The 288,358-nt window shown below is 44.5% G+C and overlaps 1 protein-coding gene and 1 long non-coding RNA gene across 2 annotated transcripts; one reads left to right on the plus strand and one right to left on the minus strand.

Annotated features, from left to right (window-relative positions):
• Positions 1–12,697: 12,697 nt before the first annotated feature.
• LOC146208978 (uncharacterized) lies at positions 12,698–217,781 on the minus strand. The gene is made up of 21 exons (XM_084596689.1): positions 217,156–217,781; positions 122,811–122,925; positions 114,620–114,778; positions 105,182–105,265; positions 103,947–104,052; positions 99,149–99,220; positions 98,256–98,327; positions 83,550–83,621; positions 77,652–77,723; positions 76,311–76,382; positions 73,477–73,548; positions 69,306–69,377; positions 56,669–56,737; positions 56,430–56,501; positions 53,024–53,095; positions 43,951–44,314; positions 28,782–29,028; positions 19,602–19,829; positions 19,067–19,308; positions 18,649–18,747; positions 12,698–16,209 (listed from the first exon to the last, which is right to left on the minus strand). The coding sequence occupies exons 2-21, from the start codon at positions 122,893–122,895 to the stop codon at positions 16,054–16,056; spliced, it is 2,487 nt and encodes an 828-aa protein (XP_084452815.1). The 5' UTR covers positions 122,896–122,925; positions 217,156–217,781; the 3' UTR covers positions 12,698–16,053.
• A 10,909-nt stretch (positions 217,782–228,690) lies between these two features.
• LOC146208979 (uncharacterized) lies at positions 228,691–231,699 on the plus strand. Its single transcript, XR_014703417.1, has 3 exons — positions 228,691–228,917; positions 229,392–229,472; positions 231,412–231,699. It is a non-coding gene; the product is annotated as an uncharacterized LOC146208979 (long non-coding RNA).
• The last annotated feature ends 56,659 nt before the right edge of the window (positions 231,700–288,358 follow it).

Consider the following 288,358-nt stretch of genomic DNA (forward strand, 5'->3'; position numbering starts at 1 on the left):
AACAATTATCGCGCTCTGAGAAGAGCTAAGAGAAAACTGGCATGGAGCGCAGAACAAGTGGCTCTATTGAAAGCGCAAAATGAGGAGCTAATAAGTGAATCTGTGGTTAAAGCTTTTTTTTTTTTTTTTTAATCCCGCGCGTGACCTAGACAATTGTGACCGTACAACAACCGCTCGGCTGCTGAAACCGCGAAGCCGAAACTGGTGAAGAAAGTAAAATTAATTATAAATTACTTAGCGGTGGTAAGCGAGAAACCACGTGGAGAATTATACAGGAATATCTAGCGCATCATTAGCAAGTGAAAAAAAAATACCACCAAAAATTGGTATCAGACTACTTTAAAATTATTGCGGTGTCATATGTGCGGTCTTTCTCCAATTCTTAGCGGTGCATTTCTATATTTTTACTTGTTTATTGTTGCTGCGCCTTTTTGCTCAAATTTTACTATATTGTAGAGTTTGTAAAAAAAAAAAGAATCAGTGATACAATCACCACTTTTGTTTCTTGCCTTTCCTTCTGTTACAAAAGAAAGCACACCGCATAATATTCATTTATGTATGAAGCAACAAATAAGTGACTTCCTAATAAAAGAAATGAATAAAGAGTAAGAACAAAAACTGAAGTCAGATTCAGACTGCTTGTGTTTATTGTCGCATGCAATATGTGTTACGAAAAAGCAAGATCGCCCTTCTTTTCTGTAGCATATATGTGACGCTATAAAACGTCACTAACCTGATATATATCACCTCAGCAATAAGCATGACTGAATTGCAGAAACGTCGACGTAACCTATCCGAAAGCATGAGTCCCGTATACGTATTGACGTTCGTAGCACTTGACTGCGGCATCGCGATATACCATGGACCATAAGAAAAGACCGAAGAGTAAATAAAATTCAAGGTTGGATTAATGAACAGTGTAAAATATTAAGGGTATTTTCTGATACCTGTGTCACACGGACGATAACAGTCGTCGTCGATCCGTTCCGGGTTAGATCGCGATTGAGAATATAGTTCCCATAATTCGGGACAACCACCTGGGCTGACTGAGCGCTCACTCAGAAGGAAGATGCATACGATACTTTACATCCGCAATCGCGATGCGTGGATCGCAATCGAGTGGCTCTAGATCAAATAAAATCGTCATCGGAATATTTCATAGCAATATATTGAATCCGGCCCGGACTCGATCGTTTAATCAAAGATTAACAAACTATATTGCAACCAACGAGTCAACTTTAGGTGGTTTTCTCAAATTTCTTCTCTCGCTGGATATCAGGAAGTCAATATGTGTTCTGCTTAAGACCTTATCCGGTTCAGCTGAATAAATAAAACAGATATATAGCAGACATGGACCAGACAGTATTTGTTAAACGCTTCCTCGAGCGCTATTTGAGCGTATGATTTCTCCGCACAGTACTAGGACGGTATGAATGTCTTCCACCAAAACTGTTTTCAGACACAAAGTGCGCTTAAACCGTCAAGAGACAGGTTTCGCAGTGAAAAGCTCAGCGCGCTATCCGGACCTATGCTGCCGAGGCCGTGAACGCGGAGCGTTAGCACCTTAGCTATTGGTAGCGCCGCCCCGCGGTGGCGGCGGGAAGGCATCACCGCGGCGGACACGCCAGCGCGCGCCCTCGGCACACTAGCCAGTATATTCTAGGCACTATACCTCAGGAGTCAGAACGGATGTGGTCGCAGTGGTGAAAAGGTTCTCAGTGCACAGCCAATGGTCATTCTGTTGTGGACTGATCCGCAACCTTTCTGCCTACGCCGCGATTTCTGCGAAAACAACGACTTGGTGTACATGTGCATCTCCTACATATCGGATCCGCATCTCGGTCAGGAACCAACCCTGTTCTACGTCCAGAGCGATCCACTCTGCAAGTGAACGAGCATGAACCCTCCAGGAGACTCATTTGGGTCGGGCGGTTTCCTTGCCGTTGCAAACGGTTGGACGAAGACGACGATAGCTTCCTAACGAAGTGCATCTGATTGCGCACACCAAAGGGACAAAATCCAAATGCTCTGGCGTGCACGAAGGCGAGCTTTTAAGGTAAAAAAAGAAATACTGTGCGTCGTGCAAGAGTGTCAAGTGCATCATATGCTCCGAGTGACAAAAAACACAGATACTACAGGTATGTATGCATCTAAAGAAAATATGCGTGATGAAGAGTATCTACTGGAGTTTGCACCCAGCCTGTAACGCACCAGACATAGCTGCAATGAGGATTTCTTCGGTGCGTGATTGCTTTAGTTGCGTCGGGGCCTGAAGGCGATGTATTTGTCGTTTCATTTCTTTATGTGCGAAAGGGCTAGGTAGCTTAGATATATCACAGGCGGCTGTGTGCGCTAGGCCGTGATATTTAGCATGTTTTATCGTGACAGCCACCTGACTAACAAGAAAAAAAAATGCGGCGTTTTATTGTACTGCCATTCGCGAGCCTCATGACCCGCTCAACCAATCGGCTCGCGCACGGCGGTGCATCACAACAAACGCCCAATATTTTTTTTCTTTTTAGTCATGCGGCAGTCGTGATAAAACATGCTAAATATTACGGGGTGGCGCACACAGCCACCTGTGATATCTGCGCTACCCGGCCCCCTTCGCACATAAAGAAAACAAACGACAAAATACATCGCCATCAGACTCGCCCAACAAATGCTCATTGCGGCTACCACTGGTGGGTTACAAGCTTGGTGCAAACTCCGGTAGATACTTTTCATCATGCACATTTCCTTTAGATGCATACATACCTGTAACGAAGTGTTTTTCGCACAGTCGAGCGTACGCAGTCGGTTGCTAAGGTCGGCCATTCACATCTTGACGCTTGGTGGCCCTAATTCAAGCTTCACGTCGTTGTTGGTCGCGGCTCGCTGAGAGAAACCTGAAAAACCGCGTCTTGCATCTCGGCACGCTTAGAGAGTGGCAACGGTATGCGGCAGGTGTGGTTGGCATCGCTTTCCCTAGCCTGTGAAGGTCACCGTGCCGCCCGGCGCCGCCAGCCCCGGTGCACTGGCGGCGCCGAGAAACGCCGTCGACGCCGTCCAATGTGTTTCCATCGGTCGTCGCTACGACTTCGCGCATGCGCAGAAAACTCGCGCAAAAGGCGGTTTGATGTTGTGTGCCCGTAATATAAAGTGCGAGGCAGGAAACTCACATTATAAGATGCATGGAGACTTCCATCAAAACAGGTGCTATGGACAGCGGAAATCTACAGAATTCGACAGTAGTACCATCTGGTCACGGAGATTTCTGGCTCTGACGGCCAGCAACGTCTCATAATTTTTTTTTCTCTATAACAATGGGTGCCTTCACTGCAGCACACTTCTCATCGTCTAGTTGATGAATGTTTTTCACTAATGAAGTGTAATTCAAACTCTGATTTGGATCTTCACAACTGCCAAACAGCTTTCAATAACCGATAAATAACACGGCTAGAATACCAGGAGCGTCGCTGTTTGTGCTATGCCCATATTGAATGTCTAGTATTTATAACTGAGTGGGCCTAATGCCTCAAATTAAGCTAAAACAGGCCCCCAAAACAAAGTATAAATAAATATGTGAATGTGGTTTTATCCAGGAACTAAACTGCCTAGGAAAGGATCACACCGCAGCAGTTCGAAACTCAGTGTGAAACGCGGAGCTGCCAAGAGGTGACGCCAAAGCAAATGCTCGTGCCTAATAAAACTCTCAAGGCAGGAATCGCGGCTTTCAAAATACAACTCAAAACAAAGGAGATGATTGTGTATATAATTGCTCATTTATTAAGCAGATATAGTGGTACGATAAAAATGTCAAATTGCGAATATATCACAAGACATTCTGGGCATGCGCACATGGTGACAAAAATTGCTCAACTGTTTCCAAATTCACAGATACCAATCTGGTAGTGACACTTTATTGAGCAACACAAGCAGTAGAATATTGATATGCATTTTAATGAGTTACTACTATTAAGCAACTACGACTTTGGTGTCAACATTTTGTTCATTTCGTAGCTGAGGCTTGTAGGCGTGACACCTACAAATATAACATGACAGTGAGCTACCATCTTCGCTTTGGAACCACGCGATCTGTTCTGCACTGTACCCTTTGCTCTCGAAGCGTACTCTTACGTTCCCACATATTTGTGCCGTATAATATTCTTATGCAGTGCAAATGCGCCCCTTAAAGACCACTTAATACGATATGACACAATCTTATCTAAGCCTCAGTTAGTTTTTGTGTACGTTGTGGGCATTTCTAATGCCTAAATGCGGCTTAAGATTCAGACCCGTCATTATGTAATATAGGTTACTGCAAACACGCTGGAGAACACTGGAGCCCATTCGTGCTAAGGTAAGGACGATAACGAAAGAGAAGACACCGAGGATCAAGGAAACACAGGGTTGTTTATTTTATTTGTTTACGTTCTGGAGGCTTCAACGCTTGAACACTGGAAAAAAATTGGCAATATCGACTTCTCCATTCAGGCACCAGTCTATGCCTATTATGCATTAGCACAAGGGCACCTCGAGTGAGCGCAAGTGGTGGGACGAAGTTCATATGAGAAAACGAATGCAACAAGCTCTATGGGCCGTGTTTCTTCAACAAAAAAGGCAGGTGAGGTGCGATACACAGGCGAGAATTCAGCAACGCTGCCCGTGTGAAGCATTCCGCCTGTGTTTCTTTCAGGTATAAGTCTTAAGTGTTTGTAACAGGCAGTCTTCATAAACCCCGCGATGCTATTTGCAGTAGGTTTCATCCCATGTTCGTAACGACACATTAGGCTATCCTGTATAAATTGTTTTTCTACCAAAGCGTAATTCGAACTTGGAGACAATTCTGTATGCGCGAACGTTATGCTTCTAGCCCGTTTAAAGAGGAAGGCAATTAGGTCAGCTTCGTTTTATTTAGTGACCAGTAAACTGTTTAATAAAGTATCATGTGTTTTGAGGCGAGTTCCCAGCTACTGTTCAATATCATGTATACCCACACATAGTGCTCACACATCTGGTTCCCGTAGTAAGAGATACACAATGCTGTGGTTAGTTTTACGTAAACCTGGGTTAATAGGTAATCGATCCTATGTTGGGCCTTTCCACAACAATACCCCAGTTATGTACGCTGAAAGTCATGGCAACCAATGTGTTAGAAATGACGAGTGTTTTCAGCTGAGGATTGAACCGAAGTTACTGTTCTCAGAAAGTATCCATAAATTAAATCCCCCAGCAGCAGAAATGAAGTAGGTGCGCTGTAAGGCCGTAACTGTTCTGCTAGCGTGAGCCAAAGTGAGGTGAACAGGCCGGTCATTATTGATTCGTTCTGACCCCTATAGGTTTCATTAATGTCATGATCATTGCGAAATAATTTTGAATCAGCCGTGTTCCAAAGAATCACTAGGACCCATACATCTAGTAGGCACTAGCTTCGAGAATTCTTCGTCATATATTCGGTGTATATGAAAGCATCAACTGATGAATTTCCTGCATAGCGAATGAATTGAGATATTTTTTCACGATCCCGAGTAGGTTCAATTTTTTTTTCTTGTAACTCTTTGCATCACAGAGCCAAAGCCATCGTTGGCTTTCAAAATAGGCTCTCCTGTCAAAGGCGGGGGTCGGTTAGCATCACGTCACCGTAACTGCATAAGCTCGTAGTCAATCTGATAGCACCTCGGGATGTCAAACAATCAAGTGCAGCGTTATTAACCACAACACAATGGCGATTCCTTCACCTCATTGGCTGAAATTACTCTTCTAAGGAGACTCCGTTAAATTACCACATGCAACAGTAATGCGGTACCTCGAATTTGACCATTGAAAAAAGTAAACAGCCAAAACTGATCTACTCATTGGCCATGCTTTTTTCGCGCGTGTGGATACCGTAGTTAGAAAATGATGACTAACATTATGTGCAGCAGTTTCTGTGAATACTGTGAAAGAAGGCCAGGTCGAGACGGTAAAGTCATGACGGCAAGGCAAGGTATGCCGTGTCAACGTTTAATCCGATGGTGAACCCAGGTGCGTGCCGGAGCCGGCGAGGCGGGACTATGACGATGGTATGTACAAATGAAAGAAGGTCTGTGGAGAGCTCACTATACATTCACAGCTCTACAGTGAACACCATTATACAAAATACAAAGGCAGCATTCATCTCATCATATTAGACCTAGTAACACTGTGGTACACCAGTGATCAAAAGAAACAGTGGTACTTTAGCAAAGATACAGACAGCAAAGTCAAAATACGTAAGCTGTCTCACATAACTGACTGCTCTTCATGGCAAACAGTCATTACCTCACTGCGGAGAAAACAACGGTACATCATGGATAGTGGATAGTGGCAACTGGTACAAAAGCCGAAATTTATGAATACCGGCGTCGGGTACACATCAACGTGTATAGAGTTGGTCCACGGGACAATGCTGTCGTTGCACTAGCGCAGTTGCATTTGTAACAAATATGTGACCAGTTAATTCCATAAAACCCGACAGAATCTGCTCAAAAGTTGTATTTAAATTGAAAGAACTCATCATACCAAAAAGGGGTCACTATATTCCTCTGCCCCCCAACTAATATTGAGAGAAATATAAATGCGAAAGTCTTCAATACAGCATGCACAAGGAGCTCAGCTGCACGAACTTGAGAATATGTGAGAGTCAGGGCCTGACATCATCAAATATGAGACATCCATCTTTACAACACGTATTTAACTCACTATGATGGGAGAAATGAATGCACTGACGTATTTACAAAATGAAGCAGAATGTGGCACCTTATGCTCTATTTCACATCGCACAGTTATATCTTCCACCAAAAGACGCTTGGACACGAGGCACAGCTATCTTCAGCAGTTGTGCAGATAAAATCTAGCTGCTTCGATGCAACCAACGTTGGACACAGGAGCGTCAATCACCGCACAGCTGGCGTCCACAGACAGCCATAACCACACACTGAGCAAGAAATTATGACAGGTTGAACTAAAAATGCTTGTCCAAGATCGCGTGCTCCCTCCGACGGCTGGTTTTTTGCCGCTGTGCAGCGTCCACAGCTCGAAGAAACTGTGCAGTTCCAGCCGCACTGTCGATGTGGTGTCCATGTCATAATTCGGATCAGCACATTTTTTTTACACACTATCCTCCTGTTGTAACCGAGTTCGTGGCCGTCGCTTCCACTTGCTCCTGGACACTCTTTGCGAGCCATTCAGCGCAATAGCATTGAAGTTTGCAGGGCTCACGCCACTCCCACTGCTGAGCGCGCTCCTTTGGCAGTGTCTCCATCTGCTTGGAAGCATTCGGCAGAACCCAGGACACGTGCAAAACAACAACAGAAGAAAATCACACTCCCTGTGTTATTGACATAGAAGTTACCTGTATTCGATAGCAATGAACTAAGTCTGCGTTCCTACTCTCTATTGAGCCAAGGTTGAGTAGTCCTTTTGGCATTGAGGATCATTGCTATCGTCTGATTATCACTTGCCATTGCATTTTCTACAGCGCAGATCCCTTACAGGTTTGCGCGTTGTAATTTTTACCTGTCGAGTGCACGCACACGAGGGGTATAGGAGCCAATTCTAGATTCCCTACATTAAAACTTTGAAAGCTTCAAGTTCTTTTAAAACACAAAAGAGAAGAAGTTCAGAAAAAACACTTGAACAAATAGCCCGCTAAGGTTAATCTTTGAAGACACAGAGCGCGCTGGATGCTGAATTAAATACTTTGAGTTCTAGAATAATTTGCCTTCCTTTTTAATGTGCGAACATGACTGAATTTTAACTCCTACCCTTTCTCGACTGTTCCATGCGTTTCATCGCATCATTATTGTGGCTAGCTGTCTCAATTTCTGTGCCGCGACTCGCATTGCGAATGCTTCCATACATGCCAAAGTTGACACATCTCCCTTGTTCCTCATTCTGTCCTTCGCAGAGCTCTCAGTTTGTGTCGGAAGCAGGTACAGATACATCACTTGAGTCAAAATTCTGTGACACTTTATTTCCTTTCCTTTTTCCCATTATTATGTTTTGCACAAGACAAATGTTAGTTTATTCAGCAAATATGGAGGTCCGAAATTACAGTGACTATTATTACAGTTGACTATTAGATAGCAATAAATTAAAATTAGGTGATCAGTTGCACCTTTCGTTTATATCTTTCAGCTTCTCATGTTATCTTATATGTTTTGCCATGTATTTTTTTCAGATATGGCCTATTGTTTCTTAACTATGCTGAGCCAGCCGCCTAGCAAGTTTGTTCCGCGATGTGCCATTCCTAGCCGATTTATTCATGCTAAGTCTACATTCGAAATTTTTATTTTCTCCCTGTCAGTCTTATTCATATCATTCTTGCTGAGCTATTAAAAATTCTTTTTATTTTTTAATCATGCTTAGTCGTTATATTTTACAAAGTAATTGCGTTATAACCTCAATTTAGGGAGAATAAGAATTCTTCCCATAGTAGGCACATTGCAGGCCCTACTTTCTTTTACTACAAGTGAAGAAGGGGTTTTGGTCTTCTTCGGTTTTTGGTGTTTAAAGTCCTTAAGTTACCCAGGGTATGAGAGAAGCCATGGTACAGTCAACAAAACAAGCCAAAACCTCCTCTCCACTTGTTGCAAAACAAGGTAGTACCGGGAAGGTGCATACATTGTTTCCCTAATATGGACAATGGAGCTTTGGTTTTGCGTTGTTGGTTCGTTTTGTTTCCTGCCAACCATAGCATGTGTCTCATATCCCACTACGCCCGACTTTGTAAGCGATGCGGCTTGTATTGATAGTGCATAACGTATAGTGAGTAAGAATAATCTGCTGTTTACGTTCACACATTAGTAATAATTGATGGAGACCGAAGTGAAACCACATTGCAATGAAACGTTGCGGAACTATCCAGTACGCTCTTTTATTTAAGAAAGACATGAGACAATAAGATATTTAGCTGCATATATGCAACCAATTCTTAAAAGTATTGGATGATAGAGTATCGTTTTTATGTCATACTTAGTACTCTTTTCATGTGCACTAAACGATCTTTATGCGAAATTTTCGTCCATTTACTATTTCCGAATTACTGTTTAAGAAACAGACAAAGGCAGAGTGCTTACTGCAATGCTTTTTTCCCGAGAATTAAAAGTAAGCGGGACACTTTTTACTGGCGCAACACTCTATATTAAGAATACTGGGATTCCCTCATAACGGTTCGTGGTTAGGTTTAGAGAAGACTAGCGGAAAATACTCCAACTGTGTAAAACGGCAAACAGTGAATCCGACATGCATGCTCTATGCACTATCCCGTGAAGGTATGTAGTATGTTGTCAGAAAATAATTACACTGTGATCGAGACATGTTATTGAAAGGAATAAAATGTTGCGTGGAGCACCTGATTCTAAAAGTCGGCTTTGCTGCATGATGACTCGGTATGCTAAAAATCATTAGGCACCCATCCAGTATCATTTCTAGAAGGCGAAAATATTCAGAAACTGTCATGTTGAGGTTAACTACAGAAAGCTGCATATAAGCTGTTGGCTATAGCTGGACTAGAAACCGTAAATTATGTTATTTAGGAATCATTTTAGGATGCCTTTTTTGGGCGCATATAAAAATAATTCAGAACTGAAGGTTCTAAATAGGTGAGTAACATCTCTGACAACCATAGAGTGCAGTATAATAATTTTGTGGCTTTTGGTATTATAGAAGCTTGCTACGCGGAACATCAGCAAAACGCACCTTATCGACGCAGGATTGGCTGCCGCGTAGCGGCACAAGGGGTCCATCCCTGGTGGAGTATGACATCATGCCCATAGCTCTTCTCTTACCAAAAGTGCACTGATAAAGAAGGAAGAGAAGAGAATGTAAGCAACGTGCACGTGAAGCCAATTAAAGGTCTGAAAGTCTGAGATGATGCCCGCGAATCTCAGAACGTATATTTTAAAGGCACATTAATATCCTGAAGCACGTGATTTGAAATTGTTGATGTACGAGTGATTGAATAACCAATTTGATTAGGTGAATAATGAGTTCAGGCACCATGATAATTAGGAACTATTTTGCTCGGATCAAAACACAATATGTTACGTCTTGATGCCTTTTGCGTGGCACTCAGCATCGCAGCCATTTCTGCAGAATAGATATTTTAGGGTCTCACATCTGAAAGTGACGTCACAAGAGTTTTCTTGGCGCTCTTCACAGTGGGAAGCGATGACCACGACTGCCCCGACTGCCGATCCGAAGCTGGTCGCTCGAACTGTCTCAGGTTACCCCAGAACCGGTTAAGCTGCTGCTTGAACATACGCGTCGTGAGCGTGTACAGGACTGGATTCAAAGCCGAATTCACAGGCAACAGGAAAACAGCCACCCCTGCGTACAGCGTCTCGTCGATCTTTGTGCCTGCGAGACATGGACAAGGGAAGCGGGCAAAGAAAAACTGTATGAGCGCTATGAGGCAGGTAGTTCCTCATTCAAATCGCTATTCACCAGTTAGTCAGTAAAAAGGGATGCTTGATTCCGCAGATATCTGCATACCTCATTTTAAAGGGAAGATATTAAAGTACTGATAATTTACAGCATTCATAAGTAACCAGTCATGGATTTGACTTTTAAAAGAAAACTAAGCAGCTGTATCACTCTGCTTAATTTGACGAGTCTGCCTTAGTTCACGTGCTGCAGTCATGGGCACGCACCAGCAATGGCGATGATCTTGATGAAGACGATGGGCATCCAGCATAGGAAATCAGTGCCCACTATGAATGCGAATCGCTTGGCGATGGCACGGTCGTGCAACTGCTGTGTGGAACGCAGTCCAACCTTAGAGTGCGTTATGGCCACGAACATGGTCAGGTAGGCGTACGCGATGAAGGCGAATGCTATGCTGTTCACAATGCAGAACACGAACGCCGAGTACTCCCAACCTGCAAAACAGCGATGTTCACACAGCAAACGTTATCCGGTTGAAACACGAGTTTATGTCGAGTACACCCTCCCGTACTGTGAGGTAGGTCTCGCCTTCTTTCGGGAATATCTTAATATTTTTGCCTTCCCTTGTTTATTCGTTTGGCTTTAATCGCAGGCGTCCCTACCTGCTTTGCTGATAATTCTGTTCGTAGTTGGCAAAACTGATTCAAATGGTTCAGTATCGGCTAAGGTAGTATCTACTGGAGTTTGCACCCAGCCTGTAACGCACCAGACATAGCTGCAATGAGGATTTCTTCGGTGCGTGATTGCTTTAGTTGCGTCGGGGCCTGAAGGCGATGTATTTGTCTTTTCATTTCTTTATGTGCGAAAGGGCTAGGTAGCTTAGATATATCACAGGCGGCTGTGTGCGCTAGGCCGTGATATTTAGCATGTTTTATCGTGACAGCCACCTGACTAACAAGAAAAAAAATGCGGCGTTTTATTGTACTGCCATTCGCGAGCCTCATGACCCGCTCAACCAATCGGCTCGCGCACGGCGGTGCATCACAACAAACGCCCAATATTTTTTTTCTTTTTAGTCATGCGGCAGTCGTGATAAAACATGCTAAATATTACGGGGTGGCGCACACAGCCACCTGTGATATCTGCGCTACCCGGCCCCCTTCGCACATAAAGAAAACAAACGACAAAATACATCGCCATCAGACTCGCCCAACAAATGCTCATTGCGGCTACCACTGGTGGGTTACAAGCTTGGTGCAAACTCCGGTAGATACTTTTCATCATGCACATTTCCTTTAGATGCATACATACCTGTAACGAAGTGTTTTTCGCACAGTCGAGCGTACGCAGTCGGTTGCTAAGGTCGGCCATTCACATCTTGACGCTTGGTGGCCCTAATTCAAGCTTCACGTCGTTGTTGGTCGCGGCTCGCTGAGAGAAACCTGAAAAACCGCGTCTTGCATCTCGGCACACTTAGAGAGTGGCAACGGTACGCGGCAGGTGTGGTTGGCATCGCTTTCCCTAGCCTGTGATGGTCACCGTGCCGCCCGGCGCCGCCAGCCCCGGTGCACTGGCGGCGCCGAGAAACGCCGTCGACGCCGTCCAATGTGTTTCCATCGGTCGTCGCTACGACTTCGCGCATGCGCAGAAAACTCGCGCAAAAGGCGGTTTGATGTTGTGTGCCCGTAATATAAAGTGCGAGGCAGGAAACTCACATTATAAGATGCATGGAGACTTCCATCAAAACAGGTGCTATGGACAGCGGAAATCTACAGAATTCGACAGTAGTACCATCTGGTCACGGAGATTTCTGGCTCTGACGGCCAGCAACGTCTCATAATTTTTTTTTCTCTATAACAATGGGTGCCTTCACTGCAGCACACTTCTCATCGTCTAGTTGATGAATGTTTTTCACTAATGAAGTGTAATTCAAACTCTGATTTGGATCTTCACAACTGCCAAACAGCTTTCAATAACCGATAAATAACACGGCTAGAATACCAGGAGCGTCGCTGTTTGTGCTATGCCCATATTGAATGTCTAGTATTTATAACTGAGTGGGCCTAATGCCTCAAATTAAGCTAAAACAGGCCCCCAAAACAAAGTATAAATAAATATGTGAATGTGGTTTTATCCAGGAACTAAACTGCCTAGGAAAGGATCACACCGCAGCAGTTCGAAACTCAGTGTGAAACGCGGAGCTGCCAAGAGGTGACGCCAAAGCAAATGCTCGTGCCTAATAAAACTCTCAAGGCAGGAATCGCGGCTTTCAAAATACAACTCAAAACAAAGGAGATGATTGTGTATATAATTGCTCATTTATTAAGCAGATATAGTGGTACGATAAAAATGTCAAATTGCGAATATATCACAAGACATTCTGGGCATGCGCACATGGTGACAAAAATTGCTCAACTGTTTCCAAATTCACAGATACCAATCTGGTAGTGACACTTTATTGAGCAACACAAGCAGTAGAATATTGATATGCATTTTAATGAGTTACTACTATTAAGCAACTACGACTTTGGTGTCAACATTTTGTTCATTTCGTAGCTGAGGCTTGTAGGCGTGACACCTACAAATATAACATGACAGTGAGCTACCATCTTCGCTTTGGAACCACGCGATCTGTTCTGCACTGTACCCTTTGCTCTCGAAGCGTACTCTTACGTTCCCACATATTTGTGCCGTATAATATTCTTATGCAGTGCAAATGCGCCCCTTAAAGACCACTTAATACGATATGACACAATCTTATCTAAGCCTCAGTTAGTTTTTGTGTACGTTGTGGGCATTTCTAATGCCTAAATGCGGCTTAAGATTCAGACCCGTCATTATGTAATATAGGTTACTGCAAACACGCTGGAGAACACTGGAGCCCATTCGTGCTAAGGTAAGGACGATAACGAAAGAGAAGACACCGAGGATCAAGGAAACACAGGGTTGTTTATTTTATTTGTTTACGTTCTGGAGGCTTCAACGCTTGAACACTGGAAAAAAATTGGCAATATCGACTTCTCCATTCAGGCACCAGTCTATGCCTATTATGCATTAGCACAAGGGCACCTCGAGTGAGCGCAAGTGGTGGGACGAAGTTCATATGAGAAAACGAATGCAACAAGCTCTATGGGCCGTGTTTCTTCAACAAAAAAGGCAGGTGAGGTGCGATACACAGGCGAGAATTCAGCAACGCTGCCCGTGTGAAGCATTCCGCCTGTGTTTCTTTCAGGTATAAGTCTTAAGTGTTTGTAACAGGCAGTCTTCATAAACCCCGCGATGCTATTTGCAGTAGGTTTCATCCCATGTTCGTAACGACACATTAGGCTATCCTGTATAAATTGTTTTTCTACCAAAGCGTAATTCGAACTTGGAGACAATTCTGTATGCGCGAACGTTATGCTTCTAGCCCGTTTAAAGAGGAAGGCAATTAGGTCAGCTTCGTTTTATTTAGTGACCAGTAAACTGTTTAATAAAGTATCATGTGTTTTGAGGCGAGTTCCCAGCTACTGTTCAATATCATGTATACCCACACATAGTGCTCACACATCTGGTTCCCGTAGTAAGAGATACACAATGCTGTGGTTAGTTTTACGTAAACCTGGGTTAATAGGTAATCGATCCTATGTTGGGCCTTTCCACAACAATACCCCAGTTATGTACGCTGAAAGTCATGGCAACCAATGTGTTAGAAATGACGAGTGTTTTCAGCTGAGGATTGAACCGAAGTTACTGTTCTCAGAAAGTATCCATAAATTAAATCCCCGAGCAGCAGAAATGAAGTAGGTGCGCTGTAAGGCCGTAACTGTTCTGCTAGCGTGAGCCAAAGTGAGGTGAACAGGCCGGTCATTATTGATTCGTTCTGACCCCTATAGGTTTCATTAATGTCATGATCATTGCGAAATAATTTTGAATCAGCCGTGTTCCAAAGAATCACTAGGACCCATACATCTAGTAGGCACTAGCTTCGAGAATTCTTCGTCATATATTCGGTGTATATGAAAGCATCAACTGATGAATTTCCTGCATAGCGAACGAATTGAGATATTTTTTCACGATCCCGAGTAGGTTCAATTTTTTTTTCTTGTAACTCTTTGCATCACAGAGCCAAAGCCATCGTTGGCTTTCAAAATAGGCTCTCCTGTCAAAGGCGGGGGTCGGTTAGCATCACGTCACCGTAACTGCATAAGCTCGTAGTCAATCTGATAGCACCTCGGGATGTCAAACAATCAAGTGCAGCGTTATTAACCACAACACAATGGCGATTCCTTCACCTCATTGGCTGAAATTACTCTTCTAAGGAGACTCCGTTAAATTACCACATGCAACAGTAATGCGGTACCTCGAATTTGACCATTGAAAAAAGTAAACAGCCAAAACTGATCTACTCATTGGCCATGCTTTTTTCGCGCGTGTGGATACCGTAGTTAGAAAATGATGACTAACATTATGTGCAGCAGTTTCTGTGAATACTGTGAAAGAAGGCCAGGTCGAGACGGTAAAGTCATGACGGCAAGGCAAGGTATGCCGTGTCAACGTTTAATCCGATGGTGAACCCAGGTGCGTGCCGGAGCCGGCGAGGCGGGACTATGACGATGGTATGTACAAATGAAAGAAGGTCTGTGGAGAGCTCACTATACATTCACAGCTCTACAGTGAACACCATTCTACAAAATACAAAGGCAGCATTCATCTCATCATATTAGACCTAGTAACACTGTGGTACACCAGTGATCAAAAGAAACAGTGGTACTTTAGCAAAGATACAGACAGCAAAGTCAAAATACGTAAGCTGTCTCACATAACTGACTGCTCTTCATGGCAAACAGTCATTACCTCACTGCGGAGAAAACAACGGTACATCATGGATAGTGGATAGTGGCAACTGGTACAAAAGCCGAAATTTATGAATACCGGCGTCGGGTACACATCAACGTGTATAGAGTTGGTCCACGGGACAATGCTGTCGTTGCACTAGCGCAGTTGCATTTGTAACAAATATGTGACCAGTTAATTCCATAAAACCCGACAGAATCTGCTCAAAAGTTGTATTTAAATTGAAAGAACTCATCATACCAAAAAGGGGTCACTATATTCCTCTGCCCCCCAACTAATATTGAGAGAAATATAAATGCGAAAGTCTTCAATACAGCATGCACAAGGAGCTCAGCTGCACGAACTTGAGAATATGTGAGAGTCAGGGCCTGACATCATCAAATATGAGACATCCATCTTTACAACACGTATTTAACTCACTATGATGGGAGAAATGAATGCACTGACGTATTTACAAAATGAAGCAGAATGTGGCACCTTATGCTCTATTTCACATCGCACAGTTATATCTTCCACCAAAAGACGCTTGGACACGAGGCACAGCTATCTTCAGCAGTTGTGCAGATAAAATCTAGCTGCTTCGATGCAACCAACGTTGGACACAGGAGCGTCAATCACCGCACAGCTGGCGTCCACAGACAGCCATAACCACACACTGAGCAAGAAATTATGACAGGTTGAACTAAAAATGCTTGTCCAAGATCGCGTGCTCCCTCCGACGGCTGGTTTTTTGCCGCTGTGCAGCGTCCACAGCTCGAAGAAACTGTGCAGTTCCAGCCGCACTGTCGATGTGGTGTCCATGTCATAATTCGGATCAGCACATTTTTTTTACACACTATCCTCCTGTTGTAACCGAGTTCGTGGCCGTCGCTTCCACTTGCTCCTGGACACTCTTTGCGAGCCATTCAGCGCAATAGCATTGAAGTTTGCAGGGCTCACGCCACTCCCACTGTTGAGCGCGCTCCTTTGGCAGTGTGTCTCCATCTGCTTGGAAGCATTCGGCAGAACCCAGGACACGTGCAAAACAACAACAGAAGAAAATCACACTCCCTGTGTTATTGACATAGAAGTTACCTGTATTCGATAGCAATGAACTAAGTCTGCGTTCCTACTCTCTATTGAGCCAAGGTTGAGTAGTCCTTTTGGCATTGAGGATCATTGCTATCGTCTGATTATCACTTGCCATTGCATTTTCTACAGCGCAGATCCCTTACAGGTTTGCGCGTTGTAATTTTTACCTGTCGAGTGCACGCACACGAGGGGTATAGGAGCCAATTCTAGATTCCCTACATTAAAACTTTGAAAGCTTCAAGTTCTTTTAAAACACAAAAGAGAAGAAGTTCAGAAAAAACACTTGAACAAATGGCCCGCTAAGGTTAATCTTTGAAGACACAGAGCGCGCTGGATGCTGAATTAAATACTTTGAGTTCTAGAATAATTTGCCTTCCTTTTTAATGTGCGAACATGACTGAATTTTAACTCCTACCCTTTCTCGACTGTTCCATGCGTTTCATCGCATCATTATTGTGGCTAACTGTCTCAATTTCTGTGCCGCGACTCGCATTGCGAATGCTTCCATACATGCCAAAGTTGACACATCTCCCTTGTTCCTCATTCTGTCCTTCGCAGAGCTCTCAGTTTGTGTCGGAAGCAGGTACAGATACATCACTTGAGTCAAAATTCTGTGACACTTTATTTCCTTTCCTTTTTCCCATTATTATGTTTTGCACAAGACAAATGTTAGTTTATTCAGCAAATATGGAGGTCCGAAATTACAGTGACTATTATTACAGTTGACTATTAGATAGCAATAAATTAAAATTAGGTGATCAGTTGCACCTTTCGTTTATATCTTTCAGCTTCTCATCTTATCTTATATGTTTTGCCATGTATTTTTTTTCAGATATGGCCTATTGTTTCTTAACTATGCTGAGCCAGCCGCCTAGCAAGTTTGTTCCGCGATGTGCCATTCCTAGCCGATTTATTCATGCTAAGTCTACATTCGAAATTTTTATTTTCTCCCTGTCAGTCTTATTCATATCATTCTTGCTGAGCTATTAAAAATTCTTTTTATATTTTAACAATGCTTAGTCGTTATATTTTACAAAGTAATTGCGTTATAACCTCAATTTAGGGAGAATAAGAATTCTTCCCATAGTAGGCACATTGCAGGCCCTACTTTCTTTTACTACAAGTGAAGAAGGGGTTTTGGTCTTCTTCGGTTTTTGGTGTTTAAAGTCCTTAAGTTACCCAGGATATGAGAGAAGCCATGGTACAGTCAACAAAACAAGCCAAAACCTCCTCTCCACTTGTTGCAAAACAAGGTAGTACCGGGAAGGTGCATACATTGTTTCCCTAATATGGACAATGGAGCTTTGGTTTTGCGTTGTTGGTTCGTTTTGTTTCCTGCCAACCATAGCATGTGTCTCATATCCCACTACGCCCGACTTTGTAAGCGATGCGGCTTGTATTGATAGTGCATAACGTATAGTGAGTAAGAATAATCTGCTGTTTACGTTCACACATTAGTAATAATTGATGGAGACCGAAGTGAAACCACATTGCAATGAAACGTTGCGGAACTATCCAGTACGCTCTTTTATTTAAGAAAGACATGAGACAATAAGATATTTAGCTGCATATATGCAACCAATTCTTAAAAGTATTGGATGATAGAGTATCGTTTTTATGTCATACTTAGTACTCTTTTCATGTGCACTAAACGATCTTTATGCGAAATTTTCGTCCATTTACTATTTCCGAATTACTGTTTAAGAAACAGACAAAGGCAGAGTGCTTACTGCAATGCTTTTTTCCCGAGAATTAAAAGTAAGCGGGACACTTTTTACTGGCGCAACACTCTATATTAAGAATACTGGGATTCCCTCATAACGGTTCGTGGTTAGGTTTAGAGAAGACTAGCGGAAAATACTCCAACTGTGTAAAACGGCAAACAGTGAATCCGACATGCATGCTCTATGCACTATCCCGTGAAGGTATGTAGTATGTTGTCAGAAAATAATTACACTGTGATCGAGACATGTTATTGAAAGGAATAAAATGTTGCGTGGAGCACCTGATTCTAAAAGTCGGCTTTGCTGCATGATGACTCGGTATGCTAAAAATCATTAGGCACCCATCCAGTATCATTTCTAGAAGGCGAAAATATTCAGAAACTGTCATGTTGAGGTTAACTACAGAAAGCTGCATATAAGCTGTTGGCTATAGCTGGACTAGAAACCGTAAATTATGTTATTTAGGAATCATTTTAGGATGCCTTTTTTGGGCGCATATAAAAATAATTCAGAAATGAAGGTTCTAAATAGGTGAGTAACATCTCTGACAACCATAGAGTGCAGTATAATAATTTTGTGGCTTTTGGTATTATAGAAGCTTGCTACGCGGAACATCAGCAAAACGCACCTTATCGACGCAGGATTGGCTGCCGCGTAGCGGCACAAGGGGTCCATCCCTGGTGGAGTATGACATCATGCCCATAGCTCTTCTCTTACCAAAAGTGCACTGATAAAGAAGGAAGAGAAGAGAATGTAAGCAACGTGCACGTGAAGCCAATTAAAGGTCTGAAAGTCTGAGATGATGCCCGCGAATCTCAGAACGTATATTTTAAAGGCACATTAATATCCTGAAGCACGTGATTTGAAATTGTTGATGTACGAGTGATTGAATAACCAATTTGATTAGGTGAATAGTGAGTTCAGGCACCATGATAATTAGGAACTATTTTGCTCGGATCAAAACACAATATGTTACGTCTTGATGCCTTTTGCGTGGCACTCAGCATCGCAGCCATTTCTGCAGAATAGATATTTTAGGGTCTCACATCTGAAAGTGACGTCACAAGAGTTTTCTTGGCGCTCTTCACAGTGGGAAGCGATGACCACGACTGCCCCGACTGCCGATCCGAAGCTGGTCGCTCGAACTGTCTCAGGTTACCCCAGAACCGGTTAAGCTGCTGCTTGAACATACGCGTCGTGAGCGTGTACAGGACTGGATTCAAAGCCGAATTCACAGGCAACAGGAAAACAGCCACCCATGCGTACAGCGTCTCGTCGATCTTTGTGCCTGCGAGACATGGACAAGGGAAGCGGGCAAAGAAAAACTGTATGAGCGCTATGAGGCAGGTAGTTCCTCATTCAAATCGCTATTCACCAGTTAGTCAGTAAAAAGGGATGCTTGATTCCGCAGATATCTGCATACCTCATTTTAAAGGGAAGATATTAAAGTACTGATAATTTACAGCATTCATAAGTAACCAGTCATGGATTTGACTTTTAAAAGAAAACTAAGCAGCTGTATCACTCTGCTTAATTTGACGAGTCTGCATTAGTTCACGTGCTGCAGTCATGGGCACGCACCAGCAATGGCGATGATCTTGATGAAGACGATGGGCATCCAGCATAGGAAATCAGTGCCCACTATGAATGCGAATCGCTTGGCGATGGCACGGTCGTGCAACTGCTGTGTGGAACGCAGTCCAACCTTAGAGTGCGTTATGGCCACGAACATGGTCAGGTAGGCGTACGCGATGAAGGCGAATGCTATGCTGTTCACAATGCAGAACACGAACGCCGAGTACTCCCAACCTGCAAAACAGCGATGTTCACACAGCAAACGTTATCCGGTTGAAACACGAGTTTATGTCGAGTACACCCTCCCGTACTGTGAGGTAGGTCTCGCCTTCTTTCGGGAATATCTTAATATTTTTGCCTTCCCTTGTTTATTCGTTTGGCTTTAATCGCAGGCGTCCCTACCTGCTTTGCTGATAATTCTGTTCGTAGTTGGCAAAACTGATTCAAATGGTTCAGTATCGGCTAAGGTAGTCATATGATGAACTTATAAAAGAGAAGCAGTGAACAACAGGAAAAATTTTAAACAAAGAGTGCGCCAGCATATAAAAGAAGCTAAGGAAAAAGCCGAGAAAGACAAAAGGACATGAAAATTGAGGTATGTCATCAAATAGACACAAACTAAAAGAAGGAAAGAAATTAGGAGCTCTTGAGCAAAGGTATGATATGCTATCATTAATGGGCACCTTCAGTGAGCTGGGATCCGCTGGATATATATATATATATATAAGCAGCACACAAGAACGTGACAAACCACTATGTCATGTGAGCACGTGCAATGCCTGCAAAGAACCGACGTCCCCTATCTTACATTTCAGCACTTTTGTTTTCCTACTTACTTATTTAGTAGGCATTTCAATTATATACAAAAGCTATCATAAATAATTAAGTGCTCTAGACCGCATGATTCTTCGCAAGATCCGCAGAGCCTTCAAGAAAAAAGCTGTGCACCAGCAAAACCACAATGAAGGGCCAAGACACAACGCTAGACGTCACCTAGAATCTCTTACGAACTCGTCCATCAGTCTGTGCTATCCCACAGAGTCTTCATTAAACCAAAGGGGAAGAACAAGGCTGAAGCCCTAGTCGCATTAAGTATAGCCCACAGTTCGCAGATTCAAGATAATTGCAGCAATTTACTTTTCCGCATAGTAATTTGCATTACATGCCATATTAGGATATTACTGATAATAATAAATTTTTATTTCAGAAAAGAAATAATTATTCATAAATATTCCTCATAACTTTTATATATGTGAGCCAAGACACTCTTCATGCGTGCATATTTTTAACGTTCCCAAATCTGATTATTAAGCTGAATGAGATGTTTAAAGGGACATTGAAGAGAAAAATGATATTGGCCTGTTTCGATAGCATGTTAGCTCCTAATCACAAAAGGAGCTAGACTAAAGAAAACAAATACAGCAAACAAACATAGGTATTGCCAACGCAGCCAATTCTCTTAAGTACAAATGTCATGGAGTGCAACGGGTCCTGTGATATACTCAATTGCATTAATCTTACATATCCCAATTGTTAATTACGTGTTATTTCTAAACTGCATATGCACTTTGATGACGCAGTGAGGTAGTCAAAAAGACTGCCTAGATGTTGCGATCGTAAAAAACAAAACTGCAGCGCTTTCCGGCATCCCATACGGCTAGTTCTATTTCAGTAAGTTTGGGTTCGACGCATCGTAATAGCAGCGATACAGATTGCATACCTATAAGGTTTTGTTTTTCATGCTCTCGGTTTACAAGCACGGAGCCGCAGGGTAAGTCCAAGCGCTCCTCAGATAAAGTTCATGCTTCGACAAGAGCCTTCATATTTAAATTCATGATATCAAGTTTATAAAGCATCCGGTATATTGGCTTATTGTCCAGTATACACTTGCACCAAAGCGGGTGAAGCGGTCGTACAGGCTAACCTTGTATTACACGCAGGCGCTGGTTCATAAGTAAAACACAGAAAGTCTTGAAAAGGGCAGACTGATAATAAAAGAGTATATATGAGATAATAAGTTAACTGCACAGAACATCACTTACCTCAGCACTCACCGCTGAAATGTTCCTCATAACTATTACTTCTGTACCGTGGTTGCTAACTTTACAAATATATTTATGCATAATAGTTATACGTGCCATTTGGCTGATTATGTGGTGTCATTTTGTGTTCTGTATCTGCAGACAGCAGTGGAGGTAGCCGATGTATCAGTTTTTTGTTTAATATTTTGTGCGCTGCTATTTTGCCGCATTAGTAGAAGTGCGCAGGGCTTTGTTTTTTTTTTTGTACGCAAGCTTGCCATAAGGCATATTATATAAACTCATGTAAATGGTTTTCCGTGAGGAACCGGAGCAGGCTCCCGCTCTTAGCGTTGTCGGTGAGCCATTTGGAAAAGTCCTCTTCCCTTGTTGTGGTTAGTCCCACTTCGCGCAGAACCTGTGTCCTTGATGCCCTTGTCCCTGCACAAGTCCATAGCAGGTGGCGAACATCCACCTCTGGAGCTGGGTGTGGAACACTTCGGGCATGTCGTTGGTCCGATGTACCACAAGTACGAGGTTTTGGCATAACACGTGATTCAGCTTCTCATGACCCGGGCGGAAAAAAAAATTGATAACTTCCCAGTAAGCCACTTCCAGTGTAAAAAACAAAGTAAGCGCTGTGCAATGTGCTGCTCGGTTGGTTCATAGTAACACAAAAATTAGATCACCGCAAGATAGAGAACACATTCACCAAAACAGTGCCTCTTGTATTTTTATTTTCTGCACAAAGCATTGTTCACCCGTACATACCTTTCAAAAACTTCCATAAGTAGTAGTCATTTGCTGTAGAGGTGCTCGGTCATATCAGCGGCGGCGCCCCTAGCATTGCATACTGCCGACAGTGCACCACGTTCGGGCGTTTATTGTATCCCGATAATCGATACTTATTATCTTTGAAAAACATGCCACGCGAAGTGGTATCCCAGGTAAATGATAAGCAGGCCAGTGTTCACGATATATTCGTTGTCTGGCTGAGCGACGGGATTTATAGGCAGCAAAAACAAGCGACGGCTCCCGGTAATGGTAGCATTGATTTCGGCTGCTGCTTCAGAGCCCAGCTCGACGCTCGCCAGCAATTCACAGTCCAAGTGTATACGTTATGATTTCCGTCATTTCCCTCTCAAAAGTACTAATAGAAAATTGTGTTTGTATTACCGCTATAAAAGAGTACAGTTTCGAGTGGCCAGAAGGAAGAAGAGGAAACAATTTTAATAAAATGTAGTATTAAGTGTGGTGAATGTTCTGGGTCAGGGTCACTAAGGCCATCGTTTCGTAATAACTCAGAAATAACCAGCGGCAACAAGGTCATGAAATCCCTATTATTGAATTTTATATTAAAATTGTTATAAAGCTGTGGTCAGTGCCCCTTTCAAGATGTACCATTAAACCCAGGTCAAGCTTTCTAACAAGTCCTTTATTAAGCAGGAAATGATCTTACTTCCCACTGTCGGTGAGATTGAGGCGACGCATGAATAAAATCGAGAGGAAACGTCCGGGCACCCGACGAAACTTAATGATACGTGTTCGGTCTCTCAGGCTCCCGCATCCCCACCAAGGTGGTGCGACTGAGTCATACACTCATGCGTAGAACGTTGCTTTACGCCGGTGTCGAAGCGGCAGCAGCTGGAGACGTGTTGAGGCATCTGAAATCGAGCCTGTCACTGTGTTGCGTCGCGCGCTGATAGCGTTTCTCTCAATAACAAATGGCTGTATGGACGCTTGTGGAGGCTCAAAACGCGCTGCTTCTCCTATATTCATGTCTGGCTAACGTACCTTAGTTTCTGCGTACGCACCCGCACCGGTCTGCATTTCATTGCCTCCTTCGTTTAGGCTGCTTAATCCGATCAAAGAAAAATAGTAAGTGCCTTGATGAAAGCGATGTCTTTGCGAGTCATACACCATGATAGAAGGCCCCTGCTGTGAACGCCATGATAATGTGGCTCACCGAGGTCACAAGTTTGCTACGACCCGCAGCTTCCTACCTAAATCTGCATAGATGCAGGCGGTTGCTTAAATTTGTCAAGAAAACCCACTAGAAAGACCGAGCCCGCTGCCTTGTTAAAAAAAGAAAAACTTGTGTAGTGCTGTGCACGACATATATTTCAAGATCGTAGCTAGTACCACTTTCAACCAATGTGCTTTGCTAGAAACACTTTCATGCTTTCGTCTAGTCTCGATTGCAGGAGAGGCAATAAATCTTTTTCTTCAGCCTTAATTAGACGAAGAACTCTAGAGAATGTTTAGATGGTGATGGGAGGAGAATCGCCATAGTGAGAAAATTCCTGTGGCTGCACTTCAAGCTTTTTTCACACTCATATTGCTCAACTTTCAGTAAAAGCGAACAAAGTGTTCTCCTGGCTAAAAGTTGAATGCAAAAGCCCAAAGAATAAAAATACGGTCATCGAAAATTAATGTTAGGCAGACAGTCCCCTCTGGTACATCTATCGAGACAGAATATTTATGAGCAATATTTTTTTAGACATGTGTATTGAATAGCGCCCTACAGGAGCAGATATGACGACAAACACCGAGAGCTTATGCTTGCTAGACCCATGCACACTATAGCTAACCATGCCGCTTCTTGAGTATATATGAAATGGAGCATAGTAGTTGCATTAGTCGTCGTATGCATACATCCTGCGCATAGTGAATGCCATTTCTTTTGCGTCGATTGCGACAATACGGCGCTAGTTTCAGATGCACAATCGGGTTAAAATGCACAACTTCAATGCCAGCCTTCAAGAAGCTTTCTAAGACACTGAATGATAAAAAATGGCTGTTTTGAAAGCGTTCACCTTATACTGCCTCCTGATGCTTACAGCGAATTTCTTTTTAAAGCATTCAAATTAGTACGTATTGGGAATCATTTCGTCACAACATTGGAGTGAGAGCCTTCATTCCGAACATTTGGCGGCTGGCCAGCGCAGCGAGAGTTTCGGTTCTGGATGTCTTCATGCTGTGGGAAGCATAAACCAGCTCTCACAATGCCAGTTTTTCTCGTTCGATAGAGAGGTAAATGCAACCCTGACCTAGCATGCTTTTCTGCAGTCATCGCTGGGATAAGAATGCCTCTGTGGACGCATTCACATTAGGGCTGTAAAAGACATAAGTATACATTCCAAAGCTGCACCTGAGACAGCCACAACATTTTGGAAACTCCTTCCCGTTCCAAAACATGTGGTAGCCATAAGTTCTGATTCGAACAGTGCCATTCTACTATCGTTTGCTTTCTGTTGAATGATCAGCCTAAAAAAAGTTCAAATCTTCATTTCATTCTTTTTAAACCAGCCGAAAGACAAAACAGAAAGTATAGAAGCGAATATGACAAGGCTGGACTAACAACTGAAGTTTTTTTGAAGGAAAGAAGAAGACTTGCTCTGAGATGCACGCGCACAATACCCAAACTAGTGAAAGGTGAGAAGCAATTCGAAGTTATGGTCTTACTATCAGTGTACTTAAAAAATCGAATTCCTCAATAGGAAGGTTAATTGCGTAGCTTAAGATGTTAAAAACAAATTTGTCGTGAGATAGTTGAGGCGTTTTACTGCGCTAAGGCTTAGGACACGTGTGTGGCGAAGCCGTCAGTCAACCTTCATAATAAGGAACTCAATTTTTTAGATAAATCGACAGTAAGCCCTTGTCGTTCAATGATTTATTCCCTTTACTTGTTTGGGTAGTGTGCGCGCGCATCTTAATGCAAGTCTTTGTTGTCTTCTTTTTTTTAATGAAACTTCAGTTGTTAGATCAGCCTCATCTTGTTCGCTTCTATGCTCTGTGTCTTGTCTTTTGGCTGGTATAAAATGACTGGCTTCCAACTCGCCCAATGGTAAACCTTGTTCATTTCAAGGGGGAACAGCGCAAGCTACACACGGACAAAAACGGGAGGACGAGACACACACAGCACTGACTTACAACTGAAGGTTTATTTCAGACACGTCGGTAAATATACAGTAGCATCAAGGGATACAACAGCAACCTAGTTAGAAAAAATTGCCACCAGAAAACAGAGGAAAACACAGATCATCCAGCTCCCGATAAGGACTCCAATTCCTTATCTATTAGGGCTATGGAGGTGTGCTTACACAATGCTCTTTAAGATGCGCAAAGTTTAAGGCTTCAATAATCTCTCTCGTGGTTTTGTCACCGCGCCTGCTTATCACGCTCGTGTTGCCCAACTTAGGGGCGCATTGCAATCTCGGCAATGCATGCCCAGATAGCCCGAGATATGTTGCGTAACATTGTAATTGTGCTCATACAATCTCTTGTTGAGACATCTGCCGGTTCGGCCTACGTATGCATGGCCGCAAGACAAGGGGATGGAATATACAACGCCCTGAGCTCAGGAAACGAACTGGTCGCGATGATTAACGGTGCATCCTGTGTGCTTACGACCCATCTGGTTAACACACTTGCAGAGGCTTGACAAGCGATCTGGAGCTGAAAATAAAACGTGTATTCCTACTCTTTTTCCTATTTTTCTTAAGTTGTGGGAAATCCCGTGTACGTAGGGGATGACCGCGATCTTGCCCTTATCTCTGACTCTTCTTTCTTTTGCTTTCAACAAGGCCTCCGCCACAGAAAATATGAGGGTTAGCGGGTATCCAGCCTATAGTAATCGGCGTGTTTGGGGGGTGGGGGTCCAACCCTCAGCCGGACATGGTATCCACTTGTGCAAACTGACGGAATTGCACAGACAACGGCGTCTATTCAAAGATCGCCCGTGGTTAGAGCTGCAAGCCTTGAAAACTAATGACAGCTTGGGGGAGTTATGCCGGCACCTCTCCCGACTCTTAGACAGGACAACTGAATCCCTTTGGCAGCTCCTGCTTACTCGACCTCGAACGCTTATGCCGAGAAAGCCACCCTCGAGCAGAAACCAAGTAGACCTTCTAGACGGTGCCATGGTTCCCAACGATGTCCACGACATTCTAGCTCGCGGCGGTCCTAAGTTCGCAGTGAAGCGAAAGCGATCTGCTCCGGAACATCTGAGCATGGTCAGACAAGTTTCCAGACTGGCGCCGGGAACGGAGGTGGATCGCTGCGTCTCCGAAGGTGTGGACGTGTTTAACCGTTGAAGGTCGGCATGCAAAACACTACCTGTGGGGAAGACTGTGATCTACCTCAAAGAAAATCAGCTTTGCATCCTCCCTTCGGACAAAGAAGGGGGCTTTACGGTTCTGCAAAAAGCCCGTGAAGCCATCGGCACATCCTTAGATGATTGCAGCAATGTGTCCTTAAAGAAGGTAAAAAACAGAGCTAAGAAACTGTGTGAACATTTGAACCTAGGAAAGCTGTGTAGTACGATTGAAAGCAGCAAATACCTGAGCTTGGAGAGGTTTGTCTCGGTAAAAACCCATAAGGTGGATCCTCCATTTCGTTTAATAATTTCAGAGACGAAGACCTGGCAGAAGTCTGTCGCATCATTTTTACAGAGACAACTCAAACTCCTAACTGTTGACGACCCATTTTTATTAAAAAAAGCAGGACCTGTGGTTGACTTTCTAAAAGCTAACTCTGAAATGACACTGACAGGATGTTCTACCGACGTAAAGGACTTATATTCCATCCCCCATGACGACTTAGTCAATTGCATTAGGGATTGTATCGGCCAGCATGGAGCTATAAAATTTCAGAACGCGAGTTGCGTCTCAACTGCCGGCTTCCTTGAGCTACTGTCAACATACCTGAGTTCCACCTTCGCGGAATGGAACGGCTCAGTTTTCATTCAGAAAAATGTCATCTGTATTGGATCATCAATTGCACCCATCCTCAGTGATCTTTACTCGGCCATGAAAGATAGAGCGTTGCTCACGTCCATTCAGGGAAGCAATGTGAAACAAATCTCTATATTTATGAATGATTATCTTGTGTTGTTACAGTGTGAACAGGACGTCCTCCCTTCCGAAACTTCCAATTTTCTTAGCAATTTTGCAAGCACTCTGAGCCCATTGACTGTCACTCATGAACTTCCTCATACGGGTTTTAGAATTGGGAATTTATTTTAACCCCAGTCACGTGTGCTGGGCCTTTGAGCCTCGAGCCAAGAAATCACTTCTTCCTTTTGACTCACCACACTCAACCTTAGGCGCAGTATCATCAATTCATGTTTTGACAATTCATTCAAAAAATTCCGGCAACCATAAACTGGAAAACAGCTTTATAACCCAGACGCGCCGATTACTAAAGGCTGGGTATCCGCTAACCCTCATATCCTCAGTGGCTGAGGCCTTCTTGAAAGCAAAAGAAAAAAGAATCAGAGATATGGGCAAAATCGCCGTCATCTCCTATGTACACGGTATTTCCCACAACTTAAGAAAAATAGGAAAATGAGTAGGAATAGACGTTTTATTTTCAGCTCCGGATCGCTTGTCAAGCCTCTGTAAGCGCGTTAACCAGATGGGTATTAAGCACACAGGATGCACCGTTAATCATCGCGACCAGTTTCCTGTGCTCAGGGCGTTGTATATTTCATCTCCTTGTCTTGCGGCCATGCATACGCAGGCCAAACCGGCGGGTGCCTCAACAAGAGGTTGTTGGAGCACAATTACAATGTTACGCAACGTATCTCGGGCCACCTAGGCATTCATTGCCGAGATTGCGAATGCACCCCTGAGTTGGGCAACGCGAGCGTGATGAGCAGGTGCGGTGACAAAACCACGGGACAGATTATTGAAGCCTTAAACAATGCGCATCTTAAAGAGCATTGGGTCAGCACACCTCCATAGCCCTAATAGATAAAACATTGCAGTCCTTATCGGGAGCTGGGTAATCTGTGTTTTCCTGTATGTTTTTCTGGTGGCGATGACTGTTTCTAACTAGGTTGCTATTGTATCCCTTGATGCTTCTGTATATTTACCAACGTGTCTGAAATAAACCTTCATTTGTAAGCCAGCGCTGTGTGTGTCTCGTCCTCCCCTTTTTGTCCGTGTGTAGCTTGCGCTGCTCCCACTTGCGATGAGCCAACTAGCCCGCAACGTTTTGTTCTTGTTCATTTTGTATTGTTATCATCAGCCATAAAAATTTTCTCAGCCTTTTCCAATGTCACTGACAGTTAGCTTCTAAAACACACACTTCCTCCCAAACCCCACGTCGGTATCGGAGCAAGTGTGCTTTTTTTCCCTCACAGTGCTGTTATCATTTCACTCACCCCTGGAGTCCGGGTCGTGGATGTGCAGAGGCAAGCAGACGCCGTTGCTGCCGTAGAACTCTTCGCCGTAGTAGTCTGGCCTCATCATGGGCACTGCTGCGAGCAGAAGGGTCACCAGCCACACGCTCAGCATGCACAGCCAGGCGAAGCGAAAAGTTCTCCGCTTCAGGGACAGCGGGTACATGATGGACGCGAACCTGTCCACTGTGATCACAGTCAGCGTAAACACCGACGCCTCGCTGCTCACCTGCGCACAAGCGAGTCGAGCGTGTGGGAAGTGTCATCCATGGCCTGATGGTCACAGAAAAGCATTATTTCAAGCACGCCCTAGAGAGGAAAGTCCAGCCTTCACCGAAGAGCACTGGTTCAGATGAGAAGATGTCTGGTACTCTATTTGTAGGCTCTTCTTAGCCCACCTGTGAAACAAGACTCTGAGAACTGCTAAAACCCACTGTTACTCACGGCAAGGGGTGGCTGCCGTGTAAAGAGAAGGTCATGTTGAGGACACAGAAATTGGAAGAAGTGATTAGCTGCCGTGTCTAAATAGACATCCAGGTTCACGCATCACAAGTACTTGCCCTCATGATATTGCTGCAATATAGGGTAATCCGGATTCTCTTTCAGCATCTTCTTATTTCGCAAGAAACAGAAACATTGTATGAAAATGTCTGCGCCAAACATCAAAACTGTACAGGGAGAAATTTCAGAACTTTGCTAATATGTTTTGTTCCTGAGTACAAGATATGGTAGCATTGCATATTTCTGAGGCCGTTATGATACTAACCATGGCGAAATGCATTTTACATGATTCCGTTCCAGTTGCAGTTTTCCGATCGTCCAGCTAATTATGAACTACACGAGTCAGGTACGATAGTTGTCTCATTGCGTTTTTAAAGTTGTAGGCACTAGGCTGCACACAACTATTCATAAAATTTATAAAGCCACTTAATATTATTTCGCCTATAAAAAGGCGCTCTTGAGAAGATCTCCATCAGCCCTTTTATTGCTAAATCTCTAATGTAGGCCCGAAACAATTTTTTTAAGAATGATCGGAACAGTAAGCAACATTTCGCAAAGGAAGGAAAAATGTCACGTGCAGTGTGATGTCATCTTTTTATTTGTTTACAATCTTCTGATAATCACACAGCGGGCCAAACATTTCGAATACAGCAACGAATATTTGAATTGAGAAAATATTCAGTGCCGATCACAACGCCCCTCATAGTCTTGTCTAACGCTTTTACAGAAACGCAGTTTTTTCTACGTGGGTTATTTGTGCGCACTCTATATCCACGAAGGATCCCTTTCACTATGTGGACACGAATTACCTGTTTCTTTACTTAAAATGGGTTTAGAAAAATAAAGATATTCCTCAACCAGATTTGAAGCACGTATGCATTTGCTTTCGTTCTATCTACAACGACACACAAACACTAAACTCCTAATTATTAAGAGTTAGAAGCAGTTGTTTAATTCACTTTGTAGACTAGAGATAATCACCCAGAGTGATGAAAGAGATAAAAATGGTGTCCACTGTAAGTAGCCGTACGTACCATGCCTTAAAGCGAGTTACCACAGTTCTTCCTGCCTGTTTTCATCATAACGAAATTACCCCGACTTTTCTTAACTGTATTGAAGAAGTATGCTACGCTGTTGCGTTTACTTTTAGAAGCCGCGTGCAAAGTTTTGTTCTATTCTTACTTTTACAGAAGGTATACACAGTTTATTCGGTTGGAAAGACTCGTGCGGAAAAATCCTGATTGCGTGACTGGTTGTGATGTAACAACCACATGAGCTCGAGCGGGTATTTCAAACCCGCCACTCTCCAAATAAAGCTGCGGAATTTATTAGACGAAATTAGTTTAATACTATTGAGGCTCCAATCCCGATCCTCTGCATGCCAGACGGACACGAAACACATAGGCCACAAAGGGTCGCTAGTACCGAGCGTGTTGGAGGAGCTCCTATTTAACGCGTTGCGGTGTGTGACTTACTAACGTGCGTTTGCGATGTGTGCTGATGTTACTGTAATGAAAATTTAAAATTCAAATGGTTTAGGAAAGAAAATTCACAACTGTTCACCTCTGCTGAAGCAAATATTGAGTGAAAGCATTAGCTGCGGCCGATCGAGATTTCTTCCTCTTCTCTTTTTCTTCTTCCTCAGCCCACATATAAAGCCCCGCTTTAACCAAGTCGTGTTAACGTGCCTTAGTGGCCTGTAGGAGTAACGTGAATGCCAGGGTCCTAGCAGGCCGATTCTGACATAAACGTCCCAGGTGAAATGAGAGACCCAAGTTGGCAGCTCCTGCTAACTGAGCCGCGGCTCCGACCGCTCCACGCCGACCGCTTGAGTTGGGAGCCTATCTCTCGCTTTTGTGTCACGTGGGGTGTGACGTCACAGCATCACGTGGGTGAGACGCGACGCTACGTCGACGGCTTCAGTTGGTAACCCAGCTCTCCCCATAGTGTCACGTGCAGTGTGATGTCATAGCGTCACGTGGGTAAGACGTACACGGCTACCGCTGCGCTACACTGAAGGTTCGAAACCTATAGTAGCATTGCTTTCCCAATAAAATACAAAACGTTAGCGTAAAGAAAACGTGATGTTAAAGTCGCTGCGCTTTGTCTCTGAAAGCGAAAGTTTAGCCACCTCCTATTTTTATTTAATCGCAATGTATTTGTTGGGAGCAAATATTTCCTATTTTCTAGAGCGGTCCTGGTTTGTTAGAGGCTATAGTGATTGAAAAACATATTATTTCTTTTCCCAGTTGACAACCTGTGCTCTGTAACTAGGGAAACGGTGTGACAAATTAATTTGATTGTCTGTCCTTTAGTAAAATCTAGTAACTCTCTTCTGAAACTGGGAAAGGGCGGCATGCTACGGAGAGAGTTATGGAAGAAATAAGCTACTGGAAAGAAACCCACCCTTCAATAGTAGGTTTTGGGATAACGTTCGCAACAGTCATGGTGGTATTTATTAACCACGCAGTAATAACCTCATTCGGAGATAATCATAAAAGGTTATAGCAAAATTGCGAAGGAAAGTACGCAATGCGCACATGCGCTGTGATATGTGACACAAAAAAAAATTGTTTTAATATTCGAGAAGCAAAAAATTTATAAAACGTTAGAATTTAACTAAAGCAGAAACTGGTGTTCGTTTTAGACCAAGAAGAAACTTCCGTTGCTAAGTGTTTCAGCAGTGAGGGAACAAACAAAAGCGCGTTTAGGAAACATAGAATAAATAAACAAGAAAGTGGCAAATACAAGAAAACATTTATCAATATCAGAGTATGCAATCCTACTTAGGTAGGTGAGCGCTTTGAGTGGCAGTTTATTATCGCTTTACGAAAAGATTGAGAAACAAACTTTGTTCGACATTTCCCACAAAGAGACGCCTAATATTTGCCAAATATTACTCTTTTCTGCGTTTGCAGCTATATTACTCCTCTGGGGGAAAAAAAACCTAAAGGGAGAGACCAGTAAAACATTTTTTTTCGAATTATATGAATTACTAAATATCACGGTGAACATATAGGTTCCCTACTTTCCCCTCCAATTTCGATAAAATTAAAACATCAAGACCGAGGCTCCTATAACATACTCAGCGAAAACAGAGGATGCATACGCTGAGCTATTAAACTAAATACAAAAGTTGGAGTCAATTTTTGCCCATTGATGACTCAGATTGCCATTGACAACGGTCAGATAAGGCGTCCTAATAGACAGGTGCACAAGCTCAAGCGCTGGTCTATGTGCTAGATTTTAATCCAGTGCAATTTTTATGCACAGCTTACAGCCTCAGCCCTAGGCCCTATCCTTCTTCAACCTATTCCCCTTAGCTTGACTCTCGCATGACGCTATTATAGGCCTGGGAGACGACCAGTGCTGCCAGAGTTTCTCCATCCACTGCACCAGGCGACCCTAAGGTTTTCTTTTGACCTACTTACAGCAAACCCAACATTATCGGAACTCTACCAACGAAGGCGGCCATGAACAGCAGAATTATAAAGATACGATGTGTGAGGACAAGGAAAATTTCCTTGCACCATCCGTTCTGTCTAAAAAGACGTCATTTCCTATCCGTTGCCTGAACGGTTTTGAATCGAAAGCTACATTCGCTAGTTAGAACTGAGTTTCGCGTGGGCATCAGGAGCCAGAACTACACATGCGCCGTTACCAAGGAAACCAGCTGCGCCACTTCGCGGGTGCTCCATAGGTGAGAAAATTGATGGCGAGCACGTGCACTCCACGCGGCAGCTTCGCGGCTTCGAGAAGCTGTTTAGGAAGACCGCGAAAACTTTGCTTGCTATGAAGAGGCCCATGAATGAAAATCAAAGGGCGAAGCGTGCGACTGAGGCGCCTGAAGAGCGCACAGAATATCTCGCCGGGCGCTGACGTCCAGACGCGGAGCGACAGATACGCCGAGCCGATGCGGAACGACTACGGGAATAAGAAGAACGTTGGGAAGAACAACAAAACGCAAAGAAGATGCGCCGGATGGGCAGGTCACACCAGTTGGCTGGCAGCCAGTGCATCGGCAAAAAGAACGTCAGAATCTGACTTAAAATGACGAGTTTGCTCTGTGTGCTACGTGTGCAAAAGGTTGTGGTATCGGCAGGACGTTACAATGGTGAGTGTATTCATGCATTTAATTTTGAAGCAAGCTTTCCCTAAATGGTGTGTAGAAATGCTACAAGCAGCCACTGTTTGAGCTACATGTAATGATTTGCTTGCTAAACTGCAGATTCCTATTTACAGCTTTAGCCACGGGTATCGGTACGCGCCGATGCCTCCCGTTCTACTAGTGCTCGGCGATCTCACCGAATTGTAGCTCTCGCTACGTATATTCTGACCTATTCTAGCTAAGCCATCGACATGCTTTTCACAATTGCCATTCTTATACTGATATGGACAAAAAAGTCGAAAAGATAAAGCTATAACTGCAAGGAACAGCTGAGTTTAGTTACTATAAAGGCTTAAAGGGCGTCAAATAATTAGGATAACTGAAAGGCACCGGCATTAGCTGGGAACGTACAATGTGCTACTAATGGACTGAATAGAAAAGAGGAGAGAAATACAGAACCAGTTTTGCATGCATCTTTAGGCTATTGCTGCTCGAGTATACAAGACGCATGCTGAAAGTGCTGAACCTAGAACTGAACTCCGCGTCATTTCAGCGTGTCTATAGCTCGTTCACTCCTTGTTCCTGAGATGCAAGTGCTGTCTACCACAGCTTCTGAATACGAACAAGGGCCGAGCGCAAGTTAGGGGCAGAGACGAGCACGCGGAAACGATCAATTTCACAACGCACAGAAAGTGCGTTCCCAGTAGCCTCACATCCTGCCAGCAGCTCTCATCACTCGGAGGTCTGCCATTGCGAATCGACATTTACAAAGACCAATCTCAGCCAGAGGTAGCGAAACAGCATACCTTCAGCGCAAAGGCAGGACGGTATAGTTTATGGAAGAGGTTGACGTGGGGCAAGTGATTTGCCGAACTTTCACACAGTAAAGGCAGTCGTTTTGCTGGTAACCACTCAGTAAGAAAGAGAAGGTTTATTGTAAGTCAGGGAGGTTGGTTGGGCATCTTAGACGGTCGCATTCGCTGTTTGGCGGATTTGCTGAATAAATTTTTCGTTATTTGCAGCGTCGTCTTTTGTCAGTACCTTTCGATATATATTGCCCCTACCATTTGTCACCGATCACGCAAGTTAGGAAAGAAAGATGACAGTCAGGAGAGAAAGAAAGGATGGAGGTGGGTAGCGCTAGGAAGAAGGAAAGTACAGGGACATATTGGGAGATGCTGCCGCACACAGATAGAAATAAAAAACCAAAAGTGAAAAGTGAGACAGGCGCAAAACCTCTATCGCTCTCATTATTCGGCGCGATGTTATCACTGGCAAGAGTGCCACCACGCGCTCACCGCTTCTGAGCCCGCTCTTTCACTCCTAGGTTTGAGTCTTTTAATCTCTTCATCGGCTAAGCGAAACGCTGCAGCAAGGAAGCGAAATGCTTCTTCCTGAAGGGTGTCAGCTGAGAGCTCCACGAGGAGCCGGTAAGTGGTGCGGTACAGATGATAGGTTTCGCAGTAGACAAGATAAAGTTGGGCTCGCAGTCGAGTATATGGGATAGGAAGGAATTTTATAAAGGCTGTTACGTCACATTTTTTGAAGGTGGTCGTGGCGGTTTCCTTCGCCAGTGAGGGACACGCGTCTCAGCACTTTTGCGCATGCGTCCCCAGAGAAGCAAAGAATAGGGCGAGCACACTGTGTAGTATTACATCGGGCGCCAGATGAAAAAGAAAAATGGGACTTCTGGACTTGTCAAGAAAGACGCTCCGACACCTGGCGGCTTCTGCGAAGAAATGAACTAGGCGTCGGTTTCATTCTTTAGGCAAGTTCCATCGAAAAGCCATCAACGTAGTAGTCGATGTAGTCGGTACGCGTCTCGGAAATATTCATGCGGAATAATCCTGATTGCTCCTCAGAGTTATCGGAGTACAACTTATCGTGCGTGATTTTCTAACAGCCCACATTTGAAATTAAACCATACGATGAATTGGCGAACAGTCCAAATGAAGCCAAAATCGGAGAAAAGCTTTCTCTAATTGTCACGTAGCGGGCCTCCCACACTTCGAGCGCTAAGGCCCCTCTATTCAACACAAATGTGCGGATAGGTTTCATGTCCGCACTCTGCCATTTGCTGCCCCGCTCCCCCTCTTTTTCGTAACTCTTGCTTGTGCGCCGTCTCGCCGCCATACAAGAGGCCGGGGATGGATGGATGAAACATAGGAGCATCCCCTTTGAAACGCAGTAGGTAAGAGTTGCTATCATGCTCATTTCTTTACTTACATCTTAATTATTGTTTTAAATCGGTTAACTATACCGTCTTTCCATTTACTGAAATTTTTACCTTGCTAACATTGTGTCACTTTTCTGCTTTTAGGCCAGAGGCCTTCCAATCGTTTTTTGCTAGCTTTCGCCGCAGGATTATTCACGCGACCACTGGTATCTCTAAACCCCAGAGCCTCAGGAAGAGTGACTGCGCCTGCATTTTTTCCGGATGGATACCATCACATTTTAGTATAAACGGATAACTCGTTCATGGGTTTACCGCATACTGCACATGTATCATCTTCATGGTTAAATTTTGTTTTGTAGCTGCGTGTTCTGCGCCACCCTGATTTAGTTTTAAAAAGTAGAGCACTGCCTCTTGAGTTATCAAAAAAAGCTTCCTTCAAGATCTGCCTTTTCTACTTCTGGTATAGTTCTACACTCTGTTTCTTTTCTATACAAATTATCCAATTATTCCTTCTGTGTTTATCACCCGTTGCTCAGCGCTCTTTATTCCTTCGTCCTTGTGGCCAACATACCTACTGGTTAGTTTCCTAGTTCTTTTCCTCCATTGTGAGTCAACGCTTTTTAGCGTACGCATTTAAATACTTTAGCTGCCCACATGTTACTGTCGAATTTCCCCAGGCTTTCGTAGTATAATATTTTACTCTGAGCTTCACGTACTTCGAATGATGCCCAGCCCATATCTCGCTGTACCACCTCATTTGTGGCTTTGCCGTGGGCACCCAGCGGCAATCGCCTGATGACTGTGATTTTTTTATGATGTCAACTGTGTCTCTGCTTTTAGGCACATACCAGCTTTTCCGAAAGTAAGCCTGGGCATCAGAATTCCTTTCCAAATAGCCCTCAATTCTTTATACCTGTTTTATCCCTACAATGCCCTCTGCTTCCTGATCCCGGCATTTTGTCACACTTCTGCCCTAGGTTATTTTGATTAGGCTTTGCTCATGCTTTTCAATGGATGCCAATCCTGGCTACCCATATCAGGAGATATATTCTGCCACACATTATCATCAATCATCACCAAAATTATCCGACCCGACTTAACTGCCCTAAAACTGAAGCCTGCAATACTTAACAAGAGTTTGCAAGTCTTCCTGGATATCTGCTAATATCACAATATCGTCTGCATAGATTAAACCTAGGAGGCGGCGCTCTACGACCTTTCCGCCTGATCTATACGACAAGTTAAACCTAGGCTACTTTCTCGTATCCTCCGTTCCATATTTATCATATTGCGCGCGTGGTGGTGATAACGCCGATGTCCACAAATGAGGAGTCTGGGAGTGCACTGAAGAAACTTTATTGGGCTAACGTGCGCCCGCAAAAGAACTGTAACATACAATCGGCGGCGGCGATAGCAACAACCGATCTCGGCGGTCATGGAACTAAGAATGCCTCTCGCACAACGTCAACGCTCAATTTAAAGGCGGCTCAGGCACATCTAGCTAACGCTGTGAACTGTTACTAGCACAACCTGGAACATTGTAGATACATGCGCGAGCCGCAGGAATCTTCGACACAGATCTCGGCGCATCTTGTGCGACAAAGAAGCTGACGAAGTGGCGTCTCGGGGCATCGATCATGAACAAAGATTACACACTTGATAACCGTGGAAGAATCAGAGTGATAGGGCCGCATGCCGGCGGCTGCTAAAAAAAGCAACCAAAAGAGCTTTGAAAGTTTAACGGCTGTATAAAGCATGAATAGCAACTGTGATGCAGGACGACCCTGTCTTAATCCTTGGCGTACCTTGACCGCATCTATACTTCTTATCTCTTCTCATCCTGTAATTTCTACTTTGTTATCCCGGTATATTTCCTGTAGTAAACTTGTTGTCTCTAAATTGATACCTTATTTTAATATGTTCAACAGAAGTTTCCTCTTTGCGTTGTCGTACGTCCTCTCTCTCTTTCTGCCTCCAGCTGTCCGGAATTCGCCTATTCATTACGACTGTTTCCAAAGCATTTACCAACGTTATCTTACTTCCTGGACCAAGTTCAATAATCAGCTTGGCCGGAATTGGCCGGAATTTCATCTATCCCTGTAGAGGTGCTTTTTGGAACATTTTGTTCCGCCTTTTCCTAGTTTATATTGATCAGTTCTAAGCTTCTGTGTACTCGGCCATCTTGTGTTGCTCCCTGATCTGCGCAGATTGCCCTATCGTCGCTCCTAAATGACTCGGCTATAACTGATGTAATGTAGCTCACAGCGTTGTCTCGTTTTAAACAGTCTCCATCGTTATCTTCAATCCTTTCCTGCTTTCTTTGATTTTTTTTTACCTAGCCAGCTTATATAGTTCCAGAACGTTCTTAGTCGCCTCTTGTGCCATCGTGGATTTTAGCCAACTAGAGATCGGCTGACTGCTTGATTTTACTATGTACGAGCACCTATACATTGTTTCTTTTGATGATACGATTCGCATTTTTGTTCTATTTCTTCCTGCGATACCTGTGCTTTCTTTGCATCTCGGTGTTCCCTTGAAGCTACCCGTCGTTGTTTAATGGCTTCCCTGATCTTATACCACCAGCTCCGTGGCTTCCTCTTTCCGGTGGTTGGCCACTTTGACCTCCTTAATTTTTCCCCTTATGAGTAGTTCCACCTGTTCATAATCCATCTTCCATGGAGCTTTTCTCTATTGCTTCATCTATGTCTGCTGCTATCTGCACTATTTGATCGTCGTTTATTTTGCGTTTACTTTTTATCTAAGTTCTATTTCGCTTTTCCTCATGGGCTCCATCTGCAGACTAATACGTTTATGATCCCTTCCCAGACTATACTCCCCTTCTTCGTCTATTGCCATTTTTGCGAGCTAGTTATAAATTTCCTGCGACATTAGACTGTAGTCAACGCTCGCCTGCCTGTTCCAGTATTTCCGCGTGATCTGCCCTCACCCCATTTCGTTTCTATATTTACAATAACTAGATTGTGTCGTTTACAGTAAGCTAGCATTAACAATCCGCGTATCCATCCGGAGCCCTGAGACTCGCATCCGGACGCTGTGGACATACGATGTGTTTTATTGATCCCGCAAGGTATCCGCCGAAAACGGCACGTGTGCAAAGCGAAGCGTAAAAAAGGACGCGTGTCTTGTGACGAAGCATACAGCCCGCACTGTTGCATTGTAGCTTAATAATAATAATAATAATAATATAATAATAATAATAATAATAATAATAATAATAATAATAATAATAATAATAATAATAATAATAATAATAATAATAATAATAATAATAATAATAATAATAATAACAACTTTATTTACCATCAACGTTTATACGATGGCGGGAGCCTGGAGTAAAACCTGCCTTACAGCCGCTTGACAATGCCTCAAGCTCCCCACTTTGGCAATGGTACATCAGCGGTCACATTATAGCGGATACTTTCCCCGCATTCTAGGCCACAAGCAGGAAGTAGTCGGAAATATAGGGAACTGTCTTTTGCTGTCCCCCTCCCCCTTCATAACAGTACCTTGAGTGCCTGCTGGGCACCATTAAAGAAGCTAGAAGGCTTGCACCCTGATGTCGTGGACTGAGTATGTCTTTTATTCGTCATGATAGGTACTCGACAAAGAGGTGCCGCGAAGGGTGCTGCTGAGCGATACACCGAAGGGCGGCTAGCAAGATGTAGGAGGTGCAGCACTCGACTAAAAGCGGGAAACGGCGAATGCGGTGTTTGTGCGAGTGCTTAAAATCAGGAGCTTAATTTCATGGAAGCGCTGCCTCGGACGAAATCGGGGCTAGGAGGCAACATTGAAGAGAGAGCTCAGGAACCATGAGCCAAAAAAAAGAAGCCGCCGCCATTGCCCAACCAACGCTCCATGCCATTCTACTAAGCCGTACCGTCCTTAGCCAGTCTTCTTTTTTTTTTTATCTTTTCCCATCTTTTCTACCAACCGCGCCCCACGTTTTCGCTATTTTTTGTGTTTACACACTCGGCTCTTCTTCCCCATTTGTCCCTTAAACTGAAAGGCACCTTCCCTCATTTCCACACTACAGCGCAGTACTCTTGTTACGCTGTTGCCGGTTCCGATTTCCACGCTATCTCTACAACGATTGCGCATTAGTTTCTGTTTCCTTGCTACAGTTTTTTCTCTCGTTGCTAGGTGGTTGCGGTTTCCAAAAGCTCTTCACGAGTTCGCACTTGCAACATGTGCCACTCAGCGTTTTTTGGCAAAAAGATCAAGCTGGGCTTTCCGCGAACCTTCCCACGCGTATGGCGTTTCACCCATTTAGAGTGGTCACTTTTTTCTTTTCTGCGCTCAATATTTTAGTCCCATCTCCTGCTTCGTCTCCAGTGCCTCGGCTTGCGTTAAACAAGTTTCCGTTACCTGTCACCATCACTTCTCTGGTGCAAATTTACACGCGTTATTCCTTTTCACTTGGCGCCATGAATTATGCAAATTATCGAGCTCATTATATTTTCGCCTAACGGGCCTGTAACGCAAAGTAAAAACATTCCCATGCGCCAGGGCTGGTTAGAGTATTCTGTGCGCAAGTTCTCAAGCTACCGTCTCTGCACTTACGAGGCCAGATACCTAGGATGATTCGTAGATGTTTGAGTTACCGGCAACCACATAATGTTAACGGGTGAGATTTTGTTTATTCATCCTTTTATAAACGCTGCCACATCGATGAGGCTATTGTAATAGTGGGTAAGGGGGAAAATATTTTATTGCGAAAGCAATACTACTACAGGTTTCGAGCGTTCAGCGTAGCGTGGCGGTAGCGATGTACGTCTTACCCACGTGACGTTGTGACGTCACACCCCACGTGACACTAAGGTGAGAGCTGGGCTACCAACTCAAGCTGTCGGCGTGGCTCGGTCGGAGCCGCGGCACAGTTGGCAGAGGCTGCCAACTTGAATGTTTCGTTTCACATAGGACGGTTACGTCGGAATCAGCTTACTAGGGCCCTGGAATTCACGTTACACCTATAAGCCACTAAGGCACGTTCATACGGGTTGGTTAAAGTGGGGCTTTATTTGTGGGCTGAGGAAGAAGAAAGAGAGAAGAAGAACGCTCGGTCACCCGCATTTAATACTTTCGCTCAATATTTGGTTCAGCAGCGTTGAACTCTTGTAATTTTTTCAAAGGAAATAGAAACATACACAAATCAAATAGACATCAAAACATTTGAAAAACCATTGCTTTTTGCAGGCGCTTCCGCGTATGATTTCAGCCTCCGATGAAATATTTTTACGGACGACAAGGAAGAAGAAGCGGGCAGTGGCGCGGGCAGGAGCGCTCGCGCTAGGCCCGCCGCGAACATTCATTAAACGTCATCTACCATCGTCATCGGTCATGTTCTGTCTCCTGTCTTCATCGGCTTGCCGCTTCGTAACGTTTGGTTGGAGGTGCGGCGTACGACATCCCCATCCTCGCCTTGGAGCATCGAGACCATCTTCAAGCCGGAACCATCACCGAGGGCCCAGGGAAATCGCCGAGCAGCTTCGCCCCAGCCCTTCAAGCCCAGACCTGAACAACTACCACCGCCCAGCCCCCAGCCCGGACCTGAAGACAAGGAGAACAGACCAATCAGAACCGAGATGAAGGACCCGAAAGACCCGAATGACCCGAAGGAACCGATGGACACGAATACGCAACCCCCGCCCAAGCTGCCCGACGTGACCTCGAGCTATCGGTCCCATGGACTCTGGTGACGGATGGTTGACAGCTCCAAGGGAGGCGGATCACCCACGCATCAGACATCGCACCGGAAAGCCGTTCTATTCTTCCTTCTTCCTCTTCTTCTTCAAGCATCCAGACACGCCCATCATCACGCCATAAAATCATTAACATAGCTAAACTTCCTCGTCCACGATCGGGACGATCGCTCGGTGGCCCCGGGTAATGTTACGGACGACAAGGAAGAAGAAGCGGGCAGTGGCGCGGGCAGGAGCGCTCGCGCTAGGCCCGCTGCGAACGTTCATTAAACGTCATCTACCATCGTCATCGGTCATGTTCTGTCTGCTGTCTTCATCGGCTTGCCGCTTCGTAACAATATGTATGTTACATTTAGTTACGGGTTAAGGCATACAGTTTGTGCCGCCGCAAAGCCGCCGCCCCAGTAGGAGCGTTCGCTAAAGATATATCCGGCACTTAAACCGCGCCTTCAAATGAATGACAGCGCAGCGTTAATGGCTCCCGTTTGCTGGCTCCCATTGCGGTTTTTACTTTACACACTGATTAGTGTCTTAAATTGGGGTGGAGACACAAGCCGCGCTGTTGCGTCTACTCTCAAGAAAATACTGCGCTCTTCCCAAATTTTAACACTGGCAAGTTCCCTATTCCAAAGTGTGTTTATGGCTGCCAGTAATAACAGTTTCGCCTAATTGCAATACGTCTCTAATTTTGTGGACAGTGATTGTTGCTTCATCAGACGCAATCAAATAAGGGTACTGCAATTAAATGTACGGCTGCAGACGTATTTTGTGCCTTTCATGAAAAGAGCCGACACACCATGAAAAGTATTTACAAAAACTGAAACGTAAATACGTCTTGTCTTCGACATAAGTCTGCACCGAGCGGAACTGCTTAGTTATGTAAAGAGTGAATCGTAATTGTTTAGGCATCCAACCATGGAACCCAAAGCGCACTCTCAGCCGCAACGAAATTCTAGAAGTACACCAGTTTCGAATCAACTATAGATTTTATTATTGCCAATATTATTTAGAAATGAAGCCCTGATCCCGGAGCCATCGCTCTAAATTCCACTTTGCATACGTAAAACCGCAAATCTTCGTTTGGCGGAATCCAAATCTACGAGGTTCTTTGGAAGTTTACAGACTGCAATGTCTGCTTTTCAGCCACTCACGACACTTGTATAGCTGTCACGAGCTTTGGTCCTGAGTGTAACATTCCTTATTACGTTTCGGCGATTCGTCGTTTAGTTTTGTCTTATATTGTTATACATTAAGGCTCAAAACCAGACCCAGCTATGCTCTGGCAACTTTGCACAATCTTGTACTATGATATCCGGAATATTTCGCGAAGTGGAATGCTTTGCATCTGTACATGAAAGAAGTACAATGTCTCGATGCTGTTTTCGTTGTGGTAAGCTATATATAGCCAGGCGCCGGGCAAGCTGATATAAAGAGTACAATAGAACAAAAAGCAGTTAGGAAAAATGTAGGTCCTGCGATATCCAAGAATTCTGAACAATCGTGTATTCCAAATTAAGTTTTGATTTACGAACGGAATTGTTTGAATGTCCAAATTTCCATTCGGCAATGAATATATTTCAGAGACCACAACGTGCTGTTCGCAGTATTTTCTTACCTACTTTATTACTATCGTCAAGCATGGTCCCCATTGACATTGCGTTTATTATAAGCCAACCGATGCAATCGAAAGACAATAAAAAAAGATATATGTTTGAAATCTGAAGGTTTCACCACTCCCTTCTCTATATCGATCATGCTGTATCAACAGCATAACACTGATCTATCACAATAATACTGATGTCCTAGAAACCTTGATTTCTGGCTCGTGGTAACGGGCTGATGAGACAGTTGTAGCACCAGGAACCAGCGCTAGCACGCGCTATCTTTATAAATAGATAAAACAAGCCACACATGTCTCACTTTAGGCGAAATATCTCACTGCTCAGGCAGATAATCAAAAAAAGCGAGCGAGTAGACCAGTAGTGATGGAGATGCTGACGTAGGTGCCTCCGAATGATTATGGTCTCCTATGGGAATTTTCATGTACTGTCATGATAAAGTGAAGCCGCATTTATGTGTTCACCGACGAGAAGAAATCGCGGTCGCTGAGGCTTGAGAGCGAATCCGCGATTTCGATCTCAAGAGCTGAAAGCCAGGACTGCTGCATAGGTGTTCACCATCGCGAAATCTCGTCTTTGTATTTATTTTCCATTCATTTCTTTTATCTTCACGGTTGAGCATTAAATTGGTGGTCGATAATACGTCCTTAATATGACATATAAAACAATGCGGTAGGAATATAACACGTAAACACAAAAGTAGGATGCTAAAAGAACACCACAAAATGTTCAGCACGAGACATGAAGAAAAAATGGCGGACATCTTTCGAAATGTCTATGTCTTGGGTGAAATAAATGAAAGAGAGGGCTTTACTTTTGTCCTGCAGCTATGTCTACTCTGCGTCTACTATTTTTGCGAAGCTAAATATACGTTGCTGCAACGAGCAAATTATTCCGGATGGTCTCTTTCAAAAGATTTCGTAGAAACGGCGCACGCATGCATTACTATATCCTGAAGCAATTGACGTAGGATCCAAGATATACTGTGCAGGATAGCTATGCCCTTGGCATCATTCGCAGCACTTACTGTTGACAGGAAGCCGGAGACGCTGCAGCCGACGGAGCGGCGCCAGCGGTAGTCGTGGCGGATGTACTCTCCGCGGAACATGACGTCGTGAGAGGCGATCACGAACAGGTAGACTCCCATGACGAGGTCGGCGAGCGCCAAGTTTTTTATGTAGAAGGAGTGCACTGCGTTGGGCTCGCGGAGCACCAGCCGTCCCACGAGCACCAGCAAGTTTCCCAGGCAGGCGACCAGCGCCACCACCCACACAGCGACGCGAAGCACTACGCTGTCCAATAGGTGAGCCAGGCTGCTGATGCCGTCTCCTCGGGGCTCGCACACACGGACGTGCAGAGCCGATGAGCACAGGCTGAACTCGCTGAAATAGCTGCGAGGGTTTGCAACAGAGGCACCCACTTTGAGCTACTCACGATATTTTACTAATATGTCTTTAAGTTTCTATCTACAAAGGTAATAATCGAATATGCAAGCTTTTCTGAACAATTGCCTGCGAATGGCCGCAATACATCCTGTGAGAGTTACATTCCTTCGAAACAATTTTTGCTACTTTGAAATACCAACTTTGCAATAAAAATGTTCGAGGTCTCGTCCGTGCTACACATAATCAAACAAGTTTTTATTCCGTGAATCGGAAAGGAACAGCGAAAAGAAGGCTGCGACTACAAAAAGCTTTGTACACTCTTGTCATCACGTCACTTGTAAACATACTTGTGGCAGCATCAGTGCCGTATCGTGAGCGTCATAAACTCGTAGCCTGTTAATAGCCTCTGGTGCAAGAATTTGCTGTGATTTTTTTTCAGCCCAACTTTTTCAGTCACAAATTTCAGGGGAGGCAGGTGTGACAAATGTGAAAGACAAGGACGCTGTGGCATTGGCAAAGGCCCATTTTACAGATTGTATGGATGCGGCGATCCAAACAATAGCACGAAATTTTCACAGTCTTCATAGAACAGAATGTAATATCTGGCACTACAGGGTGGAAAGTTCCGCATGATCTCCGGGGCTAATTATATTGAGTGGTCGAGCCGGCATCATAACCGACATCAGGCAGTCTGCATGAACTTCGGCCACCTTTCATAAACAATTAAACCTAACCTATTCAGAGACTTGTAGACTGCGCTATTAGCGGAATTTTCCAAGGAAGCTACCAAAATAATAACAAGTGCCTCTATTGCAGAATGTATACAGCTTCTTGTTTCAGTTCTTAATATCTTCTTCTTGAGTGCTCAGTATCCAAAATGCTAAGTTCCAAATTACAACTTTGTGCGGTTGCTCCACTACCGACATATGAAGCCTACAGTCATGGCGGCCTATCCCGGTTAAACCAAGGTTTATGAGTGTCAGCTCTGATGAGCATAGCAACGCGCTCATCCTGCATTTATATGGTATGTGAGCTTCCCGCTCTCCATCGGCCTCTGCCTGAGGGCGATCACGTATTCACTTCACAACTACTTCTCTGCGAGCTATATCGTCTGGATGATTAGGCTCGTCTCTACGTCTGAACTGAAGCGCTGACGCAATGCGATCGGCACGCACCTTGTTCATATGGCGAGTCTGATATCCAGGCGAAGGCGAAGCAGTTAATGAAATCCCGCCTAGTCAAGTAATTTCACAGCAGAGAGCCTCGGTGGTGTCCATGATTGGGCCGATCGCTTTGTGACCTCGGACGAGGAAGATCAATAAGTGGGCAGCGGCATGGACAGCAGACCTCGCGCTGGGCCCGCTTCGACGGCTCGAGGCCAGATGCGCAAATGAATGACCTCGGGGGTTGCAGTGCGAAGAGAGAAGCTATATGGCAGGAAAACAGTGTTTGCAGAGCAAACTCTCGAGTGAGGCACAAGCACCTTCGTCTCTATGCGCCACCTTGAAGCCTGGTTTTAATTTACATCCAGCGCATTGAAAATGAATAGCTCCCATGAATAGCACCCATACTGTGCGTGGAGGAGGCTCACGGCATCCTAAACGCAACAATATAGTGTCTAGAATGTACCAGTATATTGTCACGTGAGGGCGACAAGGTCGATGACACAGATGAAGAGTCTGTGGGTGCACTGATGAAACTCGTAATTGCGTGGACTTGCGCGCGCAAAAGAACTAAATGATTCGGCGGCGGTGGTTTGCAACAGTCCTGCTCGGCGGTCGGCGAACAAAGAATGCCTGTCGCACACGTCAACGCTCAATTGAAAGGCGGCTCAGAGCCAGCTAGGTAAAGTCGCAAACTGTTACGAGCACAACCTGGAAAATTGCAGAAACATAGGCGAGTGGGCGGAATCTTCGAGGCAGATATCGGCGCATCTTGTGCGGCAAAGACACTGATAAAGATGCGTCTTGTGACATCAAGTAATAATAAACAAGGAATACGGAATTGATATGCATGCCGCAATCAGAGTGATAAGGCCGCAAGCCACCAGCTGATAAAAACAATAAATACAGATTTGAAGGTTTCTCGGCAATATTCAACGCACTATAGCACCGTTTAAAACTAGCAGTTAGGTAAGTAGAGATGGTGCGAGATGCTATCTTTAGGAATAAGAACTGAGATTGCGAAACGGTGCGAACGTCCGGAAGCCTTATCTATAAGCATCATAGTATAAATTGGTCTTCAATAGCAATGCATTACAGTGGGGTTTTCTTCTGGAAATCTGATTCACGATTAACCTCCATATGTGCAATTTACGTACCCTGAGTAAAGATAAAATGTTTGAAATTGACTAACAAATGACTTTATTGAAAATCATGGACAGTCTTTATAAACAGTTGTACACGTGTCAAAACATAATCTTTTTTTTCTTCATCGTAGCTTACGTTCTCTGTAAAGCCCATAAATCCGCTACCATCCCACCCTGTACAATCTCCACAATCGCACTCTGCGATTGCAGTATGAGGTAGGCCATCACTTTGTCACAACTCACCCGCCTCTCCTTTTTGGCCCGCGTCTCCTTTCCTCGACCCCGCCGGTGTGGCGCAGTGGTTACGGCGCTCGAATACTGGTCCCAAGGATGCGGGATCGAATCCCGGCCTTGGCGGCCGCTTTTCGTTAGAGGCGAAAACCAAAGGCGCCCGTGTGCTATGCGATGTCAGTGCACGTTAAAAAACCCCAGGTGGTCAAAATTTTCGTAGCCCTCCACTACGGCGTCTCTCATAGCCTGAGTCCCTTTGGGATGTTAAACCCCAAAACTCAACCCAACCCAACCCATCATTTCCTCGGGCGAGCTAGAGATAGCTCTCGTCAAATTTGAGCATGAGCTGAAGCTGTCTTCTAGCAGTTCGGCCTCTACAGTTTCACCCCCCCCCCCCCTCCCAACATCAAAAACGGGTGGCCAGGTGGCGACTATACACCTCTATCTCAATACGCTCACTCTCTATTGCTGCTACATACTTGAGTTGACACGTACCCGCATTGCCTTGAAGCCATACCAATCCCCAGTTCTTTGGCGCCAGTATCATCTACCACGGCCGCCATTTCAAGTAATCACTCTTCAATGAGATTCAGTTCCTACAATTCACATTACTGAGAAATAATTACGTTGGGCTTTCAGACAAGACATGTGCAGTTCCGTGGATGATGTTTTTGGCACCTCTCTACGCTTCCCCACTAATCTTTTTGGGGCTTCAAAGAAATATCCTCAGTCCATAGAATATACACACTTTTTTTCGATGTGCCCCGTCACCATCAATGTCAAGCGCCGCGCCCAGTGCCGCTTCATCAATTTTATGTCAGATTCCTACCGCAGCCCAATAAGCTGCTCTGCTTCCAACCTTTCTGCGTCCTGACCACCTTCTAGCAACCTATGCCGTTCTTATACGTCCACACAATTGTTTTGGAATGGCTAAAATACGCCTAGTTTCACAACTGCACCGCCTCTATTTCAACTGCTTCTCTTCACTGCGCATGAATTCTGATTCGGGCAGGAACAGGATTGCAAGTACGCTCCGGCTGGTAGGGGTCTTTTCTCTATAGCTGTTCTACGAGGGCCTTGCTTCAACCTCTATGTGAGCACAATTCGTGCTTAAATGCGCCTGCAAGAGCCAATAGGCCTAGGGCTATGATATGCTGGGTCATGTTTTTACACGTGCACTTATGTACAAGAGAGAGGGGCTTAGACTATGTGATTCTCCACAGCGCACCAAAAGGGAACATTATGAACGGAAGCTTTAGTTCGCTGGTGAACACTTCTTCCTTAACCATCAACTGTGATTATATAATTGTCAAAGTATTTATTATTAAACATCTATATATGAATATGCTGTGTACCGAAGCATTATATGACTGGTACATTCAATGAAACATTTGTATTCTTTGAAAAATGATAGCCTTCTTCCTGTAAATTTAGCTAACGTACCAAGACTTCTCTCAGTTCGTGTTCAATTCCTTGTGTATTTGTAGGAAGATGTTGCAGTGGCATGTCGGAGTAGTATCGTAATTATAATTTAGCGCTAAGAAAAACAGAGCCAGGAAATAAATTGAAACAATCCGTCTCTGTGTACTTTCTTTGAGTCACGTCGCTTTGAGCAAAGTTCAATCTATCATTCGGTCTAGAAGATGCGATTCCTGAAAGCAGTCTCTTCTCGGCAGTATGGTAGCCTAATGTTTAATGGAGTGGTCTGACGACTTGAAAAAGAGCTTGACACCATGCTGGCGAAAGTAGCACACGTCGGATGAGAGACACTGTCATCAGACAGACTGAGATAAGAAGAGTAAAAAAACTCGACACTGTCTTTGCTACGACCCGTCTTCTTCGCAATCTACACGCAGAAATAAGAAGGTTGGCGCCAGCCAATCATATGTAGTTATCAAGCATCAAGGCAAAATTGACGGCTTAGTTATTTTACCAGTAGAAAATTACAGAAAGAGGCCTACAGGTGCAGCTTAACAACTCTTGCAACTATACAAAGATAAATAGCTATCTGACACACCGTTTTGTTGAGTCATCATCAGTAAAATAGGAGATCCAATCGCCAGTGAAATAATTACAGAGATTGAATACAAATTTCTCAAGCTATCAAGCAAACAAGCAGATCAAATTTACCTACTGCCCAAGATGCACAATGTTTCCCCAGAAGAGTTGTTTACCACAGATATACCAGGAAGGTCAATTGTATGTGACAATATTACGCCCACTAAGAACCAATCAATCTTCCTAAACCATCACTTAACAGACTTCCCGACCCACCTTCCTTATATTCTTCGAAACACAGCTAACTTTTTCCGAATAATTTAGTTTATTATTAACACGAACAACGATTCATATGACAGTAGGCTAGTCGCAAATAATATCTCGGAACTCTACACTAATATTCCTATCGTTGAAGTTCTCGACGCCTTCTCTTAAATATTAATCAACAAGCCACCCTTATGCGTCTGACGTTTTTCTATCGCTACTTAAACTAGCCCAAACAATAAATTATATCGGGTTTGAATATTCTATTACCAGCAGATATTCTGAACCGGCATAGACGCTCCATTCGCGCCGACGTACGCCTATATATTCACGGAAGTTCTAGAGTTACGAGTACTAAATTCATTTCATGAAAATCCACTCATATACCTTCACTATCTTCATATTTTCATTATATGACACATGGAATGGAATCCCTCCAATCTTTCATATCTCACTTTAATAATTATTACAGTAGCATTACATTTACCAGTCAGCCTTCACAATTTAATGTCCATTCTCTTGGTAACACGGTATCGATAAAATTTTCTTGTGGAGAAAGCCAACGGATAAGATAAGCAACAATACTTAGATTTCACCCGTCATCACTCACGACATTGTAAGACCGGAATATTTGTAGTACAGGCGACGTGACTTCGATGAATATGAGAGAATGGTAATAATTCCTTAAACAAATTACATTCATTGAAAGCAACACTAATGCAAAACAAAGTATCCCGGTAACTCCCTTAGTATGGCGCTCGAAAAAGCGACCACTTTAAACCGCAACGACGTGCTCACAAAACAGCCAAAAGGCACCATTGAAATCCAGTCTTCATTTGTTACGAACTACTACAATGTTGTTCCAAACATTAACAATATTCTGCGGAAATACTCCTCCATGCTAATGAATGATGAACACCTGACGAAAATATTCTCGGAGGCACCAAGGGTAATAAGCAAACGTAACACAAACCTAAGAGATATTGTGGTACATTCTAAACTTGAAAACAAGCATCCAACACAACCACATCCTTGCTCTTGATACAGACGTAAGATGTGGTCATTTACAAAAAGACATCGCGATTAAAACTACTGCAAGCGGTTGCAATTTTAAAATAAAATGAGGTTTTATGTGCACATCGTGAAATGTTATCTATATTCTAGAATGCTCATTTTTTCATAAAATGAGGCTTTATTTGCACGCCGTCAAATGCTATCTATTTTCTAGAATGCTCATTTTGTCATAACCAGTGGGTATAGGTAAACACAACCCCCGGAAAAAATGTATCCGGAAGAAAACGCCCTGAGGAAGCGGCTTCTAGCAGAAAATGTTCCCAAGGATACTTTGCTCACAGATTATAACCTTTCAAAACTCACGTGGTAAAAAAAAATATGATTTTATTACGTTCTGTGCTGACTATAGATGTAATTATTCCAATAAGGTCGGTGCCTTCTGAATGCCTGATTAGCAGCTTGAGAAACCGCTCACAAGAGACGCGCTACAGAAATACCCTCGCAGATCTTTCAGTGATGAGGGTTAACCGTTCCGGTGGCCGTGATGCAGAATTCTAGCTGCATTACTGGTGGTGATAAACATGCTTTACTACGGAAATCAGGATGGCCCCTCTAGAGCACTATTCCCAGTGTCCGGCGCCAAAGCCGTTGGTCAGCGCGTAAATTAGACAGGAACGTTCGGAGTAGCGTGTAATGCCACGACCATGGAGTGCAGGTCAAGCCATGAACACCACACTACTACTACAAGACAGTTTGATCAGTCACGTCGTTTAGGAGCAGAATGATTCAGATACGCGCTCGCCCTCGGTAACTCTTTTCCGCTGCTATATTTTTTTTTGTTGTGAATAGCTCCTATCAGAGTACATTAATGCAACTCGCCAAGTAAAATCACAGTCTACGTCTTTATAGCTCAGTGAGGCGCTACAGCAAGTGAAACGAGAAAACACATCGAGAACCACACACAAAGGCAATGGAAATAAGGTTTGAGTTAATACCTCAAAAGAAGATGCAAGGTCAAATATGCAATTGGGCGCGACAATAGTTACCTCTTGATAATTCATAGTATAAAAGCTCACTTGCGGCTGTAATTATCATCATCATCGTCGTCATCATCATCATTTATTTTCCCTAGGCGGGGCATTACATAACGGGGAGCAAAAATAAACGAAATCACGAACAAAAGGAACATTTGCAATATAGCAGTGAAGAAGGCAAACATAATTGTTAAAAGAGCAATATAAAACTTTGTTAGGCAAAACGCCTATGTTCCAAGCAAGTCATCCCCGAGAAGCCGAGCCCCATGAGGCTAGGCGAAGGCTTGACGTTGCGGTAGATTTGATTGCATCTGTTTGGGGACATTTTCTTTTCGGGGTACGTTTCTTCCGGGTACATTTTTCCGGAGACATTTTTACCCTAACGCCATATAACGTACATAGGAGAGATAGGCAATAATCAATATAAAGCTAAACGGCCATTGGGCAGACACAGGCAAATCCTCCCCAAAGCAGTTTCACAACATTTCAATCAGAAAGTCCATAAGTTCGAAGAAATTAAAATATTTATTTTCCGGTCAGTCCTTAAATATTCAAGAGGCAGAAAATATAGAGAGGCCTATCTAACCCGTAAGTTCAGAACATTGGAACCAGCAGGAATAAATATCTTGTAAAGGAACAGTAGAATCCCGTAAGTATATTCCCTCTACGTGATAACTAGTCGGGAAAACAATCCCATATTGCGTTAATTGTACAATTTGTTCACGGCACGTGTACTATCGGGGACAAAAGTCTTGGACCGCACCTCTGGGAATTGTGGAATTGAAGCACGATGTAAACTAATTATTGCCATATTTCTCTAGCACACATGAGAGAACTGAAGTCCAACTTCCCCTTCGACAAGTATGGTCCCAGTCTAATGGCAGACATGAAAGTCATGCACTCTACCCTTGTTCAGTGCTCTTTCATTCTCTGCAGCCATCATCTTTCTGTCGTTCTAGCCTTAGTCACATATGGACGTTGTTACGATTTGCTCAGGACTATGTGCTGAAAAGCACATGCGATATAGCTGAGGGAGGAGTTAGGTTCACCCTTGTCAGTGCTCTTTCATACTGTGTAGCAATCTTCTTTCTGTCGTTCTACCCTTAGAGGCACATGAACATTGTTACGCCTATTTGAGGCTTAGATAGCTCATGCGATATAACTGAAGGAAGATTTAGGCTATTTGTGATGCACCGAAACGCAGATTTAATGCACGCGTATGAAGATAAGCAATGAAAACCAGTAAATAAGCGCCAATATAAGACGGCCGAGCCTAGTTTTGAAGGGGGCCCTTGTGTGTGCCGCAAGTTTCCGGGAAACACTTTCTGCTATTTGGCGGTGTTGGCGAATACCTTTTGCATGACCGTACACCATTTTTCAAATGTTGCAGTAGTACCTACGAAAGGGTTGCATATGGCGAATATAAGGAAAAGAAATAACGTGTCACAACTTGGTACTTCACAATCATCAGGAATGGGCGGATATCGTCTGAATTTAGCTTGTAGGGCAAGTGATGCTCTTTCTAAACGAAATTTTGCCTTTTACTCAGATCAACATATTAGTTGGCCAACTTCATTTCACGTGCACTGCATGAATTCTGCAAGAAAAGCGTTCAGTATAATAGGCTCGCCAGTTTGGTTCCAACGAGCTGCAGTAATGCCTTCGCGAAGAGCCCATAATTTTGTGAAACACTTGAGGTCTTTCAAACTTCACAGCACACTGGCTTTAGTGCATTTTGAAACATTGTTAATGCTCTCACTGCTCAACCGATTTAATGTGAAGACGTTGATTATTGTACTGAAGTCCAAAGCAAGTTATCAACTGCATTGGTTACCCATTCAAAGAAATACACGCAGAGATACTTACATGTGAGTAATGTTTCGAAGAGGAGCGAAGAGAGATGGAGATGCCGTACGAAAAACGTTATTCCTCAGATTCCTGAAAAACAAAAAACACAAAATACAAGCACTGCATTTCTTAGACTAATTGTCACCACTAAACGTTTCGTTCAAATCAGTAGAAAGCCTTTAACTAAGCCTTTCTTGATTCGCCAGGCAAGGCGAACAGCGCTTCTTTATACAAGCTGCATAGCAGGCTGGCGGTGAACAGAAACAAACTGCAGTTACCAACACAGCTCAAGATACAGCTTTCAGGAGGACTATAACACGCAAATTGTTTGAATACTGCATCGAAGCAGGCACACTATGGCTGTGCCCAGAAAAGTGAATGTCTCTGGTCACGGACCTTTTAGCATGGGAAGTTTTTTAATGTTTCCGATAGTACCGTCTCCAATAAATTTACTTTGCGTTTATGTAAATAAGACGTTTGTGTCAGCAATGAAGCTGCTTTTTTGAATCAGAACTATGTGCAATTGAAAAGACTTCGAAGGCGCGCAGAGGGCGCCAAACAGTGACGGGGACAAACCACTACGTTTACTGTTATACTTGAAAATATGTTCCCTTGAGCTAAAATGTGATATTGCTACCATGTTCCTAAAATGATCATTCGAGCTTGGAAACTTCGGTAGCATTCCCATAAATAATTTTCAGCGGTATACATTCCCATTATTACGACTTCATTGCATCAGCCAACCTTTATTCATTTATTTCACCGCACCCTTCATCCTTCATACCATTTTTATGCACTGAGACAATAAACATCGCAATAAGATATCATGACAGACATAAACAGTGTTTCTGCAATCCGACCCGGCGGAGTGGTGCAGTGGTAAGACGCCCGACTACTGTGCCGGAGTACCCGAGTTAGATCCCGACCACGGCGGCTGCGTTTCGATGGAGGCGAAACCAAGTGGCATCTGTGTGCTATGCGATGTCAGCGCACTTTTAAGATCCCCAGATGGTCGATTACACCGTAGGAATCCACTACGGCTCGTATTTCTCTCTATCTGCTTTCACTCCCACCCTCTTCCCTTCCCCTACGGAGCGGTTCAGGTGTCCGCAGAAACAAGTGTGACAGATACTGCACCTTTCCCTTCCTATGAAACAATAATCATTAGTATTATAAAAAGTCTCCAAATATCGAGTAACACTGCTGCACCACTATTTACTGAGTTCAGATGGCGCTAATGAACCAAATAAGAAATGTAACACTGTGAAACCTATACTCTACAGTACCTAGCGAAATGTATCATATATGCTACGGACGCATTTCCTATATAGTGATTGCTGCTGGGCAAGCAGTAGAGGTCATCTTAGGCCCGCTTGCAGCTACTGTTTTGAGGTGGCACTATAGCTCACGAGAAAGAGCAATTATGAGATTGCTCCAAATTCTTTTCTATTCGAAAGCATTATAACTCTTGGTTTCGAGCCTTCAGCGTAGCGCAGCCGGTAGCTACGTCTTAGCCACGTGAGGCTGTGACGTTGCGCCCCACGTTACACTAGGGTATAGGGCTGGCAGGAGCTGCCAACATGGGTCTCTCGTTTCACATGGGACGGTTATGTCAGCATCAGCCTGCTAGGACCCTGACATTCTCGTTACACCTATAGGCCACTAATACCCTCTTTACACGGCCGGCTTAACCACGGTTGCGCTTAACCGAGGTTACCGAACTTAACCACGATTAACCGCCAATCGCGGTTAGCTGTGCTTACACAGCTCGCCGCCATTCTCGGTTACGGCCGCCATTGCCCATAAAGTCCAACCGAAGCGACGCGGTGATCTGCGGAACGAAGCAGCATTTACAAACATTTTATTTATAAGGTAGTTTTCGGAGTGCCGTCCGGCAAGGCGTCAACAACGCGGTGAAGCCCCGCACGATGGCAGCACCTCATCGACCATCTTAAACACCGCCGCGTTGGCCCCTCCTCCCGCAGACCGTACGCGAACGACACGGCGGTTCGCTAGCGCCGACGTCAGAAACAAAGCGTGCTAAATTTATTGGCATCTGGAATACTGAGCCGAATATCAGAATTGAATCACTCCTGATCACTGACCAGCGGAAAATTGCTGGCAAGACCGACAACCGCGATACTATCAAGTTTCTGTTCAAGACAGCTGCCGCCGGTACATTGTAGCTCACCGTTCTGCTTATACTAGCTCTGCGATTAATGTATCGCCAAACTTTATCATATCGTTATTTTACGGCGGCAGAATAGGATTCACAATAAAGATGTTTCATGAGTACACCATTTCGACAGCGTTGATCAGTTCCAAAGCGCCGATCGCCGCGGCTTCGAAGAGAAATAAGGCCTGTCTACGACTAGGGGGTTACGCACCCCGCCGTAGTTCGCCGCGCTCGCTCGCTTCACCGCCGCGGTAAGTGTAACGTACCTCCGCCAGATCGCAGCATCCCGCGCTGCAAGCGTTGCGAACTTGTGCACTTTCATTATAAAGCTAAGACCACGCATTTATTGACGTTCCGCGCTCAGCAACAATTAAGCCGCACAAACGATACCGCAACATAGGACGGGGTTTCAGTACGCAGACGCTTGGCTGTAGGCCGTAACCGAAGACGCCGGGCGGCCCAGTAGACACCGGATATTCAATACGGATAAACGAGTACATTGCTGAAGCAGACACGCTCGTACGCTTCGCGCACTCGAGTGCCGACGAGCAGCATCCGTCAACAGACGCCGCCATAACCTCGGTTAACGACGCAAACCGAGGTCGCCAAACTCGGTTTGCGATAACCACGGTTAGGGGTGTAACTGTGGTTTGGTCTGCCGTGTAAACGGGCTAACCACGGTTTCGCGTAACCGCAGTTACGCTAACCGTGGTTAACTCTGCCCGTGTAAAGAGGGTATAAGGCACGTTCATACGGCTTGGTTAAAGCGGGGCTTTATATGTGCCCTGAGGATTGAGGAAGAAGAAAAACGCCCGGTCACCAGCAGCTAATGCTTTCGCTCAATATTTGGTTCGGCAGCGTTGAACCCTTGTAATGTTTTTTTTTTTTTTTTCTAGTCAGTGTAAAATCTCCAAGCTTAGTACAGTCAAGAGTAGTAAACCCAGAATACCTTAAGTCACAAAAAAATATTTCTACGTGCTTCTACCTTACAAAATCAGAGCACGCATTTTTCATACATAGGTTTACGACTATCAAATATGTGCAAAAAGTAAACAGGGTTGCGGGATATTATTTATTACACGCTTTGTTTGCATGCTACGGCTGCACCTCCCAAAAAGTGATGCCGAAGAAGCAAAGTGCAGCGCGCTTTAGGCGTCGCTTGTAATATGCTTCTATCTCGAACTTCAAGCAACATAAGCAGGCAATGATAAGAAACGTCTCTCTTGCATTCTCAAATTTTATGCTCACAGTGATTCGACGCTGGCAAGCGGCCAGAAGGTATCGTCAGGCATGGCGTCGATTCTGTTGCCTTCGAGGTCCCTGCAACAAAGTAGAGTGAAAACGCGTCGCCGCATTTTGCACGTCGGCACCCCATCACTACCGACGTACAAAAAGTACGCACATAGTTTCATGGGCACTCGGAAAAGTAAACGTAGCACTTGTTTAGATTAGAATAAATGTTTTCTCTTCAAAACGAAGTCACTTACAATGTTCGAAGGCTTCCCAGGTTAGTGAAAGCACCATTCACGTCAGATATTATATTGTAAGCCAGGTTTCTGCGTCGGTGCAAAAAATAAAAATAAAATAAATCAAAACGAGCATGCAGTGATTGGCTTCCCGCCTCTCACAGAGCCATTATCAAGGGATAGGCATTTATTGCTATTCTTAAGTAGGGTTACTGTTAGTTGAAAGAAGCTGGACACTTTTGTAGCATAAACGTTAAAAACCCCTGAAATACATTAAGATGTATCATGTAAACACTGAAAAGGAGGAATAGAAAAATGTTTGTTGACTGAACGACAGTTGTCATTGTCAACCATGGAGCAAAATGTCCCTGAATGTTGCTGAAAGTCATTTCAGTTTTTGTGACTTGTCTTCTGGACAGCGTTTGCTACCGACAGCAATTTATTTTACACCTACTATGTGCGTATGATTGTTCATGCTGCCTGCTCTCGCCCTAATAATCCTGTTTGTCTTTCCCATTGACAGTTCACCGCTGTGGTTCACGTTCTTTGAGCCAGTTTCAAATTTTTATTTGTGTTGTGACATACAGCGCACATAAAAATATGTATAAATCATCCTATATAAATCATCTATATTGTCCTTTCTTATGCATTATAAAGCGTGCGCTGAGGCTCGAAAACCTATCCCTGAGGAACTCTCCTGCATGCATGTAAAGCTATGTCTGTTAAAACTGGAGAGCGAGCGAAGCAACGCTACTGCGGCTCAGAAAAGAACATTTCAGGGGGCACCAGCAATAGCCAAGTAAAAGATATGATATGCGATCAAGGTGCGATAACTTCGCAAGTAAGAATAATAGTGTTTGGTTTTGGTTTATTCTACTTGTATTTTTTTCTTTATTTTACGCTTGTATTCAAAGTTCTGTATAGCATATGTTGTTTCTTATTGATTTCCTGTTCTGATTCCTTCATTTTTATAACTGCGCGAATAAAACAAGGACCGAGCGAGAACGCCGGAACACACACAAGCGTTTGTGTGTGTTGCTGTGATTTTCGCTGGGTCCTTGTTTTATACTCGCAGTTTTAAAAATGAGTGATTCACACCCTCTAGCCCGCCAGAAAAGAGTTCTGAACTATATTTCTCCTGGTCTACGATTTCTACTACATTACAATGTACCATCCCTTTCTATAATGCGTATGCGATTGTGAATAATAAAATGAAAGAAAAAAAATGTAATCGAGTAGGATACGAGATCGCTTTTCCGCACAGGCGGAGGTTGATGAAGACGATGACATAGAGAGCAGAGCACAATAGGGCGTTGCAGTTTAAGACGTTTGGTGACTGCCTATGTAGGCATATCTATTGGTATTCTCTGTCTTGGTTTTAAATTTCATTTAGGAGCGAACTAGCCGCACAACTTTTCTTCCCAGAGTTCGTAAGGAAGGCATGGGCTCTCACTTGTTCCAAAAAGAGATTGTGTCGGGCTTTTTCTTCCTGCATTCCGAGGTTATTGAATTTCTTTGTACTAAGATTCGAGCAAGAACAGAAAAGTTCTTGGGTAATTTGCTGTGTCTGTATCCAGTGCCATAAGTTTGAAAGTAATTGTGTATTATGGCGAAGTTGTCGTATCCTTTAGAATATTGTGCGTCCGTTTTTTTTATTGGAGTAGTAACCTCCGTGACAAAGAAAAAACCGTAAGCACACTTTGTCGGCTACCTGAGGCCTATGCCCAGGATGGTGTTTTGGTGGCTGTGGGTAGGATGTACCGCGTTCTGAACTATATTTCTCCTGGTCAACGATTTCTACTGCATTACAATGTACCATCCCTTTCTATAATGCGTATGCGATTGTGAATAATAAAATGAAAGAAAAAAAATGTAATCGAGTAGGATACGAGATCGCTTTTCCGCACAGGCGGAGGTTGATGAAGACGATGACATAGAGAGCAGAGCACAATAGGGCGTTGCAGTTTAAGACGTTTGGTGACTGCCTATGTAGGCATATCTATTGGTATTCTCTGTCTTGGTTTTAAATTTCATTTAGGAGCGAACTAGCCGCACAACTTTTCTTCCCAGAGTTCGTAAGGAAGGCATGGGCTCTCACTTGTTCCAAAAAGAGATTGTGTCGGGCTTTTTCTTCCTGCATTCCGAGGTTATTGAATTTCTTTGTACTAAGATTCGAGCAAGAACAGAAAAGTTCTTGGGTAATTTGCTGTGTCTGTATCCAGTGCCATAAGTTTGAAAGTAATTGTGTATTATGGCGAAGTTGTCGTATCCTTTAGAATATTGTGCGTCCGTTTTTTTTATTGGAGTAGTAACCTCCGTGACAAAGAAAAAACCGTAAGCACACTTTGTCGGCTACCTGAGGCCTATGCCCAGGATGGTGTTTTGGTGGCTGTGGGTAGGATGTACCGCGTTCTGAACTATATTTCTCCTGGTCTACGATTTCTACTGCATTACAATGTACCATCCCTTTCTATAATGCGTATGCGATTGTGAATAATAAAATGAAAGAAAAAAAATGTAATCGAGTAGGATACGAGATCGCTTTTCCGCACAGGCGGAGGTTGATGAAGACGATGACATAGAGAGCAGAGCACAATAGGGCGTTGCAGTTTAAGACGTTTGGTGACTGCCTATGTAGGCATATCTATTGTATTCGGGCTTTTTCTTCCTGCATTCCGAGGTTATTGAATTTCTTTGTACTAAGATTCGAGCAAGAACAGAAAAGTTCTTGGGTAATTTGCTGTGTCTGTATCCAGTGCCATAAGTTTGAAAGTAATTGTGTATTATGGCGAAGTTGTCGTATCCTTTAGAATATTGTGCGTCCGTCTTTTTTATTGGAGTAGTAACCTCCGTGACAAAGAAAAAACCGTAAGCACACTTTGTCGGCTACCTGAGGCCTATGCCCAGGATGGTGTTTTGGTGGCTGTGGGTAGGATGTACCGCAAAGAGCCGGAAGAGCGCCTCTAACATATACAGGCAAAAGATTTTTCTGCCGGAAGCGTTGTAGCACGCATCGTGTTAAGGCATGACCTGAGCAGAGAAGAATTTTCTTACCGTGGACACCAGACTGCTTATTGTGTAAAAATACCGAAGAAATCTGAACGTCCCTTCGATGATAGTAGGATGACAAACTTTGTTGGGATATTCTGCAGTGCACTCAATGAAAGTTCGTCCCACAAACCAATGTAAAAATCAATACCTCGCGGTGGGAGGTGATTGATATGTCTATGATCAAGGTTGTGCACAGCTTGTGGAGGACGAGAATGGCTTTTTATCATGCAGATGTAAATGTGCGTTGGGCACATCAAACCCAAGTAAATCTCCTGAGTGGGTGAAAATTTTTGGTAACCTGGCACGCCTGAGGAACCTTTACTAAAAGGGTGTACTCTTGTGGGACGCTGAAGAATTAATTGTACATCTATACCTGTATTTTTGTGGTATTGCTCAAGCAGGCAATATTGAAAGAAAGCGCTATTAGCCATGAAATTTCGTACTTGGTTACCACGAGGAGAGCTTGGACTTGCGTTAATGAGCTCTCGCGGTTTTCCTTCGTAGGTGCCGATCATGCACGCCTGGAATTCACTGTTGCTATGGCGTCTAGTTTGAACCACAAGATCGCTGATAATTTTCTTGCTGTGGGTAGGGAGGCCGGATACTAATTGCGCTTTCAACGTGGTGCTATCATTTTCCTCATCCATCTTACCTGGCTGTGATACAAACAGCAGATAATGAAGCGTCATCATTTTGTATTTGTTTCCCATTGACAAAACTACAGCGGCAAATATCTCTCTCTATATTAATACATGTACAGACTACTTTACTTCACATGCACTAACGCTCGTTACATTTTAATGCTGTGCATGGGATATATGCCGTACACTTCTCGCCGCGAACCACTTGCCATTATGGCGTCTGGTTTGAATCACAAGATCGCTGACAACTTTCTTGCTGGTGGTAGAGAGGCCGGATACTAAGAGCGCTTTTAACGTCGTGCTATCCTTTTCCTCATCCATCTTACCTGGCTGTGACACAAACAGCAGATAATGAAGCGTCATCATTTTATATTTGTTTCCTATTGACAAAATTACAGAGGCAAATATCTCTCTCTATATTACTACATGTACAGAGTGCATTACTTCACATGCACTAAAGCTTGTTACTTTTTAATGTTGTGCATGGAATATGTGTCGCGCAGTTCTCGCCGCGAACTACTTGCCGTAAACACGCCGAAGGATATTATCTACTGAATGCTTAATTTCAGCCTTGATTCCCTGGGAGGCGTCGAATAACAGGTTAATTTCAGCCGGATCTACCCTCGCTCTCAGGCGACAGCAAGAAAGTGGCTACTTGGCACCGTGAATCTGATCGCCCAATATCTACCCTTGCGGTTTGGCACGGTCAATTTCAAATAAAATTTCGCAAATGTAAGGACCAGATAGAGCATCCGAGTAATTTCGGCCATGATTAGGGCTAATAAACCTGTGGGTTGAATTGTTAGGCCATGTTTTATTCTTCCTTGTGTTACGACACATACTGCTCTCTACTTCACAGGCCGAGCAATTTTCTGGTTAACCATCACCTTATTTGAGAGGAACTTCTCAGTTTGTGACGTCAGTATTGTAGTGAGGGTTTCAGGAAAGTTGCTGGGTAACGTCGCTTAGCTTTGTAGATTAGGAAGAATCGTTGGAAGAAGTCACATTTGGAACTCAAAATCTTTTATATACTGGGTATCATAGGTAACGTGGCCAAGGTATAAAAAATAAAATAGTCGATATAGGCCAACGAAGCCAGTTGCGTAGTTCTGCAAGCCAACATGCACACCGCCAGCAATTTATTGTTGTGTAATTATTTATTACTCATTTAGGTTCATTTTTCTTAGTTATCCCATATTGATTTGCGATGATAGACATATATGGCAGATTTGCACTGCATTTTCAGAAATCAATCTTTCTTTGCGGTAACGAAAAGTTCACTTGCTTCAAAACAAGAAATTACCTGCGGTGCTAAAAAGTGCTGGAGGCTGTATGTAACTAATTTTTCTGCCTAACCTCAAATATGCTTTTAACCCTTGCCTGAGTAAGATGGGACACCCGGTATGTGTGTAGATAGCTTTGGGCTCCCCTGCAGCAACGGCTAATCTTGGAAAGGTTCTCCCCGTCGCGTGGTCTATAGTGCTCGTATTGGAGTGAGTATGGCGACTGGGGAGTCCGAGAGATGATCCGGGATCGGTAGGACTGAGGTCACCCGGCTGAGGTAGATGGGACACCCGATATATTCGTGGACACGGGACGAGGAAAAAAGCTCGCCACTTTCTCTTTCCTGCATACCCTTCGCTGTAGAGACACCGCAGGTGTTTCTACAGGGGATTCTGCTCCACCATGCTCTGTACGCATCAAAGTCAAATGTGTCTCGTCCTCGGTTTAGCCTTTGCGCCGAAATAATTCACAAAGCACTCGGCTTGAATAATAGGACGAAATTTAAGAGCGAATCCAGGTGAAGAATAACTGTTTCTTGAATGCCAACAAATACTAAATGTTTCCTGAATGCCAACAAATACAAAGAAGAAAAATCAGGTTTTTATGTTTTAGTAGGCTGTTCACCGAAACAAGAAAACAGGGGGACAAAATGTTTATTAAATAGGGTACTGGTTCATGAACAGGCGGTGACAGTGGTTCTTGCGTTGCTTGCAGTTCCTATTCTACCACACCGTTGGCGACCGCCGCTGCCCAAGCTTTAAGAATATGGAAGCGCAGCTGTCCCTAATCCATAAATCTGAAACGCTTACTTTATGAATCATGACCCGCTAGAGCCTCCATGTACGAGCTTTACAACGCAGCCTGCCAGCCCTGTCGGGTTAACTTACTAATTTTTTGTTTATTTATATTGTGCTGGCCGACCCACACCACTTGACGTTAGTCACCACGCCTTCCGCATGATTTGCAGCTGTCCATGAGCTTCAGGCTCAAGTATTTAAATGTAGCGGTGTTCACGAAAGATCACATATTATATAGGGCCGCCTAAAGTGGACCACCTTGGTTCTGTAGTTACCGTTCACGACATATTGTAGAAACATTTTCCTTTTTACAGCCAAGCTTACCACGCCTTTTTATATATAGTGTGGCCTATCTAGGCAAATCAGAGAAAGACTTTTAACTTGAAGGCCTGGTACTATATCTCGATTGGCGCTGAACACTCAGGATTATAGTACGAAAGCACCGTTTATTCTCTATAAGCACCATAAAGAATTCATGTGCGCAAAAGGAAACACTTAATGGGTAGCATTTTGCAACGACGAGCAAGAGTTCTCCATAATACTCGACTTGTTCGCCAGGGGTAAATATCTCTAGAATTCCCAGCCTCTTTTGTATTCCGAGCGTGGCTTATATCCTTTAAGTTTCGCTTTGTCCACAGCGGGCGGCAAAATATCCTAGATGCGGATTGTGCAGGAAAACTGACCATACGTCAATGTGTGTACACGAACGTAGGCGAACTATCGTAATCAGGTGCTCAAAAGGTATGCTAGAAAGTCAAAGCGGCTTTGCCATGTCTTCACAGCCCCCTATTATTCCTTTTTAACATGTAAGTTCTCCTGGTAATCCGGCGTTGTTGTAGCGAAGAAGAAATGCCTCCGTCTCTAGCCATGCCTCCGAGCAAACCGATCAGTCATGCCTCCAGCCATGACTGATCGGTTTGCTCGGTAAGGTCACGAGAATACATGACGTGGCGGAGTCAATAGGACAAGCCAACTCGGGTCTCTCCATTATATGGTGGAGTGACTGAAACTAGACTTTCCGGGACAATTCGATAGCCTGTCAGATAAGTTACTCCTTAACCCCTGAGAAGGGGCAGTACGGTTCGCTTAGACTACATCATCTTGCCTAGCACATAACCTACTAGAACATGACTGTATTCAATTGATATTTTAGCTAATAGTGGCAAGAAGTATGGAAATATTGATCAAGATAGTAGTAAAGCGCATGTAAGCGAACAATAATTTTCAAAGGGAGTCGGTAGGTAATAGGGAGCGAGTAATATTTTCACGTAATGCCCAGAAAGGCAAATTCTAAGTGCTCCCTTAATTATTGCCAAGAGCAGTTAGGTTCTTTTCACAACAAGCTTCTGATTCTACTTAAACGCTTCGCTAGTATGGGACCCAAGTGATGTGATCTGTCATTGCAAAACTGAATTTCTTGCTCTACAGGGCAGCTCGGTATATTTTTTAATATGATAGGTAAGCAACTCTGGCTAGGGAGTATGAAACGTATAAACTGAGAGCTCTTCTTTTTTTGTTAGCATTGTGTCGGAAACTAATTACTCGAGCAAATTGTTCTTATTTTTTCTCTTTCATTTTTATTCTTGAGGACCTATTATTCTATACATCTTGTAAAATGAGAAAGAGTAGTGATGAAATAATTTGTTCTGAGGAGGCGCCTGCATGAATAGAATGCGATTTATATTTTGTTTTCTTTACCAGTTCGTGAGTCCTTAAGTGGTGTGAAATTGTATTGTGTTTAGGGTAAAAGCACTACTACGCTGGGTAAATAAAATCAGCAGACATGTCTGCGGCTTTGAACGTTGACTTTTATCTTTTGCTCTGAGAGGCGTAGTTTACAGGTCACACCGCTGGCTACAGCTCACCATATTCCATGTCCGAAGTGGGATGCGCAGCTTACTCAGGCTTCGTCACTGAGATGGGTGGAGAGAACGGAATTTACAGGACGATTGGATACCGAGTTAGATAGGGTGTTCCTTGGTACCGAAGGCATGTTAGTATGTGCTCGTTCCCTCACGCGTGCCTCTTTTAGGTGGTAGTTGACAGGCGATATAAAGCTTGGTTGGCAGTTTATGTAACATCACCTGACATCAGGTTCAGTTCAGCTCAGTCGTTCAGTCGTGTCCGACTCTTCGTGACCCTACGGACCATATAACGCCCCGACATCGGGTTACTTGTCTGTATTTCTTACACAAAACCATTAAACAAACATGTACCGCTAGCAGTGTCACATATGTCAACATGGGTACCAGTATAAACTCCCATGATAGCAGTGGCGAATTAGAAATGCGTCAGAACGTTCTGGCGAGAAAAAAGAAATGGAGAGGAGTGGAAGATAAAAAAAGTAAGGAGATCGAATGCGGCCATAAAATGCGTACTAAGATGCATCGGCAAGTAATGTTAAACAATGAGGTTATGAGATGCATACTCCTAAAATTGTGCATTCAATGCTCACGAGGTGAAAAGTGGGTGAGAGTGACCGGAATGTGCTCTACGTTCGTAGCGTGCAAACTGCTTGAGGGTGACGTGCAATGTTAAACCTCAGCTTGTCAAGAAGTCCAATGCCTTTTAAATATGCAGATAAAAAGCTCATTGTCTCGGTTGTCCAAAGCAGGATAACGGACCTAAAATACATTGCACTGTTAAAAGCATCGGGGTGAGCTTCTCCGTACAATATTCATAGTAAGCACGCTGGTAAGTATATAGGTAGGGCACTCAACCAAGTTATGTTCTACAGGTTCGATCGCGCCGCAGTTGTCACAATGCGGACTGTTCGTCTGATCGAAATGACACCGCAAGCTATACGAGAAGTCGGTTATATAAAGTTTTCAGATGGCGAGGACATCTGGGAGGAAGTCTCGATTTGAGATGTTGGTCGACGAAGGAAAGAGATTGGTTGTGATGTGTTTGCAAGCTTCAGAGCAGACAGTACTTAAGCAGATCTTGTAACCAGTTAGGATGCATTCGTTTCTTAAAATGGTCCGAATATTCTCTAACCTTTGTGACTTTTACTGGCCGCTTAATCTAGCTTTTCACTGACTAGAAAGTCACAGTGAGCTGGTATCAACTTAAACATTAGGAAGTGGTCAGCGGCAAAAGCCAAATGATGTAGATATCCGATGTCAAGGGAAACGCGTTGATAAACAGTTTTTTTAGCAGGTTGGAGAGGATTTGGAAAGTGCTTAACTGTTGGTAAAGACAAGCCACCCAATAGGGGTTTGGAGCAGGATATAGGAGACAGCTTCTCTAATATCGTGAGGCTCGGTGGTTTTAGATGAGGTCTTTCGCCGCAACCGAAAAGATGTGACATAGATTGCAGAGGGCACATAAATATTGGTAGAAAGACGTTTCTTGAGTAGGTGAATAATCGCTGAATATGTAGGTGTGCTGCATATATCTCTGTGCTAAGTTGGCGACAATACATTGTAGAACTTTACATTTGGCATGTAGCTCTTTTTAATTACACCTGCAAGAAACGTACTTTTCTATAAAAGCGAGTGTCCATGGGGGAAATGTCGGAGGCAGTAGTTTTTTTTTTGGTTGATTAAGAGTAGGAAGGGTACTAGATCTACAGCTTGTCCAAAGCAAGAGTTACGATGAGCTAAGTGGTTAGTTGGATATAGTATAGGAAGCACTTCTTCTTTTGAAGCTGATATCAGAGATGAGAACGCATATTTTCTTGTGCGGCAATCAAATCCAGATCGAGGCATCCTGCTTTTGCCAGCGTTCTTGAAGCATAGGAACCCTTTCGCAGTCCAAGGCATATGCGTAAGCAGTCGTTCCGCTCGGCCTCAAGAATCGTTTTGCTTGTTAAAGGTAGTCTTTAAAGCACCGTTAGATAGTAGCGCTGGGTATCTTCAACATATGCCTTTTCAAAAGGATCCATTAATCGGCAGCTGCTTCCTTACCGTGTTTCTGCCATAAACCTGAAACTTGTAACCCTGCTGTGATCTGACAGACTCTATTAACCTGAGGTGACCAGGAGAGAGTACTATAACACCCATTAATCTCTGATATCAGAAATAAGGTTATGGCCGCCCAACGATGAAGAGTGTGTATCGATGAATTGTTTATCTCTGGAAGCCATCAACACACTCACGTCATGAGAGGAGCTGGCCGCACTGAGCCATTTGCATGAAGATGTACTTAGCCCCAATTAGTAAAGCTATATGAATACGTTGCTAGGTAATATAGCGCAAACGTGCCGCTCTCCACATGCAGTCTGCATAAATCATTATGTGCACTCCTCACGGAATGTTCCTTGTTATGTGAAAGGGGGTGAAATTTTCACCTTGCTTTAGGTCATTTTACAAACATAGTCATTCATTCAGTCACTTGCAGTTTCCAGTTTACCTAACGAAAACAAGCATAAAAAAAGTTTTATGGCCATATCCATGATATCACTGACTGATATGTCTTGATGTCATAAGTTACGTGTTACCTACATATGGTTTTGATTTCCTGGTTTCTGCTGATTTAAAATACTTCTACTGCGTATCTTGAAAAACGTTTATTTTCCCCGAGAAAAGGGACCATTCCCAATCTGGTGTGATGATAAAATGAAAGATGTCCCAAAAAATTTAATACATCCTTCAAATTAAAAACACGAAGACTTGCGGCGAGAAGGTCACACACTCTATTTCACACCCCGACTGATTGAGATATGTCTAGGAAGTAGTGAACAATGTTTTCTTATCTTCTACCTTTTTACCCTTTTGAGTGAAGCCATGCTGCAAACTGCAATTCTGAAATGAAAAGCGTGCTCCAACCAAGAAATGAGAATGATCGATACTGTTTCTTCTACCCCAACATGAATACTTTGCTTTACTAGCCCCCTTAACTTCCGTTCAAATCTCTTGAAAGAGATTCGCTCATAAATTCGTAGACGAATAGAGAGCTGCGTAGAATGTTTCTTAATGCGGGAAAAACGAAGCTGTGTACGTTCATTTCGCCCGCACTAAGGATGCTAATAATGATAACATGAATAACATGAACAGTGTTTGTACATGTTATTTGGTTCTCTCGATAAAGTTCCCTGAAAAACAAACTCCCGCAATAAGCTTTACTTCTCCGCCTCCTTCTTCAACATGTCAGTCTCGAGGGGGGCCCAAGGGCTCACCGCAAACTGCCTTTCATTACTCCTATTCTCTTCAAGATATTGTGTTTTTATGCATCTCCGCTTGTCTGCGTAAGCCGCCATCGCAAGTTCGTTTTTGCGCAATGCCCGCTAAAGTGGAAGAGCACCTCCGGCCGACGTGTTGGAGTTATTGATTCAGAGTTTCAAGCGGCGGCTGTGGCTGATTACTCACTTCATGGATCCATTGAGTCCACACTGCAAGAGCGGTGCACGCCGGCTGTTTCTACCGTACACAGTACCAAGGCGACTACTCAGCCGTGTTCTCAATCTGCCCAGAGTCTCGCCTCTCTGCACCAAGTTATGATGGCGATAGAGCACACAGCCTAGCGATGCTTCCTAGCCCTTGATACCCAAGGCGGCAAACCGGAGATGTGAAAACAATGGCAGTGAATAAAATATGGCTCAACCAAGTTAGATGATCTTTAGTTTTATTTACCACCATTTTTGCGTGCTATGGTCTTTGATTTTGAATTTTACAAGTATATATCTTATCGATATGTGACATGATTTAACTAAAGTTCAATTGCTAATTACAGTAAAGTGATTAACAGTGGTTAAGACTTGTAATTATTGTTTTGCAATCACACTCGATATGAAATATGAAATTGTTTTATTGATGACATGGCATAAATGGCAGTAATTAATCAAAATTATCTAATAAAGTTATTTAATTAAGAACTGTTGTTTGTAGATTGCACTTTTAATGACGTAAGCTTGAAACGGCGCACGACTATTACTTGCGTAAAGTTGTTTTAATTACAAATAACGATATATAGTCAATTCCCAAGTGTGATTATTAACGCAGTTAGTTAGTTGTCTGCTGATATAGACACTCTGCGTATAATAACAGCCTGCCTGACTCGTTACTAAGCAGTTTGTCTGAGGTTGACTTTAAAGACCCAGCTAAAGGTCGATGCGATAGAGGGGATCAGTTTATGACTTTTGCGTTGAGTTGAGCCAACGCTCCATAAGAACAGACCTATATCTTTTGCAGCTTAATATATTGTACCCCTTTTCTCTCTTCTCTCGCCCAGACCACGTGGGTTGACTTTAGAACATTGAAAAAACAAAAGCACTGAACTCTGCGACTATTCCATGGAAACGTCTAGTTTGGTCATGGAGAATGCCCCCACGCATAATGAGAAATTCGTAAAACGAATCAAAGTAGGTTGCAAGAGGCTTACGAAAACACGTGCATTGCTACAGTACTCCATCAAAAATATAACTAAAATTATTAATACCGTAGGGCAACCAGACCTCACAATAAGCTTGCTAGCATCCTTTCAGTGGTCAGCTAGAAGCAGACAGACAGAAACGTGAATAAACAGAAAATACCAGTACACGGCATCTATTTAACAAAAATATATTTAGGAAAATTTTGCTGATGTAAGTGCAAGAAAACTCACCGTTTTGTGTTCAAATGTGTTCAATGCAAATGTAGCCTGTGTTTCTCACCCATCTTTGCCTTATTTGCGCTGCTGTTCGTCGGCTTTCGATAGTATGTTGTTTGTGCACTGCGAGCAACTCGCAGATATGTTTTTCAAGTGGCCTAATAAGCACGCTTACTAGTTTAGTTTTGTTCATAACTTTAAATAGATTCTCGATACAGGTAAACATATCTTCTGCTTTTTTGGTTGCTACGTTTTTTGCCTTGAAAGAACCCTCAACAGCTATGAAAACGACAAAATTTATCCATTCCTTAGGCTTTTCGGTAACGCGCTGAAATCAGAACCCATGAATGTACTCACAGAGTTTGCAGCGACGTCAAGCCAGCGAAGTAATTCGCTGCCAAGCGAGCAATCTTGTTTTTCGGAAGAGACCTGAAATGTAAACAGCACTTTGAGATCTTCCGAAAACAATCATGACATTTCATGTACAATAACCAGTTATGTAGGAAACGTACAATGGGATCACTTGAACGTTTGCTTATAAATATGTACAAACACCACGTTGCCCTGTCCACTATATTTATTGGAGAATGAAAGGTACTATAGGGCCTCGAGGTGAAATTTATTTACCGTACTTCAAATATTTATTTTATATCCATGTGAGGATTAGGCAAAGCTACACATCAATTCATTCGAGGCAATTAAATAAAGAAACACAGCAGCCATCTGCTTTATAAAACACCGAAACTTCGTCAATCTAGCACTACCGCCATCTCTCATCGTACGCAGATGTCGATGCTTGTGTGAGTCAACCGAAGATTTCGCTGAAACATATAGCTATGAAATCACCATAATATAGCCTTTTTAAGATATCTTAACATCAACGAAGGCTTATCAGTTTTTCAAATCAGTTCATGTCAGTTTTTCTGCGTGCAACCTACGAACATTGGACACATTGGACAACTGCAAATAAAAACATTAGCTGGTGGTAAGCTTTGCTTAACCCTGGGGTAGAAGCGAAAGCTTCGCGTATATGGCTACGCTTACTGCCAAGCTTGAATTAACATATAGTTTGTTTCTCCAATCGTAAGTTTGTTTGTGTATAGTTTGTTTCTCCAATTCTCCGTTTTTATGGGTCTTTTCGACACGCCGTCTTTTCAGTGCCTTATTCCGACGTGCCTTCTCGTTTCGACGCGCCACTATAGCAGGGTGTTAGTCCTTCATCTCGCGCAGTGTTTTAATCTAGGCAATAGCCAGGGGGCTAATGTTTATGCAGGTATTGCCCCTCTTGCACCATCTACTTCCACGTCATACTGGCGTCACCTCACGAGACATTGACAGTGGCCATGGGCCACTTGGTGCCCTACATGACTATGCCCCCGCCACATGGGGACCACCAGGTCACGTGACTTTGACCTTGACAGTGGTCACGGAGCACTTGGGGGCCTGTGTGGCTACTTCCCAAAGCCACATGGTGACCACCAGGGTTAACACATAACTTTGACCTCTAAATCTCATTCAAGGTGAAAACCATGCTCACGAGAACTTCCCCTTGACAGTGGTCGCGGGCCACTTTGTGGCCTACTTGACTATGCCCAAAGTTACATAGCGGCCACCAGGTCACGTGGCGTTGACCTTGATAGTGGTCTCGGACCCTTTGGTTGCCTACATGAATATGCCGCAAGGTCATATGGGGACCACCAACCGTAACAAAGAACTTTGGCCACTAAAACTCCCTCAAGGTGAAAACAATGTATACCTGACGGCTTGAACTACCTAACGTAGTGAAGCTATCGCCTGAAAATTGCTGTACAGCGCCTCTCTGTACTGTGTAATTTTAAGTCAACACTGTTAGGGGGAACGACATCGCAATCTATAATATTGCGAATGGTATACAGATGCCAGGGGGCTTTGAACAAAATACACCATGTATGTGCAGAACACATGACATCGATTTGGCAGGAGCAGCAAAGGCCAGTTATAACAAAACCAAACAAACCAGGAACCTTTTATCTTGATTCGGGCACTGTAACACATAAGATAAGAATGAACATTCGTTGGGTTTGGTTAAAGCGGAATGCTATATATAGGCCGGAAAGTCTTTCACATCATGTGACAGCTGTCAACTATATAATAATGAGTGCGAGTCAGATTATAGAGGCATAACCTAAGGGGTCATGGTTAGCTCTGTAGCAAAATGCATGTACGGGAAGGTGGACCCACAAAGGGAGCTGCACCCGGAAGCCATTACCTCTATCACGTCATGCCAAGGCTTTCGGCAATGTCAGGCACAAGGCTATCCTCGAAGGGCTCGAAGTGCTCGGAGTAAGAGAGCGAACGTACAATTACATAAAAGACTTGTTATCGGGCAGAAAAGCCTGCATGATATTTCAAAATTTAAAATCTCCCACGATAAAGTTAGGAAGCAAAGGCACGCCGCAAAGCTCAGTGCTATCGCCTTTCCTATTCAAGGTGGCGATGAGAGGCCTCCCGAGTAAACCTAACCAAATCAAGGGGCTAAATATAAGCATGTATGCGGACGATATCATCCTCTGGATTAACCAGGGGAAAGATAGGAGTACGGAGAAACGTCTGCAGGCATCGACCGACATAATTGCGATTACGCGGCTGAGAGGGGACTTTCGTGCTCCCCGCAAAAATTCGAGTCTTTCGTATATAACCCAAAGTAGCTCCGCTGCAAGAATAGCGGAGAGTTTCATATTCAGGTAGAGGGCAAACCAGTGCCAAACGTAGATCAAATTAGGATTCTGTGGATGGTCATCCAATCTCACTGCCATACGGGAGAATTCCTGAAGAAATTAAAAAGTTACGATGGAAACCCTCGGGCTCTTGAGGAGGGTCGCCACTAAAGGAAAACACCTCAAAGAGAGAAATTTACTAAAACTAATTCTGGCGTACGTAATAAGCAGAATCAATTGCTCCACGCCCTACCTGGGCATCAAGGCCGGAGAAAAAATAAAATTAGACTGCCTGATCCGAACATGCGTTCCTCGAGCGAACAACTGTTCGAACTCGGGGTGCATAACACGGGGACAGAATTGGCGGAGGCAGTGCAAGTCTCCCAATTAGAGAGACAAAGCACGACAGAGATAGGCAGGCTGATCCTTGCAAAAGTAGGCCTCAACCAATACAGAGGAGTTAAAAAAAGTCACAGTTAGTAGGTAAAGCAGGAACGCCTTGGTAGTCCCCCCTTCCCTAGAAACATGCATCCAGTATTCAATGTCGAAAGAAAGACTAAACAAGCCGAAGCTCTAGAGCGACGGTTCAAGAACATGGGAGCGAAGGAAGTAGTCTATGTTGATGCGGCAAGTAGCAGAACAGGTGCGGCGGTAGCCTTGGTAGTCGATGGCCGAAGGGCACCGATATCAGCGGCAGCCATCAGACGCCGCAACATAGAGACTGCGGAGGAAGTTGCGACAGCGCTAGCTAGTGTAGGAACTGAAGCCAAAGCAGAACTTCCATTCAAAATTTTAGAAAGGGAAGATATCGCCGGAGGAAGCCAAAATCCTCACCCAAAGAACGCTGAATAGGAAAATTCAGTTAATGTGGACACCCGCTCACGCTGCCGTCCATGGTAATGAAGCGGCTCACGAGCTAGACCGAGCTCTCTATTTCCGTGTAGCCGTCGAGCCCCCCCAACACTGGGCTTACGACGAGCGTCTGCAAAATTACGGGGAAATCGTCGAGCATTATGAATTGGGACGGAGACTGTTACCGCCGCCAGATGTTACCCTAAATATTAGAGAAGGTGTAGCGTGGAGGCGGCGACAAACTAATACGTTCATGAACCCGGTCTGGGCGTTTCACGCGTTACCTACCTTAGGGACAATGATCTGTGCACACCCTGTGGGGCGACAGGCACCCTCGACTACATAATTCGGGAGTGCCCACAATCTCCAGAGATACAACAAAATATTACAAGTAGAGAGGCCTGGAATACCCTGTTGCGAAGAGTGGACCCTGCGATCCAGCACCGCACCGTCCATCTGGCGGAAGAGGCCGCAATAAGCCAAGGGTTATCTGCCAGCCTCTAATCCGCGGGCGTACGACTCCCCATCTTCCCCGACACGCGTGCCAGGGAAGACGGGGAGTCATGCTCCCTCGGATTAGAGGCTGGCAGGTAGCCTTTGGCTTGTTGCAGCCTCTTCCGCCCGATGCGTGGCGGGGGGCGGTGAAGAGGACGGCAATTTCAGATGGAAATAAAAATTTTGCAACCAACTAATCAGAGGCGGAGTATAAGTATCACCTATAAGCGTTTATGTCCACCAATTGGTTTGGCGCCTTTATATAAGCAAATATAAGTCTTCACACTAAACAGGTGTAAATGCAATGAGACATCTTCAATCAACATTACTTTCATCGACATTTCAATCTTGTAGTCACGCGTGCCAAGTAGCGAAAAAAAATTATTTCGTTTTTGAGTTAATTAAGAAAGGGAAATAATAAACTAACAATTCATTAGAACATAGAAGAGCTATCAATGTTAAGTAAACCTCACTGCCGCACTCACAAGACTTGTAACCTCGTGTGCAATGCAAAAGCCCCGGGAAGAAGCACTTCAATTTCGTTCTCGTCGAGCCACCTGAAAAAAAAAAAACAAAAAAAAAAAACAAGAAACGGTCATTTCGAAAGACCGTGGATGTGTCAGACAACTGCGCTTTGGGCACGAAAGTAATGTATCATTCTTATGAGAGGCTCATACTGACGCCTCAGTACAGCCTGTGATAATTACGCGAATTTCACTCGCTTCCTCTGACAACGATGGGACCGAGAAGGCAAGTGCAAGCTCCAACGACCTCCGGCGCTGCATGGTTATACACAAAAAACAATACACACACAAGAGAATTAAACCAGGACGTTAACACAGATGATGCGCTCGCTACCAATGGCCAGTTTTTGTGGTACTAAGAAGAAGAAAGCTTCCCACAAAATGTGGGGTTACAATATGAAGACGAAGTAAACAAAAGATTCTGAAAAAATGCGAAGGAATTCAGAATGAAACATTAAATAAAAAGAAAACGAAAATGATGACAAATTATTTTCGTTTTATTTTGCGCCTGCCAGCCCCGAAACCAAGGTGCTGGCAGGCGCAAAAGAAAATTTTAAAAGAGAGATTATTGAAGCCTTCAAGATGATTTCGGGGGAAGAAGGGGAATGTGTGACTGTTCCGTCGGTGGCGCTCAACAGCAAGGAGGTGACACTTCTCCGTTTGAACAATGTAACAAGAATTTAGACCTAATTTGTAATTATTTTCGTTTTATGTTCATTTAATTTCTCATTCTGAATTTCTTCGCATTTTTTCTAAATCTTTTGTTTACTTCTTCATATTTTAACCCCACGTTCTATATGAAGCTTTCTTCGTACCACAAAAACTGGCAGTTGGTAGCGAGCGCATCATCCGTGATAACGTCCTGGTTTAATTTTCTTTTGTGTGTATTGGGGAGGGGGGGGGGGGTTGTGTATAACCATGCAGCGCCGGAGGTCGTCGGAGTCGTATAGCCAACTAGCCCGCTCGCAAGTACTACTGAAGTGCAAGCTCCCAACGCTCAAGCGTCAATGCTTCCTAAATGTATGGTACCTCACAACGGTGGATAAGGGTAGTTTTTATGCCAATTGTTTGACAATATCTGGCCATAACAAATTATTCGCGGTCTCCATTAAATGAGTGGACACAAATTTGAACTTCATATAAGCGCATTGCACGACTCGGGATACTTTTCTGCCGAACACTGTAACAGAAAAATATTGGTGAAGTGAGCGGAGATGATAAGGGTTGATATTGAAATTATTTTTATAAAGAAACATGTGCGCTGTTAAGCTGTCTATGATCTTTTAGGCAAAACTGGTTTATACGCGGCCTTCGCTGAATGAGTCATTTGCATACACCGCGCATTCTCAAAGAAGAAATATCCAAAGCAGAGTTTTTTCCGTGGCAATGTAAAATGGTAATCAGCATATCGTTGGTGAAGAAGAAATAAATCCATATAACACTTTCTCTCCCATCTCCCTGCTTGATGCAAAAAAATGCATTGGCAGAGATAACACCTAGAAGCAAATGCCCTAATTACGGTACTTGTTCTCCAACAACAATGCAGCTGAATTCTCTCGGAAAAGCTGTCACTGCGTTATTCACTCTATACACCATAAGGAACGTAAAACAACATCCAGGCTAGTGAAGCGCCAGCAGCAGAGAATCGTGTCACCAACTAGACCGCATGCCAGTTTTAGTTAGCCTAATCCTAGTTGCCTCATTAAGCCTAGAAGTAAACAAGTTCTGCTATGTCGCTCAAACTTCGACAGATCTTTGTCCATGGCAACAATTTGTTCTTTTTTGTTATTGTACTTCATGGATGCCAAAATAAAATAGTATAAAAGTACTTTAATTTTCAGGCACACATTCAAATTTATCTCCTATCTCTCTTACTGACTGCTGCAAAGAATCAAAACAGTGCATTTCCATAAAATGTAAATGGATAAAGAGAGGACTGCGGAGCTGTCTTGAAGGAAGCTCTTGCTCATGGCTTCAAAGGTTAATAAGTTCGCTAATTTCAAAATAAATACAGATGATATCTCTTGTTTTCGCCGCAATGTAGTGTTTTTATTTTTACCCTTTCCGAGCGTAAGGCATTCCAAAAAAAACATGTGCTGTTGATGGATGCTATTTCGACGATTTTATTACTTTAACTTTAGCTTCCCGTAAACCAACATGTTCAAATGTTGTATCTCTCATCCTTAAAGCACATTGAAGAAATGATTAAGTCATGAACGAATGAAATATACGTGGTTACAGATCCCTAGATTAAGCTATAAAACAATGGCTTGATGATATCTTTTAAAACCAAATGCTGCCAACAGCGTTGATTCAGTAAACGTGCGGGGAGCGTTAATTGACTCAATATGTATTCAAAGTTTTATTGTTTATATCCTTATAATCATCAGCAAAACTGAACTAGCTGTGTTGTAGTTATTGACTTGACCACCACAAACTTCTTGATTTCATATTCCCACCTACTGTTCAACCGCCCCTGCTAAAATAAATGTGCTCCAAATAGCGACAGTCACAATGCAGCCAGGCGTATACCAATTGGGCTGGTTTCTTTTTTCACAATTCACTGTTTTGCATCCACCTTTGCTCTCTTTGTCGGCGGCAGAAAACGTTGCAGGAAAATGCACTGGATAACACGACACAGTACACACCTCTCCAACTTGCACTTTACCATCTTGTTCAATTAACACAGGCACACTCTCTCTTCCTTGTTCGAAGTATAGGCATATTGACTTAGGTTCATATATTTACTAGCACAAACTATTCAGACACGTTGACCCGATACAAGTGAAACTCACAATTGCGTAATGTTGGTAGTATGCTTCAGCAAACCTTCGTGCACTTCGGTCAGAGAGCAGCTTTTGAGGTCCCTGCGTTATACAAAAAAAAAGCATAGTGAGTGCTAGCGTTGCTAAAAGGACGTAATGCTTTCTCATATGCGTGTTTATTACAGAGGGGGGGATCGCGATAACTTAGCGCAGTTTCGCGTTACACTGCGATGTGCTTTTGCATGCTTTTTCAGATCTTTGTACAGTTCATGTTTGCCGTAATGGCGTTGCTAAAACAGCTGAAAACAAAAAAAAAAAGAAGCGATAATTCGAAAGAAGGTAGAGTGCAATGCAATTTATTGTAATTATGGCAGTGGTAAATAGCATTTATATAACGAAACTTTTGTCAATATCAGAAGGCTCCCGTATTGGTATAGATACTCAGCGAAAGAAATTCATTGCAGGTAAGCGCAATTTCAAATGTTGCTTTAGTAAAAATTAAATTGACAAAGTAATCTTAAAGTAACACAATGCAACATGCGTTAACCGTGCTGTAGCGTAAGAGCTTCGTTCCAAGGATATCCATTGCTTTGCAGGCTGAACGCGCAAACTCTCTTTTGTTTTCCAAGTACAAGTATCGGGGAAAACGTCAAAATTTTCGAACTGTACGAAACCTTTACAATTCGCAACCCAGTAGATGCATCGCCTAAACGGATATCGTGATATAATGACACCAGAATAAAGCAATACCCCCTCCTTTTAGAGCTGAGGAATTAGAGCCGTATTTTTTTAACGTGGCCATCATTTTCACCCACTGTTTTCAGTCTACGCGGAAACAGAGGTTTTTTTCGCGACAGCTCACATGTGTCACATCCCCCTATCCGGTGGCCCGACATAAATCATCCATCGCTCGTCGTTGTCCAAGATAAGAGTGATATGTAGGCCTACCTTCCATCGAGCAGGTTGTTTCCCAAACGTCATCATTGTCATTATCACTAACTATAGTGTTATTGTCATTGCTACTATTATCCTCACTGTTGACAAGAATTATTCAGTGGGTTTTGCTCTTTCTTCGCGGCTGAATGGCCCTTTGAAAGTAGTTATTCGCACACAGTAAGGCACTCAATTTATTCGAGAGTTCACGGTCACTATACGTACTCAAGGTGTTCAATATACACGAAAATCCCAGAATCGTACGTCGTGCTTTCCTGCACGTAGAAGGGAGTTCGTTTTATTACACTTTCATTGTACAAAATAAGTAAAAATTTTATTCCAGAGGAGAAAATTTGCACTGTTACTGCACCGCACAGCAAAAGGTGGCTACATATTGGTATTCGTTAAAAAACGAGTACTTTCGAGAAGGGTACTTGCAGAGTCTGTAGCGCTGTGAGTCCACGAAACGCCTCTGGAGAAATGGACTCAATGGGGTTGTGAGAAAGATGCCTGTAACATAAGACCAAAATTGTTGCAGCAGGGACACTGGCAGAGTCACACTGTGAAAGAAGCCTCGTTATTATCCCTCAAGTGTAAATGAAGAATAAATAGGCATGAACTGGACAGGTATTGCGAACGCAAGATAACCGTTTATTGCTAACAGTAACAGACTAGATTTCAAGGAAAGGCAAGCGTAGTAGGAGCTGGCAGAAAAAGAGGTGGCCGGTTAAGACAAGTAACTTTATCGGGATTATGAAGATACACTTGGAACAGGACAACGTTTTCTAGACGGGTACAAAAAAAACTTTGTCCTCGTGTGGGTGTGGTTTATTACTCTGCAGTGCTCAACACACCATTAATTTCAAAGAATGAAACAAAATCCACAACACAGCTTCTGCATCAAAATATCGGCATCACCCACTCTTTAGTATCTCAAGGGGTAAATTTAGGACAATAAACTATTCAGTTACTTAACTATTATGAACTATGAAAACTAACTTGATTTACACAATTATTTCAATGCATGACGGGAACGAGAATACATGTTCGCTTTACTGTTGCATTTCAGAGGACTGTAAGAAACTTGGAGGAGGTTGAGTCCTAATGCCGTAAAAAAAAAAAAAACGGTTTCCTACCACATAACAAATACATAACGCTTTGTTCAATGCCATGATACACAGGGTGACAACCCTCCAAAATTGGGAAGTGATTCCCGCTTTATTCAAGCAGGTCAGGTGAACTCTGACAATAAATTAATAAAATGCACTCTGAATACTTGCCGAATACACAGTTAGCAGTGCACTTTTTTTTACCATAATTGCAGTTCAATATTTATTAATTTGTAAGAAAACTGTGAAAACGTTTCATTACGCTCAAATAGTATGTGTTAGCAAATGGAATATGATGTAAAATGTTGGCCGAACATTTAGGGAAACTGACCAAGGTGTAGTAGATTTATAATAAGAGAATAATTACTAATATTTATCTAGCCATGCATAGCCATACGTCTGTAAATTAGTTCAGTTGGTAGAGCGAGTGCCTCGTAAAGCCGGTGGTACTGGGTCCGATTCTCGGAACAGGAAGGATTTTACTTTAACTACGAAGTTTGTGATGAAGTGGTATAACTATAATTTTTACTCGTATGGTTGCTTCTTGGTGGGATGCAATGAATAATTACTCCCTTATTATCAAATAAAAAGCGTTTTTGTTTCTGGCTGTGTCCAAACTCGGAAAAATATGATTGCCTGCGGCAGTCTACCGGCTGCAGTCTACGGAAGCGCTCCTTGTAGCTGCTTCGTTGCCCAACGCGGACAAAGTAAAGCGGTGGGTGCGGTAATGGGTGCAACTCGGCAACAGAATGATGAGCAGGGGCCTTGCGACGTTGCACAGGTGAGGAATGAGTGGACGTATTTCGGGAAAACTTGTATATTCGCTGCCAACAGTAACATAGCAGGATCCAGTTGTGTGTTCGAAGTCTCAGGCTCCTGCGTGACCACATAGTGGGTCGCCATGGAAGCAAACACAGGTTTGGGAGCGTAGGAGGGAAGGAATAACTAATAATTACTTTTGTCCATCGCAACTGCAGTTGGACTGTTGAAGACGATTGTCACGAATAGCAAGGTGGGAAGCCTGGTGACGGAGAGCATGTGGTGGAGAAGCCGCTATAGATTCGGAAGTTAATTCAAGGACAGAAGCAATTGAGGGGTCTTTTCAATCCGCTGAAGGTATGTCGCTGATTCGAAGCTAACGTGAAAAGGTTTCGAAAGCTGACAGGCTGGCGAATTCAGTCGGAAGGGGTCGGCCGCCAGAAAGGTTATCGGTGTCGTGGAGCTTGTTTCAGATGCGATAGACTACGGTAGGAGAGCTGGCAAATGGCATGGTGTTCCGTCACGACGTAAAAGGGGCAGCCACTGAGATAAGGGCGGAATTTGATAAAAGCCCAAGCGATAGCTGAACCCTCTTTTCTGTGACTGAGTAACTGTACTCAGCCTTCATTAACTTGCGGCTTGCATAGGCGACAACGTACTAAGCAAATCCAAGTTTGCACTGCTCTAGTAGAGCACGAAAACCAAAATCACTGCGTCGGTGTGGATCTCGGTAGGGACGGCGGGTCGAAGTGATAAAGGTTGGATTGTGCTGTGAGGACACAGCCCAAGGTATCAAAGACATCGTGGCATTCGGGCTACCACTGCGAAAGGTTGGAACCACTAGACAGAAGTTATGTTATTATGTAGCAATTGAATCAATGCTGTGAATGAATATTCGAACTGCATAAGTAGGAGCATATACCTTGGAACCTGCGCAGGTATTTGATGAAAGTAGGCTTTTGAAAGGAAGCGACAGTATGAAGATTTGCTGGATCTGGATGGACGCCTTCTTTGGCGAGAACATATTCTAGAACAGTCAATTATTGTTTGGCAAAACGACATTGTGAAGTTCAGCTGCAAGACGGCGTCAGAGAGACACGTCAAAACTTGTTTTAGATGGTAGAGGTCAGTTTCGAACTCGGGTTAAAGAAGTAGATGTCGGCAAGGTAGCATAGGCACGTCCTCTATTGTAGTCGCCGCACACTGGTGCCCATGATTCCCCTAAATGCTTGGGGATCTTTACAAATGGCAAAAGGCAGAACAGTAAATTCGTATAAGCCGTCGGGGGTTCCAAAGGCAGCTCACACGGCCACTTCCACGAGAACCTGCTGGTATGCGGAAAGTAGACCGAGGGAAGAAAATAACTAGGCCCCTTACAAACAGTCCAAACGGTCGTGGACGCGCGTTAGAGGATAGACATCTTTAATGATAACGTTATTAATATGGCGGTAATCTAGAATGAAGCGGACGGAGCCCCATTTCGTTTTAAAAAGCCTAACTGGCGATGCCGAAGGGCGGCCACGTAGTTGTGGAGCATTTGGTTGACTTTCTCTTCAACGGCCTGGAGCATGGCTGCGAACGAACGATAGGGGCTGCTGCAGGAGCGGTTTACTTCCGGGATCGAAACAATGGGCGACAGTAAAGTCTGGCCCAGGAAAGTTTGTTGGGTGCCGAAGAATGAGCGGAATTCTTCAAGTGCATTAAGGAGCAAGGTCAACATCGATGGTGAGGAAGAACAGATTCCAGAGGAGGAAGCGGCGCGCAGAAGATGGAGGGCTCAGCGCAGTCATGGCGGTATGTGGCAGGTCATAAGGCTCCACCCATGAGATATGCGATTGGTTGGATACTGCCGAGACCTTCCTTTTGACGCAAAGCTGTACGGCAGGTAAACGGGTTAGAGACCCACAGCGTGGACATGCAAGCCAATACAGTGAGCACGCAGTGAAGCGAAGGAAGGAACCTGGGGCGCAGAAACGTATGCGGCGGAGTGAAGAGGACGATGTGATGGCTTGAATGATCGCAATAAAGGCCTACAAGGACGGAAGAATAGAGAGGACGGTCGGTGGCTTCGACAACGAGGACATTAATGGAGGAACCAGATAGCGCAGCGTGTGGCAAGGTATCAACAGAACCTGATTTTGGCGCGAGCCCAATCAATTAGAGCGGCGCATACCGCGACAGGAAATCCATCCCTAAATGTGTGAGAAACTTCACAGCACGACAAAATGGTTTAAAATGCATGATCTGGATAATGATTTTGCGGTGCGCGTTGCTAAAGGCTTGATGTGCCCAGCGCTTGCAGTACACAGCAACAGTATGGCGTCTTGCCTTTCATAAAGGAGCTACAAATGTTCGCGTCCATTACTGAAATTTCAGAACCGGTGTCAATACGAGCTATTTCAGTAACGCCCCCGACCGCAATTTTATTAAAGGTAGAAAGCAATATATGAGGCCGTTTAAAGTTCGATGGTGGTATGTTCCTGCCTCAGGAACTTCGGAATCTACGTTTCCACTCGAGAAGTATTAGGTTGACGTTGCATCGGCGAGATGGAGCGGCGTCGTGGTCAGAGTGTGCGGCGGCCGGAAAAAGGCTGAACCATTTGGGGACCAAGGACGGCTGATGTTGACTCAGCAGGAGCGGAATTCTGACTTTGGAGGCCATTTACCGGAATCCCGGGCAAGCGGTGTTGACACTGTGAGGCGGCTCAAGCAGTAGCGATCGATACATCCAGGCTCTCCGCAAGTGCAGCATATAGACAGTGTATCACTAGTGTACCAGGGGTTCCTTACTCTTGGAGTCGTTCGATGATAAGGGCCGCCCCTTGCAAAGACACTGTCATTGATGGTTATGTAGACGGGCGAGAGAGTGCGACTATGTCGACGTACGTCAGAGGGCCAGCGATGGGCCCTGTAGCCATACCAGCTAACTTAGAAAAGAGGAGATAGAACTTGGAAGAGCGTCAGCGTGAGTAAAAGGCGCGACGACAGGTGGCGGCGGATGGACGGAAAAAGGCGCTCAGCAACGTACTCTTGTCTAGCGTGTCGGAGAGCCGAGGTCTATGGCGATGCCTCTTGATTTTCTTGATTGGTAGACAGAAGAGAATTTTTACGAGCCACCTCTTCACGTGTTAAGTCTGATTTGTTGCAAAAGAGAGTTGCTGTTAACTGTAGGCGTCCGTCCTGCAAGCGACTTAACATGGGCTGGGTTCTGCCGAGTAAATACCCTCTTCTTGCGCAGCTCTCCAATGCTCTGGAAGAGCGTAAACACTTCGGTCACTTTGAGCAAATTGCGTGCTAACAGCATCTGAAAGACATCATCGTCTATGCATTTCAAGATGTGTTATATTTTGAGTCTCAGACAAGTCGGAGCACTCATTTGCATAAATCGATTCGTTATAGCTAACTATCAAAGCTTTCGCCGCCTCCCGGGACACTTCACGCAAGCACTGTTCGGCGCGACGTTTCATGACAGCGGGACGACCAGACTTCTGCCAGTTACATCTTGAATGCGACCCAAGTGCGGATGTCGTCCTCGTGGTTCCTATAACATAAGTTTTCAGCGCCGGGTACATAAAAATGACGTTCAGCTTTGTATCATCGTCTCGTCTGTTTTACAGGCTCCCGTTCACAATATGCGAGCCATACTTACCCGGTGAAGACAGCCGGCTCCCGCTGGCGCAGAGAGCCGGCACAGATAACAGCTGGGCCCACTTGCATGCCTAGGTTTTGGGCGTCCTCTGCCATCGCAGGTGTCGAAAGCGTGCGACTACAGAGCTCCGGTTAAGATTTCGTTACCCGCCGAATTCATCAAATTTAAGACGACGTTTGTTTCAACTCACTGGGACCAAAGAACCAGTGACGACAGTAGTCTGTGGTCAGGCAAGATGAGTCACCAGCAGACACAAAGAAATGCCGGTGAAGAGAACGTACGTTCAGAAGTTATTCGTTTTTACAGAAATGTTCTTCGTCCTTGTACTTCATACGCTTTCACACATGAATGAACGCCGCTTTAGAGTTAGCGTGCTCCTCTCACGTTCAAACCTGCCCTCATGTTAATCCATAAATACAGTAGTGAGCAAAGTAGCATACAACTTGCGAGAATGTACAACATGCAACCGGCGTCGGAGCTCGGGTTGGATGACAGTTTCCTCTATGCAAAAGGTATTCTCTATATCTTGAATGTTTTTATAAATTCCTCAACTATTTCTTCATTTCAGTTAATCAGCCAGCGTCGTCAGCTTTATCTACAAAAGTGGCATGAAACATACAGCTGGCTGTCGAGTAACGAATTTAATCTCTCTGAGAAAACATATCTGGCCCGAATAACAACTTTCGATAAATGTCGTTTCTGAATGTGTAATTTAATTCTATTAATTCTCTCTATCTGCCCAACATAATGACATAAAGAATAAACTATGATACCGCGATCAACCCTCTAAATGTACTAAATAATAAAAAAGCTTCTCACAGGATTTGCAGATTCTTGCTGCTAACAAATGTGTCCGCTTCAATGGCTCGGATTCGGTTGCCTCTGAGGTACCTGCGAAAAACATTATCAGCCTAGTTAGTGATGTCAATGCACTGTAAATTGGAAAAAAATCTTCATTTTTTTTTTGCTAAATGCGCTTTGAGCACCCCCAATTTTCGGGCAAGTATCGATTACCCTTGTCTACAAGTGTATGTTTTTGTCTGGAGACGTAGAAATGGACTTTTTACTGGGCGAGGAAATTTTGCATTGAACTGTATTCACTATTTCATTCAATTTCGGAATGCGGATATCGAAATGCCCATCATTTTGAAAGAAATAGCTGTGTAAAATAGCCTCTCGGATTCACCCAAGAATTCAATAATGACTTCTGTAGTTTGCTAGCTGATATTGCTAGATTGTATCGGCACCCGCATTTCTTTTCTAATTAATTTTATCTTATAAAAAAAGTGTTTGTCTGTTGTTACTGTAGTCGAAACATCATTGTCTATATATACAGAGAAACGAATTTCTCCTTACTGTATTATTTAAACACGCGCAGAGCAGTACGCACCACAAACTACGTTCAAGCACTTGTCTTTTGAAGCTAAAACGCAACGACGTAAATTGGTACAAGGTACCAATTGGTACGTAAATTGGTACCCGCCAGAAGAAACCCAATTGCGTCATTATGAATAAGCACTGCCTGGAATAAACGTACGCAGTGTATTCGGGGGAAGTGTTTCACTGATGCAGCGCATCATCGCATCTGATGAAGTGAATATGTCTGCAAAAGAAGTATATTTTTTGCCACAGATACCTTAAATCAATTCAATAGCGAATTATTCGCCTGTAGTATCACCGCAAAAAGGAAAACGATGCATGCTAACTGGTTTCGACCAGGTCAGCAATTGCCAAGTGAGTGTTATTCTTGAGCTACGAGCTGAATGTGTTTTCTAACGCGCCGCATACTTGCACATTCAATTATTTTACAGGATAACATCTACTAGATATACAAATTTTGGTAAGGCTGCATAAAAGCTCACTATAATGCATCTTAAAATATTATTGCAGTCACAGATGTGTTTCTATCATTCATTCAGCTCTCCTTCCTGTATAGGTTTTTCGTTTTGGCCTTTCAATTTTAATTTTTTCTTGTCTCTTCGGTTGCTGCACACGTACGCAGTTATTAACCTTTCTGCAGCGGAGCACGACGAACAATATGGCTTCGTGTACAGGCCAAAATGCTTTAAAGCCTTACGTGAAATGATGATAATAATAAAAGGGTTTTACACCTTCCATGCGAATCTCCCACTTGTGTATTCTTGCTTTTACTAATAAAAGTAAGCATTTTCATTTTTAAAAGGCCAGTTGTCATTATATTGAAAGATTCGAAACCTTTCGTGGCATCGTTTGGGCTTATTGCCCGGTTTGGCTCTCTGAGGATAAATTTAGAATACGAAAATCCTTATTTTTGATCTCTAATCATCGCTCTCTTAGCTACGGGTCTCTGGACGTTTGCCCAATGACATTCACCAGTCCGTCGAAAGTATGTCAGATACTTTTATGATGGTTACTAATAATAGTTTTAAAAATTATACTAAAAAATGTTTCCTGTTCAAATATTGTTAACTTAGCGTAAAACCCCAGGGGCTAAAAAAAGAAACATTCCACGGCAGCTTTCTTTATTGAATACCAAACATTTCAAAAATTGTGCCATGTCAAAAATGAGAGATATTTCCCAATTTTGTGCGCATATTTTAAGAATTCAAACACGTGCGCATATTTTAAGAATTCAAACACGTGCTCATATTATATGATCAGCTATTCGCAAACAAATTTCCAAGAAACTGCAGGGCAGATGGGAACAGGTGTTTAGTTCGTGGTGTAGACTCTTGATTTTGTAAACATTGCAGAGCGTTGCTGATTTGCAACTGTGCAAGGTCAAATGAAATCATTAGATTATTCCACAACCTAGAAGAATCTTACGGTCCATAATATCACTCCCGATTGCATCATACTAATGTACGGTGAAAATTAGCAGCATAACCAAACCGACAGCTGCGCTGCGGCACATATAAAGTAGAAAATTAAGACAGGACGTTGATCATATCGGACCTATTTACAAGATATTTTTGTATATAACGTGAATGAGCAGGCTTACTTTGCATATTTATACTTTTGCAAATGTTTGCATATTTTACTATACTTGTGGCTTCTACAGGAAAAGCTTTGGCTGCCATACATACATATGGCAAGCAGTCATCAAACTCGCCAATGAATCATTTTTTGGTTTTGTTTGAAGCAAGTTGGTTTGTTATTTCAGTAGTATAGAGGTAAGAAAGATGCTCTCAAGGGACACGACACAAAAATTGAGGAAAAAGATTTATAAGAGACAGGCAAAAATTCTTTTTTATACATGAAATCTGAAGTTTCATTGAAAGCCATGTACTTGTGGAGTTTAAATACCGGTGCCAGAAGTAGGAGATACCGTGAAGAAAGAAAGTGGCTGGGCTTAGCCAGGCTCGGACGCGTTATGTAAGTGACAATTTTTATGCTTAGTAATGCTGTGTTGCTAAAGTAGGTTAGACACATGTGGACTTGAACTAAGCTTAGACTGTAAGCTTGATTAAGCACGGTAAGACAGGGTTTGCTGTAGTTTAACTTCTCCGTGGCATTTTGTGAACCTCAAGGTCACGTGTCGAGGGCCTTTTGAAGGGCGTGGTTCGATGAGGCGAGCCAGATGAGATGGGCAGCGGTGGCAGTAAAGGAAAAGCGAGGTAGCAATGCTTTCGATTTAAAAATAACAAAGCCCTCATTCCGTTTAACACTTGAAACAATGAAGAACGAGATTAAAATTGAGAAAAGGCGCAACATCATCGTGGAATCCGAAAATAGCTGAAATTTGTCGCCAATAAAGTGACATGCAGAGATCACCCTAACTCACACAAAAAGAGAAAGTGAAACGCTGCAGTGGGTCAAGCGTCCTGGGATCCGCCTGTGTTGGCATGTGCCATAGGTTTATAGGTGAACAACAGCAGCACTTCTAGGGCTCCGGGCAAATCAAAGCGATAAAATGAAAAACATTCAATTATGTGAATGAAAGAGAGACCAGGGTTAAATCGATGAATAAAGAAAGCGGTGAGGACAGTGTCAATATATCGTGTATCCATAGGAAGCTCTCAAGGTGAGCTCAGTCAGTGGCCAGACATGAAACAACGTCAGCAGTCCTACCCAAAGAATCGTAACTTGGTGTAGGATTTACAGTTTAAAAAACGAGCGCTTAAGCTGAACAAATAGAGGCTAGGTAGATTTGTTTTTCAATTTCTTGCAGAGTAAGTGTTGCGGATCTTTAAATCTATTAGAAGTACGTGTATCACGCACAAGTAAGAATGTCCTTCCTGTCAGAAAGAGTGTCTAATGCTCGATTCCCTCAGCTTGTGAGGGAAACATACAGTTCGCAAGCCTGAGAAATTTATGCTGCCATGTTCAGGTTGCGTTATTGAAGCCCCTGTGCAAATGCTCCATGAATGACGGATACATAGCGTTTCTCACGGCAACAGGCGCTCTCTGACACGTTTCCTTACAGACTGATCCCGAAGACAACGTTTTACTCGAAATATCGCCTAAATCAGGTACATTCTGTCAGCACGGTCTGCGTCCATAAATCGTTCTATCGCAATGCACAAGATGCAGTGTTGCAGTAACCGCTTTGTCTACGTCTAAACCTGTAATCGCCCCATGTCAATCGGCTTCAAAACTATTTTATCCGTTTTCCCACTATTCATCAATAAATAAGTACTTTTGACACAGCTGTATTGCCTGGTCGTTATAGCACCGCTTTTAGACCTTAATGTCCACCTGCTCTCAACAGTACGCAACCTCAAAGTAAGAATTTATACGGATGACTCTAAAGACTTGAAAAGCTCGAGTTTTCTTGGAAAAGATCGTAGAGATAGTGAAAATGACTCTATTGTCACATTTTCGTAGTCGCGCCTATACGCAAATCAGAACGTGTACGCCTCAATTCCACGACTATCCTGCGAGTAAACCTGTCCCGAACTCGTTAATTACAACTTAACCGGCATTCAAGCAGATCTTGAGAATGATCGCTCGATGTTTTAGAACTGAATATATAAACTATGAATTTGTCTATCTGCATTACAGCTGAAGATTAGGTTCGCAATGGCTTCAAAACCCCACACTATCTCCGTAATCCGCTCAATAGTTTAAGAAAGCCCTCAGTAATGACTGCTATTAAATGATTGATTTCGCGCAAACTCTCTCTTCACATCTGCGAAGCCACTCTTTATTCAGCATGATAGTTATGCTTGCATTTTTATGTGCACAGAACTCTTCCTAACAGCCGAGTAAAATGCGCACCGGACAACACGTCGTCTACTCAGCCCAGGGAAGTCACTTTTGGAAGTATAGAAGTATAGCGTTAACTGCACTGAACCTCCAATTTGTCGAACTCCCTTATTGGTGCGAGACCGTGCTCACTCACTAACCTTAGCGGAACACTGCGGATTTCCCGCTTGCAAATTCTCATGAGGTTCGCTACAATTATTCCCAGTTCTGCTCTGTGTTTATACATGCATGCCAGAGCAATGGTCTGGGGAGCGCTGTGCACTGGTAGAGAAAACTACGTACTCCATTTGAACGGGATCTCTATGTGTCCTCGTTATATTACAGATTGCTACAGAGCATGCATGACTGAGTATACGGAGGAGGAAAAGGGAGACAATGCAGTCCGGTTTTTATGGGTATGGCGAGAGAGTGTTAATGAAGCGGACGTGCAACTTCACTAATAGTTATTCGCTGCATCCGCAAATCTTTATTACCTGCATAATTAACTAATCATTAATTTGTGACTCCCTTATCTCGCATACTGTTATAAATTGCCACGTTATATGAAAGACGGCAGACGTTAACGTAACTGCTGCTTTATTCGAACCCTCCAAACGCGCGCACGGCCTGGGAGAAGCGTGTTTAGTGGGCGATCTAAATATTTTTTCAGGAGGTTATAATCTCTACCTCCCTCTATATCCTCCAGAAGCAACCCGAATTGTCAGTTCTGGGGACATATTACATACCGCTCACAGTCACAAACTAGTCACAAACCGCTCACAATGCTTGAATGTCATTGGGTTTTAAAAATATTTTCTTGCAAAGGTAAAACGTTGTTTCTTTTATTTACTGCGTATTTATAGCGCCGTTTCACAAAAAGTTAGGAGACGGTCCCTTGTCGAGCTCGGCCAAGGTTGCGGCAACAATGTAGCAATAGTGTTGGCCACGGAACGGGGGCTTCAGGGGCTGAGCCATGCTACAAGTCAATCATAATTGGACGATTTCGTAATCCGTCGCGATTGATCTCTCAGGGTCACGTCATAGCTACGTCAATATGACGTCACGTTTATAAACCTGTGAGTGAAATTGTGAGCTGTATGTAGTTCGGTCCCTGGTCAACTCGGCTATTGCGCGCGGCCTACTGACGTCAGACAACCCGGAAGCCAATCAGAGCCTGGACATGCCACCGGTTTACTGCCACCCTCCGGCTGCATCCGCGCGTGAACTTTTTTTTTTTTTTTTTGTCTACAATACCGTCGCCGGATGTTTACAGAATAGGGCCTTTAATTAAACGAAGCGCGTTAATATTGCCAACTTAACTGTGTTTAGGTGCACGGCACTGCAAAAACGTATGAGTAGTTTATGGAGCATATATAGCCCTGTACAAATGTATATTGGTTTTACCGGCCTGGTTAGCTTCTGAGTTCCAATTGGCTACGCAATGCCGGACATACGTCGAGTACTCGGCTTGGGCACTCTTCTGGGACTCTGAAGAATAGCCAATATAAAGAGTAGATCATGGGGGCGCTGAACGAAACGCACGATCGTTAGGCAGTCCCTCATGTTTTATGATGCTCCTGAAGGATATATTTCAAATTCAGACAACACTTTTTTGAGTTCAACGAATAACCTACGCCCAAAATACCGTCAAATATTGTCGTTTCCGAACGATTGTCAATCGCACAGCAACACTTAGCTTGCTTGCCAATGCTCGCTTCCAGAATTAGGTATTCTTTGTATTGCGCCCAAACCGTTATGCCGCTCTTCCAAAGAATGTATTACACGTTGATTCAGTTTTAACCACAAAGAATTCGATTCGGACACTGTGTCTTCATTCAAAAATAAGAATTGCCACTCACTCTAAGTACAGAGCATCGTCGCGGGGGTGCAGTGATTGGGCGCTCGACTACTCTTCCCAAAGATGCGGGATCAAATCCTGGCCGCTGCGGTCGCTTCTCCATAGAGACGAAAAGCAAAGCGCCCGTTACTGTACGTTGTCAGTAAAGGTTAAAGAACCCCAGTTGGTAGAAATTTCTTGACGGCTCTGCTACGACGTCTCTCATATAGCCCCAGTCGCTTTTGGACGTTAAATAACTATAAGTGTAAAAGAGATGCGTTTGACGGGCGCGAACTTACTAGCACCGTGTGCCATATCGATGCGACACTGGGGAAACAAGTAGAGAGCAGATTGTTTAAATTAGTTAGGCACGCATAATGGAAGCAATTTTGAATTTGTTGAAATTTGATTTTGAGAGGCTACGAAAGGTCAAAAAGAAAATACACATGTCAGCATCCAAAAAAATCAGAAGTTAGCACGCTCTGCTGACGTCATCATTTCGAAGGATGCTCACTCAAATAGATTTACATCGTCTTTGGCTTTTATAATGGATAGTAGATTGCTTTTTAACTCAACTTCGCGAGTTCCAGTCAAGGAGGCAAACAAGATTTTCCCGTCTGCAGTTCAGTTTGGCAGCATTAAGTACACTTTCAATGATTGCTGCATACACAAAGAGCGATAGAATGCTAGTTTTTGAAGAAAAAAAAAGTAACTTAAGTAGTTATATTATCGCGTTTTCTTTCACGAACGTGTTTAAAAAGTGCGGTCGCCGTGTAAGGATGCCTTAGATATTATTGTTCTTAAACAATGCAGTTCTCCGAACAACTCACTTAGCTAATAACTCCCAAAAGTTTCGTAAGCGCTCAGTCAACCAGATATTGCTTTCCTCCTGTGACAGACCGCTGCACTTCTAAACCCCTTCCGTGAGAATCACGCTTTCCTAAATTCTTCAGTAAATTCAGTAAATTCCACGCAGAAGTCAAAAAGTACAAACTGTGTGCGATAATACGCAAAGTAGCTAATCTAACTAAAGTGTCCATCTCGCATTGTTGCGCTAATAAACGCATAAAAAAACGCGATACTAAGGTGACATTTTGAAGACAGAAGATTTTACACCTGTTTGAAATGTCCGGTATGCCTACTCAAGAGCAAGAAGAAAATTGTATAGCAAGTGACAAATAAATGTATCAATAAAATTTTACGTGGTCTGGGAATCTATTTTCCGAACCTGCACCTGCGTGCCGGTCACTTAAGCGCTGAACGCAGTGCAGCGCTGTGAATGATTGACTCGAGTTTCGGACCGATCATGTGAGGTTTTTCCAAAGGCTGTGAGAAAGACGTCCACCACGATGTCAAAGTCGACCTAACAACGAAGAGAGGACCACAGTCACGACAGGCTGTATTGATACAGGGACATTTATGACCACCATGAAAATGGCCTCTACGTCTGCCAAGCGGGATAATGTCACGCCAAGTTGAACAAGCATTGCTCTTATTTACGATGTTGGAGGCCATGTCTCATAACACCTGTCCAGCCCATCAACCGAGTTGGGCGTTAAGTTTCTCATCTCGTCAAAAGCGGCGCACGGTAATCTATCGATGCGATTGACGTCACGATTTGAGATTTGATTTTCTCACTTCGTGGTCTGTCTCTATCATCTGTAGTCGATACCAACATTGCGTCTACCGGTAACTACTGCTTTAATCCTACGAGTAAAAGGGGTCTCTCAAGCACCTCGTTGCTTCGGCATAATATTCAGTTGAACGAATATTTCCTGCATATAGCAAATAATTTGAAAAATGTTCAAATTAGTTATTTCGATGCTTATTTCGTGTTAGGTCGGTTCTAACGCGGCAGCGTTAAAACTTGCCCCCATTATCTCAAGGAAATGCGATGTTTGCGTTGTGAGTGACAAATCACGGTCAGGAATTATGCAGGTCACTTGCAGGTCACCGATGAATGCCATGCTGCTAACCTGGCACAGCACTTTTTCCTCATACTGTTTCTCTTCGTAACGGGACCATGCGGCGTTGCCGACTTTAAAGGATCTGCAGAGTTACTTCCAAGATGATAAGGGTAGGTGAGGGGAATCGAACCCTCCCTGAACCTTGCATTCCTAATTCGACACGTTACCTCTGGACTACGCAGAAAAGTTGAAATGGCTTGCTTATTCGAGCGTTTTTATATACACGCACGTCGTATTTGTTCACTATAATTCATAAGGTAGCGTACGACTGTTTGAGGAAATTCAAACACAAAGTGAGAGGTTACAGATTAGGTCAATTGCTAAGTGCACGTAGTACGTGAATGAGGCCGAGCAGCGAAGGGAACCAATAACGCTTTCGTGTCATGGCCTGAAAGGCGTCATTTATATTTTTCCACCCCCAAACCCACGCTGAACTTCCTATTTACTTTTTAAACTGTTCTGTTTGGGTTCGACAATAGCCCTGACACATCCATTCATAGGTAGGTAGGTAGGTAAGGTAAGGTAAGGTAAGGTAAGGTAAGGTAAGGTAAGGTAAGGTAGGTAGGTAGGTAGGTAGCTAGCTAGGTAGGTAGGTAGGTAGGTAGGTAGGTAGGTAGGTAGGTAGGTAGGTAGGTAGGTAGGTAGGTAGGTAGGTAGGTAAGGTAAGGTAAGGTAAGGTAAGGTAGGTAGGTAGGTAGGTAAGGTAAGGTAAGGTAGGTAGGTAGGTAGGTAAGGTAAGGTAAGGTAGGTAGGTAGGTAGGTAGGTAGGTAGGTAGGTAGGTAGGTAAGGTAAGGTAGGTAAGGTAAGGTAGGTAAGGTAAGGTAGGTAAGGTAAGGTAGGTAAGGTAAGGTAGGTAAGGTAAGGTAGGTAAGGTAAGGTAGGTAAGGTAAGGTAGGGTAAGGTAAGGTAGGTAAGGTAAGGTAGGGTAAGGTAAGGTAGGGTAAGGTAAGGTAGGTAAGGTAAGGTAGGGTAAGGTAAGGTAGGTAAGGTAAGGTAGGTAGGGTAAGGTAAGGTAGGGTAAGGTAGGTAAGGTAAGGTAGGTAGGTAAGGTAAGGTAGGGTAAGGTAAGGTAGGTAAGGTAAGGTAGGGTAAGGTAAGGTAAGGTAAGGTAGGTAAGGTAAGGTAGGTAAGGTAAGGTAAGGTAGGTAAGGTAAGGTAGGTAAGGTAAGGTAAGGTAGGTAAGGTAAGGTAGGTAAGGTAAGGTAAGATAGGTAAGGTAAGGTAGGTAAGGTAAGGTAGGTAAGGTAAGGTAGGTAAGGTAAGGTAGGTAAGGTAAGGTAGGTAAGGTAAGGTAGGTAAGGTAAGGTAGGTAAGGTAAGGTAGGTAAGGTAAGGTAGGTAAGGTAAGGTAGGTAAGGTAAGGTAGGTAAGGTAAGGTAGGTAAGGTAAGGTAAGGTAGGGTAAGGTAAGGTAGGTAAGGTAAGGTAGGGTAGGTAAGGTAAGGTAGGTAAGGTAAGGTAGGGTAAGGTAAGGTAGGTAGGGTAAGGTAAGGTAAGGTAGGTAGGGTAAGGTAAGGTAAGGTAGGTAGGGTAAGGTAGGTAAGGTAGGTAGGGTAAGGTAGGTAAGGTAAGGTAGGGTAAGGTAAGGTAGGTAGGGTAAGGTAGGTAAGGTAAGGTAGGGTAAGGTAAGGTAGGTAGGGTAAGGTAGGTAAGGTAAGGTAAGGTAAGGTAAGGTAGGTAGGGTAAGGTAGGGTAAGGTAAGGTAAGGTAAGGTAGGTAGGGTAAGGTAAGGTAAGGTAGGTATGGTAAGGTAGGGTAAGGTAAGGTAAGGTAAGGTAGGGTAAGGTAAGATAGGGTAAGGTAAGGTAAGGTAGGTAGGGTAAGGTAAGGTAGGGTAGGTAGGGTAAGGTAAGGTAAGGTAGGTAGGGTAAGGTAAGGTAAGGTAGGTAGGGTAAGGTAAGGTAAGGTAGGTAGGGTAAGGTAAGGTAAGGTAGGTAGGGTAAGGTAAGGTAAGGTAGGTAGGGTAAGGTAAGGTAAGGTAGGTAGGGTAAGGTAAGGTGAGGTAGGTAGGGTAAGGTAAGGTAGGTAGGGTAAGGTAAGGTAAGGTAGGTAGGGTAAGGTAAGGTAAGGTAAGTAGGGTAAGGTAAGGTAGGTAGGGTAAGGTAAGGTAAGGTAGGTAGGTAAGGTAAGGTAGGTAGGGTAAGGTAGGTAGGGTAGGGTAAGGTAAGGTAGGTAGGGTAGGGTAAGGTAAGGTAGGTAGGGTAGGGTAAGGTAAGGTAGGTAGGGTAAGGTAAGGTAAGGTAGGTAGGGTAAGGTAAGGTAAGGTAGGTAGGGTAAGGTAAGGTAAGGTAGGTAGGGTAAGGTAAGGTAAGGTAGGTAGGGTAAGGTAAGGTAAGGTAGGTAGGGTAAGGTAAGGTAAGGTAGGTAGGGTAAGGTAAGGTAAGGTAGGTAGGGTAAGGTAAGGTAAGGTAGGTAGGGTAAGGTAAGGTAAGGTAGGTAGGGTAAGGTAAGGTAAGGTAGGTAGGGTAAGGTAAGGTAAGGTAGGTAGGGTAAGGTAAGGTAAGGTAGGTAGGGTAAGGTAAGGTAAGGTAGGTAGGGTAAGGTAAGGTAAGGTAAGGTAGGGTAAGGTAAGGTAGGGTAGGGTAAGGTAAGGTAAGGTAGGGTAAGGTAAGGTAAGGTAAGGTAGGGTAAGGTAAGGTAGGGTAAGGTAAGGTAGGTAGGGTAAGGTAAGGTAAGGTAAGGTAGGGTAAGGTAAGGTAGGGTAGGGTAAGGTAAGGTAAGGTAGGGTAAGGTAAGGTAAGGTAAGGTAGGGTAAGGTAAGGTAGGGTAAGGTAAGGTAAGGTAAGGTAGGTAAGGTAAGGTAGGTAAGGTAAGGTAGGTAAGGTAAGGTAGGTAAGGTAAGGTAAGGTAGGGTAAGGTAAGGTAGGTAAGGTAAGGTAAGGTAGGGTAAGGTAAGGTAGGGTAAGGTAAGGTAAGTAGGTAGGTAGGTAGGTAGGTAAGGTAAGGTAAGGTAAGGTAGGTAGGTAAGGTAAGGTAAGGTAAGGTAGGTAAGGTAAGGTAAGGTAGGTAAGGTAAGGTAAGGTAAGGTAGGTAAGGTAGGTAGGTAAGGTAAAGTAGGTAGGTAGGTAGGTAGGTAGGTAGGTAAGGTAAGGTAAGGTAAGGAAAGGTAAGGTAGGTAAGGTAAGGTAGGTAAGGTAAGGTAAGGTAGGTAAGGTAAGGTAGGTAAGGTAAGGTAGGTAAGGTAAGGTAGGTAAGGTAAGGTAGGTAAGGTAAGGTAAGGTAAGGTAGGGTAAGGTAAGGTAGGTAAGGTAGGTAGGGTAAGGTAGGTAAGGTAGGTAAGGTAAGGTAGGTAGGGTAAGGTAAGGTAAGGTAGGTAGGGTAAGGTAAGGTAAGGTAAGGTAGGTAGGGTAAGGTAAGGTAAGGTAGGTAGGGTAAGGTAAGGTAAGGTAGGTAGGGTAAGGTAAGGTAAGGTAAGGTAGGTAGGGTAAGGTAAGGTAAGGTAGGTAGGTAGGGTAAGGTAAGGTAAGGTAGGTAGGTAGGGTAAGGTAAGGTAAGGTAGGTAGGTAGGGTAAAGTAAGGTAAGGTAGGTAGGTAGGTAAGGTAAGGTAAGGTAAGGTAAGGTAGGTAAGGTAAGGTAAGGTAAGGTAGGTAAGGTAAGGTAAGGTAAGTAGGTAGGTAGGTAGGTAGGTAGGTAGGTAGGTAGGTAGGTAGGTAGGTAGGTAGGTAGGTAGGTAAGGTAAGGTAAGGTAAGGTAGGTAGGTAAGGTAAGGTAAGGTAAGGTAGGTAAGGTAGGTAAGGTAGGTAGGTAAGGTAAGGTAAGGTAGGTAAGGTAGGTAGGTAAGGTAAGGTAGGTAGGGTAGGTAAGGTAGGTAGGTAAGGTAAGGTAGGTAGGGTAAGGTAAGGTAAGGTAGGTAGGTAGGGTAAGGTAAGGTAAGGTAGGTAGGGTAAGGTAAGGTAAGGTAGGTAGGTAGGGTAAGGTAAGGTAAGGTAGGTAGGTAGGGTAAGGTAAGGTAAGGTAGGTAGGTAGGGTAAGGTAAGGTAAGGTAGTTAGGTAGGGTAAGGTAAGGTAAGGTAGGTAGGTAGGGTAAGGTAAGGTAAGGTAGGTAGGGTAAGGTAAGGTAAGGTAAGGTAGGGTAAGGTAAGGTAGGTAGGGTAAGGTAGGTAGGGTAAGGTAAGGTAAGGTAGGTAGGTAAGGTAAGGTAGGTAGGGTAAGGTAAGGTAACGTAGGTAGGGTAAGGTAAGGTAAGGTAAGGTAGGGTAAGGTAAGGTAAGGTAGGTAGGTAGGGTAAGGTAAGGTAAGGTAGGTAGGTAGGGTAAGGTAAGGTAAGGTAGGTAGGTAGGGTAAAGTAAGGTAAGGTAGGTAGGTAGGGTAAGGTAAGGTAAGGTAAGGTAGGTAGGTAGGTAGGTAAGGTAAGGTAAGGTAGGTAAGGTAAGGTAAGGTAAGTAGGTAGGTAGGTAGGTAGGTAGGTAGGTAGGTAAGGTAAGGTAAGGTAAGGTAAGGTAGGTAAGGTAGGTAAGGTAAGGTAAGGTAAGGTAAGGTAGGTAAGGTAGGTAGGTAAGGTAAGGTAAGGTAAGGTAGGTAAGGTAGGTAGGTAAGGTAAGGTAGGTAGGGTAGGTAAGGTAGGTAGGTAAGGTAAGGTAGGTAGGGTAAGGTAAGGTAAGGTAGGTAGGTAGGGTAAGGTAAGGTAAGGTAGGTAGGGTAAGGTAGGTAGGTAGGGTAAGGTAAGGTAAGGTAGGTAGGTAGGGTAAGGTAAGGTAAGGTAGGTAGGTAGGGTAAGGTAAGGTAAGGTAGGTAGGTAGGGTAAGGTAAGGTAAGGTAGGTAGGTAGGGTAAGGTAAGGTAAGGTAAGGTAGGTAAGGTAAGGTAGGTAAGGTAAGGTAAGGTAAGTAGGTAGGTAAGGTAAGGTAAGGTAAGGTAAGGTAAGGTAGGTAGGTAGGTAGGTAGGCAGGCAGGCAGGCAGGCAGGCAGGCAGGTAGGTAGGTAGGTAGGTAGGTAGGTAGGTAGGTAGGCAGGTAGGCAGGTAGGTAGGTAGGTAGGTAGGTAGGTAGGTAGGTAGATTCAAAACATCCTTCTCTTGACTGCTGTTCCATGATTAACTAAGGGAAACTGTCTCTTTTTTTCTCCACAACTATGATAGTTTTGAATTTTACAGCACCTATCAAGAGCTACGCACCAATCGTGAAAAGAAGCAAAATTTTAGAGAGCTTTTAGTTTCATTTATGTTTTTTTACGTGCATTTTGTGTTCGCAATAAACAACATTTAAGCCAGAATATCGCTTTATGTGCCCTCAGTTGGTTAGATAGCGGCAATATCTCTCGTATTCAATCGATTATATATCTAAACATAACTCTGCCAATGCAGGTAATGCATACAATGACGGCTTGCGGAACAACAGCAGCTATATTTTCTGCCGACATCATAATGCGCTCTCGCCAACTCCAACACAGAAAGAAATCGATCCATTTCAATTTTCTTGTCTTTCTATACCGTCTAAATACAGTAATCGTAAGGGAACCCACCCCATCGCGCATTACATTCATGTTAGCGCCGCCTGCATTGTTTTCACAATGTTAAAGACTTAAAAAAAAAACAGTTCAAACCCTCCCAGCTATTCTGGCATCCTTCGACTGCAGCAGCCTAGCTACTATAAAACGCCAAAAAAAGAAAAGGCCCAACAAAACGAGCACTTCAGCTAGTGCTTCAGTCTATGTTAAAGCTATTGTGGCATTTTTGTATTTACAGTACTTGCTTACTTGCTATGCGATACTAAAACCAACTACTAAAAGCTTCTGACGGTAAGTGTACAGTAGTACGGTCGATGAAAATAATCTTTCTTCTAAGTCGTCCCGTACAGCCTGGAACCACACCATTTGAAGAGAAACGTCATAAACAACGGGGCAAATTTCAATTAAAATGTGTGTGCGCTGTGTTCCTAAAAACGAATTATACACTGTAATGTTGAACTTTAGTTCTCAAGGAGATCTGCATTAATTAAAATAACTGACAAGTCGCGTTCACAATTATACGTGCCACCCCAAAACACCGATAACTACACAAAGTACACAGTAACCTATTTAGAGGTCTGTACACAGTGTTATCTAAAGAGAACTGAGGATAAGGTTCGAAAATTGAAAAATAGCAGCTATTCATTGCTATCTTCAAACCGAGAATAAACGAAAAAGTGAGGATGCAAAATATTGCTTTCATTTTTCATAATTCCATATAACTAATCAGGTGTCTAAATTATTTTTTGCAATCGGTCATTAATGGCTCAATAGTGGAGAGCTGCTCACCTTGTTCTATTGCTACCGCCATGGTCGTGTCGGGCATATACTTCAATTTTAAGTAGTTCCGCTCAATCGTTATCTAAACCATCGCCTAGTATCTGTTTGGTGGATGCATTGGCTTTGACAAGCGGTTCAGGAGTCAACCAAAGACAGTCTCAAATGTTGACAAGGGCAAACCTAATCTCCTTAGGAGGGAACCGTAAGCCTCCTTGCTCAATACTTAAATAAAAATATGTACGCAGCACAAAAGAACTTGCGGTTGGTATCGAGGGGCGGCCATATTCGCTTAGCGAATTTATCCCGAGTAAAAGTCACAACGACCACTCACACTTTCTTGAGCTTGGGAAGGTTTCCGAAGACATCTTCGCCAAGACTGATAACTCCCGATGAAGACATAACTCTGAAAGAAGGGAATTTAGATTCGTTAGGAATACAGGTTTACGCATTTAGAGGTCTCTGCAGAAACTTCACTAGAGGTACCACAACATTTTTGTAATTTCTGCCGCGTCAAACTACTTGTCTTGGGTTTTAAGGGAGCCCTCCTGGTTAAAGCGGTGAAGCGATGCCCTCGATACCGATTCCGCAGCCGTTTTCGCTCCGAATTTGGTTCATCGGCATCAAAGCCATGAAATCTTTTAAATACTATAACATACGGAGGTGCTATAACATACGGCGTGAAGTAAAAACACCGATAGAAGCCCCGCACGTCTGCAATTAAGTAGCCGCCGACTCAATGAAACGACTGTAGGGTATAAAGGCAGAAATTTCAAATGGCGTTGTGCGCAAGACCACCGGGCGCAGCCTTAAATTTGGAGTAAATTGTGACTATACCCCCTTAATATGAATACTAACTTCTTTCAGTTGAAAAATAGCTTTCTTTAGTTTTGAGACTGCACTTATATTAATCGGCTGGGGCTAGCTTGCGTGTAAATTGCTTTTTCCCAAGCCACTGCCCAGGCGAGGCTCGCAGCGTCTAAAGCTCCCGTCAAACGTTCGCGAGGTAAGCACTGAAGTAATTTTATTTTTTCCTCATTCTATATTCTTTCTATATTTTTTCCTCATTCTAGAGCGCAAAGAGAGAAAAAACAATCTTTTGGTGGAAGCATTCGACAATCATTACTGCGAAAACACGTCACGATGTTCTATATCGCTTTCGGTGCGGCAGTGGGATACTCTCTAGGTAAAGCACAAAAATGAGGTTGAGAGAATAGCAGTGCTTACAATACTGTTAGCTCTGGCATCAGCGGGAAGTCCCTCTTCTGCAAAACTGAGAACAAGTTGCCGGAGATATCGCTGCAATGATAAGGGAAAACAAAGACCATCATTTCAACATAAAGTATTTCCAGCGCGTGCGCATTACTTCTCTTTTTACGCAACCCAAAGCAGGCTTCCCATTTTTCTGATTGTTTCATCCGTTTAACTTTCACGAAAACGAAAAACAAGATTCCATGTTTTGTCAGGGAAGCCAAACAGCATTGGTTTGATACGAACCCAATCTGTCGCCATTACTACAGAAAACATCGCCTCTGGCTCTACGCCACCTTAAAAGGATTTACAGAAAGTGTTTACATTCACTCGCTTTGAGAAGAATTTTGTTTTCTTGGAGGCCTCACTCGGTCGACAGTAAGTGTGTTCAGAAAAACGACTTAGCTGCATCAAACACGCAATTCAATGTTTTCTTGCCGCCGTTTTCTAGCACTATGTAAATATAGCGAGGTAATCTCATTGTGCCAGACGGCTGGCTGGACTACGTTTGCTTTCGATGCAGTAACAAAGCCAAAAACTGAGGAAGAGCATTCTATTTAACGAAGCGCTATTCAAGGTACACCTCGGGAATTCCATCAAGCCCGAAAGAAAACAAAGCAATGTCCTGTATGAAGGACGCGACAGTGGTGGATGGTACCGTCTTGGGATGAAAGGCGGGTCTTCGATTGTGAAAACAGTGTACGAGTGGGCTTGGCCAGATACGAACCTATGATAATTGAACGCTCGATGGCTCTCTTACAGGATGTGATACATTGGTTACGGTGCTCATATTTTTGCGATTTTTACAAATAATTCAGTGGAAGTTTAGTCGTGCCGTGTATCCAAAGTATAAAGAAGGAATGATCAGCACGGCTGTGGGGAACGTTATTTTAGAAAGTACAGCTTCAGAATAGCTGTGCCAAATTTCTCTATTTTCGCAAGTATTTGCCGTGTTATCCGAAAATGTGTTTGCGGTTGAAACCATCTCCCTTCTAGACGCCACTGTAACTTGTGCATCGTAAGAGCCCTGTGCACCATCTTAGGATTTCTTTTAACTCACTGCTTCATCCAATACAACCTCCAGCGAAATTAAACCACAATTTTCCGTACTCCGTCTAGAGGCTAATAACATTGACTGATTTGTCGAAGGAAAATATTAATCATATTAAAACAATGTTCCCGGGAGCAGTGGGATTCTTAATATTGATGTCGTGAACAGATCGATTTCACCTGCTGCTGCATTACTTTTACACACTGTAAGCCTAGAATTCTTTCCTTTAAACATGGTCTTTGAGACAGCGCAAAAACGATCTATGCACATGGGTAAAGAACAACCGCCTTCGGTAAGCACTCGTAGTATTAAAAGCCCCCCCTACCCAGCATGTAAAAGCAACCAACAAGTAAAAGCATGACAATGCCAAGCATGCCACCAAGACGAAATCACAATTTTGTTTTGAAGGGTGTACGCATTTCTGGAATATAGACAAATCTGGAATGTAGACAAATATTTGGGCGCAGTTTAACACCACCGGCCCCGCTACCTCGGCCCTTTCTATTCCATGCTCCGGGGTGCTTCGCCAGCGGGACCCGCCGGTCTTCAACGGTATACCGACAATCAGGACGTCGAGGACAGGCTTTCGTCGTATGAACGTGTAAGCACCCACAATAAGTGGGATGACATCGTGAAGCATAACAACGTGATATTCTACCTCACACAAGTTGCAAAGTTGTGGTTCACAAATCACGAGGCTGACATTCCAACTTGGGCCTCGTTCAGATCTCGCTTTGTGGATGTCGTCGGTCGCCCTGCGGTCCGCAAGCTTCGCGCCGAACACCGTTTGCGCGAGCGGGTTCAGCAGAAAGGAGAAACCTTCACTAGCTACATCGAATACGTTTTAGATTTGTGTCATCGTGAAAATGCATCGATGACTGAAGCTCAGAAGATTAGCCACATCATGATGGGCATCCATGAAGGCGTATTCAACATTCTCATGGCCAAAGCGCCACGCACTGTAAGTGATGTTGTCACGATGTGTCAAAGCTAAGTAATTGGACGCAAAAATTGCATTTGGTGAAGTAACGGCTTCACTGCTGTGTTCCGCCGGGGGTTGCAGCAAAAAACACGCTTCGCCCTATGTGAACTGTGCACTGGGAGTGGTTTACCGAATCCCCCTCTTTTGAGGTGCTTTATATGTTGGCAAGACTGGCCGCTGTGTCAATGGCTGGTGATGGGAGCATGCTCGAAACGTTGAAATTAAAGACAAAAAAGCAAACCTTTTGCGGCACATTAGTTCTTGTAAATTTCGGGCAGGATTTGGGAAGACAACGATTCTGGGCAAAGTGGGAATTATAAGGCAAGACTTCTATTAGAGGCAAATCATATAGATAAGCTATCCGATCGTTGTGTTAGCGATACGTCTGCATACATGTACTCGGCAGAATGTACCTTTCTAGACATGTTCTCGCGTTGACTATTACTGCTTTATCTACATGCGCATGCTCGATTTTTCTTATATAAGCTGTGTACTTCGGCTTGAATAAAGAGCTGGTAGTTAGCGCTCATCAAACGTCTCATGTGTTCTTCTTTGTCCTTTGTGTTCCATTTCTGCGCCAAGTTTTTTACTCGCTGCCAAGTTCTCAGTGTGGCATGTTTAATAAGAAATCTTCTGTATACGGTGAAAACGCCTTTGGTTAAACTAAATCGTTAAGTTCGAATCACCAAGAATATGCCGAACCGTCAATTGGTTGTGGAAAAACATTTGAAACGAAACTCCTGCATCGGTATTTTTTTCCGACTGACAATAAATCTTTCCGTGCATAAAAAATGAAAAGCCTTAAAGGGGCGAGAAACACACCTGTTTTTTTATATCCCCAAATACAAGCAGTTTCAGAAAATGCACAAAAAATAGCACAGCGCACAAGGCATTAACTAACTCTGTCTGCAAGAACGCACGAACAGACAGGTGCGAAATTTCGAGGAAAAAGTGGATGATTTAACGCCATTAGGACAAATGCAAATTAGATGTTTTAAATTTTGGTTCTCAGTCGCGTCCAATTTGAGGATAGGAGTCATTGCAAAGAAGGCATTTGTGTCAAATAAGTGACCTGTGGCCATAACTGCAAGGGATTATATATTGTATTGGAACAGTATAAGGTAAGTTTGAATGGAGCAAAACCTTAGGCCACATGTGCTGTGAGATCAGATGACAGCAGTTATTAGGGACTGCAGCAAATTTGATACGGCTCATGCAGAGAGAGAGAGAGGGTCCTTTAATAAAGAACAGATTTTAGCCGGCGTTTAAATTTCGCTGACATGCTACTTTGTATCGGAGGGGAAATTCTAGAGGAAAAATTGATAATAAATCGTGAGGAGAAATAGAGAAATAAAGAAATGAAAGGCGAGATGAAATGCGGCCAATTATGTATAGTACACATTTTATATTATAATAGCTTGAAACCTGGTGCACACTTCAGTCTTCTTAATGTATCCCGCAACATTTTTACTGCCTTTAGGCATGTTATTCTTTAGAGTGAGTTCATATGCTACGCACAGAGCGCTCTACACAGCCTTGACTATTCTTTTTAAAATAATCTGCCGCGTTTTACCTGCCACCTTGCGGCCTTCGCATAATTTTCCACAGGGGTGAAGACATAGCAAAACCAGTAGCACGCGGCCACATGTACAAGTGGCAGCCCAAAAAGGTACTTTTTTGCGGAAGAAAGGGGAGCCGAAATGCGCCATGCGACGAGTACCCTTCAAATCATGCTGAAAGGCTTAAGATTTGAGCCAAGCACAACCGTTATCAGTGGCATGAATGAGGTAAGTTCAAAAATGAGGTGTTATCGCATTGTTAACGGGGTGCGATAACTAGCTGACGTACACTACTAATCGTTTCTTGCGAGCGATTTTCGAAAAAAAATGATAGTTTAGCCCATTTTCCACTATTCGTGTTTAATTCGCTTTAGCTAATTATCTTAGCATAGAAGCTGCAAGGTGGCTCAACACTTAACAAAACTTGTCAACATCCAAATAATCTTGACAGCTAATCAAGAACATTATGAACTTGACCAAGATCAAGTTCGTAATTGACTGAAGTGGAAAGTCTATACCGTAGCATTCAATAAAGAGTTTTACAGGCTTTTCCTTTCGGAAAGGTCTAAGCAGTTCTCCTTCCAGCAGTCATATCTGTCTGTTTGAGGATTTCTAGTTCGCTGGCGGTCATTAGTTATCCAGTTTCACTAGAGACACGTAGCAGATGAAAATGTTATCGGGGAAACTAAATATGTAACGCACACACTCTTGTAATCAGAATTTATTGTCTCCCGCATAAATATGCCAAACACCTCATTGCACTGCTCTTCGCAATCCTTCCTCCGGCCAGATGCGTAAGAAAGGCTCGTGACTCCTCACATTAAATGCTAGGGACAGGATAACTCGATGTGTTTGCGGGCTTCTGACCGCGTTAACTCGCTCGCTGTGAAAAAAGTTATTCATTGCAGGAATTATGAATAGTTTTTTTGGACACCTGATACGTTTTTATTTACTTTTCACATGTCACGTGTTCTGCTAATGGAGCACCATTGGGTTCTACAGAACGAATGTTGCCCACGTACTAACAGCGCTCGCGCATGACTGCACTCACCGCTGTGAGCAGAATGCTTATGTTTTGAGCTTTTATTTTCTGGTCAAGAGGGTGGTGACGACTTCTCTTTAAAAAACGCGGTTTGCACTACAGTCAACATACAAGGCTCTGTTTGAAATCCTTTTACTCACAGATTTGTGGTGTTCCGCGGCACGGTTGGTGGCAGCGAACGCAGACCCGTGTTTTCGCAGAAAAATGCCTGTCCTTCTGAGCAGCGACAACCTGGGTGAACCCAGTCTGGAAAAGCGATAATAGAGAAAATCCATAATAGCGGCGGGAAATAATTATCCTTTCTCAGAAAGTGTCCATATACTGGCTAAGAAAACTCGTATAAATGCCGCAAATCATTCTGAACCCCGAACAAATGCTCTCAAGCAGCTGTCACCAAAAGAGCGCTCCTCTCTGCTTCTCGGTGTGCTTCGCATCCCTAGCTGTGGGCGTAGATGCTACTAAATGTCTGGTGGCAGCCATCATTACGAGAAACGAGTAAAATATTATACCTGTTTAACTTCTTGCTGTAGCTTCTTCACCACTTTTGAGGAAAGGTTGCGCCAGATTAGCATTTATAGAAGGCATGTATAAAGACCTGAATTTTAACAATGCATATTTCGTCTCTTTTCCAATTTCGGTTATATACGCTACCAATCTCGGTTCGAAGTTAATTTTTCTTCAACCATGTTCCGGCTGAACCCTCTCTGTGCCTAAATGTGATTTCAATAAAGCTGCCTTTACACATTTCTCATCTGCATGACAAGCTCTAGCAGCGTCCCTATATTACGTTGGCAGTAGAATTTGCGTATAACCAGTTTTAGTGGAAAAGCCCGCTCTGGACTTCCTCCTTCGTACGGCATGTGTGTCATATAGTTTAAATTATTTTATGAAGTGATCCCCACGAACTGGCGACAAACTAGACAGAAGTTGAGAAGGGAAGATATAGGGACGTTGTGTTTTGTGTCAATGGCACTACGAAGGCATCAAATATCGATAATAAACTGAATAACTTAACTAGTTCTGCAACGCCAAGGGATTCAAATACTTTATTTTATTCTAATGCTTTTAAGAATAATTTACGAGCGGTACGCAGGGAAATTCTTCACCAGATTAGAAAAACTTATATATAATCCGCGTTGCAATGAAATTGCATAAATACGTCTGCGGCGCGACCTGATGCTGGGGAACCGTTCCAGAAACGCAATACCTGGGCAGAACAGGATTTTACCCCCCTTGTGTAGTAAATGGCCCCAACTTCGCTTTAATGTTGCAATAGCGTTGCAACATTATGGTGGTCCGGGCGTTTAGAAGCGCGCTTAGCACGATGCGTTGGTGTTATGCGTTCTTTCTTTGCTTTGCTTTCACGCCCACTTACCGCATTTCCCTGATTTCTTCTCCCTGTCCTCATCAGGCCTCTTCTGAAAATAGTCCTCTATGAACTTCTTGAGATTCATGTCACCTGCAGAAAGTAAAAGCGCCGCAAGGTTGCAAGCCGCTAATCCTATTGTGCTTAATGTTTTTATCTTTTTGTTTCCTCTGAAGCTAAGGCGTCACCGCCTGTTTTGAATGCGCAATGTGAAAATACGCTTCAGATTTCAGTTTAATTGGAAATCAGTCTTTAACAACAATGTTTTGTAGTCCCAGTCAAAGGTTGCACAACTCTGAATGAGCCCTCATCGCCCACCACAGCGGGCGACAAAGTAGTGGGATCAATGAGTATTTCTTCAAAAACAGAAAGTATGAGCATTGCTCTATCACGCGAGAGGTTAAACAATGATGCAATATTGTGTAGAGAAAAAATGTTTCAAAAAAAAAATCGCAAACACACGTGCAATACAAAAACTTATACAAGCATAACTGAGGCTATTTATTTGCCGGTTTTCTTAAAGGCTGTTGTGACCGTGCATGGTCCGCGCTTGCGCGCCCTATTGTTCGCCTGTGGGCATGGTATTGATATGTGCTGTTGGTGCAGGGCTCTAAGTGAGCCTGTTTTCATGAATCTTTTTGTGTGAGCCTGCTTTGCTGTGTCTAGGCCCTGAAATTGCCAAATTGGCCCTGTCAAGGGAACCTCAAGAAAAATACAAAGAAATGTCGCACTGTGGCAAATAGCCGGAAGTGCTTTTGTTCAACTGTTCACCCTTCCCTTCGAGAGGCGCTATTGTCAAGTGAGGAATGCCTATTGTCGAAAGGAGACGATCGGAATGACACGTCCGCTGACTTACAGCAGAAGAAAGGAGCGTGACGAATACGGCCATTAGAGGATTTCCCGGGAATGCAGGAAAGAGTTGCAGTTGCCAGAAAGGGAAAATGCTGGGAGCAGTATTCGTGGCGCGCACGTACACTTGGGTTTCTGAGAAGGAAATCCACTTGCCGGAACTACCATATCGGATCTTTGCAGAAGAATAGAAATGTACCTCCTCGCCGTTCCCAAGCTCTACCCGCCAACAAGTGACCACGCCCGACAAAACAATACTGGACCAGTCAGTGCATCAGACCATCAGTGCAGTGATGTGTTCGATTGGACGCCGATGTCTGAGGGGCGTGCCCTGGAACTGCTTGGTCAGCATCTTCAGAGAGGGGCAGGACATAGGGGGTTTTAAGGACGTTGCAGAGCACGAAATGACGCTCTGAGCCCTGGGTAAAAGGCTCATTCAGGCGCTTCTCGCTATGAACTCTTAACGCTTGCCATTTTGTTGATATACCCTTTTTTCATGTAAATAAGTTTTCTCAAAGTGCCAATAAACCTGCTTGTATATATTTTACCAACTTCGAAGATTCAATCCTCCATCAACGCGGAGTCTCTGGACGCTACCAAGTGAAGGCTGGGTTGACTTAGTCCCAGCGTCACGACAATACATTGTTTTGAACTGCCGACCGTTCCAATTTTAACATTTTGTCCCCTAGTGTGTTCTTTATTTGTTTATGGTTCAAATTTATTGGTTGCATTCGTTATAAGTCAAAGTTTCACTTTCAGTTTGCTAGCTAATTATAGAGTTATCGTTTTCAATTCGATGGTATATGGTAGGCAATGAAGTTACTAATACATTCATACAGTAGAAACAATACCTTTTTCAATCATGTGCATGGTGTGGAATCGAAATGGGATCTTGCACGCTATGCATACAATGCGCAATGTCCAGTAACATAGTTAATAGTTGATATCCAGTAACATGATTGATATTTGAAGCTGTTATAGATCATGGCAGAAACAAATAGTTTAATGAAGCAGATTACGAAAAACTGTGTAAAAACTAGGAAGACGAGGTCTGTTCTCCATGTGCGACAAGTCAATGTTATGCAGTGATGGTCTTTTTCCACGACTGCTTCGCAGAATTCGAGAAGGTGCTCAAATTCTTTCAAACCGCAGCGAGAAAAGATGCGTAGGGGTGAATGAGTGATTTAATGGTGTCACGAGATTTGCTGCTAAACTCCCTTTCGCGAATTTTCATTACGCATTCAAGTGTGCGGTGCTACTTGGCCAACCCGATACTGTTCGGTGCGTGTTCTGAAACGAATATTTAAACCTAGGTGTTACATGAGGGGAGGAAAGCAGCAAACACTAGCTGCGCGAAGGTGGCACAAGCGAGGACTGCTATGGAGGTAATATTGTTACATGGCGCAGAATCAAATCACGTACCACACTGTTACACTCACTACGAGCGAGACACAAGCACCCGTCACACTTCACGTCAATACATAGACCACTGCCACGAATTTGGGCCCCGAGCACGCGCCCAACGCACTCACGCATGCACACAAACACACACAATAACACACACACACGCGCGCGTACACACACACACACACACATCGTCTGCCTCATCGGTGCATTGACTCCTATGAATACGATACATGAAAAAAACGAGGTCAGTGAGATTACCCTGGAAAAGCGAGGACCGCTATGGAGATAATATTGTTACATGGCGCAGAATCACATCACGTACCACACTGTTACACTCACTACGAGCGAGACACAAGCACCCGTCACACTTCAGGTCAATACATAGACCGCTGCCACGAATTTGGGCCCCGAGCACGCGCCCAACACACTCACGCATGCACACAAACACACAATAACACACACACACACACGCGCACACACACACGCACGCACACACACACACACACACACACACACACACACACACACACACACACACACACACACACACACACACACACACACACACACACACACACACACACACACACACACACACACACACACACACACACACACACACACACACACATCGTCTGCCTCATCGGTGAGTTGACTCCTATGAATACGATACATGAAGAAAACGAGGTCAGTGAGATTACCGTGGAGTAGTGGGGCAGACAGTGCGGGGGAGGGGCGGAGACGGATGCAGAAATGAGAAAAGGTAGGCACAAAAACTGCAGATGAATATGATTAAAGTTAACCGGAAGAAGACTATATAAAAAAGGAGACAACACATGGAAGACAACATCTTTACTATTATGCAACTGTTATGCAATATCCTAGTCCCGTAGTATCACAGCAGCTGAGCCCGGCAGCCGAGAACAGCGACGCGTTTGCGTAGCGAGCCATGTGCTAAGACGTCATTGTCACATCTGCGCTGCGCCGGCTCTAGGTTAATGCTCGCAGAATTTGATATGGCCAGGCATGGAGTAGCAGAAATTCCTGGGGCTTCTAATTCGGAAATCGGAAAATCCCCCCATTATCTAGGGCCAATAATTAAGAGGTTGTAATTGTAAACGTTTTAGTTATAGAAGCGTAAAGCGCATTTATAAATAAGTTTTTCCTTTATATCTGTTGTTATTTTATCAACCCTATTCTGGCAAGACCGTCTACCTTTTACATAATTCCCAGCAATTTCATGGGATGTTCAGGAGTTGGGTAATAAGGAAACAACTGTGTACTACTGTCGGCGTTCTGTATTGCCTGCGTTTGTTAAAACGAATAAAAGAAGAGGTAGCTAAAAATAGGTGCCGTTAAACTCTAGTTGAACCGGATTATCCTACCCAAGCTGCACATTTAACCAGCCCAATATTGGAAATGCGCAGGAAGCACACAGCCCAAGGGCGGCCCATTGTTGCCAGTATGTTTCTGATATTGGTCATGCCATTCTATAACGTGGTTAACACGGACCAGGTATGCCATTGCCTGTTGACATGGTACTATGTCTGGAAGCCAGTGGTAAACATTGTCCAACTATACGCGTGGCTCGCCAATATTTCGCATATGCTGATGTGAGATCGTTAACATCATCCATGAGATCAATCGGTCTTCCAACATTGCATATTGTGCGGGTTGGCAATTATTGGTCTCTGGTTTAGATTGGAACGCGAATGTTTTATATACGTTTGTGTACTTTTGCAATTATTGTTCGCTTATCTAGGTATGACTGCCAACATCTGACTTACGTTTACATATGCAGGCTTATATTGTTCGCTTATTATTATCGCGCTGCCAACATGAGGTACATCTTGCAATACATAAATCAGCATTACCTGGTTATTTCGCCAGACTGCTAGCGAGCATTGGTCAACATTTCCCCCCTTAGATTGCCAACATTTCACGTATTTTCCAATGCATTTGTAGACAACACTCTTCCGTTAACATATGACTTTCAAGACAGCGACCTTCCTCTACGATCTTCGGTGTTCCAAATTAGTCTTTACAGCAGATGTTTAGTTTGGGCTAGTTGGTAGCAGTTTCTTGAAGACATAGCGCCTGTCCTGTCTACATCTGTGTTAGTCGTCCCAGTTTTTTTTGCGCTATGTCTTCAAGAAACTAGTATTTACAGCTTTTAGGGAAACAATAAGCAACACATTGAACTTGCTCGTTTGCGTAAGTTATGCAACGAGCTGTACATAAATTGCAGAAATAATTCTCGTCCGCCTTATCTGAAAGCAGTACACGAACATTGAGGCAACATTAGCTAACGGGCATTGTTATATTAAAAAACTAGTCAGTCGCGTCCCCAGGCTACTCCATTCGATTGAACGGGTTTTTATTTTGTTTTAGATCCTAAGCATATTCTACCTTTTTTTTTTATGCAGGTACGCTTACATATATTCTTGAGCTGAAATAGCTGAAATTTCTTCCTGGAAGTCCCGCATACATATATGCTTGTACTACATTTTTGTGCTCCCCGCTCTTGTACACTATGCCTGAGGGGCCGTATACCAATGCTAGCGATCCTAAATTAAGGTGGAGCCATTTTTCTTTTTTAGGTCATTACCATGAAAGCAATCGATAACGATGGTCGACAGAGTTGTTTTTCGCTTAGCTTCAGCCGACTTAATTTCGGAATATCTCACTTTTTATGCCATAATTAGGGCTCTATTTGCTGTATACAATAGTATTGTTTGTTATATAAATTTGCGTTTTTGGCAGATGCAGTTATCTCCAAATATGCACAGATGTTAGTCAGTGAACATTAGGATTTTCTGGAAATAAAATGTTGTAGTGTAGCGAGAATTTCCCAGCCTCAAGGCTGTTCTGCGCGACGTTCATTTTTATGTTTGATTTGCAAAATAAATCACTCTTACTTTTCAATTCAGACTCGGCGAGTACACATACGCGGTGATGTGTTACTGCTTCACACTCGTGATCAATCAGTATTTGACGTACAGCATAAAATGCTTTTAGCTCCACCTTCATTTTTTATGACCAAAAGTATTAAAACTTATCCGTTTCTGCACGAAGGTTTCATTTCTTTTTGCTTGCAATACCCATATGACCTAAAGTCTGCATTCAGGGTCAGCACGATTAATTACGCTGTCCATCCCTCCGGCGACTGCAATACAATACTATGAATAACATCAGCATCGGTGTCGTAATAAAGAAATGGAGAGAAAGCAGACAAGAATCTAGGCACTTGGAAGCTGTGTGGAGCGATAACACGTGATGATTTATATAATCTAGTCATCTTCACTTCAGCTTCTAACAGTCCTGCATTTTTTTATTAGCCAGCGTTTAATACTTTGCATTAGCCCTTTTTCTCCTCTTTCAAGCATAACAGGTGTCCAATGCCTGTTAGCAGTTGAGCTGTCAGTATATCTCGTTTGTATGAAACTAAGCAATAATATTCTTCCATTGTCCTCTTCACGTGTTTTATGGCCTTAAATTCTATTGCGGCCCACGAACTTTGTCATGCGCCTGAAAACAATTACTTCAACATGTCCCGCATTTTGTTCGCACTAATACTCTGCGGTTGCACGACATTCGTTGTGACGCACTCTCGAGCCAGAAAGCACTCCATTGTTTGTATTAGGGGAAGTAGACCAGGAATGTAACTCGCACGTTTTTACTGAATCGCACGCACATTGCTTTAATATGGCTCGCGAGAGGCAATTCTTTTGCAAAAGCTTTCATTGATGCTTACTGAAATATGAGCTCCCAATACCTTGATCAATGTTCCCATGCAGTGCTGACTTATAACTCCAAATGCAAAAAAATAATACCTGGGAGTATGACCATAGACTCAGAAACTTGGCGGCAAAAGAAAATGATTAAGCATATATTACCTGTCCTGCAAGGTTGAGACAAGTACACTGCTGCTGCACTCTTCCTGACTGAGCTATGAAACAAGATAACTGCACGTGGGGAGCCGCGTTCACAGAATATTTGTTTTGATTTGCTCTTTTTCCGCAGATGCTATATTTATTACGAAGACGACATCGAAATCACTACAATAATATCATTAGGTTGATTCCCAGATCAATCGACCGCGAGAGAGGCTGAAGGAGACATCTGATTGAGTTTCCGCTATGTCGGTGTGTCGTGGCACCCAGTAGATGTTGTGTTTGACATTTGATGGGGTCGCGCTCTAGACGAGGCTGAGCGCAGCGCGACCTATGCGGCCGTTCATGTAGTTACGGCACGCTTCTCTCGAATCTGTAAGAATGGTAAGGGATGTTTTGCTTCGATACCCGGCTACCACCGCTAGAGCAACAGCCAGCGCCTCCCCTTCGGTTACCGTGCAATCTCTGTCTGAGGCGCTAGCTAGTTCCTTTAGGTTGGAATCAATAGCTACCGCCACTGCGCTGTTATGTGAGCTTCTTGTATACGGAGCCGCGTCCGTGTATACCGTTGTGGATCTTAAGCTAAATGTATTTGTACATATTTCGCCCGGGCTGCTCTACGGGCGACATGCAAGTTGGGGTCCATGTTCCGGTGAAGAGAGCTAACCTTTAGGAGAAGAGAGCGCTGTGGCGCACCAATGGGGGGGGGGGGGGGGGCATATATTGCTGGAGGTAAACTCCAATCTAATGCTGGACATTTCTCTTGGTGCAATCTATGCAAAACATAAACAGGGGCTCTCCAATGAACAAAAGCATCAATATAAAGCCCCATTCAGAAAAAATAGCGATAACGCGAATAAGGGAAAGAAGCCGAGTAGCTGTAGTCAAACACATCAAGAGCGAAGTAGGAAATGAGACTCAAATGAGGCATTGCAGCTAATTACGCCGATCGGTTGGGATGCCGTCGTTCTTAGCAATAGTAATCAGTATTACAGGTAAACCCTTGCATCTACCTACCCCGCTTAATATCCCACTAGGAGAGGAAGTGCGACGTGATGAGAGTAAAGCGAAGCCAGGCGCAAGAATGCCTTCCATTAGAAGCAAAGTGCCCATACTGCCTTTGAGTTGTAAGAGACTGTGCACAAGAGGGACTTATATAGGCAGCTACCTTGGGTTTCTGATGATGGCCGTGGGCTAATAGAAAGAGCCTACCAACCCAGCAAGATCCGTCTCGCACATCATACAGAAAATAACGGCAGCGTATGTGAACAGCGCTGCTTGTAAGAAGGCGTCGCGAAGCGTAGTTAGCATTCAGCTCACTAATAATAGGGACAAGAAGCATCCTCCCGGCCCGGTCGCCCGATCGTCCATGCAGACAGAATATCAGCACGACAAAGGGAGACACTCGAAGGATTGAACCCGGTATAGTATCTGCATGCCTTCCTTCCCGTCGCCACCGATGTCTTTACAAGGACTGCGTACCCCAGCGATAGAGGGTCAGATGTGAGCGCAAATCTGAGTAGAGTCATGTAGTGTCCCCTTGCCGTTTTACTTGTCTGTGCGCGCATATTCATTTGCTTACATTTTATCGTCTACCTATTGTCATGACGTTCACAGCAGGAGAAGAATGTCATGTACCGTCTTTGTTGATGTGCTGATGTGATTCTATGTGGCGATGGACTTGCGCACGTGTGTATTTCTTATTCTGTCAGTGAGTTGCAGGCAAGCCGAAAACTATAATTGCGGTTGATAACTGTATCCGACCGATGTGGACAAGATTTTTAAGTGGTACGCAGTTTTGCCTATCCTCTGGCAGCCGATACTTTGAAACCGCATGGCACGGCAATGTTCAGCTATTTAGAAGCTAGATACAGTTTGCCTGCATAATGAGTGGAAAGGAGTGTGTGATGAAATCGATTACAGTTTCAATATTCAAACTTGAACCCTTCTGCTTTCACTAGCTATTGCCGCATTAAAAGAAGAGGGGATTGTTGTCTACAATATCATCCCTATCAATTGAATTGGAAGATCAGCTCCTGGGGTTTAAGTAACATACCCATAGATACTTGTATACCTATGTAAATCAGGAGTAACGTTTCCCGAAGTAAACTGAAAAATATGCCTTGCTCTTCCTAAAATCTACCAAATGAAATATTATCACCCTCAAATTTAGTTTTTCCTTTCACATTGCAACCACTATTTAATGACTGCAGTACTATTGCACACTCACTTCACCTACCGCTAACGATCTGAAATAGTTTATATATGGACAGAAAAAGACCTTAATTTCTACACATTTCAGGTGTTTGTAGCCATCAGTGCTCATTTGTGCGGGGTAATTGTGGAGAACAATGTGACGTCACCAACTGTGCTGATACTCATCGGAAATCCTACACCGCTTAGAGGATGCGTGCCCGTCCGTTAACAATCCTCACGCTTCGTAAATAATTCAATAAAAACACCTTCCAAAAATGCATTTTCTGGTTGATATCTCGTTCGACCGAAAAATATGCTAATGCCTTAACAAGGCGGGTCGAAATTTTTCATTTATGCAGATTCTAGTGAACACTTGTCGGAATTCAAAATTAGCACCATTCACATAGTTGAAGGCCTGACTGCCATGCTCATGAGTTCATTGGCAGCGGGTTTCGGGAGAATTTGAATAATCTTGCTGAGAAATATTGAAGCAGCTCTCCAAAGTGTTCATCGCTTGTTCAGGCTGTTTAAACGCATTACGGGAGTTTCTCCTATTCTTCGTCCGGCAGCGCCGCTTTCCTAAAATCAGGCAAGACCCTACGTAATCTTCAGTCTAACAAACATGTTTCATTTACTAATTGGAGTATATTGTTGATGGAGTAGCTGTACAACTCAAGTGGCGGTCTTATAAAAAATATATGTTCGGTCCCTTTCCTTCATGTCTTGTATCGAACTAATGTCAACATGCTAGACGAATCTCAACATGATATATAATTAAGGTGAAGAACTGGACATGCACGGAACACGATGGCCGGCACTGATTACCGGGGGTCAGCGCTCGAGTAACAATCAGTCTTCAGAAAAACATAAGCGTCTCTGGAGGCAGAACATAACAAAGTTCACATTAAACATAAAGGAATTATAAATTAACTTGTATAAAATTATTAAACCCAGAGGTCTATAAGACGAACAAAAAGCATTTCATGACGGATTACTCTTGATGCACTAGTTCCAGTTCAGGCACTGCATTGTTGGTTCACTTGAGTGGTTGCCCGATCACAACGCCTAAGTTGCGAACATTAGCTGCTCTAATTTTACTCACCGCATCCTTTCTCGTCCGACGCATCCGCGCAGTCATGGCGGCCGTCGCATATGAACTCCCTGCGAACGCACTGCCTTTGCTGTCCTCCGCACGGAAAGGATCCCTCCGGACACGGGTTCTTCGTCGCTGCTCCGTTGGTCACGCTCGCCGCCAACAACACTGCGAAGCGAAGAAGCATACAGGGCAAACACGCTAATAAGTATACTCAGTATTTAATCAGTACATATTCGAGCTATGGGGCTAAACCGTGGGGGCAACCTAAGAGGGTTCTACTTAAGTTGAGGACAACGCAGAGGGCTATGGAACAAAAATGGTAAGGGCAACATTAAGAGATAGGAAGCGTGCAGAGTGGGTCAGAGAAATAACTCAAGTTACTGACATTCTAGTAGAAATCAAGAAGAAGAAATGTGTTGTTGCGTGTTCGTGACAATTGGTTAGACCGGAGTCTGAAAACTCCTCTTTATTGGGCTGCTCTATACAAGAGTTAAGTATTAGCTTTGCTCCATCATTCCGTAAGACAGTTGTTATAGATGTGTATGGCACTTTGGACCACTAAATTTCGATAAGCAAAAAGCTTTTTTTTTTTTAAACATCGCTGATAAGGGGAATGCAAGGGTCTTGGCAGGCCGATTCTGATATCACCCTCCCATATGAATGGAGAGGCCCGAGTTTGCAGCGCCTGGCAAACGTAATGTCAGGAAGCCCTACGTTCAGTTAGTGCTCGACCATCTTAGCTGTCAGCTACCGCTTCCCAAGTAACGAAATCATATAAAGGGCAGCTCTAGTGATATTTGGACCGTACTGAGTTTATATTGCTGAAGGCTTGGTCATCACCGTACGCGATTACACTTTTTTTTTTTACAATACGCAAGGAAAAATTTTAAATAAGCAAAACATAGGGGTGATTTAGCTTGTGGTTGAAACCTGAAATTACGCGAGAGCAAACTGCATGGCTACGCTCAGGTTCGGCTTGAAAGTAAGGACATGACTTTTGCACACAGTATTTTACTCTATGGTTTCCACTTTACTGATGCCATAGGGGAATCACATCACGTAGAGGAGCCCTTGCCTTTCGTCGATGACCATTCTCATTTCCGTGAGGAAGACCTAAAGTGGCATGACATCGTCTTTATGTCGAACTCCGCGGCACACCGCAGGCACAGCGTTCGAACGAACCTCCTGTCCTAGCAGCTCGCTGTAGTCGTTCGGCTCTGCTGACTACCGAGATCTCTCTCTTTTTCTTCCTCTTCCTCTTCTTCTATTTTTTCCTCCTCTTCTTCCTCTTCCTCTTCTTCTCCTTCTTCTTTTTCTGATGGACAAGCACGGATAGGCATTGTGCAAAGGCGAGACTGTGGCCAACGTAGCTTTCGCTACAAACCTTGAATCAAAATTGAAACTCCCGCGCGGAGACCGGAGAGCCCGCCTTGCATGACATCACACAATGACGGCATAGACGTGCAGGCGTACCGCACGCACCCGCTGCCGCACTGCCAAGGTGTGCCAACTTAAGCTGTTTACTCATAAATTTTACGTTGTTAAATGCATATGCACATATAAACAACTGTAGTTGCACAAACGATCATAAGGTCATCTCATGGTCTGTGCACACTGTGTCCACACTATACGCAGCCACATCGGTCGTCTCTTACGGGGTTACAGAACCCGACGCGGGTGCTCCGGCGTTGGAGACAACGTCCCTGTTTTGTCATGAGGTGGATCCGAAGAATGGGCTGGTCCGAGAAATCGTGAGGCGTCAGGAGAAGCCCCATACTCACGGTCTGAAGAATGGAATGGTTCGAGCACTTCTGAGGCGTCAGGAGATGCCCCATGCTGACTGTAACCACTCTCACTGCGGTTCCACGATTGAAGCGCCGCTGGAACCGTCGACAGCTTGGACGCATTCCACATTTTGCCATCTACAAGACGAAAAGCCGATTGCACATGTTTCTTGGTTACCTTGCGGGAACCCGTGAAAACGAAGTCTCCCTTGAAGGAAGTGGCTGGGTTCTTCACCCGCACAATGTCCCCAACTTTCGCAGTAGTCTCTTTCGCAGACCTGTGACTACTCAATAATTCTGGCTGTGCTGCTTTTGCTTCTTCCCTATTCTGCGCAAGTGCTCCAGCTCCGAGTCTGTGTAATTTAAAGAGACAGGTGACGGTTTACGGGAGCAGTTATGGAGGTCTAAGCCCTGTTTTAGCGTTTCGCGTGCAGTGGTAAATTTCCATGTACTTGATAACTACTTGACCAAGAAGACTCTGCTCTAACGCTTGCACTTTAACATACGACTTGAAAATTCTGTTGAACCGGTTCATTTCGCCGTTCGCTTATGGATAATACCAGGATGAATGCCGAAGGCGGATTCCAAATCATTTCTTTGTCCATAAACGTTTTCTTCTCCTTCCGCCACGCTCTTTTAGAAGCTGCTCAAACTCTTTATACGTAAACTATTACCAATCGTCACACACGATTTCATCCGTGTAACCTTCACGGGAAAATACAGAAAGCAAAATCTTTGTGACAGTAATTGCGGAGACTTCGCAGCATAACTGTACCTTAGGCCACTTTGAAAAACGGTCCACCAGCGTAATCGCAAACCGACAGTCATGCGAAGCCCACTCCAGCACGATGTCGATTGTTATTTTTTGCCATGGGCCATCTGGAAATTTCACCTTTCAATTTCACCTTTCAAATTTCAATCTTTTGCATCACAAAAACAAACCTGGTAGCAACGTATGCAGCACAAGGCGACTTGTTATTTGACACATTAAAACATCCTGCGCCATGTGGTTTGGCCACCATCGCCCTTTGAATGCTCATGGGAGGTACGCTGCTAGATTACAAAGATCCTGGGTGCGAAGCCTTACAGTAGAGTAACCTTTGATTCAACTAGGTGATTTGTGCTCCGTAACACGTTGAGTCGTTTGACATCACTCCGAACTCTTTGCGTCAAATAGGTAGTCCCTCAATTTTGATATGAATGGTAGTGCTAAGTGGTTTGACGCTGACGGTTCACAAACAGGAGTATATATAGTGGGTCAGTTGGACGGAAGAGTATAGACCGAGGGGAAGTGGTGAAGGGTGGCCTTTCCTTGCCCTGATGGGGCTGGGACAACGCCGCTTGCGGCGGGGGCTAGCCTGCCACCGAATTGTTTCTCATTGTAGGCCGTCATTACACCCGCCACCACTTCGGTGGTGGACGACGGCTGTTGTGGCGCGCGTCTCTCTCTCCCTCTTCTTTCTTCTCTATTTTCTCTTCTGTCCGCTGAGACAGCGGAGGTGGCTCAGCTATAGAGCCTGCAGCAGGCCCGTGCATTTTCATTTCCTTCTTCTTACAGCCCCAACAACAACAACAAAGTAGAGACCAGATTTGTTTACCCTAGTGGGCCGGCTCCCAGCGCACTCCTACTCTCAACAGAAGGCGACATCTGTCTATCGGGTGCGGCCAGGCGACTGCAGGACCGCGGATAGCGCAGGCGCCTCGTGTTCAATACGTGTTCGTGAGCGATAGTTCTCAATTTTGTTTTTAACGCGCTGTACCACTTATGCATGTAGGTGTGTCCTGTGCCTCGCTACTCACATTTGTCCTTTTTCCAAATAGTACTACAGCATTTTGAAAAGCACTGTTTTCTATTTGAAGCAATAAACGAAAGTAGACATGTTGGTTGCGAACTGTAAATTGACCTTATGCGTAGCCGTGGCGTGTTCTTCTTCTGGGACAGCCCTTTACAAGTAATGAATACAAATGTTTTTCTTACCTTTTTTTTCTGCGCGCGAAAATGTTTAATTTTGGTCCATACTCCATGGTGTGCGATGTAACCGAATCGGAGAGCTTTGCGCTGAAGGTTTCTTAGACAAATCGTGTGTTTTCGGCCACCAGTGGTTTGTCTTTGGCTTTCGTTTGCGTTCCTTAACGGCAGTATAAGTCCGACTATAATAAACGCCTGTGCGAGTTGGGTAATCCGTGAGTGCCGGCAGCGCAAAAAAATAGAAATAAAAAATATGGGTGAACCCGCGTCCCTGTGTTCTTTTTTTTTTTTAATCGCGCTGTCTGCGCTCCGTAAAAGCAGTCCAAATTGTTATTTACTTATAACAGAGAGAAGTCGGCATGTAAAACGGTTGAACGTAGTAGCTTTCGGTTGTTTCTGCCTAAGACTCAACAATCATAATTTCATTACATGCGATGACATGGCCCAAACGGCTAAACAGGTCTTTCACACACAGCAAAAGCATCAAAAAAGAGTCTATTCGTATTGAGCCGCTACAGTATTATTATTTCTTAAAAACGTAAAGAAATTGAGAAACATGTTGTGCCCTCCGGCGGTGACTATGTGGATAGAGCTCTTGACTGCTGAGCCGCAAGACATCTGTTCGATTACGAAAGCTATGGCAGCTTTTCGATGAAGACGAAGCTAAAGGCGCTTGTGTAGTGTGCGATGTCAGCGCACGTTAAAGAACACCAGGTATTCGTTAAATTTCCGGAGCACTTCACTACATAGTACTTCATAGCAAATGCCACGTTTGGACGCTAAACTCCATATACCACATGAAAATTGAGTTGTCATGCTCCAGCTAGCATTTCTTTGATGCCGTTGCTGCCTTTGACATGTATCACAATGTACGTGTATGATTAAAAAAAATGTATCATGCTTGACATGAAGGCGATACGGTTTGATAGGGGCTACACTTTCCAGCAATGAAAGGAAAAGATCCTAATGCGGCGTTGTTTATAAATAAAGCACAGCAAAACTTGCCGGCTGTTAGCTTGTCGATTCTGATGAGCACACCCCGATAATTGGTGTTACTCGCACACAGTACGCAAGCGACAGCACAGCTAATAGGTTATGATCGAAATCAGTGGCAGGAGGGAAGAAGAGCTTATTAGAAGTGGATTTATATGCGAGTTGTACGTAAGAGCAACGCTTGCAAGTGTTCACAAACGCTTTCTCGTCAGTAAGGTTACCGAAACGTCAGCATTATAGCGCGGCTGAGTGCTGAGCATACACATAGTTAATGTGAACTTCAAACTAAATTAAACTCAAAAAGAGTCGATGTTAACTCTACGACAATGAAAATAAAGCTGCCCCAACACAACCGCGCGGCAAAAATATTTTTGGCAATGTTCTCTAGCACCGGAACGCTAGCTAAACGTCGCTCCCGGACAGGTGCGGCCGCGGCGATACAGCATCCCTGCAGTCCCCAAGGAAGCACCTGCGCAGAGGCCCGCCAATCGGCAGAAAATGTTCGAGCCCCGGAGCGGCTAAAAAATGTGGTCTCTAAAGCTCCATTGCGGCATCTGAGTGCAACAGAGATTATCAGAAGTTGTAACGCGACCTTGAGTGATGCGAGCAGTAGGGCAACGTCCTGAAAAGACGTGCCTCGTGTTGCAACCGCAGAAGTAACGCTGTCTTTCGAAAGATTGGTTGTAAAACAGATATGAGTGTTATGCTCACCGCCCCCGGAATAAGAAAAAAAATATATATTTGCCGACGTGGAAATGCGAAGAGACGATGAGCAACAAAGGTGCAAAAAAAAAAAAAAAAAGAAATCACCGGCTTCGCTTTGTGGAATTTGCAGAAGGCGCTGTGCATCCGATGCCACTAAAATTATGAAAAAATATATGTAGGGAAAACAGGCAGATGCAAGAACGAGAGATCAAAGAGTACAAACATAACATTAATAAAACGTGCAGGCACATCGGAATACATGCGACAGATTCCCCATCGCAAACCTGTGCCGCAGAACTTGAACTTTGCGAAGTGCTCGAAAAACAATGACCAGTGCGCGAAATAATAGACACAGCTGAATACAAGAGCAGTGCGTGAGCAAAACTGCATTGCTGCTATCAAAGAAAAGAACTCGAGATGTCAAACGCACAGTAATTTTCTGGACTGCGTAAAAGCCAGTGCGTAGGGCAGGCGTCTCATGTCTGTGGCACATGTGGTGCTGTTATATAAAGATGTATGCTTATCGAAATAAACATTCTAGAATATCAGCAGTCGGTGTGTTGTCCTCTTCTCTAGTCTCCTCGTTACGTTGTTTGCACTTTTAACCTATAGTAGCTACTCCTAGGCATTATTATCTGCGCAGCCTCTGGATACTTAAGCAGCGTACGTTACGCTTTTTCTCATGAGCCTGCCTTTGACACGTACCGTGGTGATACTGACATGAGTAACGTGGCTTGGCAATAATTCGTAGGCGGTTGCTCTGCACGCAACCAGTTTTATCCATTTGTATCAAAGTTTGCTTAACATGGCGTGGCGGCAGCAGCAGCACGTGTGCCACGCAGTTTAACTACATAAGCTACATAACTACATAAGCCGCGTAATTTCAGTGTGCTTTGAAATGGATAAAAAGCATGGCTCTTCCCTGCCGCTCTAAGTGTCGTGGTAAACAGAGAGCGTGAAGACTGTGATAACGTCATCTACTGTCATAAACATAGGTAAACTGCGTCTAAATTGTATTTTAGCATGTAATACTTAATTTAGCACGTCAGATAGTTTCTGTTCGAAACAGTAATGGAGATATTTAAATCAAATTTGGCATCATGGAATGAAATCGCCTACCTCTTGCAGCATCCTTCGTTTAACAAAACGCAACGCAAGGCCTTCATTGAATTGATTACCTATGCGCTGCAATCGGCAATTGCTTCAATATTATGTCACATTGGCCGTTCAGATATAAAGAAAATAGATTACGAATTGAATTTGATCGCGTAGAACGCATTCTAATCACTACCTAAAAAACTTAGCTTCGCTTACTTGTTGGTACGTACGCGAATAACGAGTACAGTGCTCTTTGATTTTCTCAACAGATGATTGCCCTAAACACGCCCTTTCATGCTCTTGAAACTGTGTGCACGCTGATATGAACTCCTTTTTATTAGGGAATATTCGTATCTCTCTCTCTCCCCGTGATTGGTGTAGATACATCGAGCTCGAAGAGCAGACCCAAAAGCAAAATCTCTTCTCTGCCATTTGTAAGACCATTTTGCTCAGAATTTGAACACAACAAATATCTGTACCTCCACAGCCCAGCACGTTACCTATGGTGCGGTACCAACGCAAACATAAGCGCACAAAGTCATCAGACAAAACGTTCCGACGATTACCTGATGAGCGCAGCTCATCAGCTGTCTCGCGGTTTTGATAGATTGAGGCAACATTTTCGGTCGAGACATATATGTACAATTACAGACAACTTTTTTGAATTTTTCACACATAATCCTTCATTAAACACTCAATTAACAGTTATGAATGTCATGAAGGAATCTTTGTGGTCGGAGAAGTGAAGAGAGCAATTAATTTTTGGGGAGATTGCGGTAGGCAGCGCCTGGGCCCTACGTTGCTCTACGAAGAGATAGCAGCATCTGACTGATGCCGCTGACGCCGTTAGCGAGTCAAGGCAACGTGTCTCTGCGTTCCGGCTTGGGATGCACGCACCGTGCTCCCTTCATAGCGAGCCGGCGCTTCGACAAGCAGAGACACCGTCGCTACCAGGCAGGGAGAGGGGAGGGGCGCAGCAATCGGAGACCATGCGCCATCGACGCCACTGACAAAGAGGAGGGCTGAGCTGGGACGCTGAGAGGTTGGCGGAGCTAGTTGCGAGGCTGACGCCGACGATGACACGACACGTAAAGCCCCTCTGACGCAAAACGCACGAACGGGCGTTAAAAAGCTGCGCTTTAAAAGACGGTAGCTCAGAGAGCACAGCTTTAGCTGGAATCTAACACGGATGTACCTTGTGTCTGGCTTGGTGTCTGCAGCGTATAGAGGCGCCATTTCTAAAGCTGCATTTCTAAATCGCGCTCGCTTTCGCTGAGATCGGAGAAAATGAGAGTTGTAGACAAGGAGAAGTTCGTTCTATCGACGTCTCTGTAACTCTCCCCTAGGGGAACGAACTCTCAAACAGGACAGAGTCCACGCTTCTCTCGCCTATATTTCTTGTTCGCGTATATGCCCATTCCCTCGGCGCCATCCCTAAATAACACAGCCATGCTGATACGTAGTTCGCTGGCTGGCTGGAACCCACACTTATGCCCTTATCTTTACCTTGAGGCCTCGCCTGACGACGTTGAAACCAACGTCTCTACATGTGCACTGCCGCCTTTCCGATTTTTTATTGTCTCTGTTACCACTGTACTAGGTGTGCTGTTTGGTACACAAACAAAGACGATAGTACGGTAGGACTTACTCATTGGTAGCTGCAGGAGCAAGAATAGCGTGCCCAGGCGTCTTCGGATAAGGTATCTGCAAGTGCTGCATGACGTGACAGCCATGTTTGCACGGCAGTACTCCTCTTCTCAGCACTGCGCGAGAAGAAAGCGAATAGCGCTGTGATAAATAGAAGTAAGAATCTGCCAGCACTTTATTGGCAACCAAAGTAGGCATGAAATCACATTTTTCGAAATATGCTATAAAATTTCGATATATGAAATTCTTTCTGGGCACCTTTACTTTCTCTAGATTACATTATGCTTGGATTCTTCCAAGAACGTTAGGCTTTAGGCAAGAGAAGTTATTTTAATTTACATTTTAATGACTACAACATAGCGCTCCTATTATATGCTATAAATTAATTATATGGTTTTAAAATTCAGACTGCGCATACAGTTATAGCTTGCGGCGTTGTTCACAACCCCCTTTTGACATATTTTAGCATGGAGAGACTGGATCGTCAAGGATCATCGGACTTGTTAAATTCTATTGAAAATATAAAGCTGGTAGAAAAATAAAGTATTTTCGAGAGATCAAATAACAAGGCGATGCGTCTTCACCTCCTGTTTTGCAATTAAATACTGAACCGCCGTTTATCATCCCAGATTAAGCAAGAAAGCATATGCGAAAAGCCGTGAACATGGACTGTTCCTTCTGTGACACGAGTCTGTTTTGTTCTTAGGGTGAAATCATATGCAGGCGCTTCTCTGGTCTTGGAAGCTCGGAACATTTCACCGAATCAATAAGCAATGGTAAAAAACATTCTATACAATTGTCTCGTGAACTGTATGGCATTTATTGCGAAGACGATATGGATTGAGGAATAAAGTACAAATTCTTTAAATTCCAAGTTCAGTCTCGGTGCAGAAAGGAGTAAAAAAACAGAGCAAAATGAAATGCGTCGTGCAAAACTCGACTTCAGCCTGACATTTATTGAGCACTTATTTCTGCACACTGTACGAAGCAAGAAATGTTGAAGCCTCCCACTTTCAGCAGTCCATGTCTATTGAACTGACAATGCTGCCAATACTCTTCTGATTTGGCTGCTCGACTAAAGTTTTCAGTTTACATTATACCTACCACGACTGACTGAGTAACGCAAAAGTGAATAAACGTGTGGATAGGTAAGTACTCACGGATTGAAATAGGACACTCGGAGCGCGTGGCCGTCGCTGCATGCAGCGCCGCCCGTGGATGCTCATGGAACCAAGGTGCTGCATTGTGGTATAGTGCGAGGGGGAGAACATCTAAAAAGCAGAACTGCTCCTTCCGGTCGCCAATAAGCCGGCCTGTTGTTTACCACACTGCCTTGCATGCAGCGACGGCCACGCGCTCCGAGTGTCCTATTTCAATCCGTGAGTATTGTACACTCAAGAGCGGGCAATGAATATATAAGCTATTGTCACGGTGTTGGTGACTCGGGTTAGCTGAAAAAAGCCGGTACAGTTGAAAATCCACGGTCACAGTTTTAAGATACATCCTGCGAGGGCGGAGCCGATCCACTTGAACCCTTTTCACTCCGAGGACCCCCTGGCATTCCTCCCCCTATATACGTAACGCACACAAGCACATGTTCGCACAAGTGGAAAAAAGGCAAACAAATGATAGTTTGCAGATGCAGTTCTGCAGTTACCGAGCAAAATGCGGCTTCTTTGGCAAAACATGAACTGTCTGAAGACGAGGTAGTCGACGACCTCTCTGCTCTGGGTTATCCGGGAGCACCTCGTTGTTGACGTCACTGAGGTGCCGCAAGATTTTATATCATCTGAATTAGCTACTCTGATAGGCCGCAGCGTCGAAAAGAAGTCCCCGCCCATACCTGGTCCCCGGTGTTGTACAATGCTTGTCTGTGGCGGAGGATATACCGGCATAAATCTTTGTCCTGTTGCTGGGCGACGGGAATGCGTGCTAGTTGGCGAGCTTGCTCAGTATCTTGGGCAAACTGCTCGGCTTCACAATAAAGCTCACTATCTGTTTCGCACGCTAGCATTGCGTCCAGCATCGTCCGAACCTTCCTGCAGTAAACGAGGCGAAATGGCGTGAAACGTGTCGTCTCTTGGACTGCCGTATTGTACGTGAATGTCGCGTATGGTAAAATCGCATTGCAAGTCTTGTGCGGGGTGTTGACATACATCACCACCGTGTCTGCCATGGTCTTATTGATCCTTTCTGTTCGCCCATTTGTCAGCGGATGGTAAGCAGTAGCTTTTTGATGCGCTGTACCACTGAGATGAAAACTTCGGCCATCATTTGCGAAGTAAAAGCAGATCCTCTATCAGTAATAACATAGGTAGGAGCACCGTGTCGCAGAATGATCTAGTGTACAAAGAAATGGGCAACTTCAGATGCTGTACCACTAGGTAGCGCATTGGTATCAGCATAGCGAGGCAGATAATCTGTGCAATGATTATCCAACGGTTGCCACCGGAGGACGAGGGAAAGGACTGAGATGGTCCATGCCGACTTGATCAAATGGTGCGCGTAGTGATATGTGAATGAGAAGGCCTGCAGGCTTTGACTGCGGAACCTTCCGACACTGAAGTTGCCGAGAGCTCTGGACATAGCGCTTAACAACAGTGAAATGTCTGTTGTATTCTAGCAAGTGTGCGAGAATAGCCGAAGTGGCTTGAAGTTGGTTCATTGCGGCACGCAGAAAGGATTTCCTCTCGCAGGGCTGAGGGTACCACAAGGAAATAGGTTCTCGAATCGAATCTAGAGCTGTTGTTAAAGTGCACACCCCTTCTCAGGCAGAAAGTTAAGGGGCTCCGAGAAAAGTACTTAGGTTTGGTGGCTGGTTGACCTAAATAATTGATCAGGCCTCCCAACTCTGGATCGGCACGCTGCTGGTTAGACATATCGGAAGCATCAACAGTTCCGAGACAGCTTCCAGCGACATCCGTGTCTGATGAAGCGAATTGGACAGGCGCACGATGGAGCGCGTCAGTGTCTTGATGCTTATAACCGGACTTATAGAATATAGTGAGGTTGAATTCCTGTAGGTGAAGGCTCCATCAAGCTAGGAGGCAGCCTGGGTGACGCAAATTTTCCAGCCGACACAAAAAAAGGTAGTCAATAACCACTTAAAATAGGCGACCATAAATGTAGGGGCGAAATTTCACAGCAGCCCAAATAATGGCGTGGCATTCGTTTTCAGTCTGAATAGTCCATCTCGACGCGCGATAAAGAACGGCTGGCATAGGCGATGACTCGTTCAACACCGTCTTGACGTTGCGCGAGAACCGCTCCAAGGCCAATGTTACTGGCATCGGTGTGTTTTTCTGCCTCACCCTGCTCATCGAATTAGGCTAGAACAGGCGGTGATTGCCCACGAAACGCCGCTCGGCAAAAGCTCGTGAGTCTAAAGAAAAGGGGCATCTCCCCGGGTTAGTATGGTCAGTGCTTCAGCGAGATCAGCGAAGGTACTGATAAAACGCCGGTACTAACTGCACAAGCCGAGATATCGGCGAACAGCTTTCTCTTGAAATTTCCGGTGCCTTCCAATACGGTGTCCCTGATAGCCCGAGCCGCTTTAAAGCGTTAAACGCAATAAACGAAACCAAAGCATCGAAGACAGCTGAAACAGTCACCGCTACTTCATACCTGGAATCTGTTGTATCAAATTTAATTCCACATAAATGAATTTTCCCGGCTGGCTTCTCCTGCACGGTCATCTCAGCTGTAGCTGACAACCTTCTCGAGAAGCTAAAAGAAGAAAAACTAGGAACGATGAGCGCAGGCTAAAAATAAGGCAACAGTTTAACGGTATATGCAGAAATTGACAAGCAGCCACAGCGCCCCATGGCATTTCAGCGCCATGAAAGCTATTCGGAATGTGCGAGGATCAGCGGCAAAAAGTATCGATGAAACGGGTGCAATACAAAATTTGCTTAAACGTTTCAATTGAAACCCTCTAATGGCTCATACTCGTGGCCATCACCTTGTCTGTCCGGTCAAGAGAAGTGTTGCGCGTTTTTACGACATTGCGCGGGATACGACGATATTACGAAGTCATAACCTGGTGACATCACCAGTCATTCTGCCGTGAAGAAGATAGTTGAAAATACATAAATATATCCTGTCCCCAGCAAGAATATATCCATCTTCCCTCGGATCGCCAAGTGGAGCGCTTTAATCAACTACGCAAAGGCAGGAAATATTTTCCCCGTGGTATTTATTACACATCTCTAAATGCAGGAAAGAGCTGTATACAATATTTACAAAGTAATCAGCCTGTAGCCAAACAAGTGCAATTAATATATATATTTTTTCAACTTCAAAAACGGTGGCAAGAAAAGACAACACATCAATGATGGGAGCCAGTCCAATTGATAGTCCTTTTCTATCTTCTTAAGTCTCAACTTGTGGACCGCCTGGCCGAAATCAGTACTGGTGAAAACGAGCGGCTCAACTTTTCGCTCTTACATACATGATTCCCACAGGCTGTGCAGTCTAAGGAGTAAAATTATATCAAACGGTTCATGGCCATGTTTAGTGGCCATTAGGTAACACATACTGGGAGAATTTAGGTCATGTCTTTTGTCTGTTTTTGTAGAACATCCCACAATGATATCGCATCTTTGCAGGCAATAAAAAGTGTTTGTTGATTTCAGGTGTATCACGTAACCAATAATTGACAGAAGAAACAATAATATCAATTGCTTTTGTGAAGGCACGCGTTAACAGGCAGAACTTGGGCTTGAAGTTTTAAGAAACTTTATAGTACAAGGCGAGATCGGGCATTTACGTGCTATTCTCAACGCGCCATGCCTCATACAATTAGAATGGAGATAACGATAAAAGGGATAAGAGTAGATGGAGAATACCTCCGTAACCTGCGATTTGCTGATAACATTGCCGTGCTAAGTAACTCGGGGAATGAACAGCAAATAATAATTGATGACCTAGACAGTAAAAGTAGAAACGTAGGCTTGAAAATCAATATGCAGAAGACTAGGGTAATGTTGAACAGCCTCGGGAAGGAACTGCAGTTTATGTTAGGTAGCGAAGCACTGAAGGTAGTAGGCGAATATGTCTACTTAGGAGAGGTAGTAACCCCAGATCCGGACCATGAAAAGGAAATAACAAGAAGAATAAGATTGGGATAAAGCGCATTTGGCAAGCACTCGCAGATTATGACTAGCAGCTTACCGGTATCACTCAAAAGGAAAGTATACAACAGTTGCATCTTGCATGTACTCACCTATGGGGCTGAAACGTGGAGGATAACCAAGAGGGTTCTACTTAAGTTGAGGACAATGCAGAAGGCTATGGAACGAAAAATGGTAGGGGTAACATTAAGAGATAGGTAGTGTGCAGAGTTGGTCAGAGAAATAACTCCAGTTACTGACATTGTAGTGGAAATGAAGAAGACGAAATGAGCATGGGCAGAACATGTAGTGCGAAGAGAGGATAACTGATGGTCGCTTAGGGTAACAAACTGGATAAGGAAAGCGTAGATGGGGGGCGGCAGAAAGTTAGGTGGGCGGGTGAGGTAAAGAAGTTCGCACGGGTCCAGTGGATGCAGTTAGCACAGAACCGGGTTAATTGGAGAAATATGGGAAAGGCCTTCGTCCTGCAGTGGGTATAGTCAGGCTGCTGGTGACGACGATGAACGACAAAATGTAAGCGACAACCGCATACGTATCAATTATTTCTATAATTTTACTGTGAAACAGAACAAGTACTGATAACAAAAGAGAACTGCCTGAAAACTTACTGAATCGTAAACTTCTCTCATAATTCAAATAATAAGGACCGACTGGTAAAATTTCAAGCAACCACTGAGTTGGAAAGAAAGTTCACAAAGGTAGTTTGCAGGGATGCGCTGATCATTAGATGGAAGCTAAAACAAAAAAAAAAGAAGAAACGTGCAACTAAATGTTTGATATAGAGGTCTGTCAGACCTAGACAGCCAGAGGACACAGGTCTGAATTTATTATCGTGCCGCATGGGCTCAAAACTTAAGGACTCTATAAACGTCAGAAACGTTCTATGGAAGCTTTGGATGTCGTTACTCGCGTAATGTAGTACTTGCAAACCGTAATAAATGTTTGTTGCTAGAAAGATGCTGCATGCCTGCATTTGGCCAAAAACTGATAGGCGGTGAGGAACAAAAGTCTGAGCATAGTTTTGAAGAGCCGGGCCCAGCTCTCTCCGGTAGGGCTTTCAAGTCTTGAATGTATGAAAGAGAACTGCAGGGTATTTATGGGGGGCACGGTCAAGACAATTGGATTCCAGCATAATGAGTCGGAATTGATCCCCATAAAACCGAACTCAACGAACTAACTGCTAGGCCTACTCTTCTGAGCGGCAGAGACATTGCAGAACTGCTCAATAGTGGTTATAGTTTTGTCACTAGTGGGCCTGTCAGTTCAGAAAACGCCAAATCATCGACGTGTGCGCCTTGTTTGACTTCATTACAAAATGCAACATAACCCCAAATACTTTTATTTCTCAGTGAACTCAAACAAACGGCTCTAGGTAGCGGGCTAAAAGTATCGGTGACATAATGGCCAGCTTTGCTTAACGAATGACCGAATTGGCATAGGGGCGTCACGTTCGGAATCGTGGAACGCGCAACATAATTTTCCTTGTCTACTATGAGGATGTAAGTAGCGATGACAATGATGCTGCAATTATAGATAATGACGACATCAACAATGACAATGACGGTGCATCTTGTGGACAAGAATAATAAGTACAAACGTGATACACCGTGTTCACGGCTTTCGCATTTCTGCCGTGTAGATTCCGCAGTGGACTCGGGTTATTATAAAATAGGCAACAGGTATTGTGTAAAAAATTCCGTTAGATTCTGTATGCGTGTGCCGATCATGGCGCTGTGTGAATGAACGGGAACGTAGCATGCAGGAAAACTGCCCGTTGTGTACATTGCATGCAAACGTTGTGCTTCATTAAGTTGTTGTCGTTGAATCTCTATATCCCCATCACTGGTTGGCTGCTTCGCCAGCTGCGATGGTGAACTAGGCTCTAGCGCATCATATGTGCAGCGCGAATATCAAAGAGTGCTTTTAGCGACTTTCGTGAGTCTGATAAGCGCGTCCGGGGAAGGAAGCGATGGGGCATGTTTGACAGCGAAGAAAGGAGAGCCGTGCTCAAAGCCTGGTTCCCGCGCAATTTTTTTTAGCCTCGGCATCGACCTCACATGTAGCAGATGGCGCAGCAATGTAGTTTTCTGCCACTCTATCGCGCGCTGGAGATCCCGCAAACATTTGGTACTGAAAAATATTTTGTGGTGCAAAAAGGCGATCGCTATATCATACCTCTTTGGTTTGCAACACGGAAAACAGCTTCCTGCGTGCCTTCTGTTCACTTGTGCACAGACATCATTGCTGTTCTTTATCTCCGCTTCTTGCCCTTTTAGGCACTTGTGGACGCTAATTATATAAGCCTATGAGAAATTAATAAATCTATTTGGTTCTCTACGCTCTTTTCGTCTTCTTCCTTTTGTTCCCGTGTCCCCCTATGAGTAAACAACTCGTCATACAAAATAGTCATACACTAACTAGTCCAAAAAGTTCTAAAACGTTGTTGGCGCACGAAACACCATTAGCGCGTTCATTCCACTAACTTTTTTCCAAGGCGCTTGCTTCTTCAAGTTGGCGGCAAGCTGGAATTCGTTATTTTTTTAAGGTATGGTGGGGGAGGCTCAATTGTTTGCGCAAATATTTGTGCCGGGCTGAAGGCCTGTAGAGAATACTACAACCTACAGAACATAATTTCAGGCTAGTTGGTCAAACATATTCTAAAAGAACAGCGTAAACACGTACAAAGACACTAGCGAGATGGGCAGCGCTGTGTTTGTCGCTCTTCTCGTCCACTGTGTTTGCATGCGTTTGCACTCTTTTTAGAAGACTTCAGTTAGCGTGTTGTTATACTTATGGAGAGAAAAAAAAAATAACGCACAAAGCAACACTTCATTTCTATTCACTAATGGGTCGGTTTGCTCTAATCTTCTTTGTCTTCGCCTTTTTACATTAGAGTTAAAATGCGCCACTTTTGATCTCGCCGGTATAGTTACCACGCGATCACAAAGGCACCGCTATTCATTCTTAATTTTCCTAATTAGAGCAACGTTATATGAGTAACGACATCAGTAGATATGGGTATGGCTAACGTAATAAAGGTCGCTCTTAAAGCACAGTTTAGTAACTATATGATTACGTCAACAAGCGCTCTAGTGCATAGTATGCAACTAGTGTTTTGCCAGTGCTATGTTTTCTTCACGCTGCCACATTATGTTTTAAGTGAGTGCGGCCATTATTTAAAAAAAAAAAACGTTCAAACATTGTGCAGTAAGAGTTACATGATCTCCAAGAGGCTTTGCTCGCGTTTTACTTGGGGGTTGAAAACTCATGCGTGCCATTTTGTTTTAGAGCATATTAGATTGCGATACCCTTCGATTGTTTTTGTAAGTGACGTAAAAAATAGCTGTGCTTTTGAATACGAACTGCAAGTGATTCACTTAAACGCTAGGGGGCAGTTTTTGAAAAGAGGCATACAATTTCTGTGAACGTTCTTTGTACTAAGCAAGCGACTCAGCCGGCAGTGCTCTCGCGCAACAAAATTCTCGTCTTAGAGGGCGCTACGTGGGCGCGCTGGCAGTGACACCTTTTCAAGGCTGGCTTTCCAAAGCAGTTGGCGAACAGAGGTTAAGAATGCTTTTCTTTCTCGGGTGACTTACTATTATAAGGTGGGAGCCAGTACTTTCTTCTCTGTCTATAGCACCCGTCATTATTATTAACGGAGAAAGCAGACGAGGACTCGGATGCCTGCAGTCAGGAGAACACACATCCCCGCCGAATCGGTTGCCTTGTTCATTTCGCACATACAGTCGCAATCGCAGCTTCAGAGCGCTTGCAGCCACGCTTACCGGTGCACCCACTTTTAATTTGGAAAGTTGTTTTGCTGTCAGTAACCATAATATCATGGATTCCTTTCCCAGGAACACAGGTTTTATTTTACCTTCTACATATTTTTGCGTCTTCATTATTTGCCTAAGATTTGTTCAACTTTATTCAAAGATCAAAGAATTAGTACCTGGGGGAACGATGGCAATGGAGGCCTTGGTCACAAAAATACGTTTTTTTGCAAATCTACAAAGTAAGTCAATTTCACCAGCGCCTTTAAATAGGCCTACATGCGACAGTGGCAATGACTACAAAATGCGATCGCGCTTGTGCATGCATTTTTTACTGGGATTTCAGCAGTTAATTTCCGCCCATTGAATTTCAATGCGAAGTGTCTTAAAATTGCCTTCTAAGGACACATTTAGCCGTCTTGTGGTCTATATTTTAACTCAATGTGTTCACGCATGCATCTAGAACATTCCATGAACGACAAGTCGAACACAACATTTTGTGGAATATGTGTAAAGGTTCAGCGGTAGAGCGATCGCCAGCACTGCATATAATGTTTTGCAGAAAAATGACAGCCGTTAGTCTTGTCATAAAAAACTTGTTGCAGAAATATAGCAGCTAGACCAGTGTCTCGAAAGCAGCTCTTTAAGCATACCTATTTGAAATATCTCGTTAACCAAATGGCTAAATTTAGTTTGCACTTCATAGTTGCTTACGAGTGCTGAGGTTACAAAATAGCGGCTAATATTAGCATAACCCACTCACGACACTACCCACTGAAAAGTGTATCTCTTGCCTCGTATTTGTCAGTTTGCATGTTAAATACGAGTAGTTTCGATACTGCCTCGGTTCATGTAATTATTTTGCTAGGTGGTTGATTGCTAAATAATAATCTAGAAGTTTGTAACAAGAACGAAGTATACGTTTGGGACCGCAGGCACCGCGGAAATTCGTACACACTCGAATTTGAGGAAACTAAAATCGTGGCTGAATTTTATGGGTCCTTCAGGTAGCGTAACATCTGTCTCTCCACTGCGTAAAAAAAGGCTTGCGCGACCCCCTTCCTTTAAGCAAGAACTCAAACGGAGTGTCTTATACTAAATCATGCCCCTTTTTTCCTTCGTTGTGGTCCTGGACTTTGAGGTATTGACGTCAGTCAGTTAGCCCAGTAACTCGCCTGTGGCACTCTTAACCAGGCATCGTTTATTCCCAAGCCCGAGCTCATGGTGGGAGTTTCATTGCGCTGCCCCATTGAGGAAGTCTACCTCCAGCTTCGTTTCGGTGAGCTCCTAAACCACCCCCTCATTCATTACTCACTGTGTAAGAGGCCCGTCTTCTCCGTCACATCCAACAGAATACACTCATTACACACTCGTGCCTCGTCCTATATCGCCAACCAAGAAGAGATGTCTGTATAGTCACGGCTGTCGTAGGCCTGGCGTTTAGGAATCATGTATAGATGATATGGAGACAGGCCTAACTTCAACAACGTAAGTTAAGCTGAATATGGTGCATCTTGAGATCTTTTGCCTTGACACTGATATATTCTCGAAATGAAATCATCGTCCATGAAACCAGCTAATGAGACTGCTGTATCACTCATTAAAGTTGCATGAAAGAGAACAGAACAACGATATAAGGGGAGCCCAGACGAAGGCATGTCCCTTTGCAGAAACGTTTGTTTACTTTGGTAACTGAGGCTGCCACTCAACACTCGTTCAGCTCCTTTTGACATTGTGTAGCCAGTTTCTTCACGTTCTGCCCAGGATACGTAGAATTTGTGACGGTTTTGGCAAAGCTATTATTGTCATTAACGTTAAATAAAGTTAAATTGGTTCACAGGAAGGGAAAGGCGCAGTAACTGTCACACTTGCTCTGTGGACACCCGACCCGCGCCGTAAGGGAAGGGAGGAAGATGGGAATGAAAGTGGAAAGAGAGAAAGAGGAGCCGTAGTGGAGGGCTACGGAGTAATTTCGACCACCTGGGGAGTTTTAACGTGCGCTGACATCGCACAGCACACGGACGCCACTTCGTTTCGCCTCCATCGAAACGCAGCCGCCGCGGTCGGGTTCGAACCCGGGAACTCCGGCACAGTAGTCGGGCGTCTCATTAACGTCCACAAAATAGAAAATCGAGACAAATGTGGAACCTCAAACCTCTCTGAAAAAAAAGCAGTTAAGTTTCCTATAAAAAACGCTATGCTGACTGTTATTCGAAAGTATTGAAATATGACCTTAGTTTTCCGCATAAGGTCTATGTCATTGCACCATGCTCAAGGGTTAATGCTCTGAAGGAATTTCTTTTAAAACTGTTCTTAAAAGTGAACTACAATCGATACTACATACGGTCTTGCCGTTGTCAGTATGCGTGGGATGAAGGGTTCAGGACAGCGACGGCATTAATTCTTGTGGCAGCATTCATAGCTTTCACACAATAAGATTTTAGCGTACCGTTTTCTCACAGCTCCACTTTTAAATTCATAAATTGCAAAAGACACACCACTGAACCTGTACTTGCGGTTCGCTACTTTCTAAGATTGCCTAATTATTTCATGCGAGTATAACCCAAAGTGCCGAATATGAGTATTATTATTTCATTCATAATTGACTCGTTTTCAAAAAAGCTTTAAAAGGCGAAAGATCGAAAGTTAAGAATAAATAATACAAGACAAAAGGTGGTAAGAGGGCAGGAAGAAGAAATACAAATATTGCACGAAAGAAGGAAGCAAAGAAAACAAAAAAAGGAATTGAGTAAAAAAATGTATTAGCACCCTCTCTGAAAGATAACCGCGGCGAAAAAAGAAGAGAAAGGAGCCGCGTGCCGCAAGGCCACGGGCTACAGGTTTGCTATCCGAAGTAGAAAATAAAAACACCGGGTGAGGCCGTCGCGGCCAACAAATTGGCCATCGCACTTGCTATATTCTATTCGGATTACGTGGTCGTTGTCAGCTACTCGCGTACGGCCATAAACCTCACGCCAAAGGAAAAATTATCCATGGAAGCCTGCCGAATAATCAAGAACTTGAGCCTCTCACCACACAATAAGATCAAAGCTAGTTTGGTTCCCTTCAAACATGGGGAACGTTTCTCATCACACAAACCTCGAGGAAGTCGTTCACTCTGTTCCACGAGGTCTCGCATACCGTGCCAGAGAGAGTCATGGCATGAGGCTGACGAGCTTTAAGAACTTAGCCAAAGCCTTTCACCTGGCCCACCGGACCTTTTCTTCACCTAGGAGCAACCTATGCATATCAGGCAGTCGCCTGGATGCAGTTACAAATAAACACACACCCGAACCCGCTGCAGTACAGCAGGATTTACCCTAAAATATATGATACCAATACATGAAAGGTCAGAAAGATTAACATAGCAGCACTTAGGCACGTACTCTCGGAGTGGAAGGCAGAAATGACAGGAAATAATCCCGAGACCCTCTGTTGTGGTGGTCCATTGCTCTGCGCAGCTCCAGCGTCAAAGACCAACCCGGGGTCATCCAGCAGGTCTTCGTGGCGGCGAAGAGATAAGATCTCGACGTGTCCACGTCGGACGTCAAGTCTGGTCACATTCAACTCTGTTTGACATCACATAAAGCTATTTCTCCTCCTCATCCTACACATTAGATTCGTTCGTGTCCTGGGGTTCCCGCATGGCTTTGCCTCGTTTCTACAAGGAGCACAAGATTCGCGTTTGGTTCGTACAATGTAGAGTGCCGTTGGCAGGGAGGTCCGCAATCAGTCAAATGTGGACTCATCGGAGCGCGTTCTTCATAGTGCGCACCAGAGCCCTCTCGTTTTTCCTCAGCACTCGACCAAGACTGACCACTCGAGTCAGCGTTGGTGGAGTGCTGAGCGATAAAGTTTACAGATAGATATCCGCAAATAAAAGCGGTATGGCACTCGAGAGTGTCCGCATAACATTTCCGATTGGAACCTGATCGATTCAAAAACGACTACTTTGTTTTGCAGGCGACAATACAGGAGGGCCGTCTTATTCAACAGACGTGCCATGATCTGTGAAATAGCCCTCGGCGGGAAGGCCTTGAGAGCCAGGCATACATGATGGAGGATAGCTTATTTCTAGACATTATATTTTTTTTTATTTGCAACACATCCTAGACCTGCTTACTATGCATCACATTCTCCAAATGCATGTCTGTGCTTTTTTCACTGCCTTTTGATCTGGAAAACGCCCAAACCAAATCGAGTGAAGCGGCACAAAAGTAAAGCGGATCTCACCATGCCTGTCCAGCACTGAATAAAAACAACTGCAACTATGAGAGCGATTCGTACACCTTTACCACAATAGTAGAGGTCCGCCAGCTTTTTTACCTGCTATCTATTCATCATAGCAAACCTGAGAGGTGCCTAAAAGTCTCTTATGGTATGTCCGCCAGAAGTAATTTTAGAACATTATACATTATGCAAAACGAAGACGCGACAAAAAGGTTTCAAATGATAGATTATATTTCACAAGCTGAGATATTATTTTGAAAATGTATCGACCAATCTGCGTCGCTGTCTTCGCTGTTCTTCTGGAAAAATTGGGGGGGGGTTGTGTACTGCTAAGACAAAAAAAGTTTCTTGCGCCATTCTCATCCATTTTTATAGCATAATCACCTGTGCATACATCATTACGTTGTTCTTTCACCCTGCCTCTACTTCATACTTTTCAGAAACAACGGAGTTTTGCACTAACCACTTACATCGTTACAGAAGGTGGCCCATGGGGCCAACTCAATGGAAAAGAATATTTTGAAAACTGCACAGCTGAGTCAACGCAATACAACGTGGGGAATACTTACAACGATGCTGATAGTGGCGGCGAACAAGTTCGCTTGTTCCTTGTACTTGGTAAATGGGAATTTAACTCACAAGCCGGAAGGGTACTTGTAAGGCTGGCGCCATTCATTTGCCTCTTTTCTTTTTAACCGGCGCCATACTAACCACCGAAATAGCCGCTCTACGCGCGGCGCGGCGGGGGCGTCGGGGTCTTTTGTCCGGTCGGCGCTCGGTGTTCGGTTAAAAGCTCATTTCCATGTTCTTTTTTTAACCAAAGCGAACGAGAGGTCCTTTTATCAGTTGACGGTCGCGTTTCTGCCCGGTAGCAGATTGCGGAAACAGCATCCTTCGTGGCCGAGTGTGGATCGCCCACATGCCCGAGGCGGGGAGAACGAAAAGCGACGTTCGCGCTTCGCCGCTTTCTTCAAAAGAGTGAAACTTATGAGGGGCGCAACCGGTTAGCGAAGGCATCCCTTCTTTGGAAGGGCCGGTGCCCGGCGGCTTTGCGCGGTACGGACAATGCCCTGTGTCAGCACGCCCATTTGCTAGCCACATCTGGAAACGCGTAGCGGCACCTTGCCTGCCTCGAGGGGGTGTCGCGCTCCCTGTTGCGGGTGGGCGTTCGTCGCCGCATTTACAAGCTGTGTACGGCGCCGAGGCCAGGGCTTGAGTAAAAACACATGTGTACCTGCCTGGTTTGACTAGGCTTCTGCTCGCAGCCTGGGAGCAATGAAACTTTAGCGCTTTTTTCTTTTCGCGTGGTGAGAGGAGGGACGTGCGATGCCCCGTGCCATAGCAGACAGAGAGATTTTGGTCTCGACCGCAGCTGGCCACGCTGATCTTGCTCCCGAGTAGCCGTGGAGTGGGTTCACGGGGCGGCCGGTGAGACATCACGCTGAATTGTATATAGTAATTATTTTGTATATAAAACCTATTTACCAGTGCTCGACAAAAGTGCCCTGTTTTCGCTTCGAGTTTCTTCCTATTGGCACAGTACTTCGTCACAAGAAAGAAGAAGAAAAAAAGAACCCCTCTTTACTGTCCTTTTTGTATAATAACCGAGATCGGCGGCGATGTGGCTTACACTTTGTTAGCGGATATATCGAGCATGCCTCTGACAGATGGTGGTTGACAAGTGATATTGGTAGGCTGGTTTTGTGACGTCACGAGACCAACTTGGGAAGTTCAGGTACAATGGGATCAAACCCGGAACCGGTTGCATACCGACTACGACGCGCTGGCCTTTGGCTACGGAAAAACTGTCCTGCGCCTTACATGAGCTTAGCTTGCTAAACATGTCGGATGGCCTTTCATGAAAGGTGGTAGCTTATGCAACTATGTATACTAATCAGTATGCGTGAGTTAATACGGGCACACAATTAGGAAAATATTAATTCAGTGAGTCGCAAAATCATTTAAGCGAACCATGATTCGTAAGTGAAGCAGTATAGTTACATCAATTAACGAAGTCACATCATACCCTCAAAGGCGAAGTGTAGGTGTCCTCCCATTTTTCTTCAGCGAAAAAAGCGCGAAGTAAGGCAAAAGTGGAGTTATTACGTGCCATTTAGGACTTAAGATAGCTTATGGGACACCCCAGTTAAGTTTTATTCTTTCCTCAGTTCTGTTTCTTGTTTGTCTTCGTCGCTCACCACTCTAGTTTTTAATAAGCGATTTTTTCTTATAACCATCCCTATTAGTACTACGTCCCATTCCGACGGATTAGTCCTACCTTACACGAGCATAAAAATTACATGCAGAGTCTTTCGTTTCCGGCGTCCTTTTTTAATCAGAAATAGTAATCGACACGAGCTACACAGAAAGCATTTTGTTCGGAATTTTGAAGGAGGACTTAGCCTTTTCGAGGACGAACTGTGCTGACATAACTATATCGTTTACCTGACTGCACCTAAGAAAGATTACGGCAGGGGCGCTAAACCATATTCTTCGGAGTGCAAAAGTTTGTCCTAAGAAAGTAATGTAGGTGTAAAACGCTTCAACGAGAGGGTGCTGCAACTGAAAAATAAAAACGAATTCCGCATGTTCAGCGGAGATTCAAACGCTATCCCTTGAGTTCCCGGCTGGTAACGCAAGACCATGCTATGCCACATTTTTCATGTTTGATATGTTTCTTTAGTTTTCTTTGCGCTGAATTGTAATCTTAATTTCTATAAATAGTGTGCGACGAGTTAACACAGATACATGTGCATTTGTCACTGCAAACCTTTTTCAGACATAGCACCTGTCTTATTGTACATTCATTTGCATACTTTCTTCGTTGGTTCTAAGTTCTGCATGCATATATATATATAAACTTGAAGTAGGTGACACACGGTGGAAAAAACAACACTTTGATCCGACGTTTCGGCCGGGGTCCGGCCTTTGTCAAGGAATTGTCAAGGAATGTGGCCTTTGTCACATTCCTTGACAAAGGCCGGACCCCGGCCGAAACGTTGGATTAAAGTGTTCTTTTTTCCACAGTGTGTCACCTACTTCAAGTTTGTTTATCACCATTCGAACTGCAACCCCCTCCCTATATATATAGAGAGGGGGTTGCAGCTCTCTCTCTCTCTGTATATATATATATATATATATATATATATATATATATATATATATATATATATATATATATATATATATATATATATATATATATATATATATATATATATATATATATACGTGACACTGGCGGTAACAATTAGGACGTTCTACGTCCGCCGCTATGGTTGAGGGTGGCGCTGGTGAACACTCTCAAGGTTCGTATACAGATAACATAAATATCCAAGCAAGTAGCAGGGGGGACAGCGGCCGATGTAGCTCAGTTGGAAGAGCACCGGACGCGATATTCGGAGGTCGTGGGTTCGGTTCCCACCATCGGCACGTTGTTTTTTCTGCTACTTTGTGTTTAATTATCTTTCCCCTAATAAGATTACATTACTAATTTCTGTGATTCTCCAAGTAAACAATAAAAAAAAGGACGTAAAGTAACATCCCCTACGCTTTTCCTTGCCCTCGCCGACTGTTGGTTTCTTTCCTTCATGTATTATAAAGAGCACCCTCATTTCCTCTTAATTGATCTGCTTGTAGCTTACGGGGGTCTCGGTTCTGGCAGTCTTGAAGCCTTAGGTAGCGTAAGAGGGTTCTAGCACAGCTTTCGCCCTCGCTCTTGATCACGTTCTACGTGACGCTGGCGGTAACAAAGGACGTTCTACGTCCGCCGCTATGGTTGAGGGTGGCGCTGGTGAACACTCTCAAGGTTCGTATACAGATAACATAAATACCCAAGCAAGTAGCAGGGGGGACAGCGGCCGATGTAGCTCAGTTGGAAGAGCACCGGACGCGATATTCGGAGGTCGTGGGTTCGGTTCCCACCATCGGCACGTTGTTTTTTCTGCTACTTTGTGTTTAATTATCTTTCCCCTAATAAGATTACATTACTAATTTCTGTGATTCTCCAAGTAAACAATAAAAAAAAGGACGTAAAGTAACATCCCCTACGCTTTTCCTTGCCCTCGCCGACTGTTGGTTTCTTTCCTTCATGTATTATAACGAGCACCCTCATTTCCTCTTAATTGATCTGCTTGTAGCTTACGGGGGTCTCGGTTCTGGCAGTCTTGAAGCCTTAGGTAGCGTAAGAGGGTTCTAGCACAGCTTTCGCCCTCGCTCTTGATCACGTTCTACGTGACGCTGGCGGTAACAAAGGACGTTCTACGTCCGCCGCTATGGTTGAGGGTGGCGCTGGTGAACACTCTCAAGGTTCGTATACAGATAACATAAATACCCAAGCAAGTAGCAGGGGGGACAGCCGCCGATGTAGCTCAGTTGGAAGAGCCCCGGACGCGATATTCGGAGGTCGTAGGTTCGGTTCCTACCATCGGCACGTTGTTTTTTCTGCTACTTTGTGTTTAATTATCTTTCTCCTAATAAGATTACATTACTAATTTCTGTGATTATCCAAGTAAACAATAAAAAAAAGGACGTAAAGTAACATCCCCTACGCTTTTCCTTGGCCTCGCCGACTGTTGGTTTCTTTCCTTCATATATATATATATATATATATATATATAAATATATATATATATATATATATATATATATATATATATATATATATATATATATATATATATATATATATATTTGTAATAACGTAACATTCTGTTGGCCTTGTCAATCAGGGGTAGGAGCCTCGTCTAGCTACTGCGTTTGTAGCTTTTTGCTCCTACCCTAGCATTTCTTTTCTGTTCCTCAAGACAAAAATGCTGAATAAAGTTGATTTGATTTGAAGCCGAAGCTGTGACCAGTTTTAGATTGCTAAGGCGTGGGCTGTATATGAATGTTAGAAGATGTGAACATATACACCACAATGTCTACTGGAACATTTGCAGCGATCTTTAAAATCGCTGGTGTCTTCATTATCAATATAGTTCGTGGGAGCTTTTCATGAGCCGTAAAACATCATATTCACTTAGACATGACGTTTTGGAGCAAAACATGTGCTCGATCTACGCGTCAACTATGGAGGCTGCTTCGCAGATGCACGGTGCTCCTCAGACTTAATCACTTCCAGCATTGTAATTCCATCTTCCGTGAATTTAACGGAAAAAGAACCGAATCGAGAACAATAGAGCAGAAAATGCCTCCCAGTTTACAGTACTTTTCGATAAACTCTAAAGCTCGCACGTAAAACGTGTTCAAACCACGGCTTCGTTTTATGCTAGTTAAAACGCAGACCCAAAGTAATCTTTAACTATAGTACCGCACCTACGTCTAAGTGGGTCTTTTAATACTTCTTTAACATCTATTTCTGGTTTATCTAGTTGCTCCTATATATAAATATTGAAGAAACAATGGGCACGCTTACATGGACACAAAGAGAAAACACCTGTATTGTCATTGTCTCCATTGTCTCCAAGGCACCTCGCACCTTGTGTCGTTAAATTTATTATTTCGCGTAGTTGTCTCACCTATGTGAAGACGTTGAGAGAACCTTTTCATCCTATATTATGCTATGGGCGTACTATTGTTCAATCCGGAACATGATGCAATCATGTTTGCCACGAATATGATGCAACAACGGTTTGGTGTATTTATAGGTAGCAATTGTTCTGAGCTGTACTTCGAGTATGATATTAGCTTCTTTCAAAAAACTGAGAATGAGGATATGTCAACCCGACCATTTTTGCTTAATACCAATGCCGGGTGTAAAGGAATATGTTCGTGTAAGAAATTAGTTAATATTTCCTTTTTAGTGTTTGAAACTTTTTGCAAGAGTACAGAATATGTTTTACAGTGAGGTCATCACAGTATACATCACCTATGGGTATGTGTACTGTGGATAAGAAGTTATCTGCGAGGTGTGTGTGCCGTATATGAAGGCGGCATATAATAACTTCCTTAAAACGTTCCAGGTAAGTACTTGATTTACATTCTTCCAACACAGGGTTTATCAAGTGAAGTTTGTTATTTACTACATTGTTCTAGGTGGATTGCTATTTATCTCTGTTTACACTGTGCAAAAGTTTATGCAATCTCTAAGTGGTGAATTTATTGTGTTTGTTTTTCTCGAGCTTGTGCAGTACAAACATCTGCTTTCTCATTTCGTTTGATTCCAAAGGGACTTGGGACCCAACAGAATGTGATGTTAAGTACCTGTGCAGTGGCAGTTATGTTTAATTGTATGACGTCTCCAAGCAGCGCTGTGACTGCATTACTGATGTGGAGAGCAGTGAGTAAGCGAGCCTGTGCAAATAATACTGTTCGTAATAATCTTTTTCACTGTTGTCTCTAGAGCGAAAGAAATGGCGTAGCACTAAGCGATGAAGACAGCTGCGCACTGCGGAAGTGGTAATATTTTTTCCATCTTCATTGCATCACTGCGCTTCCGACCTAATTATCTGTTCTTGAATCATATGTAATGAAGTTTATAAGGGTGCTCTATTTTCCTTTCAGTTCATAGAATTCTTTAATGGCATGTTGTCTTAGAGTTCGTGTTTTACTTCCCTGTGTGTGGGTGAGGTAAGGGTTTACGATAGAGGTATATCGTAAATGTAATGGGTTGTCTTTTGGCAATGACAGGTAAACAGTCCAGTATGTTCAGGTCTCTAAACATTTATTTGAATCCTACGAGAATTGGCCTATCACAGCTGAATAGCAGATGTTTTTCGGAAGGGAATTTATTTTAAAGATACATTCGAATGTAGTAGTGGTTCTTCTCAAGATGGAGGTTCATTCCTTTCCACAGCAGGCTAAGTATAGGAGATGTTTTGTAGCCTCCGCATGAAAGAAGAAGCTCTGCGTTATGTATAACAATACGTTTCTTCAGGTATGATGGCCTTGCTGAACTATAAACTATGCATAGACTATAGTGCATCGTGTTAGATAGCGGTAGATGTACAATAGGCGTGTCCGGTCAGATCCCCGGTGTTTTCTTGACAGTATTTTCAGTGTGTTCAGAGAATGCGAACGTTTATTTGTAAGCTTATTTATGTGTGGCAGAAAGGTGTTTTTAGTCCATTTTTATTCCCAAAAATTTATTTTCTTTTTTACTGGAAAAGGATTTTATTTCGCTAAAGCGTGGGGTCAGTCTGCAGGCCCCTTTTAGGTGCGAAAATCACATATACTGTTTTGTGCGGGGAAAACCCAAATTCATTTCTGTCAACCCAAGTCGCAAGTTTGTTTAATGCGAGGTGTATTTGCCTCTCGGAAGGTTGATACGCTCGGGAATATGCATAAAATCTGAAGGTCGTCGACATAGGCTGAATGCATGGTAAAGTTTGGGATTGTTTTGGAAACCGAATTCATCTGTACAATAAACTGTGTCATGCGTAAAATGCATCCCTGAGGTCTCCATTCTCCTGAAAGAAATCACTGGAAAGCGTTGAACCTAGAAGTACACAGAAAGAAAGGCCTGACAGGACAGCTATCAAATAGTATAACACTCGTCCCCTGATTCACAGATCGGCTAAATCAACGAGAATACCAAACCTCCATGTGGTGTAATACGCCTTCTCCATGTCAAAGGAAACGGCTAAACAATGCTGTTTTTAACGTATGCTTCCTGAATTATGTCTTCAAGTCAAACAGGGTGGACAGTTGCTGAACATGCTTTCTTAAAACCGCACTGATGGATGCAAAGGTGTTTACGGCCTTCAAGAATAAGGATTAACCCATATATTTAGAACACTTTCAAGTACTTTGCTAGACAACGTTCTAGTGCTTTAGGCCGATAACTACTAGGAGAGGTTGGTGACTTCCCTGGTTTCATGAATGGCACGACTGTTGGTTTCCTAGAAGCCTCGTGTATTTTGCGGATATACATATTTGTTCAAAAACATGGGAAGTGCGTCTGTCGCAAGTCCTGAGAGATGTCAAGCATATGGTGCTGGATTTCGTTAGGGTCGGGCACAGTCTGCTTGCCAGTGCAAGGGCTCTACGGATTTCCTGAAGGGTGACCGGACTATTGTAAGGCTTATTGATGCTGCCACTTGTGAGAAGTTTTTGTTGTTCAGCGGTGTTTAGTGCTTTAGAAATGATTCTGTGAGACGTAAGGCGCTAGAAACCTGGGAGATTGCACGCCTAGCATCTCTGCCGTTCATCGATAGTTCTTGTTGTACTGAGGTCTGTGAGAAAGAAGATCGTGAAAGGGGGAAAAGTGCCAATTCACTTTACGAACCTGCTCCCACATTTTTGAACGTTAATCACCTGTTGATGTAAGACACATAGTTCTTCCACGTAGTGTTTTCCGCTGTACGGTGGATATGCCGGTCTTTGGCTCACGCCTTTTTGAATTTTATGAGGTTTTTATGAGTAGGGTATTGCCGCAAAACTCCGAATGTTTTATTCAGTTGCTTTGTTGCTTCCCTGCATTCTTTTGTATCCCAAAGTTCATGATTCTGTTCTACAATTCCCGATGCCTGAGGAATGGCTAGGTGTGCCGCAGTAGTAATACACGTGGTGAATATTTTATTGAGGTCATCAAGACTAAGATCATCAAATAATATTTTATCGAGACCGGCATAGGACCCGAACAGTGCCCAATAAGCTGAATGAAACTTCCAATGGCGTGGTTTTGTCAGAGTTTTAGAGTTATTGATAGGGAGGATCATATATTCATAATAATCGGTAGATCGCTTCTGTATGGGTATTCTAAAACAAAGTAACAATAGACGGTGAACAAAAAGTAAGAACTAAACAGCTCATCTTTTCAGGACTTGAAGAGCAATAATTTTGCTCGGCTGTCTTCTGCAGGCAGACATTGTCGCATAAGATAAAGTCTTCTAAAATACGGCCCCTTGTGTCTGTTTGCACGCTCCCTCAGAGAAGTGTGCGTTAAAATCCCCGACAAAACTATAAGGCTGTAGTAGTTGCATTTATTTATTTATTTATTTATGGCTGCCCTCAAGGCCAGGGGAATTTTTGAGGGTAGTGGTTACAAAAATAATAGAACAGAGATAAAAAAGAAATTTGAGATATACAAGCGTCATGTTCCTGGTTATACATTTTTAGCTGCTATAGTAAGAATATAGTTGTAAGTGCAAGGCAAAAATGACATTGGTAATTCTAACAGCAATGACTAGAATTGTTAACAGCCTGAGTATACAATGCTAACTAAGCTGGCTCGAAATCGCAGGCTGTCTTGAACGCTGGCTGTCGAACCGGGAAGGTGATTCCAATATGCCGATGTGCGGGGAATAAACGACTGACAACAAGCTTTGGTTTTGTATGACGTGATGCCGACTTTATCTGCATGATCAAGCCGGGATGAGATGAAATAGGGAACAAAAATGAGTTCATCTCGTAGAGTGGGGCAATTGTAGAAAAAATTATGAAATAGGCATAACCGTGAGAGTTTTCGACGGGAGGCTAAACTAGGACGATTTAGCTTGTTTTTCTTGAAGGTGGCACTTGCTGTACGATTGTAGTTAAGAAGGATGAACCAGGCAGAGTTGTTTTGCACTAGCTCGAGTGAATTAGTGAAGTTCTTAGAGCTTGAATCCCAAATTGTTGATGCGTATTCGAGTTTAGTGCGAACAAGCGTTTTATACAGCGTTAGTTTTAATGAAGTAGGAGCGGTGGAGAAGTTGCTGCGTAGGTAGCCTAACATGTTATTAATGTTGTTAATTACGGTGTTAATGTGGAGGGCCCGAATGAGAGAAAGTATATGGGAGCTAACATATCGATGTGATGTGAGAGCCTCGAGTACAGTGTTATTGAGATGTTAAGTATTAGTAGTAGGTCATGTGAGGGAAACACGCAAAACTTTTCATTTTCAAGAAATTATTTGATCAGTTGTAATTTAGACCACGCGAATATCAAAGTGAGATCGTCTTGTAGAGCACAGAAGTCGTTAATGTCATTATTTCACGAAATATAAAGCAGTCTTCAGCAAAAAGGTGAATGTTAGAAGATACACAATTAGGTAAGTCGTTAATAGAAATCAAAAAGAAAAAGGAGAGGGCCTAAAACCAGACCGTGGGATATGCCAGATTCGGCGGGACTTAATGGGGAAGATTTGTTGTTAGTAGGATAAGATAAGGTAGGAAATACGTTAATTTCTCGAGAAAGGTCTTGTGCTAGAAGCAGAAGAGGTACATCTTCCTTCTTCTCACACGGTAGGTGCTCCTATTCCAGGGCTCAGCTGAGCTTCGCTGCTCGCTGGGCGTGCTGGATCAGACCTAGTTGGCAACCCAGATCGCCACTGGAGAGCAGGCTCTCCCACCGTTCCGTACTTTGGTCTTTAAGAAAGCTATCGCTATTTCTACACTCCACGTGATGTGGTATAACGAAGGTTTGCTACCACACCATGTGCAGATGCCTTGATATTCCGAGACTCCGTCCACAAGAATATCAATAAGGTTTCGTCTAGGTGCGGGGGTCAGTTCAGAATTGACAGTCCGGGTCGGGAATGCAGCGTCAACCCAGGGCGCTGCACTCGCTAGTTTCCCGGGTAGGTACCGGCGTGTGATGGGGAGGAGTTGCGGCGAGATACCGGTGAACGGGATCGACGAGCCAGTGGGGATGGAGATCGGCTGGTGCGACGGGCAGAGGGGCGGTTTCGTTTCGAGTCTCATCTTGTTGAGAAAGATAATGTCCTGGTCCATCGTAGACGGGACGGAGCTCCTCTGGTTGGAGAGGGAAGCGTCAAGGTCCTTGGTAGTATCGGCGGTCGGCGTTGTAATAGGAGCGAAGAAGGTACGGCTACGGCAATAACGCGATGTGGAACCGGCGCGACAGCAAATGAAGCAAATTGGCCTGTCGTCTGAGGTGCGCCACTCTGCAGGATTGCGACTAAGGTAGCGACGTGGGGAAGGTGGGCTGGCAGTAGCAGCAGCCACTACAGGAACAGAGTGGGATGGTGGCGCGGGCGACACGGGGCTGGAGGACAGGCCGACGTTTGCAAGTTCTTGGCGAACTACGGCCTGTATCATGGCCACGGTGTCGGGTAGCGGATACATGAGTGGTGTAGGAGCTAAGGCGTCGAGTTCTCTCCGGACGATACGAGTCATGTTCGTGGGATGAGAAGGCTGTTGCAAAGGGGCCAGATCATCGCAGGATGATGAAGCTGCGGTGTTTGGAAGGCGCTCAAAGCGATGTACGAGGCGTCGTTGTTTAGCCTGCTCGAATTTTCGACAGACTTGAAGCACTGAGTCGAGGGCGGAGCAATCCATGCAGAACAGGATGTTGAACGCATCATCCGCAATGCCCTTGAGCACATGGCCTACCTTGTCATTTTCCGTCATTGAGCAGTTGACCTTGCGACACAACGCAAGCACGTCTTGAATATACGCAAGGTAGGACTCCGTGGAGGATTGGATGCGAGATGAAAGTTCTGTTTTTGTTGCGACAGCTTGACCAATGGGCTTCCCGAACAGGTCCTGAAGCTTTTGCTTACAGATTGGCCGCGTCACCAGCTCTTGTTCGTGATTTTGGAACACGTGCGAGCGGTTCCCGCCAAAAAGAAAATGATGTTGGTCAGCATAATGGTCGCGTCCCAGTGGTTGTTCTTGCCGCAACGCTCGTACTCATCCAGCCAATCTTCCACGTCTGTCTTGTCTTCGCCATTAAATATGGGAGGGTGGCTGAGCCGAAGTTGCCGCGGTGGTAGGGGCTGCCTCGGAGGTCATAGTGGTAGTTTTTGACGTCGTTGATAGCCCAGGTAGATGACGGCCACTACGCAAATCCAGGATTTGGCAGCGCAAGGGGTAATCTGTGCGCACGGGGATCTTTGGTCACCTCCACCAAGATGATACGGGGCAGATGGCTAGCACAGGAAACCACAGCAGGTGATGGGCAAGCGTTCATAGCACAGTAGAGCAGAACACGGCAAGTGTTGTTGTTGTTGTTGTCCAAATAACTTATGGCACATACCCGCAGAGGGGGATCGGCCAAGAATTGGGTAGCAAAGAATTTTTTTTTTTTTTAATATACTTGCACAAAAAAAAAATGATTTGAGGGGTAGAGCAAAGGAAACAAAAAGGGGAATAAGTGAAATATAAAATGAAAAGTGGTAACACTCACGGGAGATTGACACTACAATTGTAGAACAAGTGATGTTTAAATATTTAGCAAGGCAAACGATTTGAGTCCAGTAAAAAATTTTGCATGGCGGTAAACACAGACCTGTGACTGTGCCCAAGGATGGTGGCGCCAAATGATAACAATGTCGGGCTGCTTAAACTAAGGCCAAGCTGTTGCAATGGCCTTTCCATCAACTGTTTTCTCAGCGTAGTAAAGCGGCGGCAAAACAATAAAAAGTGATCTAATGTTTCTTGTTCACCGCAAAATGCGCAGACGGGAGACAGTGCCAAACCAGACCTGTAAAGATAGAAATTTAAAGGTGGGATACGGCATCGCAGCCTTGTTAGTGAAATCTCAAGTTGCCGTGAATGACATAATTTTCTATTCCAAGAATAATTTAGATGCAGGTAGTCATCAAATCTTAAAAGATGTCCATTTTTCATATTTATTAGGACGTTTCTTCGTAACCTCGCTGCGGTGATGTACGCGGTCGCCGGAAGGATAGATAATACGGGGCCATATAATGGACTCTTTTGCCAAATTGTCAGCATATTCATTTAAAGTCACATTGCTGTGGCCTGGGACCCATACCATATGTACAATTTGCAAATGTCTAGGGATCAGGGAGACAAAGGTTTTTGCTATTGCAGAATCCACCGACGAAGAGAGAGATGAACACAAGGATAGAGAGTCGGAAATTACTGCCACTTTAGAAAAAGAGGAGTCTAATTTCCGTAAAGCGAGTACCACCGCCAGAAACTCCGCCTCAAAAATTGGGGTGAAGTCCGGAAGCCGTACAGAAAAAGACCTGTCTAAATGTGGACAATATATACCCACACCCGCCTTTTCATTACTTTGAGATGCGTCAGTAGCTACAACTAAACTATCAGAAAGACTTCTTAAATGATCTTCTAATAATCCGTTTAGAATAACGGATGATAAGTTTTTAGCATTATTCGGGAATATGTCATCAAAGACAATTTTATTAGATGAACCGATGGTTTGTATGGGTAGAATACTAGGAAGGTAAACATTTAAAGGGTCCAGCAAATTTTTGACCATAACAACATGCGGGGTGTGAAATTTAGACCAATGGACGCCGAAAAAGGAAGTCGGTTGACAGCAAAAAATAGACATAGATCGGTGAAACTCTGATTCATATATCCTTAAGTACGTCTGAACGGTTAGAATTTGTAATCTATATATCAAGGGAGGAATCCGGGCTTCAAGGTAGAGCACATTGTTGGCAACAAATTTTGGAAGTCCCAGACACAACCGAAGTGCTTCTCGTTCCAACAGAACAAGCGGTCGAATTTTATAAGTTGCTGATCCAGAAAACAAGACTGAACCGAACTCTAAAATTGGACGCACATACATAACATAAATCATTAAAAGGACATCTCTCCGCATTCCAGACCTGGGACGACTAATTCGGCGCAACATGCCCACGGCCCGAGCCCCTTTCGTAGCAATATGGTTAATGTGGGGCTGCCATGAAAGATTATCATCATAAGTGACCCCTAAATACTTTAATGATTTAACCTGTGGTATTATTTGCTGCTGATACATTACAGACAGACTTACAGAATCTTTTATATTAAATACGAGGACTGCGCTTTTGTTGACATTTAATGTGAGACGCAAGCCACACAACCAATTCTCAATAGAGTTCAGGTACGTTTGCAAGTGGCGATAAAGTGACTGAATATCCGATGCAGTTGCAAAAAACGCAATATCATCCGCATATACGTAAGTGCGAACGTTATGATGAACTGGTATTGAGCTGATTAGTATGTTGAAAAGGACTGGTGAAAGGACTGCTCCTTGCGGCACTCCCCTGGCCTGCTTATATCTGCCAGAATGGACGCCATTTAATGCACAGTAAAACCCTCGGTTTTGGAGGAATTCAGATATCCAGGCTACTAAATAATGTGGAAACTGAAGAGATTTTAATTTTTGCAATAGAATGCTATGCTCAATGCTATCATATGCCTTGGCTATATCTAGCGTTATCAAGGCAGCGTGCATTTTTTGGCGCCGCGCTAAAAGAACTCGACTCTCGAGATCAGCATGCGCATTCCAGATGGAACACTTTTGACGGAAACCAATTTGGCAAGGGCTGAGGATATTTTCTTTATTCATGAATTCCAAAACACGTATAAGTATGACTTTTTCAATTAATTTTACAATGTTTGATGTTAATGCAATTGGTCTAATATTATCAATGGACAAGGCACCGCCTTTATTCTTAAATAAAGGAATTATTTTGGCAAGTTTCCATTCTGGGTGTATCCAAGCATGTTTGATAGAATAATTTACTAGCTCTAATAACGTCTGAGGTGACTCGTCAAAAAGAATTTTCAACATTTTTGAAGTTACTTTATCAGGACCGGGAGCAGCGGCTGGTAATTTCATAACTGTAGGAGAAAGCTCAGAAACGGAAATTTGAGGATCATAATTAACTGGTTCCATTGGCATTACAGATATCGAGCCCGAAGGAAGTGCAGACGAGAAACGCTTCTCCAGTCCTTTGGCAATTGTTTCAATTGTGTCTATTGCTTCATGTGGAGTCAAAATAAAGGAATGTAGATTTTGTGCTTGCGGAATCTTTTTCCGCGAGCGTAAAAAAACAAAAAGAGCAGTTCGATTGCCAGATTTAGAGAGGAAATCAAAATGCTTCGCATCATACTCGTCCTTCGCTTTTGCAACTGTACGTTTAAAAGTAGCTGCAATGAACTTGTAATCCTGCCAGTTTTTCGGCCACTGGTTGTGGAGAAGCTTTTTCCATGCCGCCTTTCTACGTCTGTAATCTCGGGAACAATCAGCATTCCACCAAACAGCTGAAGTATTCCCCTTTGAGCTCCGTACCAAGATCTCAGACTTCTTACGGCAATCCTCAATCACCGAGCATAAGCGTTTTGATTTTTGTTCTTCATCCGTGCTAGTCAATGACTCAAGATTATAGCGTAACGTTGACTGAAAGTTATTATAGTTGATAAATGACTTCAACTGAGAAGTCGCTGGAGTTTCAGGGTGATTAACCTCAAACGCAATCGGTATGTGGTCACTAGAGGTGCCACAATCAAGTGTCGACCAATTATTAAAGAAGAGACTGGGAGAGGTAAAAGTTAAATCTAACACAGATTGACTGTGTTTTCTTATAAAAGTGGCCGAACCCGAATTTCTACAGGAAAAGTTATTATTGGTTATCCAATCCCAAAGACGCTTGCCACAACTATCTGTCTTGTAGCCCCATGACACATGATGCGAATTAAAATCACCAGCCAGAAGAACTGAGTTTTGACAATTAACTAATAGCAGATCTAGAGGTTTTGTATCTTGTACACCACTAGGGAAATAAGCATTCACTAAGGAAAACGGACAGTGCCCTGGAATTTCAAAGTCTAGGGCCAATAACTCACAATCTATAGAAGATAACTTGAAAGAAATCTTAGCCCTGTGACAGAATTTTTTACAGACAAATATAATTAAACCTCCTCCTTTTGATTGGCGATCTTGTCGGAATGAATGACAATTTTGTAAATAGAAATGCTTTTCGGCTGTTAGCCAAGTTTCTTGCAAAATAATTATGTGTGGATTATATTGAGAAGAAATGTAAACTAAATCTGTTGAAGTTGTTAGAATTGAACGATAGTTCCACTGGATAACTCTTAGTGCCCCTATGATTGTGAAATCTTGGCAGCCGCAACTGCCTGCCCCAAAATATTATCCTTTGGCTTTAATGTATGCTGATGTTTCTTTGATTTTGGTTGGGACCGCGGAGAAGAATGATTGGACATGGGAGACCCACACCGTTTTAAAATTCTTACATCTGATTCTACCGTCTCTGCGTCATTAATGTTTTCATCGTCATCTGGGGGAGCAGCCCTGTTAGGCGAAGCAACAGTAGTGCTTTCAAGCAGTTGAGAGCTTTCAGAGGGCATATTTGCTATGAAAGGGGCTGTTCCTGATTGCAGGGCTTGCGTTAGCTGAACTGCCAGAACGTTAGACAAACACTCTGTGACAGTAGAAACTATTCGGTCGACCATTTTAGTCATTGATGCTTCCACTGCAGTCATTATCGCCTTTGAGATTGATGCATCCAGAGGCACACCTGATCGGGCTGACACACCTGCATAACCGCGTAATCGTTCCTTAACTTCTGTTACAGCGTCACGACGTGAACAGCGTTTTCTATCTATTACCTCTAGAATTTGCAGCTCCTGTTTTCGAGATGGACACTCCAAGGAGTTTGCAGAGTGGGCTCCACCGCAAAGGCAGCATTTGTCGTGTTGTTGTGAACATGATGACGAATGATGACCATCGCCACATTTGGAACACCGCACGGAGGACTTACAACCACGTGCACTGTGACCATATCGACAGCAATTAGTGCACTGCAGTGGCTTAGATTCAAGAGGATCCACACGGAAGATCAATGGTCATGCTTTTATTTCTGACGGGCATGAAGTTCCCGCAAATGTGGCAATCACCGACTCTGTTGGTACCCGCGTATTATTGACCTCCCGGCTGCAACGATACACCGCTACCACACCAGCCGCCGAAAGAAGGTCGAGGGTCTCAGCTGGAGTTAAAGAAGAGTCTACTCCTCGGACTAATCCCTTTGTGCATGCAAGATGAGTTGGGATAAAGCTGCTCACCTGAAGCGATCCAAATGAATTGCATTTAGGCAGATCCTTCACGCAATTGAGGTCTGGAGATCGGCACAGTATCCCGCCACGCCCAAACTGCCTCACTTCTGTGATCGAGTCATACAGGGTAGAGGCTGCCTGGAGAGCAGCTCGAACAGTCCCAGGGTTATTCATTTTAATAAATCCGCCATCCTTGGGCACCAGCGCCACAGGAATGTTTGGAACGCCAGATCGTTGGAACGATTCCAGAGGTAGATCGTGAGGAGTAATGAAAGCCGACCAGGGGGAGCGCCCCTGGCCGGGAGACTGCGTAGACATCACTTTACAGTTACAATCTCTCTGCGAGCGTTATCAACACGGTGAAAAGCGCAAATGCGCAGGGGAAAACAGAAAAAGAGGACTAGCCGCCCAATACTTAGTCGATTCACGCCTTCTGCTCGTAGCGGTGCCCTAATCGGTAGCAGCTGGAACGTGAAGCCCTAGTGAAGCCCTAGTGATGAGTTGTCTTCGCCTTTACCGACTACCACTGTTCTTCGCTGTTCGCTCTCTTCTTCTTGGCGATGGCCGTTCTGGACAATCTGCTTTCCTCTTCTTCTGGCAAGTTCCAACGGCTTCTTCAGCTTCGTCTTCCTTTCGCGTCGCTGTTCGCTCTCTTCTTCTTGGCGATGACCGTTCTGGACAATCTGCTTTCCTCTTCTTCTGGCAAGTCCCAACGGCTTCTTAAGCTTCGTCTTCCTTTCGCGTCACTACTGTTTATCGTCATCTTCTTCAACATCCAGCAACGCGCAGGGCATATATGTAACAATATACTCAATACTTGGGGGTTTGTTTATTATTAGGTCCATAGTTATGTAATTAGAGTTTTTAATTTGCGGAAGTGTGATGTAGTTACACGGCACAAAATTACTGCAGAAGGCGGAGTTCAAAACGGTTGCGCATTCTTCATCAGGGGTAGAAAGGCTGTGAGCGTCTAATAAAGAAATGATGTTCTTATCGGTTCGAGTAACCACCCTCCAAAATCTTTTTGGGTTCATGGAAAGAATGTTGGGAAGCGTATTATAAAGAAAATTATGCCTCGCGTTGTTATGTGCAGATATGTAAGCATTGTTAGCCCCGTAATACGCCTCCCATTTTCTTTACTGCCGGACCTTTAGCAATTTGGTAAGCGCTTTTTCATATTTGACAGCAGTTTTAAGTATGAGTTACACCACAGAGCTTTTGAGTGGGAAGATATTGACCGTAACGGAATATAAGAATTTGTCAAGTCATTAATTTTTGTAAGAAAGATATTCCAGTTATTTTCAACAAAGCGGTTATCAAAGCCCAGTGAAAAAAAAAGTCAAGAAATTCAGCGAGTTTCGCTTTAATAGCCGGAAAAATAGCTTTCTTTATAGTCACGGATATGTTTGGTTATCTTGCGAGATGGTGAAGTATGTACGCAAATGTCAATTGACAGCGATAAGTGGTCACTGAGTCCAGGCAGGTACGTAATTTTTTAGGCAATATCGGGATGTGTGGTCAGTATTAAATCAGGAGTGTTAGCGATAGTGTTCGTAGTTATATCGGTTGAGATGGTAGTTGGGAAAATGAAAAAGTGGAACAAAGGTTTATAAAGTCGGTACTTCGGACTCTAAACAGGAGTTTGGGAAGACCAAGATATGTTGGCAAAGTTCAAAGCGTTTGTAAAATGTTAACTGCAATGTTGAATGAGGATCGAGGTATGGAAACATACTGTTGATTTTTTAAGATGGAGTACAGTGACATCAACAGATTCGTATATTTAGATCAATTTCACCAGTTGGTTTGGTTTGGTTTGGTTTGTGGGGTTTAACGTCCCAAAGCAACTCAGGCTATGAGAGACGCCGTAGTTGAGGACTCCGGAAATTTCGACCACCTGGGGTTCTTTAACGTGCACTGACATCGCACAGCACACGGGCGCCTTGCTTTTCGCCTCCATCGAAAAGCTGCCGCCGAGGCCGGGATTCGATCCCGCGTCCTTGGGAACAGTAGTCGAGCGCCGTAACCACTGCGCCACCCCGGCGGGGTTTTCACCAGTTGCGACACTATTCCATAATATAATAGCTCCACCACAAGATAGCCAATTTGCTTTCTTTCGGTCATTACGAAAGACTGCACTTTTCTTAAATTTTATGATCTTCTCTGTTCGTCTATTGCAGCCAAAACAACTGGGGCAAATGAGTTTTGAAGATTTTTTACATGAGTATAGTTCTATGACGCCGTGACAGCTTCAATTATTGAGGAAAGCCTTGTTGAGCGGTTCTGCTATGAAAAAGAAATATAATTTTCGCGTCTGCCGGGACCTGTTATTCGGGGTCTCTGTTTTTATTTTTCAAGGGAGTTGTGCCTGTGCGGAAGCGGCAGCGAAATAGGGCTAGTGTCCATTGCCTGTTCGGAGGCGTTGGACCTCTGCAGGCTAGCTGCGGGTGTTTGAGTTTCAGGCTACTTCTGGGAAGAAGCCTTTTGGCCCGCCATTTTAGAGGCCGGTGGGCTCTGTTTTTCAGATGGCAGGGAAGCTTTCACTGTCGATTCCTGGGGCGGAGTTCATCCTTCCCGAGGCATTTTCCGCGCAGGAGCCACAGTAAAGTGTGTAATGCTGCCCCCACGCCGTCATCTTCGAGTATAGTCAGCCTTGGCTATAAAAACAAAAGTTTTTTTTTTCAGTCGCTCCCGTGCGTCTCTGAAGTTGATGTTTTCTGATGTTTTTAAGGTTATGATTTACGTTTCATTTTTCTAAGATTGCCATGACCTGGAGTAAACGGAGTGGTCCCCATCGCAGTTGGCAGAATGCGGTACAGCAGCACAGTTGTCAAAAGTATGGTGAATTTCGGCACATCTTCAACATTTTGGAGGGCCACGGCAGCGCCATGAGCCATGACCGAAACTCTGGCAATTGAAATAGCGCATGAGATGGGGAATGTAATGTCGGACAGCCACTTTAATGTAACCTAGTTTGATTGATTTCAGAAGTCTTGAGGTGGCAAATGTGGGCACAAGGTGTTTCATTGATATTTGCTTGTCATCTTTTCTTATTTTAATTCTCTGGACATTTCGTACACGCTGTTCTTTCAGTCTCTGAAGCATTTCTTCTTCGTTAATCTTCATGAATTTGTTCTCAGCTGTTAATCCACGGACAGTATTTGATGATCTGTGAAGAGAGTGTGATAGGTATGTCCTTAAACAAGTCAAAGCTTTGGAATATTGTTACATTGGGCTTTCTTTCGAACTTCAAGTGGCAGGTCCTCATTGCCTAATTTGGATCTTTGTATCCTAATCCCAAGGCATGTGTTAGAGATTTAGACAATAGGAACGAATATATCATGCGGGCTGGCTTTTCTGGCTCTTGGATGTGAACAGCATGGAATTTAGGAAACACATCTTAAGCTCTATGAAAAAATTCAGAGGTTACTTCGGTCAGCCTTTTTATTAGGCGATCATTTTGTTTTGAAGAAGAAGCCATAAAGTTAGTGTGCGGTTCGCCCAAAGTGCCAGCCACCCATCATCAAGCCCAACAAGGGACGAGGCAAGAGCTTAAAATATGTCCTGCCCACGCCAGCTGTACACAGTAACTATAACCTAATGTGGGCAACTTAGGGTAGTTACATCGCACAATGTTAGCCTGGCCGTGTGGGAGTTGGGTGAATCCAAGAAGAGAAAAGAAGACAGGAGTTTGGGCATTGTAGCAAGTATTTTAACGATTATCCTGGTATTCTGAAACGGAAACTAAATTGAAGCAAGGCTGAATGGTGGTCTTTCTGGTAATTCGTATTCAAAGGATATTCAATGTATTCAATGCACTCCACGTTTCGATGAAGTGCGTATTCTTGGGAATGAAAAACACGCAATGCACGCAAAAGCTTTGAGTCCTTTCAAATTGTAAAACATGGCGAGTCGTGTATCAGTACAGCATTCTTAGCGCTAACGATGAAGGAACTTGATTTTTTAAATGAAACATAGATTACATGTCTTCAACAGCCCTTCCATCAACAGCCCTTCCATCAAAAGTTTTACTAGTTCGCAATTAATTAGGAACCCCACATCTGCGCAACGAATTCACACTTCTCTCACTGCACCGGTCATCCCCTTCATGGTTCACGACCACGCGCTCCTACTACAAACTTATCAACGCTTTTCTTTTCGAGTACAGTAGCCGACACTGCTGCCATCGCATCGCGTGTCCCTTGATGTCCCGAGAAAGTGTTGCCGCCCACCACGTATTAAGAGAAAGTTTATTTTATATTTGCCTGTACGCTTTATGCAATGCTCGTAATGAATTTATAAGATAATAAAGTAAAATTAAGCAAAAGCTATTTTTCGGCAGTAACTAAACAGTATACTTAGAGTAATCGGTTTAACGTGGGAGGCTACAAGAAATTTTTTTCAACTTGGGTTGAGCATAGCGTCCTGATGATTTTCTGTACAGTCTGCGCATTTTTATAACGCTTTTTTAAGTTGCCACGTTGCGTTTCTATGCAATCGAAATTTTGACGAGAAAATGACGATATTTGTGACAGTGTTATAGTATCGCTTATCAGCGTACACATGAAAAAAAAAAAAAGGTATGCTAATACCAGAGGAGAAAAAGAGACGAGAAATCATGCTAGACAAATAAGAGGCTAATAAAGTGTTTCGTCATATAGCGAAGTAGCAGAGCTTAAGTTAGGCGTAACATTAAAGCTTTTAGTTTTCTCCGTCATCCACCATGCAAGAGGATCGCATGCATGATATATGCTCTGTCCCGGAAGAAAGGCCTGTGAGTGGTGTTACACATGCCGCTGATGCATTTTTTCGGTTCAAATGGAATTATTCTTATTTCCTAATGGAAGAAAGATGTCACAAATCACACAAAATGAAAGCAGTTTTCTGATGACTTCAATTGCGGTAACTAGGCACGGCTTAAATACAAATGGGAAGTGAACCATCAACAGTTCGATGTAGTTGTCCAGCACTGGGAACCATACAGATGTCTGAGAGACAAATTAATGGTGCTGGCCGAATAGCATAGAGGGAGGCTGCAACATTTCTTCACAGATTTCGCGCAATACTGACACATGCAAATTTCTCCAGATTCGAGAAATACTGCCTACTCTGAGAACCATGCAATCACTGTTCACTAAAGTAATGCAACAAAACATCGTCGAAATTGTGACAGGTTATGATGAGCACTCTTGGCTGTTATGCAGCGCATTCGAGCAGAAGCAGCGCTGTGAATTTCGACCCTAAGTAGTTTCGTAGCTTTCTCGTTGTTTTAGCTTTGCTCATAAAGAGAGACAAATTGAGGGAGAGAATAGCTGAAATAATAAAATACAGATGAAGAAATGATTTTGCGGCCCACTCTCCCCATCGTTGGGAGAAGTGGTACGCTATTCGACAGGACTTTATACAGCAATGCACGCCGAATCAGTAGGGTTCCTTTGGAATTATGCGGAATCACGCAGTCCTGGCGGATTCTTGGAGGACTGTCGCGAAGTGCCATGTGATACTGTGTGCGATCGGTGGCACTATGTCCGTGTGTTATATGCTTATCGTATAGATTTGATCAACTAGACAATCCTGGTATTTGCAGAGAGCGGGCTAAAGAGTTACAGTCGAAATGGATATTTTTGGAAACAATTGTTCAGCATTTTTGGGTTTTCGGAGACCTGTAATGAACTATAGGCCCACACGTTTATAGCGAGAGCCTTGCTATATTCCGTTCCTCAGCTTGGTTGGCGTGTGTTTCGCATGCATGAGCGTGGCGCTGGCAGGCGGTTGCTGGCAGCTGATATGGCCGCGAACTGACTGGCCGCAGGGTTGCCTGATATTATTCTTGGCAGGAGCTGCCAAATCAGGCCTCTCCTTTCACAGGGGAGGGTGATAACATAATCGGCTTGACATTACATTTCAATTCACATTACTGCCGTGCCGCGCAGGCATGTTCATGCGGCTTGGTTTGAATGGCAATTTAAATGCAACTGGCAGCATATGCTATCGCGTCATACCCTACATCACACACATACTTCTTCTTTGCACACCTGACGAACTTTGCTCGTACCGGTACCTATCTGCACAAATACACAACATTGCCTCTGGTATCCTTGATGTTCGCCGATATCCTTGGAGGGGTAGCACATTTTCGATTTGTCTGCTTCGGTTAAGGCATCTTAAAACATACTTCGTTCTTTTTTTTTGCTTTACCTTTCCCTCAAATCGCGGTGTGTCTAAAATGCTCATGTTTTGATTTTTGCCAACTGCTCACCAAGCAGCTGGTTTCACTGAATACTTTATAAGAGCGTCAATTCGTACTGCGTGGCAGACAATTGTCTGGTGTGCAAGCTTCTAAAATTTGATTTTAATTCTGGCATAAACGCTTGTAACATGATAGATCACACCTGACGTCCAGATTTAAACTGCTATTGTGTGCGACGCATTGTAGACTCGTTTCGCGCATATAGATCTGCATTTTAGCGGAAAGAAGCAAATGCCAACTGGCGAACAGTCTACGGTTCCAAGCTGATCGTTATGTCTCTTGCAGCTGCGACATAAAGACGATCCGCTCGCTACCTTTGCTGTTCTCGCCGCCGCACCGAAAGGTTATGTGCGAGGAGACTGCGCGGCTCTAAACGGAGCCTCGAGTGCCATCCGTGTCTAAAACAAGAAATATTTGGAAACCAAGGTGTCGGGCAAACATCTGGCGGGTTGGCAATGCGAAGAGTCCGTAGTTGTCTTTGCACGCAGAGGGGGGTGGTACAAGGAATACTATGTTCCTGAGAAAATGAACTCTGCATGATACGATACGATGCATGAAACGATACTCAAGCCCACTTTAGTTTTTAAAGTCTCGAACACTGATTATAAACGTACTAAAGAATGAACACTGCGCCCGCTAAAATGTGCTAGCAGATTTTGAAGCACATGCAGCAAGTGCGAAAGCGCAGTACCTGTACCATCTGTGCCAAAGGCTATCCGAATTATAACGGGTATATTCGCTATATAGACATTGTCACTACGTCAAAACGCCACTATAACATCTTTGACATGTCCAATACCGTATTGACTGTAGGGTAAGTTGAAAAAACTGTAAATGAGCCAAATTTCTGAACTTCACATTCAGCGACTCCAAGTTGTGTTTTTTTTTGGCGGGGGGGGGGGTTGAGGGAGAAGGGTACTTTAGGGCCTGCGAAGACTTTCAGTAGTCGCTTAGGTCTCGTTCTCTATGGCCAATAATCTGTTCTGTTTTAACCATGCACAGCCCTATACTGGAAGTCAGTCTGTGGCATATCCCTTTACCGGAGAACAGTCAGCGGTATGTGGATATTCGATGCAAAGTTTAATGCCGTCATCTGCTGAGGAGCCAGCGTATTTTGGTGAGAATGTATAACGCGGTGGCAAGCAAGCTAAAGCAAGGAGAAAGCGGTACGAATACGGGATTTGTACCCATCACCCAACCTCCATTATATCTCATATTTTGACAGATATAGCAGGAAAAGTATGAAAAAAATTGTTAGACGTTAAACCTTTGCTTTCTCTGTCCCTGTCAATCTCTTTAAATTCCTTCGATGCCAGTAGTTTTCTTGTGTCAGATAACCTATACTAGCCTACTGCGGCTAGGCCTGTGGAAAGCTAGCTACAAGCCATTCGTTATGTGGCCACCGAACGTGAGACTGTATTATGCCCGTTATATGTACAAATCATGATGAAAAGGTTACATAACTGGTCAAGGACAGGAGGCATATTTTGTACGGCATAGCTGTATCACCCTTTCAACAGCGCTGGCGTTGAATGCGAAGGTTCTCAGCTCGGGCGCTATTCTCTTTCCTGCCGATATCAAACGTACGCTCATATGCTGCTGTTACGACAGCGCTGCTGCAGGCCACGACGTGCGAGAGCCAATTGTACCTTTGTGCTGTTATCTCTGAAACCATAGATTCAACTTATAAAAAATGGATGTTATAGGAACACAGGTCGCAGATGACAGGCATGATATGATACTCAAGCCCTTAATAATTTATGTTTAACGTCGTAAAACACTGATTATAAGCGTACTAAAAAAAAGAACACAGCGCACACTAAAACGTGCTAGATGATTTCGAAGCACATGCAGCAAGTGCGAAAGCGCAGTACCTGCACCAGCCGTGTCAAAGACTATCCGCATTATAACGGGTATATTTGCTGTATAGACATCGTCGTGGAATTCCGCAGAGCAAAGAGTATCACCATCAATCTTGCGTTTCCTATTCTTCTTCGGGGATTTTGCGGTCAATCTCTTGAATGAACCGGAGGGACCAGGAGCGTCTTCTTACATATGGAGACACTTGAGTTCAAGGCTCCCGTGACTGCATTCTCATCATTTTTCTTCCGCAAGGAGGTATTATGTAGACATATCTTTCAGGTGGGGTGCCGCTTGCCCGATTTAAAAAGAAAAACCTCTAACGCACGAACATCATTGTATTGCCGTGGAACGTAGACTACTTTAAGTGGATGTACAGTCAACGGTATCACTAAGAAAATCAAGCTCTTGAAAGAGATCGCGCCAACATCGTTTTTACTATCGGATCGTTTATTCGATTCAGGGTGATATCAAACTTCGCTTTCAGCCATTAGCCTTTCGTCTCCTACTATCACCATGTCACCGAGGCTAAGGGAAAATACTAATAATGCTTTTATTTCGTGCTGTCGTCTACATTTCAAATTACGACCTTTGTTTATATAAAATAAGTAACTGCTCCGCATATTTCACTGATTTTGTGTCCTTTATTGTAGATAGTTCGAACAATGGACATGAACTTTGAAACCAGAGACGCAATTCTAGAGAGCTAACATATGCGAGATACCGCCAGGCGAATCAACTAGACATTTAAATACAGCCGGCAATCACCGCGTGCCCTATTGTTTTCTTTCCTGGAACTGAAATCTACACCGACATAAGGAGAATTTGACACACGCGTTTACTTGCTTGCATAAAAGCCACCAAGAAAAGCGGCTCTGAATATAACGCTTCACTACCGAACATAGTAAGGGCTATCTAGTGGTGTGGAAAGAATGCATCGCTACAATACTGTGTGTATCTACATTTCCTTCACTCTTAAGGCAGATCATTCAAAATGGTTAATAAACTACTACGATGTACATATATATACTATAATAAACTGCCAGACTGGCCACTTCGCCCCATTGCTGTCAGGACCTTGCTACGCCTGCTGCTTGATGTTACCTTGATCTCCAAGATTGAATAATAGGATCCCGACAATTCCTCTCAAAAGCAAAGAAAATGATGTCTTTCTGAGATTTAAATGAACAACGATAATTCCATCAAACAAACCCATGGATGACGTGTTGCGTGGCTTTGCCGGAAAGCTACAAGGCGTGCTGGCTGCTTTCAGTGACCATTCTGAAGACTTCGTTATGCCGACTGAAAACCTTCGTCTTGAAGAAGTTCGCAACTCATAAAGCCAATCACCGCTTGTGGTTCATACAAAATTTGACAGGGTGTCTTGCGCTCTACCAAGACGAATCACAAAAAACAAAAGCCACTACATTTCACAGGGAGCAAGCGAGGCGGTGTGGGGTTGCTAATGCTTTACTTTTGTATAATTCCTTATTTGTACTGTGAAAAGAATGTTTAGAACATTGGGGTCATTATTCCGTGAGGTAGACTGTAGATATATTTTATGTGCTTGAGTGCAGATTAATTACCTTGCAGCAAAATTTAATAACCAAGATGGAAACGCTGAGAAACGACAAAGGCACGGGGCAGTGACGTTCTTTTCATGCCGCCTAGGGGAAGCGACTATTATGTAACCGAAACACATTTGACCCCAAAGCTTATTTTCATGTGACTTAAAAAGCGGTATTATTGCAACAATGAAATATACATTATTTATCACTATATCCCAGAGCTTCTTGAGGGAAGAAAAAAATCTCGTTTTTTAATCATTCCCTTCGTCCGAATAAATAGTGTTATGTATTTTAATGCTGAAAATATTACTTCACATTTTAGAAATCTGTAACCTTTTACGGGCCTTCCACATGTAGCAAAAAATTTAGTACAAAGTTACCTTTTATAAGCCGAAGAGGCTATTTCTTCGCAGATATTTGTTGGCAGCGTCTGTGGGTATATTCTTAGCAGACCACAAACCTTTCCTGTAAGATACCTGGAGAAAGCTCGTAGCCTGTTTCCTTCGAAAGATACAGTGCTTAGGAATGCCAGGAGAACAACACAACAAAATAGTTCGCCCTATAGCACCACTGAAAACACCTTGGGCCTTCAGAAAGGTTTGCAGAATGAACACTCCCTTATATCTTCCTCACATATTAAATTGCAGAGTAAGATATGCAGTGAGGTGCGCAGCTTCGCTTGTGCATAAATATCAAACACATCGGCCTGTTTAAAGAACATTGAAATTTTTCCGTGCGCGTCTCCTTTTCTCGCCTTCATCGGCATTCCACGCTTCCCAGGTGCGAATGCGGGTGAATATCGACCTAAGGAATTTTCTCCATGCTTCGCGATCCTTACGACTTCTTTTTTTTTTTTACTTGACAGATCAGACACGAAGCGCGTAGCTTTGGTACAGACCCGAGAGTATTAATTTACAACCAGAATTCTTGAACGTTTTTAATTGGTTTTGAGGCGAAAGCCTTTCAAACCTTAAGGGGACATTCGTAACTGTTCTTCACAGTTGTCCGCACCATGTATGCATAAAGAAAAAAATCTTTCTGCACCGCGAATCGAACCATTACCTCTCAGATCACCAGCCGAGTACGCTAACGCTAGACTCGTTAGAAAATTTTGTTAATTCTCATTTTTTAGAATGACGGGGACGGTAGCGATGAAAATGACGATGCAGTTAATGTCGCCGGTAACGCGTGCAAGAAACGTCGTTATACCTGTAATACGTTGCTGTATTCTGCAACTTAGTACCGTACTCGTTAATGTTTCGAAACTTTAACGAGTTGCGAACTTACATATACATTTCCCGGTAACACGAGGTGTCATGTTTCTAGTTAATTTTTATTCTAATTCCCCCCCCCCCTCCTGCTCACACCTTTTTGAAAAAAAAAAAATGCAAGGCATTTAAAGCGCTGTTGCAAATGAACAAAATGCACAGGTGCTCTCGACGGCCTTTTTGCGACTCGCACGCATGCCAGGAACCACCTTCCCTTGAAGACGCACCCAATTAAAAGAAAAGAGAGGGGCATACCCATAAAGCACAAAACACATACACGATCATGCATCCGCGCACTTGTCTGTTGCCTAAATTCAGCGGAAATTTACAATTATTACAGTGTTTTGCTGCAATACTATACCAATTTTTATGAACGTTGTTTTCATTATAAAAATTACTTCTTTAGATCAGCAATTGCGGCTACAACAATGGTTAATTTCTGAGCGAGCGAGGCTGACCTTGAACAGACCCATCCAAACACTCGCATTATTTTCGAAATTATACAGGCTCAGAGTACAGAAAAATGTTTACGTGCGCTAATATATTTTTCTGGAACTATGTTATTTAAGCATTTCTTTATTGCGATATTTCCTTCACGTGAGTTTTGTTAGTAGAAGCACACCGAGTATTTTGAAGCATCACATTCTACAGAACTGTAAAACAGATTAGAGTTCAGAACACGTTATCTTTCTAAATTTATAATTGGTTATGAAGTATGAAGCGAAGTAATTTTTTGTTTATTGACATATTCAGAACATTGCTTCACCGCGTGGCACAAACTTAGAGGCCATATCACAAATAACTTTGTACGCAAGTTTCGGCCGCTGTAAAAAATGAGAAAGAAAGAAGTCTTTATTGAAAAGTAAATAATTTAGCCGATTTTTTCTATTCGTTGACATTCTACTATGGTAGGAAATGGAGATATGGAGAAGAATGCAAAATGAGAGGTACTGAAAATAAAAGAAATAAAAGGGGGGGGGGGAGATACAATTCGAACACTAAATGCGTACTAAGCTTTGTCATCGAGTAATGTTGCACAATGAAGTGCTTAGATGGATAGTCTTACATTTTGGCTTACAACGTTCACAGCGCGAAAATTACGTGACAGTGTCCTGCAAGTGCACAACGTTCACTGCGTGAAAAAAAGAGTGAGGATGACATAAAACGGAGAATTATGGCCTCTTCAAGAATTCCAATCTCTTTTAAATACGTAAATAGGTTTCTGGCGGCTTGGCTGATATGCGACTTACATTGATTGTAAATTGGTCAAGAGAGAACCACTATCATCGACTGGGCACCTACCCAAACGTCTCAAGCATTGCCTCGTCTGGCCATAGTGGTTCTGGCCTCACCTTCGTCCGCGAACTCATTCTTGCGCGAAGCGCTCAGGAGGCTTCTCCTAGCTCCTGAAAAGCCTTCACCAGCATCCGCGCTACAGCATTGTATGAGGAACAGCTACAGACACTTACACCGGGAGCCGTCTCTTCTGGGCCAATGGTTGCTGCTGCAGAACAAGAGCCGGCTGAGAGTTACACCGCTATTCGTCACACCGCTATTCGGCCGTAAATCACCACCAGTAACAACCGGCTCCGGATCCTGCACCACGACGCCGTGAATTCCTGGCGCAGCATTACGCCCATTCGGAGCCGTGGAGACGAAGAAAAAACGAGATCAGCAGGACTTCGGAGAGCCGACTATTGTGTTTTTACAGTAGTGAACCGCTCACGTACCAGGATTCATCCGGGGTGACCAGCTCCCTCTCCACAGTGAACAACCACGAGATATTCAGGGATATCTTCGGAACTCATCACCAATGCAAACATGTAATCATGCATCCCTCTCTCACTCGCCACGCCACCCTCGTAGTTGGGAAACCTGATTACGACGACGCCTGGAGGTGGCAGTGGCAGATGCAGCAGAAAGGAAGAGCCTCCATGTTCATCTTGGTCAAAATTCTGAAGCAAAATGCAGCCGTCACAGCGCGAGTAATGAATAAAATGTCGCGAAATGCTATGACATAGTTCATTTCTGTGATAAGAAATGATGATCTAGCATTTTAAATGCCGTTTTCTCTGTAATGATGTTGTGACAGCTCCATTTTGCGGCTGGAGCGAAAATAGTTTGGCTTCAGGTCTTTTGACCACGGCTGTACGTTTATCTCCAACGCCACAAACAATGGCACACTTTAAAACGAAAACGGTTTTGTGATCTCTAGAAATGTCGGTGTTATAATCTACGGTCACGCGGTCATTGCGCTCGTTACTACTGGCCCCGATTACTGAATATTCAACGGAAAGTTATGCCGCCGACTTCGCAAGGTGAATACTCAGTGGGATGAGCCTCCGATACAAACCGCAGGAGGTCACCTCGCAATTCCTGTTGGAAAATGCACCGACCTCGTCGAAATTCACGGTGAGACATGGCCCGCCAAATGTGCGATCTAGGAGATCTGCTCCAAAATGTTATTCTCGGAATGGACTTTATTCGTGGGTATGGTGCAGTCATCGACGTAGGGCAGACTAAGCTGTTCCTGCGACTATGTTCTGCAATTGCCAAGGCTTCGTCGAGCCACCTCAGTTGCACCTAAAATCGATGCCGGGCATGTGAACTCGCCACTGCTCAGAGCAGTATTTTTGCCTGCACGAGCCGAGATCTCCGTGTGTGGCGAAGCAATCCCGGAAGTAAGTGTGCAAATGTTCTTTACGAGGGGAATAGCCGATGACCATGATAGGCGTGCCGCATGCTCCTGAAGTATTTTGGGAATGCGCCGCAGCACGAGGCAAAACAAGCCATTATTGCCCATATAGAAGAAATTCGCAATGCTCGTGAGGCTATAGTGTTGTCTGAAGCGAAATATTCCGCCCTAACAGCGAGAGAAGAAACCCCTGCAACTAAACATCGAGACAAAACTTGAGTCATTCCAGGCACGCGAATCGCTCAAACTTTTGTATCGCTAACAGTATTGGTTTTCAACATCCAGGGTTCGCCAGACGCCCGTCTTTAGGCATAGAATTATTGTCGATGGCGCAGTCTATCCGAATCGCCAGCCGAATACCGAGTTTTCCTGAAGGACAGAGCAGAAATGCAGAAACAAGTGCGTGAAATGCTACATGACATCATACAGCCTTCAAACAGTACGCAGGCCGCACCTGATTTTGTGGTAAAAAATTACGGGTTCTTCGATTCTGTCAGGACTACAGACGACGACAAGGTGAGAAAGAAGGGTGTAGTCCACTGCTCCGAATCGATTGCACCCTTCATCACATAGGCCATTTTCGCCCTGCGACATTTCAATGCATCATGAACACTTTGCTCGCCGGACTGAAGTCGCATACGCGTCTCGTGTCTGTGGATTATATTATCTTTTCAAGCACGTTCACTGATCATCTTGTGTGCCTCGAAGTGATTCTTTGTGCTATACGGATCTCCAGACGCACTCTCAAATCTTCGGAATGCCTGTTTATATATGAGTTGTAGTTTCTTGGGCATATTGTCACACCCCATAGGTGTCAAGGCAGATCGCGAGAAAAGAGCGGCCATGGCGTCCTTTCTACTACCGTCGGAGAAGAAAAATGTCAGAACCTTTCTTGGTCTCTGCGCTTGCATCAGACGTTTTGTTTGCAACTTCGCCCAGACCGCAGCGCCACTTATCAACCTTGCGGAGGACAGCGCTGCCTTTGTGTCGAATGGGAAGCAAGATTCAGCATTCACAAAGCCAAAGCAAGCCTTTTATCACCATCTATAAGTCATTTCGATCAAGATGCCTACACTGAACTCCACACGGACGCCAGCAAGAAAGGAGTAGGGACAGTGCTTGTATAATTCCAGGAAGGCGCTGAGCGGGTCATTGCGTATGCTAGCCGAACTCTTTTCAAGCGGAAAGCAATGAATCAACAGAAAAAGAGTGCCTGGCCGTCATCTGGCCATGACTAAATTCCGGCATTATCTGTACAGCAGCCGCCCATTTTGTGTGGTTACCACCATTCGCTGTGCCGGCTGGCCACTCTTGAACATCCCGCAAACCAACTTGGAAGGTGGAGCCTTCGGCTACAGGAGTACAAAGTCACGATCGAGCATACATCCAGCCGAAAACATCATGGTGATGACTGCTTGTCTCGAGCACCCGTGGGACCGTCGCCAGGAGACCAAGATGATGAAGAAGGCATCTTTCTTCATTGGGACCTTGAATTCGACAATATGACAGATCGCCAACATGGTCCACAGCTTCGTTAACTGATGGCGCATCTTGTAATATAAAAAGATTAAGTACCTCGCGTTTTCCTGCCTTTTCTACCTGAATTCAAGATTCGGAATGCTGTCTTGTACGATAAAAACTTCTATTGGAGCCAGAGATTTTTTTTGTCGTGCCGGAAGACCTGCGCCGCGAGGTCACTGAATCTTGCCCAGCGATCCTACAGCTGGTCTTCGAAGATACAGCAGAACTCCTTCGCGTATTCAAGAAAACTATTACTGGCCGAAACTCGACAGCTACGTGCGTCCATCCACTGAAGCCTGTCGCGGATTCCAAAGGCGAAAATCACCTCCTATGGTACCGGCAGGTCTTCTTCAGCCAATCGAATATCCGAGTGCTCCGTTTCATACCATTAGAATAGATTTTCTTGGCCCATTTCCGACGTCGCATTTAAGCAGCAAGTACAATATTATAGCGACGGAGAACGCGCTACGACTTCAGTCGGGAAAGGCTGCTGAGGCAGCCAAATGTTTCATCCAGAGCATTGTCCTCCGCCACAGTGCCCCAGCATTGCTTATTACTCACTACGGCGCCGCGTTTGTGGCGCAACTCACTCAGATCTTGCGTCTAAGCTGCCGCAGCCACTGCCAGACTATAGCGTATTATCTGCAAACTAGCGGACTAACGGAGACGCTCAACAGAACTATAGCCAATATGATGGCCATGTTCGTCAACGTCGACCATCGGAACTTGGATGAAGTACTGCCCTATGTCACGTTCGCTCCAGCAGACCATCCACATATCCCCCTTCCTGCTAGTGCAAAGAAAGCAAGTCACCATAATACTTGCCGCTATGCTGCCTCACGCACCGCCAGACGACGTAGCTCGTGATGCCCGGCTAGGATGCGAGCGCGTGGAGGAGGCTTGGCAACTGGCCGCACTCCACACACGGCAGCAACAGCGTACCGATGCTCGTCACTGCAACCTCCGAAAACATGATGTCCATTTCTGGGCTGGAGACAAGGTCTGGGTGTGGACACCGATTCGCCGCCGGTCTTTCAGAAAAACTCATGAAGCGGTACTTCAGGCCGTACACAGTTGGACTATGTACATAGAGGCATCGTCGCAATGTGCATCTGGACGATGCTTCTTTTCGAAGGAAGGCAGTGCAGCCGGGGAAGCGGAAGCGTGAGAGTTTTTGAAGAAAGGAGATGCTGGTGCGGGCAGTCCTTTCGGTGTTTCTGATGCTTCCAGCCATCGTGCTGGTGACCTGCTGGCCTGCGGTTGCGGTTGCTGTTCTTTCGTTAGGTTAAGACGTGACAATATTTAGCATATTAAAAATTTGAAGAGTCGCTCTTCAGGAGGAATTGGCTTGCGTTGTTTAATTTGCCCTTGAATCGCACGAATCTGCCTTTATTTACTCCGTGTCAACAATGCGCTTACGGCAGCTTGACTGCGTTGCTCCCGTCATCCGGAATTTTTGCCAAATGATGTCCGCTTCTGGTACATTAGTTTTGACGACCCCTCATTGGATTAGATTTTGCAATGTGGTTTTCAATATTTGCTGTCTAGTGTAATGATGCGCCGACGTGTTTGCATTTTAGATACGGTAGCAAAGCGAGAAAACCGGCCCGTGTCACTATAAAAGGAAAAAAGAAACAGGGAGCTTTGCGTTCAACCGCGATTCTTGTGTTTACCAGGACTTGATAGACAGAAGCGCCGGGGAAGTTTTATAGAGAAAGAACAGAAACTCATTAAGAGTCTCTCATGCGGTGGCTGAGTTGCCTGAAATGCTGCTATGAGTGTGGCCCGCATAAAGGTGCGATGCCGTTAAAGCTGAAAGAAACAAGTGATGATGCGAGTGAGGAAAAAAATGCGAACTGCTCCCGTCTTTGTTTTCCCACATCAAAAACATAGGTTAAATACGTATTATTTTCATCGGTTTATATTCTGAGTTCGTTCTTTCGAGTCCTGGGATTGGTGAAAACGCTGGAAGCGGTAGCTGCAACCACGGAATCGGAAGTGGTGGCAACAGCTTGTTCCTGCTTTTCCACCAATCAAATGACACGAGGTGAGCAAGATAGCTAAGCTTTCAAAAACTGTGCAAACTCGGATAATGGGCCCTGGAACTGGTCTCCAGAATAAGATAGCGACACTTTCGATGAATAAGGAAACTCGAATGATGAACCCTGGAATTTGTATCTAAATGGAAACAGAGAATTCTATACATGGACGCCTATCCGTTTAGCCTCTATTGAAACGAAGCCGCCGGTAGTCGAGTTAAAACCTGGGTACTCCACAACAGTAGTTGGGCACCTCCATTACTGCGCCACCCCGGCGTGTGCTGTGCGATTTCACTGCGCATTGAAAATCTCGCAGCCCTCCGCTGAGGCACCTGTTCCGTTCCACTTTCATTTTCGTCTCCCTCTCTTCCCTGAGGCGCGGATCTCGTGTCCACAGAAAAAACCGTGATAGATATTGCACCTTTATTTCATACCAACAAATTAACAAATATTTTAAACCAGTCATATTCTACTCTTTCTATCAAGCATTAAGTGCCACGAAGTCTGTATTACTTAGTATTGAGTGCATTTGCTGCTACGTTTTATTGTAGGTTGCTAGAGAGGCTGAACCTGCTTTTTTCTCTCTTCATACGGCATGCTTAGAATTAAGAAAACTGAACGTATTAGCAGTAACCAACATGAACCCGAACTTTCATCCCCTCCCCCCCCCCCCCCCCCCCCCGTATAATGGCTGCACCAAGATTGAAACTATAAACGCTGCTTGAAAATATTTGCTCAATGATTGGTGTTTTCCCCTGAAGCATTTCGCCAGAAGTACTGAATTTTTCCCAATCATGTCATACTGATTCAACTAAGACAGCAATTCTTGAAGTCCAGCTGGAATGGAATATAGATACGGTCTGAGTATAAAATAAAAGAATATAAACTATTTGTTACTCAAGTGTCAAATTTACATTCAAATGCCAGGTTTATTGTCCGCCGCTACGAGAAATCGAAAGCATTCTGATCCTGATATGTGTTGACGTATTCAGCCACACTGAACTTCATTGAACTTCAACTGAACTTTAAAATATTCCGGGGTGCAATCTCCTAAAGAATTTTCGAACATGCGAATCGCCAACCACTAGGTTTTTTCTGTCTTGCAGTATTTTCAACACACAAATAATTTTGTGCTAACAGGTGTTCGTAATTATATCTTAAATAGAAATGCTGCCTTGAGGTATTGCCCATTTGTATTATTATAAATGTCGAGGAGAGAAAAACCTCTTGTAAGCAGCTTTACAGGGCTGCCAACAAAACAAAGAAAGTTTGCAAATTGCTTTGAGATTGCTACATATGTGCACAAATGGGTAAACAGAAGTGTCCTGGCAAAGTGTACATCACAATGTGTGCACGGAAACTTCTCAAAGAGGCACGCCTATAGAAGTGCTATACTCAGAATCGCCTGGTAAACAGTTTACTTAACGACGCCAAGATGAAACGTTCGTGATATATGTGTTCATCAAGCTAGTGTCACTACAGAAACATTACATCATAAAGATGAAATATCTCGGTGATTTCATCACAACAAAATTATATCAAGCATTTCTGGCAACCATATGTTTTGAACAAATTATGATATTCTGCGCACCTAAATGTGACACATCTAATTAGAGTTGACTTACTGTTGCCTACGTACATAGACTGAAAAGACGTGTTACCTGCGCCAAAATTGTAAGCTCAACTCCGCAATAAAAATTACACCTATCTGTGAGCCAACAACTCGGCCAGAGGCATTTTAAAGCTTGTACAACGGCGTTTATTTCTCTGAAAATTGAGCTTAATCATCAAATCGTGTTGAGGAACAAAATGACGGCAATACTATTCCACGGCTCACGTAAACAAACAACCAGGAGGCAAATCAATGCAACAGTAAAAAGAGCAGAGCATCGTGGTGCGAGTGGTTTGATTTTTTTTTGTTTCCTTTAACATTTTTTGATTTGAAAAGCAACGGCACTATACATGACGTCCTGGCTGCGGCATCAGCACGAAGCTGTGCTCTCCGCAGAAGTCTGAACCACCACGTCACTTTATTCGGCGATTACATCGCCTAATGAAATGCCAGCGCAAAAAGAATTCGCATTTTTTTTTTTACTTGCACGTTTTAAGCCACTCGAATTCTAAACCTTTTTAGCTATTTTTCAGCGCGTTGCGTTGTAGAAATTGGTCCTAGGCCAGCCTTCTACAACGGAATAGGAAGATCTCTGCTTGTGGAAAACCCGTTATATAGCAGAAGTGAGTTCCATCGATGTGTAGACCGTCAGATCGGGCATCTGCGCACAGTCATAAGCAAGTGTTGCTAAGTGGAACTTAGGCAGCTTGCTGCCACTGCGTACGTACACCTGTGACTCTAATAAAATTTGTGCTTTATATAATACTTATTTCGTCTGCTCTCCGAATTTTATCTTTCATCGGTCTTAGCAATCATGTCTACTAAACGCCTTCCACGAAACCCATGTTCACCTCGAAAGACAAAAAGGTGGGCAAATATCTGAAACCTATTCCTGGTAACATTCGACTTCTGAGTCAAGGCTCCCCAGGACTACTTACTGACAGGTCTGGTCTAGCAATCCGGTAGGAGGCAGTCATTGTCATCTAAACTAGTTGCCATGGGCTGCTTACAGATTCATCACCTAAGTCGGCTTACGCTTTTCCTATCGCATATTTTTCCCGTCGTCTGCAAGCAAACAATAGAAACCATCGCTCACCCAGACTCGGCTCTTTCACAGCGACGCCACACCTATGTTTATCTTCCGTGTAATAATGAATATGTACAACTGAGGCGGGAATTATTTGATATTTAATTCGCGAATGAAACGCGACATGTCTAGAGGCGAAGTGTTTATCATGGCTCACCTTGGAGTGTTTGGCTCGCCGCTCTTGCTAGTGGCGTAGTTCGCACAAAGCAGAATAAGTCAAATCGCAGAGGCGGCCGGCTCAAAGCCGCAAGGGATGCAGACGAAACCTTCCCACTATATGTACAAGCCTTAGGAGGTCGATAAGAGAAGCGGTTATTTTACGATGCTTTCAGAACTATGAGTAATGCTATCGCCAAACAGCCGAACAACAAGATATATCGTTAGAACGAACAAACAATCCGAGCTCGCTGCTCTGTCAAGCTTCAATATGTGATATCATCTACCGGAGCTGAAGTATTCAGAATATTTACGGTACGAAGTTCAATATGCCACCAGAAACCAGGAGCTGTCGTCTGCTGCTTGCCGGAAAAAATTTTCCTCGCATATCACGAAAGCTCGTAGACTGCCAGAGGCGGAAAAGGAACGCCTTGACAGAACTGCCTGACAGGTCGGCGGAGCTTTGTGGCTGAAAACTGAATTCGAATCTTCAATAGTCTCGGAGAGCCCGGAACTGAGTTTGTCAGTGTTTAACATTCGGGCGCAGTATAATCACGCAACTGCTATTTTTGTGTTGTCTTTGTTGTTGCTTTTTTTTTCAACCGGTACTATATTCCCTTAAATTTTGCGTAGCCAGCCCGGAATCATATTCGTCGATCCCGCTACATATTCTTGAGTGTTGAAGCGTTCATTGTAAAGTAATGCCATATGAAGCCAGCAGAACGCCGTCATCTTGTTGCTTCGATCGAGATGCTGATCAACTTGATTGTGCAAAGATGAGAGGACACTTAAGAGCCTTTTTCAAACGGGGAGTTTCAGCGTGACATCATTCGCAGTTTTACCCCTTGCAAATCACGGGTGGGGAATTTTATACTAACGCATGACAATAAACAATAAAGTTGATAAACAGCATTTAAAGCTATATGTTCTTTCTTTCTAGCGGTTGTTAGTAGATAAGAACCGTTTAGTTCTCAAAGTCCTTAAACGAACTTTCGACCTACGTTGATGACGAAAGTTATTATTTGCGCTCGAAATAATAATGCAGTTAAAATCTGCGTAGTCAGTATAGAGAAGGCTATTTTGTGTTCCTGGTCGTAGGCTTGAGCGATATTTCATGTTTTCCTACAGCTCCTTTTTGCTGCCACGTGAGTGCTGCAATTACCTTGCTGCGATTTCATTCAAGAGCACGTATGCTAGCTGAGCTTGAGCATAATGAATTGTACCGCCACTACTTTCTATAGGAGTGAGAATGAGTGGACTATAATTGTTGCAATGAACTTGAAGAGATTGCCTCCGTTGTCTGAAATATATTATCCTGATAGGTTAAAGCACATTCCAGAGGAAATTCACTGTGCTTACCTAAAGGTTAACAGTTGTTGTAAAGCAATTAACTCAAAGAGTATCGGGTCTTATTAGCGCTCGTTCTTTCTTCTTTTATGTCTGTGTCGGTGGTAAATGCGCGTCTGTTTATTATTGCTGACACATCAAAGAGCCCTACTTTCTGCCTTGACTTGAATTCCAAACGTCCGGTAGCTAAGATATTTTATTGCCTATTTCTTTTAGCGTGTTCCATGTCGAATAAGTTTACAAGGCCATTTCCTGTTTTGCGTTACCTATTAACATTCCCGGGAGGGCTGTTGCAAGCCCGCTAGGTTAGTGCATAAAGCATTGTCCAGTTTCTCTAGATAAAAATCCGCCAGTCGCGTAATCCTGTGAAGTGAAAGCAGCTTAGTAGTTTAGCTTATTCTTTACTTAGCAGTTGCGCTTTCCGGACTGCCTGTTCTAAACTTCTCTTCAGAGAGATCCTCTTTGCTGACTAAGCTTCCTTAATTTTTAGCGGCCGTAAACGAACGGATGGTGGTTACATTACAAAAGCACTCAGCCTCACTCGTCGTGCGTACCAGGCCATTTTCTTCGTGCCCTCAATCTAATAAACCGCGACAGCTGGTGGGATGTTACCGCAGTAACACTCCGAGGGGAAATGGGTTTTGGGTGTACTAGTATGCCTTGTTCCTTTTTCCTTCAGGAGAAAGATCTGCAACTGAATGACACTTACGCTTCTGTCGTCCATCCTTCAGGAGACGAAACTATAATTTACATCCTCCTGCTTAGCCTAAGCTTCAAAGCCACATACAATTGACTGCGAACGTTTTGCGTGCTTCATATACTGAGAGGTACGAGGCAGGAAGGTCCCTTTTAAGGATCAGGCTTCGGGCTAGGGGGTAATCTACACGAGGTTCCATAGCGCACAACAAAGAAGGCACAGAACACGAGCGCTACCCTACACGTGAGCACTTTTCACATAATCGCCTACTGCCCGGAATACAAAAAAACTTAAATAAGCGACTTAGGGAACACCACATAATAGTTAAAGAGGATGGTTCGGGCAATTTGGCTCCTCTCTCCCGTGGTCATAAGTGCGCCCCAATTTGAAGATGGTTCCGTGATAGGTAAATATGGTGATCAAAAAACGACAGAGAGAATTGAAGCTGTTGCAAAGGAAAGAGAGGGGTTGGAAAAATGTGCTGGTGGTTCATTTTTGTAATGAAAAAGGACCGATTTTTGGATTCCAGGCAGTAGGCGATTGTGTGAAAAGTGTTCACGTGTAGTTAAGCGCTCGTGTTCTGTCCCTTCTGTGTTGTGCGCTACGGAACCTCATGCCCATTCAAGACTTTCAAAGAGTACTGACGATTCCGGCATGTGATAAAATCTGCATGTAGTTATATCAGCTGCATAACCGTTGCCGTTATTAGCAACGATAGGTTAGCACTGCCAGCGCGCTAAGACCGCATAATTTAAAACAGAAATTGAATGCGCGGACCGCTACCGGTTAAATTGTTAAGAAGAAGGTGGACACCTTCGCTGGACGTTGAATAATAAGCAGTCGGTGGAATTGCTGTCGCGCAGATCATCATGCCCGTCTGAATCGCCCCGCTTCTTCGCCGACCTCGACGCTGTCCTCGACGTGTAAATCAAACCTTCTCCTACATTTGGGGAAGATGCGGCTTGATACCCTTGCCTCACGCTGGAGCTTCGCACCCGTACGCTACCGGCAATTCGTATGGCCGAAGACGAACGCCCACCAACAACCCTGATGACCCCACCGGTCGTCTGCTCTGGCTGCTTACGCCAGCGAGACCCTGCGCTCTTCAGTGGAACTGACGACACCGATTGTGACGACTGGCTTGCATCATACGAGCGAGTGGGCTCGTACAATAAGTGGGACGACGGCACAAAGTTAACAAACGTTATTTTTTATTTGACCGAAGTTGCCAACCTGCGGTATCGTGTAACAACGAAACCGATATCACAAATTGGGACTCGTTCTAGGCGTACCTTGCCACCGTGTTTGGTCGACCTGCTGTACGAAAGCTCCGTGCCGTACAACGGTTGCAAGATCGATCACAGCGGCTTGGCGAGACATTTACTAGCTACATTGAAGGTGTGCGCCACCTATGCAATCGCGTAAACGCTTAGATGTCCGAGTCACAAAAGACAAAGCGCAGCCTGAAGGGCATCGAATATGACGCCTTTCAAATGTCAAAATCCCGGGATTTGAATACTGTTGCTCAAGTTCTCAGCCTCTGCCAGAGCTACGATGGGTTGCACAAGACGCGTATCCTCCCTCGACAGCCTTCCGCGCCTGCGAAGTCACTTTCTGGCCTCTCCGCTACAACTGAGATCTCCCCGCTGCTCCAGCCGCTCAAAGGCTTCATCTGGGAGGAAGTTGCTTTTCAAATATCTCTGCTGCCCACAAGCTGCGAGCTGTTCCGCAATTTGGCGCCCCTTCGAGAGGTCATCGCCGACCGCGTGTCGGAGACCCTTCCACCTGTCCTTTCACCAGCGCCCATCCCTCAGACCGCGCCGGCCCTGGAGCCTCTCGCATACGCAGTCTTCCCTGTCTCTACACCAATCACATGCGCCACCGCTTCTGTTGACCCACTGACGTACGCTGCCGTCGTTGCCCGATCAAGGCAACCTAGCTACCCTTTGGTGTATGCTACGCCTCTTGGGCCTTCTCAGGAATTTATTTATGGTTCCCAGCCATTGCTTCCACCTCGTCCACAGATCCGCAATCTTTGGCGATCGAGTGATAACCGTCCCATCTGTTACTCCTGTGGATTTGCTGGATCTTGCCTGATGCCTTTAAAGAAGCTTGGGACAAGCTAAGGTACAGCGATGACCCTGGCATTCAGTTCAAGGCCATCAAATGGGCCGGCGTTGCCAAACGTCTCCACGGCCTGCGGCACGCTAGCTGACTTCTCATTTCTCCCACTTATTGTGAATTACATTTTATCAGCCTCAGCAGCTGGCCATATTGCCAGATACTGCCTAAATCGCGCTCCCGACGATTTTTGCCGCGCCGTATCTCAGCTTAAATCATTTAATGTCATTAAGGCTATGCGCAAAAAAGACAAAATGTTGTCTTTTTTGCGCATAGCCTTAATGGCATTACATGATTCAAGCCAACTAGCCCGACAACAACTCTTGTTGAATCTCAGCTTCTTGGCAGCCGCCGATCAGTCTGCAAGTTCTGTCGCAAAGGACCGTGCCACCTATTCTCCTCGCCGCTCAACTTCGCCGCGTTGCCGCTCTCTATCTCCTCTGTGACGGCGTCCCCATCTTGCTCAAGTGGAAAACTGAATGCCGCAGTTCCTGAGGCGAGAACTGAGAAACGAGCGAATTGTCAAAAGCCTCACGAATCTCCTGCAAATCTTCTTGAAGTTTCTGTTGAGGGCGTTGTAGTATTGGCTCAGGTCGACACCGGTGCTACTGTTTCTGCCATGGCTTCAAGGCTTTTCTGCTCATTGCGCAAAGTGACGACACCTATTTCAGGATTCTCATTATGCATGGCAAGTGCTCAGTCTGTAAAGCCTACAGCGATGTGCATAGCTAGAGTCACCATTTAAGAAGTTGTATACGCAATAGAGTTCTTCGTTTTGCCTTCCTGCTCTCATGGTCATTTCTTGGGTTGGGATTTTCTGTCGCGCCGTAATGCGGTGATCAACTGTGCTCGTGCCAACTGGAGTTTTTCGCTCTAGACGAACCGTTTTCGGGCATTCCCAAATTCTTTGTTGCCGAAGATACTGACCTCCCTGCGTGCTCTTCCATTCTTGTACCCACCGCTTCTGCTGTTTCCCGCAGTACCGATGTAAATTTCCCCCATCGCCTACCTTTCTAAACCGCAAAAATCTTCCTTTGCCTTATGCCTTACTTACTATATCTTCTGGCCTTACCGGGCTCTCGATTTCTAATCCGTTCTCACTTCCCGTATCCCTGCGTCGCGGTGAATGCCTCGGTACCATCCAGCTCATTGATTATATTCTCACCGGTGACGCAACACCCGCTTCGCAGCCCGCTGGCTTGGCTGCACTCACGCTGCTTGTTCTTGCGCTGGACGAGTCTTCTGCCGATGGTTTCCTCCTCTCCGTCGATACCAGTCTTCCTGGGCCTAAACGCTCTGAATTTCTCGCACTGCTTCATCAGTTCCGTTTTTCATTTGACTCTTACCAGCCTGCTTTTAGCCGCCCATCAACCGTTGCTGACAATATTGACACCAGTTCCAATGCTCCTTTGCGTCAGCGCCCCTATTGAATGTCTGCTACCGAGAGCCGAGTTATTGAAGCCCAAGTAAACACTATGCTTCAGAATGGAGTGATTGAGCCTTCCAACAGTCCCTGGTGCTCCCTTGTTGTCTTGGTGAGGAAGAAAGACAGTTCTATTCGCTTCTGCGTTGCCTACCGCTGCCCAAACAAAATCATGAGGAAAGACGTCTACCCCCTTTCGTCTATAGATGATGCTGTGGACTGTTTACAAGAAGCTGAACTCTTTTCTTCGCTCGATTTACGATCCGGTTACTGGCAGGTTCCCATGGCTGGGGAAGATCACCCTAAAACCGCATTTGTCACCCCCGATAGCCTCTTTGAATTTACCTTCATGCCATTCGGTCTCTGTAATGCCCCTGCTACATTCGAGTGTATGATGGATACTATACTGCGTGGCCTGAAGTGAAAGACATGCCTCTGCTACCTCGAACACATCGTGGTGTTCTCGCCGGACTTCGCTACCCACCTACCTCGCCTAAAGCAGGTCTTGAGCTGTCTTGCGAACGCCGGTCTACAGCTTAACTTGAAGAAGTGTGGTTTCGCTGCTCGTGATCCGCTCATTTTAGGCCAAGTTGTGTTCAAGGAGGGTATACATCCTGATTCCGCCAAACTTCGAGCTGTGACTGTTTCCGAATCCTACTACCATAAAGAAACTAAGGGGTTTTTTTGGGCCTGTCCTCATACTTTCGGCGTTTTACACGGAACATTTCTTCCATTGTCACCTTGCTGATCAATCTCCTCGGCAATAACTCAGATATTTCGCTGTGGTCACTAGCACGCGACGATGCTTACAACACCTTGCGTCACCTCCTCACAGCCCCGCCCATCCTGCGCCATTTTGACCCTTAGGCGCCCACCAAGGTGCACTCAGACGCCAGTGCTGTCGGTCTTTGCGCTGTGCTTTCTCAGCGCCCCTCTGGCTTTGGTGAATACGTAGTCACCTACGCAAGCCGTACTCTCAAGAAAGCCGAAGCGAACCACTCTGTAACGGAAACGGAGAGCTTGGCCATTGTATGGGCCCTCAAACTGTTTTGTCCTTACATTTACGGCCGTTCTTTTGATATAGTCACAGACCATCATGCCCTATGCTGGCTTTCATCGTTTAAGGATCCCTCCGGTCGCTTAGTACGATGGGCTCTTCGGCTGCAAGAATACGACATCTGTGTTATTTATCGATCTGGCCGCAAAAATAAGGACGCCGACGCTTTGTTTCGCTCGCCGCTTTCAGTCGGCCTTGCGAGCCTCTCCGCCTTGGACTCTGCGGAGTCTTCGATCGACGTCAGTGACATGTACGCCGAACAATGAAAGGATCCATAGATCGCATCTCGTATTGACTACCTTTCCAACAATTACCCCTTCCAGCGATTACCCCTTCACGCGCCCTTCGCCGTCAAGCTTCCCACTCTGAGATTCGGGATCACCTCCTTTACCGGCGCAACTACAACTCAAGTGGACGGAAATGGCTCCTCGTGATTCCGCGTCATCTATGGACTCAAATATGTACAGTTTTCACTCCGATCCACAGTGCGGTATCGCCGGAGTTTTCAAGACGTACACTCGAATCCGTCTTCGCTACTATTGGCGCGGTATGTACAACTCGGTTGACTTGCCAACTCCGCAAACCTGCCTCTCACCGTTCGGCTGGTGAGTTACAGCCTCTCACTTGTCCGCATAGGTCCTTCGACCGCATTGGAATTGACCTCTATGCCCCTCTTCCGTACACACCCGATGGCAATCGCTGGGTCATTGTCGCCGTCGACCACCTGACGCGATATGCCGAAACCGCCGCGCTCTCAGCTGCAACAGCCCGAGATGTGGCCAGTTTCTTATTGAAGAAATTCATTCTCCGTCACGGTGGTCCTCGTGAATTGCTCAGCGACAAAGGCCGTGCTTTCTTACCTGCGGTCGTTCAAGCCATCCTCGCTGAGTGCAAAACCATTCACCGGACTTGCATCACCTGTCACCCGCAAACAAACAGCCTTGTTGAACGATTTAATCGCACCCTCGGCGACATGCTCGTGAACTACGTCGTATCCAACCACACGAACTGAGACATTGTCCTTCCTTATATCACCTATGCGTACAATGCTGCTACGTAATCTAGCACGGATTTCTCTCCGTTCTTTTTGCTTTACTGTCGGCATCCATCTGCTCCCCTTGATACTGGCCTCCCCTACAAGCTTGACGCATCAGAATGTACCACAGTGACCGAAGCTGCACTGCACGCAGAAGAATGCCGCCAGATTGCCCGGGCGTTCACGACCGGCTCTCAGTGGCGCCAGAAATAACGCCATGACACCGGTTAGAAGAATGCATCACAATTCAAGCTCGGCTCACTCATGTGGCTATGGGTTCCATCCCGCAGCCCCGGCCTCTCAACAAAACTGATCTCCAAATATCATGGGCCCTACCGTGTTGTCGAGCGCACTTCACCGGTGAACTATGTTGTTGAGCTGCTTACGCCATCTTCAAATTTCTGACGCCGTGGCCGCGAGACTGTAGATGTGCAGGTCTTAAGCCGTTCTACGAACCCATTGTATCTTTACCCCCTTAAGTGGCCAGGATGGTTCCTTTTTCTCGGGGGGAGGAGGGGGGGGGTGGCATTGTGAAGAAGATGGACTCCTTAGCTGTACGTTGACGAAGAAGAAGCAGTCGGTGGAATTGCTGTCGCGCAGATCATCGCGCCGGTCTGAAGCGCCCCTCTTCCTCGCCGACCTCGACGCCGCCCTGGATGTGTAAATTAAACCTTCTCCTACGAAATATCTAGTACATTTTACATTAAATGTAGTTCTACTCTATTTGCATCATTGAATGGTGGCAATTTAAGTGATGCCTCCACGATGGCGAGGCGTCTAGATGCAGTACTAGGGAATTGGCTAGAGGTATGTTTCACTGCAGAAAGTTCCTTGCTTTGGTCCACGTGTATTCGTCAAGATGGCCCGTGTACAGAGCTTTCTTGACGCGGATGAAGAGGCATCCTCAATCATCTTCTTGCCTTGGCTGGGCATTGCATTATGAAGCTTGTTACGCTATAGTATATTACGTACCGCCACGCATAGCCGCTTGCTTATATAATGTGGGGAAGCGCGCTAGGCCTCTATTATCAGTTTTTTTCCCAGTGCCGCAGCTCTCGCGAACTCTTTAGTGCCTATAGTAAACATTCGCTGCTGAAAATGAACGTATCAGGGGTGATGACGGATTCCAGTACTTAGCAATTGTCGCGTTTAAACTCCAAGCGCGAAAGTGTCACCAAAGCGTCGTAATTTGAAGCCACACAGAAAAAAAACCCAAAAGCAGCGCTGTCAGCGACGCCAAAGTCGAGAACCTGCACGAGGCCTCGGAAGAGCGATGCTTGTTTTTCCTCATTGCCCCGATAATTGTAACAAATATTCGTGAGGCAGATGTGACAGATCTTATAATAAAGTCATGAACATGCTGATGGAAAGTATCAAATCTGCCGATTCATAGCAACATATGCTTTTAAAATTAGCTTTCCACTCGCACATAGTAGCACTGAAGGCTATTGGAAACAATCTTGTTGAAATTTTATAATAAGAAGGCAAATTGTGCAGATTTTTTCTGGCTAAGCTTAGCTATATGACAATAAGCTCTGCTAAACAAGGCAAGAGGGTCATGCTGGAGTTTATTTATAACGTTCTTTTGTTTCTCAAACCCTAAGGGGAGTTATCAAGCAAAACAAAAAAGGGAGGACGGTAAATAAACAGAAAAAATTGTTCGATCAATGCAAACGCAGGACGGTGAGCCCCTTTTCGTCCAAACAATATATAACAATAAGTTCGGCGGCAGACCGGCTGCTGCCAAGTGGCGAGTTTTGGCTGACTAGAGCGCCAGAAAAACCAAACACAAGTAGCGATTATCTACCCGAGTGTTGTTTTGTGTCATTTCTTCTGTTTGCGAGAGTATCGCGCTTAGTCGGTCTCTGTTCGAAGCCGACTAAGCTTTCATTTTGTTGCGGCGTCTCGGCGGGCTGTGTCGGCTGAACAACTCACTTAGCCTGATGACTGGGCCGATGCTTTGGTACACTCGGATCGGCAAGTACCTCATTCACGGCCTGGTTTTTCTTTTCTCTATTTTATTCTTTGCCCTCCTATATGTTGCACTAGGTCGGCTTGTCCGTGTTTTTCTTTTTATATTCCTGTTTGTCTTCAAAGTATATTTTTGTTTTCGACGTTGAGCTTTTTATCATTTACCCGGCCAAGCTTTGCTTTAATGAGACTCGTTTCTATTTTTGCGTTTGTTTTTATTTACTTGAGAGGGAAATGAAAGGGTAAAAAGGACTAGATTGAGCAGCCAAGAGCCGGCGAAGCAGATGTTATGCCAGCAGCGTAGTCATGTGGTATCACACAGCATAGCATCCTTGTCCAAGATTGGCACGACCGATAGCCCCGAATAGTGCTACGACAAGACGAAGTGGAAGAAGCGGGCAGTGAACGGAGAAATAGCCTTCGCGCTACGCCCGCTCCGGCGGCTCAGGCTCAAACTCGCAACTGAATAAACGTCGGACTTGTAGTACGAGGAGTACAGCTACCCTCTAAAATTGAATGCCCCCCCCCCCCCCTTAAAAGGGGATATTCTCATTGCGCTCAAACTAGGTAGCACTAAAACTTCGTTATGAGCGAACTGGGGCTTCAGGTTGAGGAAAGACTGAAGCTTAGTAATTAGAAAGAGTAAAACAAATAGTTTGAATGGCACTCCTGCGAAAGCTTAGTTACATGAAAGGTTCAAAGAGCAATACTATAAAAGTTGAAAGATATCGCGATGAGCCATTTTTTGATGGCCAAGCGCATACTTGCCGAATCGACATTAGCTTTTAATCCCTCAGATCAAGCTCTTTCATAACGACGCTAGCCGACGCTAGGGTGCATTCCTTAGGATCGGCAGCCAATCCGAAACGTACCTGCCCACAACTTTCTATGTATGGGCAGGCACTACTCATGACCGCCTACTGATGATCGACTAGGCGGGGTCGCTTGGTGCTTTCAGTCAAATCGTGAGAATGACGAGGAGGTATGGAGGTCCGCCGCTTACATGTAGTCAGCAACCACGGTGAAGCGCGCGGATTCTTCTTCACAGAAGAAGTGTTACACGCACGGCGTCATAGACACAGGCTCCGCGTATAGCGGTGGATGGTCGACTGCTCAGAAAGACGCTTAACGAATACAAGTAATTGCTTTGTTTCTTGTCCCGAAGATGGCACAACTCTGAACAGTGAAGGAAACTCGAAATAAGTCCTTGTTAGTTCGCGCTCCACTTTGCGGTTGAATAACAAAATAGCTACAGTATATCGCTTCTGATTCGGCAGACATTCTCTTATGTACTTTTATTTGTGCTCTAGTGCCTTTTAATCGCCTTCTTGGTGGGGCATTTTGCTACCGCCCTAGAAAATTCCTTTTGTACCTCAATACCTCAATTAGAAGTATCGTGGCATTACTGGGCACTGGTGGCAACATGGCATGTGAAGGGAGGTCTCGCTCTAAGATTTGTTAAGCTCACTCCCAGGTTGACCAGATCGTGTGCCTCGTTAGGGCCCTTTTCTGAATTGCGTTCTTCAGTTAGAGCCACAGTCTTCTTAGTCTTACCTGCCGTCTCCTTCGTGGACAAATTACCTTGGACGAGTTGTTTGTCAGGCTTAGTCACAGGTTGACGGGGCCTGTGTGCCTCGTTAGCGTTGTTTCCTGAACCCCTTCCAGCCACCGTCTTCCTCGTCCTAACTGTCGTTCCCCATAGTGGAATTCCCAGGCTTGAGCTGTGCAGGTAATCCCCCGCGTCTTGCAACGCCATACAGCCTGCCTAATTGTGCCGCAGAAAAAAGATGTCCCTCTTTCTTTCCTCTTCGATTGTTCTTCGATCTGTTCTTCGATTATCTTTCGGATGCACGCACATCGGGCTGTGTAATAAGATGGTGACACAAGAAGGACGGACAACCTTCATGAATGCTACAAAATCCCACGCTACCTTTCACACCTTACGGTTCACTGCCAGGTCATGCATGCAAGACACCGAGCTTGCTTCCGTCATGCTGCTCGACGCACGCGAACATGGCTTTTTGTTTAGGTAGTTGAATGCGATGCGACCTCACTCTTTGAATTTGCCGGAAGCCATCGATCTCTTAGCCACAAGCACCATCTTTGCTTGCTACGCTTTTGTAACGTTCTCGAATTTGCCACTTTCGTTGCTTCTCTGAAAATTGTTTGAAGAATTCTTTCTTTTTCACACCTCCCTGTAGAGCTCGCTAAGAGCTTCAATGAGTATTGCTGCAGTCATTTTGGAAATGCGGAACATAAAAATTTATATGCTGATGCTACACTGTCTGCGCGAGACATATTACCCCATAAATTCGACTCATCGCAGCCGCCACGTTGTCTATACCCCATATAAGTTCCTTCTGGAGACAGCTGTAGAACTGCTCCGACACAATTTGTTTACCAAAATCATCCTAATCACTTTGGGACTCGTGCTCCTTACCAGCTCAGTGATGTTCGCTTTCAAACACAGAAACAAATCGGGATAGCTCTTGCGTATCATCATTTGCAAAAAATAATTTTTTGATCTTCAGCGCGAAGTTCATAATTTCATAGAAGGAACAATTGAAACTTTTTTAAATTTGTCGGCGTAATGACACCTGATTCGAGCGACAACATTTGATGCCTTCCTCGCAGGCCAGATCCATAAGCAGTCGCCTGAGGAAGTGCTTCGCTTGAAAGGCAGTTACTCTGATATTCTTCCAATATGTTCAAGAAACAGCTAATGTAATCTGAATACCACACATGATTGCACGTACCTACTCATCTTTGCCTCGTTGTTGAGGCGCTGTAGGTACTGTAAATAGCTAAATAAAGTATAATTTACTGTGGAATTCACCATTCTTTTTGCTGAACTTCACTTCTAATTTACAGAGTTCGACTTCTCGCTTCAGCATTTCTCTTTTATACTTATTCTCCCATTGTAGGCGGAACTCCTTACGTATACGTACACGCTTCTTTAGTGCCTTTTGCCGCTCTCTCTGCTGTCTGAACTGAATTTCCCTTTTCTCTATGAGGCTCAGTGCTTCACCAAAGACATTGTCTGCACCAAAATCAGGAATAGCGTTTACAATAATAAATTTTTGTAACAAATCCCCTGCCTCGTCCCGCAATACCTCCGAAATTAGCAACGAATCCAACTTCTGCAGCGTTTTAGGTTTATTTAGCTCGGAACGTGGCTTCGTTCCAAATAGCTGTACAAAACTACTAAGCCTGAAGCCATTCTGCGAAAGTCAATACTAGTTCTGAAATCTTACCCTTCTTTAAAACCTGGTCTATATCATGGGCAAAGCAAAACGCTTAACTACACGTATGACATGTCCTGGGACAGCTCCTCTCGAGTTGGATGACTGTAGTTGCCGCCAGTAGCTTCAGATACTATATGTGATAAACGGTTGTTTTCACGCCCAGGTTAGCTAGAAATAGGGATCGTTTTGATAGCGTTTTGCGCCTTCCCATTTACGAAAGCCTGAAACTTGTAAATGTAAGTTTTATCAGAACACAACCTGGAGGGAGGATTCAGTTGCAAACACAACCACGTATAAGTGTTCACTGCGGCGAGTGTCTGGTTGGGCAGTTTTCCCTGTGCCAGGAGCCTAAGACAGCCATCTCTTCGAGCCTTCTTCCCAAGAACATGTACGTCTTTGTGCACTTCACATTGTGTTTACAACACCTCATATCCAGCCTCTACACGAGGACGTCAATTAATAAAACAAAGGGGGCACACAATCAAACAGATCCCTCCAAAGACCGGCTTGCACAGTAACAGCATCCAGCAAATGGAGTCGCTTGGAGCACTGACGGCAGTATAAGAGTATTTCTTTCCACAGAAGAACATGTAGAAGCCCCACTACGGCTGCACGCTTCTGTAAACGACGGACAGCACACTGTCAATGGAGGCTCCTAACTCCAGGTGCCAGGTTCGATCTCGGATGCCGGCGGGTACCCACCGATTACCAATGGGTGAGCGATTTTCCCCGGACTGGTGCTCGGTTCTTCGGGGGTGAAATGCATTGGAAAGAGTTAGAAGACCCAATTTGGACCATGGACCTGTTGACGGCTATTTAACAAAAGACTTGCTTTATCGTTCGTCACTTTTCTTGTCACGAACTGCTCTGCTCTGCTCATCGCGATAATTTTCAACTGCTCAAAAGCACCCTAATGTGTGGCAGGAAGAAGGACAGGGGAAATACATCGGACGGTTAAATACTTTATTAATTTCCAGGGTTACAAGTAAGTCTGCTTAGGTGGAATAATGCAAAAGAATTCGACTTCGGTCCCCCTTTTGGTAAATTTGCTTGACATTAGACTAGTGGACCTCTCGCGCACTTGGCCAGATTGCCTATGTCAACATACTGACCTAGAATAAATGAGAAAGTGGAATGGATGCAGCTTCATATAAAAAACGATGTTCATAGCGTAGCGCGAGTGTGCGGCATCAAACACAGACTTGGATGGGCAGTGAACTCAGTGTTTGCTAGGGCATAGTTCTGAAACAATGTTGTTTGCTAAGCTTGGGTATGTCCTTCCCGCCCTGCATTGTACGAGGAAGAAGATACGAGTAATACACAGAATATTTACAACAATAATGTGGCGCTTTCAGTGGGAGTCCATGTGTTGCATATTATAACCAGCAGGTGGCCACGGTCATCTGTACCTTAGTGCCCCTATAACGGTATAAATAGCCTGCCCAGGTAGGGGGGCGTTTTCGGTATGGTCTATGTGTGTATCGACAAGTCGTCGACAATAAACCCGTTCCCACCGGCCGTCTCAACTCTGAAACCATGCATCGCGATAACTTGTTCCTTCCCTTAGAGTCTGCTGCAGTGGGCCTTGTTCACCTGTTCGTCGATCTAATTTTTCCCTTTTTTTGTCTTTTAGAAATCACCAAACCGAGTGCCCTTTCTTGTAGCCGTGCTCATTAGGCGTCTCGATCCTCAATAGCCTTATTCGCACCGACTGGGCAGGCTCGTGAGTGGGCTTTATGGGGATTCCTTAACGAGGTTGCTGACACTTTCTATTTCCTCACTTTGCGCTTCTCTTTAAATGACCTATATAGCCTCTCCACAAAAGAGATGACCCAGGATCTACCGAGCCTTTGTTTCCTAAAGCGTTGAAACGGCAGTCTTACCTTCAGTGTTTAGACACCAGTGTTCGAAAACGTGTTAGGCGAATGTGCATTCAGGCAACCGCAAAAACGTTATTTTCCAAAATACATACAGCAATGCTGTCTGTCAAGACATTTCTTCATGATAAAGAACTGTTTGTGCCTTCGACTGTGAATTGCCGTCTCTGTAATGCGCCTAAGACAACTGATCATTGATTTTTTTCTGTGCCGGGGTGCCATGTTCTTTTCGGACATACTACAACGAACTCTTAAGAAGGACATTGAAAGTACCAGATTTCAGCCTTTTGACAACAACTCTGTTTATCAATTTATTTTGATGAGACTATTCACTCAGGAAAAGTCGTATGATGGACATATATGCCGAGACACAATGATCTTCCATATCCGTGTTCCTTGAGCAGTATGCTTTGGTTACGAGTATATATGGTACACACGAAGGACCTCGAAACTGCCTGCCGTACATAGATGCATGATGTGTCTCCCCAAATTTTGATGTGTTAATGGTAGTGCATTGTCGGGAAAGGGATATGGCGGGCTCGTAATGAGCAGCCCAGTAACCTGAGACATGAAGAAGTTGAGTGAAATAAGTTTTTTTTTTTGAAGTTTTCCCATGCGATAAAAAAACAAAATCAGTGTCGATGGCACAATGCTATTGCGGCTGCGCCAGGAAAGATGATCTGTTCATTTAGGTGTGGGCTCGAAACCTGCCCACCCCAATGTTTTTGTCACTATCGACAGTACGCGCGGACGCACGGTGTCCACAATACGCCTTTTTCACAAGGTCCCTCTGCGCATGCGCTCCTCTCCCCTGGTTGAAAACAAACCATCAGCCCCAGCTGCACATGCGTAGTTCTTTGCCTCCGCGATCGGCGCAGCCGTAGCATACCTCGGATGCCGTGTGCAGGAATATTCGTGACAGGCGTATGCGACAGATGGAGGTAGCTGTCAGGGGCACACATTGCCATTTCTCTAGCGCCTGCATCTCCCAAGGGCATTTTCAATCAGTAGTACACGAATTTTCAACCGCTCCCTGAGGGCGCCATATTTTGTGAAAAAGGCGGATTCCTGTCCACATTTCTTTCGTAATAAACTGTAACTCATTTATTTCTTTCAGAAAGCTCTTATCGTGCAGTAAAGGGGGATAAAGATAAGGGAAGTAAAACCCATCTCGTCACAATGACAAAGCTATTTTATACTAGTCAGTGGTCTACTTTAATATTTTGCTGCCCAGTATTTTTGAGCTTGTGGCATTGTGGCTTGTGAGATTGTGGCAAGCTCTCCAAGAGATGGGAGTTCCAATTCACCTCATCTGTCTCATCAGGAACCTGCATGAAGGTCAAGAGGCCACAGTCAGAACTGGGCATGGTCTTACTGATTGGTTTCCGATTGAGAAAGGAGCGAGACAAGGCTGCATACTGTCGCCCTGCCTATTTAACCTATATGAAGAGTGCATCATGAGGAAGGCCGGTCTGGACGAGTCTTCAACTGGAGTGAAGATTGCTGGAAAACGTATCAACTACCTTAGATATGTGAATGATACCACTTTAATGGCAGAAAGTGAAGTGGAACTCAAGAGACTTCTGATGCGTGTACAAGAAGAGAGTGAGAAGTTTGGGCTTAAACTGAACATTAAAAAGACAAAGATCATGGCTTCTTGCCCTATCAAGTCCTGGGGCATCAATGGACAAGAAGTGGAAGCTATGACAGATTTTCTCTTCTTGGGCTCCAAGATTACCTCGGAAGCAGACTGCAGCCATGAAATTAGGAAACGCCTGCTTCTAGGAAAGAGAGCAATGATTAGCCTTGACCGCCTAGTAAAGAGCAGAGACATTAGTCTGCCAACCAAGCTCCGTATAACTCGTGCTATGGTCTTTCTAGTTGTGATGTATGTATGCGAGAGTTGGACTGTGAAAAAGGCTGACCGCCGAAGAATTGACGCGTTTGAATTGTGGTGCTGGCGAAGACTCTTGAGAGTTCCTTGGACTGCCAGAAGATCAAATCAGTCGATATTGTCGACCATAAACCCTGACTGCTCATTGGAGGGTCAAATTCTAAAGTTAAAGCTCAGCTACTTTGGTCATCTGATGAGAAGAGAGGAGTCGCTGGAGAAACATTTGACTTTGGGAAAGGTTGAGGGTCGCCGGAGAAGGGGTAGGCAGCGAACGCGATGGTCAGATGGCATCCTCGATGCACTGCAGATGAAGTTATGTGATGTTAGGAAGATAGTGAGAGACCGGAAAGCGTGGCGTGACATGATCCATAGGGTACCAAAGAGTCGGACACGACTGAACGACTGAACTAATTTTTGAGCACGTACCGCCTAACGCTCATTCCACTTTGCCTATTTATTCCGAACTTCGAATCGAGTGAATAGTTTTCGCAATTGCGCAGTCCCTTTAACTGCAATAACACGCTTCTTAAAACATTTTACGGGAGCTGTGTCTTAGCTCAAACAATTATGGGCAGCTATGTTTAGGCATACCCTCGGTTTGAACTGAATCATTATGTTCTCGAGCCGTGTATTCTTCGCAATCATTTCAGCGATTCGAGGGTCGAGAGCTATTTTGTTTTGTTTGGTTTCATCTTGTTATTTTTCTGGAGCGGTGCAATTAGATTGGTTGCCTTTTTGTGCACTCACTGTAATGAGTAAGACTGAATTCGGTTGCTTCGTCCCAATCAGGCACCGATCACCACCTCTTTGTTGATCGGTCTGAAGTTTGTATATGCCTTGGTCAGCTTGATTACGAACGAAACACAGACGCCCAATAATTTAACGGAAATGCGCCTCTCCTGCCTCTTTTTGATTATTTGATGCTTCGGTTTCGTTCTAAATGAAGAAATAATAGCATGATTTTCTCGCTGCCGCGTTTAATAATGAAAGGAATCTCCAAGACAATACCATTTCTGTGAGTTGATGTACACGCAGACGTGCATAGTTACACCCTGTACTCCAGCAAGCTGTAATATGAGAATGGAACGTTCCAGAAACTGAAGTACGAAGCGACTGCTACGAGATGCACGTAGTACGATGACCCGCGGGACTGAGTGCAAGCAACTCGTGTGTAGGCACAGACTGATGAAATATATGCTCGGACAATTTAAGCTTAAATTTTGGAATGTCACTAAACCTTATTTGGTTGTCATACGGTGAAATCCTAACTGAACAGGCCTGCATCCATTCAGTGTTTATTCCACGTACTTTCGGCCATTCCGGTCCGCTAAATCTAGGCAGACGAATTCCGACACTAACAAGAGACACCAAGGTGCCAATGATACAGGCTAAGTAAACCCAGCCTTTTGAAATATGAAGATAAGAGCAATTGCCGAACGATTGATGTTTTGCTCATTTGAAATCTCCAGATTGACATTTAGTGGTTATATGTAAATGCTCAATATTTTTCATTGTACGTTTCTGTTCTGCTGCCCGATAATTCCAATAACGATTCGTTTCACCGACGTATACTGTCCCACGTGTTAAGGATAATGCACAAATCACGCCAGCGGCAAACTTGACATAGGGATTAAACAATATTCTTAGAGCAGCTGCTGGCATTTTATTCTTTCATCTCCGGTCACTCGTGCGCGCATGTTACACGATTTTGTGCGGACCAGCAACACATGCTGACCGAGATTATATGAAAAACAATTCAGGAAACACTTAAGCTCAGCCTACAAGGTTTCGACGCCACGGCGCTAATGGCTCCTGTTTGCGAATCTTCCCTCGCGCACATTACTTTTGCTACTCGATCAGCCAGTGACCTCTTCATATGGGCCTTAATTATCGCACACATACCCTTTGGCATACTTTCTAGACTCTAAAAGGACTTTCAAGGTCACGCTGCCTAAAGATAATGCCCAGCTTATTAAAGCGTCATTAACCTGCAGCGTAAATGCGCATTCGTGTCTGCTCCTGAGACGAACCTTGGGCGCTACCTAATTTTTGCTCAACAGCTGTCCTGAACCAATCAGGCGATGGAACAATAAATTCCCGGTATTCAAACGGAAGCTTTGTTATGCTTGGTTATCCTTAGTCGCTAACCCAGGTCAGACTCAAATATATAACCGCAATTTTGCATCGTTTATTACGGTTTAGCTTTGCAGTGTCAAATACTGTTGGGTGGTCAGTGAAATACTTTTTTGCTGTTTCAGTCTTAGTCGCAGAGAAAGCTGAGTTCAACGATTTTCTCCGGACCAGCAGGTAGGAAACTCAAGCACACGTTCGGCGCTTTCAATCACGCGAGCGGAGAAACATGAGTTGTAGATTCAAGACGAGTGAGCACCGCCGCCTCTGCGTGTTGCAGCTGCGGCAGCGCGTTGCGTGGTACGTCACGTGGCTGACCCACCTCCACTTATTCACTTGAAGGTCAAATTTACCGCGCCGATGACCTTGGCTTTGCGATGTTAGTAAAGCTTTCGCTTTAGAAAATCGAGTGATGACTGGTGGCTGACGGTCTTCCCCTCCGCGTGGGGTCCTTAGTCCAGGACTCTGTTGGGTCCCACTATCCTGCGCGCCCGCCCCGATCTGCCATCGCTGGTGCTGCGAACTTGGGCTCAACAGGCCAGCCTTACAAACGGAGACCGTCGAGTTGACAGTTACAACGTGTACCCTCTTGGCTCAGTAGGAAACGTGGGACCAAAGATTAGGAGGCGCGGCATGGTTCATTCGCGTGCTATTCGTACATAATACTCAACACCGTCCCTAAGGCTGCACAAAACAAAATGGTCATGAAATTTCATCCCGTACGGCCTTACTTTTCGATCTTGGACGACATCTCTATCACGTACGTGTGTCACCCGTATCCTGTCTCCAGGTGTGGCTCAATTTTTTTTATTTTTTGTGTCATATGTAGTCAAAGGTTATTTTCTTTTATGTATATTTTGAACGTCACAACGTTATAAAGTACTGCCGAATGCCTCCACAAAAAAAAAACCTCTTCAGCGAAATGAGCTATATAACGAAGGATTTTGTTGGTCCCGGCTGCATACCTATCTTTCATATGTATTGTGAACGCCTCTACAACGAAGACCAGTACAACAAATTTGCCTATACAACGAAACAATTCGAGCGTTCCCGATTACTAATTCGCTCCTTTACAAAGACCATATGTAGCGCAGCCCTCATTGTCCTGCGTGACCACCACTGAGTTACGGGTGTGCGTAGAGAACACCACTGGAAAAACCGCAAAGGAAATTCCGAACTCCGCAGTAGCCATATTACCAGCATGCTCACGGAAGTAAAGTGCGCAGAGGGCAGAGCTGCCGAAATTTTTGACTAATGGCGCCAGAGAAAAGCAAATATAAAAGCACAACGGTCCTCGCGCTCCCAAACGGATGTTGCTCTAAGTAGCGAGCTGCAGTAAGCCGTGGTAAAATGTGGTAAACTGTAGACTTGGAAGCCATCAGCGGCGACCTCAATAAAAAACAAGCCCAAACACGTGAAGGAGCCGGTGTCGGCACACAGCGCAGTTTGCCCTGTTCCAGTTGGGAGCCTGCGAAATGACGTAATATTCAGACGGAAACACTCTATACTTATTAAATAAATATTTCGTTCTTCTGAACATGCTTAACTTGCTCTATTGCATGCAATACAGTCAGTAACCTTTACAACGAAGTGACGTGTATAACGAAGGAATTTAGGAGTTCTGCCTCTTCAGTGGATATCAGTGATGCCAAAAGCTATGGCTCTAGCTCCACATGTCACCCAGCCGCACCTCCTCTGGCGCTTCAATTTTCGTAAGATTCTTCATTTCAACGACTTATTCGCGAAACTTGCTATATGTGTTGGGTTAGCATACGATCAAGGACATTCGATCCAGTCATTTCTGTACCAGAGCTACGCTAATCGTATCCGGTTTGATTAAACTGAAAAGCTAAAGTGCTCCAACGCCAAATCCTTTATTCAGTATTTTGTACAAAAACTACTAGGGCAGGAACAAAACGCTACTGTACTAGTAGCTTGACAGGGTTCCTGCCCCTGTCTTGGCATGGGTGGAGGAGAAAAACAAGCAGGCACTTATGCACAAAACAGAATTCACAATGCTTTTAGATCACACACACTCAAACACAACATCGCGTAATTATGCACTTGCTCAGAAAATCAGATTAACAACAGCAATAAAAAAAAAGAAAGAAAACACAGGACATTGAAATGCACACTTTGCACGAAATGATTGTTTGGTATTCACTGTAAAAGGAAAAAAGAAAACAAAAAAAGAAAACAAAAAAAGAAAATACAGGACATTGAAATGCACACTTGGCACGAAATGATTGTTTGGTATTCACTGTAAAAAAGTAAAAGTAAAAAACAAAAACTAAAAAAAAAATAAACAAATGGCAGGTTTACGTACTTCCTAATATAAGGTGTTCTCTCCATTTTTTCTTTGAGATGTTATGTATATCGATACTGCTTTCCTTTAATAGATTAAGGTATTTCGGCTTGTGGTATTGTAGTCTGTGTAGGCCATGATTTGTACGTGATAACGGAATTACCCACAATTCCCTTCTTGTAATCAGGTAAAATGTTTCTAGTGTTCTTCGAAGATTGCATATGCTTATAAAAGTGTTATTGTTATGTCTGATAGCTTCCTTGTGTTTATTAATGAGGTTGAATTTGTGGATGTGCTGGAGAGAAAGCACGTTAAAAGAGGAAAATAGTTCATTAGTATGGGCGTCGTAGGGGACATTTGCTACGTTTCGAATGGCTTTTTTCTGCAGTGGGCACAATTTATATCACCTTGGGTTGTTTCAGTCCAGATAAAGCTACAATATTTGATGGGAGAAAGAAGTAGTGAATTGTAGAGCAGAAGTTGAATTTTTAAAGGAAGCATCTGCCTGAACCGACAAAGCAAACCAATAACTTTTGCTAGCTTTCCGGCCACATGGTCCACATGCGTATTCCAACTTAAGTGCTGGTTAAAGATTACCCCTAAGCTTTTAGCGTCACTTACTAGATTGATATTCTCTGAGCCAAGTTGCACATTGAAATCCCGACTAATATGTTTTTGCACAAGTGCAAATAATAGCGCTTTTGTTTTACTAGCATTGATTTCCAAACCGTTTGTTCCACTCCACTGAAGCAGTTTCATTAGTGCTATATTTGCATAGTGCTTGAGGTCATAGATGTTGTTCGACTGGAAGAAAAGGCTGGTATCATCTGCATAAATAATATAATGTGCACTACTGATAAAATTTATTATATCATATATATAAATGTTAAACAGTATCGGTCCCAATACGCTGCCCTGTGGTACTCCTGCAGTGATATTAAAACAGAAGAACGCCATTCATTAATTACAACACACTGCTTGCGATGACTAAGGTATCATTTGAGGAGTGTGCCCGGGATTCCACGGAAACCGTAATGCTCTAGTTTTGTAAGTAGGATGGTATGGTCGATTCTATCCGACGCCTTTGCGAAATCGATGAAAATACCCAATGTAAGTATAATATCCTCAAAACCTTTAGGTAATAATTCTTTGTGTGTTAAAACGGCTAACTCGCTAGATTGGCCTTAACGAAATCCAACTGCTACTCCGAGATAATCATATGCTTATCACAGAAAGACGTTACCTCTTGCATATAACCTTTTCTAATCCTTTGGAAAAAATAGGCAGAGATATCGGCCGATAATTTGATGTTATTTTTGTCACCAGATTTGTACACAATACTTACTCTCGCACACTGCATGCTTTCCGGGAAAGTACCAGCTTTCAAACAAGCATTAAAGATAAATAAAGATGGAGTACTAAAATGTCAAGGACATATTTTACTGGTCGAATCTCTAAGTCATCGATGTCCCTGGCCTTACTATTTTTCAGCAACATGAAAATAGAATATATTTCTTCACAAGTGGATGGCTCGAAAAATGCTGTTTTAAAATTTCGTGGGCCTAAATATGTTTTAGCTTGACACCCGTTGAGCGTGGGTGAACATGAGGAAGTAGTTGCAAAATGTTTATTAAAGTTTTCTGCCAGTTCTTTGCCCTCCAGTGGTTTGCCATTTGCTGTTAAAAGAAGTTGATCGTTGTGGCGAGTGCCTGTGTTTAAAAGTTTGCTGAGTTCGCGCCATATGACATCATTTTGTGTACGAGAACCAGTAAATAAATTTGCAAAGTAATTGTTTTTAGTTCGACGTAAAAAGTTTGTAACAATATTTCTTTTTTTTTTTTCTTTTTGAAAGCTACAAGGTCATCAAGGTTCTTTGTTTTGACGAACTTTCCGTACAAATGTTCCTTTCGCTGTATCATTCTAAGGCATTCACCTGTCATCCACGGTTTACGCAGTTTCTTAGATTTCTTTACCACTTTAAGCTTAAAACAGGAGTGGTAACATGCCTTGGAAAGTGTCATGAACCTTTCATAGACTTCTTCAGCACATGTGGATTCTAACACTGGGTCGCAACTTATGTTCAATAATTCGTTTCTGAATGTTTCTAGAGTCTTGGGACTTATTTCTCGCACAGTATAAGTCTGCGAACAGAGTTTTTTTCTCTTGAGAAAGTCTGTTGCTTTGTAAAACATATAAATTGGAAAATGATCACTTAGGCTTTGTAAGGCCGCGGTGGCCCTTTTTTTAATGTTTCGGCGCGCGCGCCGCAGAAAACGGCGATGGAAGCTTCTTCAAGCTACGAGAAATCGACGCGACCGATTGCGTCATCTCAACCACCGTGCTGCGCCTCCTTGCCCTTGTCGCCATGCGCGGAGTCAAGCGTGCATCCCCCCGCACGGTCCCGGCCCTCCTCCTCGCTTCTCGCGGGAGGGCCGCCCGTGTTGACCACGTTCGAGAATGTTCCAGGCTTCTCCAGAAGGCCAAGGGGGGAAGGCATAGCTTTGGCAGCGCTAAGCTGTTTTTCCGTTCCTCCCCCGCTTCTAGAAGGCTCGGCGCTGGCTATTTAAGAGCGCGCCGCGCAGTTACTGACGGTTCTGGTTCTTGCTTTTGTGCTGAGGCTAGTCGTTGATGGAGACAGCGTAGCAGGCAGGCCCCGACTGAGAAGTCGTTAAAAGAGCTATGCGCTCGTTTTGCCGTAGTTATTCGCTCAGACTCTTTTGTAAAGTGTGTCGCCTCTCTGTCTCGTTTAACTAAGTTGTCTGTACCCTGTGCTTCGTGTTCTTGTTATATAAAGTTAATGTTCGTTTTGTTACTACAAGTTCGTTGGCCTTCGTCTCAGAGTGTTTGCTTGTGAACTGCACGTCGCCCGCCGAATCGAGGAGCACCTACCTTGGAGAGGTGCGGAAGATTTAAAGAAGAAGAAGAAGAAGAACCTGTGTGATTTTTACTGGCTTGTTACAATTCTCCCCGACTTTACACAGTCATGAATGTTATTTGTCACAAACAAGTCTAAAAGGCTTTCAGAGTGATTACCGGTTCGTGTAGGCACAGTTATAACGTTGTGACAAAACTATGAGTCAAGAAGTAACTGAAATACACGAGCATGTGCTGTGTTTCTAATAAGTTAATGTCGCAGTCTCCACCTAAAATCAAGTGCATCTTATTTAGAGTTGAAAAATTCAGCAATCTTTCTAAGCAGCCGAAAAAACTGTTCAAGTTTCCATGAGGGGGGCGGTAAAGCACAACAAAAAGTTTTCTTTCACACTGCAGCGTTAAAGCTTCATAATCATCATGAGTCTCGGAAAATTCTTCTTGCAAGGAGCACAAAAATGGTTCCGATACCAATTGTATCGGACTGTATCCCTCCTTATATTGCGAGTAACCTTGCATTTCAGAGATCCATTGTCCTATACAGCGATCTAGTTAACTAGCTACTATGCTCCGATATTGTTTATTCACCACCCAAGGAAATAAAACATATGTTATCGCTGAGGTACTTTCATAGCTTTATTACTGATCATGAAACGCATTCCACATTTTCGTATAGGGTATGACCGGTCGCTACGACATCCGCTAGATTAGATTAATGACCCGCAAGTCTGCATCCTGCCAAGGTAAATATTTGCTCACGTTTCGCCCGCGGGTAATATCCCGCCACTAGCAGCGCAATCAAAATAATTTTGAAACCGCAGAAAACAAGTGGGCGAGCCAGTAAGTTCTTCGTGCTTTTGTAAAACAAAAGTACAACGAAAAAAAAAAACGTTTGTTTTTTCATCCATACTGCCTTTGAGCGCATTCTGGTGTGCATGCATGAAAGTTCCTGTTCTTTCAGCGAAACCATAGCAGTGACGAATTTGACCGCCGATCTGAACTCGTTCCTGTTAAAGACTGATAATCTTTACGTAGGTCCATAGAGAGCTCTCTGCAGTATCACGGTGCAAAATAGCAGAAAAGTATTAAAAAAGCCGCAAGCCGCTAAAACTCCGCCTTAAGAATGAAAACCAGAGCATTAATGCATCTCGTCGTCGCCTTCCCGCTCGTCGTGTAGTACAACATCCGTTTCATGTGATTTACTCAAACAACGGCTCGCTTTGGTCTGCACAGTTGCTTACTTTTTTTTTTTTTTTTGTATGCACAATGGCATTTGCTTTCGGTGCAACGTTGGTTTTTCGAAATAATTTATGATTCCAACTTAGCATACTCTTAATTACAGGTAGCATTTGTAATGCATTACAAACATTTTGCTAACTCTAGCACTACCCTCACACTCTTGACCTCAAAACAGACAATTCGAACGCCCGAATAGCCCACCCACTTAGTGTTGTGCTATGCACTGCACGTATTCCAGTGTGTTATTACATTATTACATATGTCGTATTCTGCGCAGTGTTGTTTACATACCATTGTCCTCATAGTATGTAGAAAGTTCATTAATAGAGACGGCGCTGCTTTATAGCCATAATTATGATTTCGAAAAAAAAAAAACGCCTTCGTGAACTTTCATTCTATTGATCACCTTCGTGGCGTATTCGCCTAGCAGTCTACAATGTCTCATTCCGAGTATTCATACTCGCCCAATTTAATATCAAAATATTTCTCTCTATTCTTGTTTGACCCTGTTACTAGAAGCTCCAGCTTCATTTTGATTATTAGTTTTGCATTTCCTGAACTCTACGAAATTATTTAAAACGTTTATTGGAATTTTCAGCCAAGATCGGCGCACTTGCTGGTGATACCGAATGCAGTTGGTCCTTAAGCTATCACGCAAAATTTGTAGTTAACCGTCCCAACAGCGTGTGTGACACATGCCGCGTAAATGAGCATTCTATAGAGGCGAGCCGGCATAAAAAGTTGCTGTTTTGTAATCATCAGAGGGCTCTTCCAAGAATATAGATTACAGCAACTTTCAGTCCTCGCTTGTGAGTTTTATAGAGCGGTGAACGATCGCTGCGCATTGTTGTCGCAATCGCGGGCCGAAAATGGCACCGTTACAGCGAAACACTGCCTGAATCCTCGCGACTTCGAACAGCTGCAAAAACAGGTCTTGGGCAAACCCAATCCTCCCTCACAGTAATCGCGTTTTCCTTACGTATTGAGGAAAATGATATTGCATTTAAGAGATCAAAATACTAAACTGCAGTCTCCATACTTTTTTGAGGAAACAAAAGAGGATCAGCACAAGGAAGCTTTCACGCCGGCTGCGCATGTACGACGGGATTATTTCGGGTTCTGAGAAAGAGAGGCTCGCGAACAGCAGAGAATCGATCATAAGCCATATAGGCGCGTATTCAACGGTCGCTCTGCGTCTCTCAGTGGAGAAGCTCGCAAGGTCTGCCCAAAGCGGGGAGCGAGGCAAAGCATTGTCGTCCTGAAACTTTAGGCCAGGTCGGTAGATAGCACCTCTCTCATATTCATAGAGACGAAGAGCCAACTGGGCCTACCGGCTGTAGGAGTCTATGAGCTAGGAAAGTGCATGGCGATAGGTGACAACGCCAAAAGTACGGCCGTAGAGGCAAGTGCGAAACTTTCCGAAAGCCCAGAGTTAAACAAACACTCCTTTTACGTGACGAAGCGGTTCGTCTGGGCCTTAATGAGTATGCGGTTTGCGTAACGCTACTAGGCATTCGCTGAAGTTAGTAGGACACTCGGCTAGCACAATATCGAAGGCGACACAACCGGCGTCTGCGTGCACTTCAGTTGGCGCTTGAGGGCCGAAATGGCACAGAATGTCCGGTGTTGTAATAGGAGAGCGCAAGTTGTTGTAGGGACCATCCCATGCCAAGCACATCAGCGAAAAAATCTACGTTCTTGCTGAGGGGCAACATTTCGTATAATCGATGCAAAGTTCGGGGAGGATACCTTTCTTGGACATAGCATGACATAAAATGTTTAGCTTACGTGCAGCGAAACGAAACTGCTTCAAGTAAGCTGCAGAGCGGTTTTCGTTAAAGTCAAGACTTGCTTCAGCCGAGGAAGGTGAGCCGCTAAGTCTGGTGAAAAGGCCATTATTTAGCTAAGGCAACAAAGACATGTCTTACACTTCAAGTCACGCTGAAGTGCATGAATCGAAGCCAGCAGGGTTATTGCAGAGAAAAAAAAAGCATTACGTTAACCTCAGACAATCAGGGGTGATAAATCCGTATTTAGGACGATCAGTGGTCGGCGGCTGCTGTATAGCACCTGCCAATAACCTAAGTGTAAATTTAGCTAGCAAAGAAGAAAAGAAGAAAGTGTAGGTAACCTGTGTAAGTACGTGTAGGTAACCTACGTATAAAGCTCTAATAAGCATCGTTACAGTGTCTAGATCAGTAATTGTACCGACCTGAGTAGTTCAGTGCGGCTCCGCTTCATGACAAAAAAATTGGCGCGGTGACAAGTCCCCTATTACTGCGGCAGGTGTCTTCTGCCACTTTGCCGCTCTAAAACAAAATTTTCAGTACTTACAGAGAGGGTGTTTCTAAATGAAGTAAAGTATATTAGCGACTGCCTGACTGCCACTTATGTAGGTTTGTTGAGGGAACAAAACGAGAAAACGGCGCATTTATATCGTCTGTTGAGGCATCGACGGCACAGTCAACTGCGCTCATAACAGCGGCTCTTTTCGTAATTTTTGTTGTTTGATGACTATAGATTTCACACAATATAGATTCTGAAAATTTTTCGGTGCGGCAAGAACCTCTCGATGATCCTGGACCAAGTGTAACATCAGCAAACCATCAAAATCTACCAGGGACATCAATTACTGTAAGTCCAGATGCGCTGACCCTCTTTAAGCACTTGAATGTTGAAATGTAGTTCAGGTGCCTTATGATTGCAAGAGTGCCTGAAGACGCCTTGAAACTGCTGTTTCGATTCTTGCGTGATATTTTTGACAGCAATCCTAATCCCAAACCCATAAAGTTTCGTTTGTATCACGACAAGATGGAATTGATCAATCTGAGGATGACTTTCGAGTCTCGCAATGTGCCTACCGGCGTTCTCAATACCTTACTCCCTGTTGGCAATGTAGAGGACATATGTTGAGACGGCAGAGGCCGGTACGGACTAATAGACGTAGGGAACCTACAGGCAGTAAGCGAATTGTTGAGGACTATACAAATTCGACCACACTGACATTGCAGCAAAAACGAGTGACAGGAAACAGTTCGCTATGTCACCAGAAATTTGTCGAGAAAATAAAATGTGCAACTTACTCCGATGTTTCATTCACATCGTTGGGCTAAGCACTTCCCTCCGAGTCATCAGTGACAACCCACATAAAAATGAAAGGGTTTGCCGTTTACTTTGAACACCCTCAACAAACTTGTGATGTCACTCAAATATATTTTCACTCGCTGTTTCAGTGCAAACACGTTGCAGAAAGAATGCCTCAAAGATTTTTCTTTTTATATGCAATAAACATCCAGGCCTAGTGGGATGTAAAACGCAGATTTTCGAACTTAGCAACCGCTTCTTGAACGTCTATGGAATTTTCTGCCTCCATTTCTTTGACAAAGAAAACACTCGGCTTTCAAGCGCACACTACAAAAGAAAAGGTCCCTCAAGCAACGACGCGTGCTCGGCAGTGGCTGATTTGGCTCTTTATTCTGCTCATAACCTTTTGTTGCTAAAGAGCTTTTAATGTGCGACATATTGTACTGGGCATTATTCTTTACCGTATCACATTTGTGAATTTTTGTTTTTCTACTGAAAAAGACCTCTACTTGTCATGGAATTTATCGCCGTTGGTAAGTGATAAATGTAAGCATTTTCTGGAAGTTTTGTTATTACTCATTCAACCCCAGAAAAGAAAGGATAAAAGGTTGATTTGTTGACTTTTTAAACACCGCAGTTTGTTTCTTACGGAATGGCACACAGCAATGCGAATAAAAGCAGACAACTTGAGTGACTCACTGTGCAGTTGTATTCGACAGCATTTTACGCTTTCTTAAAGAATTTGTCGGCTATCATAATAATTTTTTCAAAATGAAAAAAAAAAAAGAAGAAAGAAACGCTCTTCTCTGTCTTCCAAATTGGTATCGCGAAGTGGCTTTTTTAATTTGCTTTCAATTTAAATCCACCAGTATTCACAGCTCCCCTGGTTCCTAATATTATCTTGACTGCGCAATGATGTAATCTTACATACAAAATATTTTGACGCATGTGAGTATTTAATTCCTGCATTTATGTTTAAGCAGACTGGTATAGACAGGGTAACACAAGGCCTCTGATTTATGACCATTAAAGGACTGGAAACAATAGTGGTGAGTGGGAACAGTTATCGCCCTTTATTTTTGCTGCAGGTGTTTTCAAGATTCCAATTATTCATAAATTCAACCCGTTATCGAAGGAATATTGATGTCAGTAGCACACAAAGCGCACCATTTTGCGATAGGATACTGTCCACAGCACCACTTTGTTGTCATAAGGCGGAGAATGAGTGAACTACGCTGTGCAGCCAGGCGGTCGCCACACCTACTCATCTAGATACCATAGCTTAGTAAAACGTGGCACACGGGGGCAGACACACGGTATAGGGGCTCTGACGCAGAGTTGCATTGGAATCGGTTTTGATAAATAGTGGGGCGAGAGTAAACGAGAGGTTAAAAGCAGGTTAATGAGAGTTGAAGGAGCAACTGAAGTGAAGAAACAGTGCGGAAGGTTGCGAGCTTCCAAGGCCAGGAAGATTACTGTTGATAGAGCGAATGAATACGCGTACAAGCAACTTGCCAGGCTCAAGAAAAAGCAGAGTAAGCGTGCGCAGTCAAGGAGCTTCGAAAAGGTTTGTTATTATTGTTAATAATGGGTTCAATGAGTTGGATTACATCGAGGCATAACCCGAGATTCAGGGAGCAGGAAAATGAGAATGGGTTAGACATTCATAGCGTGGTTAGTGCGGCTGATACGGAGAGTAAGGCCTAGGCAGAAGACATATGCAGATGCAGCGGAGAACACGGGATATGATGTGAAAAGAACGTTGGCTGCATCAAGGGGAAGAGTGCAAGCGGTAAGCTCAAGAATGAATGAGCACTCAGATAATCGAGTAATATCAGCCACGTGACGTGTTTAGAAAAAAGAAATCCTTCTACGCTTTGTCAAGTGCAAAACTCCAGGTCGGTACAGGTGCACGCCATTACCGCCTTATGACTCAACATAAAATTTCAACCGGAGATGAGATTGTTACCGAAGCAGGGACGCAAAACTAAGAAATCAATTCCACGCATGACTCGAGAAGTGGATGACGTTAACGGCTCTATAGGCACAACGCTTTGTGCGGAGAGAGAATTCGGATAGAGAAATTGGTTCACATTTCGCAAAGAATGGCAAAGGACTTGCGCCATGACAGGACCAGCAAGCAGCATTGGTGTCGACAGATGCAAGTACTGCAACGCCTACGACAGAAACACCAAGCAGATTTGTTGGGGGTAAATAAGGCCTTTTTTCACTTCACAGTACTTGCTTGCTTTTCAAGAGGTGCAATAAAGGAGAGACAAATATCACTGGAGCTTTTCTTTCTCGGAAGCTTCAGGCTGCATCCCACACTTCTGTCATACTTCGTTTGCTGCCTTTCTTTGAATGTGGTCTACACGGCGTGGTAGGTTTTTGCATATACTAATGGTATTTGGCCTCTTGTGTAAATCGGGGACTGCACCAAGAGAAAAGCAGGCTAAAAGAGTGCGGTGCAATCGATCGGTCTACTGGCTGTAGGGTGAGGAAATTGCTCAATAACGAGATCCCATGGCGTTTCCATTCTGCTGCCACTGCCCATTACCAGTGAATTCACCTTTAAGCTTCCTACCTATTCCATAACATCACCAATGTCTTCTCTCATGCAGGCCACGGGAAGCGTGGTGTCGCCGATGCTGACTTGAAAATCAGTGACGAAGGTGTGAAGAAATTAAATGATAAATTCTCATTCGACTTTTATCCAGCACTCTGTGACAAGATGAATACAGGAGAAACTTTAAATTGAATTTTACGCTGAGACCGTAAGCATTTCGTACACAGTGTCGAGGAGTGGGCCAGCAAAGTTGGTTCAGCATGGGGCTCGCAAGGTCCGAGGGCTTTAAATACTACCTACTAATTAGTAGCCTGTAACCAAGGTAAGCGGATAATTGAAAGCATAAATCGCCTTTGCCAGTGCTTTATAGTCGATCTTCTGCTGCTTGAAATGTCATACCGATCAACTCAGAACCCTTCCACTCCGTTATGTTGCGCTATTGACTGCCCTCATGGCCTCGCTTGAAATAAGACTATTTAAGGAAGAACTTCGAGAACGGCTTCGTGGTGTCAGCAGCTCCTTGTTTTAGGCATTTTAAGCACTGAACACTGTGCGTGGAACGCCGAGTGCCGTTGAGAAAAGATTATTTGCTGTTGCAGTACTTAGAGATTGTGGGTGCCTGTTTCCAGCCAACACTCTCCCCGACCGTAAACTGTGCACACACGACGGTGAGTGGACGCGCAATGGCAGAATCCGCTTCCACATGTCTTTAAATTAGCAGTTTCACCGGAATGACACAAGCAACGAAGGTTACGAATCTTCACTGAACGCTAATTGCTTTAGCCGACGCCATTCGGCGTTTAGGCTGCGCCGACAGTCTCTCCATGTGTGCGGCGGGTAGCAGCCCGCATAAAGCACACGTGTTTAGTGGGTGTATCATGTATCCCGGTCGAATCTAATAACGTGGAGTCTTCATTCTATGCTCGCCAAGAATAAGCGTTCGTTTGCCGCGGCACAGAACGACGGATGCATAGTGCACGTTGAGCGGCGTCGCGTGGACAGCGCCGCTAATAATCACGTTTCAGGTTCTGCACGGCGTGCTGCTTATGCTTCATTTGTGTACATCTCTTCCCGCGGAAATTGAGGCAAGTTCTCCGAACCGCGCCAAATAAAACGGAAAAGGAAAGTTTCTTTCCAGAATGTTTCGTTCTTTCTTATTTTTTCGAACTTCGCATCTCTTCTTTTGCCCTGAGCTATACGAATGCAGGTTCTAAAGAATATTTGTCTTCATCGTCGTCGTCTGCAGAAATTCCTTCTCTGTCTTAAAGATATTGTCGCTACCATCAAGACGCTTGGAGGAGAGAAATCGACCTTTGTGCGAGGATGTGGCGCCACCAGACGGAGCCGCTAGGCAACAAAATTCACGGCAGGCTAACAGATGACGCTAAGAGGGAATCGCGCTAAATATATTCAACTAATTGGGCAAAAAATATAAATGGAGGACAAACTCAAGATACCAGATTAAGTAATGCATGCTTTGTTAAAGTTGCTGGTATGAAACAGAATTACAAGGCAGGGCTAGAGCGAATAGCGTCGTGTGCTGCACTACTGGCGTATATAGGTGACATTGCTTTGCCGAGAAACGGAAGAGCTTGACAGCTATTTCTGTAGCGCAGCTCCCCGAGTAATTTTGATCGGCGCTCAAATGTCGATCCCTGTTATGTTCACGAGAAGACGTAGCAGCTTCGACACCGTGTGGGTTCGTGTCCATGTGTTTTACATGGAAGAGGCTAGGAGCAACTCCCCACACAGCATCCATCCTTTGCCGCTAGGATATATATTTTGCGCATGCTGGGACAACTCCCTGAAGAGACAGATCGTAAATAAAAAAAGCAACCGAGGCATACACATTACATCAACAAAAATCATAGAATGTGCGGATAAAGCAACTGTGAGCATTAGTAAAAATGACTTGTGACAAGCAGGTACTGAAAATCAAAAGGTAACAGAAATCTTCAGTCCATTTAATTAAAGTTTTTCATTGCTTGTGACACCACCCGAGAGAACGTTTAAATATATTATTATGTTATGCCAGTGAAGTGTAGTCGAGAATGCTATTCGTTAAATTAACACCTGAAGGAATGAATTATTTATTTGATTCATCTAGGAGCATGTAATAAACCTCCATGGTAGCAATTCAGCTATAACTCTGTGCTACAGCGAAGCAGTATGTTCTAAGTATCAACACTTCTTGTGTATATATAGTTCAGGGTTTAAAACATTTCTTGTTTATAATTTTATCCAGATCCTAACCACTAGAGTGGCAGTTACGAAGTCAGAAAAGCAACCGCTGCAAAAGAAAAAATTCGAGCAAATTTTGAAGAGTTTTGGCTAAGAAGACAATCTGTGAGTCTGAAATTGCTGTTCACGAATAAATATTGCTTTTATTTTACTAGGATGAAAAAATACACCAACAAGGTGAAGTATCCGCAATGAAGAGGTTCTGAATATGACGCACGTGTTGTGTTAGCATTTGCAGAGCAATATGCTGCCGAGCAATTCCATTCCCTCACTCCAGTAGTTTTGATCTTCAACACTTCACGTGCAGCTGGGAACTTATGAGGAACTCAGTACACGCGTGTGCTTTAACTTAGTGTATGCTGATAGCAAGCACTCGAACTAAATATCGGAGCGTATGCAATCACGGCGCCGCATAACTCAAGCTAGCAAAAAGTGCGCGTACGATATCGCTTGATTAAACTGATCTCGCAGCATCCACATCCGAGCGCAACATATTTAAGTTCATTTCTCGACTTGCGCAAAGCCAGGCACAGAATGGTATAAGAGGAAGAGTTTTCGGCTGACTAAAGTCGGCACTTATACCGCGCTCACGCATCGATCGATAATGAAAGGCGTTATTTTCGCGAAAAGAAAGGAAAATCATAAATGGACCCTTCTCACGATGAGTTCATTGCCGAATGGTCGTATTTGCTTCAATTTTGCCGCTGTTACATTCCCGCAGTTTTGTTGCACATGCTGGCACAGAAGGCCTTCCAATACATGGCGCTTTCGAAAGTAGTTGGTTATATGGAGTTCATGAATATTTTCATTGGTAGACGGCCGCGCCTAGACCATGATAGCATACGGTTCTTGAAAAAGACGATTGCTAGTATATGCAGGAAAGCAGCTTCTATAAGGAGACGAAAAACAGTTACAGAACTGTTTTATCTATTATCTTTGCCATTACCTTAAACAATAGCTGACTTAAACAAATTCCTCTGCCCAAAACTTTTAGATGTTTTATGCATGACTTAAAAAATCGGGAACGCTAACTCTCTAGAGTGTGTTTCGTTATTGAATATTTAATATACTGCGTCTATTTTTGTGCACTTCCCAGAACCACGGTAATCGGCGAAGCTCTGGTAAAGGCTAGAGCGGAGGATGGCGCTCAGTGAGGGTGAAACTATGAAAAAACAAGATGGAATATAGAGGAAAAACGGGTAAAGTGATACTGCTTTATTGGAAAAAAATTCAATTTCTCTATAAGGGTCAGATGACATTAAACAACGCTGAAAACACTAGAAAAGCCCTTTCAACGGGTCTTTCTTCAGTAATTTACCACTCATGGGATCAGCTTTCTATAGAAGCAAGCATTCTTAGTTGATATTTACATATCATATTGCACTGTGTGCATCCTGAATTGCGAAAAAAAATACCCTCTTTATAGAAAAGCAATAAGGATGGTTGGCTTGCACATTTTGGTTGTGTTTTGAAGGGATATTGGATTTCATATGCATCCGCTGTGGTCATATTTTCTGTTGCGAAGAACAATATTTACGTGTTTGACCACTGGTCTGCATGTCATTACCGTTGAAAGTCGAGCTAATTGGTCAGACGACATGATGGTGTTCAATTTAATCAGTTGACAGGCAGCATTTTCCTTGCTTATGTGTATGTGTGTATTGTGTGCCTCTCCCGTGTTTTGTCGCCTACTCTGCTGTGTGGTGCAGCATGCTGCATTTCATTCTTTACTTTATTTTACAATGGTGTAACGATCTATGAAGTCTCAATCTCTTTGAGCAGGAAACTATTTCAAGTTTTTCAGCAGCCTATTGTTTGCGTACGTACAAGTTTGTGCTTTGCACATTTTTGGTGCGTAATAATGAGAACTCATAAAAGCTGCGGTGAATTCCCGAAATCCTTACCTGTTCAGCGTTTGGCGTTCAAGTGGTCTTTAGTAAATCACTTAGTAATGGCGGTTCCCCACTTTACGAGAAAATCTGATCAATTTGAGTGTGGCGAAAAAAGTGAGGTGACGAACGCGTTGTCAGAGCGGAATACAAACAATGCCGGCCGAAAGGCTTAATACAAGTTGTGACACTTCCCTGGTTACCAATCCAATAGAAAATACCTTCCAGGCAATGTCGCAACATTCGGCGATTGGTCTACACTGAGCAACGACGCCAGTTAACGAACCATGCTGCAATCCGTCTGGGTGTTTTCACGTAAGGAATGCATAGTCGTCCGGATGGGATCTCCCTATTCGTACTCCCCCTCTACCGCGATTAGGCCTCCGTATCAGCTCCATTTTAAAAAATTACTCATTCAAGCAAATGAAAAACTGAAGAAAGCACTCGACAAGATAACGACTACAATTATTTATTTGCATCCTGATACCACCAAGATTTAAGAACTACTTAAACCGGCTCGCTTAGTCTCCTATTTGGCCTTCCTCGCTGTATAACGTTTACAGCAAATGGTCTGCAAAACGATGCATATCTAATTACACAGTAATAAAAACAGTTCTACAACGGATGACAAAATAGACACGGCAGCTGAAAGAAATGAGGTGCTATTTATATTCGCACGGAAGCCAAAGAAGTATGTGTACCTGTGGAATGCGAAATTTTAATTTAATGATTGTGCGAATAAAATTTCACTTCTAAAAATGCGAGCTAAAATAATGTCACTAAAGTACAATTTGTGTAGCTTATTTTAGAAGCTCTTGAAATACATTTCCTAATCTACGAAAGCTACTATCAGGCCTCGGCGTTTCTTCAGCCTCTCATAGCGAGTGTGAGCGAACTAAATCGTTTTTTGTTCGGAGCGCTCTCTTTAACTTGTCCTTCCGAATTCCGCTGAGTGACAGATATGTTATAGCAGTGGTACTGGAGCAACATTAATATTTCGCAGGTTTAAATTTTAGGGCGGTTAAAGATTAATAAATGGTGCCTTGCGCAAACATTTCAGGCAAGAGATTTTCAAAACTACCCACAGTTTTTGCAGATGTCTTTTATACTTGAAGAAATGATAAAATTATTTTTTTATTAACCTGAAATTAATACTTGCTTTAGAAAGTAACTATGCTGCACGCTATAAGCTCAGTGACTGTCAGCAACACTAAATTTGTTTAATTTGTCATTCGACACTATATCTTTTGCAAAACCTTGTTAGTTTTAACTGGGACGATGGTTGCATACCTCGTAGGTCTCGGTAAATGTGTTTGTGTTAAAGACTTTTATTCCTTTTTTAATCCCTATTGTTGTCATTCTACTAAATACTACTTCGGTAATAGCATATCCTGAAAGAACCACCGATATAACGAGCTGTAATTTCAACTATTCCGTGCCACTTTATGTCTCGATTTTTCAGATTCCCTTGGGTAAACCACTAGACATGTTTTCTTGACACAACCGTGAGCCGTAATGCGGGGTAAGACCTGTTATTTATTCATTTGTTGATACCCTCAAAGTTGATGAAAAAAATAGAGGAGTGGGTTAAATACACAAATATTGGTAAGCATAGCACAAAATAAACAGTGCGGAATAACGAGTGTTGTTGAAAACAAAACGATAAACAAAGTTTTATAGTACAAACATGTTTGTATGGTATATGGTACAATGAAATGATTAGACAGCATTAAAAAGCTGTTTCCACTGACGCTCTTCATGACTACACGCTTTAATGAATTGGTTTGGTTTGGTTTGAGGGGTTTAACGTCCCAAAGCAACTCAGGCTATGAGAGACGCCGTAGGGGAGGACTCCGGAAATTTCGACCACATGGGGTTCTTTAACGTGCACTGACATCGCACAGCACACGGGCGCCCTGCTTTTCGCCTCCATCGAAAAGCTGCCGCCGTGGCCGGCATTAAATGAATTATGGGAGGTAAATAGGTGACACACATGGTAAGTAATCTGCTAGATATAGTAATAAAATATCAGGATATCACATGCATCGCACTGCAGACTGAAGAGATGGAAGTACAGTGACCAATGCAGGAGAAGAAGGAAGGTAAATCCAGGCATTCGATGTGAGCCGGATAAAATAATCCGAAAATGTTTTAGTATTACATGTGATTGTGACAACATGGTGAGCATGATCTAGCGCAAAGACACATATGAAGTTGGAATGACCTGTTCATCATGAAGAGTGTCATGTTTGAAATACCTAATGTCGAAACATCCGGTTATACTGGAGAATCATGCCAACTTGCTTTTCGTCACTACTGAGACGCAAGAAGTGATGCAAGACGGGGTCATCAACTTCACTAAAAGCGGTTCCTTCTCTCTTAAGCACCACCGCGCGGGAAAGCTGCACAGTTGTTTGCATTTGCCTTTCAGTTCTAAAACAACATTGAAATCCAACACCATTTTTCTGACAATAAACATCAAGACATTGTCCCTCGGATGCATTCTCTGAGTGCTTGCTACATGCCGAAAAAAACCAACTCTCGAAGTTTTAAGGAACCGTAACATTCTGGGCAAAAGACAGATAGTATCCATTTGGGTTTGTTTGTCACACAGGCCCATCAAGAGTTGTTCAGAAGTAAATCAATATTCTCGTATGCGTAAACAGAACTTTCAAACTGTCAACGAGCAGACGAGGTTTCGCCCAAATCTTGAATTCTCTGTTTCTTATACATTATCTCGAAGTGGTGAAGCAATTTATCTTGCTTATTTATCTGTGTGAAGCACAGAATATCTCTTCAGGTGACATCTTTGTGTTTAAATCTATGAACCCATAGTTAAAAAAATGGCGCGGAGTGTCGTGTCGGTACAAAACATACAAAGCGCATGACAGCAGAAGGTGTGAATAACCGTATCGCACTTTTATTTCTTACACTAACGTCCTTTCGGCGTTAGCACCCCAAACTTGGGCGGTCATCGACCTCATACAATATAACTTTCTCATTCTATATAGCTCCTTCGAAGTACCACCTCATTATCAGTCGTTGAACACTATATGCATTCTCCTCAGCTGTTCTATGGCCCATAAGGTGTTTTCTAGAGCTTTCCTGAAGCATTGTAGCCATTGCACCGTGTATACCTTTTCTTTCTTTTATCCAAATAACTTTCTCCTCCCATATAGCTGTTTAAAAATCCCACCTCATTATCAGTCGTTGAACCCTATATGTATTCTTCTTTAGCTGTTGTATGATCTGTAACGTGTTTTCTAGAGCTTTCCTGAAACACTGTAGCCATCGTACCGTGTATAACTATTTCCTTCTTTTATCCAAATAACTTTCTCATCCTATATAGCTCTTTCAAAATCCCACCTCATTATCAGTCGTAGAGCACTGTATGCATTCTAGAGAGAGGGAACTCTAGAGCGATATTGGATAATATGACCGACAGTGCACTCGAAGGCGCTTGAGTACTGCTGCTGCGGAGTGTCATAGCAAACCCTCCAAGTTTCGGAAGCGCAGTGAGTAATAGCTATTTCATCCTTGTAATTAGTAGAGTTTATCTTCACACTTATATTACATATTTTGCAAGCCATTAAATAAGATATGCAGAAAGCGATTTAGAAAGTTGTAAATATATACACTATATCCTTTAAACAAGTGTAACGAGCGTTAACCAACGGCCGCAGCCCCAATAGCCTTTAGCGAAATAGCATACGTTTGTGGCATATTTACTTACGTTAAGTAGCTGTCTAGACAGAACTTCATTAGGACGAAAACGTTCGATGCACAGCACGAGGAAGGTTAGCAGCTGGAACTCGAAAAGGACGACGTTTATTGCACAACGCGAAAGTGTGTTAGAGTTTTGTGGTGGGGGTGAAAACGTTTATTGAATCTTGAGCCTTATTGATGGTTTTGTGCAAGGCGTGATCGCTTGCGGTGACACGCGCTCTCGTGTTTTGCAAAGACGATGAAGACGACGATATTTGCTGAGCAGTGCGAGATGAAACAACATGATGCGCACCAGTTTCACCTATGTGAAACGCATAAGGTAGTAGGGGTGGGAATAACATAAACCAAGATTGCGGACTGTTCAGCAGAGGTCGCCCTTTTGTAGAGGGCCACTATTCCCTTCCTATTTCTCCTTTCCAATTCAATTTGAAACTTGAAAATAACGCAGTACAACTAAGAGTATTAAAAAACACGTTCCGCGCTTCTGTGCCTTTCGTAGATAATTTGATTTTAATTCAATGCTTGTTGCTATCATAAAAAAAATAATGGCCTATTTGAATAGTTAATCAAATACGAAGTAGGTGCGTAGCACCGCTTACCCCCGCTATACCTTTCATGCATACACTTCAGCGATTTACACTCTCTCCAAAATCTTCCCTCAGCTCACGCAAGAGGTGGCCAGCAGTCACAAAGACAAACAGCGCCGGCGGTTGCGCTTCCAAAACAAACACATACCTAAGGCCCAAACATTCCGATCACTGCCCTTGGTCGGTTGCACCCGGGCGGCGGCTTCAAATGGACGAATGTCCAGGCATCTTCCCGAGAAGGCACGGAAAGCAGCTCCCTCTGCCACGCATTCTCCCCAGCCCGTGTTTCGCCGCGTTTCGGAGATTTATGGCCTCCTCGCCCTTTCCCCTCAAACCGAGAGACAGAGCAGTTAGCGCCGAGCTGGAACACGTGCGCGACCGTGACACTTCTGCGAAAGGGCGGCCGGCTTGCAAACACGCGCACACACTCTGTCCTGCAGCAAGCGGCGGATCTTCCCATAATTCAGTCGGTTTGGTGCCAACTGTCCAAACTCCAGGCAAGTCGAGCCCAACACCTCCCCATCAAACTGTGCTGCACAGTCTTCAAGCTTGCCGCACACAACAAGATACAAGAACTCGACGTTTTTCCACCACTTTACTTGTCGACAAGTGGCCCTCGACCCCCCGCCGGCACAGCGACCCACAGCGAGCGGCTTCGGACAGACCCCGGCAAAATCCGTGATTGCGGCTAGTAGTGCTACGCACTAAAAAAAGTTGCCTAAAACTGGTTATGGCCCAATGAGAACATTTCACTACAACCATAATGTTTCGTCTCTGCTGTGCTTTTCCTTTCTTTGTTTTGAGAAACGCGCTAAAATTCGTAGCCGTAAATTCTCTCAGATTTACCGCTGGTTGACGGTACTGAAAAGAAAACACTGCGCGCTGTATTGTACTCAGAACAAATGCATAAGCTTCTCGCTCATGCCAGTAAAGACAAAAAGGGCAGGTTTACTACATCTTAAAAGGATATATGCGCTCAAATTTCGCATTTATCGAGAATCGTAATTGAAGGTGCCAATATTTCCTCTTGTTTTTCTTCTCTCTCTTAGCTCGACTTCTTTTCGAGTGGTAAATTCTGGGCCAATGTCCGAAATTGCGCCGGTACTTACCGATCCATCACCTCAGAGTAACGTCGCAGAAAGGCTTTCATCGTAATACAAGGAATCAGGCTTTATAACGATTTTGCTGGTATTCAGTCGGTTCTCGAAAAGTCGCTCCTGGGATTCTTTTCGCTTGCGCCGTTTCCAATCAGGTAAATACAGAAAGTTTGACATGTTCCAAACGTTTTAACGTCCCAAATGCAGGGAATAGGCAGAACATTGCATAATTTGCGATTAGACTGCCGCACCTTCTAAAACACATCACTAGAACATGCATGTATATAGTGCAAGTTAACGACGCTCACACGTTATTTATTGTTTCAACGGAATCTAAGCGAAGGTCCTTGGATCAATAGTCAACCACCTTAAGCCCTCGCAGGCACACTTGTAAGGATTGGCTAAAGCGGGGCTTATATCCATGCCAGGCAACCTTTCATATAATTCAGTCGCTTTAGAATGTAAGCTAATTAGTATTTATGAAGTTAGAGAGACACTAATCAAGGAATCTGTGATTAAGCAAGTAGGAAAATGCATATCGGGGAGAGTTGAGTGTAAGGTAACAAGGATGAGCGATAGCAGCCTGCGACGAAAGCATTTAACGCTCTTGCGTCGTAACATAAAAGGAGAAGCTTAAGTGACCCAAAAATATTTTATGTTCACACCTAACTCAAGGACAAAACATTTGCTGGCCCTACTAATCCCTGCGAGCCCACACTTTCGAACTCCTGCTTCTAGGCGGGCTCAGAGCTTTGTGCTTACGTGGTATGCCTGATCAAGCTAGTGTGTGCATGTATGTGTTCTATATTCTATGACACTCGCTGCTTTGACCTACACACGGTACAGCCTAACAAGACTACGGGCACATCCCTTGGGGTTTACGTGTACGTAATTGAAGTAAACATTAGTATCAACCATCCAGGTTTCACATCGACCTCCTGCCCCCTTTGCCCAAGTAACAGGTGTTGGAGAGAGAAAACTTTCCCGAAAACTGTCTTAAAAGAACTGCGTTGCTTGTTTGGTTTTCGCTAGGCGCGGCTGCACTTGATCTTCAAGGCCAGTGTTTATTTCTTTGCCGCCATATTTGTGACGCAAAGGAACTGAAAATTACAGAATACAGTGAAAGTTTTCCTTTCTTCAAGCTGCAACGCACCGTGTCATCGCGGCCTTTATAACACCATATCAGCGTGTCCCAAAATAGGCAGCCAAATACAATACATGGCTGTCGCTACACAGCTAGCGAGGATGCTCTTGAGAAACTTTCATCGCACTGCGTCGCCGGGGTTTGACCTTTTCGCATCATTGCTTTCGCCTCAGACAAGTGTGCTTCGTGCGCCAAGCCAATCCCACATTTACACTTGTGCCCAGAGCAGAGTAGCGAAGAATACGCGATATTAGCGCGCGACCGTTCGGCGCGGCATGAAATTAAACTCAAGTTTTAAAAACTCGTACGTTGTTTGTGACGATAGGTGACTTCCTTCTAGCAAAGCGCAAATCCATGTACTTGGAGCTGCTTTTGTTTTCATGGCAATTTTAGTTGCAACGCTTAAGAGACTTTGTTACATGCACAGTTTGTTGCTTGAGCATCTGTTGAACAAACTTTACGTGCGGTGGAGAGACCGCTTTCGGTGGGGAGCTTTACTGCTACAAGGTTACTGTACGTACTCATACGCCATATACCGGGACAGTAAGCTAACTACGTTGCCTAATTGCCCGTGAAGGTATCTCAGTCACCATTTCTCATCTTCATGGCACTATGGAATAACAACCTTCGGCTTTTGTACCAAACAATGGTGAAACCTAAATGTAGCTCGGTGACTCCAGCGCTTCGATCGTTCGACACGAAACAATGAATTCAGAACGGCGCCTCATCAGTCATGCAAACTGTTCCAGACGCGAAGACAAGGCCGAAATTTTATAGAACACAAAACAGAAATTACACTGTACATCATCAACCAACCTTTAAAAGCGCTGCAGCTTGCCCCAGCTTAGGACTAAAACATTTTCGCGCGATATAGATCGATGGCCTAATACCCAAATTATACTATCCTCATAAAGACATGTTAGCCATGTATACTCGTCGTAGTGAAACGCACAACCTGAGCGAGCAAAAAAGAAATCAAGCATGTTTTACCGAATGCATCTTTTTTGTCTACCCAGGTGCTGGCTCTTTAGACCATGTTGCTGAGCTTTATCCTTCAAACTGGCGCTGATCTTCGGGATATGTATCATTTCCACGGTATGCATATATATATATATATATATATATATATATATATATATATATATATATATATATATATATATATATATACACTTCGATGAAAGTTGACAGACATGACTTGAAGTAACTGAATTGAACCGGAACTGTTTTGAGGTAGAAAAGTTATCCGCAGCATTTCCGGGATCGCTCGATCCAGGTATGTTCCGGCGACATCTCCGAAAGCAGTGCAGACGAACATTTGGCGTTAGCGAACGCTACAATTGTCAAAGTAACAAGATCTTCGATTGATTTCGAGGTTTTGCCGAATGTGCTTCAAAACAATCCGCAGTACACAAACGACCACGGGGTGATAAACTCCTTGCGAAATCGAGGCTTGCTTTAATACTAAGTAAGGTGACATAAAAACTTAACGCCTTCTGTTGTTGAACGCCCTGTGCCGACGGTATGCGTGGCGATATTTATCTAGTGAAGATCACATGACAAAATGAGTACATCTTCCAACATAAATCGGCCGAATTACCTTAGCAGCTTGTTCTTAGACATGCAAAAATAGATGAGCAGAAGTTGTATTTCCTAATCATTTTGACACCTCTGCTGCGATTTATAAATAAGCACTGATTTGGTGCCATCGTGCTTACTCAATTCATTTCTATATTAACACTTTTTCCTAGTGCAATCATGTTCACTAAATATTCTTCAACTTTTGCCTTTCGATTGCCTTCACCATCCCTCTTCCCACCATTCCAGAATGCGGTACTTGGGAGGTTTGAAAGATCTTCTTCAGTAATGCTTCCCTCATTCTGGTACTAGCGTTTTCCAAGGAGTAAAACGTATTCTAATAGAAGAAGCAGAAACAGAATATTGTCTCGCAGGTTTCGGCGCGATCAATATGTCGACTAAATAAAGTGCTACATGCGCTACAATTGCACTCATGAATTTGGTACGCGGACGTCACTGAAAGCAATCGGTGTGAAACTGCTCCACATAACCAGTCGTACGTCGCAAATGCTTCTTGCAAGGTCGACAACGCAGCTTGTGCTATACATCACTGCCAGTAAGCCCTGTTTTATATTTATGGATATGATTGAAAGCTCAAACATTTGATTAAGTGGTCATATTGGCCACACTTCCCCCGAATTCGCTCTCTTTTCTTCTAGATTGAAATAAATCTTCGTGCGCATAATTTTTCGCACTTATGTGTATGTTCACAATGAGCGAATATCCGGCGCCTGACCGGTATAATGTCACACTGCACCAGTGGAAGCGGTGCTGAATACAGAGGGGTGTTACAAAAGCGGGCCAAATAACCATCGCTGGAAGAAGGCAACGCGCAAATAAAGTAACATGAACACAGTATTTTAGTCCATCAGTAATACCCTTTACGCAAGAAAAAAAAGTACAGTACAAAGCTTTCTTTTTTCATCAACAATTGGACGAACCGAATGATCGCGGTATGCGCAAGTCACGTAATGGTAGTCATTGGGCAGGGTCGCAAGCATTAATGACCAAAAATGCGCTGTGCGCTGATTTCATCCCTCAAGTAAGGTTTGTTTTCTTTCATCAGTAGTATTTAGGATAGTGCAAGGGGAAACCATATAACGAAAACAATTGCGTACGAATGCTCTTTTAATCAGCCAAGTAATCTTCCCTGCCCGATTATTAGCGCGACAAGAGATTCGCAGAAGTATTCTTAGCTCGTGGTGCAAAAAAATAAAAAAAACTTGAAACACGAAACAATTTTGTTTTTGCAACTTAGCGAAAATAGAACAGCTGCGTAAAGAGCTGGAAAACAGCGTGCAAAACTCACCCGACTTTCTCCTGCTACGGTGACCATGCAATAACGTCGAGAGAGAGAACAGCCTGAAGTAAACAGATAAAACGCAGAGGAATGAGAGCGGCACGATGTTCAAGGTCACTTCTCAGTATATGTCCGAAGCGGTCATCAGCCGCACCAATCTCAACACGGCTGTCACCGACACCATGGACTTTGAGCATTGTTCGTGTTGCATTGCTAGGCACGTTGCACAAGACATTGGTGCTATTAACACATTAGATGCAGATAGTCGCTCACTAACATTTTTCAAAACACTCGCACAAAACTTGTATAGCGCCGACACAAGCCGCGCTCAGCGCACGCGGCCGTCGTCAACTGCTCACAGGCGGCAACAGCTCGGCAGAAGCCAGCGGAGGCGATAGGTGAAGGAACTAGCGCAGCATTCTCTCTCGGGTCAGCGATGTCTTCGCGAAAAGAGCAACCGCGCACTCTGGAAACACGTGATCCAAAGGAAGGCTGCCACGACACCTGCTGGAAAAAGATCGCTCTGCCACGTGCCTTGCTGCCACTGTCCTGCGACGATGCTCTATGCGCAGGGCGCTCAGCTTCAGCAGCTGGCGCGCGGAGAGGAGCTGTGCGCGCGAGTGCGCGCTTCTTGAACGACCGCGCGTTTGCCGAAGCATACGCCGGTAGCGCGGGGTGAGAGGGCCCGACCGAGCGATTGGAGCGCCCAGCGCGGCCCTGGCGGGACTTCCTGGCGTCACGCCTGATGTTGCGCGCAGGAATGAGTGATGGGGGAGAAGAATGAAGAGTGTGCGTGCGGCGTGGAGAGGAGAGAGAAGAGAAAGGATGGAACAATCGAAGACGCCGAAGATGAAGGGAGGGAGCGTTAGAGAAACAACCTAGGAACCGAAGCACTATGCATGTCTTACTGATTTGTTGTTGTTTTTCTATCACATAGCTCCAAAAGGCTTCAATAAACATAGGCGTGTTATGCTTTGCTGAGTATTTACACTGAAGACAGCCAACACAGCGCTCCTTTTCTTCGTTGTTTGTCGGTTTGACGGAGGTCAAACGCTCTGGCGGCCGAGAGCTACTCCTCCAGCAATACTCTACAGGCGTCAGGTAGCGCACAAACGCCGAGCAACCACCTTCCCTTCGTAGCTCTAACTTAAGTCGTAAGAATGTTTTCCGAGGGGAGCCATTCCCAATTCCAATTATGCTCTCTTTCTTACCTGACGCCGAGCGATGGCTTTGACCCAGTGGCACGCGAACTATTTGAATTCGCGCTAAATCTCTTTTTCTTAGGAGTGTATCATCTCAGACATCAGCTTCCCCTTACCTTCACCCTGTTCTAGTAGACATGGCCTATCATACGAAAGAGGCATGGGAAAAGACTTTTATCCTGGTCTCTAAAGCCTTTCTTTCTTTCTTTCTTTCTTTCTTTCTTTCTTTCTTTCTTTCTTTCTTTCTTTCTTTCTTTCTTTCTTTCTTTCTTTCTTTCTTTCTTTCCTTCTTTCTTTCTTTCTTTCTTTCTTTCCCTTTCTTTCTTTCTTTCTTTTTTCCTTTCTTGCTTTCTTTCTTCTTACTTTATTTCCTTCCTTCTTTCTTTCATTTTCTTTCTTACTTCCTTTTTCTTTTTCTTTCTTTCGTTTATTCATTCTCTCTTTTTTCCAGTCCCTTACCTCCTTTCCCTCTTTCTTTCTTGCTCTATCAGTGCATAATTTACATTTTTGCTTAGGCAGCGTGGTGGCTACAGCGTCGGTCGAGCTGTGTTGCTGGAGTACCCTGAATCTTGGAACAGGTAGATTTTGTTAAAAAAGCTGCGGCTGCAGAGTGCAGGAGCGATGGGAAAATAGATCCAATACTGACTATGAGGCAGGCGAATTTTATTGTTGATGAAATAAATTGCGAACACTAGGAACTAGAGAAGAGAAGACCAGTGAGCACGAACACAATTGTGGAAGGCTATTTTTATTCCATGAAGTGCGCTGAAAAAGGAGGATGACAACAATATCACTTCAATGCAGTCCGTGGCTGCTAAATAAATTGCCCACACTGCCATTTCTTCTTGGGCCCGTGAGTAGACAAAAATCTACATGACAGCCCTTTTGCCAACAGTGACAGATAGCAATTGCAACCTAAATCAGGTACCGAACAGTTCTAAAGACACTGGATGGGTTTCTGCACGGTTGAATCAGGCCAGTATAGATAAGTTCAGCTGCGTTCATGCTTAAACATACATCTAGACAAGTACTGCGAACACGCGTAGAAAGTATGGGTGCGCGTTTGACTGTTATATTATATAACTACAGTGACTATCATTTCTTCGATTGAACTTGTGTATGATCATTTGGCTCAGTAGACGTGCCACCTAGAATGTCCACGAAGCTGAAACGAATGTAACGAATTACGAATACCGAATTTAACGAATGTATAAAAAAAGAGTTTTCCCATAATATTATATAAAGTAGCTTAATTCTACAATCACGAAAGGCACTGGTATTCGTGAGGCGTCAAATCTGTTTCACTTTCCGGGATGCGCTCTCGACCGTTTCTTTAAGCGTAGGCTAAAGCAAGGGCAGCTTCGAAGTCGGGTAGTATTGGGTAAAATGGCACGCCTACAGTGGTGGGTTAAAAAGCAAATATCGTGCTCTCAACGGCCGTGCCTCTGGCCTTTGCGCTTTGAGTGTCGAGATCATTGCCATGACTATCGGTAGCAGTCAGCACTACCCTAGAATTTGTCACGTGCTCTGAAGATAATATGAAGATATACGTGGCAAGAACGAGCCTCGCGCTCCCAGAAAAGCAAATCTGATTGTTCAAGTTTTAGCCTTGCGCGTATTACATTTTACAAAAAAGCACATTATCTCTAAAACTGTGCTTTAAGTGTTTTCATGATCGCGCCTGCTACTTATTTCAGTGCAAATTTCAACGCGCAGATGCAGATAGCTTGCGATGTCAAATTCTGATGCCGAGTTTCTTTGGGACGTTAAACCTCACCTAACCCTAACCCTTTGAATATGCTTGACAAAACTATAGGTTATCTTTAATACTTGCCCTGGGAATATGAGCCTTACAGGCCGTACACACTGAATACCAGCGTGCTGAGCGGTAGAAGAACGCCGCAAGGATCTGTGATTTCGCCGTTCCTCTTCAATTTTGCACTGATAACACTGCCCCCAGACTCGCAGCCATTAACGGGATACAGCATACGTTTTACGCGGACGCCATTACCATGTGGGTGAACAGGGGTGGTGATGCCCAAATAGAAAGTCTGCTTTCGGGAGCAGTCAACACCACTGAGACTTACACTCTAAGGGCGGATCTTGAATGTTGACACTATAAGTCCGAACTTCTTTTAGGTCGAGAAGGCCCCAATCGAAAGAACAGACCTCGGCCTCTTGAAATTAAGATAGAGCTCAAAGGACTGCCAATCAAACGTGTTCATTCCGAGTAACAACAGAAATTTAGCAAAATTAGATAAACCGACAACATTCACCCGAACAGCCAGACTAATCAAGCGAATAGCCAAACAGGAGGAGGGGCATGAAAGAACGCGACACCTGTAGACTCATTCAGGCTTTCGTCACCCCTCAGGCTAGTCTACACCCTGCCCTATCTCCACCTTTACCAAGACTAAAAGCAAAAGGTTGAATGTCTTATCCGGCAAGCTTACAAGACAGCACTAGGACTATCTAGAAACACCTCAACCAATAGGCTCCTAGCTCGTGGAATGCACAACATATTTGATGAACTCAAGGAAGTGCATTTAATATCGCAGTACCCCAGACTGGCACGCACCAAAGCCGGGAGGCTTGTCTTGCTGAGGCTGGCCATCAATGCCGACTTCATGGCGGACGATCCCAGGCAAATACCCACAGCAATCAGGAAGGAGCTTGTTATCAAGCCCCTCTTTAAAAATGTGCACCCCATTCACCACGAAGGCAGGCGACTAGCACGCGCACGTGCACTACACACCAAATGCAAAGGAAATCAGTCGGTTGCTTACGTCGATGCGGCCGAATATGAAGGCAGACCGAGATTTCGCGATTTATGCGGCCACTGGGGCCCGTGGGTCCACGCCTTCCAAAACCTTAGCTTCTGCTACTGTACGCACCAGAACATCCGAGGCTGCATAAGAAGCAGCCATCGCGCGCGCTGGCCGTCGCCTCTACCGAAGCAGATGTTATAATCAGTGACTCCAAAACAGCCGTACGGAATTTCGGGAGCGGCCGTCTATCGGCTGCCGCCAGGAATATCCTTAAAAGCTACCTTCCAGTCCCTGGTAGGACGATAGAACTGTTATGGGTTTCGGCTCACACGGGCAATTCCGGAAACGAGAGGGCTCACGAATATATGCCCGAGGTTTTTTCGGCCGAGCGGTGAGTACCTCGTCTCCCGCGAGCGCGAGGGAGGGCTTGCTCTCGTTCCATGATATAACTCGCCATTTTAGCTTGGGAAGGCGCACCTTTCCTCCCCCCACCCCCATAATTCACTAAGCAAGGCCCAGGCGACACTCTGGCGCCAGCTACAAACGCGCTCCTTCCCCTGCCCCAAAGTATATTTATATATATTCAAAGAGCAGGTTGACACTAAATGCAAAGAGTGTGACGCCGACACCACTTTAGACCACATTACATGGGGGTGCGCGGCCTATCCGCCACTCACCGTATGCGGCCAGCTCCATCTCTGGAGGAGTGGGAGGCCATGCTGCGCTGCTCGGACCCGGCCATCCAGGCTCGGGTCATTGAGTAGGCTGAAGAGATCGCCGACAGGACACAACTGGCGGCCATCTGGCGCGGCCAACAATCAAAAAGTCACCTCTTAAAGCAGATGAAAATAAATGTTTTCCCATCCATCCACCCCGAGAGCTTACCTATAGTATTGTGTAAAATATTTGCCAATATCATTCCGCTCCTCACAGCTATTGGCGACACAGAAACACGATTCTTTCATTTGCGGTAGATATCTTAAATACGTTCTTTATTACACTCGACCGCTATTTGCTGAGGATATCCATTGACGCCAGAGCCAGAATGTTGGTTTTGTATTCTTTGGTGCACTTGAAGCACGTTATAATTATGCGTGCGCCGTCAGAAACTGGATCGCTCTGTACAAAACACCGCAACATTCACCACAAGCAAGGGACAACGTTATATTCTCTAATGGCAAGTTAGGTGCGAATCTCGGGTTCCGTGCCATCTTGACCAATATTTCTAGACTCGGAAGCTCTCTTGTAGTTCACTCGATTTGCTAACATGAAAGGCCCAAAACGGATATTTTACATTCTTGGTACCCGTGTGCGCACATCTTAGTCAGATAATATCTGAGGCGACCCACAACACTTCAATGTTACATCCCAAAGCTAACAATGCAAAACCTACAATTGAACTTCGCTAATAATGGTAAAATTTGAAGAATTGAGAAAATACTGAAGCTTTCAGATTATGCAATGTGACCTGCAAAAGCCCTCAACTGGGTAGAGTGGTCTTGGACACTTAGCCTTTATTTAAAACTCATAACATTTAGCTCGGACAAGAAAGGTCACGCGTTTCGGCGAAAACCACAATTTATATTAAAAATAGGCTTTTGAAAGTGTTCAAATTATTTTCTATAAATAGTATCACTTTTTACAAACATTGTAAAACGTCTTGGGGTCAGATAACAAACCTGTAATAATTAACGTTTTAAGGGTTGCATTACAATATTTGTTGTTTATAAGTGGAAAAAACAATATCTCCTTTCAGAAGCTATAAAACGCAGTTTTTCTTGAACTTGCTGAACCAGTTCTCGCCTTTTATCGCGCAGCTCTTATATCGCGTGCACCCGCGCACCGCGCGCGACGATGTATATAAAAGTTCCTAGTGCAGCGGTTTATATAGCACACGTATTTTTAGCCAGCACAGCGAAGCGCTCAAAATCACAAAGGACGAGTAGGGGACAGGACAATAGCGAATAGGATGATGAACCAACACGCCCAAACATTTTCCCGTCTTTTTAGCGCCACCTGCACTCCCGGACTCACCTGGGGTCGCAGCTCCAGCTAAGGCGTGGGGCCGAATGTCACATGCAACATGCGCTATAGTATGAGACGGCGACTGCTTGTTGCACAAGGAACAACAATCAGCAGGAACCCTGAAGTTGCCGAGAGGGATGTACTTGCATCGGATGCATCACAGGAGTGCGCCATTCTGCAGTTTGTTTAGTCTAATTTCATTTGAAATGCTTAGCTTCATTTGGTTTTTGAGGTCTAACTTTCTAAAGCGTCCCAACGTCATCGGCGTCAGTTGTCTACCGCCCTCATCACTGATGCCCCAGTGTGGCTTCTATTTTGGACCGCGGGAGTTTGCGACACATTTGAGTGGGTAGTGGCTGCGTAGTATTGGCCAGACTATAAAGGACCTCTCTATAGTGAGGTTCGAAGTAATGCCCGCAGATGAGAGCCCCAAGCCCGCTGTGCTTTAAGCGGTGCGGGCTGGAGACCATTAGTTTTCGTTTTTAATAATTATCCTCACTAACTTCAGATGAGAGCCCTGTGAATGCTTCTGGAGAGGAAATTGATTTTTGGCGCTTTCCTTTCCCTGAAGGTGAATACTTGGGATGACTTGGATAGGAAACAGAAGATGTGGGTTGGGAAAGGAATGAAGTCAGCGGATAGCTGGATAAAGCATCGACTTCCTCATTTTCTTTCCCTGATTTGTAAAAACTGTTAGGTCGAATAAATGGATACCCTTAATCCGGCGCACGGCACGCTGTGTCAACTGCGCATGCATGTTAGGAAATATTTTCTTATAGTAATGCAGATAATCAGACAGGCATGGCATCATAAAAAGGGTTTTATTACGAAAACGCAATGATTCGGTGACATACTTTGTAATTATAGTGCCAATTAAAGGAAGTGCGCGGCGAGAGAAAGAAAGAGAAAAAGAGAAACTTAATGTCTTGGCAAAGGCTCACGGATGATCATCTTTAGCGCAGGATGACAACAATCTGGCTCTGAAGATCAGCTTGCTCTTGGCCCATATTGGCATACATTTCACACAAAGACGTACTCTTCTGTCCAAATTTTAAATAGCAGTAAATGTCGAGCGTGCCTAGACCTCTGCCTAGATTCCCATAAGGCCCTAGCAGAACAGATACATGTCTCTTGCGTTGTAAATAGCTGCGCCAAGTTTTGGATTCCATACGATGGCAAGTAAGCGGAGAATACACAAGTGACCCATCTCGCTAGATGAACTAGCCCAGTTGCTAGATGAACTAGCACCTTGGCGTAAATAGCTTTATCTAACAATTACTTGTAATAGCTTTGGGGAAATGAAATGAGGCTCACGGGCCAGTCTTTGTATACCGAAGTAGTTAGATACAGGAAGAAAATTGTACGGGGAATCCTGAAGCCTTAGCGCATACCGAAAAAATCCGAAAATCTAGCGAATATATCCAGCTTTCTCCTGCTTATTACTTTATTCCTTGAATTTAATCTTTTCGTGGGGTTAATGCGAAGTTAATTCATAGCAAGTTGATTTTAGCACGCGGCGCATATAAGAGCTTTCTTCCAATATTTTCATAGCAGATGCATAAGGCTGGATAAATGCTAATTATTTGGATACGCAAATGATACGTGTCGTATCGCGAAGTGTTATTAAAGCTGCGGAACTACCTCGCCTTGTTCACACTCTTTCCGCTTACCCTGTGATAAGGTGGCTTATTAAAGCGCTTTGCTCCAGCCACCGCAGTGCACTTCTTTCGTTTCCGGAATAAAGTAGTTCGTGTCTGATCTATGCTGCCTCAGTTGTCTTGCCTAAAACACGACATACAGGCGACGAGGATGGTGAATCTGCGCCTGTGTTACGCCCACTGAAGACTTTCAGCACAAGAGAAAGAACTGCAGCATGCACGACAGCGGGAATGCCTTCACCATGACTACTTTCGGGCAAGTTGAGCATTTCATTGATTGTACGACTAATAGGCTTTTGTATGAAGACTTAAGACTTAAAAGTCGTAAGACATAACAGTAGACGTGCTCCTGAGTTTGATCGGACCGAAAACTTAGCACTTCTCAAGTCACTGACTATTCCGGATAAGCCGTCATCTAAACCGTATGCGCAGCTCGTAACGCTACATCAAAGTCCCTTGTCTCCGAGGCCGTCAGTTATTGCGAAAGAGCAAAATGACACCGCCGGTCACCGAAAAAAAACCTGAAACCTTATCGTAGTTCATGGCCGAGAAAAGATGGCTTGCTCACACATGCGATTTCGGCGAATTCGTAGATAAGTCACTGCGCGGCCGATTTCTCTCCGGGTTGCAGCGCGTCGACATCCAACGGCATTTGTTTGCCGAAGGTAATGCCCTGACTTTCTAAAACGCTGTCGAGCGTGCGTTGTCTTTTGAAGCAGCAGTGCGAAATGCGACAGAAGCGCACGTAGTTCACGAAAGGAATGCGGAGCTACTTAAAATGCTCAGCTCAAGGCCAACTTCCCAAGAATAGTTAGTGCAATGTTGTCGATGCGGCTTGCCGAAGCACGGAGCAGCATCTTGTCCACATTCTCAAGCAACTGGTTATAAGGGCCAAAAGAAGGAACACATTCAACGAGCTTGACAAAGTCGTCCGCGACGTGTGAAATCAATCACAGTAAGCGCATTCCATAGACAAACGAAACTTTATCTGAATAACGTCACTTTAGACGTACGTCTAGCGCGTTTTATGGTGACCGTCAAAGTTAACTGTGTACCGTTACAGAGGGAGCTGGACACCGGAGCTGTTGTCTCGATAATTTCGCACAACCACTGCAGGAGGCTTTTTCCAGATATGCACCCGCAATGAACCAGTCTTCAACTACGCACGTACTCAGTGAAGTAATCAAGCCCATAGTAGTGCTTGAAGTCAACGTGAAAACGAACGGCCAAAAGCAGCGTTTACCGCTCTACATGGTGGCACAAGACGGACACGCACTTCTAGGGCGGTAGTTGCTACAAACGATTCGGCTTGACTGGAGCCGCATCTGGGAGCTGAACGCCGTTCACTGTAAAAACAAAAAGACCTTTTTGGGCATTTGTCTGATTCAAAACACCCTTACACCCTCAGTCTAGGGTGTTCGTGCCATTGGAAATCACCTCTTGCATGCCAAAGGGGTGCTTTGGTTGGAGAATATGCCTTAGGGTGTTACGGGCAAGCAATATCACCTAACATGCTGGGGGTATATGGGTGCGTAACTTCGTAGCCTTTTATACACAAGCGGCGCTGCTAATATTACCCAACACCTAAATAAAGCACCAAAAGTAACGTAAGCATCAAAAGTAACGCTAAAATTAAAATTACACACGAGTGCTTTCTAAAAATGAAACAAAAACTGAAAGAAAATTTGACCGCCAGGAGGCCGCCGGTAGCTACGAACGCTCTTTTCAAATTTCACAATATGGCCGTTAGCATTGTGGGGTGCGTTTCGACCACGTTTCGGCGAATGCTGAATGTGCTTCTTCGATTGTGTACCCTCGTGAAATGTGTTGCATTTCCCATGCATATGTGTTCAGAAGTGTGTACGCTTGTGAAATGCCTTCTACATGTGGTGTTTAACGCAAACGGGCATTTATAGTGTCGGCAAGTGTCCGGGCTTCTTTTTGCTTTGCTCAGGCCGAAGGACTGCTGCACCGCTTTATGTTTGAGATGTTCGAAAGAAGGAGGCATGGACGAGTTTTTTTCTGCGTGACTAAGAGGTATATGCACCGACTACATTGCACTCGCGCTGAAATCGCACTGGTTGGTTCGGTGCCGGTGATACGAGGGCGGACAGCGTACTTTGCGGCTAACGCAATCGTCTGTAAAGGGAAGCCTATTCTCACGCATATTGCGCTTTGTGGGAACAGTGTCCTACCGGATTGCTGCATTTGGTGTCTTTTTGTGCCGGAACGCTCCAGAATTGAAATGAAAACGTGAGACACGCGCTTGTTTTCACCTGGCTGCCAAAATGACATCGCACATGTGGTAGATGTCGCGGCGAGTTACGCAGATTTCGCGCAAGAACATCAGTCTCAACTTTCTTGAACAGAAATAACATGCTACGTTTCCTTGCATTTTGTACGTGCAGGAGGATCACGAAACGATTTTCGTTTCTTGACAGTTTGATACTTGCGCTCAGTTCGCAACGACTCGGTTTTGTTCTACGGTTTCCGTTCGTGCGGCAAGGTCATGTTGGCGTACTACCTTAATTCTCCTAGCACTCTCGATTCCCCCTTCCCCCTTCCTCCCTTATCTCTTACACTTCGCGCTCGCTCTCCTGAAACCTCTTTCATGCTTCGTCGTCATCTTTCACTCGGAGCGCTGCGACCCCCCCCCCCCCTTTTTTTTTTTCATTTACTCTGAGCATAGGCGCGCACCGTCCTGCTGCTCGGGGAGCGTCCTCCCGCAGCCCTTCTGTTTAAACTTTTTGTTCGAGGAGGCTATGTTCGTTCTCGGCGGCCGTTCAGCGCTGCACGCCTCTGCGCTCGTGCTCTCGGCATCGAAGTGCGCTGGTCGGCCGGCCTGGTTGCATAATAGTTTATTCCAAACTGCGTAAACTATATGAAGCTATCATCAGCCTATGTTAACTTCCCCGCGTCTGGATTTGCCTTTTTTAATCACAATGGGAGCATTTTTCATTTTACGGGGACCATATTTTGCGGTTGCATGGAGTGTGAAGTTGCATTTTTATTATGCTGCTTTTGTTATGGCGTTCACTTTCGCTCTCGAAGAATCATTTAGGTACGTATTTTATTTTCAGCAAGACTTCAATTAAGGCACTTGTACACGTGCTAAGTCAGCTAATGTGGTTCAAACTATCCAGTTTTCATTATTTTTGTGGTCACATTTCAACATAACTGTTTGACCGCATTACTTGATTTTTGTAGTGTCTTTGGACTATAATAAATGGATATTCGATGCTGATGCCTCAGCATTCAAGTAGAGGTCGACAGCTTGAATTATGCGGCCAAATATTGTACCGGATGTTGCTATTACAGAGTTTGATTCTGACCAGATGTTTACTTTTTTTTGTCTTTTGCTTAAATGTACATATGAAGTGGTTATCATAGCCTTAGTCGCATATGTTTGCCTTCTTTGCTCATCACATTGCGCATATTGCAGGGAAATTTGTGACTTACTGTTATTAAAAAATTTGTAATGTATGTGTTTAAAGCAGTTTACTGATTTAAAGGGCCCAGAAAACAATTTGACTTTCATATGCTAACGCTGCATGTCTGTAGATTGTCTCTAAGAATTGAAGCCTACTTTTTAAAGCTGAGCGGGGACCCTTAGTTTAGAGATATATTACATATTTTATTGCCATTCAGCCGTGTGCCAAGTTGAGGGAAGGAGGATCATAATTTTTGCTTTATTTTTTATATTAGACTTTCCTTAATATTGCTTGCAGTTTGGCGATGAGTGGCAAAATACTGATGGTTTTTTTTTCAGTTTTCTAACCTTAGTAAATATTTGTATTTGCTGTTTGCTAATGCCAGTTTTTTTTTTTTCAGATATGTACAAAGGCATCAATTGCCTTAGCTTGTGTACAATGATTTTTAATATTCAGTTACTTGAAACATTGAGTAAAATGAATTCTTTATGGCTACCATTCACACAAACTTGCAGTTCTTACATGACGTCAACATGCTGATCAAGAAGGACGGCAAAGAGGCACTTGAAATTGGCCTTAACAAGACACTTGTCTTGGTTTTGAAGGACACAATTCGTGCAAGAAAAAAGGACATTGCCCGGGTGCTCGAAGTATGTTCTGAGGGAATGCGTGAAAGGAGAAAGAAGCGTAAGTATTAAGCTGTTTCCTTCTGTTTGCTGCATGTGCTATCTAATTGGCAGTTTTTCGCTAAATGCCTACATTTTTGCCATTTTGCATTGCCTTATAGATATACTAAAAACATGGCTGAGCATCAGAAAGAATAATAAAACCATAACTAGCCTGTGCATTTCTTCATATGTAACAATTTTCGCATTAGCTAAATTTAAATTACCTATTGTTCTTCTCCATTGTAATGGTGCAGCCTTTTCGAATCTGTTCAACTAGTAGCAGAAAATTATGTGATACCTGACTCAAATCTTCACAAGCTTTGCTAATTTTTGCTGTCAGATGTTTGGCTTTCAGTTTGCGTGCCTCTACATGTTTTCAATTTTGTTTATTTGCCTTCCTAAATTAGACAATAAATAATCCCCTCAAAACTCGGCTGTCTCTTTTTACCTGCAAGGAGGTACACCATTGTTGTGTTGCTTATTTCTATTGTAGATGTACAGACAGTATGCATTCTGCAACTCTTGGCAAACATTCGGAACCAGCCGGGAGCTCTGGATGTTGTTTGTATCATTTGTAAGTTTTCTCTTTCTCATTTGAATATTCAGGAAGCCTACTTGAAATCGACATTATTAGCGAATTTTCTTTGTTTCTAAAATGGTTTACAGTCTAACTTGTAATATGTATTAGTGATTCATTGTTCAAATAGAAATACTACACAAGTTTTCATCACAGCTGTGAATTCTTTGCTGTGAAAGGATTATTTGCACTGTAAGTACAATCAAAAGCACTTTTAAGAGACTCCTGCCATCACATGCTTACCACGTCGTATTGCATACAAGAGTCACCTGATGAAGCACTGGTAATGTCAAGATTGGTGCAGTGTGCGATTTGACTAAGCACTGTGCTGCAGTGGACCAGCAGTGCTTTATCAGATGGCTCTTGCAGGCAGCTTGGTGGGGTTTAGCATTTGCTGGAAAGGGGTCTCTCAACCTGCTCATGCATGCTAGTACCTAGCATATTCCTAATGTCTGGAATATATAATCTGAGACAGCTTCAAAAGAAGTATTTGCCACATTGTCTTATCCTACAGGCTTCTGAAGGTGGGTAATGCAGTTTAATAGTTGTTTTAAAAAAATGCTGTATTTTGCTAGCCAAGTTTGAAATGATGTAATAATTTTAATTCTTCTGAGATTAGATTTACCACGTTGGTTGGGAGAAAATACTGCTGTGTTTCAAGGTTCATGCTGTATAAATATAATGCCTTCAACTACAGATGCTAACATTTCATGCATAACCATGTGGCACTGTCATAGACATTCTCATTTATAGTAAACATTCCCAATAAATCCAAATTGTTATTTTTTCATTTCAAGTTAGTCAACATATTTTTAGTATTCGAACCTTTAGTATTTCAAAGTGCTCAGACTGCCTGCCGCTATAACGATTACAACTTCTTGAACACTTGAGCTTCCTGCCGCCTCTTGAGGCTCACCACTGATGTTCTGGATGTCTATGCATACAATGTGTTATGCGTGGAAAATGTTTTAACATACCATGCTTCAGTGTAGACATTTTTAGAGCTTCCGCTAATTGGTTGTTTGGTAATGCTCTGCTGTTGCACATGTAATTGTCACTCAACTCAAAGCTCCAGTGTACACTTTCAATAAATAATGTGTGATGAAGTTTCAGAACTGCCACATAGAGCAGCGAGAACACTTTTTCCTTGTTACTAAACCTTAAATGTAAACACTTCAGGAAGCATTGCGATGCCCTAAGGCTTGGCTGGTTCATACTTAGCACAAGAAGACGTGCAAAAGTTCAGGAATGCATTATGTGTTATGTATTTATTTATTTTTTATTTATTTTATTTATTACATGCACTTTGATTTTTTTTTGTAGTGCCCCATCACTAAGTATGCTCTTTCCACGTTTTTTTTGTTTGGTTCTGCAGTATCTACTTGGCCAGTGCAAGGTATGTTGTAGGCCTTGTTTGAAGCCTTCAATTGAGCCAGCTGTTAATATTTTAGTAGTAAACACCGTGCTCCAGTGCTGTTTATTCTTTATTTACGTATTTAACTATCATAATAAGCATTCCAGTTCATGTGAAATGAAAAGTTCGTGGGGCAGCATAGAAGTTCTCTAATCCAGGTGCTTTTGATGAGTGTAGCCATTTTGGTTCGATAAAATAGCTTGCACAATCTAAAATTACCATGCAACAGCATGCTGCATGAATAAAAATGGGTTGACCTTATGTGCTCTCATTTATGAATTGATCAGACTGCTGGCTTTGTGCCTCCTGAACCAACCATAACAGTATACTCTGCATTGTTAATTGTGAGATAACCACCAGTGGTTTCCGATAGGGCCCTTTTCCAGCACACTGCTGTACACTAAAGGGGCATTGGCGTATTCTAAATATAGAGTAGAAAATATCTTGAATTTGCTTTTTGCCAGGTCCAGTGCATATTTATACAGCTGCTCTGTTATGCACTTCGTTCACAATTTTATCAAGGAACAGGAAGAAAAGCCTGCCACGCCGTGCGTCGGATATACTGGGAGCAGCATCAAAGAAGCTGAAGAGCATTTCCCCTTCATTCAGCAGCGGAAGCTTCTTCGAGTCATCGACTCTACTTAGGGTATTGTTCCAATAATGGGTCGATTTTGGCTGTTCAGTCTGACATATGACAAGGGGTCCGACAATTTGTGCTGCTTTATAGAGCACCCTTTTTTGGGCGTCTGCGTGTCGAAGCCAAGATGCGCAGCACGACGCTTTATTTCATCGCTTAAGGCAGAATTTTATGCAAGCGCACGCGTTGACACTGACAAAGCATAGGATTAATATTGTGTACTGCAATTATTGTTGCATACGACTTAAAGTTTTGTTGTTGTTTTTTAAGAAATGTCACCATGCTGTTGTGTTCATTGTTCGGTTCTGTTTTTGAAAAAAATTGTATACTTTGTTGTCTGAATTTGTTGGAACTGTTTTGCTTCTTTCATTTTTTTAGGTATTTACGTACATACCATGTATGTTTTTGCCCGTCTGCTAGGCTCTCGGTGGAGAGTGGCAGTATTGTTAAATAAATGAGGTTCCATAGCGCGCATCAATGAAGAAACAGAACACAAGTGCCCCCCTGCCCCTCCCCCCCCCCCTCCACCAGCACCCGAGCACCCACTAGCCCAAACCCTGACCCTTCTATGCCGAATAAAAGACTTCCAGTTTCCTTCTGTGTGACACTTTTTTTGTAACATGCTCTGTGAATGTGAAAAAAACTATCATACTGGCATGGGCCATTCGAGATGTCAAAATAATGGCATGCAGCATCTCTTTACATGCTCATTTCGCATTACAGGTGATTAAAAGGAATACCATTGAGCTTGATTGCAAATGTGCACATAGTAAAAGCATTAAGGAACGTTTAGTGGCAAAAGTAATTCCTAATTAGGGAATGCAATATATGGACGTTATCGGCACTGATTTTTATCAAGAGGTGTAAGGGTGCAATGCCACTGCTTCCACCCTGCAATAGGGTGTAAAGGTGATGAAAACACCCCAGTGCATTGCCCCATAGAAGGGTGTTATGACCAACCGAAGCACCATCTTTGAGGGTGTATTGGCACTCTGAAGCCACTTTTTTTCAAGGGTGCATGGGTGTTAGTTATAGACGCGAAAGCACCTAATAAGGTGTTTTTGTTTTTACAGTGTTAGACGTTTGCCTTATGCGACCGAAGAGTCGTCGGAGAAACTTCAGGCCCTACTACGTAAGTACACGCAACTGTTCAGCGAATACTTGGACAATATAAATGATGAGACAGCTACTATTTATTTCAAAGAGAATTAGGAGCCTATAGTTTTGAAGTCAAGGACGGTGACGTTCCCATTACGCCCGGCATTAGAACAGGAACTTGTGAACTAGAAACGCTTGCGTTATCTCACCAGTGGCCAGCAGCAAGTTTGCTACGCTGGTTGAGCCGGTCATTAAAGTAGATGGCTCGATAAGACTGCGGCGACTACAAGGTCACCCTGAATCCAATTCTAGACACTGAGCATTATCCGCTTTCAAGAGCAGACGAGCTTTTTGCTATCCTTGCGGGACGAAATAAGTTCTCGAAACGACCTTAGCCGAGCATAACAGCTGGCAGAAATGGACGAACAGTCCAAAGAATACTTGACGCTAAATACACAGAAAAGGTTGCACGTGGTCAACCGCCTACCATTTGGCATAGCTTCAGCTTCTGCAATCTTTCAAAGGATAATGGATAACAAGCTCAAATGACTCGAAGGGGTTGCATGTTACATTGATGACATCCTCGTAACGGGAAAAACTGATGACGAGCACCTGCGTGACCACTAAGCTGTTCTGAACCGCTTGTCATGAAGAGGCGTTAAGATGAAGATGGCCAAAGGTCAGTTCTTTAAGGACCAGCTAAAGTACCTCGGTCACATTGTAAGCGCTGATTGCGTGCGTCCAGCCGATGACAAAGTGGCAGCTGTTTAAAAAGCACCGAGGCCAAATGACAAGCATCAGCGGTGGTCCCTGCTTTGCCTAGTTAATTAATATGGAAAGTCCTTTCCAAATCTATCCAGTGTAATCGCACCGCTAAACAGACGTTTACGCAGTGATGTACACGTGGCGTGCAGCAGGTAATGCGAGTACGCCTTCTTTGAAGTTAAGAAGCCGTGGTCAATGCCACCCGTGCTTACCCACTACGAGCCCGGATTGCTACCACAGCTGCTTTGCGACGCATCAGCATAGGTAACCTGCGCTGCATAGGTAGCGCTGTAACTGTCCCGCAGCCTTACTCGAAAATGCTGCTGTTAGCCACTTGGTTCGCGATAAACGACCGGGCATGTTCAGCCCCATTATAGATGCGCGTGTGACAAATAACGTCCTTTGCAGGCGCTCTGGATATAGCCCATTTATCTGGCACACGCCAAGCAAATCTTCGACAGAGCCTGCGACATGATTCCTGTCAGCTCATGCAGATGGTGTGAAAAGGCCCTAAAAAGCCGCTTCATAAGTATTTTCTCTTCTCGCTAGGATATATGTTACGGCGCGGCGATCGACACAGCAAACTTCATTGCAGGTTGCCTATACGTCATCGGAGCCGTGCTCTCTCATGCCCTACCAAATGGTATGTGCAAGCCAATTGCATGCGCGTCGAGAAAATTGACTAAGGCAAAGGCTCACTACAGCCAAATTCAGAAAGAGGCACTCGCCATAATTTTTGGCGTGAAAACGTTTCACTACTACCTCTATGGCCTTGCCTTCTTACTCGTAAGCGATCATAAGCCATTGCAAACTATTATTTGGTGCAAGCCAGGCATTCCTACAATTGCAGCATTGGGCTGTTTTGTTATCTGCCTACAACAACACGCTCAAGTACAAGTCGTCAGCAGAAAACACGGACCCGGATTGCCTTTCGTGACTGCCGTTGCATGGCAATGATGATGAAGCACCGGAAGATCAACGTTTAGCTTTCGACTCGCTTCCGGTAAACTGCTGTGACGTAGCAAGCAAGACCTGTCGTGACGCTATACATCGTGACCCTATACTCAAAGCAGCCATGCAGTACTGAGCGGCTGACCGAATCGCGCTCCGAATGACGAACTGAAGCCATTCTTCTACAGACGTTTGGAGTTGTCTTTGCAGCAAAGATGCCTTGTCCTGAGAACTCGTGTCATTCGTGAGCGCTTCCAGTCGATCATGCTTGAGGAGCGGCATCAGGGGCAACCTGGAATTGTCAGGATGAAAGAGTCGGAGAGAAGTTACGTGTGGGAGCCAACAATTCATAGAGACATCGAACAGAAAGTGAGCGCATGTCAGTCATGTCAGTCGCAGCGCAACATGCAGTGCCCTGCTCAGCCTCATCCATGGGTGTGGCCTAGTCGGCCCTGGGAACGGATTCACATCGATTTCGCACGCCCATTCAGTGATGCGATGCTCTTGATAGTCATAGACTTTCATTCTAAGTGGCCAGAAATGTTTGAAATGAAAGATACATACGCAGAGAAAACCATTGACCTTCTTCATAAACATTTCTGTCGTTTTGGTTTTCCAGAGACGCATCAGATAACGGTCCACAATTTACGCCGGACGCGTTCTCAAAATACATGCCCAGCATTGGCACCCGTCATGTTCGCACAGTGCCATATCATCCAAGCAGCAATGAACAGGCTAAGCGCCTAAGCGCTTCGTTAATTTGTTGAAATCTGCGTTGCGTAAGAACCCGTCCGTACCCCTACGTTCATCTATTACTGATTTTTTTTTTTTGGCGTATCGTAATATTCCTCATGCAACCACCTGGGAAGTTGCTGCTCTCCTCCTGCTTGTCAGACGTCTTCACACAAGTTTAGAGCTTGTCGAGCTTTCAATCCAATCAAAAGTATCGGCTAAGCAGTTTGACCAAACCTTAAGGCGTAAGTCATGCTATCACAAGGAGCGACTTTTTAATTTTGCTGATAGTGTAAAGGTCAGGAAATTTTGACCAAAGCTGGTCTGGTCTCGTACCGCTTAAGTGTCGTAACTCCTAGAGGTAGGTTTCAGTGGGTTTGCCACAAGAACCACATCGTCCGACTGGGAGACGAGACCATCCGACCGCTCTGTTCCGTGAACAGGAAATACGTGCGGTGGGATGTGGTGTCGCGAAGTTTTATCTAAGCTGCGGAACTATACCTGGCCTCGGCCACGCTCTCTCCGCTTACCCTTGCCACCATGATAAGGTGGCTTATTAAATCACGTTGCGCCAGCCACGACAGTGCATTTCTTTCGTTTCCGTTATCACGGAATAAAGCCGTTCCTGTGTGAGCTATCCTGCCTCAGTTTGGCTTGCCTAAAGCACGACAATACGCCCACAGAATGCAATACAACTTTTTTTTTCTACAAGGCATGGCGTCACGCTTGACGTCAACAGTAGCGCGGGTACCTCGGCAGAAGGTGCGATTTTGTTTTTATAAACGATCGACACTGTCAGGTGGCGGGGAATCCGCCAGAGTAAGACGGCGACAACAATTCAAAACGCAGAGAAACAAACTCATTGGCGATGCCAGTAAAGCTCAGGCTTGGTGCAAGGCTTTCTGTGGCAATCAGCCACCTCTTATTTGGATCGCACAAATATATAAAACCCATTGTGTGTTATTCCGAGCAAATTTTGTAGAGCTGCCGTCCAATAAATGTAACTTATCCGGAAGTCTAACGCCATCTAGCCAGAAACTCTAAAACAAAGAAAATGTAATTTTACACAGCAAAATCAAAAGGTAGACTGTTAATGGCTTGTGGGCGACTAAAGAAATAGAAAAGGTAACTTCACCTAAAAGACGTAATTTATTGGTTTGCCTTTTTTTAGAACATGCCACTGTTTGTCCTCGGATCATATGCCAACATTAGGAGGAGCTTGTAAGAGTTTATTCCTTGCGTCCAGATGGCACAGTTGTGATAGGCGCTTTGAAGACACTGATCCTAAGGATTTGGCAGAGCGTACGCCGTGACATTCCATCAATGATTACCGCTTTTGCTTCGACCACTTCACTGGAACTGACATACGGACCTAATAATAAGTGAGCAAGATTTAAGGGCGCTGATTCATCTCTGATTATCCACTGAAAAGTGCGTTCACAAATATGTCTATATACTGCGCTCATATTTTCATTACATTTTTATGCATTGAGGACTCGCACGATTATTAAAATTTGCATTAAAAGAAACGGAATTCATTATTCAAATTTTCTTCAATTCAGTCAGCGAATTCTATTGCCTTCTTTCTCATTTTTTGGGGTTTGGTGTACGCTTCTCTATTGAAGTATAGGCTGCTCGCTATATAAGGCTTCATGCTAACCATTTCGATGTTCAAGCAACAACTAATAAAATGTGTTAACGCAGATATTCTCCAAATCATCGCGTGCTCCTAATCCATTTCTATGTCTGGTAAACTCCTTTAGATGTTTTCGCAATGAAGATGTGATGTATATGAGCTTTCATACGTTATAATAAAATATCAGAAACATACTCGCCTAGAAATGTTTATTTCAATGCCTAAATTTTACATGTAGGCGCTTCACAGTATTCAGGCTGTCAGTGCTGTGAAGGACAAATTACGCAACATACAATGCACTCATTGTTTATTGGCCGTGCTCGCTGGAAGACATTACGAGCATTTCGACGCTATTGCCAACCCAACGCCTATTTTGTTGCTTAAAGGCAGGCAAGTAGCGAGGAGCTCCCCCGACGGGCTTCGCCGTATGCGGGTAATGGACGGAAATGTGGCGAAAAAGCTATAGTTCTCAAAGAAGAAAGTGAATTAAACGAAGTGCGGTTTTATCAAGCAGTCGTGCACTGTGACCACGCTGTGCTCTTCGTTCCCACCCTCATCCCATCCCAAGGAACCTTGTCGAACTTGCTATCTTAGGGGGGGGGGGGGGGGTACACGCAGCTGCGAACTGTGGTGGCAAGAGCGCGCGCTACTCCGGCTGCGGAGTTGGTTAACGCGGACGGCGATGGCGACGACACCGTGAAAAGAAGAAACGGGCGCAAAAGAGCTGCCCTCTAAAAAGGTACAACGCTATAGTTGAGTTGCATCAGGTTGCAAAGGGAGGAACTGGCACTGTCTAAGAAAAGGACGCAGTGGCGGCTCGGGCTCGGCCGGTAATCAACCTCATGTTGGGAAAGAAAGTGGAAAAAGAGAGAGCCGTAGTGGAGGGCTAGGGAGTAATTACAACCACCTGGGGATCTTTAACGTGCGCTGATATCGCACAGCACACGGACACTACTTTGTTTCCGTTCCCAAGTACGCGGGATCGAATCCCGGCTTCGGCGGCAGCTTTTCGATGGAGGCGAAAAGCAAGGCGCCCGTGTGCTGTGCGATGTCAGTGCACGTTAAAGAACCCCAGGTGGTCGAAATTACCGGAGTCCTCCACTACGGCGTCCCTCATAGCCTGAGTCGCTTTGGGACGTTAAACCCCACAAACCAACCAACCAACTACTTTGTTTCCATTGAAACGCAGCCGGTCGGGTTCGTAATTACAGAAACAAAAAAAGAAATGAGAAAAATTGAGAAAGGCGATCAAACGTTTCAGAAGGCTCAGCATGAATAGTGAATGCTTGATGATTGTGAGAAATTTTGGAGCGTACAACTGATCTTGAGTTATTGAAATAAATGAAAATTGAAAAATGCGTTCAAAGGTGTCAAAAATCCCAGAACGGAAAGCCAATGTCCACTGATAATGAGAGTCCTGGTATAAAATAAAAAAATATAAAGACAAAGAAAAATGAACAAGGTTTTTACAATACAAAACTGCAAAACATCGTCCACATGTGTGAAACGCTATCGCCTGACACCTTTAACTGCGGAGCTTAATTTTCCTCTAGTTTTCGCTATACGCTCGTAAGGTCGAACACACTATCAACCGAACAACAGAGTGGCGCACTCGATCGATGTTCTGCGCTAAGGAATATGAAACAACTTCGTTTTATATTGAATTCTTGAATAAATAATCGAGTTATCTTAGGGATGAAATTTAAATGGGCGCTGGAAACATTTCTTATAGCCATGTTGTCTATCGAGTGAAAAGCCTTAGTAAGAGACACGCCTTCTCCATCCTATGAAATATCACTCAATGGAATGTTCACGTGCTGCAGATCTCCAGAAACTTAGTATAGAATAGAACCTAGGCTGAGAAGCTAGCTCTAAAGAACCTAGTCGCATGTATTTCGGTTCTTACGCAATGTCTGGGCATCAGGTTTATGAGAATATGGACTTTACAGGAGCAACCTGGGCTATGTACAAACACTGTTCAGTGGCAATGGCCCAAAACAAGAGCGTACGACGCGCAATTAAGCCTAAGTGAATAGAGCACAAACACATTCGAAACAGTGCTGAGGAATTTTGAATCGTTTTAGTTGTTTCTTTGTATCTAGGCAATGTTAATAGGTTAGGATTACCCGAGAGAAGTTTTGGAAACTAATACCAATTATGAGGAAGGTTTATAAACATGAACCATCCTCACGTTGAAGTAAAACTTCTTGCCCGGCTAGTTTGTTCATGATTGTACGGGAGCAGCAAAGTTAACGCAAAGCAGACGAACACAAGGCAGGTAGACACGAAACGCACTGTTGTGCTGTCTACCTGCCTTGTGTTCCTTATTTTTGCGCTAACTTTTATACCGTACAATCTTTCTCACAATGGTCTATTTGTATTAGGTAAGACCATTCTAAGAAAAGTGAGGGCTTTTCTGAGGAGATAGAAGATTCGCTTGTAAAGCTGGAACTTGGCAGAACTTCAAAAACAAAGCTTCTGTGTAGTCATGCAAATTATCAAACCTGCAAATTAATATGTAAAGTGTTAAATTAAACCTGTAGGGAAATAGCCAATATTTCGGCTCTTTCATTTGAAGTATAGGACTAGCGCTAAAGACGAGGACACAGAAAAAAGGGGCACACAGGACGAGCGCTAATAATTCAAATGTATTTCAGCCAACTATCCCATCTTTCTACTTTGACGGCTTTCTTCCCGCTCGTTGGGAAAGCACTAATGCTATGAAATGCAGTGCTTCGGTGAAACCAGTATGGGCTAACTCAGGACCACCGAGAAATGCTTTGCGGCGAGCAGTGCTGTCCTAATAGCCGGCTTCCATTTTTTTAACGAATCGTTAGCCCGTTCACCTCTCATTTCATCCTTCATAAAAAGGAAAGGAAACCAGCAATCTTGAATCAAAATCTACTGAATCAAATGTTTTAATTTTTTGTACGAATATATTGACCGAGAGAGCCCGTGCGCTTTACCATGCGCCTTCTTTTCCTCGTTCCGACTGAAGTGTGCGTAGACGTGCGTGCTACTAATGATACCGCTGCCATCTGGCCTGCAACGCCGGCTATAGTTCTCACTAGTAGCATCGACGACTCGTTATCGGGGAAGGCGTGCTCCTGGCGTCAGAAGCCGAATCTTCAGCTTGGGTGCCATATATTAGCTGCCACATGCAAACAATGCTACGGCGTCAATTTGAAATCAGCGAACAATTGCAGCAACATTCCGATGTTATCAAAAACGTGCGACAAATGACCTCATGTGCCAATGCGGAAACTTAGGTGCTGTCATATCATACTATTTACGTGCACTGAGCTCTCCTCCGAGTGAGTCTCCCACGCGATGAATAAAATTTCCTTCTTCGCAGCTTTTGCCCACTTCAGCCCCTATAAATGTAATTTTCAAAAACTTCAACACTAGCTAATAATCCCAGTTTACAAAAATATTATCGTGAATAACGAGACTGACAGCACTTGAAGTGTGTAATAATTTCCGTTCTTTTCATAGGTGGGGCGAAGAATTTGAGGAGCGACGGAGTCCATGTAGCCGACTTTCCTAGTGCGGTGATGTTCATTTGTCCTGTCAGAGCGGTGCTGTTTGATTGGATAACTGAGCTCAAGATTTAGACGAACATTACTATGAAATCACTACGCTCAAGACACTTAAGGAACACAGTCTGACCATCAAAGGGGCTTGGTTCACTGAGAAGATTTTGATTTATTTGCTGATATTTCACCGAGGAAACACAAGTTAAGTTTTAACTTTTCACTGTAGAACAATTTTCTTCACGAAGACTGTCATGGGGTAGCACAGTCAGCAAGTTCTCTGCTGCTCCAAACTGCCTTCAACTCTGGGTCAGTAGATATTGCTGAAAATGGTCGAAGCATGTGAATCAACGTCAGCGAAAAGAAGCCTCAGATGCGAAAATAGAGCAATGCATTTTGCATCAGTGAAAAACTGCTTGCATAGGCAACTCAAATAAACTTCAGGGGCAATGCGAAGTGCGCTAGGTAGGCAAATATGGAGCGGATAGTGGGATCCGCGCATTACTGGTCTCTTCAGAATGTACTGCTATATTCCTTCATGAGGAGAAATTTGTGGTGTTTTGTGGAAAGTAAAGGCGTTTGTGACAACGATTTCTTCATTCTGTTCGTTCCAAGGCTTGAGTCATATTGTTCCGCTTGTCATTTAGCGCCTATCTACTTATTAGGTTGGAGGTTAGTTTACAATAGAGATGCCAACCGGCAACATTTGTACCTCCAATACTATGCCGTGAATTGTAAGTGTGGGTGTCCACGTCGATAACTGAGGCAGATACTGCGCCTTCCTTTCTCCAAAATACCACAGTAGCTTAAAATCTCTAACACTCGAGCCAAACTTTATTCCAGTCTTCCAATGATACAAAGCAGCAGAGTGAAAAGCTGCTGTGAAAGACATCATCGCGTTTCTCTTAAGGCGAAATAAGCCTAAGCGTCCTCTGAAATTTAAAAACTGTGCTTAAAAGAAAATAAAGGCCGAGGTGCAGATTTGCTGTTTGTGAATAGTAGGAGAGCGTTAGCGCCGTCTTCATTACCAAATCTATGACTGCAAGTAACGACCTCGAGGTTTTGCTACCAATTACCAAAAAAGCAAAAGCATCACATTCACTTTACTAGCCACCGATCCTCGCACTTATTCCCGCTAACTCTGATAATCTGAAGAGAATATGAAGGTATCTGTTCCGCAAGAATGGTCCTCGTGCACTCTTAACAGCAATTCTGGTTTCCATGAGATTTGGCCTTGGCTATGCATAGCATTGGGGAAGGTTGAGGGTCGCCGGAGAAGGGGTAGGCAGCGAACGCGATGGTTAGATGGCATCCTCGAGGCACTGAAAATGAAGTTATGTGATGGTAAGAAGATAGTGAGACCGGAAAGCGTGGCGTGACATGGTCCATAGGGTCACGAAGAGTCGGACACGACTGAAAGACTGAACTGAACTGAACTGATGCATAGGATTATTTACACTAGGGCGACATTAGCGCATCATATTTCATAGCGCGTCGTTATAAGCAATGCGCAAGCGCTTAGGGGCATCGCGCTATTTGTGGAAGCGACAATGACGGTACAAGACCGAAAGCAAAGGAGGTTCTTCTGGTGAAATCAATTTTTATTTTTGGTTTTTGCGCTTTCACACTGCCCGGCGCGGCCTCTTCAAAACACCGCCAACAAAAATGGATTCCAGACGACGGCTGTCAGTCTAGGAAGTCAGACGTGCTCCGTGCTGGTGCTCTCCGTGCTAATTGCCTTCCTAATGCGATTCGATCGAAACTTAATGCGTAGTGAACGCAGAACTACTGATCTCATCCTACCCCTGTCTAGCGCAATAACTGGATAAACATTGCAAGCGCGTTGTCCTTGTTAATATGAATGGAATGTGATGCGCTAAATATAGGAAACAGGGCGTGATGTGACGCGTCAGTTGTCGCTTCATCCAAACAGAGTTCTTCATAGCGATATCTTATTAGCGTTGCATTTTACGCATCTATAATGACCAATTACTTATGTGAGTAGTCGTGCTATTTGTCTCTGTCGGTGCGAGGGTGATATGGGGTTCTCTCAAAACGCATTGCAAGCCGCGTTGCCTGTCTTATTTGTATCTGTATCTCGGCTATCGAATACCTCAAACGCGTCTGCTAACAAGGCGCTGTAGAAATTTTGGTCCTACGGGCAGTCTTCATGAAGTTGGCCGCCTGTAAATAAAGTGGATTCGAATGCGATTGGGCCGCTTTGGCCAATCTTTATCCAAACAACATAGTTTCAGCCCGTATATGCGATTAAACTAAACTAATGCACTACCAGTACTGGCAAGCAGCAGTAAAGTGAAATGTAACACTTCGTCGCCTTCAATTTCAATTTCTTGCTTGATGCATACATCAGCGAACTTATTCAATTTGCTTGCAAGGGAAGTTTTCATAGCAGCTTTGGCTCTCCTACTGTGTCTCCTACAGAGTAGCTTAGAGTTCTGGCAAAGAACGCACTAAATTTGTAATCATTTCGGCCATAAATATATTGCGTGACAACTTGCCCCCTATAACTTACGCTAGCATGGTTTCAAGCAAGGTGGATTCTTGTTTAACGAATGAATGGAATGATGAATAAGGCTAAATCGCTTGCATCGGGCGGTGGCGGCATAGGGCATGCCTAGCCGTGACTATTGATAATAAATTTGTTCGTAACCTCGCCTTGATTTTAGAAACCCGATACGCTCTATTTGGTTATTAAGGCGAAAGCCGTTATTGCCTCATCGTTGTCGACAGCAAAAGTGTCTCGCTTTTGCGGCGGCTCTGCTTGATCGAGACGGAATGACGTCACAGAGGTGTCGACCAATCACAGACCACCATCACAGTTTGCGCGAATGCGTGTCTTATATGATCATATGCCAATCAATGAGCAATAATGATTGATTACTAATGACAAATTACACATTATTGATTATTAACTGCTAGATAATGACTAGTTATTTATAAACTGCTAATAATCACTATTTACTCATTAATTGAGTCAAATGCTTTTTCGTAATCAATGAATGCTATGTATAAGGGCTGGTTATATTCCGAGCATTTTTCTATCACCTGATATTTGGTATGGATATGATCGATAGTAGAGTACTGTTTCCGAAACCCTGCTTGATCCTTTGCTTGATTGCAGTCTAAGGTTGTCCTGATTCTATTAGCGATTACCTTAGTAAATACCTTATACGTAACAGACAGTAAGCTGATTGGTCTGTAGTTTTTAAGGTCCTTAGAGTCCCCTTTCTTGTGAATGAGGATAATGTTTGCATTCTTCCATGGTTCCGGTACCATCGATGACACCAGGCACTGCGTATACAGGGTGGCCAGTTTTTCTAGCACGATATCCCCCCCGTCCTTCAGCAAGTCTGTAGTTATCTGATCCTCTCCAGCTGATTTCCCCCTTTTCATAGTTTCTAGTGCATTCTTGACCTCGTCCTTCGTCACTGGTGGAACGTCTGACTGTTTTTCCCTACCGCCAATCTCATTACGGTCCTGACTACTTTGGCTACTGTAGAGATCTGTATAGAACTCCTCGGCTACTTTGACTATCTTGTCCATATTAGTGATGACGTTGCCCGCCTTGTCCCTTATCGCATACATCTGGTTTTTGCCTATGCCCAATTTCTTCTTTACCGCTTTAAGGCTTCCCCCGTTCTTTACAGCATGCTCAATTTTCTCCATGTTATACTTCCTTATATCGGCCACTTTGCGCTTATTGATTAGCTTTGATATCTCGGCCAATTCGATCTGGTCTGTTGGATTGGAAGCTTTCATACTCTGGCGTTTATTAATCAAATCTTTCGTCTCCTTAGGTGATGCAGGCATTGCGAAATCAGGGGGTAGACGAGCCGTACGTGAAAGTGCTGGAAGATATATATAGTGGCTGCACAGCAACCATAGTTCTGCATAAAGAAAGTAACAAAATTCCCATAAAGAAAGGTGTTAGGCAAGGAGACACAATCTCCCCAGTACTATTCACAGCTTGTTTAGAGGAAGTATTCAGAGACTTGGAATGGGAGCAGTTAGGGATAAGGGTAGATGGAGAATACCTCAGTAATCTGCGATTTGCTGATGACATTGCCTTGCTAAGCAACTCGGGGGATGAACTGCAAATAAGGATTGATGACCTAGACGAAAAAAGTAGAAAGGTAGGCTTGAAAATCAATATGCAGAAGACTAAGGTAATGTTCAACAGCCTCGGGAAGGAACAGCAGTTTACATTAGGTAGCGAAATACTGGAAGTAGTAGGCGAATATGTCTACTTAGGACAGGTAGTAACCGCAGATCCGGACCATGAAAAGGAAATAACAAGAAGAATAAGATTGGGATGGAGCGCATTTGGCAAGCACTCGCAGATTATGACTAGCAGCTTACCGGTATCGCTCAAGAGGAAAGTATACAACAGTTGCTTCTTGCCTGTACTCACCTATGGGGCTGAAACGTGGAGGCTAACCAAGAGAGTTCTACTTAAGTTGAGGACAACCCAGAGGGCTATGGAACGAAAAATGGTAGGGGTAACATTAAGAGATAGGAAGCGTGCAAAGTGGGTCAGAGAAAAAACTCAAGTTACCGACATTCTAGTGGAAATTAAGAAGAAGAAATGGACATGGGCAGGACATGTAGTGCGAAGAGAGGATAACCGATGGTCGCTGAGGGTAACAAACTGGATTCCAAGGGAAGGAAAGCGTAGCAGGGGGCGGCAGAAAGTTAGGTGGGCGGATGAGGTTAAGCAGTTCGCAGGGGTCAAGTGGATGCAGCTAGCACAGAACCGGGTTAAGTGGAGAAATATGGGAGAGGTCTTCGCCCTGCAGTGGGTATAATCAGGCTGATGATGATGATGATGATGATGACTCATTAATTACTAATTGCAAGTTACTGACCCCTAATTTCTGAATAATAATTGCTAAATCACATCCAATTAATCAATAACCATTATTGGTGGCGATTGCGTAATTATTTATTTCATCAGTAAATGCCACGCATCCGGTTAAATCAACCATGCAACAGTGAAAAAAGACAACTGCGAATATAGAAGGAGCGCGATCTCGTCGCTGCCAAACAGAATTCAGTGAATTAATGCACTCGCAGAATGTGAACGAGTAATTGCCCGCTTTACTCGTAGCAGCATTCATCGCTACATGTGCAACAGTCGCGTAGCAGAATGCAGCACTCAGGCTTTCGCCTTTCATTACTTTAGTCGCCAAAGTGTCTGAATTTTTTTACCTATCAGGGGTCCGTTTTCTTCCACGGCCGTTAAATCAAAGCTTTTTTTTGTATATGCAGTTATGGCAGTGCCGTTTAGTGGAGTCATAGAACGTCGAGTAAGGCCGCGAAAGGGCCCGGGTGAACAATCTTGGATGTTATGTTACTCTACGGTTCATCGCAAGCCATCAATGGTCTGTTGCCGACAGAAGTAGCTCTACGGTGATGCAGCTTCAAGTACGATAATCTATGTGGCATATTATAACCAGCAGGGGGCCACGGCCACCTGTACCTCAGCGCCACCAAAATAGCATAAATAGCCTGACCAGGTAGGGAGGCGCGTTCTTTAGTGCTCCTTGTGTGTGCCAACAAGCCGTCGGCAATAAACCCGTTCCCACCGGCCGACCCGACTCTAACAAGGGCGACGAGGATACCCCGAACCTGCCGGCCCTGACTCAATAAAAAAAACGCAGCAGCCGTCATGAACGGTGCCCAAGACTCAGCGCCGTTCATCGGGCGTCTGTCAGAATACTGTACCACGATCGGTGACATGCCTATCTACCTTGAGTGATTAAAGACCTTAAAGAGAGTAAGGAGGAGGAGGAGGAAAATTTTATTTAGCCCTATATTACTTGGCGGTTTTTGGGACGTCTTCAGAGACGTCTGCTTGTTGAATCCACAAGAGACTTCTCCATCGACTTCGTCCACTTTTGCACAATGGTCGGTTGCCCTCAGTCCAGGGCTCCGCTGGCTACTGCCGCCCGTTGGGCTCGCTGTAACAGACCTTGCTGGTCTTCGCAGCGGTCGCTAGACAGCAGAGTCTCCCATTGCTCCGCACTTGGGTTTCGAACTTTGGGGACCACATCTATGTTTTGACAGGCCCATGTGATGTGATAGAGTGTTGGTCTTTCATCACACCACGGACATCTGTCAGCGCATATGGCAGGGTGCATTTTGTTTAGTATGTGTTGGTTTGGGTATTAACCCGTCTGTAATTGTCTCCATATGACAGCTTCCTCTCTGGTGAGAGAACTCGGCGGTGGGGGATATCGCATTCTTCTTCCTCTATAGTTCTCTAGTATGACCGAGTATGCCTTGGGTGCTGGCAAAAGTTCCGCGGACTCGTCGGATGCTCGGAAAATAGTGTATGCTCGAGCTATCCTGTCAGCCTCTTGGTTCCTTGCCACCCCCATGTGCCCCGGTACCCACATAATTTTGTGTCTGGTCATGTTTTCTTCGTGGTTTCTAATTCTGTCACGCGCTTCGAGGAGTATACGGAGTGCGTGACGACCAATCCTACCATTCATTAAATTTCGACAGGCTGTTTGAGAGTCCCTGAGTATCGTTAGCGACCGCCCAGCTCTATAGCCCTCCGCCATCGCTAGAGCAACGGCTACTTCCTCGGCCTCTACTACTGTGCAGTGTCGGATAGAGGCGCTGGTAACTTCGCGTAGAGACGAATCGACCACCGTGGTCACTGCAATTTTGTTGTGTCCTCCTCTCGAGGATGCGTCTGCATACACGGTCGTGTCTTGAGGAGCGTATGTTTTCTGAATAAAATCGGCCCTTGCTTCTCTTCTACCTTGGTGGAGGTTAGGGTCCACGTTTCTCCGGATTGGAGCTACCTTGAGGGACTTGCGAAGTTCGTCGAGGATCGTTACCGTTCTCGCTATTTCTCGCATCTGCTCACAGTATCCGAGTCTCTGTAAGAGCGCTCTTCCAGTCGTCGTCTGCAGCAGCCTGAGCTTTTGCGACTCATGCTGCGCCTCGCGTAGTTCTTCGAAAGTGTTTTGCAATCCAAGCGCCATGAGCTTTTATGTAGACGTGTTGCGTGGTAATCGGAGCGCCGTCTTACATGCTTTGCGTAGCAGGGCATCCGCTTGTTGTATTTCACTCTTGTTGAGACACTGGTAGGGCAGGCTGTACATAATTCGGCTCACTACCAGGTTTTTAACTAGCTTTAGTGTGTCCTCTATGCGCATGCCATGCCCCCTGTTGGTGATGCGGGTGATCATGCGTGTCACTTGTAGCGTTGTTGTTTTGAGCATGTTAAAAGTGTGACTACTGCGTTGGTTCGATTGAACCCACTTAACTAATATTCTTATTGTTGTCTTTTCCGGGATGGGCATTCCTTCCAGGTAGATGTTGAGTTTCAGGTTCTCACTGATTGGGACGGTCCGGTTTTGTTTGCCTCTCCACACTCGAAGAAGTTCCGATTTCTCGGTCGAGCATGCGAGTCCTCTTTTTTTGTGATATTTCTGTACACAGGAGGTCGCATGCTGTAGTTTTTCTTCCTTCTCCCCAAGGGAACCAGTGTCCGTCCAGACTGCCATGTCGTCTGCATACATTGCGTGCCTGATGCCTTCGATCTTCTGTAGTTTTCGTGCTAGACCTATCATAGCTATATTGAAGAGAATAGGTGAGATGACTGATCCTTGGGGTGTTCCTTTGTTTGGCGCGTGAATTTTGTTCGATCGAAGGTCTCCCATGTCGATGGTGGCAGTTCTATCTGACAGGAATGCTTTGACGTACCCGTGGATTGTGCGTCCGCAGTCCAGGTCGTCTAGGCCTCGAAGGATCGCTTCGTGATTGACGTTATCAAATGCTCCCTTGTTGTCAAGGGCCATTGACATTTTCACCCGTTAGGGTTACGTTGCGAAGCACATCTTCTTGTATTTGAAGCAGCACATCCTGCGTCGAGAGTTTTGCTCTGAAGTGGTGTACATGGCATTATCTTCCATGAAATTTTGCAGTCTGAGCATCACCACCAGCTCGTAAAGCTTGCCGAGGCACGACGTGAGCGAGATGGGCCTGAGATTTTCAATTTGGAGCTTTTTTCCAGGTTTAGGAATCATAATTATTTCGGCGTGTTTCCAGTCTTCTTGAACCGTCTCCGCCTCCCAGTATTTGTTTAGAAAGCATACGAGCTCTTGTATGAGGTCGTCACTCAGGTTTCGGATCAGGACGTTGTCGATTCTGTCGGCTCCTGCTGCTGTGTTCCTGGTCGTATTCCTTATGGCCGCATAAACTTCTACCACAGTTATCGGGCGGTCGAGTCTCTCGTTTTCGGCTCCGCGATAGGTTCCTTGGTATCTTGGGGGGTTGTGATCACCGAAACATTTTTTTGTGCCTTCTCTAAAAGGTCTGTGTTCGAACCCTCGAAGGAGTGGATGAGTCTGTGGATGCTTTTATTGTTTTCTGATTTTGTTTTGGTCGGATCGATTAGTGCTCTTAGGAGATTCCAGGTTCTGGCCGCACCTAAGGTTTCCTTAAGCGAGTCGCTGAATTGTTCCCAATTTTGTGTCGCGAGTTGCGCTGCATATTCTTCAGCTTTTGCCGTAACTTCTGCGAGAGTAAAGAAGCTGGACGAGCAAAGCAAGACGGACGTGCTTATCACTATACTGAATGACGGCGCATATACCACTTTGCTGGACTTGATGTTCCTGGTCGCTCCCGAAAGGAAGACATCCAGAGATAAAACAGGCGCTTCTAAACTGTTTCGCGCCAAAGCGATCGGTAGTACACAGGGACTCCGGGCGATAATTGATGACTTGTAGAATCGAAGCTATTGGCCACAAACTGCTCGTTTGGAACATTTTTGTTTGAGGCACTCAGGGAGTAGCTTGTAGTGGGTGTGCGCAACGAGGCCATTCGGTGCAAGCTTCTGGCCGCTCAAGACAAGGGCTTAACGTGGAATAAAGCGCGTATTATCGCCACATCTATGGAAACCGCTGAGAGCCACGTGAGGGAGATGCTGCCAGGACGCAGCGTGACAGGACAACCGGAGGCGGAAGTCAAGTGACAACGTGGCGATAGTGCAGGGACTATGCAATTGGAACTATAAGGGGATTCGTGGGCTCTACTGTTTTGAAGCAAGGCGCAAAATCTGTATTGGCAGAGCCAGGCCAGTGCCGTACGCCCTGAAAGACAAAACTGAAAAACAGTTGAAGGAATTTGAAGCGGTAAGTGTGTTGTACCCGGTACGTGACAGCCATGTGACAACACCTAATTTAGCAGTTCTGAAGACTTACGGAGAAGCTGTCAGGCCATGTGGCGACTACCATGTGTCCCTAAACCACTGTATAAACGTAACTGATTACCCGCTGCCATTGCCGGAAGATGTGTTTGTTTCATTGACACAGGAGACCTGATTCAGTGTACCTGATTTATCGAATGCGTAGTTGCAACTTGAAATGGATACCCTTCGCAAGAGTTGCTAACGATAAACGCGCACCTCAGCCTTTCTCGCTTCACACGCTTACCGTTTGGTGTCGCGAGTACCCCTGCCATTTTTCAATCGGCAATGGAAGGGATATTGGTTGGCTTGGAGGACATAGTGTGCTATTTTGATGATGTCCTCAGAAGAGGAAAGATCGAACACGAGTACCTGAGACGTAATGAACAGGTGCTACAGAGACTACGAACACATGGCATACGTGTCAGTGCCGATAATTGTCAATTGCTTAAACACTGCGTCCGCTACCTAGGAAACTATATTGACGCAGTCGGCATTTATTCAAGGAAATAGTAGAAGCCATATAGAAGGCTCCAAATCCGACTAGCGTCTCCGCGCTAGGACTTGTGAATTTTTACGCTAGGTTGTGTTCTCAAACAGCAATGACCTTAGAACCACTTTACAACCTGCTCAGAAAAGATTGCTCATAGGAGTGGACAAAACAGTGTGACAGCATCTTTCAGAAATGCAAGTTACTTCTAAGCGAGGAGTCAGTGCTAGCTTTGTACGATGGAAACAAACAATTTCACCTGACGTGCGACGCATCAGCCCATGGCCTCGGAGCGATGCTTGCACATACTGAGAGTTACGACAGGAGACCGATCGCTTTCATGATCTCCACGTTTGCAGCGAACAAAAGAAACTATGCACAAATTAGCACGAAGTTTTAGCCATAATGTGTGGCATTAAAACGTTTTTCAAGTACTTGGTCAGTAGGCAGTTAGAAATAATGACTGACGACCAGCCGCTGACACATTTGTTTGATCCGAGAAGACACAGCAGTAAAGTAGCGATTGCAAAAGTGCGGCGATGGAAAATTTTCTTCGCCTTTTATCAGTATGTGATCAAGTACAAGAACGATCAATTTTCCTCGTAACCATCGGAGGTTTTCACAGCCGAGGAAGTAGCTGAAGAAACAAGCAGGGATGAGGTTTTAAGAGCAGTAGTCCACATGACGTGGCGGGGTTGGCCGCGAGAAGCAGGACAGCATAACCTCCCCTATTTTAATCGCCGACAAGAGCTGTTGAGAGACTATCGTTGTTTGTAATGGAACTATTGGGTTGTTATCCTGACAACCCTCAGACCAAGTGTTCCAATTTTATTGCTTGAGAGCCACCCAGGAATGACAAAATAATAATGCTAGCCCGAAGTTGGATTTCGTAGCCAAATCTTGATACATATTTTGAGGACACATGTACGAACATGTGAGGCCTGCCAAAGTGTGCGAAATTCTGCGCAGTCAGTACCAATACAACCTTGACCAATAGCTGCAAATCCTTGGCAAAGGATTCGTTTAGATTTTGCGCAACTAGAAGGGAAATCATTGCTGTTTCTGGTAGACGCCTATTCTAAATGGCACAAAATAAAAGTAATGCATCGCACACCAGCCTTGGCCACGGTGGAGGCTACAAGGAGCTGTTTGCGGCGTATGACCTACCTAATCATGTGTTGACAGACAACGGCATCTAATTCAGATCCAGTGAATTTCAACACTTCTTTGAGCAAAACGGAGTAAAGTCAATTTTCACGCCACCATATTACCCTCAATCCAACGGTACAGTGAAAAGACTGGCGCAGACCACAAAAAAGGGTATCTTGAAAATTGCAGCTCGAAGATGAGAGAGCCGGCCGAAGGCGGTTCTTACAGCACCGAATTTTCTGTTTTTATACAGGACAACTCCTCATTCATTCACAGAACTGGCGCCGTGCGAATTGTTTTTCGGAGGAAAACTTCGAACCAGACTGTCTATTCTGAAACCATGCAACATGACAGTCTGGAAAAACAGAAGTGAGGGAAATAAGGTCATGGCAGTTGTGAGAATGGGAAACAACCGCGAGTTTACGCCAGGCGAAGAGGTATATGTCCACACCGTTCGCAACGAAAGTGTGAATTGATGGCTTGGAAAAACATTTTTAGAAGGTTTTAAAAGTGACTGCCTCGGTACGGGTAGGCGGAGTTCTTCGGTTTCGGAATGCAAATCAAATATGATGTGAAATGGAATCGTCAATATTTCCCTGGTTCGAGATGCAGCTTCTGTGAACGCAGTCTCAAAGCGAGACGGTACCTAAAATGTAGCTGAGTGAAAGAACATTAGATACCGGCACTTACGTGCAGTCGTCGGTGGTATCGGGAGAGGGATCAGTAAGCGAAAGGACTTCACACCGCAGCCAGTAGTACCAGGACCCCTGCGGCGATCCACTAGGACCCGGCGAGTGCCTGAAAGGTATGAGTACCAATTATTGCTTGGTAGCGATCAAAAATAAGCGGTTTGAAAATTGTTGCATATAAAAGCCAGCAAGGGTGCTACGGTCACCTGTATCTCAGCGCCACCACAATGGTAAAAATAGCCTGACCGAGTAGGGAGACGTGTTCTTTGGTGTTCCTTGTGTGTATACCGACAAGCCGTTGACAATAAACCCCTTCCCACTGGCCGTCTCGATTCTAATAACCTGCACTGGAAAAAAAGAGTGGGCGTGTAGGCAAGCGTTCAAGCAACAAACCTGTCTTGTAACATGCATGCTCGAAGACTGAGCCTAGGGCTACTGGCTTGCCAAGACACGCTCGTAACTGTTGTTACTGAGAACTTAAAGAGCCTGTGAATCACCCTCTTTCACAGCAGGTACAGCCAGGACTACCGGATGGGCAGTAAAGGGCGAGCCAATGTATACGCACCACAGAATAAGCAAGTGAGGGACTTCTCGATTCATATCCGTATGCACCGCTTCATTTGCTACCATTTATCGTCTATCCACCGCGCTGCTGGGGAGCTATGATCTTTCCAAGATCTCTGTGTTCTAACGCGGGACAAAATTTAAGGATTGATTTGACATCGCTGAACCTAAGTAAGCAAAGCTAAAGTGCACGGTTATTGTTGTGGCTCTAGGAAGAAGGAAAGGAAAATGCACGGGCCTTCTACTGGCTCTGTAGCTGAGCCACATCTGCTGCCTCATGTGGACGGGAGAAAGCTGAGAAGGAAAGAAAAAGATGGAGATAAAGTTTTTGGTTTGGGGGGCTTAACGCCCCAAAGCGACTCTGGCATGAGAGACGCCGTATTGGGAGGACTTCAGAAATTTCGACCACCTGGGGTTCTTTACGTGCACTGACATCGCACAACACACAGGCGCCTTGCTTTTCGCCTCCATCGATAAGCGGCCGCCGAGGAAGGGATTCGATCCCGCGTCCTTGAGATCAGTAGTCGAGCGCTGTAACCGCCACCCCGGCGGTGCGCTTCGTGTACTTCAATAAAACGCTCTTTGTCTTCGCTAGCACGGCAGATTTCGACAACTCTGCTGTAAGACTGATTTTCCAGCACGAGCCTCTGCTGCAAAAATTTGTCCCTGATTCTAAGAATAATTCTGCTGCACAGCATTAACTCTTCTAAAGCGCCAAACTCGCATTTCTGTGCAAGCATCCGAAGTTCTGTGAGCCAATCGTTGAACGACATCTTCTTCTTGGTTCCAAGAGCTAAAGCGAAATTCGTTGAATGTCAGGTTGGCTGTAGGTTTGAAGCAGTCGTCACTCTCGAACGTGAAAGTGTAGAACTGTCACCTGGCATCTTCACCGATTGCCATAAGGAAAGTGGCAGCTTGAACCTCGTTTGGTCGCTCTCTCAGCATCGTTGCTGTTGCATACAGCTTGAACTCTCTTCCAGACTGCCCAGGTGTGAACGGCGTCTCCCATTGTGTCCAGCTGCTTCGGCGGGGGAAGCATCGATGATGCCATTTCGCGGACGCTGCTCGGGCGATTTCAACCTGGAAGGCTAAGCTGTCGAAACGGGCGACGGACCCACTCCTGACACCATGTAACTCGCAAGCATATGGAAAAGAGGAAATGCTCTATTGTTATTGTTCTTGTGGGTGTAGGAAGAAGTAAAAGAAAATGCACGGGCCTTCTACTGGCTCTGTACCTGAGCCACACCCGCTGCCTGATTGATTTATAGGAAGGGAAAGGCGCGGTAACTGTCTCACTTGCTTTCTGTGAACCCTCTACCCCGCCGTAAGGGAAGGAAGGAAGGTGGGAGTGAAAGCGGAAAGAGAGAAAGAGGAGCCGTAGTGGAGAGCCACGGAGTAATTTCGACCACCTGGAGATCTTTAACGTGTGCTGACATCGCACAGCACACAGACACCTCTTCGTTTCGCCTCCATCGAAACGCAGCCGCCGAGGTCGGGTTCGAACTCGGGTACTCCGGCACAGTAGTCGGATGTCTCACCACTCCATCACCCCGGCGGGGAGCATCCGCTGCCTGTTGTGGCTGTAGGAAGAAGGAAAAGAAAAATTTGGAGGACGCTTAAACTTCGCCTTCAAGAGTGGAACGCGATAGCGTTATTGCACCTCGTCGAGAAAACTTACTAAACGCAAGGGTATTGGGGCATCCTCGCACCGGTACCCGCGCGGCCCGAAGGAGAGAATCGGGTGCGCGAAGATAGTGATCTAAAGAAAGGAAAGACGCTTGATTCTACAACCTGTGAGGGTGCACGGCGAAACGTAGGGGCGAGTGGCGCGCCACGTGTCGGGGCAGCGCCGCACATTGCGAGGAGGGGTTCTTCTGTGTTTGCCGCAAGATGGCTCTGCATGTGCGCAGAGAAGAAATGTAGCGGAAACGTACTTCGCTACTCGTGTAACTGCGACTTCTGTACGTAACATGCTCATAATTACCGATATACACTGCAGTATAACGTTCTACGGCATGTTTCTAAGGCAACACCGCATTCACTAGAAGCGCTTTTGTACCGCTTTCAAGCATCGAACTCGTGCGAACTCGGCGCCCGTCTCGGCTGCGGGAGGTGGTCAGTTCGAAACCCGCCGCCGGACACCCACCGGTAAAATTGGGTACAAGCGTCCCCCGGCCCGGCGCCCGGCTCTTTCAGGGGTTTGCGTTTGGGAGAGGCTCTGCTAACCCTGCTGTGCTCCTTCGGGGGCTTAGTTTCGAACAACCATGGTCTGCAAAGGCCGTGCTGAAAAAAAAAAGGGCCACATAATGGGCTTTTGCCGCGAGAGGCGGACTTATTGTTGTCCGATGGCGGAACGAATCACTGCCACTTCGGCGCAACTATTTAAACTATTTAAACTATTTAAACTGAAGCGGTGGCCTTGTAGGTTCGAGCCATGCAAGGCTGGACCGCATTTATGCATCCCTCGACATCTTACCTGAATGCAATAGTTATGAAGTAGAGCCGGTATCGTTTTCAGACCATTGTTTAGTTAAATGTTCTTTTGGATGGGTAAAGAGATGGAATTCTTTTTCGTGGGAAATGTGGAAATTCAATAATAAACTCTTGCAGGATGAACATTTTACCCGCATAGTAAAAGAAGAAATTGAAAAAATAAACCCAAGTAAAAATATGCACCTTTGGCAACAGTGGGAGCTGTGTAAATAAACTATAAAAATTAAAGCAATAGAGAGGGCAACCTGTATACGGTTTGAGGAAAAACAGAAAGAGACGGAGTTAAGGACACTGCTCCGCACGTTGCTTAAACAGGAAGCTCGAGCGCCGGGGAAATGCATTGAAGATATACGGAAAACAAAGCAAAAACTAGAATTGATAGACGAAGATCGTTATCGAGGTGCGTTAGTGAGGGCAAGGGCAGAAGACACAGCTGCAGGGGAGGCGCCATCAAAACTAGCGCTGGGGTTCGAAAAAGCAAACGCTCAACGGAACCACATCGACCAAATAGATTGGGGCGGTATCTTGGCGGCGGACAACGACCACATCAAAGCAGCGTTCAACGCCCATTACCAAACCCTCTTCGCATCCCACACGGTAGACGCTATCACTTTTAAGAATAAGTTTCTGGCGACGATACCGCGTCTGGACGATGAAGTGAAAGAGAGATTAGAACTAAAGATAACTGAAACAGAAGTGGAGCACGCTATTGACAGTTTAAATGCCGGTAAATCGCCGGGACCGGATGGGTTCAGCGCGGGCTTTTACAAAGAATTTAAGTACGAAATCACACCTATTTTGAACGCAATTTATAATGATGCCTACACAGTAAATGCCCTGCCTCCGTCATATGGGTCATCCCACACCGTACTCATTCCTAAAACTGATGAAATGGACAAATTACGCCTGGTAACATCTTACAGACCCATAGCACTTACAAACATTGAATATAAAATTTTTATGAAGGTTTTGGCCCGTAGGTTGCAAACGGTTATTAAGGATATAGTAGGACCACACCAAACGTGTGGGATAAAAGGGAGGTCAATAGTGACCAACATTCAAAAGGCGCGAAGTGTCCTTGAGTGTTGTGATGACTGGGATGGTCGGGTCGCCATGCTTCAGATCGACCTCGAAAAAGCATTCGACTGCGTCGATCACGAAATTTTGTTTTCTTTTAGAACATGTGAATGTTGGTTCAGTTATATGTAAGGGTGTGGCCCTGGCGTACCGTAACTGCACGACGAGAGTGATTATTAATAAGAGTCTAGGAGCCCCCATTCGACTGCAGCGTTCGGTGCGACAGGGCTGTCCCCTCAGCCCTCTTTTATTTTGCATTTATATTGAAACATTGTGCATGAAACTTATGAATAATGTCAACATTAGTGCGTTTAGGTTACAAGCAGCCGAAGTGAAGCTGCTCGCCTATGCAGACGACTTCGTTATTTTTACGGTTGACCAGGAGAGTATCACCGAGGCTGTCAAATGTATCCGTGAGTTCTCTCAAGTTACCGGTAGCGGGGTGAACTGGGCCAAGTGCCTTGGGCTCTGGCATGGACAGTGGCCGTCGAAACCAGATCGCTTTGCCAATGTTACGTGGACAGACACACCGACCAAGTACTTGGGCGTCGAGCTGGATGCCTACCGCGAAAGCGAGCATTATTGGAAAGGGCAAATGACCGAACTACGGGAGAGAGCCGAGAAGTGGAAAGGCGCCAACATGTCGATTTTTGCCAGAGCTACTGTATGCAATCTTTTTTTTATCAGCAAACTTTGGTTCGCAATGCAAGTTTTGAGTTGTTCGCGCGTAAACGTACAGAAGTTACACAGGATTTTCGCCGTTTTTGTTTGGGCAGGTAAATGGGAACGCTGCAGCAGGACGAATTTGTTCCGTCGGGCAAAAGACGGCGGTTTGGGACTCGGCCATCTGTTTTTACGGCAGGTGGTCAACCGGTTTTTGTTTTTTCGGGATGCTTCGGACCCTTTCTTACGCACCGTCTGCCAAGTTAGGCTACGGCGCCTACTGCCGGAGTTTGTTGTCTCCACCGAAGAAGCTACGGGTGGGATTTTTGGTTATTACAGGGAGGTCGTCGCTAGTGTAAGATTTCTTTCAGTGCGTTTTTCTAATGAATATTTGTCCACTGTAAAACGAAAAAAGCTGTATCGCGATTTATGTGACATTGTTTTGCCACAACCCTTGTACAGAACCTTATACAGTGGAGGTCCGGGCAGAGATGTCTTGAAGAGAGTAAAGAAAATGCAGGTGTCGCCAGGAGCTAAGACATTTTTCTTTAAATTACACACCGGAACATTATCAGTAAAGAAGTTTTTGGAGGAAAGGGATTTTTTTTTACCGTGGGGGGCGCACTGTTTAATCTGCAAGCAGCCGGAAACAATAGACCATGTTTTTTTGCATTGTTGGGAAGGGGTTTATTTCTGGGATATTTTGCAACGTACGATAAAGAAAGAATTTCCACTAGACTCCCACGGCATCCGGTATTTAAGCATTGATAATGAAGATGGCGTTCCGTATGATTTAATCATGCTCATGGGCCTCCACTCTATATGGCGCTCCAGAATGGCGGGCTATCACTGCGACAGGGATGCTCGACCCGCTAGAATATACTTTCGAGAAAGTGTGAATTGGTTTATTGCCATACAGAAAGTGGCTGCTGAACCTCCCGAATGGCTCTCAAGGGTAGAGCCTTTGCTGTCGTTGCGGGAGTTTTAATGTACTGAGACGAAGCCAGCCTGACATTGGCTGATGATGACCTTCCAATATGTACTTTGTTTTGTGTTATTCGTGTTGTGTTCTTGTGAAATGGTATGAACCAAAGCCAGGAAATAAAGAAAAAAAAAGAAGCGGTGGCCTTGTGGTAGAGCATCCGCCTCGCATTCGGGAGGTACCGGGTTCGATCCCTGGTGCCGCCGGTTACCCGCCGGTTTTTCAATGGGTAGAAGCTTTCCCCCGGCCTGGTGCTCGGCTCTTCTGGGGTGAAATGCTTGGGAAAAGGTGTCACGGCCTAAATAGTTGCGCCGATGTGGCAGTGATTCGTTCCGCCATCGGACAACAATAAGTCCGCCTCTCGCGGCAAAAGCCCATTATGTGGCCCTTTTTTTTTTCTTGAACGAACATTTTTGGTTCATGGCCCCTTTTCCCAAGCATTTCACCCCAGAAGAGCCGAGCACCAGGCCGGGGGAAATCTTGTACCCATTGGAAACCGGTGGGTACCCGGCGGTACTGGGGATCGAACCCCGTACCTCCCGAATGCGAGGCGGATGCTGCACCCGCCGCAAGCAGCATTCACCTACCGTCCCAGCCCCGTAGGGCCAGAACTGTCACCCTTCACTTCTCCACCCTCTCTCTCAAGGCTGGCGTAATGTGTCAGTATTTATACCGCCACACTTGAGCTGAGGCATGCGCACTGGGCGTCTCGTGTGCACGTGTTGCTGATGGTGTACACTACTACAAGAAGGATCTAGACGACAGATAGGAGTCAAGGGCATTTTTAAGGGGCCCCGCCACGTTGGTACAATGGTAAGATGCCCGACTATTGTCCGGAATTCCCGGGTTCGAACCTGACATCGGCGGCTGCGTTTCGATGGAGCGAAACGAAGAGGCGTCTGTGTGCTGTGCGATGTCAGCGCACTTAAGTTCCCCAGGTGGTCGAAATTGCTCAGTAGCTCTCCACTACGCCTCCTCTTTCTCTTTTTCCACTTTAACCCTACCTTCCTCCCATCCCTCACGGCGCGGTTCAGGAGCCTACAGACACAAGTGTGACAGACACTGCGCCTTTCCCTTCCTGTGAACCAATTATTATTATTAATATTATCATTATTATTATGAAGGGGAAGGTTACACATAGTTATTAACCGTTTAGTGAGATCGCAACTGGCACTCCGGGCGGTAACAGTGTAGCCATTGCTAACGCTATACAGCGGGACATAATCATTGAGTAAACTGTCCATATATATAGATAGGCAGGAAGAAGAAGGTTGAAAGGGGTGTTCACCAGAAAGGCTTTCAGTTGGTTTCCCAACACTGGGAAAAACGAGTGAAAGTAAATAGGGGAAAATAATAGAGACGTGGACCACAGTCACATTTTGTCACTCAAGCCTGTGGCTGTCAGGTAACAAAATAGTACCTTGAGATTCTAAGCAAAATGAAGGTGTTGAGGGTATTTTAAATGGCGAGATCCTAGGAGGCGAACCAGGTGGGAAGTGGTGGCAGAAGAGCGACTAGGGACTGAATGGCTGTGTGCATTGTGTGAGGCAGTGAGGAATATTTGTGGAGATATGTATATCGGTAAGAACGACGCTGGACAAGTCCAAGAAGAATGATAAGAAGCAAGTGTGAGAAACTGATTCGTTAATAGGAAGAGAAAGGCACGGTAACAGTCTCACTTGTTTTTTTGTGGACCCCTTAACCGCGCTGTAAGGGAAGGGAGGAAGGTTGGGGAAAGTGGAAAGGGATAAATAGGAGCCGTAGTGGAGGGGCTACGGAGTAATATTTCGACCACCTGGGGATCTTTAACGTGCTCTGGCATCGCACAGCACACGACGCAGCTTCGTTTCGCCTCCTTTGAACGCAGCCGCCGAGGTCGGGTTCGAGCTCGGGTACTCCGGCACAGTATTCGGGCGTCTTACGGGCGCAAGTGTGAGAAACGTGAAGCTGCCTTCTGCGTGCGGCAGACGTGTGAAGACTCGAAGCTGCGGCGCGTTGGCCGCGCGCAGTTGAGGACGTTAAATGGCATATGAAACACACGCCGTCCAAGCAACGTAATGGCGCAATCCTTTCGCTTTAAACAGTCGATCGTCGTGGATTATTGAATGAGGCCTCAGTCGCACGAGCTTAAAATGCCCTGTGTTCGAGCTTTCACGCTTGGGAAATAAATATTCATGAGTGCCAGCGTTCATAAATCGAGCGCGGCGAAAGTATGAGCCTACTGACTGCGTAGACGTTTCTTGTCTTAGAAATTTAGGAAGATATATTTGATACCTTAAAAGAAAACATAAACTGGCCGAACAGGATTACAAACATGATGTGCAAAGTAAAGCAGAATTCATAGTCATTACATTCAGCTTGAACGCGGGGTCGTGAAAATATGAGTGAAGCCGTCAAGTGAAAACACGGTATGCAGGTAAAGAGACTCAGCGCAAACAGCTCTCTAGCAACATGCTAAACAACGGAACATCAGGAATAGTCTGGAAACTTTTGGCCCGCGCGTGCTGCATCACCAATACTGAAGGTAGGGGCAGAATGTAGGTGCTGCAACAGCAGAACATGCAACGTTCTAAGCACCATAGCACTTGTCCCCCTTTAAATCTGCGGACAATGTCTCGAGTAACTATGTTTTAAAATAATTAATGTGCCTATCTTTATTGTCCTCGACTATATTTGTGCCAAAAGTAACGAATGCGAATGGTTCTTACACACGCTAATTCACTATAAATATGTGTTGCTCCTTAGACATACTAAGCGAAAGCCTTTAGTCGCTCATACTGTCGTGGTCAATATCTGTCCCGCTTTTGCAGCGGCTGTCGCATGGCGTTTGTTGGCGCGCGTTTGAGTGGGATTGCGGATGGCAGGATCGCTAGACAAGATGGGGCTTCCAGAGGAGTGGCGCGGTGCCTGTCACGCATTCTGTGACAAGTGTGCGGTTGTGTGGATGGCGTTCGTTGGCGCGCGATCGGGGGTGGGATTGCAGAGGGCAGGAGCGCTAGACAACATTAGGCTTCTCAGGCTTTTGCCTTTCCCTACTTTAGTCGCTAAAGCTCTTTATAAGTTTGTACCCGCTATATATGCAGCGGATAAACCCAAGAAATGGCAACTTGTTTGGGCGCCAGTTCCTAGGAGGAGATTGTGCAGAGATCGTGGCATGCCCTTTCTCTCGCTGCCTGGTTATCTATTGCGTCTGTCGCCTCAGCAGCGGCTGGCAGTGTACGGTAACACGGTACTGGTTAATAATTGACCGCGTGTACACGGCGAAGTGTAGAAGTAATAGAGTCTAGCGAGCTAGCTGAGGTAGGTCCGATTATCATAGATTGAGTAAGAAGCTGTTTTAATTTAAAGTCTAAGAATATGTATGTATGTATAACTTTATTAGGGAGCCGGCAAACGACGGGTTAAAGCGTCGTGACGCTGGTCAAGCGTCTACCCGGGGTTAAGCCCAACTCTGCACTACCTCATTTGGCCCGTTTGTGGTGGGTTGTGAGGCTTGTGCTTTTCGAGGGACCCCCGGGCCTGCTGGACAGCCCATAGTTGAATGTCCTTGTCTGTATTCTGCACAGCACTTTGAAGTTCCGGCGGGTATGTCCTGAATGCAGCTTCGTTCGGGAACTTGGCACAGTCCCACATGATGTGCCATTGGTCCGCCGGACCCACTTGACATACACTGCACATATCACTCGTGTACATGTCTGGGTGGAGGACGTATAGCACAGCCTGGGCTAGGAGTGACCCGGTTTTCATTTGCCTTAGGATAACCGCCTCCTCCAAACTAAGTGCCGGGTGAGGCGGCGGTATTGTCCGTCGAGCTGGGCGGTAAAATTTAGTCACTTCCTCGTAACTGGTCATTCGGTCTTTTCTTTCGAACCACCATTCGGAACGGGGGCGCGGAAGGTAAGCGCTCGCGCCACAAAATGGGCCGTCTGGTTGGGATTCGGTGAGGATGCACAATCTCCCACGTGCGCCGCGAACCACTTGATGCGGATAGTTTTGCTCCGGTCTTGAAACTGGACCTTACTGATGATGGCGGCCGCCAGCGCGCACACTTGCCCCTTGCCAAAGTTGCGCACAGCGTTCCTCGAGTCGCTGAGCACGGTGCGACACTCGGCCTCCGAGGTCGCCAGAGCGATGGCAACCTCCTCGGCGTCTGTGGCGTCCGTGAACCGCACGCTCGCTGCCGTTGTCTTGATGCCGGTAGCCGCCGCAACGGCCACTGCCACGAATCCTTTTCGCTTGTATTCCGCAGCGTCCACGAACCGGGCGTGCGGGTCCTGGACGTGTTGCTCGACGAGGGCTTTGGCCCGCGCCTGCCGCCGTTCTTGGTTGTACTTGGGGTGCATGTTTTTCTAGATGGGGTCCACGGGGATGTGGGCGCACGCCTCACCGCTGATCTCGCACGATTGCCGACTGGGAGCTCTGCGATTGCAACCTAGGCACGTCAGTATACTGCGGCCTGTCTTGGTGGTAGAGAGTCGCTCCATTTGCGCAGTGAGCTGCGCCTCGGCTATTTCTTCTAAGGTGTTATGGACGCCGAGCTGCAGGAGCCGAGCTGTACTCGTGGTCCCCATTAATCCCAGCGCCGTCTTGTAAACCCGTCTGATCGGCGTGTTTATTTTTGTCCAGTCGGTGGCCTGTCAGTTGAGGTAGGCCGCAACGTAGGCGATGTGACTGATCACGAAAGACTGGACGAGGCGCAGACGACTGTCTTCACGCATGCCTGCCCGTCGTGTCGAGACTCAGTGTAGGAGCCGGATAGCATCCATTGACTTGGTGGTAATCTTGTTGATGGTCTCGTCGTTGCGGCCGTTCTTGTTTATTAGCAGGCCCAGGACACTGATCTTGGAAACTTCGGGGATGCGCTGCCGCGATGCAGCCACGATCTTTATGTGATCGCACTACCGAAGGGGAGCGCGTTTCCGTCCCCGTTGTAATGGTGTGAGGACGAACAGGTCGGATTTGGCGGGCGAGAACACTAGGCCTGTGCCGTAAAGGTGTTGCTCGATGGCAGTAACAGCCTCTTGGAGCTGCTGCTCAATGCTGGTGTCGGTGCCGCCTGCCGCCCACAGGGTAATGTCGTTGGCGTAGATCGTATGCCGGACGCCTGTCCCTTCTACTGCCCTCGCTACCCCGATCATGACAAGGTTGAAGAGCAATGGCGAGATGACTGAACCTTGCGGGGTACCCGTGCTGCCGAGTCTAACAATAAATGAACAAAAACCAAACTACCTGACGCTTCGCTAAGAACCATGCCGGATAGAGTGCAGTTTGTTTTTGGAAAATTGGAATCACCTAACTGTAATAACGTAACATAATAGATACATTAGGATTATTCTATTCAAAGCGTCGGTCAGCTGATTCCAAAAAGCAGATGTTTGGTTTGGTGTTCCAGCTTTACACAGACACAAATAAGTTTGAGAGCCGAGATTACAGGAATTTTATATACATAAGGTTGCTATACCAAGGTATAGGGACACCACCTGATTATTTTATGTCCCGATGTCAGCGACATATAATGTTTCTCTTTTCGCAGTCAAACAATTGAGAATCTGCAGGCTTTGTCGACAGCCACGAGTCGGTCAGCACAACAGTATCAACCCCACAATCCTCATAAAGCAAGGATTGTGAGGATTGCGGGGTTGATACAGAGGAGCCTGTATTCACTTCTCACTTTCGCATGCAATAAACATATAGCGACAAGACTCGAATTTCACGTAACCCAAGATGTTAGGAAGAGGGCGTATCAGGAAGGAAGGAAGATGAGGAGGAGAAGAGGCAGGGAGGTTAACCGGTAAAAGAAACCGGTTTGCAACCCTGGGCTGGGGGAAGGGAGTGAGTGGATATAAAAGTTTTTGGCAACAGAGGGATTTGTGAAATCAGTACAGTCTCATCACAGTCATATAACGTCACAGTCATATCACATCACATCACAGCAAAACTGCAACCTACCAATCAGACCCGTGGTTTTTATGAAGCGGAGCAGTGCACGAGAGACCTTCACCGCCGACGATAACAGCGGCCAGAGACGTAGAAATTTGATTTCAGTCAGTTCACATCCATCTGGACGCTCCAGCGCACGGCAAAGATACTGTCTTTCGTCAGTGTAGGTGGGGCACTCACAAAAAATGTGGCTTGTAGTCTCGTCACACCCGCAGGTGCACACGCAGGGCTATATTACCTAAAACACGTGAATAAGGATTTGTAAACGCTGCAACAACCCACAGGCGGCACTGCAAAGTTTCTTCACTCCGGTATAGGACGGGTGGAAGCTAGAGCTCCAGGTCAAGGTGCAGGGATTTTAAACGGGAGTCTGAGAACTGGCCAGAATTCTACAAGGCGAACATGCGCTCCCGTGCAAATACGCGAAGCCTGTTTCATTTCATTTCATTTTTCATTTAATTACCCTAAAGGCCCAAGTGGGCATTACATAGGGGGGAGAAGTCATAATAACATTGTACAAACGTTTCATAGTGTCATCACATGTTAACAGCAAAAAAATGAGAAAAAGTGATATACAGAACTAACAAACAATTACAAACAATATTAAATACGTAGATCAATGGCAACACGAGCACAAATCAGAGAAAAACAAAAATAAACGAGCGTAAAAACTATAAAACAGGCGTAGTTCTCAATTTATTAAACATTTCCGACTAAGCAGAGAACATCGTTTCCAAGGCTTCTCTAAATTTTTCATGGTTCGTGAGGCAAACAATATTTTTATTTAGATCGTTCCATTCACTAATTGAGAGATGAAGGAATGAATACTTTAACAAATTTGTTCGCGCAAAAGAAGGCTCCACTTTGTGATCATGGTCGCGGCGAGGAAAGATTTGAGTGGCCGGTTTTATTTTCTCGATGCTGTAATTTGAAGGGTTATAGTAAAGCTTGTGGAAAAATATTAGGCGATTAATTTTTCGCCTGATCTCTAAAAGCCGGAGACCTAACTCTCGCTTAATTAAAGAAATGCTAGAATACGAGGAATAATTGCATGCAATAAAACGCGCAGCTTTGTTTTGCAGAGATTCAAGTTTAGCTATTAGGTATGATTGATGAGGATTCCAGATAATCGAGGCATATTCGAGTTTCGGCCGTACGATTGTGTTATAAACAAGAAGTTTAGTGTCTTTGTTGCAATGACGTAATGACCGTCGCATGAAACCCAGGGTTTTGTAAGAGTTCCCTAATATGTTGTCAATGTGTGTGTTCCAAGACAGGTTGGCTGACAGGTATACTCCTAAGTACTTGTGACTGGATGTGTTCTCAATGGCTAGGTTATCAATCTTATAAGTGTAGTAATTTGCTTGATTACGTGTTGTGAAACGAACAAGTTTAGTTTTTTTAATATTCATAGTCATCTGCCATTCAGAGCACCATTTGATTAGGCGTTGTAGGTCATTTTCTAGTTGTAAACATTCGGTGAGGTTAGTCACAGAGCGATAAATAACGCAATCATCTGCAAACAATCTGAGCGAAGAAGTCCTGCGCCTGTCCTGGAAAAGGGCATTAATACACATAGGCCGTCTTGGTGAACGGTTCGCGCGACCTCATCCGCTCTAAGATTGCCCGCTATGTCGCTGTGTCCTTGAAGCCATGGATCGATGATGTCGTGTTCTTAATTGATGGTATAGTGATGAAGTTATCGTATTTCTGCTACGAGTTGCTCACGGGCTCCACGGGGAATAGCCGCTTGTGAGGCTTGGAGGGCTGCTTTCGAATCTAAAAAACGAACCACGGCTGGGGGCTCTGCTGACTGATATGCTTAATTGCTACACGAAGAGCGGATTGCTCTGTGGGTATCGAAGACGCCCGGTGAATTGTTTCAACTTTTATTTCTGTAGTCCTTTCGGACATAATCATGGAGCCTGAAGAACTCATGGAATTCACTGAGCCGCCGTTGTAGACGTCTAAGTGATTTCGAAGGTGCTCATGGAAGTATCCGAGGGTGACGTGTTTCAGCTCTGTCAGCGATAGCTCTACCTTCATCCTAATGCTTGGTATTAAAAGAAGCACACTGGGTTGATACAGACTCCATTGTGGAGAGGCTTTTTAGAGGCAGGTGTGAACTGGGATGGCGGAAAAGCCCGATGTGCATCAACGGTCTCTGTAAACGGTCTACGCGGCCTGGTAATAGGAATACAAACCAAATAATGAGAGGGAACACGGCAGATGGGTCTGAAATGTGCCCTCAGGGCGTCAAATGTTAGGTAAGCAGCGATGGGATGTTCCTTGAAATTTATACTGTAGCAGCCGTATAGGCACATTTCGGCAATCCCAGGCAGGTCGCCGAGTTTGTGCTTGAACTCTGTGTAGGATTTTTAGCTTGGTTTTTCTGATATTTTGAAGTGCAGTCAAGCTGTACCGAAGGTATTCTAAGAAGAAGGCAATGTACAGCTTGAAGGCACTGTACATCGTCCGCGCGGACGCCCCCCCCCCCCTCCGTCTCTCCCTGACGTTCCTTCAAGAAAGGCAAGTACGTGAGCAATCACTGCCAGCCTCTTTTTCGTGAAGGAAATATGGGGAGCCCACGAAAGATTTCGGTCTATGATAATTCCTAGAAAGCGATAGCTGCTTTCGTAAGGTAATGCGTTACCTTACGTATGGTCTAAATTCGTTATCTTGCTTGTAAATGCAACTAGCGAACCCTTTTTCGGTTTATATCTACAGTCCTTGGAGGTGGATGTAGGACGAAACTATACATGCCGCCTTTTGAAGCCTCGCTCGAACCTGTGGGCGCGTAACTCCTGATGGCCAGATACAGATGTCGCTGCTTAAATTGAAAGTTGCGCCGATTTTCGTATTAAGTCGATAAGCACGACAAGAGTAAAATTAAACGCATTGGGCTTAATACTCCACCCTGTGGCGAACTACGGGAAGTGAAATGAGATGTTGTTCCATCCTGAGTGTGCATAAAGTGAGATTTGTTGAATAAATAACTCCGTATCAAGCAGAAAACATGACCGCCAATCTGAGAAGTTTCCAGATCGTCCAAAATCACCTGGTGAGTGACATTGTCATATGCGCCCTTAGGAATAACTTCGCGGGCAAGCGATTTGAAATTTGTTTACACTGCACAGACGATACAAGCTCCATCACGTTGTCAATTGCAGATCGTCCACGTCAAAACTCGGACATTGTATCCGGATACGCGCAGTAGCGCTCCTGGTATCACTCAATACCTGTAAGCAGTATTCTACCCAGTACTTTTCCGATGCAGCTAGCCTGTGTAATTGGACGGTATGATGTCAAGTTCAGAGGCGATTCGTCAGGTTTCAGGAGCGAAGCTAAACGACTGCACTTCCACACGTCGGGAACTGTACCCTCACTTCATGACTCGTTTTTATTCCAAAAGAACATGTCTAGCTTCTTGTCCAAGATTTACAAGCACAGAGTATATCGCACCCTCTGGATCCGGCGATTATGACCGCCTGCAAGAAGCCAGCGCAGCGTCAAGTTCCTCCATGTAGAAGGGAAGATCCATTCGTGAATCCCGAGAAGCGAGGACATCGTTGAAAAGTACTATTGCCGTTTAGGTTGATTGGCTTGCTACCCAACCGCCGAAATCTTCAGCTACCTCGACCTCACTACGTAGTTTGTAGATGCGAGTTATTTGAATGGGTAGAGCTTCTGGGGGGATGTTCGAAGACCACGAACTACATTCCAGATGCGTGATAAAAGCTTCCGTGGATCGAGCGTTTCAGAGAATGGACTTGAATTCTGCACTGAATTTGCTTTTGCATGCGCCTAGCATCTCTGAGGTTAAGGCGCGACTTTGTGCAGGGTATAAGGCTGGGCTAGTTGGTGGTGGTTATCAAACAATATGGTAGCGCAGCGCTTTCAGACAAAGACAAAGGACTAGGGACACACACAACTGCTCTGACAACTTGTGCGTCGGCATCCACGCTCTGGCCTCCAACGCAGCGATCGCAGGTGCTCTAACTCCGTATCAAACTCTGTATATATACACATTGGGATGAAGAAAGACCTCGCGTTTATGAGGGCCTCTTTAATTTTCTTTTAAAAATCTAGGAAGAGAACTGCTCTGTAAGCATCTTACATAAGTGCTTGAACCGCCGCCCAATTGATGCGACGCATAACTGTGGCAGAAGTGTATGTTGAAAGTACAGTAATGATTAAATATGTAGACATTTGGTCGCTTCTGTGTGTTTCTATATCCGCAAATGATTGGACGCTGCTGGTAAGGCATCGAGCCATGAAAGCCAAATCGGGAGCGTTACTATAAGTTGCCCCTCGAATAAATGTCGGCGTACAGTCATTAAGATACTGACAGTCATGATCAGAAGCGAAGGGCACAAGCTTTCTTCCCTTGAGGTTCATTAGAACGCTTCCCCATATGATGTGGTGAGCATAAAAATCTCTGATGATCCAAGAGCCTGGTGTAATCTTCATCAATTCGTTGAATCGTGTGGCGTCAGTAGGACTTGATGGCGACATATACTCACCCACAAGCGTAAACGTGAGCGCCCTTCTTCACTGTCAGATTAATGTACTGTTTATCGTTCCAGGGAGGAACCGGATGGAGCACATACGTGAGTTCTCGTTGAATATAGATGACGACCTTGCCGTGTCCATGGTGCGTTGGAGATGCGAATGCCTCTTAAGCTGACAATAGCAAGACATTTGAAACATCCGGTTCACAATTAACAAGGATGGGGATGTGGTTTGCGTGAATAAATTGTCAGATAGTTGCAATTTGGGATTGAAGCCCACGGCCATTCTATTGAAAAATAGAGGCGCCATTGAGTTTTTTGCCAGAAATTAATGCTGGTGGAGTCATTTTGCCTGCTACTGTAGAGCTGCGAGAACTGGTGTTGGGGCATTCTGTGCTGCTGGCATACGCAGGCTAGATAGCATGGCGCAGGTTGCGTTTATAATGGACGTGACAATTTCCATTACCTATATGAGTTGGCCATGTCCCACATCCTGACTTTTCTCTAGTTCGGCAGTAGGTGCCGGATATTCGGCAAGTTACCTGGCCCTGTGGACGTGGAAGGTTTTGGTAGCGGTGGCCAGTTAACGTCTCAGGCAGCAGCTTCAGCTTCACAACCTGTGGAGGGCCCTTGATTTAGAACAGCTGGAATAGGAGTAGGACAAGATGCAGGAGTGCTCGAGGTGTTACTATCAAAATTAACTGTATCCTTGGACGACCTTCGGTGACGTGAACGACGCCGTCGCACATTAGCAGCGGCCTTTCTGTGCGTAGATTGATCCCGCATCCTTTGATTCAGCACTGCCCTTTCGGTCTTTAAGCGGGGGCAGCCCTTAAAAGAGGAATCATGAGAGCCACAGCAGTTGGCGCACTTCAGATCGATCGCGCGGCAAATGTCGCCACTATGCGACTCGGAGCATCTATAGGACACACCGTGGAAATTTGCAGACGGCACTGATGTGCCCCATCTTCCTGCACTTTCTGCATTGAAGTGACTTGGGCACAAAAGGCCAAAACAGGTGTCGGAAATGTCCAACCTTCACATGCGAGGGCATGCAGTCGCCCTTGAAATTGAGCTTGATGCCTTTCGATCTCCCGAGGTTCCGCACTTGCAGTCGGAGATGCTATTGGAAGCTGGCTTTATTAAGATAGGTAGATCGGTGTCAGCGATGACCTAAACAATGAAGATTATGTCTACTCCCCTTTATCCCCATCCATGGCCATGAGCCTTCCAATTCAATAAAGGACATTCAATCAGTCATTGTAAATGATGCCGGTCGTATGCTGCTGTCTTGAAGAATATGGGAACGCACATGTACGTTGTCGAGCTTGTTGATGGCGGTCAATGACCTCAGTGCGCTCCGCTCTATGACATCAGTGGCGATTATGTTTTATATGGATTCACTCTTGCGCCTTAATCTTTCCATGCACGAGGCTTTTGAGGAACACAGACGTGAATTGCCTCTTGAGTAGGTTAAGATGGTCTGTTGGCGTCTCTGGCACAAACAAGACAGCGTGTGTCGGTGTGCCTCGTGTAGTGATGACCATAGACGTGCTGGATGAGGGCGAGTCTTCCCGCCGGCGTAGTCTATTCACTTTTCTTTCTTGCTAAGCACAGGCACGAACCCATTGTTGTTGATCAAAGAGTCATCCCTAGCAGGCGAATACATGGTGGCCTTGTCTACTTGCGTCACTGGAGCGGTAGAGGCGCTTTCTTTGGACGACCGCTGCCGACGCACCGGGTAACGAAGGTGGCCGGCCCATGAGTGTTCACATGCATCGCCGTGCGAAAAAGGGAGCGACGCCTACCGGTTATAGCACAAATTTCAAAAACCATCGGGGATTGAACGCAGCGTTCTGGTACAGAAAAACTTCTTCCTTCCAGGTTGCATCAGTGTAAGTGAGAGTCAAATGATCAGTTTACCTTCTGCGTTTCGGTTGTTGTCAAGTTCCAGTTCGTATACTCTGTCAGTTACTGGACAGTAAAAGTAGCCTTTCTTATTTATGTATAATCGTTTGTAGCGCCTTGAGACTTTTTGCCCAGAAGCATTCCCTAAATCGTAGTTTCACACTCACCTTGTTAGCTTACAAAATCCTTCATTTACAGATATATTGGAGCCCTTTAATTTTGCTTAGAGGATAATATGGCTGTAACGAGACTTGGATAACAAAAACTACACGATAGATGGTCTGCAGATTGCAGTATAAAGTTCTGCTAGCCTGTAGCATGATCTATGCGATCATCAGTGCTGCCCAAGTTTAGGTATGAAGCTCAGTTAGGGACGCTGCAATTTTTTTATTTAGATTTGACCCATGTTTCTAAGCAACTAAAATCAGGAATCACGTATAATATGTTTTCATGGCTGGAGCAGCCTTCGAGTTAGACCAGCCGGTTTGAGATGGCTGTCATTTATGGGCTTTCGTTATCCCCTACATACGCGTGAGACCGAAAATCCTTTCAGCTAAGGAAACCCTTGGGCCGGTATTCGGTATTTTCGCGCTGTAGGCATGCGTCGACAGTGTTTAATTCCTTTAATGAGTCCATGATCTGTTTGTGCCTGACATCTAATTTGGAGGGCAAGTACCTATCATGTTGAAGCAGGTTACTGCGTTGCGTTCCTGATTCATCCTTCGTAGGCTCATGATTCTGCTCAATGCCGTCAGTCAATAGGCTAAAAAGGCGAATTCATTCCCAGGACAAAGAAAACAGAACTTCAGAGCATGAAAGTTACAGCCGGCAAACATTGTGTGACCACCTACAAAAAAGGCGAAAATAAAAAGCCTACCTGCACCAAGTAACAGAATGGGAGTTGAGCTGCCTGCATTGTCGATGAACAGTCTTTGTCAAAAGTGTAGAGCCCGGGGGGTCTAATTCAGAGCCGTGTAGCGGCGCTGATTTATTATTAATGGAGGTCCTTCCGGTTGAAAAGTGTAGGACAAAATATCTTCTTACCATCAAGAGATTACGAACTCTGGAAACCCATTACAAACCGAACGAAAGGGCTCAGGAGAAGACACCCTGGGCTCTACACTTTTGAAAAAGACTTTACTTCCATCCCCCCTGATGGCATGCATGCTCTGTGAGTGCTTTAAATAGCGCATAGCTAGATCGTGTGTCGATAGCTGATTTAGCTCTATCCGTGAAGGAGATGCAGCATCAAAGGAAGGTGCCAATTCTAGATGCAGGAATGAGTTGACTGCGGACGAAAACTACCTGACCTCAGTGACGGCTTGCGTTGGTAGCAGATTGATATATGCACCGTCAGCGATGTAGCAGGATTATTACCAACGACCCATGGCAATGAGGTACAAAACCTGCACCAAGTAACAAAATTGGGATGGAGATACTTCCATTGTCGCTGTAACTCCATGCCTACTTTATATCCATAGCCGGTTTATCATGCCCGCGGCTCCTTTCTGGTGTCTAGCATGCATGCCATCTCGGTTGTTCTACCCTATTTCATGCAGGCAATGCATACTGCCCTTTATTAGCGAAATCAATTGATACAACAGTGTCCAGAAAACATCCGCACTGTACGACCACTGTGACATCTGGTCACTAAGCGGAACAGCACCTGGACGAGAAAGGAATCAAGAGTGTCTTCGCAACGGAAGCGTTTTTTGTTCGGGGGGCCCACGCTGCGTCACGCCCTCTCCCAAGAGCGTAAATTTTCTTAATAATTAATGAATTGCATATTAGCGTTCATTAAATAATAGCAAAAATGAACAAAAATAATACTTTGCAGACATCTCAGAAACTCCACAGTGAAATAAAATTCCCTCTGGAGCAGGGCTCGAACCACTGACCAACACCCGCGTTGATCCCCTACTAATGGGAAGCCGCTTGAGCCAACAGCCAAGCAGAGCCTCTAATGGCGGTATACAGCCGACGCCAGGGATATTGCGCTTTCCTTCGTGTAAACTCATTGCATCAACCAATGCACTATTGAAAGAATACAAGCGTAAAATAAAATAGGAGAGATATGCTGAGCGCTTAACGATGTATTTATTGTAGGAGAATACTGGATTGCAGCAGCTTAAGCACTGCTGAAGGAGTATAGGCGCGAAAGAAAGGAGGAAACACGTGCCGAGAAAATTAAATCCCTCTACTATGCAGAGAGGCACCTCATTAGTAAAGAGTGCTTGTTTCAATTCGTAATTAATGAACTTTTCAGTACGTATGGTATCAGCCACTAATCAAGTGAAATGTTATCTGAAAGGGAAAGGATATACGGGGGCTTTCGAAATTCACGCACTGCCTAATCTGCGTCCAGACTTGAGTCCAAGGCAAGAAACGAGGTAAAAATCTTCATATAGTAGATGGCTCTCTCTGGCTTCATACAAAACCGTTACCGTTGCGCTCACAGCACCGCAAAAATAGTTTCGAATTGATTTTTTTTAAATTTTCGCTGCTCTATGAGCGTAATGCTAACGGTTTTCTATGAGGCAAGAGAGAGCCATCTAATGCATAGAGCTAGTTACCTCATTTCTTGTTTTGCACTCTAGTCGGGGCGTAGATTACGCAGTGCGTGAGTTCTGAAAGCCCCCGTATGTCCTAGCCTTTCTGATAACTTTTCACTTGATTAGTGGCTGGTACCGTACGTACTACGAAGTTCATTAATTACGAATTGAAACAAGTATTCTTTACTAATGAGGTGCTTCTCTGCGTGGTCGACAGATTTAGTTTTCTCGGCACGTCTTTCTTCCTTTCTTTCGCGCCTATATTCATTCAGCAGTGATTAAGCTGCTGCAATCCAGTATTCTCCTACAGTACATCGTTAAGCGCTCAGCATATCTCTCCTCTTTTCTTTTACGCTTGTATTTTTTCAGCAGTGCATCAATTGATGCAATGCGTATACACTTTGTAAAGTGCAATATCACTGGCGTTGCTTCTATACCGTCCTTAGTGGCTCTGCTTGGCTGTGTGCTCAAGCGGCTTCCCTTTAGAAGGGGACCAACGCAGTTGTTGGGCAATATTTCGAGCGCTGCTCCAGGGGGAATTTTATTCAACTGCGGAGCTCTGAGAAATCTGCGAAGTATTTTCTGTGCTTCCTTTTTTGATATTGTTGAATGAACGCTGATCAGCAATTGATCAATTATTAATGATTATTCACGATCTTGAGAGAGGGCGTGATGGAGCGTGGGCCCATTAAAAAAAAAACTTCTGTTACTACGGCACTCTTGAGTGACCGGATATCACAGTGGTCGTACAGTGCTGATGTTTTCTGCACACTCTTTAATCAGCTGCTTTCGCTAATGAAACGTAGTATTCTATGCCTACATGAAATGGGGTAGCACAACCGGGATGGCATGCATGCTTGACACCGGAAAGGAGCAGCGGGCATGATAAACCGGTTAAGGAGATAAAATAGGCATGGAGATACAGCAACGATGCAAGCATCTCAATCCACATTCTATTAGTTGGTGCAGCTTCTGTGCCTACTTTGTATGGGCCGCCGGTAATCAAGCTGCTACATCACTAATGGTGCATCGCATCTGAAGCTGCTACTAACGCAAGCCGTCACTGCGGTCAGGAAGTTTTCTTTCGCAGTCACCTGACTCCTTCATGTAGAATTGGCAACTTTTTATGCTGCATTTGCTACCCGGATAGGACTAAATCAGCGCAATCGATTGACGCAACAGCTGTGCGCTTTTTAAAACACTTGCAGATCATGCAGTCCTTTCAGGGGGGGGGGGGGGGGGGGGGGAATTACAGCGACGATGCAGGCAGCTCAACCCCCCTTCTGGTACTTGGTGCAGGTAAGTAAGTTCTTATTTTCGCCTTCCGTGTAAGCGGTCACATATGATTGCCGCTGTTAATTTCATGTCCCGAAGTTCTGCTTGCTTTGTTTTCTGAGCGTATTCGCGTTTTCATACTTGTTGTTATTGTCTGGCAGCGTTGAGTTGAATCCTGGGCCTACGAAGGTCGAAACAGAGAAACAATACAGCGAGCTGCTTCAACTTGTTATATGATTGCATACATAAATGAATATTTGTCACGAACACATCATGGGCTCATTAAACTATTTAAAAAATGTCAAAGCATGCCTACAGCACCAAAGAGCGTATAACCGCAGAAGGTTTTCTTTAGCTGAAAACGATTTTCTGGCTTAAGATTTAAGCAGGTGATAATGATAGCACAAAAGTGATAACCATCCCAAAACGGCTGGACGAGCTCGACGACCGCTCTCGCCGTGAATACATAATATTTGAATTGATTTTCAATAATATAAGCTGAGTCTGAATAAAAGAAGTACATCGCCCTTAACTCAGCTTTAAACCTAAACTTGGGTAGCAGTGATGATCACATATATCATGCCCACAGGATAGCGCAATTTTATACTGGGAAATGCAGACCCTTTATCGTGAAGCTTTTGTTATCGAAGTCTCGCGACGCCATATTATCCTCAAATCAAAAATTAAATGGCTCTAAAATATCAGTAAATGACAGATTATGTAAGGAAACGAAGTGATTGCGTAGCTGCGATCTTGGGAATGCCAGTGTGCAAAAACGTCTCAATGCACTAAACCAGGTTATAAAGAAATACGAAAGTTTACTTTTGCTATCTAGTACCCGACAGCATATGGGAAATTGAACATGGCAACTACCGATACGTGGAAAGTAATTCTGATCGTAATTCTGACATATAAAGTCCTGACTTTATATGTTTATTTCTTGAAATGTGAGAAGTATGCTGAATAAACGCTCCTCGGTATCAACCCCAGCGATCCTCACAATCCTCGGTTTGTGTGGATGGTGGGGTTGATACTGGTGTGCTGACCGAATCGTGGTTGTCAGAAAAGCATCCAGATTCTCAGTCGTTTGACTACGAAAAGAAGTACAATATTTTTTGTTGCCATTGACGCATATAATAAGCAGATAGTGTCCTTATAGCTCGGGCTAGCAACCTTATATAGATAACATTTCTGTAACCTCGGCTCTGAAACTTGCTTGTGTCTATGTAAAGCTAGGACACCAAACCAAACGTCTACTTTTTGCAATGAGCTGCCCGATGTTTTCAATGGCGTAGTCATAATGTATGTATTATAACCATATTACTCTTAGGCGATCTGAATTTTTTTTTTAATCAAATTGGTCTGTATCCGGCCCTGTTCTTTGTGAAGCGCAAGCGACAGCTTAGTTTTTGGTAATTTATGCTTAGGCTTTAAATTCAAACAGGTCCTTACTCAACTTACCATGAGCGGACCTATCTCAGCTAGTATGCTAGACTTGATTATTACTACTACACCTTCCCGAGTAAACCCGGCCAATTTTTTAACAGTACCGCGTTTCCGTAGACTGCCGGCTCAGCTGAACTGGAAAACGCAAGAGATCACTAGACAACGAAGGAAGGGCATGCATGCTCACGATTGCCGCTGCCGCAGTCAGCCATGTCTGTTAAGATGTTGTGATTAGTGTGTAACAGACCCCAAACAATCTCTTGCTAATCACTGGCGCCCGAAAACGTTGCCACTGCTTGGGTTTATTCATTGCATCTAGAGCGGTTAATACGTGTAGTTAGGGACGCATATTTATAATAGCTTAACGTGCCCAAGAACTATTCATATTCGTTAATTTTGGAACAAACAGTTATTGAGGACGATAATCGGCACATTAATTAATTTAAAAAAAGCCTCATCGGGGCCGTATTCACAAATTTAACTGCATAAAAGTGTTATAGTTTTTGAAACGTTACAACTTCTGCTCATGCTGCACCTACATTCTGCACCTACGTTCAGAATTTGTGGTGATGCAACACCTGCTGGTTTAAGTGTAAAGAATGTATTCCTGCCGTTCTGTTATATAGTATGCTATTGGACAGTTGTTTGTGTTGAGTCTGATTACCTGCTTACCCTCATTCCACTTCACTGCTTTACTGATACTTTGACGACTAACCGTTCTGGTTGATTGCCTTGACCATACATTGTGCTTTATTTTACTTATTACTTCTGTATTCTTGCTGCTCTGTTTATTTCCTTCGTAAGGGGCTGGAAAGTTGTCTGTATTTGATGTGCTTACCTGTTAACCTTCTTTTAATGCTATTGTTTTAATTCTACGCTGACGACTTACCGCTGTTTATTATTGCCCTGCTGAACTGTGCCCCTTTTTACATGTCACCTAATGCAACATGCCCCCTACTGTAATGGCCTCCGGGCGCAATGTAGGTACAGGAATAAATAAATAAATAAAGTTTGCACCATGGAATCCACAAGCACAAAGCAAATAGACCATGTACTCTCAAAAATAGCAAATGAAATTTAATTGGAGGGATCGCTTCTGTCGGAGCAGAGCAGCCATGCAGATGACACATCGTTCGAGCAGTGCGAATACGCCTTCCTGCTCCTTCCCTCTTCCGATTTCCGCATTAGCAGAATATAGCAGATTAATATTATAATATAATCTGATTAACAGATGTAAAGCAAAAGGTGAGGCTACGCCGGCCCATCCGGATGACACATGTGGATAACTTGATGCTCGCGTTATCATCGCCACGAGCTAAACTCCGCAGCTATCGCCAGTGATCGTCATGGACATTTTCAATACATTATGCAAGGGTTAGTTTTTTTTTTTCACCCTGTGTAGAAAGTTGGCTTTCGGCGGCTGCATGTTTTGCTTTTGCAGGAATATATGCCACCATGTTTAGCATGCGTGACCACCGTGGTTCCCTTTCTCTTCGCGGCGAGTTTGTGTCAATGAAAACAGAAAAAACGGCTATGAATGACGCATAAGGGGAAGGCGAGACACAGGCGTTGATCTAACAACTGATCGTCTTCCTTTTCTGCGTCCGTTGTGAAGTTTTTGTTACTTTTATTGGAATAAATAAGCAACTAGCTCATAATGTGTTCTGCGAGCTTGTGGGCGAGCTATAGAATGCAAACGTTCGTCCATCACTTTTGCATATGCGGTCAACTTTTTCTTGGCTCAAGGAACTGCCTAAAAAGAAGAGTATCATGCATACGTTGCTTTCGTTGTCTGCATCATAAAGATAGATCTGAACAAGTTTAACAAGTGAGCTTATTAGGCATCACTTCTCTGGGCACAGATTTACTTTCCTACATTGGAAGAAAAAAAGTGACAGAAAACAAGGTTGTCTCTCGTATAGTCATCAGCGATTGCTATATTGTGGAAACGTAGGAGAAAAATGCATTAGGATGGAGACGATTAAAAAAAAATTAACGCACTTTTTATGCAAACTCAAAGTTTAATAACGGCTTATTGACTTCGGTCATACGCCGAGGACGGGACTGATATAAAACGTTGACGCATCCGAGTTCCTTTCTGAGGTTTTCCTACTCGTCTTGACAGCCTCTCACAGGTCATCTGTGATTGATACGACACAGCTTACACTTCAGAGTTCCTCAAAAGCTCTCAGTGATGCTTACATCAGTGCCCTTTAGAGTCTACTCCGATAACTGCGCAGCCCGTCTTTCAAACAAGGCTTACACATCTCCCGCAGTATGGACGCGACTATCGTTTTGCTGCAGGAGGAATAGACCATATTTATGAATAGCCCTTCTGAATATAGGAATAGCCGTTTATGAACATAGTGTGAGCCCTCCGCGGATCTTTCATTTGTACATTCCATGATTTTCTTCTTCCTCTTGTACATACCATCATCATCGTCCCGCGGCGCCGGCTCCGGCGCGAGCTTTGGTTTTCTCCATCAGGTTAAACGCTGACATGCCATACCTTGCCTTGCCTTCACGACCTTGCCGTCTGGACCTGGCCTTCTTTCACAAGTGGTGGAGGTGAAATTCGATCCCCTTGCTGCCTTGTGCCCTGCCTCTTGCTGGAGCTACGTTCCTGTCGCCGTTTAACAACTACCATCGTCCTGTCAACCGAGAGCAGTCCCGACCCGGCCGGACCCTCTACCTCGGCTACACCGCCGCCTCCGATGGTGCCCACACGACAACGCGACCCGCCGCTGTTCGCTGGTCGTCGCGACGAAGACGTCGATGACTGGCTTGACGCTTATGAGCGCTGCAGTGCCTACAACCGGTGGGATGATGCTTTGAAATTTCTGAACGTATCTTTCTACCTTATTGAGGTCGCCAGAAATTGGTTTATTAACCGCGAGCCCCACACCACAAACTGACCCACCTTCAGCAGCAGTTCCGACAGTACTTCGCCGACCCGGCTGTTCGGACGGAGATCGAAAGGAACAAGCTCGCTACCCGCCGTCAAGGTCCCGATGAGTCCTATGCGCCATATATAGAGGCCGTGCTGGCACTCTGTCGGCGTATCAGCCCCACCATGCCGGAATCTGAACGTGTACACCATGTCTTGAAGGGAATCAATTCAATGGCTTATAACACCCTAGTTGCCCAGAATCCATCAAGTGTTTATTCCTTTATAACGACCTGCTAACGCTTCGACCAGCTACAGTCCTCCCGATTGCAGCCCGACTTCACTACTGCCCCGACCTCTACTGACCTCAATCTACGAGCCATGATACGAACGATAATCCGCGAGGAGCTGAAAAATTTGACAGGTAGACTTGGCCGTTGGATTCTACGCCTGCAAGAATACCATTTCGACGTCGTTTATAAATCGGGTCGCCAACACCAAGACGCCGACGCTCTTTCTCGCTGCCCGGTTTCTGAATCAGCCTGCTGCTATTCTTCACAGTGCATTTCCACCTCTGACCATAGTCGATCATTGCTTCCACCGACGCATATTACTGCAGTTTCTTTTGACGGCTCTGAGAACAAGCACGCTCTCCGCTCTCCGCTCACAGCAATTAGCTGATTACTACTGTCGGCCCATCATCGACCGCCTTATCGGCGCTTCGAGCCCACCCAACGCTAGGCTTCGCCGACAGCATCGCAATTTCAAGCTTGAAGATGGCATACTACGCCGCTACGTGTATTATTCTGCTGGAACTCGCTGGCTTCCAGTCGTACCGCGTGTGCTTCGCCCACGTATACTGGCAGCTCTCCACGATGACGCTACTGCAGCTTACCTTGGTTTTAACAAAACATACGACCGCGTGAAAAGACGATTCTTTTGGCCTGGCCTGTCTACCACCGCAGCTAAATACGTTGCTTCCTGCCACCTGTGCCAACGTCGCAAGCGGCCGCCTTCTTCCCCCGCTGGTCTCCTATAGCCCCTTCCCTGTCCCGCCACATCATTCGACGTAGTCGGCATCGACTTATATGGTCCCCTACCTCTCTCCATTGGGGGTAACCATTGGATTATAACAGCTGTCGACCACCTTACACGCTATGCTGAGACGGCTCCTGTACCAACTGGTTCCGCTGAAGAGGTAGCTAATTTCTTTTTGCGGTCAATTGTATTGCGTCATGGCGCTCCTCGGGTGCTTCTAAGTGACCGCGGGGCAGCCTTCTTATCGACAGTCGTATCCGAAGTTCTTCGTGCGTCATCCACCCTCCATAAGACAACCTCAAGCTACCATCCCCAGACTAACGGTCTGACTGAGTGATTTCACCGCACCCTATTGGATATGATATCCATGTACATCACACCGGATCATCGAAATTGGGATACTGTTCTACCATTCGTCACATTCGCCTATAATACTGCAGTACAGCGGACTACCGGTTCCTCCCCATTTTTCCTCGTTTTCGGCCGTCCTCCCACTAGAATCCTCGACACTTTCTTCTTCTCTACGCCCGACTACTCCTCATCATTAACAGCACAGGTCTTATCCCGTGTGGCCAGATGTCGTCATCTTGCCCGCCTCAACACAGAAGCGTGCCAGCAAGACCGCAAGAGTCGCTACAGTTCTAAGCATCGCGTGGTCTCTTTTCGTCCTGGTGACGAAGTACAGCTCTATACACCACTGCGCACCCCTGGCCTTAGTGATAAATTTCAGCGCCGCTATCTTGGTCCCTACAAGGTCATCAACCAAACTTTCCCAGTAAACTACCAAGTCACACCTGTTGATCTCCCAGCTGACCGACGCCACCGTGGAACTGAAATTGTTCATTTATCTCGCTTGAAGCCGTTTGTGCGGCGTGGTACATCGGTTCACAAATGATTCACAAAAACGACCATCTGACGACCTTGGATAAATTCGGATACCTAAAATCGGTGGTGACAGGCGAAGCAGCGAGAACGATACAGGGCCTCCCTCGCACATCGCAGTGCTATGACGACGCCATATTGCTGCTCACCTGACGTTTCGGCAAAGCAGACGCCATCGTGCAAGCGCACATGCGTGCGCTCTTGGACCTTGAGCCTGTGCGGAGCGCCGAAGACATATGCTTCCTCCGGAGGTTATACGATACCCTCGTCTCTCGGATCCGCGGCCTGCAGGCGCTTGGCCAGTAGCAGGAAACGTACGAAACACTGCTCATGCGCCCCCGAGAACGCATGCGACCGATGCGTCCAAAAGTTGAAGTTGACCAACTTTATGCAGCAGCCGGGCGGACGACGCATGCCTTCGTCCGCGGTATTGTTGGGAATAGGGTTTCTCGATGTAGCGCGTGGCGATGGTATCAAGGCGCCCAGTTAGGACCTGTCGGATTCGCCCTCGAGGGGATCGGCGCAGGGCCCAAGTAGTGACCATACATCAGCCTGAAAGGTAGACAGCGGATGGGAAGTTGTGGCATTCAAGCCTGACGTGACAGTCCACCGACTGTGGGCCGGTACTGCCCCTTGGATCGCCTGCAATAAGCCCGCATTAAGGCTATCTACGCTTCTGCTGCGGATCCAAAGTTCGTGGAGTTTCGAGTTATAGATCAATTCACTCTCGCTACCATCTGATGTGCTAGAAGTCCTGGTTACCTCAGTTGGTTATGCGACTGCCGCTTAAAGGCGGTGGTGCCTTGTTCGATCCCCAGATCAGGACGAAGTTTTCTTTAACTACGAAGTTTCTAAGAAAGCTGTATAACTTACCTTTGTAGCCTTATGGTTGCGCTAGAGTGGACGTCACTGATTAATTACACCCTTATTAAAAAGGACACGAAACCAGTGTTCGTGAACTAAGAACTACTGAATCAAATCTTTTCATTTTTGAACGAATGCATTGACCGAGAGAGCGCGTCCGTCCTGCGAAGTTTGGTTCCTTCTCCAGATTCCTAGATGTGCGTGCTACTGGTGATACCGCTGCCGTCTGGCATTTTGCGTCCGCCGCAGTTCTCACCAGAAGGCTCGACGGCTCGCTATCGAGGAAGGCGTTCCCCAGGAGTGAAAAGCTGAATCTTGAGCTTGGGCTCCCTGCATTAGTTGCCAGGAACAAAGCATGCTCAGTTAATTTTAAAGCAGCTAAAAATTGCAAAAAACAGTTTCGTTTTGCAAAGTTGTGCGTTAATAGCCTGATGTGACCGTGCGCAAAGTTGGACGCTACCATATCATACCATTTAGGTGCACTGAGCTCTCCAAAGTGGGATTGTCACGCGATAAATAAAATTGTTTAGGGCCGCGCTCGAGGATAATCACTTGCAGGTGCGCGTCTCTGCATGCCACCGCCACCGGCCTGTTTGCTTCTTGTATTGTGGACGCGGTCCCCCTTCTACAAGCGTGCCGCCTGTGGGGAAAGCCGACCGGACTGTCAGCGCCGGATTTGCGGGACCGTTTTTGCCCGAAGGTTATTCATGGGGAGAGGCGAAGCGCAACGTGCTGCCGGGTGCTCGCATATATAACCTTGCTTACATGAAGGCGACAGTAGCACGTCGCATCGCATCGCATTTCGTAGCGCCTCACGGAAATGCGATGCGACCGCGTTTAGATGTAACGCATCATCTCTAGCGCGGTGGTGGCGGAACGCGGTGTCGCCTATTGAGATGTAGAGGGGTAAGTCGACTTACCCCTCTAAATCCAGCCCTGCCTAGCGCATTAATGCGATACGCTTTCCTAGCGCATTACAACTATTTACATGAATGCGATGCGCTAGGAACGGGTTGCGATGCGATGCGATGCTCTAGCTGCCGCATTCATGTAAACACGGCTTATGGCACCCTTCGTACTCGCTGGTAGCGAGCATCCAAATAACCTTTAAGCCCTTTTTTTTTTACACTGCGACTTTAAGCGGTGCGAAAGGCAGTCTCGTTTATCTTCTTCGCAGATGCGACAAAGAGCGCCCGAAGAAGCACTCAGGATTTGACTAGGGCCTTGTTCTCAGAGCGGGCAAGCCAGAAGCTCCCCTTCATTCAAGCGCCGGGCCTTCAGCATGGCGGCTGGGGTGATCTTTTCCTTTCCATGTCGTTGCTCGTAGCAGTAAACACGGGTGGGGCGGGGAAATGCACTGCGGAAAGGATTTAACCAGAAGCGGCAACGTGGACGGGGCGGTGGTGTGCGGGAGACAAGTGGGAAGAAAGTCTTTCGTCCGGAGGGGGTTCGGCATCTTCACCGGAGAAAGAGTTTCGCCTTGCTCTTTGTTTGTTATGATTTGTATTGCTAGTGGGGTCCTGGGTTGGAGGCTAAGGCCAACCCACGGGGCTGTGCCCATCTAGCATATTTCCTTATTGGCCAGTTGATGTGTGGGGCTGGCCTCTGAAAATGACCACCCTATTTTTTTTTGTTTTGTGAAGGTGTAAAATGAGACATGATCCAAGAGAGTTCAGTCCAGTCTGAGCTGGGGCTCCATGCGTAGGCCTGTAACGCGGCTGTTCTGCTTAGGCTCTAACCAGTTAGGTCGAAGAGTAAAGTAGCACAGAGTGTTCGTTTTGTAAATTCGTAACTTCCAGTTTTACTCTCTGTATATATGTCATGCTGTAAATATATGCACTACCCTTATCACCTTCAAGTACGCCTCCTGGTCTTCTCTACGCCGAACTCACAGGAAGGGTTTTCAAGAACCTTCCGAAAAGAAACGAACAACACAAATTCTACTATTTTCTTGCTTCTCCCTTCGGAGCTGTTGCCCACTTCAGCCGCTGTAACCGTAATTTTCAAAAACTACAGTACTCGCTAATTCCAGTTTCCGAAAATATTATCGCGAATAATGAGGCTGACAGCGCTTAAAGTGTGTAATAATTTCTGTTCTTTTTTTAAGCTTGGGGAAGAATTTTAGGAGCGACGAAGTTCATGTAGCAGGCTTTTGTAGAGCCTGTAAAGCTCATTAGTAGGGTCAGAGTGATGCTGTTTGATTTGCTAACGATGCTCAACATTTAGGCAAACGTGACGGTAAAATCACTACGCTCAAGACACTTAAGGAACACAGTCTGACCATCAATAGGGTTTGGTTCACTCAGAAGAGAATTTTTGTTTCATTGCAGATATTTCACCAGGGGAACACTGGGTAAGTTTTTATTTTTCGCTAGAAAGCAATTTTCTTCATGGAGACTGTCATGAGGTAGCACAGTCAACTAGCTCTGTTGCACCAAAACTGGTTTGAACGTTGAGTCAGAAGATGCTTGCTGAAAGCCTGAAATGCGACAAAAAAGCAATGCGAAATGCATCAGCGAAGAACTTCTTGTATAAGCAACTCAAATAAACTTCAGGCGGCACTGCGAAGTGCGACTAGATTGACAGATATAGAGCGGATACTAAGGTCCGCGCTTTACTCGTCTCTTCAGAATCTATTGCTATATTCCTTCATCAGGAGAAATTTGTGATGTTCTATAGAGAGTAAAGCCGTTTTGTACCACGAGTTCTTCATTCTGCTCGTTTCTGGAGTTGAGGCATATCATGCCGCTTGCCATTTAGAGCCTATGTACTTGTTAGGTTTGAGGTTAGTTTGCAATAGAGATACTAACCGGAAACCTCCAATACTATGCCGTGTATTCTAAGTGTGGGTGTCCACCGAGAACTGAGCAGGTACTGAGCCTTCCTTTCTCCAAAATACCACAGCAAACTAATGATATCTAACACCCGGGTCAAACTTTTTTCCACTCTTCCAATTCCAGAACATCGCAGAATGAAAAGGTGCTGTAAACAATGTCATCGCGTTCCTCTTAATGCAAAATAGGTTTAAGCATTTTCAGAAATTTAAAAACTGCGTTATAGAATTATAAAATCCGGGGTGCAAGTCTGCTGTCTGCCAGGTGTGGGGAGCGTTAGCGCCGTCTCTATTGCCAACTCTATTACTGCAAGTAACGATATCAAAGTTTTGCTGCCAATTACCAAAAAAGCAAAAATGTCACATTCACCACTAACCACGGGCACTCGCACTTATTCCCGCGAACTCTGACAATCCGAAGAGAATGTGAAGCTGTGTCGTGTCGTGTCGTCACCCAGGTTGTGTGTTCTATGCCCGTTTGGTTCTCGGAGCAGGAACAAGGACGAGGCACTGGAAACCGGACTTTGAAGTGACATGGAGAAAACTTTATGTACAGTATTCACATATTTAAATGGGAGCGTTTTAGTGGGAGACTGACTGGAGCAACAGTCTCCGTTTTACGACCCCGACACACACTTGTAGTCCGTTTTTATAGGGCTGATTCCTTATGTACCCCAGATGGAAAGACAGGGTAGTTTCTGAGGGAGTGCCTCTGTCACCTCACTCTCCTACACTCTCACACACATGCACCAACACTGTTCGCACTTGTTGACACGCCCTGCTGTCTGGCTCTAGCTTGAGAGTAAGGAGGTGGCCGTCTAGATGGCGGAGATGGCGTCAGCCAATTACCTCCATGCGTTTTTGCACCTAGGCTGACATCTCGGTTGCCGCGTCGCAGGGCTCTATTCTGCGAAGCCTCTTAGCCAAAAGCTTTCCCCGTGGCTCACCACTGGAAGAAAGGAAACAATGCAGTCCCGCCCTCCGTAGCGAGGCTCGACACTTTAAGGGACCGAAATTTGGTCATTTCCGGTCGTTCATGTGTCGGCTGGACCCTGATAATTGCTGCCACGTGACGAGTGAGTGGTGAGGGGTGAGTGGCGCCTTCTTCCGGTCTCGATCTTTGTCGCCGCTGGTCCGATCAAAATAGTCGCAAGAACAGGCCTCGCGCACATGTTAGGGCAATTCCGGTTTGCGTAACATTCGGCCGTGAGCCCAGCCTTTTTTACAATAAGGCGACTTTAGCGCATCATATTGTTCATAGCGAATGTTGGTAATGCGATGCGCGAGCGTTTACGGCATCGCACTATTTGTGGAAGCGACAGGGACGGCACAAGACCGAGAGCGATGGAGGAGCCTATGCAGAAACCGATCGTTATTTTTTGGACTTCATGCTTTCACGCTGGTCGGTGCCTGCGCAACCCCTCCGAAACACAGAAAACAAAAATAGCTCCTAGGAGGCGGCAGTCACACTAAGAAGTCAGGCGTGCTCCGTGCTGGTGCTCTCTTCGCTAATTACCTTGCTAATGGGCTTCGATCTGGATTAATGTGTAGCGAGAGCAGAATTACTGATCTCAGTCTACCCCTGACTGACTGACTGACTCAATAATAGAATAAACTTTGCTAGCGCGTTGTCCCCGTTTATATCATTGTGATGCGCTAGAAATAGGATACAGGGCGCGATGTGACACGTAAGTTGTCGTTGCACGCAAACACGGTTTTTGATAGGGATATCTAATTATCGGGGCATTTCCCGGAACTAGCATGACGAATTTTTTATGGGATTATTCGTGTCACTTGCTTTTGTCGGTACGAGGGTTTTGCGCGGTTATTTCCAAACGCATTGCATGAAAGCGTTGCTTCTCTCTTATGTGTACCTGCATCTCTGCTGTCGGATACCACTAAACGCGTCTGTTAACGAGGCGCTGTGGAATTTGTTCTCCCACGGACTGTCTTCGTGAAGGCGTCCGGTAAATAATGGGGATACTAACGAAGCCGGCCACTTTTGGCCTGTCGTAATCCAAATACGACATAGTGCTAAGCAATATACGACATTAAACTTAAACAATGCACTCAACATACTGAAAAGAAAGGAGTAAAGTAATATATATCACTTCGTTGGCTTCAATTCTAATTTCTCTATTGATGCATACATTAGTGTACTGATTCAAGTATATTGCAAGTGAAGTTTTCATAGCAGATTTGGCTCCCCTGCTTTGTCTTTTACAAAGGAACTTCAAGTTCTGGCCAGGAACGCACTAAAATTCAAATCATTGCCACCATAAACGCATTTCGTGCTTTCAAGGGAGGCGGGTTCTTTTTTCATGAAAATAATATGGATAAATGGATGAGGCTGAACCGCTTGAATCGGGCGGTGGCTGCGCAGTGTACCAAGCCCTGACTACTATTAATAAATTTTCTACCTAACCTTACCTTCACTTTAGCCACCCGATAACCTATACTTGGTTATTTATACCGGTCAGCAGGCCATTTTCTTCCACGGTAGTTAAATCAAAATAATTTTTGTATGTGCAGACACGTTTGGCGATGTCATGGGACATCGAGCACGGAAAGAGCCAGAGTGTCCATCCTTGGATGTTACGATACGCAACGATTAATCACAAGTCGTCATTCGTCATTTCCCGACAAAACAAGCTCTACGGAGATCCCGCTTCAAGTACGATAAGATGCAATGAAAAAAAAAAAGAGAGCGGGCGTGTAAGCGAGCGATCAAGCAACAGTCTTCTCTCGTAACATGCGCGCTCGAAGACTGAGCCCAGCGCCACGGCTCACTAAGACACGGTCTTAATTCTCGTCACCTGTGAATTACTCTCTTTCACAGCAGCGACAGCCAGGACTACCGGATGGGCGGTAAAGAATAATAATAATAGTAAAGGGCCAGCAAATATAGTCGCACCATGAGTATGAATAAAGTGATTAGGGGACATCTCGACTCATATCAACTTTCACCGCTTCATTTGTTACCATTTATTGCCTATCCGCAATGGTCATGCCTGCTGTGAGGGCGCTCTCGCCTTGCCCAGATTTCTCCGGTGACGTCTTAATGCGGGGAAATAGTTACGAAAATATGGAACACCGCTAAAATTGAGTGAGCAAAGTTAAAGTGCACGACTCCTATGGGGATGTATTCGAAACTTTAGGACAGTGCAACCAAGTCTAGCGGACAGGAAGGTGTCGAGGGCATTTTGAAGACGAAGTTTACGCATAGTTATTAACAGTTCAACGACATCAGAACTGGTGCTCGGGGCGTTAACAGCGGATATTTGAAGCCATTGCTAACGCTGTAAAGCGGGACGTAAACCTGGAGTAAATTGTCCTTATATATAGATAAGTAGAGAGAATGAGGGATGACAGTGGTATTAACCAGAAAGGCTTCCGGTTTGCTACCCAACACTGGGGGAATAGGTTGACAGGATTAAAAAGGGGGAAGAAAAAGGACGTGGAGCACAGTCAAAATTTGTGATTCAAGCCGGTGGCCGTCAGGTAACAAAACAGTGCCTTGCAATTCTATAAGACGCGAAGGTGTGGAGGGCATTTTCAGTGGGGAGATCCCAGGGGGCGAGGTAGATAGGCAGCGGTGGCGAGAGAGGGCAGGCAGCTAGATACTGGAAGTCTAAGTGCATTGTGTTTTATATTTGTGGAGTTACGTATATCGGTACGAGTGAAGTTTGATAGGTGTATGAAGAATATTAAGAAACAAGTGCATGATGTACGAGAAGTGAAGCAGCCGCCGGCTCTTTGCGGCATATGTGCGAACAAAAAAAAGCGGAAGGCGCTGTGGGCGTGCGCAGTTAAGGATGTTGAGAGAAAAACAGTAGAATGAAACGGTAACCAGGTTAGCTAGGCGATGCCCAGTAGGCTACACGACATATGGGGAGGCAAATAAAAGGAGAAAACCGAAAGATGAGCGCGAAGGTAAGGAGTCTGTCACGCCGATTGGATGTGTTGACAAACTTATCTATCCTGGTGTCGCGCTTATCCAACTCGGTCTCGCGCGCCGCTTTCCTTAGGACTGGGCTCTTTTTATATCTCCGCTGGGCACTAGCACGGGATCCCCTATCCTGTTAACGCGGCGACTCGGCTGCTCAACGGTTTCTTTTCCCTCTACCGCATCTCTCTGTGGAGTCGCGCTTTTCTTTTTCATCGGTTCCAATTAGACGCTTTTTTCTTACTTGCAGCTTCGCAATTTGGCAACTATGCGGCAGGCTGAAGCGGAGCGGGTCTCAGCTGAAAAGGTGTCGAATCGCGCTTATCTCTAGCATCTAAGTGCGCTCTGCAATTTTGGGTCTTGGTTTCTACTTTGAAGCATTGCAGTTGAGGAGTAGTCATCGAGTAGTCTTTCATCCCCTCATCTGATTGATCACGACTAACTTCTTGTCTCCCTGTTTCCTGGCGCTCTACGTTCTCGCCATTTCCGCCCTCTGAGGGTAGAACTCTGACCTTCTGGAATGCCCTCCGCTTCATCTCAATTCCGAGCTCAAGCGCCTCTAGTTCAGCGTCTTGCCTTTTCATTTCTTTCCAGTGCATTGCTAATTTTGCTTCCCACTCTTGTTGTTTCTTTGCTGCTAGCCTGCACTCGAGTTCCTCTTCTTCCTCCTGATTTTTCTATTCTTCTTTTTCCTTTCACTTCTCT

Source organism: Amblyomma maculatum, chromosome 1, assembly GCF_055883805.1.
Source record: "Amblyomma maculatum isolate TAMU_Amacu chromosome 1, ASM5588380v1, whole genome shotgun sequence".
Taxonomy (NCBI): domain Eukaryota; kingdom Metazoa; phylum Arthropoda; class Arachnida; order Ixodida; family Ixodidae; genus Amblyomma; species Amblyomma maculatum.

Bases quoted from the DNA above. Each gene is read 5' to 3' on its own strand.
- LOC146208978 (XM_084596689.1), bottom strand. From the start codon at position 122,895: ATGGCTGTCACGTCATGCAGCACTTGCAGATACCTTATCCGAAGACGC. The intron at 114,779-122,810 runs GTAAGTCCTACC...TTCGCTTCGCAG, and splicing joins GCTCCTGCAGCTACCAATGA to TGTTGTTGGCGGCGAGCGTG. The intron at 56,502-56,668 runs GTAAGTGACTTC...ACTTTGTTGCAG, and splicing joins CTGGGAAGCCTTCGAACATT to GGACCTCGAAGGCAACAGAA.